The sequence below is a fragment of the Lithobates pipiens genome, unplaced genomic scaffold, assembly GCF_037356315.1.
Source record: "Lithobates pipiens isolate NorthernLeopardFrog02 unplaced genomic scaffold, aLitPip1_a1.2 Scaffold_27, whole genome shotgun sequence".
NCBI lineage: Eukaryota > Metazoa > Chordata > Amphibia > Anura > Ranidae > Lithobates > Lithobates pipiens.
This window is the reverse complement of record NW_027507788.1, coordinates 22,170,831-22,459,188: the sequence shown is the minus strand read 5'-3', so window position 1 is coordinate 22,459,188 and position 288,358 is coordinate 22,170,831. Positions and strand designations below refer to the sequence as shown.

Here is a 288,358-nt window from a genome sequence, read left to right as displayed (position 1 = left end):
CTTACTATATATGTACTTAAAGAATTTCTTGGGATTTTTCTTACGCTCCTCCACTATTTGCCTTTCATGTTCTTAGCTGCCCTGATTGCACTCTTACATTTCTTGTTGCATTCTTTGTAACGTTGGAATGCTGATGATGATTTCTCAATGATTTTTTTGAAGGCCTTTTCCTTTGCTTTTATATGCATTTTTATGTTGCAGTTAAGCCAACCAGGACTTTTTTTTGAGGGGAAGGGAGGAAGTTATGTATTCCTCTATACCCAGAAGAACCAAGCCTTTATATGAGCCCTTGGTGGCTGAATGGATCAGTTGGTGGCACAATAGTGTATATGCTTCTACAAGGCCCTATCTTTACCTAAAACAAAAAAAGAAATAAAAAGATAGCATAAGGGACATTACTTACCTTCAGCGTGATCAGCCCATTATGCTGCTGTGTCCTTCTTTTACCGAAATCTTCCTCCTTGGATAAACCCATCACTGTAATCTTACCAATGTGGCAAGGGTTATTAGAACTGAGAGGCTTCACAGGCCCTCATCAAAAATTGCCCGACTATGCCCACCTTTTCTGCCCACTTGCTTCATTCGTGGAAGCGATTAGTGCAGTTTCCATGAACTACAGCAGGGGGTCTCTAAACTTTCTAAACAAAGGGCTGGCTTACTGCCTTCAGACTTTAGGAGGGCCAGAGGTGATCAAATACCACCAAAAGAAAGCTCTATTTATGTGAAAAAAATAATACACATTTTATTTGGGTACAGCGTTGCATGACAATTACTAGTTAAAATAACGCAGTGCTAAATACCAAAAAATTGCCTGGTCGTGAAGGGGGTAAAACCCTCCGGAGCTCAATTGGTTATAGAAAATCCCGTGTTGTGTGTTTTCGGATAAGCAAAGCACAGGTCCGCATTAGAAGTACTAAAATCAAAATGTTATTTGACAATTGAGCTGGAGTCCTGGTCTGAGCACTTTATATCAACTTGGCAGTTATAATTCTCTTAGATGTATTTCCTTATTGCACACTGTCCTTCCTCCCTGACTCAATACATTTACAATGTTTTCACACACCTTTATGATACTGTCCTAGCATAAAATCTGTTGGATTACAGCAAAACTCATGGAACTTTATAAACTAAAACCCAGTCAATATACCATTCATTGTACAGGGCTTGTTTAAAGTCTAAAACTCTGGGATAACCAAACATGGTCTAAATCAGTGATCACCAACCTTCGACCCTTTGCTTGCCTTTATCCAGCCCTCGGCGCACTATTCCTCCCACTGACATGAATGATGGGACACTATTTCTTCCACTGACAGAAATGGTGGGGTGCTATTCAGGGGTCAAGTCCTGGGGAAAAAAGTGTGGGAACTCCCACCCAAGATCCACTCCCCTACCAAAAAAAAAAAAAAAAAAGATACGCTCATATGCATATATATATTTCACATAAAATACAGTGACTGCAAATGCGACATGCTACAAGAGATGACCAGACTGCGAATGTGACTACAGGAGATGACCAGACTGCGAATGCGACATAGTACAGGAGATGACTAGACTGCGAATGTGACTACAGGAGATGACCAGACTGCGAATGCGACATAGTACAGGAGATGACCAGACTGCGAATGCGACTACAGGAGATGACCAGACTGCGAATGCGACATAGTACAGGAGATGACCAGACCGGGAATGAGACTACAGGAGATGACCAGACTGCGAATGCGACTACAGGAGATGACCAGACTGCGAATGCGACTACAGGAGATGACCAGACTGCGAATGCGACTACAGGAGATGATCAGACTGCGAATGCGACTACAGGAGATAACCAGAGTGCGAATGCGACTACAGGCGATGACCAGACTGCGAATGCGACTACAGGAGATGATCAGACTGCGAATGCGACTACAGGAGATGATCAGACTGCGAATGCGACTACAGGAGATGACCAGACTGCGAATGTGACTACAGGAGATGACCAGACTGCGACATAGTACAGGAGATGACCAGACCGGGAATGAGACTACAGGAGATGATCAGACTGCGAATGCGACTACAGGAGATGACCAGACTGCGAATGCGACTACAGCAGATGATCAGACTGCGAATGCGACTACAGGAGATGACCAGACTGCGAATGCGACTACAGGAGATGACCAGACTGTGAATGCGACATACTACAGGAGATGATCAGACTGCGAATGCGACATAGTACAGAAGATGACCAAGTAGCTAGTTTTAAAATTTAAACCTGTCCTCAGCCCCTTTATGGCACCTCCTTTACATTCCTGTCCTCACCCCCTTTGTAGAACCCCCCTTCACATTCCTGCCCTGCCTCCCTTTTATATCACCCCTCCTCATTCCTTTCTGTTTCTGATACTTTCCCCCTCCCTCCTTCTTAACAGTGCCCTCTTCCCTGTCTTACCTTACACAGGACACAGCAGATGACATCGGAAGTGCAGCAAAGGGATGGACAGAGGGCGGGACCTGCCCCAGTTAACTGATTGGTTGATAGAATGCAGAGCAGTTCTATTAACCAATCAGTTAACTGAGCCAGCCCCTGCCCTCCGTGCATCACTGTGCTGCTCTTCCGATGTCAGCTCTGTGAAGACAACACAGCTAGCAGACTGTGTTAGAGCCTCGGGCGGCTCTGGTCCTGCAAAGGGAACGGCGTTCCTGCTGTGAAAAAAGTGCGGGGACGCCGTTCCCACGCGTTCCCGCAGGACTCGAGCCCTGGTGCTATTCCTCCCACTGACACCGATGGGACACTATTCCTCCCACTGACAGAAATTATGGGGTGCTATTTCTCCCACTGACACCAATGATGGGGCACTATTCCTCCCACTGACACCAATGATAGGGCTACTTTTCCTCCCACTGACAGAAATGATGGGTCACTATTCCTCCCGATGACACCGATGGGACACTATTCCTCCCACTGACAGAAATGATGGGTCACTATTCCTCCCACTGACACCGATGGGACACTATTCCTCCCACTGACAGAAATTATGGGGTGCTATTTCTCCCACTGACACCAATGATTGGGCACTATTCCTCCCACTGACACCAATGATAGGGCTACTTTTCCTCCCACTGACAGGAATGATGGGACACTATTCCTCCCACTGACAGAAATGATGGGTCACTATTCCTCCCGTTGACAACGATGGGACACTATTCCTCCCACTGACACCAATGATGGGACACTATCCCTCCCACTGACAGGAATGATGGGGCACTATTCCTCCCACTGACACCAATGATGGGGCTACTTTTCCTCCCACTGACAGGAATGATGGGGGGCACTATTCCTCCCACTGAGACCAATGATGGGGGCACTATTCCTCCTACTGACACCAATGATGGTGGCACTATTCCTCCCACTGACAGGGATAATGGGGTGCTATTCCTCCCGCTGACACCAACGATGGGCCACTATTCCTCCTGCTGACACCAACGACGGGGCACTATTTTTTCCACTAACATCAACAATGCCACTATTCTTTTCCTTGAGGAAATCACAAGGTATGCGACCTAACGCATAGGACGCAAGCACCCAACCGGAAGTAATCACCACGAACTGGAAGACGTTACTGTTGACCGGAAGTAAACATCGTAATACCGGCAGTAATGTAGGTGGTACCATGTACTATTGGTCTGGCCAGTTTATTACATTTATAATGTAATCAGCCATTTTTTAAGTTTAATAAAATAGTCTGTTATTTGGGTAACACACTATTGGAGCTTATTCATCTTTACATGTGGATATTGCCAATCTATGCAAGCACTCATTCAGCACCTCTAGTGGACGCTCATCTTTGCATGGGGTACATTTGTACATATGAATCCAAGGGCCCCCACAGATGGCTAAGGCACCTATTCAAGACATTTTTTAATGCCTATGAGGTAAGAGCACTGTGAGCACTGTGAGCGCACCACTGGAATTGCAGTCAACGTTTGGCCGTTGGGAATCTTGCCAGCAAGAACACATTCACTCACCTGAATTTCATTATTGAACTATTTTTGGTTGACACCATTTTTTGCACTTTTGAAGGACTCTAGCTTTGTATTGCACTGTATGGACTGTTAGCGCTTTTTATTCATTGCATTAAGCACTTTATATATAGTCAGTTCTTATAGATTGTACATGTGATTTGCTTGATTACACTAACTTTTCAAGATTTTTAAGATATTTAACTTAGAGGTTATGCACAATGTCTGCATTGTTTGCACAAGTTTTATTTTTATCTTATGTGATTTGTGATCACTATTTGATTTTGCAGCATTTCCGTTTATATAAGCACTTGTCACTTTTAGTAGCGCAGAGGTCCTCTCACGATTAGATTTAAAAATAGGCAATCAGTGAATTTAGGGAGAAGTTATAATTCTTTGAATTTCCAAAATGCAGAAAACAAAAATGGCTTTATTATCTAAAAAAAACGACCTAGTTTATTACAGAGTGGCCATTTCTCTTAGCCCTTGTACACACGGTCGGACATTCTGACAACCAAATCCGTTGGATTTTGTCCGACGGATTTTGTCCAAAACTGTTGCATACACACGGTCGGACAAAGTTGTCAGAAAATCCGATCGTTCAGAACGTGATGACGTTATTTCATTACGATGGGACTACGTTCAGGCTAGTAGCCAATAGCTTTGGTCTTGTAATTTGATCTGAGCATGCGTGGCACTTTGTCCGATTGGAATTCTCTACACACAATCGGACAAAGTCCGATCAGATCATGTTGTCGGAAAGTTTTATAGCCCAGGAAATAAAACTTTGTCCGTCGGATATTCCGACCGTGTGTACAAGGGCTTATGGCCTCAAAGGCATTAGAAACCTTCCTACCTGCACCTTGTGTTTTTCATGTGCATTGATCATGTAGTTTCATGGTGTAATTTGTTGCTCTGTACACACACACAGCCTATAGTACAGCAGAGAAAATCTTCACATTCATTGATTAGAAGTTTCTGTTTATTTGAAAAACGTCATGGCACTGCACAGGTTAATGCTTGACCCCTGTCTATATTCTGAGAACTGATACTTCCTGTGAAGAAACTATATATCCCACAATCCCTGGGTCTCTCAGTGCCGATTCACACTAAAATACGGTGCAGGAAAAGCCCAATCCATGTGCTTTTTCCCACACTTTTTTGAGAGCACATGGGTGCCAGTGAATTGTTAATGGCACCCCAAATTAATCTATCGTGGAAATGCAGAGCGTTTGTTAGTAGCTTGAGGTAGAGCTGTGCTAGGCTTTGTATATTGTTAGTGTAGCACCCTCTAGTGTGCTAGAATAGGAATCGTTAGGTTTTTGTTAGTGTAGGTAAATTTTTTCGGCTTGGCTTGCAGCCAAGCCTGTGTTTAATCTGGGTTGGGTGAGTGATCCAGGGATGGCTGGTATGACTCTGAAGGCAGCACCTCTGGTACCTCCCCCTACTTCTGGAACTTACTGGAAGCTTCGACAAGAATAGGAGGTTAGGAGGAGATGCCTGGAGTATTCATGAGGGCCCTGACCAATCCCCAACAAATGGGTTGGCAGGGGGCAGGCCCCTTCAAATACCTAGGGTCAGCCCAGCTGGGGCAGGAGAGTTTAGGTGGAAGTTGAAGATGGCAACACCTACGAAGAAGGAATGGCTATTGATTGCAAATTTGTTTTGGGAGCGGTACAATTTCCCGAACTGCGTTGGAGCGGTAGACAGAAAGCATATTTGAATCGTCAAACTGATTTCAAGTGGAAGCAAATACTTACTTCAATTATAAAAAATCTTTTTATTTTGTCCTACTGGCAGTTGTGGATACCAACTACTGCTTCTGATAAGTTGACATTGGCTCCTATGGGAGTATTTTGGACTCCGGCATCTTTACCCATTCCACCTTTGACCTTATGCTGCATTCCAGTGATCTGGTCCTGCCTGCAAGGTCTCCACTACTGGGGACCAATCAGCCGCCTGCACCCTACATTTTCGTTGGGGATGAAACATTTGCATTAGGAGAGCACCTTCTAAGGCCCTTCTCCTGTATAAACCTAAACATTGAGAAGAGGGTGTTCAATTACAGGGTGACTAGAGCAAGAAGTGTGGTGGAATGTGCCTTTGACATGCTTTCAGAAAATTTTTCTTTTTTGCACAGCACCATCAATCTTAATATGCAGAACACCATATGTGCAGTGAAGGCAGCATGCATCTTGCACAATTTTGTTGACCAATCTCCAACAGAGGGGTTGGCAGGGGGCAGGCCCCCTCAAATACTCAGGGCCAGCCCAGCTGGGACAGGGGAGGTTGGGTGGGAGTTGAAGATGGAGTGCTAGAAGGCTGTCAGTGGGCCCTTGAGGGTAATCCCCTAGTCTGGGGGGGTGACCTTGGGCCTGGGAGCTAAGGTGCAGGAGGGATACTCTGATATCCCAAGGAGAAATCCTGTTAAGTGGCATGGGAGCAGGTGCGAGGACCACAGGAGCCAGTGAGCATGTCCGGGAGATCTCCAAGGAGAAGACAGCGAGGTAGGCTGGTGAATGATACAGTTGAGAGGCATCCTGAGAGGACTGGGTGAGAGCAGTCTGTGATGGATGCAGAGTTAGTCTGGGAGGACTGTAGAAGCTTAACCAGGAGGGCTAGAGAAAGGGACAACTGCAGCCAGGTAGGCTGGCAGTAACTGAAGAGGTGTTGCTGGGATCAGTAGCCACAGAAGGACAGTTGGGCACTAGGACTTTGCTACACAAACAAGGGGCCTGTGGTCCCTGCCTGTAAAGGGCATTTACTTAAAGGTGTGCAGAGCTGAACTGATTGTTTTAAGGACCTGTACACAGTAGCTAATGGGGCCAAACTGTACAAGCTGGTGCATGACACCTCTGCTTACCAGATAATAGACTCTGAGATGGCCCCAATGAACATGTGTCTCTTAGAGTCATGCCCTCATCTGTTCTTCTAGAATTATATACTGAATTAACTCCAGTTTGTGATTGTGTTTGCAGTTGTTCGAGTGATGTGCTACATGATAGTTCTGTGCCTTCATTAACCAGTAAATGATTCATAGAAAACCAAACAGCATTACTGTGTATAAACGCAGCTGCTGTTAAGAGAACAAACCGACTGTGAATTCCCAGCAGCCACAGTGTCAGAAACCATGAAATCAGATCGGGACAGAAGTACAGTTAAATCACACTTGTTTAAAGTGGATGCAAACCCAATGTTATCCTTTCTAAACTACTGCCATAGGAGTTATCTATAAGGATATACATGCCTGCTGCATGTATCTTTACCTGTCATATGTCTACCCTCTGTCTGTTATGAGACCCGAAAAACTGCATATTCTGTGGGTGGGTCTGTTGTCTGGAGCTCAGTGGGTGGAGTCGTGATGTCAGTAGACTCCCCGCCCCCCTCTACATGCCCCTTGTCAATATGCATTTTCTGTTTATTTCTTAAGCCGCGTACACACGGGCGGACTGTCTGGCCAACTTAGTCCGTCAGACAATCCGACGGACAGTCCGTCCTACTTTTGAATGAACGGACTTGACCACACACGGATGCAAAACAGTCCGTCGAAAGTTTGCGCGATGACGTGTACAGCACGTACGACGGGACTAGAAATAGGAAGTCCAATACACAGCAATGCAACCTTTCGCCGTGTAAATCCTTTCTGAGCATGCGCCATACTTAGTCCGTCCAACTAGCCTACTCACGAGCGGACTGTCCGCTGAAACCAAAGTCTGACGGACAATATTACGGAATTTCCGAAATACTTAGTCCGCCAGACTGCACGCTGAAAAAGTCTGCTGAAGCCCACACACGAGCGGACTGTCCGCTGAAATGTGTTTCGGCGGACTAAGTTGGCCAGACAGTCCGCCCGTGTGTACGCGGCTTTACACTGAACTTCTGCTATGATCTCTAACATCCAGTGAAAAGACAGGAAAGTAACCACATGACTTAAGCATGCCCAATTATGCTGAGGTGTGGAACAGCCAATCCTTGCAGAGCAGCAGAAGAAAGGAGTGGGAGGAAATTAAAAAATAATGCATGTCTCTTAGGCCGCGTACACACGCGCGGACTGTTCGCCCAACTTTGTCCGTCAAACAGTTTCGGCAAACAGTCCGCTCAAACTTAGCATGGACGGACATGGCCACACACGACGGACGAACAGTTTGCTGAAACCGTGCGCGATGACGTGAACGGCACGTACGACGGGACGAAAAATACGACGTCCTATACACTGCATTATAGCTTTCGGTGTGAAAATCCTTTCTGAGCATGCGCGCAACTTTGTTTGACGAACAAGCCTACACACGAGCGGACTGTTCGCTGAAACAAGGTTTCAGCGGACAGTTTTTCGGAAATTCCGAAAAACCTTGTCCGTCAAACTGTCCGCTGAAACTGTCCGCTGAAAGCCCACACACGAGCGGACTGTCCGCCCAAACACTGTTCAGCGGACAAAGTTGGGCGAACAGTCCGCCCGTGTGCCTTAGGCTAGTGCAATTTACATAAAACTTTATATCACTAGAGGGGTCACTAGCAGAAGGAAGAAGGTCCTGATCCCTCTAAATAGATCTTTATATCACTAGAGGGATCACCAGCAGGAGGAAGGAGGTCCTGATTCCTCTATATGGGGACCTCATTAAGAATAACGTGTCTGGTTCTGGAGAACTCACTTATAAAAAGATATTGATAAGATAGAATGAATGCAGTGATGGGCAGCAACAATGGTGAAAGATCTGAGGGATAAAACATGTCAGGAGAGACTTAAAGTGGTTTGGTACCTTAAAATGAAAGTACGTGTTATTAAAATCAACAGATAGCATACTTACCTAAACGAACCCTGAAAAAAAAAAATATTATTTACTTACCTTTTATTTCTGATGTTTCAGCTGACTTCCGGGTTGTCCTCCCGTGGGAGTAGGCGTGGCTATCGTCCTCGCAATGGTCCCTGGGAAATTTGTAAGCTATTTCCCAAGAATCCATGGGGGACAATGAAATTGCGAAATCTCGCGAGATTTCGTTAGGACGCCGGTCACGTGACGAGGGCGTGTACGAATTTGCCATTTTTAAAGTGGGCAGGCAGCTGTATCTGCCATTACACTGCTCTCACTGAGCATGTGCAAGATGGAGCGGAGCATGCTGGGAGCCAGACGTCATCATATACCAGGAAGTAAATGCCTGTGGGCTTCAGACGCCCACAGTTAAAATGGAAAACGCCAGAGCAGGTTTTTATAAGTCATCCTGAGGAAAAGATTTGTCGCGCCGGGGGTCAAATAAACGCCGGACGTGGATGCCAATCGAAGGTAGCACTCGCCCACCTGTGAGACAGGTAAGAAAAAAAAAAAAAAGAGCAGAATCCCACTTTAATATGTACAGTCTGGAGGAAAGAAGGGAAAGGGGAGACATGACTAAAACCTTTAAATACAGGGGGTGAATAAGGTTCAGGAGGGCAGGATTTTCAATATGAAACCAAAATCAAGAAAACGGGGACATTACCTCAAACTAACTGGAGGAAAGTTCAAAACGAATCTAATGCGTACACACAATCGGTTTTTCTGTCAGAATAAACTCTTATGCCGCGTACACACAACTGGACTTTCCGGTAGACTAGGTCCGACGGTCTTACCGATGGACTTTTGGCGGTGTTCTGATGGATTTTCAAAACAAACGAACGGTTTGAACATGATGATGTACGACCGGACTAGAATAAGGAAGTTCATAGCCAGTAGCCAATAGCTGCCCCAAAATGTATGTAGCACTAAGCCCCGAAGGAGCTGCTGGTTATTTTTGGGCTTACCGTTACCTTCTGTTCTCCTTGTTTCACGTTTAGGGGATGTCCGGTGGTAGATGGCCCAGTAACTTGAGACTGACAATAGATCCACTTGAATAGATTTTATTCGCAAAAACTCAAACCATTGAACAGTCTTTCAACTTGGGATCAGAGGGTTGGGAAGGAGGTTCAGGTACTCTCAATGTCAAAGTCTATAAACGTTAAAGAACTTGCTTACTTTGACTGCATCCAGAGAATAGCCATTCGCAGCTGGATGATCACTCAGGTTGGACAGTCCCTCTCTCACAAGGCCCAGCAGCCAACAAGGTGCTTATTCAGGAACAAAGTCTTTATCACCGATGTTGTTGCAGAACACGTAGGAAACTAAGCTGTAGAACACTTGTAGGATACCTGGATCTTTCAGCCAGCTTGGCGATATCCACAAGACCGGATTCTCTCAGTAACTTCAGCCCTTCCAGGCTCTTGTTAAGAAAACCAAACTCACACGTGGTGTTCTTCTAAAGCAGGGGTCTCAAACTTGCGGCTCTCCAGCTGTTGCGAAACTACAAGTCCCATGGGGCATTGCATGGCTGACAGTTACAAGCATGACTCCCACAGGCAGAGGAATGATGGGACTTGTAGTTTCTCAACAGCTGGAGGGCCACCAGTTTGAGACCACTGTTCTAAAGAGTCCTCCCCTGGAATGCTTGAAGTCACTGGGTCTCTCCCGAACCAGAGATGGCACCCAACCACCTCGGAATCCCCCTTTAGTTTCCCTGTGTCGGGCTAGCCAGCCCCAAGGCATTAAAGCTGGGTGGATCCGCACCCTAGGCCATAGCCTTCCTGGGGGCTGGTCAGGAGGACCAGGACCATGTAATCAGCACATCATACTGGACCGAACCACGTGACATCCGCATCTTAAATACCCTCTCCCAGAGGGCACAGCGGGAGGGCCACTCCCACTGACCTGGCTCTGAAAGAAGAGTAATTTAAGAACCTGACCAGACCATAGTTCCACGCCTGCCACCAGAGACAGTGCCCCCCTGTGGCCAGGCTGAACATCTCACAGCCCAGTCAGACTGACACAGAAGTCAAATTTAGGCAAATAGACCCAAACCAAACTGTAGCTTGGGTAAAGTTTTAACTTTGAAAAACACATTCAGGAGCCCGCCGCTACATGTATATATATATTTAAAAAGGTAGACTCAGTGACTCACTTGATCTTTTTTTTTTGCTGTCAAGTATCTATGTTTCTACATATCAGATATGATTGATGTCTATCCTGTTTACAGATCAGGGCATTCATAATGGGATGTGTCCCTCCCATTGTGAGCACAGTAAACATAATGCACCCTGCATAGTTTCATAGTTAGTCAGGCTGAGAAATGACACATGTGCATTAAATCCCAACAGAAAATAAAAATCTGTATCCATAGAGCCCTGCGGGCTCCGTTCACATCTATGCAAGTGCAATGGATCACATATTGACTTTAGAGCAGCCCATTCATTTCAACAGGTTGCCCTACATGTGAAAAACACACCAAAGGAGCACATGATCCTTTTGAAAAACCACTCCAAAATGAAAACGCATGGCACTTTGTCACTGTGCATTTTGACATTCGCAAACGCCTGTGGTGGAAAGGTGTACAATGGCACAATGGTGCATACGCAAAACAGCTGCTTGTTTTTGTGCATTATAGGAAAGGCTAATGCTACCCACAGATGTGTACCTAGCCTAAGGTCCACCATGCATGTTACAATCTGTCCGTACAGATTGTAACATGCATGGTGGACCTTAGGCTAGTTTTGCTTATGCACCATTTTGCCATTGTACACCTTTCACCGTTGGATCTACCAAAATGATGTAATATGGGGTATATATATATTCCCCCCCCACAGTTAGAATCACCCCCTAGGTCACACTTAACCCCTTGATCGCCCCCTAGTGTTTAACCCCTTCCCTGCCAGTGTAATTTATATAGTAATCAGTACATTTTTATAGCACTGATCTCTGTATAAATGACAATGGTCCCAAAATAGTGTCAAAAGTGTCCGATGTGTGAGACATAAGTCGCAATCCCAGATCGCCGATATCACTAATAAAAAAAAAAATAATAATAAAAATGACATAAAACTATCCCCTATTTTGTAGACAAGGATTTTTTTTTTTTTTTTACCAAAAATATGTAGAAAAATACATATCAGCCTAAACTGAGGAAAAAAAATAGTTTTTTATATATTTGTTGGGGATATTTATTATAGCAAAAAGTAAAAAAATTTCCTTTTTTTTTCCAAAATTATCGCTCTTTTTTTGTTTATAGCACAAAAAAAAAAAAAAAACGCAGAGGGGATCAAATACCACCAAAAGAAAGCTGTGTTTATGGGAAAAAAAGGAAGTCAGTTTTGTTTGGGTACAACGTAGCATGACCGCGCAATTGTCAGTTAAAGCGATGCCGTTGTGCAAAAAGTGCTTTGCTCAGGAAGGGGGTAAAATCTTCCGGGGGCTGAAGTGGTTAAAGCGGAAATTCAATTTTTGGGTGGAATTCCACTTTAAGACTTTCATTGGGGTGTATTCTTTTTTGCAACATGGTCTTGAATGAATGGATTGGGAAAAATATTTTTTTTTTGTGTGTGAAAATTAACAAACGTTGGTTGCTTGGTTCCCGCATTTGTGGGAGTATTTTGTAGTATAGTGTCCATAGAAAATGTTGATTCTGAAAGGAAAGTAAAGGTTTTCTGACAAATCTGTTGGGGTGTACTCATTTATGTCGCACGCTGTACATCTTTCCTTGATCTATGCAGATAAGCGCGGCTCAATGGACATGGTGGGAACAAGCTCTTACAGAAGCTGAGTACAACCCCCAGCACAGTAAAATATACTTGCAGCAAACACCGTATATACAGTATACAGCAAACACAGTATACATGATGCAACCCCATAACAAAAAGTGTCTTTTAATTAAGGCATCTGTTTATTATTTGCGCTCCTTTGACTTTAATTATTCAGTGACTGAAAGGCATACAAGAGTGATTGGAAACAAACCAACATTTATATCAAAGCTGTAACATATGTACTGCATGTACACCAATAACCTACAAAACCTTGGGCTGTTTCTCTAAATAGAGACACTTGGAAGAGAGGCTTTTACCATTCTGCATATTACACCTCTATACATGTAAAGCTTATGTAATGATACTCAAGGGATCCCTACTGCTTACAATAAGCTCACTAAGCCTTAGGAAAAGCTCTCTGTGGCTAATTTGATGCATCATTGTATAATGGTATTATGTCGCCCTCTAGTGCATAGTTGGCGTATTGCATGAGTGTCACTGATGCTAATATAAACCCCATGTAAAAAGATGTATAGAGAAGTATGCAGCCTTTAATTACTACTTAATTATATAGTCCAAACAGTAAAAAAAAAAAAAAGGCTTATTTATACACATATTTACTACAAACACAAGTAACCCAAATTTTGTTTTAGGGGTTGCTTCTGCTGCAGTGAAATACACCTAGAACAAAAAATGCCTGATGCATAATGAGATCTGCCATTATATGTAGGGGCCAGGGGCGGACTGACCATTCGGCCACTCGGGCACTGCCCAAGATCCCCGGGCCACTAGGAGGCCCCATCAGGGTTGCCAGCCTAAGTAAAACCAGGGACAGTATGTACAAATCTGTGTTTTTTTAACATCTGTTTCTGAAATGTCCCTTACCGACATCCTTTTGGTCTAAAAATCCAGAGATTATAGCTGCCCCACCTCTCCAGTACCTTCTCAGCCAAAAGAAACATGTCTGTGTATACTGTGTGATTGTATACTGTGTGTGTGTGTGTATGTTTGTGTATACTGTGTGATTGTATACTGTGAGTGTGTATACTGTGTGGCCCCCATAATCTCTGTTTGCATGGGGGCCCCATAATATCCTATTGCCCTTGGGCCCCATGAGTTGTCAGTCCGCCCCTGGTAGGGGCAGTAGGGTACTGAAATTCAGGAATTGTATTGTGAGGTGCAGAGAGGGCTTGTTTAGTATTACCTTCTATAAGACAGTTTTCTTATATATGGCATGTTTCCTGGTTTACCAAAGAACTGAAGGCAAAATGTATTTTCATTTTGGATATAGAGTAAGGGCGGGTTATAACCCCTGTAAGTTTTATTGCCATCTGTGGATATTTCCCTTCATATCCTGTCCCATAGCCAAAAGAGAAAGTGAAAGTAAATCCCTCCAAAGTAAGGGCAATCCCTGGTTGTCACCAGAACTAATGCCCCATTGGAAGGTTTCCTCTCTATTCCTGTTCTGGCGACAACGCAAACAATTTCCTTTCACTTCTACTCTGAGTGAACGGGAAAATAGAGAGGATGAATCTCCTCAATGGGGGCACATACAACAATAAAAACCTGACAGGTGTTCTAATCCAGCAAACAACCAACCCCCCCCCCCCCTCTTGCTGTCTGCTGGTCCACCAGCACTTACCCCATCTAGGTGGCGGGCACATCGGGCAGTGGTGGGGATTGAGCAGCGGTGGGCACAATGTGCAGCAGCGGAGATCGTGGGATCCGTCGGGCACATCGGCAGCGGCCAGACAGTGGCAGGGATCGGGGCATTGGCGGGCACATCGGGCAGAGATGGGGATCTTATGCCGAGCATGCAAGTGCAGGGCAAATCATTGGGGTGTGCATGTTTTTCAAAGGGATTGGATCACAATCACAGTCGGTGTATAAGAAGATTATTCACCAAGTGAATTACTTGAATGATATCACTCTGCATGGACATTATATATATAATATATATATATATATATATATATATATATATATATACACAGTGCCTTGCGAAAGTATTCGGCCCCCTTGAACTTTTCAACCTTTTACCACATTTCAGGCTTCAAACATAAAGATATAAAATTTTTATTTTTTGTGAAGAATCACCAACAAGTGGGACACAATTGTGAAGTGGAACGAAATCTATTGGATTTTTGAAACTTTTTTAACGAATAAAAAAAATGAAAAGTGGGGCGTGCAAAATTATTCGGCCCCCTTGCGTTAATACTTTGTAGAGCCACCTTTTGCTGTGATTACAGCTGCAAGTCGCTTGGGGTATGTCTCTATCAGTTTTGCACATCGAGAGACTGAAATTCTTGCTCATTCTTCCTTGCAAAACAGCTGGAGCTCAGTGAGGTTGGATGGAGAGCGTTTGTGAACAGCAGTTTTCAGCTCTTTCCACAGATTCTCGATTGGATTCAGGTCTGGACTTTGACTTGGCCATTCTAACACCTGGATACGTTTATTTGTGAACCATTCCTTTGTAGATTTTGCTGTATGTTTGGGATCATTGTCTTGTTGGAAGATAAATCTCCGTCCCAGTTTCAGGTCTTTTGCAGACTCCAACAGGTTTTCATCCAGAATGGTCCTGTATTTGGCTGCATCCATCTTCCCCTCAATTTTAACCATCTTCCCTGTCCCTGCTGAAGAAAAGCAGGCCCAAACCATGATGCTGCCACCACCATGTATGACAGTGGGGATGGTGTGTTGAGGCTGATGAGCTGTGTTGCTTTTACGCCAAACATATCGTTTTGCATTGTGGGCAAAAAGTTTGATTTTGGTTTCATCTGAGCAGAGCACCTTCTTCCACATGTTTGGTGTGTCTCCCAGGTGGCTTGTGGCAAACTTTAGACGAGACTTTTTATGGATATCTTTGAGAAATGTCTTTCTTCTTGTCACTCTTCCATAAAGGCCAGATTTGTGCAGTGTACGACTGATTGTTGTCCTATGGACAGACTCTCCCACCTCAGCTGTAGTTCTCTGCAGTTCATCCAGAGTGATCATGGGCCTCTTGGCTGCATCTCTGATCAGTCTTCTCCTTGTCTGAGCTGAAAGTTTAGAGGGACGGCCAGGTCTTGGTAGATTTGCAGTGGTCTGATACTCCTTCCATTTCAAAATGATCGCTTGCACAGTGCTCCTTGGGATGTTTAAAGCTTGGGAAATCTTTTTGTATCCAAATCCGGCTTTAAACTTCTCCACAACAGTATTACGGACCTGCCTGGTGTGTTCCTTGGTCTTCATGATGCTCTCTGCGCTTTCAACAGAACCCTGAGACTATCACAGAGCAGGTGCATTTATACAGAGACTTGATTACACACAGGTGGATTCTATTTATCACCATCAGTCATTTAGGACAACATTGGATCATTCAGAGAACCTCGCTGAACTTCTGGAGTGAGTTTGCTGCACTGAAAGTAAAGAGGCCAAATAATTTTAAAATTTTATATCTTTATGTTTGAAGCCTGAAATGTGGCAAAGGGTTGAAAAGTTAAAGGGGGCCGAATACTTTCGCAAGGCACTGTGTATATATATATATATATGTACTTTTTTGGTTATGTGTGTTAATTTGATCCATATTTTTGACACAGTTTGATTCAATTTTTCACAGTTTCACTATTTGTGGTGTGAGTGTTAAATTTATTGAATATTTGGATTTATTTCGATTTGGTGTCACTTCAAATTGGTGAACACAGCACTGCTGTTTTTTCATTAAAATACATTTCACATTCTATTTATAATTTAAGTGGCAGCTTTAGGGATTTATGGTTATTTCTTTGAGCGCAGTGGAGGTACTTTAAGTTTCGGCACGCAGAACTTATTGACCATTATTGTTTACAAAATAGGAGATAGCTTTATGGCATTTTAAATTCGATTTTTTTTATTAGTAATGGCGGTGATCTGCGATTTTTATTGGGACTGCGACAATATGGCGGACACATCGGACATTTTTGATACTATTTTGGGACCATTGCCATTTATACAGCAATCAGTGCTATAAAAATGCATTGATTACTGTGTAAATGACACTGGCAGTGAAAGGATTAACCACTAGGGGGCAATGAAGGGGTTATGTGTGTCCTAGTGAGTGATTCTAACTGTGGGGGAGGGGCTACAACACACATGACAGCGATCACCGCTCTCGATGTCAGAGAGCAATGTTCTCTGTCCTTTCACTGGGCAGAATGGGGAGATGCTTTGTTTACAAAAGTGTCTCCCCATTCTACCTATCCGTGACACGATCGTGGGCACCTGTCGCGGCTTCTTAAAGGGGACGTACCTGTACGCCCTTTTGCCCACCAGTGCCATTCTACCGACATATATCTGTGTGCTCTGGTCGGGAAGAGGTTAAACACGTGCTCTATTCTATCAGTAATTAAGAGAATTGAATTGCTTTTATCGAACAATAGTATATAAAGACAGTCCTACCTTACTATAATAGTCCCTGGTCAGTGAATAATGAAGGAAAAAAAAAAAAAAAAGAAACATTGGCTGGGAAATCCGAGGCCCCTGAAGAAAGCACAATAGTTCCCATAAGAGAACAGAGCTTAGCTTGTGCAATGTTAAGCCCAATACACACTTGCCGAATGTCAGACGACATTGGCTTGTTTAACCACTTTCAGACCGGACTATTTTGCTGGCTTAAGACCAGACCACTTTTTGCGATTCGGCACTGCGTCGCTTTAAATGACAATTGCGCGGTCATGCGACGTGGCTCCCACACAAAATGTATGTCCTTTTTTCCCCACAAATAGAGCTTTCTTTTGGTGGTATTTGATCACCCCTGTGGTTTTTATTTTTTGCGCTATAAACAAGAATAGAGCGACAATTTTGAAAAAAACGCATTTTTTACTTTTTTCTATAATAAATATCCCCCAAATATATATAAAAAAACATTTTTTCCCTCAGTTTAGGCTGATACGTATTCTTCTACATATTTTTGTTAAAAAAAAAAAATCGCAATAAGCGATTATTGATTGGTTTGCGCAAAATTTATAGCGTTTACAAAAATAGGGGATAGTTTTATGGCATTTTTATTAATAATCTTTTTTTTTTACTAGTAATGGTGGCGATCAGAGATTTTTATCGTGACTGCGACATTATGGCGGACACATCGGACATTTTTGGGACCATTGTCATTTATACATCAATCAGTGCTATACACTGATTCCTGTGTAAATGACACTGGCAGTGAATGGGTTAACCAGGGGGTGGCAGTGTAGGGGTTAAGTGTGTCCTAGGGGCGTGTTACTAACTGTGGGGGGCTGGGCTGTGTGTTAGTGAACACTGATCTCTGCTCCAATCACATGGAGCAGAGATCAGTGTCACTTGTTGCTAGGCAGAACAGGGAGATGCTGTTTACTTCGGCATCTCCCCGTTCAGCCTCACCATGAGACGATCGTGGGTATCCCCGCAGCGATCGAGTCCGCGGGACCCGTGACCGGACTCACGGGGGTCCCGACTGGCACGCGTGCGCGCCGCTGGTGGCGCGCATGCAATGGCAGGGAGGAAAATACAAATGGACGTACCTGTATGCCAATTTGCCTGCCCCTGCCATTCTGCTGACGTACATCATCCTGCGCCGGTCGGGAAGTGGTTAATAAAAAACTACCAATATTCGGCCCGTTTGTATGGCAACTAGTCCAACAGAAGCCAGCCCATTCTCGATCACCCAATGGCTGAGAGTGCCGACTGGAGTGTTCTGGCAGGGGGGCCACCCCCCTGTTCAGAACATAATAGCACAGCAGGGGGTATTGTTGTACTAACATCAGCTTGTTAGTACAGCGGCTCTGACCAGAGCTGTCAGTTTATTTTTTGTATAATGCTCTGAATTAAATGAAAAAAAAAAATAGTGGTGTGTACTAGGCATTAGTCTTTTACCAGACCCAGCATGCCCTCTTCTGGGTCTCTGGATAGGTGCTCTGATTCAGTCCAAGTTCTCAGAGAGGGGTAGGAGTTGCTGTGATTTCTCTCTTTCAATCCTTTTGAAGACAGTTCCTCTTTTCCTTTCTTACAAGCAGTGGAGTGCTTTCTAGTACAGTCTGATCTCATTGGGAATCTAAATCACAATGTCCCTGGTCTCTTAAGGAAGGTCCTGTGCACTGAGGAGTGTCTTCGCTTCTCTGAGATGTCACCCGACTGTGGTCAGCTATGACAGGGTTGCATTCAGCCAGCAATCCAGTCTCTTTTTCTGATCCCGTGCTAGCTTCAAGACTGAAAAAACGATCAAAAACAGCGCATCAAAGGGACTAGTAGATTGATGTGAAAAAGACTTTAAAATGTCATTTATTAAATGTAAAAAATGAACACAGACATCTGATCCCTGCAGGATCTAAAACACATAAAAAACACCAATCATAAAACGGACAGATGTTTGATAATGAAAAGCTCCTCAGATCTCTCAATTATAACTTTGGAAAGGTCAAAACCAAAGACCAATGTGCACAGCTTTCGAATGCCTAATGAATGCAATCAATCATCTGAAAGAACCCAAAAAGTCAGTGTAAACGAATGGAACAACGTTCCTAGGGACACTCACTTCATAGGTGTTCAATGGGCTGCAGAGCTGATGAGTCCAGTCTGATGACCGAGGGGGAGGTGTTTATTTCAGCTCCATCTGAAGCGTTCGGCTTGGAGGCAGAGGTGTAATGCTGCACGCTGGGTGGTAAGGATCAAGCTTAGTCACCAGATGATATCAGCTGTACACATAGGCAGCTTAGAGAACGCTGCACTGCTTGCAGTGCCGCTTGTCCGAGCGGCTGTGGATCACATGAGAGGCTTGTCACGTGGAAGGCTGTGAAGGGGAAGGTTGCTATGTCGACTCTCCTGCTTACATGTTTTGCGCTCCTGCGCTTTGTCAAAGTTATAATTGAGAGATCTGAGGAGCTTTTCATTATCAAACATCTGTCCGTTTTATGATTGGTGTTTTTTATGTGTTTTAGATCCTGCAGGGATCAGATGTCTGTGTTCATTTTTTACATTTAATAAATGACATTTTAAAGTCTTTTTCACATCAATCTACTAGTCCCTTTGATGCGCTGTTTTTGATCGTTTTTTCTGCTGCATCCATTTTTTGCCAAGTCCATAATGGGTTAACAGCCGCACATTGAGACCATCTACAGGACATTTATTTAAATAAACAAACATCCCACGAGATAGTCAAGCGCTCTTAAAGAGACCATTCATTTGTGCGCCAACTTTATATTGTTTTGTTTTAGCTTCAAGACTGTCCTCTTCTTTCATCTTCTTTCATCTCAGCAGCCTGCATGCACACACTTCTCCCTTGCTTTGTTGCATCAGTCAACTGCTGTCTTCCAGAATCAATCCAGACCCAGTTAAGATGTCTGCCTCCTGAGTTGCTCTGTACCGGCTTATTGATAGTAACGGTGGTGGAGCACACTTGTGCAATATTTGCTGTAACACATGTCCGTTTGTGGTCTCCAATAGGGGGCACGTGTTACAAGGTGGCAATGCAGGAACACAAATAGGAGACAGTTGTCACCCCCATGACAGGAAGTGCTGAACAAGGACCTTATTGGCAGAATCACCAAGGATTATTTTTTAATAAAAGCTAGAGATTTTAAAATATTGCAACTAATGAAACTGCATTAACACAATAAATCTTCTATGAGATTTAAATTTTTTGGTTTTGCTATACTTTAAAATGTGGTCTTTTCAGCAGAACTATGTCAGGAAAATTGGACTGCAATGAAAGTAAATCCTTTTTACTATCTTCATAAGAGGAGAGGCACCTACAGGGTAACGGGCTGCTATGTATAGAGGAATGAAGGTTGAAATAACAATTATAGAGCTAATATTTTATCCCAAGGAAAAAGAAGAAGGTCAATCCTGATTATGTTCCATTCACCATGTATATGGGAATATATGAATTCCAAGTATTAGTTACTGTTTTTATAGAAACAAAGCTTCGCAAAAAAAAAAAAGTATATTGAATATATATATATATATATATATATATATATATATATATATACCCTGTTTCCCCCAAAATAAGACCTAGCGTGATTGTCAGTGATGGCTGCAATATAAGCCCTACCCCCCAATTAGCCCTACCCTGTTTCCCTGAAAATAATCCCTACCCTGAAAATAAGACCTACAAGGATTTTAACTAGGGCTTATTTTGGGGGGTAGGGCTTATATTGTAGCCATCACCGACAATCACGATAGGTCTTATTTTCAGGGAAACAGGGTATAATATATATATATATATATATATATATATATATATATATATATATATATATATATATATATATATATATATAAAAATGGTATAAGAATTGTTTTATAGCAGTCATTAATAAGGCACATGTAAAAGTCTGCCCCACATGTGCTTTTTTTAAAGTGTGATAAAAAAAAAGACTATTGGAGCAGGTTTCGTAGCTCTGCTATCCAGATCCAGTCTTCATATTCTAGCAATTCATCTTGACACATCCCATAGTGATTGGATTAAGGTCTTAGCTTTACCTATGTGGATATACTGTAAGGCAGGGATATACAATTAGTGGACCTCCAGCTGTTGCAGAACTACAAGTCCCATGAGGCATAGCAAGACTCTGACAGCCATAAGCATGGCACCCAGAGGCGGAGGCATGATGGGGCTTGTAGTTCTGCAACAGCTGGAGGTCCGCTAATTGCATATCCCTGCTGTAAGGCCTCATTTACACAGGTGAACACTGTGTTTGCCTGCATGGAGATTCACAGGTGTCCCATTCATGTCAATTGAGACACAGTTCCAGTGGGCTCCCAGTTTGGCACAGGGGCGGATCCAGGGGGGGGGCAACGAGTCAATTGCCCCCCCCGAGAATACCGGCAGGCTGGTTCCGTGGGTCCAATCGCGGCCGGTTCCGCGGGTACCCGCGGGCCGGTTCCGCGGGTACCAGCGGGCCGGTTCCGCGGGTCCAATCGCGGCCGGTTCCGCGGGTACCCGCGCTGAGTGGACGGTGAGGGGGGGGGCAGCTGGGTGGCTTAGGAGGGCTGCTGGCCAATCAGGAAGCCAGCAGGCAGGGGAGCAGGGAGATGACATCATCTCTCACTGCCCTGCATCCCTCCAGTTCCGCCCTCACTGTGTAGGAAGCTGTGTGCAGCAGAGAGATTGCAGAAAAGTGACACAGTAGGTGACAATCCGCAATGTGTGGCAGGCTACGTGGCAAGTGGCAATCCGCAATGTGTGGCAAGTGGCAATCCACAATGTGTGGCAGACTACGTGGCAAGTGGAAATCCGCAATGTGTGGCAGGCAACGTGGCAAGTGACAATCTGCAATGTGTGGCAGGCTACGTGAGAAGTGGCAATCCGCAATGTGTGGCAGGCAACGTGGCAAGTGACAATCCGCAATGTGTGGCAGGTGACGTGGCAAGTGGCAATCCGCAATGTGTGGCAGGCTACGTGGCAAGTGGCAATCCGCAATGTGTGGCAGGCAACGTGGCAAGTGACAATCCGCAATGTGTGGCAGGTGACGTGGCAAGTGGCTATCCGCAATGTGTGGCAGGCTACGTGGCAAGTGGCAATCCGCAATGTGTGGCAGGCAACGTGGCAAGTGACAATCCGCAATGTGTGGCAGGCGACGTGGCAAGTGGCAATCCGCAATGTGTGGCAGGCTATGTGGCAAGTGGCAATCTGCAATGTGTGGCAGGCAACGTGGCAAGTGACAATCCGCAATGTGTGGCAGGTGACATGGCAAGTGGCAATCAGCAATGTGTGGCAGGCAACGTGGCAAGTGACAATCCGCAATGTGTGGCAGGTGACGTGGCAAGTGGCAATCAGCAATGTGTGGCAGGCTACGTGGCAATCTGCATCTGGTGGCAGGCGACGTGGCAAGTGACAATCCGCAATGTGTGGCAGGTGACGTGGCAAGTGACAATCTGCAATGTGTGGCAGGCTACGTGGCAAGTGACAATCCGCAATGTGTGGCAGGTGACGTGGCAAGTGGCAATCCGCAATGTGTGGCAGGCAACGTGGCAAGTGACAATCCGCAATGTGTGGCAGGTGACGTGGCAAGTGGCAATCCGCAATGTGTGGCAGGCTACGTGGCAATCTGCATCTGGTGGCAGGCGACGTGGCAAGTGACAATCCGCAATGTGTGGCAGGCAACGTGGCAAGTGACAATCTGCAATGTGTGGCAGGTTACGTGGCAAGTGACAATCCGCAATGTGTGGCAGGTGACGTGGCAAGTAACAATCCGCATTTGGTGACAAGTGACGTGGCAAGTGACAATCCACATTTGGTGGCAGGCGACATGGCAAGTGACATAATCAGGGTTCCCACTGATTCTGCATTATGGTGAGTTGAACCATTTAATTTTATATTACAATGTATTAATAGAAATAATGCGCTTCAATCATCCTGACACCATAACAACCATGGTGCCGTAATGATTGAAGCGCAAATACCAGCCATTTCCCATATAAATTGCCCCCAAAAAAACATATTTTATAGCAGTGCCCCTCCCGAGATTAGACTCTGGATCCGCCCCTGGTTTGGCATCTGTGTTGGTGTGGGAGTGTATCCCAAACTCACAGTTTGAGTTCAAAGGCACGCACTCACACCCACATGGATGTCAATTTGGGAACTTTGGCTGTGTCCATGATGCTGCTATGTCCCAATAGACTTAAATTGAGGAGGGATTATGATGTGGGGTTGTTTCTCAGGGGTTGGGATTGACCCCTTAGTTCCAGTGAAGGGAACTTTTAAGGCATCAGCATACCAAGACATTTTGGACAATTTGATGCTCCCAACTTTGTGGGAATAGTTTGGGGATGGCCATGATGTTCCAACATGACTATGCAGCAGTGCACAAAGAAAGGTCCATTAACACATGGATGAGCACATTTGGGGTGAAGAAACTTGACTGGCCTGCACAGGATCCTAAACTCAACCCGATAGAACACCTTTGGCATGAATTAAAGTGCAGACTGCGAGCCAGGCCAACATCAGTGCCTGACCTCATCAATGCGCTTCTGGAAGAATAGTCAAACATTCCTATAGACACACTCCTAAACCTTGTGGACAGCCTTCCCAGAAGAGTTGAAACTGTTATAGCTGTAAAAGGTGGGCCAACTCAATATTGAACCCTACGGACTAAGACTAGGATGTCATTAAAGTCCATGTGTGTTTAAAAGCGGGTGTCCCAATACTTTTGGCAATATAGTGTATACACACATGGGACAATCACATACATCAGATCCCATAGGTACTAAAAAATAATTACCACACTTTAGATCAGGGGTGCACAACATTGAAGAGCAAGGGACACTTAAGTGATTTGGAAACCAGTCACGGGCCAAAATGAAATGGTCCAATATTCAATATTTTTTTTATTTTGAATAGCATAATAAAGATTATAAACAGCAATTGGGACTATCATTTTCCGTGGGATCAATTTCCATTCAATGTTTACCCTACTGGGACAGCAGCCAGTATAGAGTAAACATTGGCTTATGTGGCTTCTGCTCTGGGATGGTGGGTCAGTAATCCACGAGCTGGGCTTGCTGATTCACCATCTCAGAACAGGAGTCGCGGGCCACATGTTGAGCACCACCCCTGTTTTAGACAGTTGTATGCGTCTCAGCACGAATGTTGACGCGTTTCGAAATGACCTCTGATTCTCCAGGATTGAGTTATTTTGGTAAGCATATTATATAAAGAGACTGCCTCAAATAATAAATGATATTTAGCGTTTATGCTGTCATAGTTTGCAAATTATTGTATATCAACTATTTCAATAGAAACATTTTAGACGGGCTTCCAACAATAGCCCTGTTCTGAAGAAGTATAACACGACCACGAAGCGTGTAAACTTGGGTGCCAAGACGCGTACAATTGTCTAAAGTATAAGAAATGCTACAAGTATATAATTATTCAGTCTGAATTACAGTGAAGGAAAAAAAGTATTGGACCCCCTGCTGATTTTGTATGTTTGCCCGCTGACAAAGAAATTATTAGTCTATAATTTTAATGGTAGGTTTATTTTAAGTGAGAGACAGAATAACAACAAAAATATCCAGATAAACGCATTTCAAAAAAGTTATAAATTGATTTGCATTTGAATGTGTGAAATAAGTATCTGGTCCCTTCGCAAAACATGGCTTAGTACTTGGTGGCAAAACCCTTGTTGGCAATCACAGAGGTCAGACGTTTCTTGTAGTTGGCCACCAGGTTTGCACACATCTCAGGAGGGATTTTGTCCCACTTCTCTTTGCAGATCCTTTCCAAGTCATTAAGGTTTCGAGGCTGACGTTTGGTAAGAACCTTCAGCTCCCTCCGCATATTTTCTATGGGATTAAGGTCTGGAGACTGGCTAAGCTAGTTTTGGGTCACTATCATGCTGGAAGACCCATCCACGACCCATTTTCAATGCCCTAGCTGAGGGAAGGAGGTTCTCACCCAAGATTTGAGGGTGCATGGCCTTGTCCATCGTCCCTTACATGCATTGACGTTGTCCTGTCACCTTAGCATAAAAAAAATCCCCAACACACGTTTCCACCTCCGTGCTTGACGGTGGGGTTGGTGTTCTTGGGGCCATAGGCTGCATTCCTCCACCTCCAAACATGGTGAGTTGAGTTGATGCCAAAGAGCTTGATTGTGGTCTCATCTGACCACAACACTTTCACCCAGTTCTCCCCCAGTCAGATGTTCATTAGCAGGCTTCAGACAGACCTGTACATGTGCTTTCTTGAGCAGGGGGACCTTGCGGGGGCTGCAGGATTTCAGTCCTTCAAGGCGTAGAGTGTTACCAGTTGTTTTCTTAGTGACTATGGTCCGTGCTGCCTTGAGATCACTGACAAGATACTCCCGTGTAGTTCTAGGTTGATTCCTCACCGTTCTCATGATCATTGAAACTCCACGAGGTGAGATCTTGCCTGGAGCCCCAGACCGAGGGAGGTGAACAGTTATTTTGCATTTCTTCCATTTGCGAATAATCACAGCAACTGTTGTCACCCTCTCACCAAGCTGTTTGGGGGATTGTCTTTTAGCCCATTCCAGCCTTATGTAAGTCTACAATCTTGTCTCTGACATCCTTGGACAAGTCTTTGGTCTTGGCCATGGTTGAGATTGAAATCTGATTGGTTGCTTCTGTGGACAGGTGTCTTTTATACAGGTAACAAGCTCAGATTAGAAGCACTCCTTTTAAGATAGTGCTCCTAATCTCAGCTCGCTACCTGTATAGACAACATCTGGGAGCCAGAAATCTTGCTGATCAAATACTTATTTCACTCATTAAAATGCAAATCAATTCATAACTTTTTTTGAAATTTTTGAAATGCGTTTTTCTAGATATTTTATTTATTCTGTCTCTCACTGTTAAAATAAATCTACCATTAAAATTATAGACTGATCATTTCTTTGTTAGTGGGCAAACGTACACAATCAGCAGGGGGGGAAATACTTTTTCCCTCACTGTATATAAGGGCTCTATGTATATATTTGACATTCTTGTTATTTAGTAACATTGCAATTTTATTGCATGTATTTCAAATCACATTTTGAATTTTTTTAGAAACAGTAAGTCCCCTACTTATGAACGAGTTCCATTCCGGGAGCTCGTTTGTAAGTCCAACAAAGATCAGCATTTGCAGACAATGACTGCAAGTGCCAATCAGTGTTGTCTGGTGGGGGGTCTCCATGTCAGAACACAATAGCACAGCAGGGGAAATCTCTGCATTAACATTTCTTGTGCTGGTACAGCCATCTGTCAGATTATTTTCTTTGTTCAACCCAGCAGGGTTAATTGGACGCATCTTTGAACGTTCATATGTGGGGGACTTACTGTATAGCAGGAGTAGCCAACCCCTGGTACTGGGGCCGCAAGCCACACTCGAAGCCTCTTATGCCGGCACTCGACTCCCTCCCCATCAGCAGAGCAATTCAGGTAAGTGTCAGTGAGATTCCAATTTCAGAATGCCCCCACACATTGTAAAAGATGGGAAACATTGTTTGGTTCTCTAACTTTGCTGTAGCTGCGATCGTCAGATTTTGTGATGGGGAAGAGATTGGGGGTGCAGTTCTGCTGGGGGGGGGGTCCCTGTTTCCAAGAGGAGGAGGACTGTCATTGGCCACTACTAAAGCCGATCACAGTCCTAATAGCCCCGCCCACCATCTGGAGGAAGACGACTCGCTTTGCACCACTTACTATTGAACCCCTGCAGTCTGTGTCCCTTTAAGCCACAGCCAGTATTCAGTGCAATGAAAATCACACCCAAGTTTTTCCGTGGCCCAACTTATGATCCTGCACACAGGCCCACTGCTTTCAGAAAATACCCCCGACCTGAGCTCATCATTGCGCATCCATTACAGATGCTTGTATATGACATCACATACACTATATACAAGCATGTGGGCTGGATGTGAGAGGTGGATCAGCAGAATGAGTGTGTCAGGACAGGTAGATGTGTCTCATCTCTGCTTCCTTTCACCACTCTGCATATCGTGCGTATCATAGATGAGAAGAAGGTACAGCGGGGGAGCAGATGAGCAGGGGGGTACAGCGGTGGGGAAAATGAGCAGGAGGGGTTCAGAGGTGGGACAGATGAGAAGGAGGGTACAGCGGTGGAAGAGATAAGAAGGGGCTTCAGCAATGGGACAGAAGAGCATCGGGGTACAGTGTTGGGGCAGATGAGCAGGGGGGTTCAGTGGTGGGACAGAAAAGCAGGGGGGAAGAGCAGTGGGGCAGATGTGAAAGGAGGTGCATTGGTGGGACAGATGAGCAGGGGGTTACAGTGGTGGGGCAGGAGAGCAGGGGGAACAGAGGTGAGACAGATGTGCAGGAGGTACATTAGTGGGGCAGATGAGAAAGTGGGTTACAGTGGTGGGGCAGATGAGCAGATGGGTTAGGACAGATGAGAAGGTGATTCAGTAGTGAGACAGAAGAGCATGGGGATACAGCGGTGGAGTAGATGTGCAGGGAGGTACAGATAAGAAAAGGGGGTACATTGATGGGACAGATGAGCAAGGGGGTACAGTGCTGGGGCAGATGTGCAGGAGGTACAGTGGTGGGAGAGATGAGAAGGGGGTTCACTGGGGGGACAGAAAAGCAGGGGGTACAGTGACGGGGCAGATAAGCAGGGGGGGTTCAGTGTTGGGCCAGATGAGAAGGGGGTTACAGTGGTGGGAAAGATGACCAGGGGGGTTTAGTGTTGGGGCAGAGGAGAAAGGAGGTACATTGGTGGGACAGATGAGCAGGGAGTTACAGCAGTGAGGCAGAGGATGAGGGGGGTACAGAGGTGGGGCAGATGAGCGGAGGAGAAAGGAGGTACATCTGTTGAAAACATGAGCAGGGGGTTACAGTGGTGGGGCAGAAGAGCAGAGGGTTCAGTGGTGAGACAGATGTGCAGGAGGTACAGTGGTAGAGCAGATGAGAAAGGGGGTTACAGTGGTGGGGCAGTTGAGCAAATAAGTTCAGTGTTAGGACAGATGAGGAGATGGTTCAGCAGTGAGACAGAAAAGCATGGGGGTACGGTGGTGGAGCAGATGTGCAGGGAGGTACAGTGGTTGGTCAGATGAGAAAGAGGGAACATTGGTGGGGCAGATGAGCAGGGTGGCACAGTGGTGAGGCAGATGAGCAGGGTGGTGCAGTGGTGGGGCAGATGTGAAGGGGGTTACAGTGGTGGGGCAGATGAGAAAACCGGAGTTAGACTTACCGGTAACTCTTTTTCTAGGAGTCTTCCAGGACAGCCTTTGAGATATAGGGCTCCTCCCTCCAGGACAGGAAACACGTCAAGCCAATTAAATAAAAGGTGTGGTCCTCCAGGCCCTCCTCAGTTTTACTCCAAGAACCGCCGGGAGGCTCTGAAAGACATAACACACTAACAATCACGTTAATACACATCCTCACCACTTAGTCCAATTTAAACAACTTTGGGTGGGAAGCCAGGCTGTCCTGGAAGACTCCTAGAAAAAGAGTTACCGGTAAGTCTAACTCCGGTTTTCTCATATCGTCTTCCAGGACAGCCTTTGAGATGATAAGCAAGGAGCTCACCTTGTCAGGGCGGGACCACTGCCTGGAGGACCTTACGTCCAAAAGTCTGCTCTTTATCAGACCATAAATCCAGACGGTAATGTCTTGCGAACGTTGAGTAGCTGGACCACGTTGCTGCTTTGCAGATCTCCTCCGGAGAGGCTCCAGCCCTCTCTGCCCACGATGCGGAAACCGCCCTTGTAGAGTGTGCCTTAACTAAGGGTGCCTGCTTCCCCTCTAACTCATAGGCTTTAACTATCGCCATTCGTATCCACCTGGCGATAGACGCTTTGGATGCCTTGCAGCCCTTGCGGGCGCCCGAAATATTAACAAAAAGTGAGTCTGACTTCCTGAAGACCTTAGTGGCTTCTAAAAAAATTAATAGACTTCTCCTGACGTCTAACAAACTTAAAGATCTCGCCTCATCCTTGTCTGAGGTTGAGAAAAAAGTTGGCAAAATAATATCCTGTGTCCTATGAAAAGTGGACACCACTTTAGGAAGAAAACTAGGATCAGTCTTAAGTACTACCCTGTCCTCTAAGATTAACAGAAATGGCTCTCTGACCGAGAGCGCTTGTAGATCACTGACCCTTCTAGCTGACGTGATCGCTATCAAAAATACAGTCTTTAGTACAATCCACTTAAGTGAAGCTCCCTCTAATGGTTCAAATGGATCTTGGGTCAGAGCCCTAAGAACCAAGGCCAAATCCCAAGTAGGACAGGACTTCATTCTCACAGGCCTGGATCTAGATAGAGCCTTGAAGAAGTTCCTGACAAACGGATTCTGCTGAAGGGAGGACTGAAGGAAAACACTTAAGGCCGCCACCTGTACCTTTAGAGTGCTGATAGATAGGCCCAGTTCTACCCCTGCTTGTAGAAAATCTAGGACTGCCGGGACCCCGGGACTTGCAATCCCCTGTTCTCGCAACCAGGAATTAAACCTCTTTCCTACCTTGGCGTAAATTGCCCTAGTAACTGGTTTACGGCATTCTAACAAGGTCTTAATCACTCTTTCGGAGAAACCCTGTGACCTTAAGATTTGTTCCTCAGATACCAGGCCGCAAGCTTGAGCCTCTCTATCTGAGGGCACAGGATCGGCCCCTGGGAAAGTAAGTCCTCCCTGACTGGTAGAAACAGCGGAGGATGTACGGCCAATCTCTTTATGCTGGCAAACCAGGGTCTCCTTGGCCAAAAAGGAGCTACTAAAATGAGGTCCGTAGTTTCCGAACGGAACTTCTGCAGAACCTCACCACCATCCTTACGGGAGGAAAGGCGTAACACAGGCCAAACAGCCATGGATTGGCAAGGGCGTCTATCCCCCTGGCCCGATCCTGTGGGTGAACCGAAAAAAATTGTGTCACCTTCCTGTTGCCTTCTGTTGCAAATAGGTCTATTTCTGGCCTTCCCCAGCATGACACGATCTCCTCGAACACTTCCTTGTTGAGGGACCACTCGTCCTGACCTATCTTCTGGCGACTGAGAAAGTCGGCCAGGAAATTCTGAGTTCCCTTTAGGTGAATCGCTGATATTGAGGACAAATTCTTCTCTGCCCAGCAGAAGATTTTGTCCGCAATTACCTGTAGTGCAGGGCTTCTGGTTCCCCCTTGCTTGTTCAGGTAGGCTACTGCTGTCACATTGTCTGAGCGAACTTGCAGATCCCTGCCATGTAACCGGGACTGGAAGGTTTCTATAGCTTTCCAGACTGCCAGAAGTTCCTTCTGGTTTGAGGAACGACCTGTCTCTAGGTTCGACCAGGAACCCTGGGCTAAGGTTCCCTCTAGGTGGGCACCCCAACCCAGTGCACTGGCATCGGTCGTGACCACCACCGTAGCTTGTGGGGACCAGGGAAGACCCCTGTCTAGGTTGACCTGGGCCCGCCACCACCAAAGAGACCTCCTGACTGCCGAGGATAGGGGCATAACCTGATCCAGGCTCTCCTGCCTGCCATCCCAATAACGGAGCATGAGTCTTTGTAAAGGACGCTGATGATGTCTTGCCCAGGCCACCGCTGGAAAGCATGATGTCATCAACCCTAGGACTCTCATCACCTCCCTGATCTGGGCTTCCCGACCAGATTGAAGCTGGGCTACCGCCTGTTCTAGCTTGCCGATCTTCTCCTCCGGAAAGAAATACCCTCATTTCCACTGAAGAAATCCTGTATCCTAAATACAGGACCTCCTGTGAGGGGGTCAGCTGGGATTTTTCCTGGTTTATCAGCCACCCCAGTGAGCGCAGAAAAACCAAAGCCTCCTGTATGTCTGTCAGGGATCCGCTCGTCCTGCGCGATCGGCTCTCCGTGCGCGCGTGCACGTTCGTGCAGCGGGTCGTCGTAGGTACGAGCGTCTTCCAACGCGCGCGGGTGCACGCCGTTCGTGTGTGCGCGCGGTACACGCACGCACGGGCGAGCGTTAGCACGATTGGCGCCAGTAGCCCTTTTTAAAGGCACAGTTGCAGCAGCTCTGTGCTGTCTCGTCTGCAGCTTGTGCCTGTGTATACCTGCTTGTCTACCTGATACCTACCTGATATCCGACCCGGCTCCATCTGACCTTGTTGACCTCTCCTGCTTCGACCCCGGCTTGTTTGACCCTTCTTGAACTGATCTCCTGTTGCCGAACTCTGCTTGTACCTGACACCTCTGCTTGTTCCTGCATCGCTACCCTGTATCCTGAGGACCCATCCAACCTGATCCAGTGGCCTGCAGTCCTCAGCCTTCCTACTACAGAGAGTCCCTGCTTCTGAGAACCCTCATCTCCGGATACCTGCTTCTGCTCCTGGCTGGACTCTCCTACCCCACTGCGCTCCGGTCTCCCTGTTCCCATTCCAGTGAGACCAGAACCAGAGCCGTAAGAGAGGTCCCCTTCTACTAAGACAGACTCAATACCTGAAGTTCCTAACAATGTCCCTCTGCAGCTGTTGGGCCGACTGGGCTATGAACAGTAGATCGTCCAGATATGGGATCACTGTTATAGCCTTGAGCCTTAATGGGGCCAGTGCCTCTGCCAGAACTTTTGTAAAGACTCTTGGTGAGGCTGAAAGCCCGAAGGGGAGAGCTCGAAACTGGAGGTGTAACACACCCGTGCAATAAACCAGGTCACATTGTGCGCTTGACAAAACACTTGATATGAGAAATCCTCTATAGATGACAGTGAGATAATATTAAGTATATATCCAAATATATAGATGATATGACAAAAAAATAAAAATAAAAAAAAATAACTGAGTGTCGTTATAAAAGTGCAAAACAGATCAAAGAATACACAAAATACTAATAATCCATGTGTAGTGTATCACGTGTCTGAACAAAATACTAATAGTCCATAAGCAGTGAAGTGTGTGTTTGAGCAAAAATTCCAAAAACAAAAATAAGGTGAACTATAGTTATATAGAGAGCATATCCATTTAGTGATAAAATGCGTCCATTTGGTGATCAATAAAGCAGTATCCTGCGTGCTCCAAAAGCAGGGGGTGGATTCCACCAGTGCTCCTATGCGTATAATATCCTCACACTAGGTGCAGTAATTACCTTACCTTACTGCTGTAAGGTAAACAGCATTTCCAAAGTGACGCTTGTTGTCCAATGTAGGTTCAGTAGGTGATGTGATCCTGGACTCTCATTCACCATGGGCACGTTGTAACATGCAGAGAAAGCAAGGGGAACACTCCAATAGTGAAGTACGTATTCACAATTTATTGGGTATAAAACGAAGGTAAGGTACTCACATTTAGAACAATAATAAAAGCACAACTTAAACGAACGCGTGTCACGTTCGCGCTTCCGTCTGAGCTTATTTAAACATACAGTTCCACACTCTAGTTTATTTCTGTTTTGGTTGTCACTTGAGTATATGTTAATTTAATTAGATTTATGTAGTCGGAGCGCAACACCATTTCTTAACCACTATCATTTAATCTGGGGAGGGTGTATACCCCTGCCGGTGTTTTGCTGCAACCCCACTAGTTTTAGGACACATTGGTAGGCGCGAGAATACTTTTACTCTCATTTCTGTAACACACCCGTGTTCAACCTCACCGCCAACCTGAGAAATCTCTGAGATTCCGGATGAATCGGGATATGCAAATATGCATCCCTGAGATCCACTGTGGCCATGTGACAGCCCTGAAACAGGAATTTGGTTACCGAGAAGATTGACTCCATCCGGAACCGCTTGTATTTTATAAATCTGTTCAGGGGACGGAGATTCAGTATTAACCTGAACTTCCCCGAAGGTTTCTTTAGGAGGATTGAATAAGATACCTCCTCTGCCTCTTCCCTTGTGACCCGCCCAATGCTTTTTGGGGCGAACCTCCCTTTCCTGCAGGCTTTGCTGCCTGGGGCTTCGAAAAAGGCGTTTCCCTTCAGGTCTCTTTTTCCTTTCTGGGAAAGCTTTCTTCCTATCCTGCGTGCGCTCTAACGCCTCTTGCAGGCCGGGCCCAAACAAATGGTCCCCTGAAAAGGGTAATCCACACAACTTTAGCTTTGAAGCTGTGTCTCCTGACCAGGTTTTAAGCCAAACGGCCCTTCTGGCAGCGTTCACTAGTGCTGCTGATCTAGCAGCCAGTTTGACTGATTCTGCAGAGGCATCCGCTAAAAAGCCCACAGCCTTAAACAGTAGCGGAAAGGACTTCAACAGCTGTTGCCTAGAAGTACCTGCAGAAATATGTGATTGTAACTGTGTAAGCCAACACTCCAAGTTTCTGGCCACACAGGTAGCTGCTAGGGCCGGTTTAAGCCCAATGGAAGAGGCATCCCAGGCTCTCTTGAGCAGCAGATCTCCCCTCTTATCCATAGGGTCCCTGAGTGAACCCATATCATCAAAGGCCAAAATCTGTCTTCTTAGAGACCTTAGCCAAGGGAGCGTCTAATTTGGGAACCTTGTTCCAGGGATGCACCACATCCGATTCAAAAGGGAACCTCCTTCTAAGGCTACCTGAAAAAAATTGCCTTTTTTCCGGTTGTTCCCACTCCAGCAGAATCGCCTCCACTAGCGACTTATGGACGGGGAATACCCTGTCTTTCATTACACTCGACCCTTGATACATCATGTCGTGTTTTGAAAGCTGGACCTGTTCTTCTCTGATCTCCAAGGTGTCATATATAGCCTTGAGGAGGTCACCCACATCATCCAAAGACAGCTTGTATCTGGCTGATCTAATGGCCTCTTCCTCCCCCTCAGATTCTGAAGTAGACTCTGTCCTAGAGGAGGCTAATGACCTGGGTAACCTCTCCCTATCCACCTCCTCCTCCTGACTTGGTTCGGATAAGGAAGGCATACTCACGGCTTTGGGTAAAGAGACAGAGGGACCCTGCATCCTATCCATCATGTTTTTAAAAGATTGGAAGGTGGATGCAATCTCATCCTTTACGGATGTTAAAACATTGTGACAAGCTGCCACCGAGTCCTCTTTTACCAGGCTACTGACACAATCTGGGCAAAGCGGCTTCTCCCAACCGGTGCCTAACTTAGCCCCACACACGGCACATTTCCTTCTGGGTAAAGGTATCTGGGCTCTGTCCTGTTTAACCTAAAAACAAAGAAAAACAGGGTCCCATTAAAATACCACCCCTGACCACACCACTGTGCTTCTAGGGTCTGTTTAGGAAGTGCCCCCCTTCACCAGCAGGTTCTCCACCCCGGGAAGGTACTACGGGTCAGAGTGACCCCCCACCCCCCAGTGTAAGTCCTGGTCTGCCCTCACCAAGCTTACCTGAGAGGTACTGGAGCCTGTTGAACCGGAGTCCACCTGCACAACTGCACTCTCCATGGTTCCTGTGTATCACTCAGTCTCTCTGAGCCTTCACACTGCTCCAGGCAACCCTGTAGTCACACCGCCGCGCCCAAAGGACTGGAACGGGTCCTGCGGCGCCCCCTGATGACGCGAATCCGGCGGAAGTGCGTCTCTCCCACTTCCGTACGCCAGAGCGCAAAAACTCCGCCCCGACGCCGTGCGTTCCTTACGAACGCACCGCTCACAGTACCCGGACGCCGGTCGGTAGAACGAACGTCTCCCGCCGCCTCCGACCGACAGGTACGAGCGGTTAGCGCTCCGAGGGGGAGATTGCCACGTATCGGGGTCCCGTTCTCTCCGAACGTTTTAAATGGCAGCGGGGACTGAAAGCTACCCTCTCCTCCCTTCGTTCGGACCGAGGGGTGCTAAGGGCCAGGTCCATCAAGGCGCTCTCCCCAGGCAAAACCCCTGAGAAGGAGCTCCCCTTACCAGTTCCAAACGTGCTCCTTCCCGTCCGGCAGGAAACACAAAAACTGAGGAGGGCCTGGAGGACCACACCTTTTATTTAATTGGCTTGACGTGTTTCCTGTCCCGGAGGGAGGAGCCCTATATCTCAAAGGCTGTCCTGGAAGACGATATGAGAAAAAGGGTACATTGGTGGGACAAATGAGCAGGGGGTTACAGTGGTGGGGCAGATGTGAAGGGTGATACAGTGGTGGGGCAGATGAGTAGGGGGGTACAGTGGTGAAACAGTTTTTAAGGGGGGACAGTAATCTGAGGTGTGAAGGTGCATGAAGTGGGGTTGATCTGAGGCGTGAGAGTGCAGGATGTTAATTTCCCACTAAAGTCATTTACTTTATAGAAAATTCATTTAATTTTGGGGTGTGGTGCTAATAAATTTATTGGTTGTTCGTGTCCATAAAATTTTTATAAAAAATCCTTTTCGAGATTGAGAGTGTGAAGTTGACATTTTTTCGTTATAAAATCGGCACGCTCAATTTCTTTGAAAACATTTTTCTGCACACGGCGCTCAAAAGGTTGCCTACCCCTGCTGTATAGTATTTTGTTGCCTGTTCTTCTTTGCTACATTTCAAGTTCCTGTATACTTATTGCTACTTTTTGTTTGTTGAGGATGGTTTTAGTAATAGATGTCACAAGCTATAAATACATATTTTAGATATACTGTATGTATGATGTTATATTATTATGACATCACATATCAACCATACCCATACGAATTCAAAGAGTAGTGACACTATTTCCCATTATGTAGAAAAAGGTAGAAATTGGGGGGACTTTTAAGGTGCCAGAAACAAAGAACTAATATCATGTATAGTAAAAATACCAATTTTTATTTAATACATCAGATTAAAACATTTTTAAAATTGCATATTTGTGGACGTATAACTACTATACATAAACATTGTTCTCGACAAGTTTCGCTAGACTGTATAGCTTCTTCAGGAGATTTGTAGTTATCTGTACAGTGTCTTCACTGCAATGTATAAAAGAAAATATGCCAAAAATACAATAGTAACAAAAAAGACAGATGTTATCAATTAAACATCTTTATATAAGAGAAGGCATGGAATTGGCTGAGAAAACTCTTACCCCAAAAGAGAGCTACTCTTGGGTTAGCATGCAAACATATCTGGGCCAATGGGCCACCATTTCAAACAGTGGTGGCCCGTGCACTGGGGGGTGCCACCCCCCCATCCATGTGCCCGGCCCCCTTTCAGGATGCGGGACGCATGGATTCCTATGGCGGGGGTGGTACTTTTTGAAGCACCCGATTAGAGCCAGAGGCTCTAATAGGCTTCAAAATAGGGTGAGCTCAGGGCGCAGAGAGTGTGCCCTGATCCCACCCAATTATGTGATCATAGGGAATTAATTTTTGCTATTTTCATACTAACCTTCCTCCCTGCCAATCAGGAGGCAGGGCATCAGACCCGTTTCCCTATTGGCGAAAGCACCACACCACCCTATTGGATGCCTGCTGCTTAGGAATGGGAGTGGAGACATGCTGGAGCGGAGGTCGCCGCCGCTCTGATGCATTGGAGAGGAGCTGCTGCGGTAAGTCCCCTCTGTCGGAGCCATGTGCACGAGGGGTTGGGGGGTGCTGCCAGAGCCGCTATGGGGGGGGGGGGGGTCAGTGGGCACAAGTGGCTGCATATACTGGGTATAAGTGGCTGCATATGACGGGCCCAAAATGCTGCATATGATGGGCATAATGGCTGAATTTGATGGGCACAGTAAGGGCAGCAATTGATGGGGGGTTTCAGTATTTTTCAGTTTGTTTGCGCCCCCCCCCAAAAAAATTTTTTAGCACCAGCTGCCACTGATTTCAAAGGATATCAGCAGGTCATAGAAGTTATATTTCCACAAATATGTGATTTTTAAATTGGAGATTGTTATACTTTTTTTTTTTTTTTTTATCTGATATATTAAATAAAATTTGGTATTTTTACTATACATGATATTAGTTCTTTGTTTCTGGCACCTTAACCACTTTCAGACCGGACCATTTTGCTGGTAAATGACCAGAGGTCTTTTTACACTTTGGCACTGCGCTGCTTTAACTGGTAATTGCGCGGTCATGCAATGTTGTACCCAAACAAAATTTGCGTCCTTTTCTTCCCACAAATAGAGCTTTCTTTTGATGGTATTTGATTGCCTCTGCGATTTTTATTTTTTGCGATATAAACGTAAAAAGACCGCAAATTTTGAAAAAAAATGATATTTTCTACTTTTTGTTATTAGAAAAATCCAATAAACTCAATTTTAGTCATACATTTAGGCCAAAATGTATTCAGCCACATGTCTTTGGTAAAAAAAAAGTCAATAATTGTATATTTATTGGTTTGCGCAAAAGTTGTCACATCTACAAACTAAGGTACGTTTTCTGGAATTTACGCAGCTTTTAGTTTACGACTGCCTATCTCATTTCTTGAGGTGCTAAAATGACAGGGCAGTACAAAACCCCCCCAAATGACCTCATTTTGGAAAGTAGACCCCCTAAGGAAATTGATAAGAGGCATGTTGAGCCCATTGAATATTTTATTTTTTTGCCTCAAGCGATTGAATAATGACAAAAAAAAAATTTTTTTTTTTTTTTTACACAAAGTTGTCACTAAATGATATATTGCTCACACATGCTATGGGCGTATGTGAAATGACACCCCAAAATAAATTCTGCTGCTTCTCCTGAGTACGGGGATACCACATATGTGGGACTTTTTGGGAGCCTAGCCGCGTACAGGGCCCCGAAAACCAAGCACCGCCTTCAGGCTTTCTAAGGGCGTAAATTTTTGATTTCACGCCTCACTACCTATTACAGTTTTGAAGGCCATAAAATGCCAAGATGGCACAAAACCCCCACAAATGACCCCATTTTAGAAAGTAGACACCCCAAGCTATTTGCTGAGAGGCATGTTGAGTCCATGGAATATTTTATATTTTGCCACAAGTTGCGGGAAAATTACAAACTTTTTTTTTTTTTCACAAAGTTGTCACTAAATGATATATTGCTCACGCATGCCATGGGCATATGTGAAATGACACCCCAAAATAAATTCTGCTGCTTCTCCTGAGTACGGGGATACCACATATGTGGGACTTTTTGGGAGCCTAGCCGCGTACGGGGCCCCAAAAACCAAGCACCGCCTTCAGGCTTTCTAAGGGCGTTACAGTTTTGAAGGCCATAAAATGCCAAGATGGCACAAACCCCCCCCCCCCAAATGACCCCATTTTAGAAAGTAGACACCCCTAAATTTAGGGGTACACTAGTGAGACTAGGTAATAAATGGCGGGTGCCCTGAAACTATAAAAAAATAACTAACCAACCAGCGTCACCTGTAACAGTTATATGGTGATCACTGGTGAAAGGGTTAACTAGGGGGCAATCAGGGGGCTTTATGCGGTAGTATATGGGGGTCCCTGGCGCTATAAAAAGCTGCGGCGAACCTAAATACCTACCTGCCTAACTAGCGTCACCTGTGACACTAATACAGCGATCAGAAAAACGATCGCTTATTAGGCTGGGTTCACACTGGAGCGATGCGGGAACGCCACGAATGCGCGGCGGGTTCCCGCATCGCATGCCTCCCGGCGGCAGTTCACACTGCCCTATGCGAACTGCTGGGAGTGTCAGTGAAATGTTAATGACACCCCCAGATCAGTTCGCATATCGCAGTGCGATCTGCAAACTTGGATCGCATGGTGTGAACACCCATGCGATCCGATTCTGCTGCGGACCAAAAAAAGGGTCCCGTGCGAGTTTGCGGCGGGTGCGGCGGGTGCGACACGAATTCAGCCATACTATCTGTATAGCTGAACTCGAATCGCACAGAGATCGGATGTGATTTGCACTGCAGTGCGGTGCGAATCACATCCGTTCTCATAAACCGCTGCAATGTGAACCCAGCCTTAGTGACACTGGCGACGGGGGGTGATCACGGGGTTAAACCTTTATTGGGGGGGTTAGGGGGGTACCTTAGAACTAAAGGGGGCTAACCCTAACTGCCCTAATAGTTATTAGTCACAAATGACACCCGCCGGGTGATCAGGGGGTTAAACCTTTATTAGGTAATAAATGGCGGGTGCCCTGAAACTATAAAAAAATAACTAACCAACCAGCGTCACCTGTAACAGTTATATGGTGATCACTGGTGAAAGGGTTAACTAGGGGGCAATCAGGGGGCTTTATGCGGTAGTATATGGGGGTCCCTAGCGCTATAAAAAGCTGCGGCGAACCTAAATACCTACCTGCCTAACTAGCGTCACCTGTGACACTAATACGGCGATCAGAAAAATGATCGCTTATTAGGCTGGGTTCACACTGGAGCGATGCGGAAACGCCGCGAATCCGCGGCGGGTTCCCGCATCGCATGTCTCCCGGCGGCAGTTCACACTGCCCTATGCGAACTGCTGGGAGTGTCAGTGAAATGTTACTGACACCCCCAGATCAGTTCGCATATCGCAGTGCGATCTGCAAACTCGGATCGCATGGTGTGAACACCCATGCGATCCGATTCTGCTGCGGGCCAAAAAAAGGGTCCCGTGCGAATTTGCGGCGGGTGCGGCGGGTGTGGCGGGTGCGGCGGGTGCGGCGAATGGCTGAACTCGAATCGCACAGAGATCGGATGTGATTTGCACTGCAGTGCGGTGCGAATCACATTCGTTCTCATAAACCGCTGCAATGTGAACCCAGCCTTAGTGACACTGGCGACGGGGGGTGATCACGGGGTTAAACCTTTATTGGGGGGGTTAGGGGGGTACATTAGAACTAAAGGGGGCTAACCCTAACTGCCCTAACAGTTATTACAGTCACAAATGACACCAATGCAAAAAAAAAAAAAAAAAAAAAAAAATGACATTGGTGTCACTGTGACTGGGGGGGCAGGGGTAATTGGGGGGGTGATCGGGGGGTAAAGGGGGGGTGTGAGTGTGCCTGGCATGTTCTACTGTGTGTGGGATGTGTTGGTGCAACTCACTGATCCGCTCTCCTCCGTGTCGGAACGAAAAATACCGACACGGAGGAGAGAATACATCACTTCCTCTCCTGTGTTTACATTACAGGAGAGGAAGTGATGTCACCGGGGATTTCCATTCGTCGGGAGCGATCGCGAGGGGGTGGCCATGAATGAATGGCCGTCCCCTCGTCCGGGATCGCTCCCGAACGAAAACCGACCGCCGCAGGCACCGGGCGGGGGCCCGATCGGGCCCCCGACCCGCGGGAGGCAAATCACGTACATGTACGTGCTTATGCCTGCCCGTGCCATTCTGCCGACGTACATCGGCGTGAGGCGGTCGGCAAGTGGTTAAAAGTCCCCCCTTCCCAATTTCTAACAATTTGGGATGTGGTGCCAAACGCCACCTATCCTTGGCTGATTTAGATATATTGTTCCCATTATGTAAGTCAACTTAGGTCTCTGGCTCTTGGCCTGGATAGCAGGTGAGCCGCTGACTTAATAGTCACAAGAGGTCAGCGTATTCAGAGCTTTAGGGTCAAGGCTCAACTCCAACATGCAATCTGTTGATGAGCCCGACAGTTTTCCAGCTTTGCAGAGTGTCATTAGCAAGGCTCTCGCATTATTTCTGCACATTCATCTTCAAAAGAGTCAAACTCAATAGATGTTTTCAGTAGACCATTTGGATACTTTGTTCTAAGTATATTGCAAGACACAGCTTTGATTAAAGATAAATAAGAACCAATGGACAGCTTAACCCGATGGTCCTGATTTATCTTCAGAGCTGAACTTTATTTCCAAAAGTATTCGGACAACTGCCTTTACGTGAACTTTAATGGCACCCCATTAATGGAACCCTCTTAGTCCGTAGGGTTCAATATTGAGTTGGCCCACCCTTTGCAGCTATACCAGCTTCAACTCTTCTGGGAAGAAGAACGAGGTTTAGGAGTGTGTCTACGGGAATGTTTGACCATTCTTCCAGAAGCGCATTTGTGAGGTCAGGCACTGATGTGGACGAAAGGGGCTGGATCGCAATCTCTGATCTAATTCATCCCAAAGGTGTTGAGGTCAGGGCTCTGTGCAGGCTAGTCAAGTTCCTGCACACCAAACTCGCTCATCCGTGTCTTTATGGACCTTGCTTTGTGCACTGGTCCAAATCACGTTTACTTTAAAAGTGCCTATACATAAGCAATCAAAACAAAAGCATAGGCAGCAATAAGCGCCCTATTTCTAAAGCAGTGGTATGGCCTACCCTGTGGACATACCCGTGTTTTTTCGTTTTTTTTTTAACACATTTATAAAGTACAGTGGTGTTGCCCTTGCTTTGAGCCCTTGTACACACGGTCGGACATCCTGACAACCAAATCCGTCGGATTTTGTTCGAAACTGTTGCATACACACGGTCGGACAAAGTTGTCGGAAAATCCGATCGTTCAGAACGTGATGACGTAATTTCGTTACGATGGGACTACGTTCAGGCTAGTAGCCAATAGCTTTGGTGTAGGAATTTGATCTGAGCATGCATGGCACTTTGTCCGATCAGAATTCTCTACACATGATCGGAGTATGTCCTATCGGAGCATTTTGTCTGAAAATTTTACCAACAAGTTAGAAAACTTGGTCCGTCGGATACTCTGACGGAAACAGTCCGATGGAGACCACACACAGTCGGAATATCCGACAAAACGGTCCGATCGGACACATTCCGTCGGAATCTACGACCGTGTGTACAAGGGCTGAGACTATATTTTAATGAATTAGGGGAAAGTGCATTGAAGGGATGGAAACCTATCATATGACAGACAGGTCACTTGACAGCGATCTGCACTTATTCGGGACTGTTCTTTACATCTTTATGCAGCGAACACTCCGTGGGATGCCACAGACTTGGCACCAGGCCTTGCAGTTCATAAATAAAGTCAAAATTTTGTTTCAGCTTTTTTTTTTTGCAAACCTTGGCTCTTAAAATGTTTATAAAGGCCTTTTTTTTTTTTTATTCAAAGATTTGTTGGATTTTTTTTTAGATGTTTAACAAAAATCATACATTAACATTTTGGTTCGATAGTGTCCCCATAAACAGATATAACACTCCAGTAAGCAAAGAAAATACATTACCAGTATCTTTTTTGATTTGCTCTTGACTAAATGTAGCCAACAGTGTCTTATTCTTTAATAATAAAATAATCCTGGTTTACCCCAAAGGGGAACACTCTCTAAACAAGGGTAGGTTGCTAAACTTTAAGAAAGGAGGAAAGGAAAGAAAGGTAGAGGAAGTTACCGTATGAGTTCTTATAGCTTTGTCTTGAGATCTATTGGAAACACAAGTTGAGTAGTTCTTGGTGTCTTTCAAGAAAATTGAAGCTCTAGTCTAGGATGTAGTGTCCATGCAAGCCAAACTTTCGTGAATTTAGCTATGGCTCCATTTTTGTGTGCTAACCTTAATTCAGAGTGGGCTATGGAATTGAGTCTTAAAATGACATCAGATAGATTAGGAGCTAAAATGGATTTCCGTAATTTAGTTATGGTGAGTCTCAAGGCTAATAATATATTGGCTACTATAGTTCTTATAGTTCTAATTGAGGGGGTATAGATCCAAGTTTAGACCTAGTAAGGCCATTGCTGGTGTGAGTGCCATTGGATTACCCTTAAAGTGGAAGTAAACTCCCCTATGGTTTTCAGCCAAGGAAGCTGCCATCTTTGCCTCTGTTTAATCTCAACTGCTATGGTGCTGCACATGTGATTCGTTATGACACCAGCCATTGGATGGTTTGATAGTTTGGCTGAGAGCACAGCCAATGTGCAGTTAGCATTCCCGCCATGCCTTTTGTTTTTAACTGTTTAAATCGATGGGTTTACTTCCACTTTAAGAGAGGCAATAAAGGAGGAAATTGACTTCCAAAAGCTGGACAAAACTTTACATCCCCAAAGTGTATGTAATAAGTTACCTATTTGGATGTTACATCTCCAACATAGGGAGGATGAAGGTGGGAACATTTTAGAACATCTGTATGGGGTCAGATACCAACGATTTCATTTTTTTGGGGAGTTTTCCCAGTGTTCCATACATGAAGATGCTGATCTATTAATCCTAATGGCTTTATGCCATGTTTATAAGGGCCATTTTTTTTTTTAACCCATTCCTATGGCACTTTAATGCTGCGTACACACGATCGGAATTCCGGCCAGCAAAAGACCGATGAGAGCTTTTCATCGGAAAATGCGACCGTGTGTATGCTCCATTGGAATTTAGCTGTCTGAATTTCCGCCAGCCAAAAATCGATAGCATGTTCTCGATTTTCCCGATGGAAAAACTTTCTATCAGAAATTCTGATTGTGTGTATGCAATTCCGACATGCCAAAAATCACGCATGCTCAGATTCAACTACGAGACGGAAGCTATTGTCTACTGAACTTCCTTTTTCTAGTCCCGTCGTATATGTTGTACGTCACCGTGTTCTAAACGATCGGAATTTGGTGTGACCGTGTGTAGGCAAGACAGCTTGAGCGGAATTCCGTCGGGAAAACCATCAGAGCTTTTTCCGACGAGAATTCCGATCGCGTGTACACGGCTTAAGAGTTTTTTAATTCTCTCTCTCTCTCTATATATATATATATATATATCTCTATATATATATATATATATATATATATATATATCTATATCTATCTATATAGCTCTATCTATATATATCTATCTATCCATCTCTCTCTCTCTCTCTATATATATATATATATATATATATATATATATATATATATATATATATATATATATATATATATATATATATATATATATATATATATATATATATATATATATATATATATATATATACACACACACACACATACACACACACACATATATACACTATATTTTATCAAGATATATGCAATAAATGGGATATATGTGGCCTCTCGGCCTTAAAGCCCACCTGCTGGGAAGCCACATATATGCATACAGCCGGCAGGAGGAAGTTCAAATAAAATAAATATGTTTATACTTTACTAATCTGTGATATTGCACACAGGGGCCCCTTATATCCTCTCCTGGGGTCTCCTGCTGGCGCTGTCTACTCCACCTCTTCAGTGTCTGCTCCATAACAAGCCTTGTGCTATGGGGGTATGTGTGGGTGCACTCCCATGCCGGGTTGTGTGAGTCCATAGACACACACACACACAGCACAGTTTGGACACTCCCACTGCTCCCTCTGCTCTCAGTGAAGCCTGAGAAAAGAGCTGCAGATGATCACAGAGCTGGATCAATAGGGGACTCAGGTAAGTGTTTAGAGAGGGTTTGGGGGACAGTTAGACTTTAGAGCCACTTGAAAAGACCAGTTTGGAGAGTTCTCTCCCCAATTCTGGAACCTCCCTACTAGTCTGTAGAAGTGAGGGGTAGCTTCACTGACCAACAGGAAGGATCAGGTGAGGGACCAGCCACACTCACCCAGTACAGTGTAGTAATACAGAAGAATGCCAGATCAGGAATTCCAATTATTACTAGGAATCCCCTTCACAAACATACTTGAGATGTATCACGGTGGTGCCAACTGGCTGCAATACACACAGACACAGTTATTAGACATTTGTTTTATTCAGTGGTATAAACCAAAGAGAATTTTTTTTTTTTTTCAAATTCAGAAGCGCAGCATACATGGTAAATAAACAGTGTCACACAATCAGATTAATGGGATAGAACAACTCAGACACCCCAATTTTCCTTTCTAGACAAGTACATCCCCTTGAGTTAAAAAATGCTATGAATAAATATATACAAAGCAATATATAGGTATAGGGGTTCAATCACACGGGCATATAAAATGCTGCATACAGTTTTATATGGATTTGAACGCATTGGTATTGTATCCTATAGGTCCATAAACACTGTTGTGCTGGGGTCAGTATACCCCCTTAGCGTCTAGATGTGTAAACCAAGAAGAGAAGAATCCGTTGTCTATTTTACACAGTACACATGTAAATGTTTGTGTGAACGTTTGTAAATGGATATGGCCATAAGCACCATCACCACTGTCTGGTGAATTCGGGACTGGGGGGACATGTACACAAACATGTAGGCAGCGGCTCAGGATGGCCTCGGCCCTTGGGCAGAGGTTATTCTGTAACAACGCCTATATTGTTTACATGTTCCCATGAGTGAGTAATTTGGTAGGGAGCGGCGGTGCAGGCATAAAGTGACCACAGCCTTTAGCATAATTAAGGGCTGAAGTCATTTTGCTTCTTCTCTGCTGCCGCTGCCTACACAGTGCTGATGTTTACATCTTCCTCTGGCCCCAAATGTGTCATGCACTAGACCAGGGGGGGTCTCCAAACTGCAGCCAGAGGGCCAGATATGGCCCTTTGCTAGCCTTTATCTGGCCCTTAGGGCACTATTCCTCCCACTGACACCAACAATGGAGCACCATTTCTTCCACTAATACAAATGATGGGATACTATTCCTCTATTTTCAATAAAGGCCCTACTTCTCCTCCTATTGACCACCAACCCGGAGTCCATATTTATTCTCATTGACGCCAGGCCTGGGACAATTTCTGCCCCTGCTGGGCACAATCTGGCCCTCCTAAAGTCTAAATGAAAATAAACTGGCCCTCTGTTTGAAAAGTTTGGAGACCCCTGCACTAGACAATGGCAGGGCGTGTGCAGAATGACCTCAGCCTTCAGTCACTCAGATAGACCAAGGATCCCAATACATGGTGCCATTCCACAGGAGAACCGTGAACAGTTGCCTGTTCACTTGGAGCAGAACAGGACAGATGTTTTTTTTTTTTACATCCATGCCGTTCAGCTTGTGTCCAAATTGACATAACAGACCCGTGATACTTCCATGGGTGGCTGGATGTAAACAGATTTGTGCCCTTTTCCATCAGGCTACCTCTGAACCATCACATTTAAAGTGGTTGCAAAGTCATCCTATGCATTAAGGTAAAAAAGACTTCTATGTGCAGCAGCCCCCCTAATACTCACCTGAACTCATTTCTATCCAGCGATGTCCACGAGTGCCTTGGCCATCCTCTTCTCCATCCTGATTAGCTGAGACACAGCAGAGGCATTATTGGCTCCCGCTGCTGTCAAACTCATTTAGCCTATCAGGAGAGAGAGGGGGTGGGGCCAGACTGCAGATCCATGTCTGAATGGATACACAGAGCTGCAGCTCGGCTCGGTGCCCCCCCCCCCCCCCCCCATAGCAAGCTGCTTGCTGTAGGGGCACTCAACAGGAGGGAGGGGCCAGGAGCTCCAACCAGGGACCCAAGAAAAGGAGGATTCAGGCTGCCCTGTGCAAAACCACTGCACAGGGCAGGCAAGTATAACAGATTTGTTATTTTAATAGAAAAAAAAGAGATTTTACAATCACTTGAAGTCTGAAAGAAAAACAGAAAAGGACACACCCTTTTTCCTTTTCCTGGACAGACTCAGAGGTAGGCGAGTGTAACTGGACATTTAAATCCGTCTGTCCATAAGCCTACATGGAGATTCCAATCAGGTCCACCTGAAAAAAACGGACAGACCGGATCAGAAAATCCGTGTGAAAGTGCTCATTTTGCGCAGCTGATGCTCCCTAGATAATGACTGGCCCAGAAGGATAGGTGAACATCGACAATGTGTATGCAGCAGCGGAGGTGGCGCAGAATGACTTCGGCATTGAGCAATCCTGAATGATAGATTTGTACATTGTAAGCATCTCAACTCTATATGGACTTAGAGCTGAGCTGCACTACAGATCACTTTTTATGCAGGACCCTGCATCCAATTCTACCCCCCCTGTGCATAAGCCCCAAATATGTACATGTCCATAGAGATGGATACACACTAACCCATATAGGCTAAAAAAAAAAGTGCAAAGAGTATGTTAACCTTAGCAACCAGGCGTTTTATTATTCGGTCCGTTATAAACCAGATTGGACGTCATGAGCTACTTTAACTCATTGCTCTTTGCACACGTTAAGAAAAGCCTCATATTTGTGTGTTTACAACAATGTAGTGACATATGAATGCATAGTATATGTACAGATAGACAATCATTACCAATAAGTATATATATATATTTTAAAAAAAGAAAGAAAAAAAAAAAACACTATTTGTTATATACGTATATACATAGGTTAACAATACTATTATACACATGTGCTGGTAATGTACAGACAATATAAAAGAGTGCTTATAACTTATTAAAATGACCTGTCAGCCCTCTGCTGATGAGGACAACTCAAGTAAGTACTGCAATATTTAAGAGCACCTGTCATCCGGTCAGGCAGCCGTTTTGACAGAGCGGGCAGTGATCACCTAAAGAATACTGCTGAACCCCCTTGTTTAGGTGACAGGTACACTTAAAAATTAGTGGTTTTCCCTTCATGAGAACATTAAGCATCTGACAGCACTGGAAACTGCATAAGCATCTTGTGGGTTAAAATGCACTAAAAAGGCACCTACTTCTGCACAGACTGGAGGAGGCCATTTTTTTTTTTTTTTTGCACTGAGAATACTGCCTATGAAACTGCTGAGGTATTGCCTGCAAAACTGTCCATCTCCGCAGCATGGAAGATGTAGGTGAATGTCCAAAAGCAAGGTTAAAAAAAATAAAGCAAGGCCTTCAGCTGAGTTCCTGTTTGAGATACATAAAACAAATAGGCTGAATACACATAAAACACCTGCCTTTCTCAAGGTCTGTGTACCGAGCTATATCCATCTGCACACATTGACTCATACACTCTTCTAGTTATTATAGATGGATGATCACCTACGCTACACAATGGGCCTGTGCATGCAAAACTGTCCATAACAAACCAAATTGGAATTTCTGGTTTTATTTAGGTCAATGTCAGATTCTGTTTGGCTAGTATGAAGCATTTTCAGACCTCAGGAGGATGAGTTCCATAGAAGTCTATAATGTGTAGGCTCAGCCAGGACCTTGAAGGCTTGCGGCGCTAGATGCAGAGCCGTTGGAGTGAGATGTGTATGCATTTAATCGGAGGTGATGAGGTTGTTAGGTCAGGGAAAGAGCTAAAAGGATAGAAGAATGGATTCCTTAAAAACACCTTTTCAGTCTGAGTAGTAAGAGGTTGGAACCACTGCCTAGATTTTATTTCTGGGTCACCATTGGGGAAAAAAAATCCATTACTTCCGGTACCAACCAAAGGGCCTATTCTTGGTTGTGGCAACACGTGCCACCAGACCTGCTCTATGTGTGGTGCCATTTTATTGTGAGTGATACCCTAACATGTTGTACAGTAGAGCCCAATGCACTACAGCACGCAATGCATATACCATGGATTGTAGTGCACTGCCTTGTGGAAAAAAAAAAGGCTTGCATATTTGTCTCCATTGGCAGCCCGCTAATAATAAATAGGCTATCAAAATGCAACGTACTTGAACGCGTGTAAGCTTAAGTGTGAATGGACTCAGAAAACTAACTTTTTCCTGTTCTAACCTAAGTGTAAATCAAAAAAAGGTTCTGGTGTCAAAAAAAATGTATAAAAAAAAAGTAGTCAAATGTAAAAGTGGGAGATTGTTTCAAACTGAAGAGCTGCTAAAATCTGTAAATAAAGCCAATTAACACAACCCAATTGAAAATCCCTATTCATATTGCCTCATTGGAGCCATGCTAAGGAAAAGTGGGTATAAAAACCTTTGAATTTTCATTCCCCTGCCCGTCTAGTGGTGTTAGGGCCCCATACCAAAGCAAAATCAATTTGAATAGACTTCACCTATATATACCATATGGTCAAAGTATGAGGACACTCCTCCAAACTACTGAGTTTAAGCTTTCCTAGTGAAGGGTACTGGTAATGAATGCTACATTATACAGAGACACGTTAGACAATTGTGAATTTCTAACCTTGTTTAGAACAGTTTGGTGAAGGTCCCTCTTCTCATTTACCATGACTGTGCCCCAAAGTACAAAGCCAGCTCCATAAAGACACAGCTTGAGGAGTCTAGTGAGGAGAAACTCAGGAGGTCCACGCAGAGCCCTGACCTCAACCCTACTGAACACCTTGGAGATAAGCTGGAACCTAGATGGTGAGCCAGGTCTTCTCATCCACCATCCATACCTGACCTCACAATTGCCCTTTTGGCTGAATGGGCACCAATGCCCCCAGACACATTCCAAAATCTTGTGAAAACCCTTCTTAGAAATGAGTGGAGAATCCAAAGGTTTCAAATTGTTGGGGCAAACTCCATATTAATGTTCATGGTTTTTGGTTTGGTGAAGGTCTCTCTTCTCATTTACCATGACTGTGCCCCAAAGTACAAAGTCAACTCCATAAAGACACAGCTTGAGGAGTAACTCAGGAGGTCCACACAAATCCCTAAACTCAACCCTACTGAACACCTTGGAGATAAGCTGGAACCTAGATGGTGAGCCAGGTCTTCTCATCCACCATCCATACCTGACCTCACAATTGCTCTTTTGGCTGAATGGGCACCAATGCCCCCAGACACATTCCAAAATCTTGTGAAAAACCTTCTTAGAATTGAGTGGAGAATCCTAAGGTTTCAAATTGTTGGGGCAAACTCCATATTAATGTTCACGGTTTTTGGTTTGGTGAAGGTCTCTCTTCTCATTTACCATGACTGTGCCCCAAAGTACAAAGCCAGCTCCATAAAGACACAGCTTGAGGAGTCTAGTGAGGAGAAACTCAGGAGGTCCACACAGAGCCCTGACCTCAACCCTACTGAACACCTTTGAGATAAGCTGGAACCTAGATGGTGAGCCAGGTCTTCTCTTCCACCATCCATACCTGACCTCACAATTGCCCTTTTGGCTGAATGGGCACCAATGCCCCCAGACACATTCCAAAATCTTGTGAAAACCCTTCTTAGAAAAGAGTGGAGAATCCTAAGGTTTCACATTGTTGGGGCAAACTCCATATTAATGTTCATGGTTTTTGGTTTGGTGAAGGTTTCTCTTCTCATTTACCATGACTGTGCCCCAAAGTACAAAGTTAACTCCATAAAGACACAGCTTGAGGAGTAACTCAGGAGGTCCACACAAATCCCTGACCTCAACCCTACTGAACACCTTGGAGATAAGCTGGAACCTAGATGGTGAGCCAGGTCTTCTCATCCACCATCCATACCTGACCTCACAATTGCCCTTTTGGCTGAATGGGCACCAATGCCCACAGACACATTCCAAAATCTTGTGAAAACCCTTCTTAGAAAAGAGTGGAGAATCCTAAGGTTTCACATTGTTGGGGCAAACTCCATATTAATGGTCATGGTTTTAGAAGGGGACGTCCAACAAGCTCATATATGTGTGATGGTAAAAAAAGTCCCCAAACTTTTGGCCAAATATTGTATAAACAGGTTAAGGGAACTTTTCACCTCCATTAATGTTGCCTTTTCTCATGGTACCTAATTTTACTTTCCATCACTTTCTGCCTCGATAACAATGAGGACAAACGGGGTAAATCTTCCTAGCGGGAACACAGAAGGCAGTAAAAGACAGGCAGATTCTAAACCCTTACACCATTTTATCCAAAACCAAAAAGTTTTTGCTAGAGATAAACTTTAGAGGTGAAGTGTAATCTGCATATACTCATTTGGTTCCTCCCATAACAACATGAAGAAAATGATTAAAAATACAACAAGTGTTTTATTATTACATGCCTAAAACTGGACCTAGCGATATCATTACTAGGTCTCTATGCTTTTCTATGCAATTCAAAAACAGATCCTGGCTGGCAGGGTGCTGTACATAGCTTCTTAAAACATCACAGCACCCTGCCTCAGTACTCCTCTCTAGAGCCCTCAGCCCTGAAACCATCAGAGGGCTGGAACTTGGAAGGAGTTCAAAATGGCTTGTTGGGTGGATGCCAGGTTTGAGGGGTGGGTGTTCCTATGCAGACTACTCTCAGTAACCCACATATGCAATGCTGAGCATCCATGATAGAACTCAAATCCAATGAATGAAAGGGCTGAGTCAGGAAGAGCCAGACTGAGGAGAAAAGCACTAATAGATGATGCCGGATGTCCTCCAGCCAAGAAATGAGGCATGGCTCTTACATGCTGCAGCTTCCAATGCATGCTGTGAGAAGCTCAGAGTGTGCAGTGAAACCAGAGTAAGCAATTTCAGAACAGGAGAGTAGCCTGTGCAAGACTGAAGTGAAGGCTGGAGTTTTTGTTTTGTGTTCCCTAGTCATACTACACGACAGTTTTTCTTAAAGTGGTTGTAAACCCTTACAAACCACTTTGACCTACAGGTAAGCCTAGATTAAGGCTTACCTGTAGGTCCAAGCAATATCTCCTAAACCTATATGGTTTAGGAGATATTTGCCCGAAAATGGGCACCGCTGTCTACGGCGCATGCGCCGTAGACAGCGGCGTGCAGGCGCACTGAGCGCGGCATTTCCAAGAATGGAGCTGCCGCGCGTGTCGACTCCCGTGCGCATGCGCGGGAGTGACGTCATCGCGGCTTCGCCGAATGACAGCGGCGGAGCTGCGCGACCCCACCAACAAGATGGATGCGGCGGACTACAGGGGACAGCGGCGACTTCAGGTAAGTGACACATAATGGGCTACTATGCGATGCATAGTAGTCCATTATGCTTTGCCTTTGCAGGGAATGAAAGAGGAAGTAAACTCATCAGGGTTTACTTCCTCTTTAAAAGCCCAACTAAATACATCTGGTCTTAGCATGTTCATAAAAAGAATATTAACTGCATAAAACGTATACCGGTATATCTTATATATAAAAAAAAGTACTTTTTTTGTTTGATAAAAGTATAAATTTGAGGAAAACAAGACACAAAACAAACACACACATATATAAATACAGAGAGGGAATGTAAAATGATAAATACAGATGGACAACAAGAACCCAAAAGATATATACATGTCATATAGAATAAACGCACACAAGCAAAAATCAAGATATTACCGCTAAAAGTCTGTTGTCAAACATGTGGGCGGCTGTTTTGCAATGTGGACCGATAGCCAAGCAGTGGAGGCAGCCATGTTGTAATGTGATCCATATGTCACATCAAAAAGCCAGTGGAGGAAGCCACGGTGTGGAAAAGGGTGGATTTCATAGCGATGGCGGAACTTAGGCTGGCCATACATTTCCTGCAACTCAAAGAAATTAGCTTGATTCTCCCATCAACACAGCCAAAGTTGATCAGGGGAATCCCCCCTCCCTCCAACAGAGCTATTGTGTTCTCAGGGCATGGAGATCCATCCCTGCTGAAAGAACACAGTGATTATTGCTAGCACCATAGCCACTGGCAATAATCACATGTAAAGATCCAACATGCTTGTTGTACCCTAAGTGAATCGATGGGTACAACCAGCCTGCCCATAGATAAGTTGAATCTCAGCCAGTCCCTGCTGAACCGGCAAAGATTCGAACCATCTATGGCCGGCTTTAGGCAAAGGTCATGTATAAATGATAAATGTGCCAACAACAACACCATGGTGGATTTACGGAAATGTTGAAGGAAGAAAGAATAGACAGTCTGCATTGCTCTGTCTTTTGCTTATTCTTCTATCAAACAGTATAACGGCTCATGCACACAAGCGAGTCATACAGGCATTTTTGAGCGCCAGGGTTACATCCTGACAAAATCAAATGACAACGGTCAACAACAAGCTGGACACTGTTTCAAGCGACACTCACATTAAGGGCCGCATGTGCTAAGGGACGTATTCTCAGGAGTTCTGTGCTCAGGTTATGTCCCTGTTTTCATTAGGCTCTATATGTGAGCACTGCTTGGAACAGCATCCAGCCGCCAAAGCCTGTCATTGATTTTGACAGGCTGCTCACAGCGTGCTCTATGCTGTACCTGTGCCTTCCAAGTGCCCAAAAGCATGCATTCTTTATGCTGTATGGCCAACCCGCCCATGTCCATGAGATTTGTGGTGGCGGCCGCAAGACCCCAGAGTAGATAACAATCAAGGGTCAGAATCCAAGATTTAGAGCAGCTCTCTGTCAACCAGGGTGTCCCAGAGATTTACTAAAAAAAAAGCACCTTATGCGTGTAGGATGTCCTTCATCAAAAGCACATTTTTTCCTTTTTCAAGCATGTGCACCATACTTTTCAGAGACATTGAAGACTGCTGGTGGCATTTATGATTCAACACAATGGAAGCAGCGTGAAATCAGAGTAACCAGTGGTGATAAATGTGAATGACTATTGCACGTTATGGAGAAAGTTATTTGGGGTTTCAGGCTCCAATCTCTCGATCGGTCACTGCGCTCTTCCCCAGCATCCTTTGCAGTTTGCGGTGTTTGCGGGGAGCGACAGGAGGCGGGGCAGGAGGTTCTTCTCGCAGGACTTGCCGGATGCGCTGGACGCACAAAGCTGTGGCGGTTCGGGTTTCTGGTGACAGCTGCGATAGGCTGAGGAATCCATGCGGGAGATCTTCTACTACCTTCAGGGTGACTGGTCGGTTGAGAGAACGGAGTCTCTTAGCAAACATCACTGAGTCATCCAACATCGGGTCCAGCGAACAGGCCTGTGTAAACAAGAAAATGCCATGAAAACTGGCTTTTTGACAAGCAGTACAATACTAATAAAACCAAATATATATTGAACAGGACGCCGGGGATGGAAGATATACAGCATTTCCCCACTATTTAGGTAGTGGACCCTTTAACCACTTTCAGACCGGACCAATTTGCTGGTCAAAGACCAGAGCACTTTTTGCGATTCGGCACTGCGCCGCTTTAACTGACAATTGCGCGGTCGTGCGACGTGGCTCCCAAACAAAATTGACGTCCTTTTTTTCCCACAAATAGAGCTTTCTTTTGGTGGTATTTGATCACCCCTGCGGTTTTTATTTTTTGTGCTATAAACAAAAATAGAGCGACAATTTTGAAAAAAACGCATTATTTTTTACTTTTTGTTATAATAAATATCCCCCAAAAATATATAAAAAAACATTTTTTTTTCTCTCAGTTTAGGCTGATACGTATTCTTCTACATATTTTTGGTAAAAAGAAAAAATCGCAATAAGCGATTATTGATTGGTTTGCGCAAAAGTTATAGCGTTTACAAAATAGGGATAGTTTTATAGCATTTTTATTAATAATTTTTTATTCTTTTTTTTTTTACTAGTAATGGCGGCGATCAGCGATTTTTATTGTGACTGCGACATTGTGGGGGACCCATCGGACATTTTTGACACATTTTTGGGACCATTGTCATTTATACAGTAATCACTGCTATACAAATGCAGTGATTCCTGTGTAAATGACACTGGCAGTGACGGGGTTAACCAGTGGGTGGCAGTGAAGGGGTCAACCAGTGGGTGGCAGTGTAGGGGTTAAGTGTTCCTAGGGGCGTGTTACTAACTGTGGGGGGGTTGGGCTTTCATTTAGTGAACACTGATCTCTGCTCCAATCACATGGAGCAGAGATCAGCGTCACTAGTTGCTAGGCAGAATGAAGAGATGCTGTTTACAATGGCATTTTCTTCATTTGGCCGCTCCGTGAGACGATCGCGGGGATGCCCGCGGCGATCGAGTCCGCGGGTCCCGCAACCGGACTCACGGGGGTCCCGACCCGCCGGCGGCGCGCTCCCGATGGCAGGGCGGCAAATTTAAAGGGACGTACACGTACGCCCATTTGCCTGCCCGTGCCATTCTGTCGACGTACATCGTCGTGCGCTGGTCGGCAAGTGGTTAAGGATGAGCTCAAGGGACAATTATAGTACTCAAGGGTTCTCACCCATTTATGGTAGGGGGTTCTGGGGTAGTCCGGTCAGAGAGGAGAGGACTAATTTGCAGTACATTTTGGATGGGTAAGTGCTCATTTGGGATCTAGAATTCGAAGGGACTTTGGTGTTGACCCACCAGGGAGCCTTCAAAAACGAGCAGGAAGGAGTCAACACTGTAGCTGCTGACTTTTAATAAAAGGACACTTGCCTGTTCAGGGATGCAGCACCATCCTTGCCCAGAACTGTTCTTTGCAGGTCTTTGAGTCACCAGTGCGCCACCATGTTTAGTGTGGGAAACCAGATGTAATTCCTTTACGGCTTCACAGTCCGATTCCAACTGCGTGAATGGTCTCACAGCCTTCTGAGACCTGTGATGTGTCCCACAAAGTTGCAGGCAAGGAAGGTGGGAGGAGAGAACTGCAGGTCAAAACTAGGTGCTCACTCACCCGAAAAAAGGTCCAAAAGAAAATGGGAGGGGGAGGAGGACATAAAGCAGGACTTCCCCCTTTTGGGTGAAGTTCCGCTTTACGCTGACTACAAACCATTTTTATTTTGGTCGGTACAGCAGGGACTGGCCAAATCCTGATCAATGTGTGGCCATCCTGCTCGCCTTCTGAAGAAAAAACAAGCAGGGAAACCTTGTCAGATAAACGATCAGTGTATTTTGACAGAAGTGAGTCTCGTTGTCATAACACAATGTCCTGACAAGAGGGAATTCTCCATCCTCCTCATTTGTCTGGATGGAGGAATATATATTACAACATTAAAGTGATTGTAAAGTCTTTGTTATTTTTATATAAAAAAAAAAAAAAAAAAAACAACATGTAAATTTCTATAATTAGAGGGTACTAGTGCGCTTCACCTTACTAATCTATATATAACAAACCCAAAAAAATTTTAAATCATATTAAAGTGTGGAAGCAGCCTGCAAAAATAGTGATCTCCACACTACTAGTGATACAATAAATAATAAATAAATTGCGGCGCTCACCATAAAAGAATAACTAATCAATAGTACACTAAAAAATATAAATAGAAAGTGCAATAAGTGTGAATCACCTCACAAAGTGCAAATAGTGCAATTAAATAAATGCAATTCAAGTAATTGCTGCGATAATATATGTGCTCATATAATAAATATATGTCCAAAATGCAAAATCCGAGAACATAAAAAATGTGCAAAAAACAATTTTAAAAGACACAGTAAATATATAAATCATAAATGTTCATAAATTCCCATTCATGCAGATGCTTTGTGAGCTATAAACAAAGTCCATGCATAAAAGTGCCTTCCACGGTGTGTACTGATCCAGTGAATCAATTCAGTGCCAAGCCAGTGCACCACCTGTTTCCCCCAGCCTCTCACCTCCAATACTTGATAAAGAAGCACAATTTAAAAGCCAGAGCTATTTCCTCCACAATCATCCAGTGGCTAGTATCCAGCTGACTTTTTCTTTCCCAGGTTCTCCACCTCTCACATAAGTAAAGAACAGAAGGACAAGGGGGCTCTCATGTGTAGTATCCAGATGAAACGACTTTAATAACAAACAATAGTAACTTACAGTTCAGTAAAAGACAGCGAATAGATGTAGTAACAATCCGAACTTCCGGTCTCGGCCGCGACCGGAAGTAACAAGTCCAATACCACAGCTCCTTCCCTCTAGGGGAAGGAGCTGTGGTATTGGACTTGTTACTTCCGGTCGCGGCCGAGACCGGAAGTTCGGATTGTTACTACATCTATTCGCTGTCTTTTACTGAACTGTAAGTTACTATTGTTTGTTATTAAAGTCGTTTCATCTGGATACTACACATGAGAGCCCCCTTGTCCTTCTGTTCTTTACTTATGTGAGAGGTGGAGAACCTGGGAAAGAAAAAGTCAGCTGGATACTAGCCACTGGATGATTGTGGAGGAAATAGCTCTGGCTTTTAAATTGTGCTTCTTTATCAAGTATTGGAGGTGAGAGGCTGGGGGAAACAGGTGGTGCACTGGCTTGGCACTGAATTGATTCACTGGATCAGTACACACCGTGGAAGGCACTTTTATGCATGGACTTTGTTTATAGCTCACAAAGCATCTGCATGAATGGGAATTTATGAACATTTATGATTTATATATTTACTGTGTCTTTTAAAATTGTTTTTTGCACATTTTTTATGTTCTCGGATTTTGCATTTTGGACATATATTTATTATATGAGCACATATATTATCGCAGCAATTACTTGAATTGCATTTATTTAATTGCACTATTTGCACTTTGTGAGGTGATTCACACTTATTGCACTTTCTATTTATATTTTTTAGTGTACTATTGATTAGTTATTCTTTTATGGTGAGCGCCGCAATTTATGTAAATTTCTACTTGCTCTGTTCCTGTGGATTTGCACAGAGCAAACCCAGATCCCCCCTTTTTTTGGGGTCCTGACCCCTCCCTCCTGTTAAGCTTGCTATGGGGGAACCCAAGCAGAGCTGCAGCTCCGTGTATCCATTCAGACACGGAGCTGTGGTTTGGCCCTGCCCCCCTCTCTCTCCTGATTGGCTAACTGACTGAGTGACAGCAGTGGGAGCCAGTGGAGGGAGAGTCACGGACGGCTGAGACACTTGTGGACATCGCTGAATAGAGAAGGGGCTCCGGTAAGTATTAGGGGGGGCTGCTGCACACAGAAGGCTTTTTATTTTAATGCATAAAAAAAAAAAAAAACTTCTGACTTTACAACCCCTTTATTAACTACTTGAAGACCAGTCATTTTCTGGCACTTTTTTTGTATATGTGAATTTTTTTTTCTTCTTACAAAATTTGTTAGAACCTTCAAACAATATTTTATTTATATACAGTCCCTGACAAAAGTCTTGTCGTTTCTCTATTTTGTAGAAACTCCTGCTATTAACCTGACTTTTAATGAATTGGTGTTAGAAATAGCTCATATGAAAAGCTAAAGCCCTCCCAAATTATGTTTAACCACCTGCCACCCGCCCTATAGGCAATTGACGGTGGCAAAGTGGATGCATAATCCTGATCGGACGTCATATGACGTGATCAGGATTATGAGCCGCATCGCGGCGATCGTTGTTGCGGGGTGTCAGTCTGACACCCGGCAACTACGATCTCCGTAAAGAGTCTCCGACGGAGACTCTTTACCACGTGATCAGCCGTGTCCAATCACGGCTGATCACAGTGCAAACAGGAAGAGCCGGTGATCGGCTTTTCCTCACTCGCCTCTGTCAGACGCGAGTAGAGGAGAGCCAATCAGCTGCTCCTCTGACAGGGGGGTCTGTGCTGATCGATCAGCACAGCCCCCCCAAGGATGCCCACACTGGACCACCAGGGACGCCACCAGACCACCAGGGATGCCCAGAAAAAGGTAATCCTCCCTAGACCACCAGGGATGCCAGTCAGTGCCACAATGGATGCCAATCAGTGACCATAATGGATGCCAATCAGTGCCCACAATGGGCATCACTGATTGGCATGCATTATTTGGCACTGATTGGCATCCATTAGTACAGTATAACAATACAATGCCGCCTATCAGTGCCCACCTGTGCCGCCTATCAGTGCCCACCTGTGCCGCCTATCAGTGCCCATCCGTGCCACCTATCAGTGCCCACCCATGCCCATCTGCGCCGCCCATCCATGCCCATCTGTGCCGCCCATCCATGCCAATCCGTGCCAGCTATCAGTGCCAATTTGTGCCACCTATCAGTGCCCATCCGTGTCGCCCATCAGTGCCACCCATCAGTGCCGCCGATCAGTGCCCATCAGTGCCACCTATCAGTGCCACATATCAGTGTCCATCAGTGCCACCTCATCAGTGCCACTTCATTGGTGCCACATCATTGGTGCCCATCAGTGCCGCCTTATCAGTGCCCATCAGTGAAGGAGAAAACGTACTTATTTACTAAGTTTTGAAACTGAAACAAAAAAAAACATTTTTTTTCAAAATTTTCGGTATTTTTTTATTTGTAGCGCAAAAAATAAAAACCGTAGAGGTGATCAAATACCACCAAAAGAAAGCTCTATTTGTGGGAAAAAAATTATAAAAATTTCATTTGGGTACAGTGTAGCATGACCGCGCAATTGTCATTCAAAGTGCGACAGCGCTGAAAGCTCAAAATTGGTCTGGGCAGGAAGGTGTTCAAGTGCCCGGTATTGAAGTGGTTAATGCACTGAAATAAATTAGTTTCACTGAAAAAAAGATTTATCATTTAATCAAGACAGACGGGTCAAATTTTGGCCAGACAAAAGTTTTGTCGCCTATACAGAAATTGAACAACTTTACTGAAAATCCAAAAATATGTCAGCAAATTAAGTAGTGGTGCTGTGAGATCCAAATTGAATATCTTGTATGACTTCCATGAGCTTGAAGGACGGCATTCATGTGGTTTGGAAAGGATTCATACAATTTATTGATGAAGTCATCAGGAATAGCAAAGAAAACAATCTTGCATGCCTCCCAGAGTTCATCAATATTCTTTGGTTTCGTCTTCCATGCTTCATCTTTCATCCTACACCACATATGCTCAATGATGTTCATGTCTGGTGACTGGGCTGGCCAATCCTGGAGCATCTTGATCTTCTTTGCCTTAAGGAACTTTGATGTGGAGATGGAAGTATGCGATGGAGCACCATCCTGCTGCAAAATTTGGCCTTTTTTATGGTTGGGAATATAATAGGTAGATAAGATTTCTTGGTATTTTAGACTATTGATGTTGCCTTCCACCCTGCAGATCCCTCGCACACCCCCCATACTGGATGTAACCCCAGACCATGATTTTGCCTCCACCAAACTTCACTGTTTTCTGGGTAAATCTCGGCTCCATGCAGGTTCCAGTAGGTCTCCTGCAATATTTGCGGCTACTGTGGTGTAATTCAACAGAAGATTCATCTGAAAAATACACCTTCTGCCACTTTTCCAGAGTCCATCCTTTTAGCAGGCTGTGGCCCTTGGCAAATGCCACACGGTTTTTCAATTGTCTTTTGGCAATTGCAACTGGCTTATGGGCACTGATTCGACCATGGAGGCCATTTCGAGACAGAATCCGACAATGGTTGACACAGGGACTTCAGGTGACCAGGTCTTGTGGAGCTCTGCTGCAGTGGAAAAATGGGCTGGCCTTGGATTTTCGAGCCAACAAACGGTCCTCTTGAGGCAGTTGTCTTGAGGGGTCGGCCTGACCTGGCCTTGTCCAAAATGTCTCCAGTCTCTTCAAATCTTTTTTTTGATCATCTGAACTTGACGCTGAGACACATTGAAGGTGTCTACCACATCAGCAGTGGATCTGGTCTTCAGCCTCTTGATAATCAACACTTTAGTCTCCGGGTGAATCTAAAGCCACGTACACACGTAGCCGTCTGTCCGACGTACTTAGTCTGGCGGACTTCCCGCCAGACTGTCCATCGGAATTTCCGAACGGGCTACTTGCCCACACACGGCACTTTTTCAGCGGACTAATACGGCGTACTAAGTCCGCCGTACTATCCGCCCTACTTTTGAAATGAACGGACTCGCCCACACACGCGGAGGAAAGTCCGCTCATTTCGAGCGCGTCTCCAGGTAGGCAGGGCCCGCGAAGGATACGTCGCTGGCCCCGCCGCCTGGTATGGACTTAAAGGGGAACCCCAACGCCGAAAAAAATCGGCGTGGGGGTCCCCCCAGGTCCACATCAGACCCTTGTCCGAGCACGCTACCCGGCCGGCCAGGAAAGGGGGGGTGAGCGAGCGCCCCCCCCCCCCTCCTGAGCCGTACCAGGCCGCGTGCCCTCAACATGGGGGGTGCCTTGGGGAAGGGGGGGCCGCGCAGCCCCCCCACCCCAAAGCACCTTGTACCCATGTTGATGAGGACAAGGGCCTCTTCCTGACAACCCTGGCCGTTGGTTGTCGGGGTCTGCGGGCGGACCACCACGCCGATTTTTTTCGGCGTTGGGGTTCCCCTTTAAGTCCATACCAGGTGGCGGGGCCAGCGACGTCTCCTTCGCGGGCCCCGCCTACCTGGAGACCCGCTCGAAATGTGCGGACTTTTCTCCGGGGCGGGAAAAGTTCGCTCATTTCAAAAGTACGGCTGGCACACACACGGCCGGATTGTCCGCCGAAATGCGAGTCCGAAGGTAAGATTGGAGTGTAAAACTACTTTCTAAGTCCGCCGTACTTTCGGGTCAAAAAAGTATGCCGGAGGCTACACACGGGGGGATTGTCCGGGGGACTTGAGTTTGCCGGACTTTTCCACCCGCTTGTTTGATCGTGTGTACGCGGCATTAGGCATGTTTGCAGAGGTCTAGTTGCAGTTGAGAAGGTCTAGTGTACTGGTGTTCTTTTTATACACACCTGAGACCTAATTGATCCATTATTAGTCACAGGTGAAGCTCATATAACAAGGCGACAACACTTACGTCTTGGCAAAAATTGACTCAATGGGATTTACCAAGCTGTGAATATTAGAATACTTTTTGTTAGTTTCGTTTTGCACTGAAACATTATTACAAAAGCTGTTGGGATTAAAATTACCCATTTCTTGTAACAAAATCTTGATTAGAAATATATTTTAGCGGCACTTCAGGTCAATTTGTACACAAGCGACAAGACTTTTGTCAGGGACTGTATATATATATATATATATATATATATATATATATATATATATATTATTTTTTTTTTTTTTAGCAGAAGCTAGAGAACAAATTGGTCGGTTGTGCACTTTTTTTTATGTCACACGGTATTGCGCAGCGATTTTTCAAATACAGTTAAGAATACACTTTTCAAAATGGTAACCCATTTTTTTTGGAAACTATAAAACAGGGATCCTCAAACTACGGCCCTCCAGCTGTTGCGGAACTACACATCCCATGAGGCATTGTAAAACTCTGACATTCACAGACATGACTAGGCATGATGGGAATTGTAGTTCTGGAACAACTGGAGGGCCGTAGTTTGAAGACCCTTGCTATAAAAGATGATGTCATGCAGAGTAAATAGATACCAAACATTCTAAGCTTTAAAATTGCGCACGCCTGCAAATTTTACTATCCATAGGAGACGCTTTAAAAGCCTTTACAGGTTACCATATAGATATACAAAGCAGGTCTAGTGCTAGAATTACTGGCCATGATCCAGCGTTTGCGCCAATACTGCAAACGAGTATGATGATCGTGGTTTGCGTGCATGCAGGATCAATGCACGAGTTCGCCTTTGCGTGATTTTTACACTGTTGCTTTACATTTATTTTTTTTGGATCACTTTTATTGCTATTACAAGAGATATAAAACATCCTTGTGACAGCAAGACATGTGACAGATACTCTTTATAGAGAGATTTGGCGTCTATAAGACCCCAAAGCCCTCCTTTGTACTTGAAAGCATTCAAAACGCCAAGATTGGCATTTTTGAATACTTTCGATGTTCAAAAAATGGAGCCGTTAAGATGCCGGTAAATCGGAAGTAATGTCATGCCATTTCTTCTGGGTTACCATAGCGGCGACCCAATCAACGCTGATTTCAGCGTTCTTCGGGTATCTGACCAGCTGGCAGATGTGCATCACCCTGGTACAACCACTTGAAGTCAAATGATGTACCAGGTACGTGATTTGGCGACAAGTGGTTAAACGTGAAGTAACTAAGTCCAGTAGGCCACAACGATCTTCTATATTTTTTCCTAATCTTTCTGCAATAAAGTGACTACTATCAGCATATGTGTAGTTTGCACCTTGACACTGCTATGTGAAGCCGATTCCCACCATCGCCTTGTACTCACCACAATGTGAATGGGAGGAAGTTCTTGCAACATACTGTCAGGAGCCAGCAGCGGGGACATGTATGGATTTTCCACAATAGCAGAAGTCTGTAAGGTCATGTGGGCCACGCCATTTTGAGAGCGCAGGGGCTGAAATCCTTCTGGAAAGGCCAGAAGAGAAGTGGAGGGGGACTGTGGGGATGATTTGTCCTCACTGGAGTGTGCAGGGGGAATGTTCTCTTTAGAGTGTGTAGAAGGTTCTCGGTCAAAGGAGGTGTCACCCTCACTCTCGCTCTCTGTTAAGAAGAAATTGACGGGTTTCTGTGGGCTGGTGGGAGACAACAGATCGCTGCCTTCCGATTGGACGGACAGTGAAGTTGGTGAATGCTGCCCATTTGCCGAGGAGGAGGAGCCATTGGACTGTGTTCCGCTATGTGCATGTTTGTTTGGGGCTCCGATTCGTCCACTGTGCTGGTTTGGAGTTCCAACTGCAAAGTTGGTTTCCTCGATGTACTGATGGCGGTTCAGATCCTGGCAGGTTTTGCTCTTTAAAGACACCTTGCGGTTTAAAAGAGGCTCCTCTGCTAGTGCTGCCTCCGATACGCTCTTTCTCACCGTGTCTGCAACAAAAATCATAAAATTACATTAGAAAGTGTTTTAGGATCCTAATTATATTAAGGCCCCTTTCACACGGGCACTCCGTTTCTCTGTTTTTTTCATCCATCCGTTGACAGATGAAAAACGGACATCAATGCATCTCTATGTAAACAGATGATCAACCATGTACATCTGCTTCCATCAACATTTGTTTTTTGGAACTGGTAAAATCTTTCTTCCATTAAAAAAAAAAAAAATCGGATCTGACGAAAAACGGATGTATCCGTTTTTGCATTGGTAGCGGAAGTAAGAAAAAAAACTGATGTATGACTGATGTAAACTGATCTGTTTTTTTCTTTGAAAAAACATAACTGAACAGATGAAACAAACGGAATGCTTGTGTGAAAGGACCGAAAGCTCCAAGCTATTTATGAAGGTTGCACAGTTACATAAGAATATTTAAAAGCGGAATTCCAGGCTCAACCCCATCCCCCCCCCCCCCCCCCATGCTAAATAACCTGTGTAAGAAAGATGTATATACTTACCTTTTTTTCAGGTCACATGATCTCCCCCGAGTCAGCCAGCAGTGGCTGCAAGGGAGGGGCGTGAAGAGAGCGCTCAACAGCCGGCAGGGGCGGACTGACAACTCATGGGGCCCCCGGGCAATAGGGCAATAGGAGATTATGGGGCCCCCAGGCAATCAGAGATTATGGAACCACACAGTATACACAAACGCACACACACAGTATACAATCACACAGTATACACAGACATGTTTCTATTGGCTAAGAAGGTACTGTAGAGGCGGGGCAGTTATAATCTCTGGATTTTTAGACCAAAGGGACATTTCAGAGACAGATGTAAAGAAAAAAAAAAAAAACACAGATTTTTACATACTGTCCCTGGTTTTACTTAGGCTGGCAACCCTGATGGGGGCCCCTAGTGGTCCGAGGCCCTCGTGCACTGCCCGAGTGGCTGAATGGTCAGTCCGCCCCTGACAGCCGGTGATGTTTTGTTACCGTACACAGGTTTGTTAGCGTAGGTGTTTGGAAGGAGCAGTTTTAAGATTAGTTAGGTCTAGCCTGGAATTCCACTTTAGCTACTTCTCTTCTGCCCTGTCTTATTGCAGCAGGCAATGTGGCCTTTTACATTGTCAGTCAGACAGCGGTGAAGAGGTTAATGGGTATTTTCAGAGTCAGTTGTAGATGTAGTCTGGTGGACTGAATCACTTTCAACAAACTACACAATAGACTACTAACAGGCACCTCATGGTACCCATCAACCCTCTAAAATGAAAGCCTGACCTGGATTGGCCCTGTCCTTGCTCCCTTCCATTAGATTGCTCAGCCAGGATGCGGCTCCTTGTCGGATGTCTCTGAGAAATAATGCTGTCCCTCGTTTTACTTGACTCAGTGAACTCTGCTTTTCAACCGCTGGTTCGTCCACAGGGACTCGTTCCGTGCCTGCATAAGAGCAAAAGAGTGGAAAAAAGGTGGAGATAAGTACATCATCAAGATTACTGAAATATCATAAATCCTTAACAAAAAACAAGCTAATAGGCACCACACCATACATCTAAAAATGTACATTTTGATTATACAACCCCTGGCAAAAAAAATATGGAATATGGAAAATGTTCATTCACAGACGTGCCTCAAATCTATTTTCATTAAAAGGATACTAAAGCTTCAAGTTTTTTTTTTTTTTTTTTTTAAATAACAAACGTCATACTTACCTCCACTGTGCAGTTGGTTTTGTAAAGAGGGGCCCCGATCCTCCTCTTCTGGGGTCCCTAAGAGGTGCTCATGGCTCCTCCTCTTCTCAAGTGCCCCGTTAGAGAAGCGCTCTCCTTCGGGACACCCGTGCGGGCGCGCTTCCATCCCCTGCTTCTGCGTTTATTGACACAGACAGGACTCAGCCCCGCCCCTTCGGCCGCAGCGTCACTGGATTTAATTGACAGCAGCAGGAGCCAATGGCTGCGCCGCTATCAATCTATCCAATCAGGACCCGAGACATCACCTGGAGATGGTGTGCTCGTCTACTTTGTGGGGGGCTGGTACACTACAAGAGGTTTCTCATCTTAATGCACAGAATACATTAAGGCAGTGAAGGCGAACCTTGGCACCCCTGATGTTTTGTAACTACATTTCCCATGATGCTCATGCACTCAGCAGTGTAGTTGAGCAGTATGGGAAATGTAGTTCCAAAATAACTGGGGTGCCAATGTTCGCCATCACTGCATTAAGGTGAAAAACCTTGAGGGTTTACAACCCCTTTAAATGAATGAACCTTTTCCATACTTTTTTTACAGGGGTTGTACAAAGACTCTTAAAAAAGTTAAAACATAGAAATATTTCAAACACATAGGCATCAACTGCAATTGCGTACAATGCCAGTGGTCAATTAAACATAACCCTAGATCAGTGATGGCGAACCTTGGCACCCCAGATGTTTTGGAACTACATTTCCCATGATGCTCATGCACTCTGCAGTGTAGTTGAGCATCAGGGGAAATGTAGTTCCAAAACATCTGGGGTGCCAAGGTTCGCCACCACTGCCCTAGATGATCATTCAGGGTGTTTTACATGAAAGTCACCAACACGTTTTGCTGGGACAAAGCCCGCTTCCTCAGGGGAACTGCCATTAAACTTTGTCACAAATGTTCAAAATGCATGCAGCTTAGGTCAGGGAAAGAAAAAGGGGCAGATAAAACCGCAACTACTGTGTAATAGGGGAGACCATCCTTATGGAGATCTATACATTGTACTAGGGGGAAATCAAAATGTTCCCTCGAATAGACTGAAAATTACAAAAGTAATCTAAAGCCAACAGGGGTTCAGAAAGAGTTTTTGCCTCCTCAGGCTCTATTCTTCAAGATTACATAGGTCCCCTTTTATATATGCTGCCTGGCAGAGCTGCTGCTAAATAAATACATTGTCACGTTTACTATTAAGCCAACAAAAACAAAAGCGAAAGCGCAATGTCAAGTAGGCCATAGTAACCAATCTGGAATAGTCTTTCATTGTAGTGACCACCTTAGAACAAATTAAAAGTACAATCTGATTGCTGGCTATGAATCGGTGCACTTTAAGCATCATTGCTGCTCTCTCTGCAGCATCCTGAGAAAAAAAAAAAAAATCTGTACCTGCATAAGCGCTAAGACACTTTGAAAGCACGCTGAGCGGCAGCAGCGGGTCCATCAGGGTCAGGAGGCGGGATGGGGATGCTGTGGCCTGTAATAATGTGGCTGGATAGGCAACCATGATCCCATCTGGTAATCTAACCCCAACAGAAGCAGCACGCATTGCTACGGTGATACAAAGGTTACCACCGGCACTGTCACCAGCCAGGCAGACCCTTTCACCTGTGGAGCCTGAAAATACAAAGACACAGAAATGGAATTTTATACATACGTACGCACCATGTACATGGAAAAAAAAAAAATGACACATGAACTTTAAAGGGCTTGCCAATCCATGTCCTACATCAGTCTCGTTTTACCTCCTCCCCTCAATTTCCAAGACTTCCTATTGGCCCTTTAATGTAAAGGACAGCTTCTTTAAAGTGGTTGTAAACCCTTACAAACCACTTTGACCTACAGGTAAGTCTAGATTAAGGTTTACCTGTAGGTCCAAGAAATATCTCCTAAACCTATACGGTTTAGGAGATATTTGCCCGATGCATAGTAGTCCATTATGCTTTACCTTTGCAGGGAATGAAAGAGGAAGTAAACCCATCAGGGTTTACTTCCTCTTTAACCACTTCAGCCCCGGAAGATTTTACCCTCTTCCTGACCAGAGCACTTTTTGGGATTCGGCACTGCGTCACTTTAACTGACAATTGCGCGGTCATGCGACGCTGTACCCAAACAGAATTGATATCCTTTTTTCCCCACAAATAGAGCTTTCTTTTGCTGGTATTTGATCACCTCTGCTGTTTTTATTTTTTGCGCTATAAACAAAAATAAGCGATAATTTTGAAAAAAAAAAAAAAAGCATTATTTTTTACTTTTTGCTATAATAAATATATAATGCGATTTTTATCGGGACTGCGACATTATGTCGGACACTTTTGACACTATTTTGGAACTGTTGTCATTTATACAGCGATCAGTGCTATTCACAGTAATCAGTGCTATAAAAATGCACTGATCACTGTGTAAATGACACTGGCAGGGAAGGGGTTAAGTGTGTCCTGGGGAGTGATTCTAACTGGGGGGGGGGGGTGGGCTTCAAGCCACATGACAGAGATCAGGGAGCAGTGATCTCTGTCATGACACAAGCCAGAACGGGGAAATGGCTTTTTACATAGGACCTGTGACGTGTCCCAGAAGATTGCAGGGAGGGAGGGGGTGAGGTGAACTTTCTTCCAGTGCCACTGTGCCAGGGGAAGGAGTGGGACCTGGATGCCTGTAAAAACAGGGTACCCGCTCCTCCCCCCAAAAAAATGACATGCCAAATGTGGCATGTCAGGGGGTCACCTTCACTTAAATCGGAAGTTCCATTTTTGGGTGGAACTCCGCTTTAAAAAATTAAACACACAGTTAAAATGCCGTGGAGAGGAGGAGGAGCTCCATATGCCCGCATCGCGGGACAGGCGAGTGTCCGATTATTAAAAGTCAGCAGCTAAACTTTTTGTAGCTGCTGACTTTCAAATGGGTGGAACTTCCACTGTAAAGAGTTATGCTGCATTCACACCTGAGCGTATTTTTTTTCGGGCAGAAAGTCGCGCATTTTTAGGTCAAAAGGTCACCAATGTAAAAAGCGGAAAAAAACGCCTGTAATCTGCATAAAAAAGAAGCTTGTGTACTTTTCATAACTTTAGTAAGCTCTACATGTTTGATATACAACTAGAACGTAAAAAAAAAAAAAACTGACGATTTTCAGATCATGTGTATGGGACACAAGGAAGTGGTGCGCAAACTTTTAGAGGTTGAGAGCTACCTGGACAACATAGAGAAAATCAAGATTTCTGGGGGGTGTCACCCTTTAAAAAAAAAAATAAAATAGAAACTTATCAGGCCCCCAATGAAAAGACAGCATGAAGCACCCAGTGTGTAGCAGCAGTCCTCTGCCACGCCATAGCAGTGTTCACTGCCTCCTTTCACATCAACCGCCTCCACACTCTAGCGTCTTGTGTCCTCTGACCCTTAACATAATACCCCCCCCCCCATTGTAGTGTCCTCTGCATCCCTTCCTATCCCCCCCCCCACTCTAGTGTCTTGTGACCTCTGCCACAGCAGTGTGCTTTGCCCCTTTACATAACTCCCCTGAGCTTCCCCCCCCCCCCCCTGTAGTGTCCTCTGCCCCCTCTCCCCCTTAGGAGTGTCCTCTACCCCTTCAAATCCTCGTCCCCCCACTGTAGTGTCTTCTGCCCCTCTAACTCTTCCCCCCCAGCACTGTCCTTTGCCCCTTTTAAACACACACAGCATTGTGTAGGGATCACTCTATTACCTGACAGCACGTGTACAGCAGAGCGGGAGGCAGCATAGTACTGGACGCAGAGCCGGAGTGGGAACTGCTGGAGTTAACTTTTCAAGTTAACCAGCAGGTGATTGGTTTCTAGGACCACCTGGCCTCTTAGCAACCAATCACCTGCTGGTTAACAGAGGCAACTCCATCCAGTACTATGCTGCCTCCCACTCTACAGTGAAGATGAGAGTGGTGGAGGCAGCAGAGGGGGAAGGATTGGCAAATCAGGCAATTTTTGTGAGCTACCCGTCAGCTGCCCGCAGCCAACAGGTAGATCGCGATCGACAGGTTGCCGACCCCAGTTCAAGGCTTCAATAGGACAAAGGAAGCTACAAAGCAAGCTTCGGCTGCGGTGCTGTCTATCTTAAATAATCCACAGTTCTCAGGAAACCCTTGGACATGTGGAAAATGTTTAAATAAAATAAGTATATTATATATATAAATAAATAAATTTGACCCTGAATCATTAGCGGAGGTCCACCCTAAAGTGGACCTTCCGCTCCTTGGAATCCTCCCCCCCTCCGGCGCCACAATTGGCACCTTTCAGGGGGGAGGGGGGTGCAGGTACCTGTACAGTACAGGTATCTGCACCCACTTCCGGGATAGCTCTCTGCGGAAAGGGGCGTAGATTACGCCCCTTTCCGAAAGTCCCCCGCTGCCTGCTGGGAAACACACAGATCCCAGAGGCAGCGGGTCCATCCTTATTGCGCAGCGCGACTCGCGCATGCGCAGTAGGGAACCGGGAAATGAAGCCGAAAGGCTCCACTTCCTGATTCCCATAACCAAGATGGCTGCGGCAGCACCCGAGAGACGATCGAGAGATCGGCTTCGGGGGCCGACATCGCGGGCGCGCTGGACAGGTAAGTGTCACTATTTTAAAAGTCAGCAGCTGCAGTATTTGTAGCTGCTGGCTTTTAAAAAAAAAAAAAAAAAACGGACTCCCGGCGGACTCCCGCTTTAAGCATAACAATGTTTTTTCTAAGTTTTGGATAGACGGAGAACAAGCTACTAGGACAGGATTGGGACAATAATAAAAACCTGAAAGAGGTTCCAACCCTTCTCCACCTAATTCAAAGCAAGAATAAAAATTGAGCTGTTTACTGAAATCTGATGAATATACAAGTCAGATGAAGTGTGTACTGACCCAGCAGCCGACAGTTTTTCAAAGCCCAGCAATAGGCATAAAAACATTCTTCAAGAGCCCTTGGGAAAGGAGCCTCTGGGGCAAGAGAGTAGTCCACAGATAGGATGGGCGCCTCGAGCTCCTGAGCCCAAATCTTCAGGTAGGGCTCATGCGACTTTGAGGTCTGTGCTACAAACCCCCCACCGTGGAAATGGACGATCAGGTCTGTAGAGAGAGGGGCCGGGCGAGATCTCAGGCGAAGGTCAAGGCTCAGAGGACCTTCAGGTTTTGTGAAGGTGTTTAGTTCCTCGCTCTCCTAAAATAAACAGGAATGTGTTAAAAGTATCGTCACAATTAAGAGCATGGTATAAATTTGGATTAATATGCATCTTTTCCTTATGTTTTCATATGGGCTGAGTAGGGAACACTTAACATCCTGACCTGTGTGTTTGCCGACTTAGAAACATATAGAGGACAGAGTTACTACTGAATTTAAACACCTGTAGAATGGGGAGGGGTTTGCTACAGAATCATTGCCAGCATGGAAACTAGACTGTAGGCTGCTTTTGTCTTTTTCAAAATGCATGAAAATGTGAGATGCTTAATGTAAATAATTTTGTGTCTTAATGGTTTTAAAGCCTTACATATACAGTATGTAATTATATGCGGAACTGCCATGTTTGTTCATTACATATGCAAGCTTCAAGCGGGATTCCTCTGCGGTTTTGTTTTTTTTCTTACCTGTGTCACTGGTGGGCGATTCCTACCGTCTCTTAGCATTCACGATCGGCGTGTTTTTGACCCCCGGAGTGACTATTTTTTTGCTTTGGATAACTTTTAAAAAAGCAGTCCGGCGGTTTCCATTTTTACTGTGGGCGTCTGAAGCCCACAGGCATTTACTTCCTGTATGCGATGGCGCTGGGCTCCCAGCATCCACCGCTCCATCTCGCGCATGCTCACTGATAGCTATAGTGGTAATGGCAGATATAGCTGCCTGCCCACTTTGAAAATGGCAATTTCGGACACGCCCTCATCACGTGACCGGCGTCCTTCCGAAATCTCACGAGATTTCGGCATTACTATGTCCCCCATGGATTCTTGGGAAATAGCTTAGAAATTTCCCAGGGACCATTGCGAGGCCGATAACCACACCTACTCCCAGGGGAGGACAGCCCGAAAGTCAGCACAAACATCAGAAATATAAGGCAAGTACTGAATAATATTTTATTTAAGTGTTCATTACTGTAAGTATGTTAGCATGTGCTTTAAATAAGAAGAAGAAAAAAATTTAGGTACAAAACCGCTTTCACTTCACTCAACCTGCTTTGACTTTCTGCAAACTCTCTATCTCCATGATTGTATCTTAGAAGTCCTTCAGCAAGGAAGCTAATCCCAATTGTTTGACACACAGCCAGATTGGTGAAGGTGAAGGCAAGATTCTATTCTATCAATAAAATCAAATTTCTTCAAAAATTTAGACCAAAATGTATTCCGCTACATAAAAAAAAAAAAAAAAGAAAAAAGAAAAGAAAAAATGCAATACGCGTATATTATTGGTTTGTGCAAAAGTGTCTACAAACTACGGTAAATATACTGGAATTGACGCAGCTATGACACTATACTATAATGACATGATCAGCAACTTATAGTGTAACTTTGATAGGGTGGCAGGCAAATTTGGCGCCAACAGACACTATCTGTGAGGGTCACTAACTGACACCGACATCGCTAGTGACACTAATACAGTGATCATACTATACACTGACACTGTACTAATGACACTGGCTGGAAAGGGGCTAACATCTAGGGGCAATCAAGGGGTTAATTGTGTGCCTAACAATGTGTAATGTGTGCTGCTTTTACTTTACTACCTGGCTGTTTTTTCTCCCTGCTTTGCAGAGAGAAAAAACAGTTAAACTTGCTGTTCACAGTACACAGAGTTCTGTGTTTTTGTAAAAACTGAACTCTGTGTGTGATTGGCCACAGCCAATCAGCTGACTTCAAGCAAACTCATTGGCCTAAATCAGCCGTCAAACTCTTACTGTGTCCAATCACAGCCTGGGTAGGCAGAGGGCACACATATGCAACCCAAAACCGGAAACAAGCCAACGTACAGGTACATTGTCCGGCCTGCCTGTGCAACCCACCCGCAGTAAATCTACTGTGGAAGGGAGGAAAGTAGCTAAAGATCAACTGTACCTTTAACAAAAGCTAAACTGTTAAAATCAGTGCTGAAAAGAGTAAACTTGCAAAGACATTTTTGTTTTGGTTAAAAGGAGAAGTCCACTTCTCCTGTTTGACTCTTGCTTCTCCCCGCTTCTACTCCTTCCCTCTAACCTACCTCTACCCCCCTCCACATTATGGCCCTCTATGACAACAGGAGAGACTCTCCCCCCCCCCCCCCCAACTTAAGCGCCTTTAGGCCTATTTGCTAAAGGGACCATCCATTGGGGTGTTCTAGTTAAAGAGGGATTCCACCAAAAAGAAAAAATATTAAAAGCCAGCAGCTATAAATACTACAGCTGCTGACTTTTAATAAATGGACACTCACCTGTCCCGGGTTCCAGCGATGCCGGCAGCCGAGGCCGATCGATCGCTCGGCCCTCGGCTGCTGCCGCCACCATTCTAGGTGAGGGAATCAGGAAGTGAAGCGAATCGGCTTCACTTCCCGGTTCCCTACTGCGCATGCGCGAGTTGCGCCGCGCAATAGGAAATCTCCGCGCTGTCACTGGGACCCGTGTGTGTCCCAGCAGACAATGCGGCAGGGCAGGAAATGGCGTAGACTCCCACGGGAGTCTATGCCCGGAAGTGGGTGTAAATACCTGTCTTTGACAGGTATCTCCACCCCCCTCCCCCCTGAAAGGTGTCAATTGTGACACCGGAGGGGGGGGAGGGATCCGATCAGCGGAGGTTCCACTTTAGGGTGGAATCCCGCTTTAAGCTCCTAAAATCTTTATCTTTGAGTTAGATTCTAGGCTAGACTACAGAAAATGTCTATGGGTGTTTGAGGAGGACCCTCCAGGCACAGTATGCTCCCTTTAGGGGTGCCGGAGGAGCCTCACCAGGATCCCGGATTTTTTTGCAGTTTCAGCTGGAGTTTGCCACAGTGAAGGTGGAACTGACTCAGAAGCTACTGACCCTGCCTTCCCTTAACAGTTATTATTTCTGACATGCATTTGGGTCATTATATTGTCTTAACGGATGATATTTCGTATTTTCTTGTGGTGAACAAATAAAAATAACATTTTTGAAAGACAGGAGAAGTCCAGCCTGAGCTTTTTTTTTAGGCTGGGCTTCTCCTCTTTGTCACAGGAGTGCAATTCGTTTTGCACTCCTGTGACCCGTTTTTCAGCAAAGAGCAGTCTGATGTCCACTCTCCGCTGACGTCACTGCCATCAGTCGAGGCAAAGCGTCATCCCGACTTCCCACGTCTGGATCTGCCAGCTGCCTTGACTAATGGCAGTCTCAGCGAGCCGCTGAGACGGCTGCTCCCTGCTCCAATGAGGAGCAGTGAGGAGAGACGCTGACTGACAGTCAGCACCTCTCCTCTCGGGGATCTGTGAGAACCGAGCCATCGGCTGTGTTCGGTGGCTCGTTTTTCAGTGCAAAGACGACGGGGGGCAGATGCAGCATTGGTCTGATGCTGCATCCACCTAGGTAAATATGATTTAATAAAAAAACCCCCATACTTCTCTTTTAAGAGAGGACCATCGCTCTCCGTATGGAAGCAGTGGTTTCTCTGCAGCAGTCCGACGCCCCCTGCTGAGTCGCAGCGTGTTTGTGTGTGATTTTTTTTGCAAGTTTATAATTTTCAGTACCATGTGTTTAACGGTTTGGTTTATGCAGAACATACAGTTTGGCTTTAACATCGGCTTTCCACACTACCAGTAATTTCATGTTCAAAGCGGTCACGTTATGATGCGCAGTCACTGACCTGGCCCTCACGCAGCTGGTAAGAGATGAGACGCATGTTAACAGGACCCGGTCCACTATGAGCTACAGGAGGACTGATGGTGACGGTGAGCTGAGGATCGGAGGACAGCGGCATCTCCAGAGGTTCAGGAGGCACAGAAAGGGTCTTGTTGATGCGGACTGTTGTGGCTATTCCAACCAAAGACTGCGATAAAAAAAGGAAAAAACAGTTACACATAAACCCCCCCAACCACAAAACATAAAAAAAAAAGTGAATACATTAAGTATTATACTACTTCTAGATTTTTCTCACTTATAGAACTTTGAAATCTACTTTTGTCTCATCAGAGCTCACAGATGCACAATATGGATTTCCAATAGCCCATAATTCTAGCCCACATTTTAGCCCATTCAAAGTAGTAGTGGGGATGCATTGATATATTGTCAATGGCAGCATTCCAAATCGGTGCGATGCCAACTTTGCCGCTCTGCACCGATTTGCAAAAGTAGTTCCTGCACTACTTTTGCCGATTTTCGGTGTGACTTCAATAGACATTTGTGCATGAAGCCGCACAGATGTCCATCAAGTAGCACCTGATCGCGCTGCTGACCTTGCTACTTTGTAATCGTGCTACTTCAAGTGAAGTAGCTTGATTTCAAAGTAGCCTCAATGTGAATCAGCCCTTAAAGAGGAAGTAAACCCTGATGGGTTTACTTCCTCTTTCATTCCCTGCAAAGGCAAAGCATAATGGACTACTATGCATCGCAATAGTAGCCCATTATGTGTCACTTACCTGACACAGGAGCCAGCGATGTCACCGCTGTCCCCTGTAGTCTGGCGCATCCATCTTTTCGGTGGGGTCTCGCAGCTCCGCCGCTGTCATTCGGCGGAGCCGCGATGACGTCACTCCCGCGCATGTGCACGGGAGCCGACACGCGCGGCAGCTCCATTGTTGAAAATGCCGCGCTCAGTGCGCCTGCCTGTCTTCGGGCAAATATCTCCTAAACTGTATAGGTTTAGGAGATATTTCTTGGACCTACAGGTAAGCCTTAATCTAGGCTTACCTGTAGGTCAAAGTGGTTTGTAAGGGTTTACAACCACTTTAAACGTCATTTTTTACTCACTGTAAGCAATTCCATCTCTGTGATGTTCCAAAAAGACTTCCAGAAGTTTACATCCAGGTTTTGGGTTATCCTTTCATAATCTGCTCCTCGTAGCTCCGGGTCCATGGCGTATCTTCCACTTATGAAGAAGGAGCTGGCTGCTACACCTGCATAGAAGAAGGGAAAATTGAATTCCACTCTGCTGCTTGCTGGGGACACAAGCTGCAATATAGCCAGTTACATGAAATCATCTGCCAGATACAGTATTAGGCTGGCCATACACTATACAATTTACTTATTCAATTTCCTTTAGATTTACCTACAACTATATAGTGCAAGGGCCTGCCCAACTGCATACAAATTGAAAGGGTTTAGGTTTTACACTCATATTATATGGTAGATTTGGTAAATCTAAAGGAAAGTTGAACAAGAAAATTGTATAGTGTATGGCCAGCCTTACTCCCAGTTATAGTCAGTGGCCCCCCTATCTATGCGTTTGGCCCCCCATCTTACATGTGGGGCACCGGACTCATGGATTCCAACATTTTATTTAAGCTCGTGATTAGAGCCAGAGGCTCCAATAGGCTTAAAAAAAGGGTGGGCTCAGGGCACTGCTATGGGTGCATCGCGCTCCCCCCCACCCCCCCAAAAAAAATATACCACCAGCCTCCACTGATTATGGCCCTAAAAGGAACATGATCTCTAGATGATACAGGACCTGGCAATATGTTGCTACCTTTACTTAATTTGAGCATTTTAAAGGGTAAAGTTGTGGTGAGCTCCTTGTGAGTCCAGTGTACGGGAATCTGCAGCCACAAGAAACGTGCGATTCTTACTGCTGGATTCTCCATTCATTCACATATGGTGTAAAGTGGATCTATAAAAAAAAAAAAAACACCTCCCCCTCCAGTCTTGATGTCCCATCTCCTGTCATAAAAGATCCAATGATAACATTATTATCTTTTCTACAGAAACTGAACTCTGGGCTTTGTCCTATGCTGATCACCTGACCACATGCCACAGCAATGGTCCTGTGATTTCAGCTGATTGGGAGGAACGGGGTTCAACCAGGGCTGCCGATTGGCTGGCTTTGCGTGATTGACAGACCCCTAAGCTCCTCAAGCAGAGATCACATGATCATAACAAAGATACAAAAAGAGCCAATGATAACATGAACTGAACTTTCCATCAGAAATGGTGCACTGGGCGTGGTCCAGTGTTGGTCTCCTGACCATATACCACAGCTTCCGTCCCATGATTTCAACTGAATCAGGGGAACAGGGATCAACCAGAGGTGCTGATTGGCTGGCTTTCCCTGAATAAGTGCCGGTTCACACAGGGGCGACTCAGATCCGACTTTAAGTTGCCCCAAGTCACCTCAGGTCGCACAACATGTAGAATTCAATGTAAGTGAATGAGAGCCGTCTTAATGCACACTACTGAAGTCGCTCCGACTTCAGAAAAGGTTCCTGTACTACTTCAATCCGATTTGTAGGTGACTGGTACCCATTGATTTCAATGGAGGTCGCCTCCAAGTCGGATCTCGGTCTATACAGAGGCTACTCTCAGAGAATTATCAGCTCTCAAAAGGAGTTCCCCCCTGAGAGCTCATTCTCTGATTGGCCACGGCAAGTCGCCTGGCCTGGAGTAGTGTTGTAAGTCGCGTCCAAGTCACGTCAAGTCACATCAAGTCACATCAAATCACGTCAGGTCAAGTCAGGTCAAGTCAGGTCAAGTCAGGTCAAGTCAGGTCAAGTCACGTCAAGTCACGTCAAGCCACGTCAAGTCACATCAAGTCACGTCACGTCAAGTCACGTCAAGTCACGTCAAGTCACGTCAGGTCACGTCAGGTCACGTCAGGTCACGTCAAGTCAAGTCACGTCCAAGTTGCCTCCAAAAGTCGTGTTGCCCCTGTGTGAACCGAGACTGACCCCTAAGCTCCTCCAGCAGAGATCACAGGACCGTACTGGGGCACTTGGTCACATGACAAGCATATTGGGGGGGGGGGGGGGGGTTGTAGTGTTTTCAGAAGCACAGGTAAGTCATAAAACCCCTTTCCCCTATTTATTGGAGCAGGATGGTCTCTTGATTTTAGAATATACCAAGGAGAATGAAAGGAGTTTCTTCTAGAGGCTACATCTAGAGACAGAAAGGTGCCGTTTAACAGAAATCTATGAGACCGTGTGCGATCCCGCTCAGTGTTTACCCACAACTGAAATATCATTACACAGAATACTCCTTAAAAGCATAAAAACAAATAAAGCAGAGCAATCTACAATCCGATGCTTTCTACAGGGTGCACACTTACCGTAATAGGCTACAAGAGCTCCCTCAGCTGTCAGTGAGAGCATAGTGAGGAGGAAGAGGGGAAACCATCACATTACAGCAAACATGGCGTCCTCCTCTCACACATATACATGCATTGTACAGACATTGGTAAGTGATTCACACAACTGACATGCAGTTACACCAAACAGGAAACCCAATGCAACAAAGATCATATTCATAGATGTATTTTGTGTTCAATGAATAGGCTTTTTTGTAAATGAACATTGCATTGATTATTACAACTAATCTGATTTTCAGATAATCTACAATAATCCCACCAAACCATCCGCAGGCTAAAAATATGAACTAGACCTTGGAAACAAGCAAAGTATTTTTATGGTCAAAGTAGTCTCATGCTGAACATGCAATGTGACCATTAGCTGTAGGGCTGATCTCTGCACTGGCAGATGGAGGCAATAGGTTACTGACCCAATATATCATATGCAGCCAAAAGATTGGCCTCCCCAATGGTGGTGGACCTGTTAACTTCATAGACGGCTAAAACCATCATATGCAACAATTGAAGCAGAAGGCTCCCACTGTCCCAACACACAATTTTAGTTTTAGGTACTAATATTTTGGGGAAGTGACTCCATTTAGGAACCTCAAGATGTATTGTTATGCACAGCTGCAGTTGCAATTAAAGTGAGGATGGCTGTCAGGAACCGTGTTCTCCAACAAGGTGGCCTGCTCAGGGATGGGGAGCTATGCATGCACTTAAATGCTTACTGTGGGTGACTTCTTTATGCTCCCTACTATTAGTGCTAGAAGGAACCATATTTGTGGAGGTGACCCGATCAAGGTGCACAGCAGGTGTACATGCAGCTTAATTGCCTTTAAATGTTTTCTATGGGGTTGATTTACCAAGACCCCTTTCACACCACATCGCCCATAGTGTCGGCGGTAAAATGCCGCTATTTTTAGCGACGCATTTCGGCCCGCTAGCGGGGCGCTTTTACCCCCCGCTAGCGGCCGAGAAAGGGTAAAAACTGCCAGCAATACGCCGCAATAGCGGCGCTTTGCCGGCGGTATTACAGCGCTGCCCCATGGATTTCAATGGGGAGCAGCGGTGGAGGAGCGGTAAACACACCGCTCCTTCACCTCTCCAAAGAAGCTGCTGACAGGACTTTTCCCTGACGTCCTGCCAGCGCACCGCTGCAGTGTGAAAGCCCTCGGGGCTTTCACACTACAGACAATGGTGCAGCTTTTTTAGGGGGCGGATTGCAGGCGCCATTTCTAACGCTATAGCGCCTGCAAAACGCTCTGGTGTGAAAGGGGTCTAAAAGCGGTGTATGTAAAATCTGGTGCAGCTGTACATGGCAGCCAATCGGCTTCTAACTACAGCTTGTTCAATGAAGGATACGTTCACCTTTCAACAAAAAATGATAAATGCACATTTTTTTGCAGGTACAAAAAAAAAAAAAAAAAAAAAGTGCATTTATTATTTTTTGTTTCTGGGGCCTCTAAAGCAGGGGGTGCCCAACCATCTGAAGAGCGAGGACCACTTAAAGAGGAAGTAAACCCTGATGAGTTTAGTTCCTCTTTCATTCTCTGCAAAGGTAAAGCATAATGGGCTACTATGCATCGCATAGTAGACCATTATGTGTCACTTACTTGACACAGGAGCCAGCGAAGTCACCGCTGTCCCCTGTAGTCCGCCGCATCCATCTTGTTGGTGGCGTCTCGCAGCTCCGCCGTTGTCATTCGTCGAAGCCGCGATGACGTCACTCCCGCGCATGCGCACGGGAGTCGACACGCGCGGCAGCTCCATTCTTGGAAATGCCGCGCTCAGTGCGCCTGCGCGCCGCTGTCTACGGCGCATGCACCGTAGACAGCGGTGCCCGTTTTCGGGCAAATATCTCCTTAACCATATAGGTTTAGGAGATATTTCTTGGACCTACAGGTAAGCCTTAATCTAGGCTTACCTGTAGGTCAAAGTGGTTCGTAAGGGATTACAACCACTTTAAGCGACTTGGTAACCGGTCACGGGCCACAATGAGTAGAGCAGGTGGATGACAGGTGCAGAGCGGACACAGGGCACTCTACTCTATGGGTCCTCCGATCTGCCCTGACGGAAGGGGATTGATCCCCTTCTGTTTTGTTTTTTTTGCGAATCATATTGGAGGTAGGCGGTTGTAAAAGGACACAAATCCGTTTACATCTGCCGTGAAGGTGAATGGAGGGTCTGATTGAGTTGTACTGATTGTGTGAAAGGGGCCTTTCACACTAATGCAGCGCAGTGTACCTGTGTCTTTCCTGCGGGTTAGCTACACTTTGCCATATACTTCTATTATATCCTGCAGATGTGGTGCACTTTCTGAAAGCACGCCAAACCCGCAGGTAATAACAGAAGTCTATGCCTCAGTGCAGGTAACCTGAAGATGCACTGTACCTGCGGATCAGTTTGAATGCAGCCCAGTAACCACTGCGCAGATATGCCCATATATACAGTGCGATTTTAGTAATAAACTGACCTTTAATAACAGTCTTCCATTCAGGTATCGCTTGCCGTTGCTGTCCCCGGCAGAGTGCATTTGCTATCACTCCGCCTGTGGCAAGAGATGGTGCTCTACAGGAAGCATCAGCTTATACAACTCTGCTCCACAGCTGCTTGCTTTGCTGGATTCATTAGCAACACAGATGCTCTGGGATGGCGGGTCTGCAACCCATGATCTGGGCTTGCCAATCTGCCATCCCACAGAAGGAGGTCGCGGGTCACATCAGGGGGCTCCGCGGGCCACTGGTTGGGCACTCCTGCATCTGCAGATTGCTGGTGCCATGCAGGTCTCCTGCAGATCTGTCAGTGTATCTGTCTGCCTGTACATCTTGTTACGGGCAAATAAAATACAATCTAACAGGAAGAGAGAAGTACCACAGCGCTCCACAGCAACGTGGTAGTTCACCTAAAAAGACAAGCTGACAGTCGCAAAGGCTTACGAACCTTGTAGTTTTCCATTCACAAAGGACTGTGCATAAGTGACGTGGCCAGGCTGGCAAAGCCCCGCTCGGCCACGTTTTTTTTTTTTTTTTTAATTGTGACAGCTAGTGGGGGACACAAGATCCCTGCTAGCTGTTGGGGGGAGGTGCAGGGGCCAGTCCATTCATAACAGGTTACACCCTGATTATGGGTGTAACATGTTACAAAAGGTGAACTTATCCTTTAATCGTTGACAAAAAAAAACCTGGAAGCAGATTCGTTTCTATGCAGAGCTGCACCAGATTTTGCACACTTCAGTTTTAATAAATGAACCCCAATATCTTCCAGAAGACAGCCCTTCTCATAGGTTGGCCTTCAGGCTGTAGGGTACCAAATTTCGATCATTGTGTGGTCATCCCTGCTCAACAGAAGTTGATTGATTGACTTCTATCGAAGGGACATGTTGGACAATGTTCACAGATCGATGGCTGTAGCTGCTGATCAGTGTATTCTGACAGCTAGGGGTGCCATTGTCAAAATACAATGTCCTGGCTGGGAAGGGGACAACGCTATCAGTTACTGAAAAAAAAAAAAAAAAAGTGGATGGCCAGCTTAACGGATGAGCTGCCAGACTTCTAAAAGTGCCATTCTAGAGAAAGACAGAATGCAAAGTTTAAATCATGAAAGAAGGAGAGATTAAAGGAGAAGTACAGCCAAAGCTTGTTTGGCTGTACTTCTCCTGTGGATCAAAAGGAATGCAATTCGTTTTGCACTCCTGTGACATGTTTTCAGTAGACAGCGGGCTGAAGCCTGCTGCTGTCACAGAGCTGGTCCAGGTTTGGGCAAGATCGCGACAATGGAGTTGGGATCCACCTACATGCCTGGACCGAGCCGCTGAGAGCCTGAGCTGGCCGCTCCTGCCCCATCCACAGCCCAGCGCTCCTGTGAGCACAGGGGGGGGGGGGGGGGGGCAGAGCAGAGAGAGGTGCCTGATAGTCAGCAGCTCTCTGCTCAGGGAGCTCTGAGAAATGAGCAATCTGCGGTGTTTGATCGCTTGGTTCTCAGTGTTAGAGCCAGTGAGGGGACAGATGCAGCATTGGACCGATCCTGCATCCACCTAGGCAGGTATTATTGGGGGGGGGGGGGGGGTGGGGGGAAGTCCATACTTCTCTTTAAAGAATTCCAGGTAAAAAAAAATTCCCAAACAGTGGGGATGTGTTTTTGTCTGGGGGACATAAGAGCGGAGATATACTTGCCTAATCTGCCGATCTTCCACACATAAGACCGGTTCCTGCTGCCCCTACCCCCCCCCGCCAACAGTCTTGTGGATGGACTGTACCTGGCATCACACCCATAGAACAGTTCTAGACTTGAGGATGGCAGGAACAGTTTACTGCTGGCCTTGGCGGAGTGCTGTTTTCCGGAGGATCAAAGGATCTGGTAAGTACAGGCATACCCCACTTTTAAAGAGGAAGTAAACCCTGATGGGTTTACTTCCTCTTTCATTCCCTGCAAAGGCAAAGCATAATGGACTACTATGCATCGCATAGTAGTCCATTATGTGTCACTTACCTGACACAGGAGCCAGCGAAGTCGCCGCTGTCCCCTGTAGTCTGGCGCATCCATCTTCTTGGTGGGGTCTCGCAGCTCCGCCGCTGTCATTCGGCGTAGCCGCGATGACGTCACTCCCGCGCATGCGCACGGGAGCCGACACGCGTGGCAGCTCCATTGTTGGAAATGCCGCGCTCAGTGCGCCTGCGCGCCGCTGTCTACAGCGGTGCCTGTCTTCGGGCAAATATCTCCTAAACCATATAGGTTTAGGAGGTATTTCTTGGACCTACAGGTAAGCCTTAATCTAGGCTTACCTGTAGGTCAAAGTGGTTTGTGAGGGTTTACAACCACTTTAAGTACACAATGGGGTTTATTTACTAAAGCTGGAAAGTGCAAAATCAGGCTCACTTCTGCATAGAAACCAATGAGCCTCTAACCCCAACTTGTTCAATTAAGCTTTGGTAATAAAACCTGGAAGCTCATTGGTTTCTATGTAGAAGTGATCCTGATTTTGCACTTTCCAGCTTTAGTAAATAAACCCCATTGTGTACTTAAAAGTGGGGTATGCCTGTATAACCTTTCTGTGCACCGCTGGAAAAAACAAGCAGTTAACCTGTGCAGTGCGGGCACAGCCATACTGCCTGGGAAAACCTTTTTATCTTGGAGTTTAGCTTTAATAGTAGCTGGAAACAGCCTTGGCCTAGGTAATCGTAGTCACCACAAGATAGTTGTCCTATAATACTGTAGCTACCTTCAGCACATTTTAAAGGTAGGTCATGGGCATCTGAAATCAGATTGAGGTCAGTTTGCATATACAGTATGTTGCTGAATAAGATTCAATTCAAACTTTGCATCCCGTAAATTGATAGAAAAAAAATGCTTCACAAACAAAAGCAAGCATAAACACCTGGCCACTGGCACAGGTACCGGGTGTTATTTTCAAACACTGCGTTTTCTATTCAATTGCAAAAGACAAGGCAGCATTTGACCAGCTTTGCCTACAGTCTAAAGCAGGGGTTTTCAACTGGTGACCTTCCAGCTGTTGCGAAACTACAAGTCCCATGAGGCATTGCAAGGCTGACAGTTAAACGCATGACTCCCACAGGGAAAGGCATGATGGGACTTATAGTTTTGCAGCAGCTGGAGTGCCGCCAGTTTGAGACTTCTGGTCTAAAAGAAACACAGCACAACGCGAAGCAGGTCAAACACAGCCTCTCAACGGTCATGTGCAAGCCCCCATTCACATCAGCGCGATTTTTAAATGCGAGTTGACATTGCCAGCATCGGCACTGTCCCAATCGATGCAATGCCGACTTTGCGGTGCGGCACCGATTTCCAAAAGTAGTTCATGTGCTACTTTTGACGACTTCGGGGGGGCGATTTCAATAGACATCTGTGCATGAACCCACAAAGATGTCTTTCAAATTGCCCCCCAAACTCGCACTGAAATGTGGGTTTTAAATCTGAACTCGCACAATTGTAAACCCGCGTTCAGTGTGAATGAGGGCTTAAGCGCATTTAAAGCGGAGGTCCACCCTGAAGTGGACCTTCCGCTCATTGTAATCCTCTCCCCCTCCGGCGCCACAATTGGCACCTTTCAGGGGGAGGGGGGTGCAGGTACCTGTACAGTACAGGTATCTGCACCCACTTCTGGGATAGCTCTCTGCGGAAAGGGGCGTAATCTACTCGCGCATGCGCAGTAGGGAACCGGGAAATGAAGCCGAAAGGCTCCACTTCCTGAATCCCATACCCAAGATGGCGGCGGCAGCACCCGAGAGACGATCGAGAGATCGGCTTCGGGTGCCGACATCGCGGGCGCGCTGGGCGGGTAAGTGTCCTTATTTTAAAAGTCAGCAGCTGCAGTATTTGTAGCTGCTGGCTTTTAAAAAAAAAAAAAAAAAACGGCGGAACTCCCGCTTTAAAATCAATGGTATTATGTATGGAAATGCATGTCAAATGCAAAAAAAAAATAAAAAAAAATAAAAAATAAAAAATCACACCCATTGACATGAGCCCTAACTATTGTATCGGACATGCACAGGCAAGTCCCAACAATGCAAACCAGCAGCTCAATGACTCATCAAAGTGATCACCACTAGAGGGCGTTGGTTACTACAACCTACTTTATAATGACAGATGGAATGTATTAACAACACAATTTACCTGCATGCAATGCATTGTAAATGTTTAACCACTTCCATAGCGGGCCTATTCTGGCACTTCTCTCCATGTAAAAATCATAATTTTTTTTGCTAGAAAATTACTCAGAACCCCCAAATATTATATATGTTTTTTTTAGCAGACACCCTAGGGAATAAAATGGCGGTCATTGCAACTTTTTATCCCACAAGGTATTTGTGCAATAATTTTTCAAACGCCCTTAGTAAGACCCCACATCTCTCCTCCAGGCTGGAAAGCATGACATCTGGAAAAAAATATTTCACCGATCTCATGCTGACAGCCGCGATCGCAGCTTTGTTTACTTCCAGGTAACCGGGCGTAACGTCATAACGTCGCGCCCCGGGGGCTCCCACGGTCATAGAGATGACCGTTGACCATCTGGTCACCGGAAATCTCTATGCTCGTCATCCGGCGGCAGGCGATTCTTTTTCCGTGCCCCCGATGGCACGGGAGAGCCCGGAGAAGCACCGGATGGGCGGCAGGAGGTGGACGCCCCCTCCCGTTGCCTATAAGAACGATCAAGCATCGGAACAGCCGCTATGATTGTTCTTATTGTGCACAGAATCGCCGGCCGGAAAGATTGATATCTGAATGATGCCTGTAGCTATAGGCATCATTCAGATATCCCTCCACAAACTAGAGAACATCATTTTACTATGGCTGGGTATTGAAGTGGTTAAAGCGGAGGTCCACCCTAAAGTGGACCTTCCGCTAATTGGAACCCTCCCCCCCCCCTCCGGCGCCACAATTGGCATCTTTCAGGGGGGAGGGGGGTGCAGGTACCCGTACAGTACAGGTATCTGCACCCACTTCCGGGATAGCTCTTTGCGGAAAGGGGCGTAGATTTACGCCCCTTTCCGAAAGTCCCCCGCTGCCTGCTGGGAAACACACAGATCCCAGAGGCAGCGGGTCCATCCTTATTGCGCAGCGCGACTCGCGCATGCGCAGTAGGGAACTGGGAAATGAAGCCGAAAGGCTCCACTTCCTGATTGCCATACCCAAGATGGCGGCGGCAGCACCCCAGAGAGACGATCGAGAGATCGGCTTCGGGTGCCGACATCGCGGGGGCACGCTGGGCGGGGTAAGTGTCCTTATTTTAAAAGTCAGCAGCTGCAGTATTTGTAGCTGCTGGCTTTAAAAAAAAAAAAAAAACGTCGGAACTCCCGGCGGACTCCCGCTTTAAATAAGTTTTTACTTTTCTTGTAAAAAGAGGAACTTGGAAAAATATATAAAAAAATAAAAAAAACACGCATTTAAAGAGCCGCGGTTTGCCGACTCTCTCTACTTACTTATTCCAGATTCATGGCGCTTGTAATTCTCCCCAAATGACACCAAACCGATAGAGATAGCAGCGCGACTCGCGCATGCGCAGTAGGGAACCGGGAAATGAAGCCGAAAGGCTCCACTTGCTGATTCCCATACCCAAGATGGTGGCGGCAGCACCAGAGAGACGATCGAGAGATCGGCTTCGGGTGCCGACATCGCGGGGGTGCGCTGGGCGGGTAAGTATCCTTATTTTAAAAGTCAGCAGCTGCTGTATTTGTAGCTGCTGGCTTTAAAAAAAAAAAAAAAAACGGCGGAACTCCCGCTTTAAATAAGTTTTTACTTTTCTTGTAAAAAGGGAACTTGGAAAAATATATTAAAGCGGAGGTCCACCCTAAAGTGGACCTTCCGCTCATCGGAACCCTCCCTCCCTCCGGCGCCACAATTGGCACCTTTCAGGGGGGAGGGGGGTGCAGATACCTGTACAGAACAGGTATCTGCACCCACTTCCAGGATAGCTCTCTGTGGAAAGGGGGCGTAGATTACGCCCCTTTCCGAAAGTTCCCCGCTGCCTGCTGGGAAACACACAGATCCCAGAGGCAGCGGGGTCCATCCTTATTGTGCAGCGCGACTCGCGCATGCGCAGTAGGGAACTGGGAAATGAAGCCGAAAGGCTCCACTTCCTGATTCCCATACCCAAGATGGCGGCGGCAGCACCCGAGAGACGATCGAGAGATCGGCTTCGGGTGCCGACATCGCGGGCGCGCTGGACAGGTAAGTGTCCTTATTTTAAAAGTCAGCAGCTGCAGTATTTGTAGCTGCTGGCTTTAAAAAAAAAAAAAAAAAAAAAAACGGCGGAACTCCAGGCGGACTCCCTCTTTAAATACGTTTTTAGTTTTCTTGTAAAAAGAGGAACTTGGAAAAATATATTAAAAAAGAAAAAAAAAACACGCATTTAAAGAGCCGCGGTTTGCCGACTCTCACTACTTACTTATTCCAGATTCATGGCGCTTGTAATTCTCCCCAAATGACACCAAACCGATAGAGATAGTCTGCAGGAATGGGCGGATGGAAGGAGTGAACTGCAAACAGAAACAGACGATGGGATTAAACAGGCAGGTCACTTGAAAACAGGAACAAAGAGTAAAAATCACAATTAGACCTAAATCCAGCGCAAAGGTTACAGGTTACAAAAGGAGCGGCAAGGGTCATATCAATAGGATGTAAACCTAAGGCAACAGGTCAGAATACATAAACATCTGTGATAAAGGGATGTTATACCTGCTGTAATCCCATCAACTCTAAAAAGAAAAAAAGGAAAAGACGCCAAGTTAAAATGAAGAGACTGCGCCCCATTCTTGTATAACATTCAAAATTATATTACAACAAACTTAGTTATAAATTCAATGCTGCTTCAAGCTAGCAGAGGTTTCTTATTATAGGAACAAGAATTTTACAATAAAAAAAAAAAAAAAAAAACTATTTGAGACCGCAGCAAATTGCATGGATGGAAGAATCAACTAGATTCAGGGCTCAAGTCCTGCGGGAACGCATGGGAACGGAGTTCCTGTACTTTTTCCATAAAAGGAACTCAGTTCCCATTAGCAGCCGCGTCCTGCAAGACTTTGAAGTATGTGAGCTGTGTGGGAGGTGCTACACCAGCAGCCGCCGACACAGCTCACAATAGTAAGTGCCGCACACCTGACCATTCAGGCATTGCCAGTAGGGGGCCCCATGACAGCTTCCTCTTTGATCTACCTGTCAATCACAGCTAGCTGATGGTAGATCAGGTCCCTGCTGCTAAGAGATTGTATTTAGTCAGACCTCTCGTGATGCGCTCCTCCCTGCCTGCCCCTCCTGATTTTCTGTCTCCTCATCTCCCCCCCCCCCCCCCCCCCCAGCCTCCTGCATACTTGCTCTATGTGTCCCACTGAATCCCCCTCCTTTGTCTTCAGTGCCATATGATGAGAGAACCCAGAGGAGGAGCACAGCTATTCTACTCACAGGACATGCCGGGAGAGAGGTGAGCTGAGGGAGGAACATCAGTTTGGGGTGGTAAGCTGAGCACAATACCTGGCAAAGTTTAATGCCAGGAGGGAAGTTTATGTGGAAATATGTGAAGGGTTGGAATAGCAGCGAGTGTGTGTTGGAGCCCTGCAGAGTTTGCAGCCCCCCCCAAGCTAACATACATCTCCTAAGCAGGAACACATCACTATCTCCCCAAGCATTCTGTCCAGATAATGTGCAGTTCATTTATGACCTTTCCGTTTAACCCTGTGTTATCCAAACTCTGTTCAATGAAAAGTGTAAACTCTCCACATAAACACTCTATATACAAAATAACATTCCCCAATAAAGATCAGAACATGATGTTCACATTTGCATGGAAGCACAATTGAATGAATGCTGATTATTCAGAGAATTACCGGATTTATGTTTATTGAGGATTGTTTTTTTTAATGTACTAACAGTTAAGCTTCATACACACAATACGAAAATTGGATGAAAAATACCACTTTTGAAGCGTTCGTGCATATGAGCGTATCATTTTCTTTTTTTGGCAGGCGAGTGGATCTTGGGTGGGAGTTCCCACACTTTTTTCCCCAGAACTTGTCCCCTGACTAGATTGCTCTACTTTAGTCAGCGAGCTGACCGAATCTTTGCTTGTATGGTGAGCTTTACTTTCCTTTCTCAAGGATAAAGGTTCACGTTAAAGAGGAGCTGAACTGCAGGGTCTGTGCCAAAGAAAGGCAGGCAGAGGACAAAGGCGTAATCACCAGCTCCCTGCCGATGATCTTTTCCGCGTGATGGATACAGCATACCTTGCTCTGCGCTGCGTAAGGGGCTTTACTTCCCCCATGTCAAAGTTGCCCCCCCTGATGACAGCTGGGCAGACAAAGAACAGATCCATAGAATGAAAACAAAAAGCAGAAGATCCTTGCACTAGAGGTGCTCAGGTATAGTTTCCTCTCCAGCAAAGTGAACAGTGAGCTGCACTAGTAGTAACCTCACCAAATCTTGCCCCCCAATCTGGAAAGACTAATGCCCCGTACACACAGTCGGAAATTCCGACGGAGAAAAGTCCGATCAGATTAGGTTGTTGGAAAATGCGATCTTGTGTGGGCTCTAGCAGCCTTTTTTCCGTCGGAAATTTCCGATGGAAAAAATTTGAGAGAAGGACCTAAAATTTTCTGACAACAAAATCCGATCGTGTGTAGAGAATTCCGACGCACAAAGTGCCACGCATGCTCAGAATAAATTTGGGAACGAAAGCTATTGGCTAGTGGCCTCTACGAAGTCCCGTCATACATGTTGTACGTCACCTCGTTCTGAACGATCGGATTTTGTGACAACTTTGTGCGACCGTGTGTATGCAAGAATAGTTTCAGGCAAAATCAAAATTTGGGCATTCCCATGCATTGAAGCTCATAGCGGTATATCTGCAGTGTGAGGTCATCTAAGGCACTGCTGCCTCTGATTATAAGGCTCCATGCACACTGAAGCTCATAAATGGACATTTTTGCAAGTTTTTTTTAACAACCCATAAACTCCCCTCTATATTCCCCTCTCTTTTACAACCAAGGAATCTGCCATCTTAGCATCTGTTTGATCTGCAATTGCCACGGTCCTGCACATGTGATCAGTTATGATACCAGCAATTTGATGTCTTGACAGTAAAGTTGAGGGCACAAGCAACTGTGACAGTTCTCATATATGGCGTGCCTTGGATGTAACTGTTTTGGGAAACACTTTAAGTTCAGGTCCACCTCAAAGGTACCACGTAGTGGGGTAGTATGTAGGCCGCTGCAACTGCGGACTTCTCCTTTTGAAAATACTAAATTATTACTTAGCTATTAGGGTTGCACCGATACCGAGCATTTGCACGAGTACTTGTACTCTGATACCCAGCCAGTCAGGGGATGATTGGCACAGTGGTGGGGGGCCGTTTCAAGCCCCGATCTCCCTGTATAGATTTCAATAAAGCAGCTGACAGCCGCTTCTCCCCCTCTCCCTCCTGCGGCTGTCAGCTGCTTTATTGAAATCAATACAAGGAGATCGGGGCTTGAAACGGCCCCCCACCACCGTGCCAATCATCCCCTGACTGGCTGGGTATCAGAGTACAAGTACTCGTGCAAATGCTCGGTATCGGTGCAACCCTAATAGCCAAGTAATAATTTAGTATTTTCAAAAGGAGAAGTCCGCAGTTGCAGCAGCCTACATACTACCCCACTACGTGATCGGGGCTTGTAACTCTTGTAACTCCCCCCACCACTGCACCGATCACCCCTGACTGTCCCCCATATCCTCCTCCGTTTTCTCCTCAGTGCTCCTAAGGTCCCCCCGCTATGTCCTTCTCCACTCCCCCCTCTGTGTCCTTCTTCGCTCCCCCCCTGCCCCAAATCTGTCAGGATGGAGAGCAGAGAAAGGAGCCGGTAAATCCGTCATTTACTGGCTCCTTTCTTTTCTGAAAGAACAGTCAGTGATCACTGACTCTGTCCATTCATTGCAAACTGTGTTTACAATGTCTCCTTTTATGAATGGAGAGGAGCCTCTGTCTACTGTCCATTCCCCTTTAGTGCAGCTGAGGCTAGAGAGAAAAGGGACTGGGGCATCCGTGTCTCAAAGGGGAGATGTCCGGGGTCTGTTTAGACCCCTGATGTCTCACCAAAGCCCCCCCCCCCCTCCAACAGGAAAAATTTATTGTAAAAAAAATAATATTTAAAAGTAAAATTGTAAAAAAAAAATAATAAAAAAATAAAAAATAAAACACTGACACTGTCTTCTCTTCTTCATAACATAATGGGTTTGTAGTCTACAGAGACAGCTGGGAACAATGTAACCGATGACAAATGTGGCACAGGAGAGCAATTGATTTAGGCGAGGTTCACACCACATATACAGTGGGACTGGAATCAGGGGCAGGCTGGGCCGGGGGGCAGGGTGGCAATTTCCCCCCAGGCCGCCCTGTTGAAGGCGGCTTCTGCCCACTGACATTTTTTTCCTTCTCTAGGAAGCCGGGCTGGGGGTAAGGCTGCCACGGCCGGACACCTTTGCTTTCTGGGAGTTGTAGTCTGCGCCCAAACACAGAGGAGGCAACTGTAGTCTTGGATGTGGGGAGCGTCAGGGAGTCGAGACTCATGGCTGGCTCAGTGCTGGCAACAACTTTACCCCAGGACCAGGAGAATCACCCCCCCCCCCCCCCCCCACAGGAGGACATGACATGCAAGGACCTGCTGAGCTGAGATGCCAGGTTAGAGATCCTGACACCCCCAGCTGACCCTCACATCCCATACCCCCCCCCCCCCCATACGCCGCGTTTGCCCTGCCCCAGTGATCAGACTACATTGGATGGACACTGGTGAGGCTGCATTGATGGGCACCGATCAGGCTGCATTGATGGGCACTGATGAGGCTGAGCTAATGGGCACTAATGAGGCTGCATTGAAAAAAACAGTGGGCATGGATGGTGTGCTGATTCGGTGGCTCAGTGGGCCACTTGACTGGACTTGCGCCCCCCAGGCCTAAGGCTGCCAGCCCTCCCCTGACTGGAATGGATGGCTATTCCAGTGCAATCCCACCACATGGGCAAGGCAAAAATGCCTCGTCTCCTATGTGCCCGGTTAACAACACTGCGCGTTGAAAAAAAAAAAAAAAAGTATTGTATGCAGCTGGCAATTAAACTTCATAAGATGTCCGTGTGACATCTCAAAGTTTAAAAAACAAAAAAAACAAAAAGGAAACAAGCGCAATGTGCCGAGCTCAGATCATCACTGTGCTGATCCTGGCCCCACCACACCGCATACTGGCCGCTGCATTTCTGTTCCAGGTCAGCGCCAATGTACTAAAGCCAGGGACAGGCGAATATCCTCAGAGTTTAGCAATGACAGCTTTAGAATTTTCTACACGCATTACTTTTAAGACGGGTTTTCTTTAACCACTTGCCCTCCGGACCCCCTTTATGACCAGACCATGTTCTGCTATTTGGCACTGCGTTACTTTAACCATTTGAAAACCAAGCTTTTTTTCTGACATTTGTTGCTTACAATATTTTTTGCTAGTAAATTACTCAGAACCCCCCAAACATTATATATATATATATACACATACACACACATATATATATATACACACACATATATATACACACACATATATATATATACACACACATATATATACACACACATATATATATATATATATATATATATATATATACACACATACATATACACACATATATATATATACATATACACACACACATATATATATTATATTTTTAGCAGAGACCCTAGAGAATAAAATGGCGGTCATTGCAATATTTTATGTCACACTGTATTTGCACAACGGTCTTTCAAACGCAATTTTTTTGGAAACCATACACCATACCATACCATAAAAAAAAAAAAAAACATTAAATAAGTTAGCCAATTTTTTGGTATAATGTGAAAGATAATGTTACGGCGAGTAAATAGATTTAAAAATGTAAAAATTGTGCACATTTGTTGAATGGGAACAAATTATGGCACTTAAAACAAAAATGGTGCCGTTGGCTGGCGAGTAAACCGGAAGTGACGCTGGTTCCGGGTAACTACATCCCAGACCTCCATCAAAGTCCATTCCAGCATTGTTTGGGTCTCCGGTGGGACAGGAGAGCCCAGGCGAGCATTGGAAGATGGCGGGAGGGGTCCCCTCCCGCTACTTTTAATAACAGCCAAGCGGCTGCTCACAAAAAATGGTAGCGGGGTGATGTCTGCAGCTGCTGGCATCCCTCGGGTACAACCACTTGAAGCCAATGATGTACAGGTATGCGATTTGGCGGCAGGTGGCTGACAATTGCACGGTCATCCAACACAGTACCCAATCGAAGTTTATATCATTTTTATCACACAAATAGAGCTTTCTTTTGGTGGTATTTTATCACCACTGCTTCTTTTATTTAATAAGAGAAAAAGACAAAATATTTTTGAAAAAAAAATTAAATAATAATAATATTTTTTACTTTCTGCTATAAAACATATCCAATTATAAAAAAAAAAAAGTAAAAATATAATTTCTTCATAAATTGAGGCCAATATGTATCCTATTTATTCATTGGTTTGTGTGGAAGTTAGTGTCTACAGACTATGGGATATATACTGGAATGTTTTTTTTTTTTTTACACAAATAATGGTGGTGATCAGCGACTTATAGCAGGACTGTGATAGTAAAGCGGGCAAAATCTGACACTATATGGGAACCAGTGACACCAATACAGTGAATAGTGCTAATAATATGCACTGTCACTGTACTAATGACACTGGCTGGGAAGGGGCTATACATCTAGGGCGATCAAACAGTGCTTGGTGCATTTACTGTGTGCCGTTTTTACTAAGAGATATGCTGGTTTTTATTCTCTGCTTTGTAAAAGAAAATAAATAAATGGCACATGACCGCTGTCAGGACACAGCACTGTGTTGTTTACATTCATAGAGCTCTGTAAGGTCATCCTCTTCAGGCGATCAGCAGGTCCCACCTGACAACCATTGGCTTGCGCCCCCCTGCCCAGAAGAGCCATTAGATGCAAGATCCAGTCTAGGAGAGCCGCTCTGCAGCTACGTGAGGCATTTACGCAAGTGGTTATTAATCCTTTGCATTGTTGCGTGCCTAGATAATACACTCATATTCAGTAATATGGTCCTAATACAGTGACACAGAGTGGCCATGGCCTAGTTGGAAAGGTACAGAGCTAGAGAGTCATATAGCTGGATAGACTTCATAAAATCTGTGTCATATCTTATCTCAGGCACTGATAACACACTGTGATGTCATTGTCACACATGCTGAGAGAAGATCAAGGCTCCCTGGAAGGTCAGGGACAAAATCAGGTCACTGCCAGGAACAGGAAAAACTCCAATGGAAAGTACTATGACAGTAAACGTAAAGTGTAGAAATCACAGTGGGTAACAAAAACACAACAAGACACAACAAGACACAAGGTAAGGCAAACTAAATATGGTACAAATTGTCCCTTTAAAATTGTATAAAAAAAAAAGAAAAAAAAAAAAAAAGACAGCAAGTATATGTAAAGGCCCGTACACACGGTCGGACTTTTTGACAACAAACATGCAAATTAGCTGTTTTGGAGCAACATCCGACTGTGTGTACGCTCCATCGGACAAACTTTTTCTGTTTTCATCTGACTTTTGTTGGCTGTGCGAACGGACAAACTTTCTGGCAACAAAAGTCCGATGGAGCAAAGTCCGACCGTGTGTACGCAAAAGCATCGGACTTTTGTACAAGGTACAAACACGCATGCTCAGAACCAATGCAAAAGATCAGACTACAATACAGAAGTTCACCAAAGGTGGCGCTGGAGTCATTGAACGTCCTCTTTTGAAGCGGCGTCAGTACGTTGTGACGTCATTACGTTCGTGTTTGTTGTCAAAAAGTCAGACCGTGTGTATGCAATACAAACTTGTGGACCACGCCCTTTGTACAAAAGTCCACGGAAAAGTTTGTAGAAAAGTCCGACCGTGTGTATGAGGCTTAAGCCACTTAAAGAGGGAGTCCGCCGGGAGTTCCACCGTTTGTTTTTTTTTTTGAAAAGCCAGCAGCTACAAATACAGCAGCTGCTGACTTTTAAAATAAGGACACTTACCCGCCCAGCGCGCCTGCGATGTCGGCACCCGAAGCCGATCTCTTGATCGTCTCTCGGGTGCTGCCGCCGCCATCTTGGGTATGGGAATCAGGAAGTGGAGCCTTTCGGCTTCATTACCCGGGTTCCCTACTGCGCATGCGCGAAGTCGCGCTGCGCAATAAGGATGGTCCCCGCTGTCTCTGGGATCTGTGTGTTTGCCAGCAGGCAGCGGGGGACTTTCGGAAAGGGGCGTAGATCTACGCCCCTTTCCGCAGAGAGCTATCCCGGAAGAGGGGGCAGATACCTGTACTGTACAGGTACCTGCACCCCCCCTCCCCCCTGAAAGGTGCCAATTGTGGCGCCGGAGGGGGGGGGGGATTCCAATGATCGGAAGGTCCACTTTAGGGTGGACCTCCACTTTAATAGTAAATTGAAAAAGGAAACTGAAATCTGGTGGTTACAGGTTTACATGTTGCTACTGGTTAAATTTTTTTTCTCCTGGAACTTTTGTCACTCCATCACAAAGTGTGGAAAAAAAACTAAATAAAATAAAAAAATAAATAAAATAAAAATAAAATCAGGAAAAGCATTGCAAATAGAAAAAAAAAACAAATCAAGGATCAAAACCTCACCTGAAAGCCCATGCAGCGTCCATAGAAGCAGCCTTTGTGCATGGTGCTGTATTCCCGCATGAACTCTTCAGACAGACCTCGCTCTTGCCGGAAGAAGAGATCCCCATGGCTGTTGGCAGTAAGCAGCCTCTGTGCGAAACAAAGCAGTGCCCGGAGCTGGGTGAGAGCGGCGCCATACGCTTCTAGCTCTGCGCAGTTGTGGGCGGCTCGAAAGAAGAGGCTGTGGCGGCTGGCTGTGATGTAGCGGCACTTGTGCAAGATGTGCTGGGTACAGGAAAGTACCACCTTCAGTAGGCTTCGGTATCCATTGGCTGGAGTGTCGGGGTCTAGGTCAAAAAGTGGGCAAACTGCAGCCAGGGCACGTAGGGACGGTTCAACTCCATGTGCCTGTTCTTGGATCCGGGCAAAGGCTTGCACCAGTCGGGAGCCCACCTCAGCTTTAGACTCTCCAAAGTGCTTAATGTTATCCTGGCACAGGGTGTCCACAGCCTGGAACAAGGGTCGGGGGTCCATCTGCTCGGGAGGCACGAGCACCACGCCTAAAATGAGAAAAAAAAAGAAAAACAAAAACACATAAATCTCATTATCTGATACCACAGGACACAAGTTCTTAGCCCTTGTACACACAGTCGGAGAATCTGTCGGAATGAGTCTTATCAGACCGTGTCGTCAGATAATCCAACTGTGTGTGGTATGCATCGGACTGATTCCGTCCGAATCTCCGTCCGATCCAAATTTCCAACATGTTTGAAATATTTCCCGACCAACTGGGCCGGACGGACCTAATCCGATCATGTGTAGAGCATTTTGATCGGACCAAGTGCCACGCATGCTCAGATCAAATTCCTACATCAAAGCTATTGGCTACTAGCCTGAATGTAGTCCCATCGTAACGAAATTACGTCATCACGTTCTGAAAGATCGGATTTTTTCGCCAACTTGGCCCGACCGTGTGTATGCAACAGTTTCGGACACAATCTGTTGGACTAAATCCGACGGATTTGGTTGGCAAAATCTCTGACCGCGTGTACAGGGGCTAAGACGAGCACAACCATGGGCCAAGAAAGGTTCCCAGGTGTATCATCATGTCTTCTAAGCGCCACAATCTTCTACATTTTTATACAAAACTATTAAAAAAACACACATTCTCTTATATGAAGAAAACAGTCATTTTCATGGATTAAGCACCTTTGCCAAACTACTGCTAACAATTTGAGGACGACTCCGTTCATTGGGGTATCGTTGTTTACTTTAGGAAGATTTTTATGATTGACCCTTCCACAGCCTTCAATGAAATCCAAGTGGAAGAGCTCTACACAGGTTTTCAACGAGAAATGAGAAGTCTAAGCCCTTGTACACACGGTCGGACATTCCGACAAACAAAATCCGTCGGATTTTGTCCGAAACTTGTGTTGCATACACACGGTCGGACAAAGTTGTCCGAAAATCCGATCGTGCGTAACGTGATGACGTTATTTCGTTACGATGGGATTACGTTCAGGCTAGTAATTATTATTTAAAAGTGTAGCGCTTCAAGGATATGGCGTATTTTATGCCAGCCTTACAGAAACCCCAGATGACGTTTTCTATGACGAAACGCGTCGGGACTTCACTGCAGCCTTGTTTTTTACTGAAAAGCGCTTAAACTTCTGTACACATGTGAGTTCAATACTTTTTTTCATTAAATTCTTTTATACAAAACGGAATTACACTATTTTGGTCCCTGCTTTTCCTTATATGTGCTCAATCATCCCTGTGGATTTGTATGGTTGGAGATAAGTCACCTCTTAATAAATGAATGGAGTAACTATATCTGAAATCCCTCTGGAAAAAACGCACTGTTGAAGGAGCCTCCATATATATATATGAGCCTATGTGATCCTCCAAATATAAATTTGAGTGGATCCACTGAATCTGGTAAGCGTCCATTTCGCTTGGTGAAGGGAATATCACGTAGCGCAGTGTTTTGGTTGAGAATTTTTTTTGACGTTCAGGCTAGTAGCCAACAGCTTAGGTCTAGGAATTTGGTCTGAGCATGCGTGGCACTTTGTCCGATCGTTTGTAAAGAATTCCGATCGGATCATGTTGTCGGAAAATTTTATAGCCCAGCTCTAAAACTTTGTTGGTCGGATATTCCGACGGAAACAGTCTGATGGAGCCCACACACGGTCGGATTATCCGACAACACATGTCCGATCGGACATTTTCCGTCCGAATGTCTGACCGTGTGTACAAGGGCTAACACAATAATGGTGCTGAAAGAATAATACACATATATAAGTAGTACATGTGGCTGTCCATGTGCCAGAAGCTAGGAGTAATCCTAGACTCTGACCTTTCCTGCAGGCCCCACATCCAATCATTGGCTAAATCTTGCCGCCTTAAAGTGGTTGTAAACCCTTACAAACCACTTTGACCTACAGGTAAGCCTAGATTAAGGCTTACCTGTAGGTCCAAGCAATATCTCCTAAACCTATATGGTTTAGGAGATATTTGCCCGAAAACAGGCACCGCTGTCTACGGCGCGCAGGCGCACTGAGCGTGGCATTCTCAGCGACGGAGCTGCCGCGGGCGTCGGCTCCCGTGCGCATGCGCAGGAGTGACGTCATCGCGGCTTTGCCGAATGACAGCGGCGGAGCTGCGAGACCCCACCAAGAAGATGGAGGCTCCGGACTACAGGGGACAGCGGCGACTTCGCTGGCTCCTGTGTCAGGTAAGTGACACATAATGGGCATAGTAGTCCATTATGCTTTGCCTTTGCAGGGAATGAAAGAGGAAGTAAACTCATCAGGGTTTACTTCCTCTTTAAACTCTGCAACATTTCCAGAAGTTGCCCCTGACCAAAGACACCACAAAACAACGTATTCACTCCTTGGTCATCTCCTGCCTTAGCTACTGCAACTCCCTCCTTACTGGCCTACCCTTTCACAAGATATCCCCCCCTTCAGTCTATCATGAATGCTGCTAGACTAATACACCTTACTAACTGACCGCTGCTCCTCTCTGCCAATCCCTCCACTGGCTTCCACAAGCCCAATGTATAAAATTCTAAATACTAACCACAATGTTACAAAGCCATCCACAATATCGTCCCCCCCCCCAGCTACATCACCAACCTCATCTGCAGATATCGCCCAGATCGTCCTCTCTGCTCTTCCAAGGACATCTTGCTCACTAGCTCCTTTGTTACCCTCCTTCCATGCTCGACTCCGGGACTTCTCCAGAACCTCTCCCATCTTCTGGAACTCCCTCCCAGTAAGCTCCTACCTTGTCCGCCTTTACGACTTAAAATTACAGTACAGTTACGCCGCGTACACACGATTGGAATTCCGGCCAGAAAAAGTCAGATGAGAGCTTTTCATCGGAAAATGCGACCGTGTGTACGCTCCATTGGAATTTAGCTGTCCGAATTTCCGCCAGCCAAAAATTTGATAGCATGTTCTCAATTTTCCCGACGGAAAAACTTTCTATCGGTAATTCCGATCCTGTGTATGCAATTCCGACACGCCAAAAATCACGCATGCTCAGATTCAACTACGAGACAGAAGCTATTGGCTACTGGCTATTGAACTTCCTTTTTCTAGTCCCGTCATACGTGTTGTACGTCACCACATTATAAACTATAGGAATTTGGTGTGACCGTGTATAGGCAAGACAGCTTGAGCCGAATTCTGTCGGAATTCCGTCTGGAAAACCATCAGAGCTTTTTCCGACAAGAATTCTGATCGTGTGTACACGGCATTAGACCTTTTAAATAGGGATGCACCGAATGGGTTTTTTGATGCCGAAACCGATACCGAAAATGAAAAATACACTAGGCCGAAAAACCGAAACCAATACCGAAACAGCACCGATACCGAAAATGACTGTTAATTAAAGATTGGACAGGTGATCTGTCTATCAAAGTTCCCCGGACAAGGAGGAGGGGCTGTGTGTGACGGCGCGCGACGGGGAACACACAGCTATTGAAATTAAAGCTGTGATGTTCCCGGCGCTCTATTCAACCAGACGGCTCTCTTCACTGCAGAGGGGCATCGCTGGCTGCATCAGTCCTGCGCTATTCACCCCATCATGGGCGGCACCAGGGGCGGGCGGGGGCGTAGTTCCACCCCCAGGCCCCGCTCCATTTTCAGCTCAACTATCGGCCATTTTTTCCTTTTCGGCAAATTGCCGAAAAGGGCATTTCCGGCCGATATGTTTCAGCGGACGAAATTTCGGTGCATCCCTACTTTTAAATCAAGTTTTTATGGCTGTGTCCCAGCTGTGTCACCATTTGTTCTGGTGACCACTGTCGCCGAGACAAAAGATGAAAGATGATTCAAAACGTTATCGTTGTCACCAGAGTGCCTGCTGATCCCCCGCTGGCTGGTTCAGGGCTGCTCCGCATATATGCAGAGAGGACACAAACACAGCCCACTCTCCTATATGGGCAGTTGGATGCAATACAGACCGCATGTCCGTTTACCCCAATTGCCATCTGATCCACCAGATGGATAGGGAATGAATCCCCATTCGTCTGTTTTTAGCAGATATGATCGGATGTCGGTGGGTGCCAGACACATGTCCCTTGACACCTGCTGCTCCATAGAGGAGACTGGAGGGTCCAATCATGTCCACCCGAACAACTGACAGGAGGACCTGATCAGTCAGCCCGTGTGAAAGGACCCCGTGATGGAGATTCCTTCATTTGTAGAGAATTGCTCTCATTTCCTGTTGTCTCTCTAGGGCTGGAAGTGAAGAAAAATCTCTCTAGTGGGCCACAGCGGCACAGTGGTGTAGCGGGTAGCACTCTTGCCTAGCAGTAAAAAGGGTTGCCGATTTGAATCCCAACCACAACACTACCTGCCTGGAGTGTGCATGTTCTCCCTGTGCCTGCGTGGGTTTCCTCCAGGTACTCCAGTTTCCTCCCACACTCCCAAAACATGCTGGTAGGTTAATTGGCTTCTGTCCAAAACTGGCCCTAGTATATGAATGTGAGTTGGGGACCTTGGATTGTGGGCTACTTGAAGGTAGGGACCGATGTGAGTGTGCGATGTATGTGTGGAGCGCTGCCTAAATTGACGGCACTATAATGATACCTTAATTAAATAATATATAATAGAGGAGTATCTTAATGAGACACAATGTACAGGGATATGGACAATTAGACACACACCCACACTCACTCAGGTTGAACTGGATGGACTGGTGTCTTTATTCAACCTAACTATGTAATAGACAGAAAACAAAAAACAACATTGGTTTTAGCCCTTCACCACTAAAGCTAAGAAAAGGTTTGGCTTCACGTACACTTTAAAGAGGAAGTAAACCCTGATGAGTTTACTTCCTCTTTCATTCCCTGCAAAGGCAAAGCATAATGGACTACTATGCATCGCATAGTAGCCCATTATGTGTCACTTACCTGACACAGGAGCCAGTGATGTCACCGCTGTCCCCTGTAGTCCGGCGCATCCATGTTGTCGGTGGGGTCTCGCAGCTCCGCCGCTGTCATTCGGCGAAGCCGCGATGACGTCACGCATGCGCACGGGAGCCAACACGCGCGGCAGCTCCGTTCTTGGAGATGCCGCACTCAGTGCGCCTGCGCGCCGCTGTCTACGGCGCATGCGCCGTAGACAGCGGTGCCTGTCTTCGGGCAAATATCTCCTAAACCGTATAGGTTTAGGAGATATTTCTTGGACCTACAGGTAAGCCTTAATCTGGGCTTACCTGTAGGTCAAAGTTTGTTGTAAGGGTTTACAACCACTTTAATAGCAATTAATGGAATAACATTTGTGGCCAGCCTAACATAAAATGCCATTATTCTCCAAGGAGGTGCGCCTTTGTGATTTGCTTCCTAAAGAAGACTAGTTGGGTTTGGACCGAATGAAAATCTGTACATCCCCCGAGATAGTGTGGCTTTATAGCGGAGTTCCGCTCCTCTCGTCTGCCTCCTCCACCCAATCCAGTGCCATGTTCGGCACCTTTCAGGAATGGGGGTGAGGGGGGGGTTTGGGTACCTGTTTTCGACAGGTACCCATCCCCACTTCCAACAGATCTCACCACGCCGAGATCACTCAGAAGTTCAGCCCCCCCCCCCCCCCTCCTTCCCTCGCCATTCAGAAAGTGCAGTGCGCTTCGTGCATGTACAATAGGGAACCGGCTGTGAAGCCACAAGGCATCAATGACAGTTTTCCTTAGGGGTAGTGGCAGCGCCAGCAATCAAAAGCCAAAGGAAATGTGGTGATGCAAACATCGCCGGATCCCAGGACAGGCAAGTACAGTATGTGTAGCTGTGGACTTTAACTCTGCTTTAACCACTTGCTTACTGGGCACTTAAACCCCCCTCAGTCCCAATTTTCAGCTTTCAGCGCTGATGCACTTTGAATGACAATTGCACGGTCATACAACACTGTACCCAAATGAAATTGTTAAATAAAATAAAATTTTGCAAACAGGTCATTTTTCTCCTTCATTGAAGTGCGCTGATGAGGCGGCACTGATAGGCTGCACTGGTGGGCACTGATGGGCTGCATTGGTGGGCACTGATGGGCATAGTTAGGGCGGCACTAATAGGCACAGATAAGGCGGCAAAGATGGGCACAGATAAGATGGCACAGATGGGTGGCACGGATGGGCACTGATAGGTACCACTGATAGATGGGACTGATGGGCACTGATAGGTGGCTCTGAGAGGTGGCACTGCTGGGCACTGGTAGATGACACTGATGGGCACAGATATGTGGCACTGGGGTGCAGCACCTTTGTTGAGGCAGATTGTGGGCACTGCTGGGTGGCACTGTGGGCACTGCTGGGTAGCACTGTGGGCACTGCTGGGTGGCACTGCTGGGTAGCACTGTGGGCACTGCTGGGTGGCACTGTGGGCGCTGCTGGGTGGCACTGTGGGCGCTGCTGGGTGGCACTGACGGGGGGGGGGGGGCACAAATTTTTTATTAGGCATAGTTATGAGGGGGCAGGTGGGCACTGGCAGGGGGCAGGTGGGCACTGGCAGCGCTGGCCGTGATCGGGACTGATGTCCCGATCACGGCCGCCGGTGATCGGCTTTTTTTTTTTCTCCTCGCAGCCGATTACCGGCTCCGTTGTATCACATGATCAGCTGTCATTGGCAGCTGATCACGTGATAAGGGGTCAGGATCGACCCCTTGCTCGGATCAGTGATCGGGCGAGTCTCAGACTCGCCGATCACAGAGCGCGCCACGCGCGCCCCTCAGGGGGCGCGCAGGCAGCTCGTGCATGGGACGACGTCAATAGACGTAGTCCCGGCAAAGGAGATCCGCGCTGTAGCCGTCATTCGGCTATAGCGCGGATCTCAAGTGGTTAATAATGTAAAAGACCTGGGATATATCTCACAAATTTTAGAGTCCTTACCCAATGGGGGCATAGTTTAAATGCCAGGACCTGATGTTATTTTGTCAGTCGAGATGCTGGTAGCAGTGCTGCATTCACCAACTGTTTAGACCATGGATATGCCATTAGTGGACCTCCAGCTGTTGCAAAACTACAAGTCCCATCATGCCTCTGCCTCTGGGTGTCATGCTTGTGGCTGTCAGAATCTTGCTAGGCATCATGGGATTTGTAGTTCTGCGACAGCTAGAGGTCCGCTAATTGCATATCCCTGGTTTAGGCAATGATCAAACATCAGCACTTAAAAAGGATAAATTCACCTTTGGCACACCTTTCACATTTCTGGAAAATGGTTCTGAACCCACTTATTATCATTTTACAGAAATGTATAAAGCTTGGTCGAAAAGATCTAAGTTTTACTGAAAATTTGCATTTTTTTTAATAACTTAAAAGTTGAACTATAGGCAAACTTTTTTTTTCTAATTTTGGATAGCGTAAGGGAGGGTTATACTGCTGTCAGTTTTTTTTCCCCGCTATTTGTTTCCCATTGCAGAGATTTCCCTTCACTTCCTGTCCCATAGCCAAACAGGAAGTGAGGGGAAATCCCTGCAAATGAAGGGAATCCCTTATTTGGTGTCCCCAGTGGAAGATTTCCCCTCCATTACTTTTCTGGGGACAGCCCAAAATTTTGGATCTTCTTTATTTTCACTTTTAAATGATAATGGCAAACAGGACAAACATTGGATAAATCTCCTTAACAGGGGACTGACAGCAATAAAACTTGACAGGGGTTCTAATCCCTCTCTACTCCAGGGTTCCTTCTTAGGTTGCCAGGGGTTTCCTGAGCAATGAACAAGGTCTACCTCTCAGACAGAAAATCATTCACACCTATGAACTTTTTAAAACTATCTGTAAGAGGGGAATTCTTTCCACTGATCACCAATGTAGGGAGCAGTCTTCCCACTGATCACCAATGTAGGGAGCATTCTTCCCACTGATCACCAATGTAAGGAACATTCTTCCCACTGATCACCAATGTAGGGAGCACTCTTCCCACTGAGCACCAATGTAAGGAGCATTCTTCCCACTGATCACCAATGTAAGGGGCATTCTTCCCACTAATCACCAATGTAGGGAGCATTCTTCCCACTGATCACCAATGTAGGGAGCACTCTTCTCACTGATCACCAATGTAGGGAGCAGTCTTCCCACTGATCACCAATGTAGGGAGCAGTCTTCCCACTGATCACCAATGTAGGGAGCACTCTTCTCACTGATCACCAATGTAGGGAGCAGTCTTCCCACTGATCACCAATGTAGGGAGCATTCTTCCCACTGAGCACCAATGTAGGGAGCATTCTTCCCACTGATCACCAATGTAAGGAGCATTCTTCTCACTGATCACCAATGTAGGGAGCATTCTTCCCACTGATCACCAATGTAAGGAGCATTCTTCCCACTGATCACCAATGTAAGGAACATTCTTCTCACTGATCACCAATGTAAGGAACATTCTTCCCACTGATCACCAATGTAAGGGACATTCTTCCCACTGACCACCAATGTAGGGAGCATTCTTCCCACTGAGCACCAATGTAAGGAGCAGTCTTCCCACTGATCACCAATGTAAGGAGCATTCTTCTCACTGATCACCAATGTAGGGAGCATTCTTCCCACTGATCACCAATGTAAGGAGCATTCTTCCCACTGATCACCAATGTAAGGAGCAGTCTTCCCACTGATCACCAATGTAAGGAGCATTCTTCCCACTGATCACCAATGTAAGGAGCATTCTTCCCACTGACCACCAATGTAAGGAACATTCTTCCCACTGATCACCAAAGTAGGGAGCATTCTTCCCACTGACCACCAATGTAGGGAGCATTCTTCCCACTGAGCACCAATGTAAGGAGCAGTCTTCCCACTGATCACCAATGTAAGGAGCATTCTTCTCACTGATCACCAATGTAGGGAGCATTCTTCCCACTGATCACCAATGTAAGGAGCATTCTTCCCACTGATCACCAATGTAAGGAGCAGTCTTCCCACTGATCACCAATGTAAGGAGCACTCTCCCCACTGATCGCCAATGTAAGGAGCACTCTCCCCACTGATCGCCAATGTAAGGAGCACTCTTCCCACTGATCACCAAAGTAGGGAGCACTCTTCCCACTGATCACCAAAGTAGGGAGCATTCTTCCCACTGACCACCAATGTAAAGAATGTTCTTCCCATGACCACAAGTATAAGAATTGACTGTCCCACTGGCCATCAAAGTAATGTACCACGAGCTGTAGATACTGGCAGGTTAATTGACTCCCGTCTAAATTGGCCCTAGTATGTGCATGTATGAACGTGAGTTAGGGACCTTAGATTGTAAGCTCATTCAGATCAGGGACTGATGTAAATGCATCATATGTGTAAAGCTCTGCGTAAATTGATGACACTATAATAATAGAACCTGTAATAAATAAATGATCAGGTAAATAGTAAATATTACCAGCGTTTTCCCGAGACCAGAAAATGAATAATAAAAAGGTTGAGAAAGGCCGATGTAGATTGAAGCAACAGCAATACAATCCTCCCCCAACCCAACATATAGAGACAGCAGCCGCACTGTCAAAGTCTCTTCTCTAGTTTACAACTTCTGAGAACACGGTGTAGTAAGAAAAGTGTCACAAGAGAGGAAAGGTCACAGAGAGAGAGAGGAGCACACCATGAAGAAGAGAAAACAGAGCCCTCCAGATGCAGTATAGATATAGGAAAGGAGTAGAGAGGTGAACAGGCTAAAGGACTATAAACTGCCCGTCTCCCCTACCTGTAGTGACAACTCTCCCCCGCTGTTCTGTTAGTAGGACTTCTCTTGATCGGACAGTTCCATCTCACTGTGGAAGCCGACTCCTCCTGCAGTTATAAACCTGCCGGAGGAGGAGGAGGAGGAGGAGGAGGAGGAGGAGGAGGAGGAGGAGGGCGCAGCAGCTGGAGCCGGCCCATCAGGAAAGGGACATCTCCAGAGGATGATGCCTTGTTTATGATGACAACTGTTTGGCATTGTCATATTGTACTTGGCTGGGCTCAGAAGTCCAATCCTGCATTCACATGGTTTACAGTGTCTACTTGGAATGCATCTCATCTGTTCTTACTGACAGATTATTTTTTGTGGGTTCTCTGTGTCCCATGATAAAAAGAAAAAAAGAAAAAATGTTCCCAAATATGACCTCCTCCATGCACCAGCTCTGTCCCGGACTTCCTCCTTGGTCCAGCTCTGGTGGTCCTCCTGCCCATTTCCTGTAAGCCCAGCCTGTCATTCACAAGGCTCTTAGGGGTGTTGTTGTGTGGGCACCCGTCACCCCACCACAAACATGACCAACCCAGATTAGAAAACAAGGGTGTCAAGGCAGCCCTACTGAGAAAGAAGGGTGGAGAACACAAACTTTCTAAACAAAGGGCCCAATTGTTGGTGTCAGTGGGAGGAATAGTGCCCCATCGTTGGTGTCAGTGGGAGGAATAGTGCCCCATCGTTGGTGTCAGTGGGAGGAATAGTGCCCCATCGTTGGTGTCAGTGGGAGGAATAGTGCCCCATCGTTGGTGTCAGTGGGAGGAATAGTGCCCCATCGTTGGTGTCAGTGGGAGGAATAGTGCCCCATCGTTGGTGTCAGTGGGAGGAATAGTGCCCCATCGTTGGTGTCAGTGGGAGGAATAGTGCCCCATCGTTGGTGTCAGTGGGAGGAATAGTGCCCCATCGTTAGTGTCAGTGGGAGGAATAGTGCCCCATCATTGGTGTCAGTGGTAGGAATAGTGTCCCATCATTGGTGTCAGTGGTAGGAATAGTGTCCCATCATTGGTGTCAGTGGGAGGAATAGTGCCCCATCATTGGTGTCAGTGGGAGGAATAGTGCCCCATCATTGGTGTCAGTGGGAAGAATAGTGCCCCATCACTGGTGTCAGTGGTAGGAATAGTGCCCCATCATTGGTGTCAGTGGTAGGAATAGGGCCCCATCATTGGTGTCAGTGGTAGGAATAGTGCCCCATCATTGGTGTCAGTGGGAGGAATAGTGCCCCATCATTGGTGTCAGTGGTAGGAATAGTGTCCCATCATTGGTGTCAGTGGTAGGAATAGTCGCCGATTGTTGGTGTTAGTGGGAGGAATAGTGCCCAATTGTTGGTGTCAGTGGAATTATGCCCCATGTTGATTTCAGAGGGTTGAATAGTGCAGATTGTTGGAGTGGAATTATGTACCATTGTTGGTGTCAGTCAATTTGGTGTAGAGGAAGGTGAAAAAAAAAAAACTTGGTTTCTTTGGCTTCCCTCCTCTCCCCCCAGCTGATGCGGGAGATATTTCAGTGGGAAGAATGTTCCTTACATTGGTGGTCAGTGAGAAGAATGTTCCTTACATTGGTGATCAGTGAGAAGAATGTTCCTTACATTGGTGGTCAGTGAGAAGAATGTTCCTTACATTGGCGGTCAGTGAGAAGAATGTTCCTTACATTGGTGGTCAGTGGGAAGAATGTTCCTTACATTGGTGGTCAGTGGGAAGAATGTCCCTTACATTGGTGATCAGTGGGAAGAATGCTCCTTACATTGGTGATCAGTGAGAAGAATGCTCCTTACATTGGCGGTCAGTGAGAAGAATGTTCCTTACATTGGTGGTCAGTGGGAAGAATGTTCCTTACATTGGTGATCAGTGGGAAGAATGTCCCTTACATTGGTGATCAGTGGGAAGAATGCTCCTTACATTGGTGATCAGTGGGAAGAATGCTCCTTACATTGGTGATCAGTGGGAAGAATGTTCCTTACATTGGTGATCAGTGGGAAGAATGTTCCTTACATTGGTGATCAGTGGGAAGAATGTTCCTTACATTGGTGGTCAGTGGGAAGAATGTTCTTTACATTGGTGGTCAGTGGGAAGAATGTCCCTTACATTGGTGATCAGTGGGAAGAATGTTCCTTACATTGGTGATCAGTGGGAAGAATGTTCCTTACATTGGTGATCAGTGGGAAGAATGTTCCTTACATTGGTGATCAGTGGGAAGAATGTTCCTTACATTGGTGATCAGTGGGAAGAATGTCCCTTACATTGGTGATCAGTGAGAAGAATGTTCCTTACATTGGTGATCAGTGGGAAGAATGCTCCTTACATTGGTGATCAGTGAGAAGAATGCTCCTTACATTGGTGGTCAGTGAGAAGAATGTTCCTTACATTGGTGATCAGTGAGAAGAATGTTCCTTACATTGGTGATCAGTGGGAAGAATGCTCCTTACATTGGTGATCAGTGAGAAGAATGCTCCTTACATTGGTGGTCAGTGAGAAGAATGCTCCTTACATTGGTGGTCAGTGAGAAGAATGTTCCTTACATTGGTGATCAGTGAGAAGAATGCTCCTTACATTGGTGATCAGTGGGAAGAATGTTCCTTACATTGGTGATCAGTGGGAAGAATGCTCCTTACATTGGTGATCAGTGGGAAGAATGCTCCTTACATTGGTGATCAGTGAGAAGAATGTTCCTTACATTGGTGATCAGTGGGAAGAATGCTCCTTACATTGGTGATCAGTGAGAAGAATGCTCCTTACATTGGTGGTCAGTGAGAAGAATGTTCCTTACATTGGTGATCAGTGAGAAGAATGCCCTTTACATTGGTGGTCAGTGGGAAGAATGCTCCTTACATTGGTGATCAGTGAGAAGAATGCTCCTTACATTGGTGGTCAGTGAGAAGAATGCTCCTTACATTGGTGATCAGTGAGAAGAATGCCCTTTACATTGGTGGTCAGTGGGAAGAATGTTCCTTACATTGGTGATCAGTGAGAAGAATGCCCTTTACATTGGTGGTCAGTGGGAAGAATGATCCTTACATTGGTGATCAGTGAGAAGAATGTCCCTTACATTGGTGGTCAGTGGGAAGAATGTTCCTTACATTGGTGATCAGTGGGAAGAATGTTCCTTACATTGGTGATCAGTGGGAAGAATGCTCCTTACATTGGTGATCAGTGAGAAGAATGCTCCTTACATTGGTGGTCAGTGAGAAGAATGTTCCTTACATTGGTGATCAGTGAGAAGAATGCCCTTTACATTGGTGGTCAGTGGGAAGAATGTTCCTTACATTGGTGATCAGTGGGAAGAATGGTCCTTACATTGGTGATCAGTGGGAAGAATGTTCCTTACATTGGTGGTCAGTGGGAAGAATGTTCCTTACATTGGTGGTCAGTGGGAAGAATGTTCCTTACATTGGTGGTCAGTGGGAAGAATGTTCCTTACATTGGTGGTCAGTGGGAAGAATGCCCCTTACATTGGTGATCAGTGGGAAGAATGCTCCTTACATTGGTGGTCAGTGGGAAGAATGGTCCTTACATTGGTGATCAGTGGGAAGAATGGTCCTTACATTGGTGATCAGTGAGAAGAATGTTCCTTACATTGGTGATCAGTGGGAAGAATGTTCCTTACATTGGTGGTCAGTGGGAAGAATGTTCCTTACATTGGTGGTCAGTGGGAAGAATGCCCCTTACATTGGTGATCAGTGGGAAGAATGCCCCTTACATTGGTGATCAGTGGGAAGAATGCTCCTTACATTGGTGATCAGTGGGAAGAATGTTCCTTACATTGGTGGTCAGTGGGAAGAATGCTCCTTACATTGGGGGTCAGTGGGAAATTTTCATGGTTTGCTATCCATTATTGTACATACAGGGTCCTGGAGATATGCAAATGTAAATCCATGCCAACAAAATGTAATCATGTGATCATTTCTCATGCTTTTTTACATCTCAGTGCTGTGATCTCCTCCAGTCTTTCTGTAGCCCTTTCCTGTCTGCACACACCTGCTCTGGCTGAGGCTGCATAGCTGTCATTGTGTTCTGTTAGAGTCACGGCTGTCAGAACACAATGTCTCATTGAGGATTCCTCTACGCACCCCACATATCTAGATCAAGGAATCTGTTTTTTTTTTGTTTTTTTGATCAGTCCAGTGGCCGATCAAAAAAAAAAAAAAAAAAAAAAAAAGTAATCTATTGCCAGCTTATGTCTTTTTCTACCAATTGTTCCCCTGCGCTCTAATGTATGACAACAGTGTGCCATGTCTGCATGATAAGTGTTGGCATCGCAACTTGTTGTCATACGTGACAACACAGGGGAAAAATTGTTAAAAAAAAAAAAGAAAAAGACATAAGCTGGCCATAGATTACTTTTTTTTTTTGATCAGCCACTGGACTGATTAAAAAGATAAAAAATAAAGACTTAGACTGACCAGTGACGGTATTTCTTATGCCACGTACACGCAATCGGAATTCTCGTCGGAAAAAGCTCTGATGGTTTTCCAGACGGAATTCGGCTCAAGCTGTCTTGCCTACACACGGTCACATCAAATTCCGATCGTTTATAACGCGGTGACGTACAACACGTACGACGTGACTAGAAAAAGGAAGTTCAATAGCCAGTAGCCAATAGCTTCTGTCTCATAGTTGAATCTGAGCATGCGTGATTTTTGGCGTGTCGGAATTGCATACACACGATCGGAATTACCGATAGAAAGTTTTTCCCTCGGGAAAATTGAGAACATGCTATCAATTTTTGGCTGGCGGAAATTCGGACAGCTAAATTCCGATGGAGCATACACACAGTCGCATTTTCCAATGAAAAGCTCTCATCTGTCTTTTTCTGGCCGGAATTCCGATCGTGTGTACGCGGGCATAAGAGCCTTTCAGGACAACCCCAGAGAGAGTGTCGCTCCGCCTTCTTCACAGGAAACATATGCCAGCCTTTAACCACTTTACACCCGCGCTATAGCCGAATGACGGCTACAGTGCGGATCTCCTTTGCCGCAACTACGTCTATTGACGTAGTCCAATGCACGAGCGGCCTGCGCGCGCTCTGTGATCGGCGAGTCTATGAGACTCGCCTGATCACCGATCCGTGCAAGGGGTCGATCCCGCCCCTTATCACGTGATCAGCTGTCAGCCAATGACAGCTGATCATGTGATACAACGGAGCCGGTAATCGGCTATTATTCCTCCTCGCGCTGACAGCACGAGGAGAAAAAAAAAAGTCGATCACCGGCGGCCGTGATCGGGACATCAGTCCCGATCACGGCCAGCCCTGCCAGTGCCCACCTGCCCCTTGCCAGTGCCCATCTGCCCCCTCATAACTATACATAATAAAAAATTAGTGCCCCCCGTCAGTGCCCATAGTGCCACCCAGCAGTGCCCACAGTGCCACCCAGCAGTGCCCACAGTGCCACCCAGCAGTGCCACCCAGCAGTGCCCACAGTGCCACCCAGCAGTGCCCACAATCTGCCTCAAAGGTGCTGCACCCCAGTGCCACATATCCGTGCCCATCAGTGTCATCTACCAGTGCCCATCAGTGCCGCCCATCAGTGCCCAGCAGTGCCACCTATCAGTGCCCATCAGTCCCATCTATCAGTGGTACCTATCAGTGCCCATCCGTGCCACCCATCTGTGCCACCCATCCGTGCCATCTTATCTGTGCCCATCGGTGCCGCCTTATCTGTGCCTATCAGTGCCGCCTTAACTATGCCTATCAGTGCCCACCAATGCAGCCCATCAGTGCCCACCAATGCAGCCCATCAGTGCCCACCAATGCAGCCCATCAGTGCCCACCAATGCAGCCCATCAGTGCCCACCAATGCAGCCCATCACTGCCCACCAGTGCAGCCCATCAGTGCCCACCAGTGCAGCCTATCAGTGCCGCCTCATCAGCGCACTTCAATGAAGGAGAAAAATTACCTGTTTGCAAAATTTTATAACAAACTATTAAACATGATTTTTTTATTTTTTTTTGCATCTTTTTTTGTTTGTTTAGCAAAAAATAAAACTCCGAGCTGTGATTAAATACCACCAAAAGAAAGCTCTATTTGTGGGAAAAAAAATGATAAAAATTTCATTTGGGTACAGTGTTGTATGCCCGCGCAATTGTCATTCAAAGTGCATCAGCGCTGAAAGCTGAAAATTGGTCTGGGACTGAGGGGGGTTTAAGTGCCCAGTAAGCAAGTGGTTAAAAACTCCTCCTCTTCCACCATGGCTTCAGTTGGTGTGGGCTTCCGACAACTGGAAAACAAAGCACAGAAAAACCACACACCATGATAGATACTTAACACTATACCTACTACTAAGATTAACCTAGGGAGGGAAGTAACGGTTGTCCTGAAAGGCTCTTAGAAATACCGTCAACGGTAAGTCTAACCAAGTCTTTCTCAAATCACCTTTCAGGACAACCCCGGAGAGGATAACCCGAGAAACTTACCCTAGGGTGGGACTACCGCCTGCAGTACCTTCCTGCCGAAGGCCTGATATGCCACAGACAGTAAATCCAGATGGTAGTGCCGGAGAAACTTTGAATAACTGAACCAAGTGGCAACCTTGCAAATCTGTTCAGGCGTCGCACCGGCCCTTTCAGCCCAGGAAACTGCCGTAGATCTGGTAGAATGAGCAGCAATACCTGAGGGAGGTATTTCTCCTTTTGCTTTATAGGCTTATGCTATTGCCAGCTTAAGCCATCTACCCAGAGTACTTTTTTGAAGCTTTCTCTCCCTTGCGTGGGCCTGAGAAGACCACAAAGAGGGCGTTTGACCTTCTGAACTCCTTGGTCACCTTGAGAAATTGTAGCAAACATCTTCTCAAGTCCAATGTGTGGAAAGCCTCTTCCCCTGCATTAGCTGGAGTTGCAGAAAAGGTGGGCGACACCATTTCCTGCGATCTATGAAATGTTGATGACACTTTAGGAAGAAACGCTGGGTCTGTCTGAAGGACCACTCTGTCCGCAAATACTCTTAAGAAAGGTTCTGTAACCGCCAAAGCTTGTAGCTCACTGATTCTTCTCGCAGAGGTGATGGCCACCAGAAAAATCGTACCAAATTCTGCAGTGAAGCTTCTAGTAAGGGTTCAAATGGAGCTCCTGAGAGACCCTGCAAAACAGTAGACAAATCCCAACTGGGAAAGTCTCTAAGGGCTACTGGCCTACTTCGAGCGAGAGCCCTAAAAAAATCTAGAAATGAAAGTTTCTTTTGATAATGCCTTTTCAAAGAAAACTGATAAAGCCGCCACCTGAGTCTTTAGGGTGCTGGCTGCCAGACCCTTCTCCATTCCCTCATGGAGAAACTCAAGGACGGACACCACGCTCCTGACCTGGAGGCCCCGGGACGCACACCAGGAATTACATTTTTTCCAGACTTTCATATAAATTGCTTGCATGACCTCTTTCCTGCAGTGTTTTTACCACCTTGTCTGAAAGTCCCTTTGCTTTCAATAGGTCTTCCTCAGAAACCAGGAGGTTAACTGCAGAAACTCCACTTCCGGATGGTTTACTGCCCCCCGGGAAAGCAGATCCTTCCTGGACGGTAATTTCCACAATCAAAAGTTTGTATTGAAAACAAGGTCAGGTTTACAGTTAGGCTCGGTTCACACAGGGGCGACTTGTCCAGGCGACTTAGCCGCCTGACAAGTCACGCTCCGTTCTGTACTATGGAACCGTTCTAATAGGAGCGACTCAAGTCGCTCAGACTTAGAAAAAAGGTTCCTGTACTACTTTTGGGGCGACTTCAGGCGACTTGCATTGACTTCTATACAGAAGTCGTTTTGCAAGTCGTCGCTGAAGTCGTGTGAAGGTCGCGTCTGTGAGTCGCGCTGCAAGTCGTGCCGCCCCTCTGTGAACCGAGGCTTAGTGCTTGAATACACGTGTTATTGCAGTTAATCTGTAAACAATTAGCAATATAATTACATATCCACTGTATTCTGATTTAATTAATGTTAAAGTATGGGGTTGTTATACAATTGAAGACATAAGGCAGCATACAGTATTTGAGGAAAGATGAGTATTGAATAGGGTATGTGGGGGGGGGGGGGGGGGGAGAGTTGTTAGGGGACAGATGTTGGGTCAGTGATTTTTTTGTAGTGGCTTAAATTGGTGGGGACCAGGTTGATTAGGCATATGGCTGCATTCAATTCCAGGCGAGTTTCTGTTATGTGCTTTATCCAGGGCTGGACTGGGACAGAAATTTGGCCCTGGACTTCATCCAGACCGGCCCACTTACATTTTGAGTGTCCCATTAGCACTCCCTTACATCAGAATGTCCCATTACCAGCCCCCTTACATCAGAGAGTCCCATCAGCAGCCCCCTTACATCAGAGAGTCCCATCAGCAGCCCCCTTACATCAAAGAGTCCCATCAGCAGCCCCCTTACATCAGAGTGTCCCATAACCAGCCCCCTTTCATCAGAGTGTCCCATAACCAGCCCCCTTTCATCAGAGCGGCCTACAGAGCCATCGGCCCACCAGGAAACTCCCGGTTGTCCCAATGGCCAGTGCATGCCTGGCTTTATCCAAGTTCTAACTGCATCCCAGTAGGTTTGTATTATTGGACATTCCCACCATATGTGCATGAAAGAGCCTATGTGTATTTTACATCTCCAGCATGTGTCCGAGGTGGAGTGAGACCATCTCCTGGCCTTTTGTGGTGTAATATACCATTGAGTGAGAATTTTATAGGATATTTCCTGGTATTTGGAGCTTAAAGCGGGATTCCACCCTAAAGTGGAACCTCCGCTGATCGGATCCCTCCCCCCCTCCGGTGTCACAATTGACACCTTTCAGGGGGGAGGGGGGTGGAGATACCTGTCAAAGACAGGTATTTTCACCCACTTCCGGGCATAGACTCCCGTGGGAGTCTACGCCATTTCCTGCCCTGCCGCGCTGTCTGCTGGGACACACACGGGTCCCAGTGACAGCGCGGAGATTTCCTATTGCGCGGCGCGGCTTGCGCATGCGCAGTAGGGAACCGGGAAGTGAAGCCGATTCGCTTCACTTCCTGATTCCCTCACCTAGAATGGTGACTACAGCAGCCGAGAGCCGAGCGATCGATCGGCCTCGGCTGCCGGCATCGCTGGAACCCGGGACAGGTGAGTGTCCATTTATTAAAAGTCCGCAGCTGTAGTATTTATAGCTTCTGCTTTTAATATTTTTTTTTTGGTGGAATCCCTCTTTAAGGAGCACTTGTGTGCCAGGATGCATGCCTTATTCCATTGCTCATCAGATATGCTGGTTTTGAGATCTAGCTCACACTTTATTTTGAATTTAGTATTGTCAGCATGTGACACTTGATTTAGCAACGAGTATGCAAGAGACGTGGTGTTCGCTACTGGTGATCCCTTTAAACATATAGTTTCTATCTGAGTCAATGGGAGGCAGAATTGGTGCTTGTGTTTGTTGTTTACCAGGAAGTCCTTTAGGTTGTATGTAAAACCAACTTCCAGCAAACGGCTGCCCCACCTCGGCGTTTAGTGTTTCGAAAGTCTTGACTTTTGAACCTGACATACAAGTGTGTACAAGAAAGTCTTGTGGCAGGTTATGGTGTAAGCCTGGGATGAAGTCAAGGTTATTTGTGAGTGGCGTCAGGGGGCCTGGGTTTGTTGCGATTTTTTGCGACTTTACCAGTGTTTGCCAGATCTTTATTGTGGTTTCAATTAGCGGGTGGTCTATAAGTTTGGGCTTTCTGGAGTTAAGCGACCATGGGAGGTAGAGTGTGGTGCTTGTTGCCAAATTGCTTTCTAGTTGGACCCAGTCCTTATTTAGGCTGTGGCAGTGCCAATCTATCACTCTCGTAATGTGGGTGGCCTGGTGGTCTTTTTAAAAGTCTGGCAGGCCTATACCCCCATTACTTTTAGATAGTGTTAAGCGTCGGAATTGAATTCTAGGCTTCTTATCTGCCCAGAGAAATCATCTTTGAATTTGACTTCATAATTTGAAGAAATGTTCTGGAATTTTAATTGGTAGAGCGTTAAATAGATAGAGAAGCCTGGGGAGTACCGTCATCTTTAATATTGAGGCCCTTCCAAACCAGGAGAACATTTTTACGTTCCATCTGAGAAGGTCCTTTTTGATCGTGTCAAGTAGGGGTTTGTAGTTTACATTATATAGTGATTCAATGTTACTGGTTACATTTATGCCCAAATACTTAAGGGTGCCTTGTTCCCATTTATAAGGGTGATTGTCTTGTAAAATTTTGAGTTGGTCCGGTGGCAGGGTGAGGTTGAGGGCCTCGGATTTTGACTGATTTACTTTGAAATTGGATATAAACCCAAAGGCTTGAAATATTTTGTGGAGTTTGGAATCTAAATGTGGGGATTGGTGAGGAAGAACAGGAGATCATCCGCGTAAGCAGCAATTTTGTACTCTCTGTCATTTAGTGTGAGGCCCTGGATATCAGCATTCAGATTAATTGTTCTAATTAGAGGTTCTAGGGTAAGGAGGAAGAGGAGTGGCGATAGGGGGCAGCCTTGGCGAGTACCATTATGGATGGATATAGGTTCAGAAAATATATTATTCATTTTGATTTTGGCTTGGGGATTTCGATAGAGAGCTGAGATCCAGGATAAAATGTTTTCGTTTAGGCCAATATGAGCGCATGTGGCCATCATGTAATCCCAGGAGACCCTATCGAAAGCCTTCTCGGCATCGGTAGAAAGCAGCATGCCTTTAGTTTTAGATTTCTGGGCAAAATGGATTAGATTCAAGGCTTTGATGGTGTTGTCACGGGCTTCTCTCCAAGGCATGAATCCCACTTGTTCATGGCAGATAATTTTTGTTAAAAGGGGTTTTAATCTGTTGGCTAGAATTTTAGCCAGGAGTTTAAGGTCTATGTTAAGGAGTGAGATGGGTCTGAAGTTTGCGCATTCCGTGTGTTCCTTATTGGGCATGGGAATTACAGCTATATGTGCCATGAGGAAGGATTGGGATTCATGTTTGTTCTTTGCTAAAAAGTTAAAGGCCGAACGGAGGGGCTTTATAAGAGAGTTTGTATAAGTTTTATAGTACTGTGACGTGAAGCCGTCTGGTCCGGGGCTCTTTCCTGCTTTTAAATCTGCAATCGCGTTTGAGATTTCAGAGGTAGTTATGGGGTCCTCGAGTGCGTTTGAGTCTTCTTTTGTCAGGGTGGGTAGTCTGCTATTCTTTAGGAAATCGTGTATGGTGTCCTGTTTTGTGTGCGTTAGGTGAGATGGTTTGTGTTGAGCCGGTAGTTTATATAATTTAGAGTAGTAGGTGTGGAACATTGCCGCTATCTCTTCAGAATTGTGTTTTAAGGTTCCCCTTTTGTCTTTTAAGGCATGAATGTGGTTCGATAACGAGGCATCTTTTAGGGCTTTGGCCAATTGCTTTCCACTCTTGTCTCTGTGTTCATAAAAAATGCTTTTTAAAAAAAAAAGATAACGTTTAATCTTCAAGTCCAATAGTAGCCTTAGGGAAGTTCTGCGTTGTGTTAATTGGTCTTCGAGTCTGAGTGATTGGGATTGTTTGTGTTGTAGTTCAAGGCTGGCAATTTGTTGGGAGAGTTTAGCGATTTCACCTTCCCTTTCTTTCTTTTTCCGAGCACCCCATTTGATGAGTTCACCTCTTACCACTGATTTGTGTGCCTCCCAATTGTTTAGTGGGTTCGTGTCAGCGTTGTGGCTAAAGTATATGTTAATGGCGTTTTGGATGTCATCTTTTATAATTGGGTCGGTGAGGAGTGTGGAATTCAATCTCCAATTGAATACAGATTTGTGTGGTGTGTTGAGATGTAGAGTAACTGCCGTGGGTGCATGGTCAGAAAGGGCTATAATGCCTATTTCTGCTGAAAGTGGATTACCAAGGTCTCTGCGAGATGAATATCATGTCAATTCTCGGGTATTTTTTATGGGGTGTGGAGAAAAAGGTAAAGTCCCTGTCTGTGGGGTGCATGGATCTCCATGTATCTACCAATGTCAGAGATTGTAATAGTGATTTTATTCGTTTGAGAGTCCTATACGTGACTTGCGTGTGTCCCGTCAAGGTGTCTTTAAGGGGTGCAAGGGGGACATTAAAGTCTCCTCCAAGGAGGGTACACCCTTCTGCAAACCATTTGAGTTCCTCTATAATTTTGTTGCAGAAAGATATATGTGAGGAATTCAGAAAGTACACATTGGCTAAAGTTATAGGCGACCCTTCCCATGAGCCTTTGAGAAATAGAAATCGTCCCTCAGGATCCGTCAGTTGTTGCGTTAGTACAAAGGGAGCGTCTTTGTGAAGAAGGATGGATACTCCTTTGGTTTTGGCAAGGGGGTTGGTGGCGTGGTATGGTGTGGTAAAGGTTCTGTCAGTGATTCTAGGGATATTGTTGCCCTTAAAGTGAGTTTTTCTGTATAAATACTATTAAGGGTCGGGTTTTTTTTAAGTTCCCTTAATAATTTAGTCCTTTTTCCAGGTACGTTCAGACCATTTACATTATGGGAAAGAATGGTAGGTGCTTTCCCTAAGAAAGCGTATGCCATGTTGTGAGCAAAACGTGGAGAGGGAGGTGTCCAGGGATGCTGAGTATTTTAGCAGTGTACACTGTACGTACTGCTGTGGTGAGGAGCAAGCAGGCAGGAATGGATTAGGTGTAGAAACGGTTGTGTGTTTAAAGAATGCAAACAGGTAGGGGGTGGGAGGGGAAGGAACGTGTATAACCAATGTAGAGGGTGGTTTGAAAGTGTTAACTAGTGTGCCACCACTGGGTGGCGAGTCAGCTTGGTGTCTGACTTGTTCTGGTGTAAGGTAGTACTTTCCCTGTGGGGGATAGTGGGAGGTGTGATAGCAATAAATTATTATAAATATGCTATGTAGTAGTGTGTTGTGTATCAGCTAGGAAGTAACCCTGTGAAGAGGTCCAACGGGACCTAGGGGCCCAAGCGTCAGGATGGGGAATATTCCCCTATGTGGGCAGGGTGTCTGAGACCAAGTGTAGAGCTGTTCTTATGTAGGAGTTAGTAGCATATGGGATCATATGAGAGAATGACATTACATTTAGATTGTTTCCAATCTGCCTGTTAGCATTGGACGGTAATTTCCATGGAGGTTCCGTGGCTAGATTTAGAAGAACCGCAAACCAAGGTCTTTTTGGCCAAAACAGCGGGATTGGGATCATATCTGTCTTTTCCTCTCTGAATCTTCTTAAAACCAGTGGAATCAGAGACGGGGGGGGGAGAGTAAAACAGTCGGTAATGCCAAGGGTGGGAAAACGCATCCAAGCCTACTGCTTCGTCCCCTCGGTGAAGAGAAAAGAATCGGCTTACTTTTGAATTCTGCTGACTGGCAAATAGGTCTATTTGCGGAAGACCCCAGGACTTGGAATTCACCATAAAGACTTCCTGATTCAGACTCCACTCCGCCTCTGTCAGCTTCCGTCTGCTTAGAAGATCTGCCAACAGATTCTGAGAACCTTTCAGGTGAACTGCTGATAATGAAGCAGTGTTTTGCTCCGCCCAGGCCAGCAAGAGGTTGGCCAACTCCATCAGATCTTTGCTCCTGGTTCCCCCTGCTTCACTATATAGGTTATTGCAGTCATGTTGTCTGACAACACCTGAACGTGATGACCCCTAAATCCTGCTGAAAGGCCAACAGACCCAGAAAAATTGCCTTCAGCTCTCTCCAGTTGGAAGACCTTTGGGCCTCCGCCTTGGACCAGACCCCCTGAGAAGCCTGACTGTCCAGGTGGGCCCCCCAACCCCAGGCGCTTGCGCCCATCGTTAGATGCCTGTCCAGGGGGAAAATCCAAGAAAGGCCCATTGTTAGATTTACTTGATCTCTCCACCACCAGAGAGCCCTTTTTGTCTTTGCAGAAATCTTTATCTGCTTCTCTAGGGGATCTTGATAGGACCAATTGTGCAGAATATTTATCTGAAGGGGTCTGGAACGTAACCTGGCCCATTGGATAGCAGGGATTGCTGCCGTAAGTAGACCCAGCACTGCCATGGCTGACCTGACCGACACTGGCTGGTTGCTCTGAATTTGTTTCACTGCTGACTGTATCTTTTCTCTCTTTTCCAGTGGCAGAAAAAATTTCTGGAATACTGAGTTTATGGAATAACCCAAAAACTTACTTTCCTGCGAGGATACCAGATTTGACTTCTCCAAGTTCAGCAGCCACCCCAGACTTGAGGTGAGACTGGGACGCTTGGAGATTTACTAAGACTTGCTCTTTGGAGTCCGCAAAAATAAAAAGTCGTCCAAATAAAAGACGACTGAAATCCCCTTCAACTTCAGGGGTTCCAAGGCCTCCGCCATAATCTTTGTAAAGATTCTGGGGGAGGACGAGAGTCCGAATGGCAGAGCCCTGAATTGGAGGTGCCATATTGAACCACCTAGATCCACTGCCAGGCGTAAAAACTGCTGGGATGCCTGGTGTATGGGTACATGGAGGTAAGCGTCCCTCAAATCCAGGGATGCCATGAAACAGCCCACGGTCAGTAACTTTGTGATGGAAAAAAATCGTATCCATCCTGAAATGTTTGTACCGTATTGACCTGTTCAGAATTTTTAGGTTCAAAATCAAACGGTACTTCCCTGAGGGTTTCCTCACTAGAAAAATATGGGAGTAGAAGCCCCTGCCCTCTTGATTTTCTGGAACCTGGATCATGACTTCTTGCTGCATCAACTCCTGTATAGGCACATCATTGGAGAAGTCTTCTCCCGGTCCCTTGGTAGGACTGTTGCGTAAAACCTGCTGTAGGGTGGCTCTGAAAACTCCAGCCTGTAACCCTGAGCAATAACGCTTTTCACAAACAGACTTGGTGATATCGAGTCCCACTGCACGGGAAAAGCTGACAATCTCCCCCCCACTGGGGAGAGATTGTCACTTACTTTTATAGGCCTGTTCTGGGGGAGATCTAAAGAGAACTCCACCCCTACCTCTACCGCTCTGGGTGCCCCACTGGCCCTTACGGTCTTGGTCTTTACTCTTAAGGGACTGCTGAAGAGCACGAAAAATTTTCTTGACAGTTTGCTGCTTCTTAGCCGGAAACGCCTTTTTCTTGTCGGCTGTCCTGTCAAGAACCAACTCCAGGTCAGGCCCAAAGAGAAGATCTCCCGAAAAAGGCAAGCTTCATAGCTTAACTTTAGACGCTGTGTCCCCTGACCAGGTTTTCAGCCAGATTGCCCGCCTAGCTGAATTCACCAGAGCTGATGATCTTGCAACTAATTTAACTGATTCAGCTGAAGCATCAGCCATATACTTGACCGCATTCAAGATTAGGGGAAACAAATCCAAAAGATCTTTGCAAGGCGTACCTGCTTCTACGTGGCTTTTCAATTTTTCCACCCAGCACTCCAGGTTCCTGGCCACAACTGTGGTGGCCATGGCTGGCTTAAGACTAACTGATGTTGCATCCCAGGCTTTTTTGAAGATGGAGTAGACTTTCTTGTCCATTGGATCTTTCAAGATTCCCATATCCTCAAAGGCTAAATCTGTGCGCCTAGAGACCTGAGAGAATGCCGCATCTACTCGAGGCTTCTTATTCCATACCTCAGAGTCCTTGTCCTCAAAGGGGAATCTCCTCTTGAGGGACTTGGAGAAAAAAGGAGCTCTTTCTGGATCCTTCCACTCTTTAACTGAATCCGAAAGGACCCTATGAACCGGGAAAACTCTACGTTTTGTTTCGTCCATACGCTGGTACATTTTGTCGTGAATTGACAACTGTACTTTTTCCTCCTGAATTTCCAGAGTAGTGCAGATTGTTCTCAATATGTCATCTACCTCCTCCAGTGATAGGTTGTACCGAGAGGTCCTGCTATCCTCTTCTTCCTTCTCTGAATCTGAGGGAGACAACAGTACTCCCCCCTTCATCACCTGAGTCCTCGGTCTCTAATGGCTTAGATGAAGACGCCTTAGGACTAGGTGGTAGGTTCTGGGGTTCAACTTGCACTGATGGACTTTGTATCATGATGGACCTGATGGAACTTAACGAGCTTGTCAGCTCTTTAACCGAGGAAAACAGATCCTTGTACTGCTGGAACATCTCCTCCTCCACCAGCTCCTTAATATAAACTGCACATCACCTTCTGCCACAAATCTCTAAGGGGGTTCTTGCAAGGAGGACATTTTCTTTGGCTTGGTTTAGGCTTTCCCAACGATTTTTCCTGAAACGACATACAGTTTACACTAGCCTAGTGTCTAAACTGCTAAAGAAACACCACCAAGCCAGTGCAGAGATCAACCACCACAGGCACCCGTGAGACCCCTGAACCATGCTGCAGGGTCCGAGCGACGTCACCTCTGACCCTGCAGCGACAGGCCCCCAACAGGGAGGTAACCAAAAAAAACCCCTACAGAAGCCCATAAGGTAGTGTAGTAAGCCACCACTGCACCCCACCTACCTGGGCTGGACCGGTGCTAGGGGCTCCTGCCTCCGCCATTGCTGTCTTCCCTCGTCCATTCCGCTGAGTAGAACAGCCTCCTGTGCTGAAATCAGCCATCTTTTTAAATTTCCCGGGCGCCGTGTCATCACCGCTGGCCGGAAACGGAAGCATCGGTCACCTGACCCGCCCCCTAGTCCCTGCGTTCCAGGAGCTTGGAAGCAGAGCGCCACGCCCTCTCAGAGCGCCCTGCGTCGCCGCAAATGACGCACTTGCCAGCCAGGACCTGGAACCGAGAACATGCTGCTGACCTGCAGCGGCCCCAGCCTGTAACAGAGCCCTCCCTGCATCCACACAATGCGGACTCCAGGAGCACGACACTGACCCTCTGAAGGGCCTCACTCCCCTGAGATGGCGGGACCGGGGACACTAGACAACCCCCCACCCCTGGGGGGGCTGCTGGCTGGCCATACAAACTACCAACAACAACCAGTAAGCCTGCTCCACCACCCCGGAGAGCGTGTAGCTTCCCTGGTTCCAGGCACATGCTTCCACCATGGAGGAAACACAATAACTGAAGCCATGGTGGAAGAGGAAGAGTTTTTAAAGGCTGGCATGCGTTTCCTGTGAAGAAGGTGGAGCCGACTGTCTCCGGGGTTGTCCTGAAAGGCGATTTGAGAAAAGAAAGATTTCTTCATCTAGACAAGCGAGTTGGCTAGAGGAATCCTCACTTCTGAGACATTGTATTCTGACAGCGGTGACTCTTCCCGCTGAACAGGCCAAATTTTGATCCATCTATATGACCAGCTAACTTGCTGTCACCCCATAACAGGAAGTACCTGAACAAAGACATTCTTGGAAGGATCAACATTGTAACCCCCAGGCGCTAAGCTTATGCAAATATGTGGCCTCTTAGAGGCCGGGCTTTGCCACTGAGGGGCCGCATATTTGCATGCATTAGTGCCAAAAGAACTGTGCCAAGAACGCGCATCCTGGTGGCTCAAGAGAATTTTCCTGAACGCTTCTTACGAGCGGGAGTTTTCCGATCATGTGACTGCCGTGACAGCCAATCACAGCAGTCACATGGTCACAAGCTCTACCCCGCCTCCCGGAATGCAAACCCCTTAAAGAGTCCTTTTTTAACTTCTTTTGGAAATCTCAACTTGATTTTAGGGTCTCGGTGTGCCTAGACGCGCTCCTAACGGAGGACATTCGGCGCAGTGCAAAATATATAAAAAAAGCATATCAAATCAAAGGGCCGGCACAAAGGGGTTAAAGTGTTTCTAAAGTTGAAACATTTTTTACCTTAATGAATTTCTTGTATTAAGGCAAAAAATGTTTAGGCATCAGCAACCCCCCCCACCCCCCCTCCCCCCAAGCCATGGCTCTGTGTGTGAATGTACATGCAGAGTAGCAGCTAAGGAGCCCCCACAGCAAGCGGTTTGCTCTGGGGGCAATCGGCAGGAGGGAGGGGCCAAGAGCGTCAGCAGACGACCCCTGTAAGAGGAAGATCAAAGCTGCTCTGTGCAAAGCCACTGCACAGAGCAGCATTTTCCCCCCTTCTTTCCCTTTCTCTCTTCATTGCGCCATCCCCTCTTCCCCTTCTCCCCCCCTCCCCCATTTCCCCCCTCCCTTCCCTCCTTTTCCTGGAGCACATTAGTACCGAGATAGTACACTACTAAATCTGGGGGTTTGAGTGTTCGTGTGGCTAGCCCCAGCAGGTACCCTCAGGCTCTTATCCCTCCCCTTGTCTTCCTATATCATTTTGGATGATGGTATTTTTTTATGCCTAGGTTTAGTGTCCCTATTTGAGGCTATACTCAACAAATTTATGCACAGAGCAGGTAAGTTATGTTAATAACTTATATGTTAACATGCTTGTTATTTGAAAAACAAAACAAAAAAAACACAAGCCTTTAACCATCGGCCGTCTGCGCTATACCTGAAAGACAGCTACAGCGCGGACTTCATTTGCCGGAAGGGCGCACATGGATGTCCTCCCGTGCTCGAGCGGCCTGCACGCCCCCTGCAGGGTGCGCGCAGCACGCGCTGTGATCAGCGAGTCTTTGAGAGACTCAGCTGATCACAGATCGGAGTAAGGGGTTGATCCCAACCCCTTACCACGGGATCAGCTGTCAGCCAATGACAGCTGATCATGTGATGTAAACAAAGCCGGTAATAGCCTATTTTTCCTCTTCAGGCTGATAGCATAAGGAGTAAAAAAAAAAAAAAGCCGATCACCAGTGGCTGCGAGAGGGACATTGGTCCCGATCGTAAAGACACCACCAGTGCTCACCAATGCCACCTACCAGTGCCCACAGTGTCACCTCACATTGCCACCTATCAGTGCCCTCAGTACCACCTCACAGTGCCACAGTGCCACCAGTGCGTCATTACCAGTGCTGCCTATCAATACCACCTACCAGTGCCAAAAAATCATTGCCCATCAGTGCCACCTGTCAGTGGCACCCATCGGTGCCGTCTTATCAGTGCCTATCAATGTTGCCTTACCTGTGCCTATCATTGCAGCCCATAAGTGTTCATCAGTGCAGCCTCACCAGCGAATATCAAGGAGAAAAATTACAGGTTTGCAAAATTTTATAACAAACTATGAAACATATTTTTTTTGTTTGTTTAGCAAAAAATAAAAACCCAAGTGGTGATTAACCAGTTGAGATCCGCGCTATAGCCGAATGACAGCTACAGCGCGGATCTCCTTTGCCGGGACTACGTCTATTGATGTCGTCCCATGCACGAGCGGCCTGCGCGCCCCCTGAGGCGCGCTCTGTGATCGGCGAGTCTATGAGACTCGCCTGATCACCGATCCGAGCAAGGGGTCGATCCCGACCCCTTATCACGTGATCAGCTGTCAGCCAATGACAGCTGATCATGTGATATAACGGAGCCGGCTATTAATCGGCTATTATTCCTCCTCGCGTTGACAGCGCGAGGAGAAAAAAAAAGAGCCGATTACCGGCGGCCGTGATCGGGACATCAGTCCCGATCACGGCCAGCCCTGCCAGTGCCCACCTGCCCCCTGCTTTGCCACATCAATAAAAAATGTGTCAATAAAAAATGTGTCCCCCCTGTCAGTGCCACCCAGCAGTGCCCACAGTGCCACCCAGCAATGCCCACAGTGCCACCCAGCAGTGCCACCCAGCAGTGCCCACAGTGCCACCCAGCAGTGCCAACAATCTGCCTCAAAGGTGCTGCACCCCAGTGCCACATATCCGTGCCCAGCAGTGCCGCCCATCAGTGCCCATCAGTGCCCAGCAGTGCCACCTATCAGAGCCACCTATCAGTGCCACCTATCAGTGCCCATCAGTCCCATCTATCAGTGGTACCCATCAGTGCCCCTTAGTGCCACCTATCCGTGCCATCTTATCTGTGCCCATCTTCGCCCATCAGTGCCGCCTTAACTATGCCTATCAGGGCCCACCAGTGCAGCCTATCAGGGCCCACCAGTGCAGCCTATCAGGGCCCACCAGTGCAGCCTATCAGGGCCCACCAGTGCAGCCTATCAGGGCCCACCAGTGCAGCCTATCAGGGCCCACCAGTGCAGCCTATCAGGGCCGCCTCATCAGCGCACTTCAATGAAGGAGAAAAATTACCTGTTTGCAAAATTTTATAACAAACTATTAAACATAATTTTTTTTTTTGCATCTTTTTTTGTTTGTTTAGCAAAAAATAAAACTCCCAGCTGTAATTAAATACCACCAAAAGAAAGCTCTATTTGTGGGAAAAAAAATGATAAAAATTTCATTTGGGTACAGTGTTGTATGGCCGCGCAATTGTCATTCAAAGTGCATCAGCGCTGAAAGCTGAAAATTGGTCTGGGACTGAGGGGGGTGTAAGTGCCCAGTAAGCAAGTGGTTAAATACCACCAAAAAAACTCCATTTGTGTGAAAAAAATTATAAAAAAACTCAATTTGGGTACAGTGTTGTATGACCGCGCAATTGTCATTCAAAGTGTGACAGCGCTGAAAGCTGAAAATTGGTCTGGACAGGAAGGGGAGTTTAGGTGCCATTCAGTAAGCAAGTGGTTACTATCGCTTTAAAATATAAATAAGATGCATACTCAGTAATGTCGCGTACACACGATCGAATTGTCCGGCGTAATTAGTCCGCCGAAACACATTTCACCGGACAATCCGGTCATGTGTGGGCTTCAGCGGACTTTCTCAGCGTAAAGTCCGGCGGACTTAGAAAGTATTTTTGCAGTCCAATCTTTCCGCCGGACTTTGGTTTCAGCGGACAATACCTTCGTGGGTATGCTAGTCCGGCGGACTAAAGCCTCGTACACACGGTCGGACTTTGTACAAACTTTTCCGTGGACTTTTGTACAAAGGGCGTGGTCCACAAGTTTGTATTGCATACACACGGTCTTATTTTTTTTCAACAAACACGAACGTAGTGACGTCACAACGTACTGACGCCACTTCAAAAGAGGACGTTCAATGACTCCAGCGCCACCTTTGGTCAACTTCTGTATTGTAGTCTGATCTTTTGCATTGGTTCTGAGCATGCGTATTTGTACCTTGTACAAAAGTCCGATGCTTTTGCGTACACGGTCGGACTTTGCTCCAATCGGACTTTTGTTGCCAGAAAGTTTGTCCGTTCGCACAGCCAACAAAAGTCAGATGAAAACAGAAAAAGTTTGTCCGATGGAGCGTACACACAGTCGGATGTTGCTCCAAAACAGCTAATTTGCATGTTTGTTGTCAAAAAGTCCGACCGTGTGTACGGGCCTTAAGAATGACGCATGCTCAGAAGCCAGTACGAGAAGGAAGCTATTGAACTTCCTTTTTCAAGTAGCGTCGTACGCGCTGTACGTCATCGCGCTAGCAAACGCTGGACTTTCTGTGTGTCCGTGTGTGGCCAAGTCCGTTCGGTAGAAAGTCTGCCAGATTGTTTGCCGGACTAAGTTTGCCGGACAATTCGATCGTGTGTACGCGGCCTAAGTGATTAAATCTGCCTAAAGACGGAGGGTTTAATATCACTTTAACATGCAAGCAAATTGCATCTATACATGTATATGTATTGGGACCCACTCTGTACTCGACTCACCTTTCTGAACAGCCATGGTACATCAGTTTCTGGTCAGAACAGTCCGATGTAGATGCAGGTAAGGACCAAAACAATGACTCCCATGTCCAGTACAAGCTCTGCTGGTCCTGCCTGGCACCGCTGTGTCATGTGACTGCGAGCTCCTTCATCTCCCCTCGTGGCTCTATGTACACAGTGCCCTCTGCACAGAACAAGACATTCACACCAGCAGGAAACCAGCCAAGCTATTTCTGATCCTTCCAAACAACAAAAACAGCTAAACATTGTAACACAAGACCAGAGAAACGTGAGGAAGCCGCATCTTCCCATCTACAGATCAGCAGAGGACCTTCGCTCTCGTATTCTGCACAACATACAGGAAGTGACACCGTGTCCTACAACAAAGGATATATAGACACTGGTGTGTACAAGTTTGTATACCCTTTGGAGAATTTGTAAATATTTGTACCATTTTTAACCACTTAAGTCCCGGAAGATTTGAACCCCTTCCTGACTAGAGCACTTTTTGCGATTCGGCACTGTGTCGCTTTATCTGACTATTGCGCCGGTTGTGCGACGTGGCACCCAAACAAAAATTTACGTCCTTTTTTTTCCCCCCACAAATAGAGCTTTCTTTTGGTGGCATTAGATCACCTCTGTGGTTTTTATTTTTTGCGCTATAAACAAAAAAAAGAGCGACAATTTTGAAAAAACATTTTTTTTGCTATAATAAATATCCCCCAAAAATATATAAAACACACAATTTTTTTCCTCAATTGAGGCCCATAAGTATTCTTCTACATATTTTTGGTAAAAAAAAAAAAAAAAATAAAAAAAAAAACACGCAATAAGTGTATATTGATTGGTTTGCGCAAAAGTTATAGCATCTACAAAATGGGGTATTTTTATGACATTTTTTAAAAAAAAATTTATTAGTAATGGCGGCGATCTGTGATTTTTATCATGACTGCAACATTATGGCGGACACATCGGACACTTTCGACACTATTTTGGGACCATTGCCATTTATACAGCGATCAGGCTATAAAACGCACTGATTACTGTGTAAATGGCAGTGAAGGGGTTAACCACTAGGGCGCGATGAAGGGGTTAAGTGTGTCCTAGGGAGTGATTCTAGCTGGGGGGGTGGGCTTCAACTCACATGACAGCGATCACTGCTCCTGATGACAGGGAGCAGTGATCTCTGTCATGTCACAAGGCAGAACGAGGAAATGCCTTGTTTACCGTATTTTCCGGCGTATAAGACGACCTTTTACAGTAAAAAAAAAAAAAAAAATGGGCAAAAAGCGGGGGTCGTCTTATACGCCAGGTATACAGCTGGGGTTATCATATGCCAGCCGCCCGCTGGATGTTAAGCCCTCCGGAGTGTGCGGTAATACTGTATACATACAGTATACACCGCTGAGCCAATCCCGGCGAGCGATGTATTCTATTAATGAATACAGAGCCTGCTCGGATTGGAGTAACAACCTCTGCCAATCCCAGCAGGCTACATACAGTAGCCTGCTCGGATTGGCTGTGAGAGTCAGAGGCGCGGGCTGATGATGTTACAACCTTTGCCAATCCGAGCAGGCACTGTATTCAATAATAGAATGCATAGCTCGCCGTGACTCAGGGTGGTATACTGTATGTATACTGTGAGACAGCATGTTACCCGGTGCCAACTTCGTTACTGGACATACGGTATTACCGCACAAGGGGGTCGTCTTATACAGTGAGTACAGCACAAAACCAAAGTTTTAAATCAAAAAGTGTGTGTGTGGGGGGGTCGGGTCGTCTTATATGTCGGGTCGCCTTATACGCCGGTAAATATGGGTAGGCACTTCCCCGTTCTGAGGCTCCGTGACTCGATGTCTGCCGGTCCGGCGGGCACAGTCACACTGTACCTGGCGGGGGCACGCGCTCGCTAGCACCAACAATTAAAGGGTGATGTGCAGGTACGCCCATTTGCCCACCGCTGCCATTATGTCGATGTATGTCATCGTGCAGCAGTCAGCAAGTGGTTAAAGAAAATACTATAGGCCAGTGATGGCGAACTTTGGCACCCCAGATGTTTTGGAACTACATTTCCCATGATGCTCATGCACTGTGTAATGTAGCTGAGCATCATGGGAAATGTAGTTCCAAAACATCTGGGGTGCCAAGGTTCGCCATCACTGCTATAGACCTTGTTGACCTCTCTCCAAACATAGCGCTTATAGTTGGCCTGACCTTAGCTTGATATCAAGAGAACCCTGAATTTTCCACTTGTTAAGTACTGGCTGGCATATTCAAGGCTCTTGATATCTTTTTATATCTTTTTCTGTCCTTATACAGTTCCATTACCTTTTTACACAGGTCTTTTGACAGTTCTTTTCTGCTCCTCATGGCTCAGTATCTAGTCTGCTCAGTGCATTCATGTGAGAGCAAACAAATTCACTATTTATGCAGAGTGACTAATTGCAATTTAAAAAGCCACAGGTGTTAGAAATGAATCTTTAATTTTAACCTTTGTCTCACCATGTGTGTATCTGTACCAAGGCCAAACATGCCAAGGGATGGAAACTTTTGATCAGGGACATTTGGGCGATTTCAGTTATTATGATCTAAAAAGGCTCCAAACAACTATGTGATAATAAATGGCTGCACATGATCACTATCCTTAAATAAAAGTGTTGTTTTTTTTTTTTTTTTGGTATGATCATATTTTTAAGATCAACACCAAAATTTCAAAATTTTTGCCAGGCTATGCCAATGTTTGAGCACACCTGTATACATCTACATAAATAACATGCACACAGAGCCATAACATTTTGACCATCGACAGTGAGTAACATTGATTATCATGTTACAATGGCACCTGAAAGTTGGTGTGATATATTAGGCAGCCAGTGAACATGTTGTCTCTGAAGTTGACTAGTCGAAAAACAGATAAAATAGGCAAGTGTAAGGATCCGCCTCAGTGGGAGTCTTCAGCTGTGTGACGCTTCAATTCTTCTGACACTTCTTAAAGTGGTTGTAAACCCTTACAAACCACTTTGATCTACAGGTAAGCCTAGATTAAGGCTTACCTGTAGGTCCAAGAAATATCTCCTAAACCTATACGGTTTAGGAGATATTTGCCCGAAAACAGGCACCGCTGTCTACGTCGCATGCGCCGTAGACAGCGGCGCGCAGGCGCACTGAACGCGGCATTCTCAACGACGGAGCTGCCGCGCGTGTCGGCTCCCATGCGCATGCGCAGGAGTGACGTCATCGCGGCTTCACCGAATGACAGCAGCGGAGCTGCGAGACCCCACCAAGATGATGGATGCGGCGGACTACAGGGGACAGCGGTGACATCGCTGGCTCCTGTGTCAGGTAAGTGACACATAATGGACTACTATGCGATGCATAGTAGTCCATTATGCTTTGCCTTTGCAGGGAATGAAAGAGGAAGTAAACTCATCAGGGTTTACTTCCTCTTTAAATAATGGACGTTTACGTAAACGGGTGACCCCACCCCCCTCTGACAACACGAGGAAAGCCAAAGGGAAGTCCCTGTGGTGTCCCCGCCCTCTGTTATTTAAGAAGTGTCAAAAGAATCGAAGAGTCACCCGGCTGAAGACTCCCACTGAGACTGATCATGTGGACGGAGCGGAGAAGTAGTCGGAGTAAGATGAGGGATGAGAAGAGCGGAGGATGAAGAAGAAGAAGAACAAGAACAAGAAGATGAACAAGAAGATGAACAAAAAGATGAACAAGATGAAGATGAAGCAGAAGATGAAGCAGAAGATGAAGCAGAAGATGAAGAAGAAGAAGAAGATGAAGAAGAAGATGATGAAGAAGAAGATGATGAAGAAGATGAAGATGAAGAAGATGAATAAGCAGATGAAGATGAAGGTGAAGATGAAGAAGAAGATGAAGATGAAGATGAAGAAGAAGATGAAGAAGAAGATGAAGATGAAGGTGAAGGTGAAGAAGAAGATGAAAATGAAGATGAAAAAGAAGATGAAGATGAAGGTGAAGGTGAAGGTGAAGATGAAGGTGAAGATGAAGGTGATGATGATGATGATGATGAAGATGAAGATGAAGATGAAGATGAAGAAGATGAAGATGAAGATGAAGAAGAAGAAGATGAAGATGAAGATGAAGGTGAAGGTGAAGGTGAAGAAGAAGATGAAAATGAAGATGAAAAAGAAGATGAAGATGAAGATGAAGGTGAAGGTGAAGGTGAAGGTGAAGATGAAGGTGAAGATGAAGGTGAAGATGAAGGTGAAGATGATGATGAAGATGAAGAAGATGAAGATGAAGAAGATGAAGATGAAGATGAAGAAGAAGATGAAGAAGAAGATGAAGAAGAAGATGAAGAAGAAGATGAAGAAGATGAAGATGAAGAAGAAGATGAAGATGAAGAAGAAGATGAAGCAGAAATGGAAAGAAAAAGAAATAAAGGACTTGTCAAATCGCCTCACAGCGCCCGGCTGTGAGGCCACAGCCGGGCGCCCACAGTTACAATGCTGGCGCCACAGAGAGGAGGGGGAGAGGAGCGGGGCTTCGTGCACCCACATCACTGGACCGCGGGACAGGCAAGTGTCCGATCATTACAGATCAATAGCTACACTTTTTGTAGCTGCTGACTTTTAAATGGGTGGAACTCCGCTTTAAGACAGTTCGCATTTACATCCACGTTAAAAATAAAACTGAACCCAAACCTATACATTTTCTCTTAACCCAGTCATACTTGAGTGCGTCCCAGTGTGTAATGCAGGTCCCTGTCCAGAGAAATCTTATTGCAAGATATAGAGTAGGGGGTGGGGGTTGGGGTTTTGCCACTGCTCAGTCTAAGTCACCATGTCCAGGTGTGACGCAATTGGTAGGTGCCGGCTTTTCTGGGTTCAGTCAGCTGGCCTACTGATGACGTACCACGTGAGCCTTTACTTAATGGAGGGACAATGCCTCCTGGGAAATGCGTTGTGCATTTACAAGGAGGCACAGGGCGCACAGTGCATAGGGGGGGCAGAACAGACACATAAAAAAAAAAAAAAAAAACATTATTTAAAGGATAGGAGGGGAGGAAGAAAGAGTGCCGAAGGGGTGAAGAGCCACGTAAATGACTTTAGCGAAGTTACTTATGCCACGTTACAGTTACACAGCAGAAGAACACAAAGTTCTCCAAGGTTGCAAGGTCCACCTCAACAAGGCAAAAAGCTAAAATGGCAACACACTAACTCACAGCAACCAGACTTTTTTGACTAAACGGCTGAATTGTGATTGGTCGGTCTTTATCTTTGCAAAATATTAATATTATAAAGTCTAGTGTTAACCACAAGGCCATATAACCGTAACGCTAGAGCACAAAGTACCCATATGCGCCATGGCTTAGTCTTCTCATCCTATTCATCTATGAACGACAAACCTATCATTACACGATGATATAGAACTTGCAAAAAACATAAAGATGGTCTTTTTTTTTCTTCTTTGTTAAACCACAGCAAAGCAACTTCTACATTATTCCCACACTGAATGGATTTGAAAGCCATTCATAACACATTGAAAGACATTTCAGTAATGAGACTGGGTGTAACTGGGCGCACTTGGGGAAGCTGAAATGTCATGCAACCAAGGGATGGCAACAGGAAATGTTGAGGGGGGGACAAATAAAAGTGAATCTTTTACTAAAGTCTTTAAGGGTTTTTTTTTTTTTTTAATGGGGTGAGGACATAGTATATATCTGCCCCAATTTGTGAAATTGACCCTCACTTCCCATCCCACTGACACTGTGTCAGAAGACCAAAAGTGATGGTAAAAGGTCTTCAATAACTTAAGACGATATTATAAAACAACAAGAGGTTCCAAACCTTCCCATCACTATCAAAATCCGGAACAAATTTTGAGCTGAACTATAAGCCCTTGTACACACGGTCGGACATTCCGGCAACCAAATCCGACGGATTTTGTCTGAAACTGTTGCATACACACAGTCGGACAAAGTTGTCAGAAAATCCAATCGTACTTAACGTGATGATGTTATTTCGTTACGACGGGAGTACGTTCAGGCTAGTAGCCAATAGCTTTGGTCTAGGAATTTGATCTGAGCATTGCGTGGCACTTTGTCCGTTGGAGTAGGCTACACATGATCGGAGTATGTCCGATCGGAGCATTTTGTTGGAAAATTTTTACCGGCAAGTTGGAAAAGTTGATCCGTTGGATATTCCGACGGAAACAGTCCGATGGAGACCACACACAGTCGGAATATCCGACAAAACTTTCCGATAGGACACATTCCGTTGGAATCTCCGACCGTGCGTACAAGGGTTAACATCCTCACATGAATTATCAAGGAGCATGCCAACATTACAGAATCACAATAATATTTCTTTTAGGCCCTGTTCACTGTCCCTCAAACTTTAGGGCACGTGTCAAATACAAGGCCCGCAGGCCGAATGCGGCCCACCGTGCCATATTTTTTGCTCCTCGCAGACCTCTCCTGCAGCTGCGGCACCCACTTTGTCTCCGCCCCCACCTGGTCTCAGCAGTCAGCAGCAGAGAGGACAAAACACTGCCAGATCCTGAACATCGTTACAACCTGTAGGCACCTTAAAGAGGAAGTAAACCCTGATGAGTTTACTTTCTCTGATTCCCTGTAAAGGTAAAGCATAATGGGCTACTATGCATCGCATAGTAGCCCATTATGTGTCACTTACCTGACACAGGAGCCAGCGATGTCACCGCTGTCCCCTGTAGTCCAGAGCCTCCATCTTCTTGGTGGGTCTCGCTGCCCTGGCGCTGTCATTCGTCGGAGCCGAGATGACGTCACTCCCGCGATGACGTCATTCCCGCGCATGGGCACAGAGTCTGCGCACCACTGTCTACGGCGCATGCGCCGTAGACAGCGGTGCCTGTCTTTCGGCAAATATCTCCTAAACCGTGTAGGTTTAGGAGATATTTCTTGGACCTACAGGTAAGCCTTAATCTAGGCTTACCTGTGGGTCAAAGTGGTTTGTAAGAGTTTACAACCACTTTAAGAGAGGCACTGTCACCATGTACATGCAGGTCAAAGTGACAGCATAAAGGACACCCTCCTCCCCACAAACCCCTAATGCTTTGTCGGGGAACCCTCGAATATCCTGTCTCCATCTCAACTGGACACAATATTAGATGATTCCAGGAATAGGGGAGAAAGTGACCTCATCCCCTGTCACAAATCTACTGTTAAGCAGCCAACCGCTTGGCCCAAGATGTTGGAGTGATGTCACCGCTCCCCTCATCACCCAACAACCAAAGCTAGGTAATTATAGGCAGGAGCATTGGAAAAGCACTTGCTAGGGAAGTAAAAGGGGTTCGGTGGAGGCCGGTTACACAGTCACTTTATCCTTAAAGCAGAGCTCCAATCAAAAAGGGAAGTTCACTTTAAGGCTTCTTCACCCGCTCCTGTTTGTGAAATGGAACTTTGGGGGGAGCTGGGGTTCCCAATCCCACTTTCGCTCCGACTGCCTAGGCGATCGAAAGCCGAAGTTCTCCTTCCCTCCCAAAGTCTTCTGGGACGTGACAGGTCCCAGAAGACTGCAGAACCATTCACAGTGCACAGTGGGTACCTGACTATGAAGCCACAATCGGTCACACCCGGGTGTCCATAGTAAAGATGCCAGCGAGAGAAGACACAGGGAGAAACCGCCTGGGGTGAGCACTCCTCTGGATCGTGGGATAGGAGAGTGGCTGTTTACTAAAAAGTCAACAGCTACAGTTTGTACCTGCTGAATTTTAATTTTCATTTAAGAGACTGGAGCTCTGCTTTAACGAGAAAAGGTGGCAGGGTCTCTTAAGTATTAATCTGCCCCTTCTCTGAGCTTCCTGGAGCTAAGTGGTAAACCACTGTGGAAATTCTAATGCCGTGTACACATGACCAGACTTTTTGACAGCAAAGGTCCGACGGGAACGAGTCCGTCGGACAATTCGATCATGTGTGGGCTCCATCAGACCTTGGTTTTACATTTTTCCACCACAACTCAGCCGGACCGAGAAATCCGTTCGTGTGTATGCTAGTCCGACGGACAAAAAACGACGCTAGGGCAGCTATTGGCTATGAACTTCCTTATTCTAGTCCAGTCGTACGTCATCACGTTCGAATCCTTCAGACTTTGGTGTGATTGTGTGTGGCCAAGTCCGTTCATTTGGAAAGTCCGTCGGAACTCCGCCGAAAGTCCGTCAGAAAGACTGTCGGACCTAGTCCCTCGAAAAGTCCAGTCGTGTGTACGCGGCATAAGTCTCCATGTGACAGTGCTGGGCCAATCAACAAACATCAGTGCTGTTACATGGGAAGAAGAGAAGTCACTGTCCTACACCCAGATACCTGTAGGTACTGGGCATTTGTTCGCTATTGGTGGCCAAACAATCATAAAGCAGAGAAGAAGAAAAAAAGTCTGAATGTGCTTTTGGGAAAGAGTGGTATGGAAAAGAGTGGTATGGAAAAGAGTGGTATGGAAAAGAGTGGTATGGAAAAGAGTGGTATGGAAAAGAGTGGTATGGAAAAGAGTGGTATGGAAAAGAGTGGTATGGAAAAGAGTGGTATGGAAAAGAGTGGTATGGAAAAGAGTGGTATGGAAAAGAGTGGTATGGAAAAGAGTGGTATGGAAAAGAGTGGTATGGAAAAGAGTGGTATGGAAAAGAGTGGTATGGAAAAGAGTGGTAGGGATAAGAGTGGTAGGGATAAGAGTGGTAGGGATAAGAGTGGTAGGGATAAGAGTGGTAGGGATAAGAGTGGTAGGGATAAGAGTGGTAGGGATAAGAGTGGTAGGGATAAGAGTGGTAGGGATAAAAGTGGTAGGGATAAAAGTGGTAGGGATAAGAGTGGTAGGGATAAGAGTGGTAGGGATAAGAGTGGTAGGGATAAGAGTGGTAGGGATAAGAGTGGTAGGGATAAGAGTGGTATGGAAAAGAGTGGTATGGATAAGAGTGGTAGGGATAAGAGTGGTAGGGATAAGAGTGGTATGGATAAGAGTGGCATGGATAAGAGTGGCATGGATAAGAGTGGCATGGATAAGAGTGATATGGGAAGGAATTAGCTGTTGTTCCTTTTGCTCTGCATGGCCAAAACACAGGTTCACTAGAAGACATGGACAATTTCCATATTTTGCCCACAACCCTGGGCTCACTGGTCTTTGCCCCAATTCCCTGCTAGGATAGTACATTTAATTCTATTCCATGTAATCACAGGATGACATCTCATTGGATGAAAACTGTGCTTTTCCATCGGTCCTGAGGGATCTGGAAATATGTCAACAAGAAAAACAGTTGTGGCCTCTGTACAGAAATCTCCGGCCAATGATGGCAAAAAGTACATGGGAAAACTACGGGACCACTGGATAGCAAACATGAGTTATGAGTCATGGCAAGAAAACAACACGGGACCACTTGGCAGGATCAACATGAACTTCATAGAAACAAGAGGACATTTTATGTTTTCAACTTTAGCGCTGAAATGTGAGGCCACTTTGAGGATTAACAAAAACAGCAACCACAAACCAAAACAAGGCCATGCACAAGAACCATATTAGATAAATGAGGTATAACTATGGCCTATGGGTCACCCACTCAGCGCCACCTCAATCCTACAGTGCCAACAGCAGGTAGATGTGTTGAACTATTCAATATTATATATCGATGTCTCAGACATTAAAAAATAAATAAAAAATAAAAAATAAAAAGAAGATTAATTTATAGATACATAAACATATAAAATTACCAATATAAAATATAGGTGAAATCAAAACATAAAATAAGACTAAGCAACTGTTTGAATAAATATAAAGTATTACAGTAGTATAACCAGACCTAAAGTCTTCCTTGCATCAGATAAATATTAAAACCGCGCTAAAACGAAAATAAAATTAGGAAAAAAATTGATGGTAATAAAACCATAGGGCAATGGCAAACACCACGGCCAACAGTCTTTATGTAGCAGATGGATATGTGGACAGTTCAGATAATTCACAGTCACTTTTCTCTAATGCCCCGTACACACGACCAGACTTTTCAACATCAAAAGTCAGACGGAATGATTCCGGCAGACCATTCGAACGTGTGTGGGCTGCAGCGGACCTTTGATTTGCAAAAGTCTGACAGACTTTAGAAATGGAACATGTTTCAAATTTTTCCGACAGAACTCCGCCGGACCCAGTTCCTACCGAGAAATCCGCTCGTGTGTGTGCTAGGCCGACGGACAAAAACCGACGCTAGGGCAGCTATTGGCTACTGGCTATGAACTTCCTTATTCTAGTCCAGTCGTACGTCATCACATTCAAATCCGTCGGACTTTGGTGTGATTGTGTGTGGCCAAGTCCGTTCATTCGGAAAGTCCGTCAGAACTCCGTCAGAAGTCTGTCGGACTTATGCCACGTACACAGTACCAGACTTTTCAACATCAAAAGTCAGACGGAACAATTCCGTCAGACTATTCGATCGTGTGTGGGCTGCAGCGGACTTTTGATTCGCAAAAGTCTGACAGACTTTAGAAATGGAACATGTTTCAAATTTTTCCGCCAGAACTCCGCCGGACCCAGTTCCTACCGAGGAATCCGCTCGTGTGTATGCTAGTCCGACAGACAAAAACTGACGCTAGGGCAGCTATTGGCTACTGGCTATATACTTCCTTATTCTAGTCCAGTCATACGTCATCACGTTCGAATCCGACTTTGGTGTGATTGTGTGTGGCCAAGTCCGTTCATTCGAAAATTCCGTCAGAACTCTGTCAGAACTCCATCGAAAGTCTGTCGGACTTAAGCCCGGTCGTGTGTACGCGGCATAAGTCCCTCGAAAAGTCTGGTCGTGTGTACGCGGCATTAGTGTGCACCTTCCACCAGAGTAAGAGTGCAATTATCCACCTCGTGAAGCACACACCCCTCTGGGGTACAAACTCACCAGATGTCTGCTAGAAATAAAGCCTTGTATCTGTGTCCAAACACCACTCTGTACTGACACCCCACTTATCCAGAAGGTCCACTGGTATAGGTACTCCGATTGTATCATAAAACACAAGGATAGATGTACATAGCGTAATCCTGTTTATTATAATGCATCTATCCTTGTGTTTTATGATACAATCGGAGTACCTATACCAGTGGACCTTCTGGATAAGTGGGGTGTCAGCACAGAGCGGTGTTTGGACACAGATACAAGGCTTTATTTCTAGCAGACATCTGGTGAGTTTGTACCCCAGAGGGGTGTGTGCTTCACGAGGTGGATAATTGCACTCTTACTCTGGTGGAAGGTGCACACTAAGAGAAAAGTGACTGTGAATTATATGAACTGTCCACATATCCATCGGTCGTGGTGTTTGCCATTGCCCTATGGTTTCATTACCATCAATTTTTTTCCTATTTTTATTTTCGTTTTAGTATTTATCTGATGCAAGGAGGACTTTAGCTCTGGTTATACTACTGTAATACAAAAACCATATTGGTTATAAATATACACAAACATGTCAGGGGGTCACCTTGCCTTAAAGTGGAAGTTCCATTTTTGGGTGGAACTCTGCTTTAATTATATTTGGCAACAAGGTTGCAATGTTCACATGCACTATATTGTCAAAAGTATTGGGACACCTTCATTAACACCAGGGCTAGGCAACCTGGGGCCCTCCAGCTGTTGTGGAACTACGTTTCCCATGAGGCTTTGCAGGGCTGGCAGTTACAATTACTCCCAGATGGGACTTGCAGTGCTCCTGGCTCCTCCCCGAATCGAGTGCCCCCTCGGAGACCCGCATTCCAAGGGGGACACTCGTGTGGGCGCGTTCCTTTGACACAGACAGCAAGACTCGGCCCCACGTCACTGGATTTGATTGACAGCAGCAGGAGCCAATGGCTGCACTGTTATTTATCTATCCAATGAGGACCCGAGAAAGTGGCTGGAGCTACTGTTCGGGTTCAGGTAAGTAAAAGGGGGGCTCTGGGGGGGGGGGGGGGGGCTGCAGCCCAACAGAAGGCTTTTCCACCTTAATGCATAGAATCCAATAAGGTGAAGGTTTACAACCGCTTAAAAGGCATTCCAGTCTTTGCCCGTAGGGTCCAATATTAAGTTGGCCCACCTTTGTAGCTATAACAGCTTCAACTCTTCTGGGAAGGCCGTCCACAAGGTTCAGGTATGTGTCTGTGCAGGCCTGTCAAGTTCCTCCGCCCCAAACTCCCTCATCCATGTCTTTAGAGACACCTTGCTTTGTGCATTGGTATGCAGTAGGGGTGCAACGGATCGTCACCGATCCGTGATCCGAATGGGTCAACCTGCTCGGATAAGCACACGCCGCGATGCGCGGAGTGCTCCGTGGTCTCGGCCTTGGGAAAGGCTGCAGCTTTGGCCTAGATCCGAAGCGGCGGCCATCTTTCTACACCCAGGCCATTTGCAATGTGATCGCTCCGTCAAATAACGGAGCAATCACTTGTAAACAAACCAGCATCATGTCATGACACCAGTTCCTCCCTCCCCTCTCTGTACTGATCGGTACAGTGGAGGGGAGAGATCGGTGTCAGTAGCTGCTCTGTGACAGCCATCCCTCCATACCCAGCCAATACGCTGCCATTACCCCAGCCAATACGCTGCCATTACCCCAGCCAATACGCTGCCATTACCCCAGCCAATACGCTGCCATTACCCCAGCCAATACGCTGCCATTACCCCAGCCAATACTCTGCCATTACCCCAGCCAATACTCTGCCATTACCCCAGCCAATACTCTGCCATTACCCCAGCCAAAAATCAGCAACTACACTTTTTGTAGCTGCGGACTTTTAATAAACATAAAAAGCTTGGAACTTCACTTTAAGTAAAAACAAAAAAAACAGTCCATTGTGGATTGCTTTGTAGAGGGTGGTAGGCTTGCAAGTGTGAAAAAAGCCTTATGCCACGCACACACACGACCGGACTTTATGACAGCAAAGGTCCGACAGAACGAGTCAGTCGAACAATTCAATCGTGTGTGGGCTCCATCGGACCTTTGCTTGCCAAAAATCTGGCGGGCTTTAGAAATAGAACATGTTTTAAATGTTCCCGCAGGGACTCCGCCGGACCAAAAAATCCATTTGTGTGTATGCTAATCCGAAGGACAAAAACCGACACTAGGGCAGCTATTGGCTACTGGCTATGAACGTCCTTATTCTAGTCCAGCCGTACTTCATCAGGTTCAAATCTTTTGGACTTTGGTGTGATTGTGTGTGGCCAAGTCCGTTCATTCAGAAAATCGGCCGAAAGTCTGTCGGACCTAGTCCGTTGAAAAGTCCGGTCGTGTGTATATAATAAAGGGATGGTTGATTTTGATATTGATTAGGCTTTTTGAAGGTTTATAATCTTTCCCAGACCGGTAATGACTTAAAGTGAATTTTGTGTCTTTATATGTAATTTCTTCCTGATTGAGGAGGACCATATCTGGTGAGAAATAATGGCAATAACAAAAAGGACTCTTTGAATACCCTTGTCACAAGCTTGTTTAGTTAACAACATATGAATTATAAAGTGATGGTTTTTAAAATGTTATATAATTAAAAAAAATAAAAACGGTATTTGTCCAAAAAAGTTGGTTGGTGGACCATTATGCTGATCCAATAACAAACCTTCTGAGTCACTGTACTGAACCCCTGAGCCAGAGTTCTGATTTTAATTGCTAAATTCTAGCTATGGGTCAAAAATATGAAAAGAACTGAACTCAAGTGATGCTAAATAAATATATGCTCCTAAAAATATATGTATATTTTTAATAGAATACTTACTGATTGGTAGTAGGAATAATAAAATAAGGAAGACACTGCTGGGTTTCAGTTGCTCGGTGGTGTTGGGCTTTGGATGCTTCTCAAATTGTTGGCGTCCCGCTTAGTTTTGGATATTTATATGTTTTATGGCTTTGGGATATTGTTACAGCACAATAAATAATTTTCAATATACAAAACTCTTTGTATGGATAAACATTTGCAATTAGACAAATCCCTGTACAATACTCTCAATGTAAAGAAATGATGACAATGAATACGCGCCTAGTTCAGCAGTAATACCTCCAGATTAAGCGAGCGAAATTCTTAGTTGCAAAATAATTGGCCCAGATTTGTTTGCTAAGCCCTAAAGCTGTAAAGAAGTTTCTCTGTATAGACAGATGGTCACGTAGCCTGTATAGACCATACAAACTGGATCCAAGATAAACGATAGTACCAAAAGTATTGAGACACCTGCCTTTACACGCACATGAACTTTAATGCCATCCCAGTCTTAGCCCTTGTACACACGGTCGGAGAATCCGTCGGAATGTGTCCTATCAGACCGTGTTGTCAGATAATCCGACTGTGTGTGGTATGCATTGGACTGATTGCGTCGGAATATCCGTCGGACCCAATTTTCCAACTTGTTGGAAATATTTCCCGACCAACTGGTTCGATTGGACATACTCCGATCATGTGTAGAGAATTTTGATCGGACCAAGCGCCACGCATGCTCAGATCAAATTCCTACATCAAAGCTATTGGCTACTAGCCTGAACGTAGTCCCATCGTAACGAAATTACGTCATCACGTTCTGAATGATCGGATTTTTCAACAACTTAGTCCGATCGTGTGTATGCAACAGTTTCAGACAAGATCCGACGGACAAAATCCGACGGATTTGGTTGTCGGAATCTCCGACCATGTGTACAGGGGCTTAGACTGTAGGGTTCAGTATGGTTACCGTTACTCCTGTTTTTATAGATGACCCAAAAGAAAGACGCCAGTTTGGTTTTGACAACTCTTCTATACAAACGATAGTTTGAGCTTTTTATCACCTATTTCTTTTTGGAAGTGCTTATTCAGCATTGCTATGTCAGCAATTGTAATTTGCAGCCAATAGCCTAATGCCGCGTACACACGATCCGAATTCTGGCTGGAAAAAGACAGATGAGAGCTTTTCATCGGAAAATGCGACCGTGTGTATGCTCCATTGGAATTTAGCTGTCCGAATTTCCGCCAGCCAAAAATTGATAGCATGTTCTCAATTTTCCCGACGGAAAAACTTCCAATCGTGTGTATGCAATTTCCGACATGCCAAAAATCACGCATGCTCAGATTCAACTACGAGACAGAAGCTATTGGCTACTGGCTATTGAACTTCCCTTTTCTAGTCACGCCGTACGTGTTGTACGTCACCGCGTTATAAATGATCAGAATTTGAAGTGACCGTGTGTAGGCAAGACAGCTTGAGCCGAATTCCCTCGGAATTCCGTCGGGAAAACCATCAGAGCTTTTTCTGATGAGAATTCCGATCGTGTGTACGCGGCATAAGTTTGAGCTTTAACTACCTTTCCAACAAACGCTATATAACCAAAAGTATTGGTATATACACGCACATGAACTTTAATGGCATCCCAGTCTTAGTCCGTAGGGTTCAATATGGTGTTGGCCCGCCCTTTGCAGCTATAACAGCTTCAACTATGCCGGAATGGCTGTCCACAAGGCGTAGGAGTGCGTCTATGGGAATGTTTGACCATTCTTCCAGTGCTGAATAACCACTTCCAAAAAGAAATAGGTGATAAAAAGCTCAAACTATCGTATAGAAGAGTTGTCAAAACCAAATCAGTGTCTTACTTTTGGGTCATCTATAAAAACAGGAGTAACAGACTAAGCAACATCTACCAAGATATCTACTCCTAAAGACCCCTTTCACACTGAGGAACCTTACAGGCGCTACAGTGCTAAAAATAGCACCTGCATAGCGCCTGTAAAGCGCCTTTCCCGTCTCTCCAGTGTGAAAGCCCGAAGGCTTTCACACTGTAGCGGTGTGTTAGCAGGATCCTAAGACCCCTTTCACACTGTAGCGGTGTGTTAGCAGGATCCTAAGACCCCTTTCACACTGGAGCGGTGTGTTAGCAGGATCCTAAGACCCCTTTCACACTGGAGCGGTGTGTTAGCAGGATCCTAAGACCCCTTTCACACTGGAGCGGTGTGTTAGCAGGATCCTAAGACCCCTTTCACACTGGAGCGGTGTGTTAGCAGGATCCTAAGACCCCTTTCACACTGGGGCGTCGAGGCCGGTGGCATTTTACTGTCGTTTTTGCAGGGGTTTTCGGCTGCAAGCGGGCGGTTTTACCCCCCGCTAGCAGCCGAAAAAGGGTTAAGACGACCCGCAAAAGCGCCACTACAGCGCCCAGAGGCGAATTCAGTTCGCATTGTGCGCTATACAAGAATTTCATTCATTCATTCACTGCAGTGGTGCCCATTCAGTTCAATGGGCAGGAGCGGTTTAGGAGCGGTGTATACACCGCTACAAAGATGCTGCTTGCAGGACTTTTTTTAGTGTCCTGCCAGCGCACCGCTCCAGTGTGAAAACCCTCCGGCCCCTCCGGTTTTCACACCAGAGAGACAGGAGTGGCGCTTTACAGGTACTATGCAGGCCCTATTTTTAGCTCTGTAGCGCCTCAATGTGAAAGGGGTCATAAAAAAAAAAAAAGTCCTGTGAGCAGCATCTTTGGAGCAGTGAAAGAGCAGAACCGCCGCTGCAGCGGTGCTTTGCGGGTCATTTTAACCCCTTTTTCAGCCGCTAGAGGGGGGTTAAAACCGCCCCGCTAGTGGTCGAAAACCCCTGAAAAAACAATGGTAAAGCGCCGCTAATAGAGCCGACAGCCCTGGTGCCCCAGTGTGAAAGGGGTCAAAGAGAAAAATAAGAGGGGCAGAAGAGTGTTGGCAGGTATGGAGAAGAACTGTCGTTTTTCATAATTAGGGAGGGGGAGGAGAAGGAAAGAAAAAGTAGAAAAAAATAAAAAATGTAAAAAAAAATAAAAAATAAAAAAAAGGTAAAAAGTGAGCGGGAGGTTGGACGCAGTATTAAACAGTACCAGGGAAGAAGTTACTAACATGTTTCCGATATGCTTCTCTCTCTAAATTGCCATTACCTTGAATTACATTCTCTTGTAACTCATCTCGTCACGTGGCCGAGGTTTTGGGTACCACTGTGACTACAAACTTTGCATGTGGGGTCAAACGGTGGGATGATGTGTTGGTAAGGGTGCTGTATGGGGCCCATTAACAGAGGAAACTCACAAAAGTGTCCAAATAAATGTATACACTATGGGGAACCTTTAAAATCGTTTTCAGATCTCAGGAAATTCCAACTAAAATGATTAGACCTACAGCACGCGGTACGCAGACACGCGGTAAGCAGACCTACAGCACGCGGTACGCAGACACGCGGTACGCAGACCTACTGCACGCGGTACGCAGACCTACTGCACGCGGTACGCAGACCTACAGCATGTGGTACGCAGACCTACCAGCACGCAGTACGCAGACCTACAGCGCGCGGTACATTAGCATGATCAGTAGGCTGTAGAACAGGATTTCTCCAGCAGGGATCCATGGGACTCTAGGGTGCCTCCAGAGGTTGTAGGGGTTCCTTGAGCAATGAGAAATTTCTGCCTCTCAGATAAGTTCCCCCTGACACCATCGATCTTTTTCGTTATATGTAAGGGGAGTAATTCTTCTCAATGGCCACAAGTATGAGGAGGATTCTTATCACCGACCATCACACTAAAGTATCACAAGTAGTAGAAATGGTTGTTTTTAGACGGGGTTCCCCCGAGACTGGAAAGTTATTTCAGAAGTGTAGAAGTGACCCCCTTACATTGGTGGTCGGTGTAGAAGTGACCCCCCTTACATTGGCGGTCGGTGTAGAAGTGACCCCCCTTACATTGGCGGTCGGTGTAGAAGTGACCCCCCTTACATTGGTGGTCGGTGTAGACGTGACCCCCTTACATTGGTGGTCGGTGTAGAAGTGACCCCCTTACATTGGTGGTCGGTATAGAAGTGACCCCCTTACATTGGTGGTCGGTGTAGAAGTGACCCCCTTACATTGGTGGTCGGTGTAGAAGTGACCCCCTTACATTGGTGGTCGGTGTAGAAGTGACCCCCTTACATTGGTGGTCGGTGTAGAAGTGACCCCCTTACATTGGTGGTCGGTGTAGAAGTGACCCCCTTACATTGGTGGTCGGTGTAGAAGTGACCCCCCTTACATTGGCGGTCAGTGTAGAAGTGACCCCCCTTACATTGGCGGTCGGTGTAGAAGTGACCCCCTTACATTGGTGGTCGGTGTAGAAGTGACCCCCTTACATTGGTGGTCGGTGTAGAAGTGACCCCCTTACATTGGTGGTCGGTGTGATCAATCTGCTCTCTGCTCGAGGATCCTCCAGCATCCTCTGAACTCTGGCTGAGAAAAGCTGCTCTAGTCTAAAGTCATTTGCTGGATGTCTAAGCAGATTTCGGTGACAATAAATACATGTGAAAATATAAATGACACGCGTGAACCTGTATAAACATTGGAATGACATGAGATGAGATGGGAACATTTACTTACAGGTAGGTGAAGATCTGACTGCCGGCATTGACACAAAGCAGCAACATGACAACTATTCAGTGTTTTGGGAGAGAGTGAGAGGTCAAAGGCAGCCAATGGGGAGAAGGCCAGTGGTGGTGTGATGGGCTGGGCTGCAGGTCACTCCATAGGAGGGGGGATGGGAACACTCTGGAGCCCTGTCATCTGATCAGTCTCTGGATTGTGTCATAGAAACAATATGACGGGGAGGGGCAGGATCAATAAACTTTGGCAGCTGATCATCATTCTGGATCAATGAGGACATGATTGGCAGAAAAACAAACACACAGTTCATGGACTCCATTCATAGTATGTTTATATTGGCCATGTAAGACTTGCTAGTGGGGAGACCACTACTCTCACCATTACTAGCAGCAGACTGACCATACACACGGGGCGATTCGCTAGAGTGTAAAATATGGTGACCAATCAGCTTCTAGGATTATTTTTTTTTTTTTTTTTAATCAAAGCTTAATTAAACCAGATGAAGTTGGAAGCTGATTGGTTTCTTTGCAGAGCTGCACCAGATTTTACACTCTCCACTTTTAGTAAATCAACGGCAATAGTCTAATGTGATCCCCTGCTAACAGCGCTGCGACTTGTCATGCAATCTGATGGTTCAAAAATCGCGTGACAAGTCACACTCTATTTGTGCCTATGGAACCGTTCAAATCCGCTGCGACTCCGGCTGCCACCGATTTGAAAAAGTTCCTGCGCGACTTGCAGACATCTGCGCAAAGGAATCACACAGATATCGGCAAGTCGCACGTGAAATTGCGCCGTTTAAACAGGGAATGCGCGCGATCGTGCGCACACATCCCTGTTTCTTCAGTGGTGGCATGTCACGGAGACACCGCTCGCCACCGAAGGCGGTGAACAGCCATCGGTTATGGCTGTTTACCACGTGATCGGCCGTGACTTCATCACAGATGGTCACACCCCGACTGTGCACGGCGCATGCGCGCGATCGTGAGCGCACTGCGCGTGCACGTCGGTGGCAGCGTGTTCCACGGGAACACTGCTCGTCACCGACGCTGGTAAACAGCCATTGGCCGGCTGTTTACCCACGTGATCGGCTGTGATCCTTTCATAGCCGATCACTAAAATGTAAACAAACCGCTGTAACCAGGTTGTTCTCCTCCTCACACACCGATCGTGTGTGAGGAGGAGATTGCGGTAATATCTCGTTACCGCCTACAGTGTACACCAATCATACTGATTGCCCCCAATAAAGAGGACCTGTCACCACCCCTCATAGTACCTGTCAATCACAGCCCATCAGAGTACCTGTCACAACCCATCAGAGTACCCGAGTACCTGTCACAACCCATCAGAGTACCCGAGTACCTGTCACAACCCATCAGAGTACCCGAGTACCTGTCACAACCCATCAGAGTACCCGAGTACCTGTCACAACCCATCAGAGTACCCGAGTACCTGTCACAGCCCATCAGAGTACCCGAGTACCTGTCCCAGTTCATCAGAGTACCCGAGTACCTGTCCCAATTCATCAGAGTACCCGAGTAGCCCCTTGAACTTCGGGGCCAACATGTCTTGTCCCGTACGTACTGGGTAATCGCCTGTCGGATTTAGAAGAACCCCCAGCCCCAACTCACACTGTCCGCTTGGCCTCAGGTTCCTATTTCGGATAGGCTGCTAGGTTGCTTTCTGGATCCCAACCTCCATTCTGCGCATGGACAAATGGGGGAGCCCGGAGAGAAAACCCCCTTCCTAACCCATATACCCACCCTCTACCCTCCATCCACTCTTTTGCTGTTCCCCTACCCTTGTTCTTCCTTCTTTCTTTTTGAGTTCACCACCCCCACGCATGGGGGTTCGGCCTTCGACATTGACACAGACTTCCACACACAAGGACGGTTACCAGCCTCTGATTGACGGAGTGAACCCCTTCCCAGTCCCCTACGCCTCTATTTTGGCCGAAGTTTTATCACCCACCCACCATTCCCCTCTTTCATACTCCGGGAAATAGCCCGATAGCCCTATTGCGATGGACGACTGAACATCCTCGAACCGATTAATTTGCCTATGCTTAGCTACACCCTGACGCTCATTGGGATTGCATCCTTAAAGGGGAAATGAAAAGGAGTTGAGACGTAGGGGTTGTAGCACTGTGTGAAATTTGAACAGGGGATGTGGGGAAGGTCTCATCTCCGAGTTCCACTTCAAAACTAAGCGCTTTACGCCTGTTCACCTGTACGAATACTTACTTTGTTATTGTCTGTAATATTGACTTGTACTTCATTTGTGTAGTACATTAAGTATTGCTTGTTACACTTTTTGTTTCTTTGAAATTCAATAAATACTTTATGGAAAAAGAGTACCCGAGTACCTGTCCCGGCACATCAGAGTACCCGAGTACCTGTCCCGGCACATCAGAGTACCCGAGTACCTGTCCCGGCACATCAGAGTACCCGAGTACCTGTCCCGGCACATCAGAGTACCCGAGTACCTGTCCCGGCACATCAGAGTACCCGAGTACCTGTCCCGGCACATCAGAGTACCCGAGTACCTGTCCCGGCACATCAGAGTACCCGAGTACCTGTCCCGGCACATCAGAGTACCCGAGTACCTGTCCCGGCCCATCAGAGTACCCGAGTACCTGTCCCGGCCCATCAGAGTACCCGAGTAGCTGTCACGGTTCATCCGAGTACCTGTCACAGCCCATCTGAGTACCCGAGTACCAGTCACAGCCCATCTGAGTACCCGAGTACCAGTCACAGCCCATCTGAGTACCCGAGTACCAGTCACAGCCCGAGTACCCGAGTACCAGTCACAGCCCGAGTACCCGAGTACCAGTCACAGCCCGAGTACCCGAGTACCAGTCACAGCCCGAGTACCCGAGTACCAGTCACAGCCCGAGTACCCGAGTACCAGTCACAGCCCGAGTACCCGAGTACCAGTCACAGCCCGAGTACCCGAGTACCAGTCACAGCCCGAGTACCAGTCACAGCCCGAGTACCCGAGTACCAGTCACAGTCCGAGTACCCGAGTACCAGTCACAGTCCGAGTACCCGAGTACCAGTCACAGTCCGAGTACCCGAGTACCCGTCACAGTCCGAGTACCCGAGTACCCGTCACAGTCCGAGTACCCGTCACAGTCCGAGTACCCGTCACAGTCCGAGTACCCGTCACAGTCCGAGTACCAGTCACAGTCCGAGTACCCGAGTACCAGTCACAGTCCGTGTACCCGAGTACCAGTCACAGTCCGAGTACCCGAGTACCAGTCACAGTCCGAGTACCCGAGTACCAGTCACAGTCCGAGTACCCGAGTACCAGTCACAGTCCGAGTACCCGAGTACCAGTCACAGTCCGAGTACCCGAGTACCAGTCACAGTCCGAGTACCCGAGTACCTGTCACAGTCCGAGTACCCGAGTACCTGTCACAGTCCGAGTACCCGAGTACCTGTCACAGTCCGAGTACCCGAGTACCAGTCACAGCCCGAGTACCCGAGTACCAGTCACAGCCCGAGTACCCGAGTACCAGTCACAGCCCGAGTACCCGAGTACCAGTCACAGCCCGAGTACCCGAGTACCAGTCACAGCCCGAGTACCCGAGTACCAGTCACAGCCCGAGTACCCGAGTACCAGTCACAGCCCGAGTACCCGAGTACCAGTCACAGCCCGAGTACCCGAGTACCAGTCACAGCCCGAGTACCCGAGTACCAGTCACAGCCCGAGTACCAGTCACAGCCCGAGTACCCGAGTACCAGTCACAGTCCGAGTACCCGAGTACCAGTCACAGTCCGAGTACCCGAGTACCAGTCACAGTCCGAGTACCCGTCACAGTCCGAGTACCCGTCACAGTCCGAGTACCCGTCACAGTCCGAGTACCCGTCACAGTCCGAGTACCAGTCACAGTCCGAGTACCAGTCACAGTCCGAGTACCAGTCACAGTCCGAGTACCAGTCACAGTCCGAGTACCAGTCACAGTCCGAGTACCAGTCACAGTCCGAGTACCCGAGTACCAGTCACAGTCCGTGTACCCGAGTACCAGTCACAGTCCGTGTACCCGAGTACCAGTCACAGTCCGAGTACCCGAGTACCAGTCACAGTCCGAGTACCCGAGTACCAGTCACAGTCCGAGTACCCGAGTACCAGTCACAGTCCGAGTACCCGAGTACCAGTCACAGTCCGAGTACCCGAGTACCAGTCACAGTCCGAGTACCCGAGTACCTGTCACAGTCCGAGTACCCGAGTACCTGTCACAGTCCGAGTACCCGAGTATCTGTCACAGTCCGAGTACCCGAGTACCTGTCACAGTCCGAGTACCCGAGTACCTGTCACAGTCCGAGTACCCGAGTACCTGTCACAGTCCGAGTACCCACACACACACACGCGCACACACACGCGCATGCACACACACGCGCACGCACACACACGCGCACGCACACGCAAACTGGGACAGGAATCGGATCGCATGGTGTGAACACCCATGCGATCCGATTCTGATGCGGACCAAAAAAAGGGTCCTGTGCGAGTTTGCGGCGGGTGCGATGCGAATTCAGCCATACTATCTGTATGGCTGAACTCGCATCGCACAGAGATCGGATGTGATTTGCACTACAGTGCGAATCACATCCGGGTCTCCTAGCCGCAGCGGTGTGAACCCAGCCTCAAAGGGATGAGGCGACAACCCCACCACAAACCCCTCTATAAATTACCACCTTGAGAAGCCATCAGTAGAAGTCCTGAACTTCCTGCGCCTTCCCTTCATCAATATTATATACAAGACTGGAAATGAACACCGTGCATCAAGTATCGGCTTCCTAAGGGTTTCTCAGATATCCTATTAGTATCTCCGGTCTGTACGGCTGGGATCCATGAAGCACTGACATTTTATATCCTTATTCGCCATCAAAGTGAAGCGGTTTCTTTCAGGTTGTGGTTTGCTTCATAAAATGTGAAGAAACGATTCTTAGAAGGTCACTTACTAATTGTAGCTGTACAAAGTGCCACCTCTCTCTGGCGATGGTATCTTGAAAATGATGCTGTACCTTCAGGGTGGGCACAGGGGAGCCAATCAGCTGCTGCTCTTCTCAGATCACCATATGTTTCCCCTGCTACGTGGCCCTACAGCTTCGTCTTGTGACACGGAGGAGAGGTACGGGGATGCCGTAGGCAGTGAGCAAACCGGGTGTGATAGAAGGCTTCCATACTTGGCAGAGTGTCATACCCAGCACACTCCTCCGCTGGGCGCACTTGTGGATTAGGACAACAGATTGTAATAATATTGGCATGCATGATAAACTGGTTGTTCCTGTTATGGATCACATGTGTACTTTAAAATGTATGCAAAAAAAACTACATATGCAACATATCTCTACAATACATCCACATTTCCCCGTGTTCTCGTTAACCACTTCAGTCCCAGAAGGATTTACCCCCTTCCTGACCAGGGCACTTTTTCCGATACGGCACTGCGTCACTTTAACCGACAATTGCGCGGTCGTGTGACGTTACACCAAAACAAAATTGAAGTCCTCCCCCCCCCACAAATAGAGCGTTCTTTTGGTGGTATTTGAGCACCCCTGCAGTTTTTGTTTTTTGCTCTATAAACAAAAAAAACAAAAAAAAAAAAGCAACAATTTTGAAAAAAATGCAATATATTTTACACTTTGCTATAATAAATATCCCCCCAAAAATATAGACTATAAAATCCCCCAAAAAATATTAAAAAAAAAAAATATTTTTTTCTTCGGTTTAGGCCAATATGTATTCTTCTACATTATTTTTTTTTTAAACCAAAATTAAGTCGTAATAAGTGTATATTGATTGATTTGCACAAAAGTTATAGTGTCTACAAAATAGGGGATAGATTTATGGCTTTTTTTTAAATTCATTTTATTTTTTTGATTTTTTTTTTTTATTAGTAATGGCGGCGATCTGTGATTTTTATCATGGCTGCAACATTGTGGCAGACACTTTTGACACCATTTTGGGACCATTGTCATTTATACAGCGATCAGTGCTATAAAAAAAAATGCACTGATAATTGTGTAAATGACACTGGAGGGGAAGGAGTTAAACACTAGGGGGCGATCAAGGAGTTAAGTGTGTCCTTGCGAGTGATTCTCACTGTAGGGGGGATGGGCTCACTACCACATGACAGAGATCACTGCTCCCGATGACAGGGAGCAGTAGATCTTTGTCATGTTGCTAGGCAGAACGGAAGGAAATATCTTGCTTACATAGGCATCTCCCGGTTCTGCCGCTCCATGATACAATCGCGGGACACCGGCGGATATAGAGTCCATGGGACCCGCAGGCACGATCACGCAGTACGTGGCGGCGCACACCCACTGGCCCCGCACATTAAAGAGGATGTACAGGTACGCCCATTTGCGCACCGCTTCCATTGTGCCGACGTATATCGGCGTGCGGCGGTCAATTAGTGGTTAAAGAGCCTGAAAGTACCGAACTACTGATGTGGGATGACAACACACAGCATTATTGTGGTTTGAGTGGTATCAGCCCTGCTCAGTTTCCATTTGCTGAGCTACACAACTACTTCTGCTCCCAGTTCTCCAAAACACAAAAGGCCAAACATTCTGTAGTACAAGATCTGCATTTCTAACAAGATCAGTTTTTTGCACCTAAACAAATCAAACAACTGAAGGAGGAGGTTTTCTCCTCTAAACACACCTCATGCCTGCATGCCTGAGCCAAGGGCAGTTGGATTCCAGGTGTTCTGTCAAAACAGGCAACTCGTCGAAATCTCCAACCACGTCACTTTTGGTGACTCTCCAGCATCAGTAACTGGACAGTTGGCTGTTTTGATAGAACAGGTAAGGAGGAAAAAAAGTTGTCGCTGCCATGTTGTTAGTTACTAGCGGGCTCACTAACAATGTCTACTCATTACATTGTCTATCGCAGTGTATATGCTGCTGGTGTTGTGTCAAATCAACCAACTCGTTGAAATGTACAATTACGTATGCTGGAAAGTCACCAGAAGTGACGTGGTTGGAGATTTTGACAGGTTGGTTGTTTTGACACAACATAGGAACTAAATGCTACATGAATAATCTGCCCTTACTCAAGATGACCGTAGCTAGAAAAGTTAAGGGAGTGTTTTTTTAAGGTGATTTTTCCGTAAGCGTGGAAACACGGATGGATGGGGGATTTTTCTGGGAAAGTTAAACATGAACTAGATTGCGTTTTCAGTTTGCGATGCTCAGATACATTTTAGCTCCACTCTAAAGCAGTTGTAAACCGCTGGATTTTTCTATTCTTTTTTTTTTTCCCCTTACCCTGCAAGGTAATGTCATAATGTGCTAGTATGCATTCCATACTAGCATATTATGTTACACAAGTCACTCCGACTTAGAAAAAGGTTCCTGTACGACTTTGGGGACGACTTGAGGCGACTTCTATACAGAAGTCGTTTTGCAAGTCGCCGCAGCGGTCGTGTCCAGGTCGCCTGAGGCAGTCTGAGAGAAGGAATAAAAATGGAGAATGCATGGGGAGGAAAAGAAGGGGAGGAAAAGAGGGGGAGAGGAAAAGAAGGGAGAGGAAATGAGGGGGAGAGGAAATGAGGGGGAGAGGAAAAGAAGGGGAGAGGAAAAGAAGGGGAGAGGAAAAGAAGGGGAGAGGAAAAGAAGGGGAGAGGAAAAGAAGGGGAGAGGAAAAGAGGGGGAGAGGAAAAGAGGGGGAGAGGAAAAGAGGGGGAGAGGAAAAGAGGGGGAGAGGAAAAGAGGGGGAGAGGAAAAGAGGGGGAGAGGAAAAGAGGGGGAGAGGAAAAGAAGGAGAGGAAAAGAGGTGGAGGAAAACAAGGGGAGGAACAAAGAAAAAAGGGAGGGAAAGAATAAGAGAAAGAACATGAAAGACGGCTATAGAGAGGGATGGGGGAAAAAAACAAGAAATTAGGATAGAGAAAGATAAAAGGGAAAGAAAGGAGAACAAAGATAGAGGGGGACATCCCAAAATGCACCATAAGGGGTTTTAATACTGTACGAGTGAAAGGGACTCAGGAATCGCTAAGGCCCCTTTCACACTGGCGGCGGTGTGGGCGTCGGCGGTAAAGCGGCAGTATTTTTAGCGGCGCTTTACTGTCGTTTTAGCGGCGGTATGCGCCCACTAGCGGGGTGGTTTTAACCCCCACTAGCGGCCAAAAAACGGTTAAAACCGCCTCTGAAAAGCGCCGCTGCAGCAGTATAGCCGGCGGTATAGCCGCGCTGCCCCATTGATTTCAATGGGGCAGGAGCGATTTAGGAGCGGTGAATACACCGCTCCAAAAGATGCTGCTAGCAGGACTTTTTTCATCGTCCTGCCAGCGCACCGCTCCAGTGTAAAAGCCCTCCGGCTTTCACACTGGAGTGAAAGGGGCCGGCTTTTTTTTAGGCGCTATTCTTAGTGCTGTAGCGCCTAAAAACCACCTCGGTGTGAAAGGGATCTAAATGTCCGTGGGTTAGGGGTGCAAATTACTTGTCCTGCCTTGGGTGCTGACAACCGACGCTACAAAAATAATTTTACTGTTAGGGGTCCCCACAACTTGGGAAATTTTATCAAGGGGGTCACGGCACTAGAAGGTTGAGAACCGCTGGTCTAAGCCCTTGTACACACGGTCGGACATTCTGACAACAAAATCCGTCCGATTTGTCCGACGGATTTTGTCCGAAACTGGGTTGCATACACACGGTCGGACAAAGCTGTCGGAAAATCTGATCGTTCGTAACGTGATGACGTTATTTTGTTACGATGGGACTACGTTCAGGCTAGTAGCCAATAGCTTTGGTCTAGGAATTTGATCTGAGCATGCGTGGCGCTTTGTCTGATCGGAATTCTCTACACACAATCGGACAAAGTCCGATCAGATCATTTTGTCGGAAAGTTTTATAGCCCAGCTCTAAAACTTTGTCGGTCGGATATTCCGATGGAAACAGTCTGATGGAGCCCACACACGGTCGGATTATCCGACAACACGGTCCGATCGGACATTTTCCGTCGGACTGTGTGTACAAGGGCTAAGTGAAAGCTAAACGAATAAATGAAAGTCATCATCTTAAGATAATTACGAGGCGCAAAGATCAAGCCCCGTTTCCAGGCTTCTTCAGATATCCGAGGCTCAATAAAAGATCAGTCCACCTAAAAACTTCATTTCAATGACACGTTTAGTAACTACTTTCTGTGGTACGAACGTTCACATATGAAGGAATGTACTGGAACCTGAATGAAAGGGCGATTCTGTGGTCGTGCTAAAGAAATCAGATCCGCTGGTAATCTGTGAAGATCAGCCAAAGTCCAAGGAAAAGTCTGATATCTTCTGCAACAAAGTTGTTGTGAAATGGTAAGTGATTAAGTCTTCAGTCATCCAACAAATTCAAAACCACGAGCCAACCAAAAGAGAATATCACAAAGTAAAGTACTATATAATGAATGAGGGGAATAGATGGTGGCGTTTTATTGAAATCTAAAGCAGGTCTTGAAAAATAAATACCAAAAATAAAGTTCATAAGAGGCGCTAAACCAAGATTCGGGAAGATGGATAAACTTTAAAGGGGTTGTAAAGGCTTGTTTTTTTATTTTCTAAATAGGTTCCTTTTTAACCACTTACAGACCGGACCATTTTGCTGGTCAAAGACCAGACCATTTTTTGCGATTCGGCACTGCGTCGCTTTAACTGACAATTGCGCGGTCGTGCGGCGTGGCTCCCAAACAAAATTGGCGTCCTTTTTTCCCCATAAATAGAGCTTTCTTTTGATGGTATTTGATCACCCCTGTGGTTTTTATTTTTTGCGCTATAAACAAAAATAGAGCGACAATTTTGAAAAAAAACGCATTATTTTTTACTTTTTATTATAATAAATATCCCCCAAAAATATATAAAAAAACATTTTTTTCCCTCAGTTTAGGCCGATACGTATTCTTCTACATATTTTTGGTAAAAAAAAAAAAAAAAACAAAAAAAACGCAATAAGCGATTATTGATTGGTTTGCGCAAAAGTTATAGCGTTTACAAAATAGGGATAGTTTTATAGCATTTTTATTAATAATTTTTTATTATTTTTTTTTTTACTAGTAATGGCGGCGATCAGCGATTTTTATTGTGACTGCGACATTGTGGGGGACCCATCGGACATTTTTGACATATTTTTGGGACCATTGTCATTTATACAGTAATCACTGCTATATAAATGCAGTGATTCCTGTGTAAATGACCCTGGCAGTGAAGGGGTTAACCAGTGGGTGGCAGTGTAGGGGTTAAGTGTTCCTAGGGGTGTGTTACTAACTGTGGGGGGGTTGGGCTTTCATTTAGTGAACACTGATCTCTGCTCCAATCACATGGAGCAGAGATCAGCGTCACTAGTTGCTAGGCAAAATGGAGAAATGCTGTTTACACGGCATTTCCTCCATTCAGCCGTCCCGTGAGACGATCGCGGGGATGCCCGCGGCGATTGAGTCCGCGGGTCCCGCGACCGGACTCACGGGGGTCCCGACCAGCGCGGCAGCGTGCCGCCGGCGGTGCGCTCCCGATGGCAGGGCGGCATTGAAGATTGGACGTACATGTACGCCAATATGCCTGACCGTGCCATTCTGTCGACGTACATCGTTGTGCGCTGGTCGGGAAGTGGTTAAGGTAGTGCATTGTTGGTTCACTTACCTTTTCCTTCGATTTCCCTTCTAAATCTGTCTAAATTTCTCACTTCCTGTTCCTCCTCAGTAAGCTGTTCTGGCTGACTAAACACCGCTCGGATGATGGTGTGAAGTTAACTGAGGAGAAACAGGAAGTGAGAAATTCAGACAAAGAAAAAAAAACATTTAGAAGGGAAACCGAAGGAAAATGTAAGTGGACCAACAATGCACTAGCTTAAAGGAACCTATTTAGAAAATAAAAAAACAAACCTTTACAACCCCTTTAATACTGAAACGAGGCAGCTCTCCCAGAAAGCGGGTTTCCCCCCCAGATAGTGGGTCACCACAAGGAAATCCAAGTGAGAAACAAAAGAAGCACCAATTGGTTTCCTTATTCATTTTATTGTTACAATTCAACCCAAAAGGAAAAAAAGTGGACAATACTCATTGGGGGCCAAACTATTCCTTTCATCATGGTTTAACCACTTCAATACCGGGCCTATACTGGCACTCCTCTCCGTCATGTAAAAATCATCATTTCTTTGCTAGAAAATTACTCGGAACCCCCAAACATTATATATGTTTTTTTTTTTAGTATAGGCTAAATGGCGGTCATTGCAACTTTTTATCTCACACGGTATTTGTGCAATCATTTTTTATTTTTTTTTTGGAAAAAAAAAACGGTTTCACAAATGAAAAATTTACAAAACAGTAAAAGGTAGCCCAATTTTTTTTAATATAATGTGAAAGATGATGTTATGTCGAGTAAATAGAGACCTAACATGTCACGCTTTAAAATTGCGCACAATCATGGAATGACGCTAAATTTCGGTACTTAAAAATCTCCATAGGCGACGCTTTAATTTTTTTTACAGGTTACCAGTTTCGAGTTACAGAGGAGGTCCAGTGCTATGATTGTTGGACGTTATCTAACGCACGCAGCGATACCTCACATGTGTGGTTTGAGCAGCGTTTACATATGTGGGCGGGACTTACGTGGGCGTTTGCTTCTGAGCGCGAGCTACCGGGGACAGGGGCGATTTCATATTTTTTTTTTTTTTTACATTTTTTTTTTTTTTTGATCACTTTTATTCCTATTAGAAGGAATGCAAACATCCCTTGTAATAGGAATGGTGTGTGACAGGTCCTCTTTATGGAGAGATGTGGGGTCAGTAAGACGCCACATCTCTCCTCCAGGTTGGAAAGCATGAGATGAGGGAAAAAAAAATTCACCAATCTCATGTTGACAGCCGCGATCGTGGCTTTGTTTACTTCCGGGTAACCGGGCGTGACGTCATAACGTTGCGCCCAGGCCTCCGTTAGCGATAGAGGTGACTGGTGACCATCTGGTCACCGGAAATCTCTATGCTCGTCATCCAGCGGCGAACGATTCTTTCTCTGGGCCCCCAATGACACGGGAGAGCCCGGAGAAGCACAGGATGGCGGCGGGAGGACGTCCCCTCCCGTTGCCTATAAGAACGATCAAGCGGCGGAACTGCCACTATGATCGTTCTTATCATGCACAGAATCGCTGGATGGAAAGATTGATATCTGAATGATGCCTGTAGCTATAGGCATCATTCAGATATCCCTCCACTAAAATAGAGGACGTCATTTTACTATGGCCGGGTATTGAAGTGGTTAAGAAACAACGGAAAAATTCTTACAGGACCCTGGTTAAAGTCATTATAAAGGCTTATACCTCCCCTGTGCATTTGTCTTTGCACAGAGCAGCCCGAATCCTCCTCTTCTCAGGTCCCTCTTCGATGTTCCTAGCCCCTCCCTCCTTTAAGTGCCCCTCAGCCAGAAGCTTGCTACAGGGGGCACCCAAGCCGAGTCAGAGCTCTGTGTATCCATTCAGCCATGAAGTTTCCAACCCTGCCCCACCCCCTCTCTCCCCTGATTGGCTGACTGACTTTCATTGACAGCCATGGGAGCCAATGGCATTGCTTCTGTGTCTCAGCCAATCAGGAGGAGTGTCCTGGATGGCTGAGGGGAAAATGGACATCGCTGGAGAGAGAGGGGGCTCAGGTAGGCAATTAGGGGGTGCTGCTACACACAGGTGGTTTTTTATCTTAACCACTTCCTGACCAGCGCACGACGATGTACATCGACAGAATGGCACGGGCAGGCATATTGGCGTACAGGTACGTCCAATATTCAATGCCGCCCTGCCATGCGCTGGTTGGGACCCCCGTGAGTCCAGTCGCGGGACCCGCAGACTCGATCGCCGCGGGCATCCCCGCGATCATCTCACGGAGCGGCCCGAATGGAGGAAATGCCATGTAAACAGCATTTCTCCATTCTGCCTAGCAACTAGTGACGCTGATCTCTGCTCCATGTGATTGGAGCAGAGAACAGTGTTCGCTAAATGAAAGCCCAACCCCCCCACAGTTAGTAACACACCCCTAGGAACACTTAACCCCTACACTGCCACCCCCTGGTTAACCCCTTCACTGCCAGTGTCATTTACACAGGAATCACTGCATTTATATAGCAGTGATTACTGTATAAATGACAATGGTCCCAAAAATGTATCAAAAATGTCCGATGTGTCCCCCACAATGTCGCAGTCACAATAAAAATCGCTGATCGCCGCCATTACTAGTAAAAAAAAAAAAAAATTATTAATAAAAATGCTCTAATCCTTATTTTGTAAACGCTATAACTTTTGCGCAAACCAATCAATCGCTTATTGTGATTTTTTTTACCAAAAATATGTAGAAGAATACGTATCGGCCTAAACTGAGGGGAAAAAATGTTTTTTTATATATTTTTGGGGGATATTTATTAAAACAAAAAGTAAAAAATAATGCGTTTTTTTCAAAATTGTCGCTCTATTTTTGTTTATAGCGCAAAAAATAAAAACCGCAGGGGTGATCAAATACCACCAAAAGAAAGCTCTATTTGTGGGAAAAAAAGGACGTCAATTTTGTTTGGGAGCCACGTCGCACGACCGCGCAATTGTCAGTTAAAGCGACGCAGTGCCGAATCGCAAAAAGTGGTCTGGTCTTTGACCAGCAAAATGGTCCGGTCTGCAAGTGGTTAATGCATAGAATAATTAATCTTAATCTTAATGCATAGACTGCATAATGAGGTTTTACCGCGGCACAGTGGCTCCGATAGTACAAGATCCGCCTCTTCCGGGTAGGGGGTACGCCAGTTCTGCTGTGATTAGTAACAGCAGAAGCTTAACAGCGGGTGCTGGCCAATGGATGTCCACCAATACCCACTGATTGCTGAGGAGAAAGGCTGGATGGAGCTCTGCATATGTAAACAAGGCAGAGCTTTGTCCCAAAAGTGGGGATTTTCATTTCCTGCATGGCAGGGGAAAAAAAAAAACATCAAATACCTTAGTAAAAGCACCTCACGTAGTACAAAAAACACTGGCTAGGCACACAATCTAACCCTTTAAATGCTCTAGATGTTTAACCCCTTCCCAGCAAAAGTCATCAGTACAGTGACAGTGCATATTTTTAGCACTGATCACTGTATTAGTGTCACCGGTTCCAACAAAGTGTCAAACTGTCTGACACAATATCGCAGTCCCGCTATAAGTCACCAACAGAACTAAAAAAAAAAAAAAAAACGAAAAAATAAATAAATAAAAATTCCAGTATATATGCCATAGTTTGTAGACACTATAACTTTTGCACAAACCAATCAATATATACACTTATTGGGATTTCTTTTACCAAATATATGTAACAGAATATATATTGGCCTAAATATATGAAGATTTTTTTTTTATTGGATATGTTTTATAGCAGAAAGTAAAAAAAAAAAAAATATGTCAGTCTTTTTTTGGTTATAGCGCAAAAAAACGCAGTGGTGATCAAATACCACCACAAGAAAGCTCTATTTGTGGGAAAAAGGGACATAAATGTAATTTATGTACAGCGATGTATGACCGCGCAATAGTCAGTTAACGTAACACAGTGCTGTATCGCTAAAAATGGCCTGGTCATGAAGGGGGGGTAAATTTTACAGAGGTCAAGTGGTTAAACATGGTTAGACTGAATGCACCCAGAGGCTGCTAAATCTAGTGTGCATTTAGTTATAGGAAAGCATTACATGCTTCCAGATACATTGAAAAATGAGCTCACATTTCATCTGGATGCATGAGTTTTCATACCATCAATGTCAAAGAGATCTTCCCCAACAGAGATCTTCCCCAACAGAGATCATCCCCAACAGAGATCATCCCCAACAGAGAGATCTTCCCCAACAGAGATCTTCCCCAACAGAGATCATCCCCAACAGAGATCATCCCCAACAGAGAGATCTTCCCCAACAGAGATCATCCCCAACAGAGATCTTCCCCAACAGAGATCTTCCCCAACAGAGATCTTCCCCAACAGAGATCTTCCCCAACAGAGATCTTCCCCAACAGAGATCTTCCCCAACAGAGACCTTCCCCAACAGAGACCTTCCCCAACAGAGACCTTCCCCAACAGAGAGACCTTCCCCAACAGAGAGACCTTCCCCAACAGAGAGACCTTCCCCAACAGAGAGACCTTCCCCAACAGAGAGACCTTCCCCAACAGAGAGACCTTCCCCAACAGAGATCTTCCCCAACAGAGATCTTCCCCAACAGAGATCTTCCCCAACAGAGATCTTCCCCAACAGAGATCTTCCCCAACAGAGATCTTCCCCAACAGAGACCTTCCCCAACAGAGAGATCTTCCCCAACAGAGATCTTCACCAACAGAGACCTTCCCCAACAGAGACCTTCCCCAACAGAGACCTTCCCCAACAGAGACCTTCCCCAACAGAGACCTTCCCCAACAGAGACCTTCTCCAACAGAGATCATCCCCAACAGAGATCATCCCCAACAGAGATCTTCCCCAACAGAGAGATCATCCCCAACAGAGAGATCTTCCCCAACAGAGAGATCTTCCCCAACAGAGAGATCTTCCCCAACAGAGATTCAGAGATCCTCCAACAGGGATCCTCCAACAGGGATCCTCCTTCAGAAATTCAGAGATCCTCCTTCAGAAATTCAGAGATCCTCCTTCAGAGATCCTCCTTCAGAGATCCTCCTTCAGAGATCCTCCTTCAGCCTGGCCAAGGACAATTGTAACCTCAATTCTATAAAATGCTTTAGCGGTATTCAAGAGGGTGAAAAAAATTAAAATAAAAAAAAAAAAGGCCAAACCTTCCGGACAGAATTACTCCAGTCATAAAGGCACCAAAGAACCCCAATCATGAAGGAGTTAAATGGTGTAGTGTAGTCAGCGAAGGGCGAGGCAGTCATGCGTTCTCTCTTGTTTCTGCTATGTATACCTGTATCTCCAGGAACAGGCGCTGAAATTCCAAGAATAAGAGGCATCATGTGACCCCCAGAGGAATGTCAGCTGTACACTCCTAATAATAACACGCCATCCCCTGTATATACTGTACAAGACGGACTTCACTCTCTCCTCGGGAGAAGTCATGGTTGGGGCACCGGGAAGGGAAGTGTCTCAAACAGCAGAAGATTCTGGACTGGAAAGTGCTCAATGTAATCTGTCCGGTGTAAAAAGTCCTAGGTGTCCATGTACCGATGACACACAATTCATGATTATAGGAACACAGCAAAGTTTCCATGATTCTCCTGGCTCTTCTAGATCTATAAAAAATTCTTCAAGTTTCCATTGTATAAAACAGAATCTGGAGACAAAACCTGTCAATTTTGTCTTAAATTCCAAAGCTGGGGCTACGAGTGTTACGAGCAACCTTCACATTCCCAGCTGAGGAACTAAACCCCGATACATCAATCCAGGGCAAGCTTATGCCGCGTACACACGGGCGGATTGTATGGCGTACTTAGTCCGTCGAAACACATTTCAGCGGACAATCCGCTCGTGTGTGGGCTTCAGCGGAATTTTTCAGCGTGCAGTCCGGAGTACTAAGTATTTCGGATTTTTCGAAATTCTGTCCGTCGTACTTTGGTTTCAGCGGACAATACGGTCGTCAGTAGGCTAGTTCGATGGACTAAGAATGGCGCATGCTCAGAAAGGATTTACACGGCGGAAGGCTGCTTTGCTGTGTCTTGGACTTCCTATTTCTAGTCCCGTCGTACGTGCTGTACACGTCATCGCGCAAGCTTTCGACGGACTGTTTGTGTATCCGTGTGTGTGGTCAAGTCCGTTCAGTGGAAAGTACGACGGACTGTCCGTCGGATTGTATGACGGACTAAGTACGCCATACAATCCGCTCGTGTGTACGCGGCTTTAGACTTTCAGTAGCACACCAACTGAAGATCTGGTCACCCAGACCAGTTCTCACAAGACTCATAACCTTTGTGATTTCATACCAAACATCTGTACCCAACTGGAGACAAAATCTGTCAATTTTGTCTCAAATTGTGAAGCCGGGGCTATGAGTGTTACGAGCAACCTTCATATTCCCAGCTGAGGAACTAAACCCCAATAGATCAATCCAGGGCAAGCTTATGCCCCGTACACACGGTCGAATTTTCCGACGGAAAATGTTCGATGGGAGCCTTTTATTGGAAATTCCGACCGTGCGTAGGCTCCATCAGACATTTTACATCAGAATTTCCGAATTTTTGGAGCTCAAATTTTCCGACAACAAAATCTGTTGGAAATTCCAATCGTGTGTACACAATTCTGACGCACAAAGTTCCACGCATGCTCGGAAGCAAGCAGAAGAGCCTCACTGGCTATTGAACTTCATTTTTCTTGGCTAGTCGTACGTGTTGTACGTCTCCACGTTCTTGATGTTTGCGAATTCCAACCAACATTGTGTGACCATGTGTATGCAAGACAAGTTTGAGCCAACATCCTTCGGAAAACATCCCATGGGTTTTGTTGTCGGAGTGTCCGATCAATGTCTGCATGCATGTACAGGGCATTAGACTTTCAGTAGCACACCAACTGAAGATCTGGCCACCCAGACCAGTTCTGATAAAAGTAATAACCTTTGTGATTTCATACAAAACATCTGCACCCACCTGGAGACAAAACCTGACAATTTTGTCTCAAATTCTCAAGCTGGGGATACAAGTGTTACAAGCAACCTTCATATTCCCAGCTGAGGAACTAAACCCCAATGCATCAACTCATGGTAAGCTTAGACTTTCAGTAGCACACCAACTGAAGATCTGGTTTAATAAAAGGAATAACCTTTGCGATTTCATACCAAACATCTGCACCCAATTGGAGACAAAACTTGATAATTTTGTCTCAAATTCCGAAGCCGGGGCTAAGATTTTTATGAAACCAAATCTCTTGGCAATTAAAAATAAAATTCATAAATAAAAATCCCTAATAATGTTTAGGTGTTGCTCGTGTCACCAATGTCTACTCTCCGGAAGAGCTATGGTAGATGAAGAATTGTCAACATTTGTCACTTGGGTGTATTGGGTGCCTTGGGTGCTTGGTCCCCCCCGTGTTCTGTGGTTCTGTCCATGTCCTGTAGGGATATGAAGTGAAGTGATGTAGAGGCCAGTGGATGGAACCAATGAGAGAAGAGAGGAACTAGGCATCTGACAATCTCAGGTGTGTTGGATGCTGAACATCCTTTGGAGTAGTAGCTCTTTAAACCCTTGTAGACGCGGTCGGACATTCCGACGGAAAATGTCCGATCGGACCGTGTTGTCAGATAATCCGACCGTGTGTGGGCTCCATCGGGCTGTTTCCATCGGAATATCCGACGGACCAAGTTTTCCAGCTTGGCTATAAAACTTTCCGACAACATGATCCGATCGGACCTCGTCCGATCATGTGTAGAGAATTCCGATCGGACAAAGTGCCACGCATGCTCAGATCAAATTCCTACACCAAAGCTATTGGCTACTAGCCTGAACGTAGTCCCGTCGTAACGAAATAACGTCATCACGTTCTGAACGATCGGATTTTCCGACAACTTCGTCCGCCCATGTGTATGCAACAGTTTTGGACAAAATCCGTCGGATTTGGTTGTCGAAAATGTCCGACCGTGTGTACAAGGGCTAAGAGTGGAGAAATTGGTGGCATGAAAGAAAAGTAATAATGTTATTTGCAGGATGTGCGCATTTTGGGATATTATAATAAAGCCCAACTCCAGAAAATGTGGAAATTTGACTTGCGGTGTGGCTGCACCCATACTGCATGGGGTTAGTTGCGCGTTTAGGTCTAGGGCAGGGATCTCCAGACTACGGCCTTCCAGCTGTTGAGGAACTACACATCCCATGAGGCATTGTAAAACTCTGACATTCACAGAGATGACCAAGCATGATGGGAATTGTAGTTCCTTGGAGGGCTGCAGTTTGGAGACCCCTGATCTAGGGGATATAGAAAAGTAGATTTACTGCTGCTATATTGGTCCCTGTAACAGTCCTCACCCATGCGAAAGTGGGCCAAGGACCTGGCGATGCAGGAGCCATAGCTCATAAAAGGATGCCAAGGGACAGCCCCACAGTCAGCCCTCCCATGGAAGCTCCCGGGGAAGGATCGAATAAGTAAAAGTGCTTTTACTCTCTCCAAGACTAAAAAAGCAGTTAACCCTTGCAGTGCAGGCACAACCCCATAGCAAGGGAGAGTTTTTATATTTCCCAGAGTTGGGCTTTAGCAACTCGGTCACTTAGGCTGGCCATAGACGGTGTAAACCATGGGTTGCAGGAAAGAAATGTGCTAATTTCCCCATCAACACGAACAGGTGGATCCCTCCTGCCATGGGTTGCAGGAAAGAAATTCGCACAATTTCCCCATCAACACGAACAGGGGGATCCCTACTGCCGAGACATTGAGTTCTCATGGTGATTATCGCTAGCAGCTATAGCAGCCGCTTGTGATAATTGGAAGCAAATCCGGCAGGGTGGTTGTACCCCCAAGTTGATTGATCAATCAACTTGGTACATTCAGTCTTCCCATTTATGGTTAGAATCTCAGGTGGTTCCTGCTGAACCGGCCGAGATTTGAACCGTGTATGGCCGGTATTAGCGCACTTTCACGCTGATGGGGTTTTAGTTTCCCACACGCGCTTTGCCATAGATTTCTAATACATTTTGGTGCATTCTCTGAAAGCGCACAGCTCCTTTTCTACACAAAACATGCCAGATTGAAGGAGGAGAATTATGGTCAAAGCTCTTTTGGCCATACTTCTCCTATGGGTCACAGGAGTGCATTTTGTTCTGCACGCCTATGACCCCGTATTTAGCCGACAGCAGGCTAAATCCCACTGACAGCTGACATCAGGGAAATAGAAATGTAATGACTCCAGCCACAAGATCTGTGCTTTCAGAAAATACAGGAGGTGATCAGGAGAGGTATCAAGGAAGTGATGTGATTTGGAGATCAGGAAACCAGTCCCTCATATGGGAGGCAATGATGCTGAACTTTTTCAGTCCCTCAATGACTTCTACTATGTTGGTTTCCTCCGGGTACTCCAGTTTCCTCCCACACTCCAAAAGACATGCTGGTAGGTTAATTGGCTCCTGTCTAAATTGGCTCTAGTAGGTATGCATGTGGGTTAGGGACTGTCAATTGTATGCAAGTATGCAAGTAAGTACAAAGACTGATGTGATTGTACAATGTAGATGTAAAGCGCTGTGTAAATTGATGGTGCTATACAATATATGTATATATATATATTTTTTTTTTTTTTGAAGAGAGTAGGGAATAATAACAACCCTTGTTATTTATCATTATCTCTCCCCCTTTAGTTTTTTTTTGTTTTTTTTTGTTTTTTTGTTTTTTTGAGGTCTATCCTGTCGGGGCGATTTCCCTTCACTTCCTGTCCTGGTAATACAAAAGGGGAAGAGAGAAAATCCCTGTTCCAACCTTAAGACCCCTTTCACACTGGGGCATTTTTCAGGCGCTTTAGCGTTAAAAAAAAGCGACTGAAAGAAGCCTCATCTGCAATCCCAATGTAAAAGCCAGAGTGCTTTCACACTGAGGCGCTGCACTGGCAGGGCGTCAAAAAAAGTCCTGCAAGCAGCTTCATTGCAGCGCTTTTGGAGCACTGAATACACCGCTCCTAAAGCGCCCCCTTCCCATTAAAATCAATGGGAAGCGCCTGAAAAATGCCTGAAAAGCTTAGTAATCAAAAATCAAGATTTTGGGGTTTTGAATACCTTGAAGTGCAGAGGCCTGCAAAGCCCTTTTGGCAGCGGGGCTTTGTGGGTGCTTTTAACCCTTTATTTGGCAACTAGCGGGGGTTAAAAGCTCCCCGCTAGCTCTCAAAAAAAGCTGGTAAAGCACCGATAGTTTAATCAGTGCTTAACCAGCATTTTTCAGGCACTGGCAGTGTGAAAGGTCTCTTAAAGCACTCTGGCTTTCACATTGGGATTGCAGATGGGGCTTCTTTCAAGCGCTTTACAGGAGCTTTTTTTTTTTAACGCTAAAGCGCCTGAAAAACGCCCCAGTGTGAAAGGGGTCTAACTACTTCACGCAAAATCACATACCTGTACATCAGTTTGTTGAAGTGGCTGTACCGTTGTAATGCCTGCAGCCAGAGGCATCACCCTGGTACCGTTTTTTAACCTCTTGAGATCCGCGCTATAGCCGAATGACGGCTACAGCGTGGACCTCCTTTGCCGGGACTACGTCTATTGACGTCGTCCCGTGCATGAGCGGCCCGCGTGCCCCCTGAGGGGCGCGCGCGGCACGCTCTGTGATCGGCGAGTCAATGAGACTCGCCTGATCACCGATCCGAGCAAGGGGTCGATCCCGACCCCTTACCACATGATCAGCTGTCAGCCAATGACAGCTGATTATGTGACAAAACAGAGCCGGTAATTGGTTATTTTTCCTCCTCACTGACAGCGCGAGGAGAGAAAAAAAAAAAAGACGATCACCGGCGGCCGTGATCGGGAAATGAGTCCCGATCACGGCCAGTGTATCAGTGCCCACCTGCCCCCTGCCAGTAACCCCCAGAGAATTAAAAAAGTGCCACCCAGCAGTGCCACCCATCAGTGCCCATAATGCCACCCAGCAGTGACATACATCAGTGCCCACAGTGCCACCTATCAGTGCCCACAGTGCCACCTATCAGTGCCCACAGTGCCACCTATCAGTGCCCACAGTGCCACCTATCAGTGCCCACAATCTGCCTCAACAACATTGCTGCACCTCAGTGCCACATATCCGTGCCCATCAGTGTCATCTACCAGTGCCCATCAGTACCCATCAGTGCCGCCCATCAGTGCCCAGCAGTGCCACCTATCAGTGCCACCTATCAGTGCCCATCAGTCCCATCTATCAGTGGTACCTATCAGTGCCCCTTAGTGCCACCCATCCGTGCCACCTATCAGTGCCCATCAGTACTGCCTTATCTGTGCCTATCGGTGCCACCTTATCTGTGCCTATCGGTGCCACCTTATCTGTGCCTATTAGTGTCACCTTAACTGTGCCTATCAGTGCCCACCAGTGCCGCCCATCAGTGCCGCCTCATCAGCGCACTTCAATGAAGGAGAAAAATTACCTGTTTGCAAAATTTTATAACAAACTATTAAATATGATTTTTTATTTTTTTTTGCATCTTTTTTTGTTTGTTTAGCAAAAAATAAAACTCTGAGCTGTAATTAAATGCCACCAAAAGAAAGCTCTATTTGTGGGAAAAAAATGATAAAAATTTCATTTGGGTACAGTGTTGTATGCCCGCGCAATTGTCATTCAAAGTGCATCAGTGCTGAAAGCTGAAAATTGGTCTGGGACTGAGGGGGGTTTAAGTGCCCAGTAAGCAAGTGGTTAAAAAACTGGTGGTCGGCTTTCAAGTGATACCAACTGATGCGGCTAATGAGCAACTCGCCCATTATCACAAGGAGCGGGAGGGGACAGTCTCCCTCGCCGCTCCGTCTGGGTCTCCCGTCCCACCAGTCCGGAACAAAGCCAGAATTCAGCTTTGATCGGGTCTCTGATGTAGTAACCCGGAAGCGACGTCACTTTCGGTTTACTCGGCTGAAAACGCGTTGATTTAAAAAAAAAAAATCCTTAGTAATCAAAAATCAAGATTTTAGTGTTTTGAATACCTTGAAGTGCAGAGGGAGGGGTTTGGAGTCTTTTAGACCCCCAGATCCCTCCATAAAGAGTACCTGTCAGTGCCTATTACTGTCACAGGGGATGTTTACATCCCCGACAGCAACAAAGGTGATCAGATTTTTTTTCAGAGTAAAAAATAAAAATACAGTATATATTTTTTTTAAGTGCCCTCAAAGAAAACGCATATGTAAATCACGCCTGCAAAATGTAAACAGTGTTCAAATCACACATGCGAAGTATCGCCACGATCACTAGAGTGAGAGCAATAATTCTAGCAAAGGACCTCCTCTGTAACTCTAAACTGGTAACCGTTAAAACATTTTTAACGTCGCCTATGGAGATTTTTAAGTACCATAGTTTGGCGTCATTCCACGAGTGTGAGCAATTTTAGAGTGTAACATATTAGGTATCCATTTACTCGGTGTAACATCATCTTTCACAATATGCAAAAAAATGGGGCCAACTTTACTGTTTTCTTATTTTTTAATTTAAAAAAGTGTATTTTTTTCAAAAAAAATATAGCATTTGAAAGACCGCTGCACAAATACCATGTGACATAAAATATTGAACAATGTTATTCTCTAGGGTCCTTGCTAAAAAAAAAAAAATTATATATATATTGTTTGGGGGCATCTAAATAATTTTCCATCATAAAATACTGATTTTAACGTGTCAGAAATAGGCCTGGTCTTGAATTGGTTAATATTTGGCATTTCCTGTGTTTTTCTTCGATGATGATGATGATAATGGCTACTGCGAGAAGTAAAGAAGGTTAATCACTCCAGAAGGACGCAGTCAGCAATAAAAACCTGACAAAGGATATACCTCTTCACTAATAAAAAAAAAAAAAAAAAAAAAAAGAAGAAGAAAAAATGACTATAAAACACATTTTAGGACTATAGCCACCATATGCTATTCATTAAAATTAGGTTAGCCCCATCTAGAGGACATACAGCAGTAGTGCAGCTCTCAGAGCCTGGCTCCCAGCTATTATCCTGATCCATAAGCAATCCTGCTGATCATTATCCACCTCACAGACAAACAACACATAAGCTGACAGACACGTCTAATCGGTTTACACGCATCAGCAGTGACATGGCAATCATGGAATGACTAATAAGTAATCTAAGAATGTAGAATGCCCCAGATCAGGTCAGCTGGACAAAGTTAACAGTTTAAATCCATTGAGCTGCTCTGCTCTGTATAGATCAATGCAAGAGAACATAGAGAACATAGAGAACATGGAGAACATAGAGAACATGGAGAACATGGAGAACATGGAGAACATGGAGAACATGGAGAACATGGAGAACATAGAGAAGATAGAGAAGATAGAGAAGAAGTGTTTTCTTTGTGCCCTGTTCACAGCACACATGGCTGGTGACCTGCATGAAGTAAAAATGCGGCACGACTCACCATAACGCTTACGGTTTGTGACATTTCAATATCATAAAAAAGTAGGGCTGCAACTAACGATTATTTTCATAATCGATTAGTTGATCAATTATTGTTTTGATTAATCGATTAACCAGTTAATAACCTTAAAAAAAAAAAAAAAAGTGTGGTGTATAATTTAGTTAATATGTAAAGTTTTTTAAAAAGGCAATTTATTCTTAACCACTTGCTTACAGGGCACTTAAACACCTTCCTGCCCAGACCAATTTTCAGCTTTCGGTGCTCTCACAAATTGAATGACAATTACTCAGTCATGCAACACTGTACCCAAATGAATTTTTTGTCCTTTTTTTCCCACAAATAGAGCTTTCTTTTGGTGGTATTTGATCACCTCTGGGGTTTTTATTTTTTGCGCTATAAATGAAAAAAGACCGAAAATTTTGAAAAAAAACGCATATTTCTTTGTTTCTGTGACAGAATTATGCAAATTATTAATTTTTCTTCATAAATTTTGGTCACAATTTATACTGCTACATATCTTTGGTAAAAATAACCCAAATTAGTGGATATTATTTGGTCTTTGTGAAAGTTAGAGAGTCTACAAGCTGTGGTGCGAATCGCACAAAATTGATCACATCTGATGTACTGGTGGACTATCTCGCTTCTTGTGACCCGAACAAGTCAGGAAAGTACAAATACCCCCCAAATTACCCCTTTTTGGAAAGTAGACATTCCAAGGTATTTAGTAAGAGGTATAGTGAGCTTTTTGATGTTGTCATTTTTTTCCCACAATTCTTTGCAAAATTAAGATTTTTCATTTTTTTTTTCTCTCCACAAAATTGTCATTGTAATAGGTTATTTCTCTCACGTGGCATGTGTATACCACAAATGACACCCCCCAAAAAATTCTGCTACTCCTCCTGAGTATTACAATACCACATGTGTGGGACTTTTTCACAGCCTGGCCACATAGAGAGGCCCAACATGCAGGTAGCGCCATCATGTGTTCTAGGAACATAAGTTACACATCTAACTTGTTGACTATTTATTACACTTTTGAAGCACCAGGACAATGACACGTGACACTGATGACAGATGGCACTGATACGTGGCAATGATGACAGGTGGCACTGATGACAGATGGCACTAATATGTGGCACTGATGACAGATGGCACTAATATGTGGCACTGATGACGCGTGGCACTTATACGTGGCACTGATGACACGTGGCACTAATACGTGGCACTGATGACACGTGGCACTGAAACGTGGCACCGATGACAGATGGCACTAATACGTGGCACTAATATGTGCCACCGATGACAGATGGCACTAATACATGGCACCGATGACGCGTGACACTGATGACAGATGGCACTGATAAGTGGCATTGATGACACGTGACACTGACAACAGATGGCACGTGACACTGACAGGTGGCACTGATGACAAATGGCACTGATACGTGGCACTGATGACAGATGGCACTATGTGGCACTGATGACACGTGGCACTGACGGCAGGTGGCACTGACGGCAGGTGGCACTGACGGCAGGTGGCACTGGGGGCAGGTGGCACTGGGGGCAGGTGGCACTGGGGTGGATGGCACTGGGGGCAGGTAGCACTGGGGTGGATGGCACTGGGGGCAGGTAGCACTGGGGTGGATGGCACTGGGGGCAGGTAGCACTGGGGTGGATGGCACTAGGGGCAGGTAACACTGGGGTGGATGGCACTAGGGGCAGGTAGCACTGGGGTGGATGGCACTGGGGGCAGGTAGCACTGGGGTGGATGGCACTGGGGCAGATAGCACTGCTGGGGGCGGATGGCACTGCTGGGGGCGGATGGCACTGCTGGGGGCGGATGGCACTTTTTATTTCATTTTTTTAATTTTTTTTTTTTTCCAGAATCAGAACGGCTGCCGCTGCAGCCGTTCATCTCTCCCCTCTCGCACTGTCTGTGCGAGGAAGGAGAGCGGCGCTGCGAGATGATCTCATATGTTTACATATGAGATCATCTCCCATTGGACACGCCGATCACGCTGTAAACGGCCGCTGTGATTGGCCGTTTACAGCGATCTGTGTTTGCCTGTCCCCGGGGGACACGGCGAACACAGAACTTCCGCGATGCGCGCCCGCGGCGGCGCGCATTGCGGAAGTAAACATCAGGCCGTCCAGGGACGACCGCCCGAACGAACGCGCCTGCTCTACGGCCGTAATTCGGCTATAGGGCGGGCGCGAGGAGGTTAAATATCTCCTATATGCAGTGGTAAATATAAACAACCAACTATATGGTTAGGGAGCAAAATATCGAATCCACTGTGAGAATAATAGACAGAAGAGATATACCGTATATATATATATTACAGGGGATATATACTGTATATACTATTATAGGCTATATATACACCATTAGAGGAGATATACTGTATATACCATTAGAGGAGATATGCCGTATATACCATTAGAGGAGATATGCCGTATATACCATTAGAGGAGATATGCTGTATATACCATTAGAGGAGAGATATAATGTATATACTATTAGAGGAGATATACCATATATACCATTAGAGGAGATAAACTGTATATACCATTAGGGGAGAGATATAGTGTATATAATAGAGGAGAGATATAGTGTATATACTATTAGTGGAAATATATACTGTATATACTATTAGAGGAGAGATATACTATTAAAGGGTCAATTTGGTAAATATCATCAGACTCATTAACTTTAACCCCATTTTGTTACTGGCTAATTAATCGAGTATGAAAATAGTAATTGATTCATTTCATAATCGATTAGTTGTTTCAGCCCTATAAAAAGTTAACAAAACCACACTGCCCCTATATAACATACAGCAGAAGGGGCACAGTATACAGATATATATATATATATATATAGTTGTGTCCTAGCTGGTATGGATGAGCGCCTAATAAAGCTTTATTGCTTGTAGCGTGTTTCTTGAGTGCATTGCCAATAGTCTATAGTAAGCCGCCTCGTACAGCGCGACTTGCAAAACAACTTCTGTATAAAAGTCAATGCAAGCCGCTCGGAAGTCGCCCCATAGTAGTACAGGAACCTTTTTCTAATTCGGAGTGACTTGAGTCGCTCCTATTAGAACGATTCCATTGTACAGAATGGAGCGCCACTTGTCAGACGGCTAAGTCACCTGACAGGTCTCCCCCCTGTGTGAACCGGGTCTTACACTCAAAGCAAAATTCAGAATGTAGCATTTTCACTGACACTCCAGGGTTGATTTACTAAAACTGGAGAGTGCAAAATGTGGTGCAGCTCTGCATATTATTAACCAATCAGCTTACAGCTTTTACTGTCAAAGATTAACTGAAAAAGTGGAAGACAGAAGCTGACTTGCTATCATGCAGACCTGCACCTGATTCTGAGTGCTCCAGTTTTCAGGCTGGGTTCACATTGCAGCGATGCGGGAACGCTACGAATCCGTGGCGGGTTCCCGCATCGCATGCCTCCCACCGGCAGTTCACACTGCCCTATGCGAACTGCTGGGAGTGTCAGTGAAACGTTAATGACACCCCCAGATCAGTTCGCATATCGCAGTGCGATCTGCAAACTCGGACAGGAATCGGATCGCATGGTGTGAACACCCATGCGATCCGATTCTGCTACGGACCAAAAAAAGGGTCCTGTGCGAGTTTGGAGCGGGTGTGATGCGAATTCAGCCATACTATCTGTATGGCTGAACTCGCATCGCACAGAGATCGGATGTGATTTGCACTGCAGTGCGGTGCGAATCACATCCGATTCTCGTCACCGCTACAGTGTGAACCCAGCCTTAGTAAATCAACCCCCTGCAGCACTCACTAGTTTCACCCATCTTACCCGTATGTGTATATATTTAATTTCGATTGAAAAAGCCCAAGGCGTGCAAAACACACCCAAAAAACTTCCACCCGGTGCATAAAAAAGTGCACACACATAAAGAGTGAAACACTAAAAAGTGCAGACGGGTGTCTGATGTCCTCCACAAGGAAGGACCACACCCTGATCCCCCAGGGCGTTAGGCTCCAGACGGGGACTGAGGTACCAGACTCATCAGTGGTCTCCCAGCCGAAGCCGGGAGACCTCCTTTCCCCGGGAGGACTGCCGAAACAGAACCTCCTAGGTACTTGGTACTATGGGGGCTTCCCCGAAGGTAGGACCCCCCAATGGAGGTTGGACCAAGCCAAAAGGCCTATGTCCGCCCTCCCAAAGACTTTCAGGATTGGTCCGAGGACCGACACCCTACTCATCACACGTGCAGTAACAAACGTGACAAAACACACACAAATAAAATAAATAAAAAGTGAGGAAAGGGATAGTGAAGAGGAGAGTGAAAAGGTGGCCATTGTGCAATACAATGACCAGGCCCTCCGGCCAGGAATCAAAAATTCCTCTGGTCCTAGCCAAAAGGCCGGGCCCTAGAGGCAGGTATAAAAAAGCGTATTAATGGTGACGTGACCTAGGTGCCGAATATCCGAGTGCAAGCACTGTGAACATAAGGCACCCCTGGACTGCCACTTCAGGGGCACATCACCATAGGCTTTTCAACAGAAGCGTTCCTGACCCCCCGCCCAGACCACGACAGCCCCCACCCTAGCCAGAAAGGCATGGAGATCCAGGAGCTTAGTGAGACCCTTTGCCATCAGGTCTCACCCCCGCTCCCATCACTCCTACCTAATTACATTCAGGAAGTACAGGCCGTTCCCCCGGTGGGAGAAAGGGGAACAAACGTTCCCTCCCGAAAAACTGACCGGAGCTAGAGCTGCCACAATCCAAGCCAGAAGGCCAGGGTCCCCTCCCTTGGCGCCGACCAGTGGTTCTCCATCCTCATCAGAAGGCTTCCCTTTCTGGGAACTGCTCCAGGTCACCTTTACACCAGCAGGCTTTGCATAGCAACCGCCACCCCTGCTCGACCTCGCTGTAGAACAGGGATGGAAGCAAGCGCCACCTCCTGGTACCTGAAAAGAACAGATAGTACACTTGATCTTAGCCAAAAGGCTGAGAAGCGATGTGTATATATTTAATTACCATATTTATGGGCGTATAACAGGCACTTTTTCCCCCCCTTAAAATCAGGGGAAAATCGTGGGTGCGTGTTATACGCCGATTTCCGCTGATTGTGAGCAGAGCTGAGCGACCGCCGCCGAGATACACATAGCCGAGTGCACTTGGCTAGGCTCGGCTTCGCTCACAGTCACTCCCAGTCCCGCCATTGGACCTGTGTTATGTCCATCATAGGACAGGAGTGGGTGTGATTGCGAGAGGCGCCGAGTACATTCAGCTATTGTGTATCTCGGCAGCGATCGCTTCGCTGACAATCAGCGATATTGTCGGTACTCGCTCCGCTCTGCCTAGTCCCTGCGATCTCGGCGGCACCAATTTTAAATCCACCCAGTGACAATGACAAGGCTGCAATGGACACTGAGGCGAGGCTGCAATGACACTGATAAGGCTGCATTGATAGGCATTTAAATGTACGTTTTTTTTCCTTAAACTTCCCTCCTGAACTCGGGGTACATGTTATACACCGATAAATAATACGGTATATAGATATATATGTATAAACACACATACAGGATATATTAAAGATATATATGTGTGTGTGTGTATATTATATATATATATATATATACACACACACACAGTTCTCATTACACAGTAGGAATGCGTGTGAATCTTCACTGACATTAAATTCTCAGTAAGCTGCAGGCACTGGAAATTATAATGATAAAAAAAAAAAAAAAAAAAGAAGAGCGACAAGAACCAACATGGCAGAGACATTTTGCACCAGAATTCTTCTTACAACTCACACCAATGTCTCCTCTACAAATCTTACAAGTGCTAAATCATTTAAGGAAAGAACATTTGGGGAACGGCCAAAAACAACAGGTCAGACATTATTTGTAGTCTGCCCCAAGCCAAATTTTTGTTTGCGTAACTCGGACACGATTACTTACTAGTGTTATAAAGAACTCCAGCCAAACCCATTTCTTCATTTAACGGCGTCATTTTATCAGTTATTGCAATCAATTTTTTTGTCACCATGTTGTCATTTAGGCTCGGTTCACACAGGGGCGACTTGTCCAGGCGACTTCGCCGCCTGACAAGTCGCGCCCCGTTCTGTACTACGGAACCGTTCTAATAGGAGCGACTCAAGTCACTCCGACTTAGAAAAAAGGTTCCTGTACTACTTTTGCGGCGACTTCGGGCGACTTGCATTGACTTCTATACAGAAGTCGTTTTGCAAGTCGCCGCTGATCGTGTGCAGGTCGCGGCGCTGCAGGTCTTTCCCCCCTACTGTGTGAACCGAGCCTTAGGCACATTTACATGGAGTGTTTTTGAAACTTACATACTACTGCTAATGGCTGGAAACTATAGAATGTATCCACACACACACACATATACACATATATATATATATATATATATATATATATATATATATATATATTCAAGCCAAAGCATTTTATTGCGAAGGGGTTGGGGGAATGGGGAAGGTGTTTTTAGTTGTCTTTGTTGGAGAGATTTCTCTCACCCTTCTGTCCCAGGAACATGACAGCAAGAAGAAATCTCCTCTAAACCAAAGAGAAACCTCCTATTTGACATATCTTTGCTCCACCCAAACTATGCATTAAGGTGAAAAAAACACCTGGCAGCGACCGGCCTCCCAGCCCCCCCCCCCCCTCCGTTTTACTTACCTGAGCCTTTGAACTTGCCACAGGGACACGCTCTCTCTCTGCCCGGGGTTCTTGGCTCTTGATTGGATTGATAGCAGCGCAGCCATTGGCTCCCGCCGCTATCAAATTTAATGACGCGGGGGCGGAGCCGAGTGCGGCATTCTGCGTCTATGGATGCAAATACTGGACTCAGGAGCGCGCCCGTAAGGTAGCACCGCGGGGAGAGCCCTTCTCCTAGTGGGTTATATGATGCAGGGAGGAGCCCCAAGAGCCTCCGAGGGAACCCAGAAGAGGATGATCGGGGCCAAAATGAGCTACACAGTGGAGGTAAGTATGATATGTGTTATTTAAAAAAAAAAAAAAAAAAAACTGAAGCTTTAGTGTCACTTTATAAAGCCCGTCTCCAGGCAAATATAAAGGTCTGGTCTGCCTGTTTGGGGTCTTGGAAGGAGCTGAAACCAGGAACTGCCAACCGGTGGGCAACCAGCAGAAAGACATTCATAATGGCAGCGACCATATCTCTCAGTTTAAGTTTCCTTCCACTAAATCTTGGAGAGGGGGGGTGGGGGGGGTGTTCCTCAACATCTGAATGTCATGCAGACCCATTATTGTATTCCTATGCTATGAGAAGCCTCTTCACCTGTAATAAGGCCACATTCCAACTTTGACATGACCCAGACATTTACATAATGCAATAATTACCTGCAATTCAGGGAAGAATCAATTTCCGGCAATCAGTGCCCCGCCAAGTAATGCCCCACGGGAGTTCTCAGCCATGAAATAGCACAGCTCCCAACTGTCCCTGATTTCAAGGGCCTGTCCCTCTGTCCCCCTTTCCCCCTCATTTTGGTCTGATCTCTATAGTTGTATATAAAATGCACTTTTTCTATTTCATAAAAGTTTCCCAGCGCTAAACCTTCCATCCAAATTCTAAATTGCTGCATTTGTACATTTAAAAAGCCAATATAAAGGAATAGTAGTGGTAAAAAAAAGTCCCTTGTAGATTCAATTAACCTTTTTTTTTTTTTTTGGTTAATTCTCCTTTAAGAGGGTGTGGCAGGGGGCGTGTCCTATACCTACATACATTTGTTAGTAGATGTCCCTCATTCCCATCCCAAAATGCTGGGAGGTGTGTAATAACCAGATGTAGAACTGAACAGGATGTGGTTTGTCAATGCCTTATGCATACATTCTGCTATGTACACACAGGAGGGCGGCCGTACACAACAAGCAGCAATTTCCTGATCACCATAATCTCTGGAAATCAGAGTGGTGACCCTTCAGAACTGTCACTTCTCTGCATGACAAACTCATGTACTACAAGTGCATGCATTGATCACATGGTGGGGCACGGAGGTTGGAGGGTCCAACGATTCATGTGGTCTTGGTTGCTGTGTTGTTGTTGTTGTCGGCTGCTCAGTGTCATTGGTTGGCGGGATGCTGTCAGCTGTGCGGTAGGCAGCATCATAGCAACTAATGACACATTCCCGGCCCCCGTTCATCTGCCAGCAGGGAGATTCCTGACATATTTGGGTAATTATTATACAGAATTATTATTATTATTATTATTATTATTATACAGGTTTAATGACAACAACCAGCATCCCCATTCCTTTGTTTACATTCAGCTGTCAACTGGGAACTCTCACAGCTAGATGAGAAATAAGGCCAGGGATGCGTCCTTGGTTGCTAGGACGCTGCAGACACCCTAGCAACCCACTAGCCTTCAGCAGCTGAGCAGGAAGCTGTCACTATCAGAGTTCCCCAATGAAATCCTGAACCCCCCCCCCCCTCTGAGCACTGGGGTCTCTCTGTACACCAGCTCAGAGTTGGTCCTAATTACCACCAATTCCCTACTTTGCACCAAACCGCCAGAAAAGTGTTGGAAATGCTTTATTGAATCACCTCCAATATGTCAATGGAGCCAGCAGAGGTATATATTCAGCTATTGGTGAACGGAGATCATTATAGTTGGCTCTATAAAGGTGATCTCAAATGAGACATTGAGGGCTGGGATGGGGGGTAATAACCAACAATACTGATGGCAGGGACAGTGTGTGTGTATATATATATATCCTTTATAGAGCCATCTAAAATGTCCTGTTTACCACATAGATGTGCGCAGCCTATGACATTAGGGTGTGACCGCAAAGCATATGTTATACAAATATACACACTTTTAGAAATAAATGTAAACAAACATCCTAAAATGTATTAAAACATGTTTTAATTAAACACTTATCATTGGAAAGTCAAGACGACTATGGGGGGTCCTGGGGATGTCTGGAAGATTTGGGGGGTCCCGCCGGAAGTCAGAAAGATTTGGGGGGTCCCGGGGAAGTCAGGAAGACTATGGGGGGTCCCGGGGAAGTCAGGAAGACTATGGGGGGTCCCGGGGAAGTCAGGAAGACTATGGGGGGTCTCGGGGAAGTCAGGGAGATTTGGGGGGTCTCGGGGAAGTCAGGGAGATTTGGGGGGTCCCAGAGAAGTCAGGAAGACTATGGGGGGGGGTCCCGGGGAATTCAGGGAGATTTGGGGGGTTCTGGGAAGTCAGGAAGATTTGGGGGGTCCCGGGGAAGTCAGGAAGACTATGGGGGGGGGGGGTCCCGGGGAATTCAGGGAGATTTGGGGGTTCTGGGAAGTCAGGAAGATTTGGGGGGTCCCGGGGAAGTCAGGAAGACTACGGGGGTCTTGGGTAATCCAGGGAGATTTGGGGGGTTCTGGGAAGTCAGGAAGATTTGGGGAAGTTAGGAAGATTTGGGGGGGGGGTCCTGGGGAAGTATATCTCGCCTCAGATCTCAGTGACATCTCTCCATCTAGTGGTCTCCTCTGTAGACTATACACGGCCTATAACTCATCACCTGGACACATCTAGATCTCCTTGTCAGAGTTGTATACAGGGCGGAATATGTGACAGGCGGAGCTAACATGACAACACAGACCCCTGTCACTCATCACAACACAGACCCCTGTCACCCATGACAACCAGCAGACCATAATACAGAAGACACACAACGTCCCCCCGCCGGGACATACAAGCTGTCACGATAAGAACTGACCTGCATATTGCTCGGGACCACCGGCTCCTTCTTCCCCCTCCCCGCCCGGCGCCATGTTGCCGAGCCCTCAGCCACACTGACAGCAGGACACGCCCCTCTGGATAGGTCACCGGACAAGACCCCGCCCAGCCGAGGCGGAGACAACCACAGAGTGACTGCGGGATGGCAGAGCGCCCACACAGAGGGAGGGTATGCGGCTGCCATCTAATGGTAGAAAAAGAGTACAGCAGCTGGCGGTTGGTTTAGCGACCTCTCAGCACTTGTGTACAGAACAGTTTTGCTCTTAGCAGTAGAAGTGCAGCTCCGGACACAATGGAATTCTGCATGACATTTGCAGTTTGTTTTCTTATCTATTTGGCTACAACTGTGCAGAGCACATCTGCAAGACCGAGTAAGTATTAGATTATTGATTGGTGATTATTGTGATCCTATGGACTGATTACACATGATAAATATTGCCATTGTCTGAACATCAGTATTACCCCCAATTTTTGCTGTACTTTATCTGACAATGACTCCTTCATGGGGCGATGTAACCCAAATTTATTTTCCATGATGTTTTTAATAAGCAGCTTTATTTAACCACTTCAATACCGGCACTTATACACCTTCCTGCCCAGACCGATTTCCAGCTTTCCGCGCTCTCACGCTTTGAATGACAATTGCGCGGTCATGCTACACTGTACACAAACTACATTGTTATCATTTTGTTCCCACAAATAGAGCTTTATTTTGGTGGTATTTGATCGCCTCTGGGATTTTTATTTTCTGGTAAACAAATAAAAAAAAGACCAAAAACTTTGAAAAAATGTTTTTTTTTGTTTCTGTTACAAAACGTTGTAAATAAGTTTTCTCCTTCACTGATGGGGCTGCACTGACAGGCACTGATGGGCACCGATGAGGTGGCACTGATGATGGGCACTAATATGGGGCACTGATAGGCAGCATTGGTGGGCACTGATAGGTGGCACTGATATGCAGCACTCATGGGTACACATAGGTGGCACTGATGGGCACTGATAGGTGGCACTGATATGCAGCACTCATGGGTACACATAGGTGGCACTGATGGGCACTGATAGGTGGCACTGATATGCAGCACTCATGGGTACACATAGGTGGCACTGATAGGCAGCAAGGATGGGCACTGATAGGTGGCACGGATTGGCACTGTTCGGTGGCACTGATATACACTAATGGATGGTACTGATGGATGAAAATCAGTGCCAAACAATAATGCATGCCAGTCAGTGATGCCCATTGTGGACACTGATCAGCATCCATTGTGAGCACTGATTGGCATCCATTGTGGGCACTGATTGGCATCCCTGGTGGTCTAGGGTGGCATACCTGGTGGTGATATCCGTGGTGGTCTGGTGGCATCCCTGGTGATCCAGTGTGGGCATCCTCAGATAATCAATCAGCACAGACCCCCCCCCCCCCCCGTCAGTGGAGCTTCACAGCCAGTTACCTACTGTGCATGCGTGACCAGCAGCAGAGGAAGGAGGAGGAGGGCCGAGCTTTGCGGCGGTGCCGTCTCTAGAAGTGGGGAAGGGGACCTGTCAAAAACCGGTCCCCCTCCCCCCTGAAAGGTGCCAAATGTGGAACCAGAGGGGGGAGGGGGGAGAGACGAATGAGTGGAAGTTCCACTTTTGTGAAGAACTCAGCTTTAACCACTTGACTTCCAGAATATTTACCCCCCTCCCCCCCCCCCTTCGTGACAAGCCCATTTTTTGCGATACTTTAATTGACAATTGTGCAGTTGTGCGAAGCTGTTACAAAGTTTATGTCATTTTTTTCCCCACAAATAGAGCTTTCATTTTTGGGGTATTTGATCACCTCTGCGGTTTATTTTTTCTGCTATATACAAAAAATGATCGACAATTAAAAAATAAAAATATTTTTTACTTTCTGCTCTAAAACACATCCAATAAATAAAAAAAAAAAAAATCAGATTTCTTCATCAGTTTAGGCCAATATGTATTCTACTACATATTTTTGGTACAAAAATTCCCAATAAGCGTATATGAATTGGTTTGCACAAAAGTTATAGCAGCTACAAAATAGGGGATAGATTTATGGAATATATATTTATTAATTTCGTTATTTTTATTAGTAATGACGGCGATCAGCGACCTATAGCGGGACTGCAATATTGCAGCAGGCAAATTGGACACCTAACTGACTCTTTTGACACTTTTTGGGGACCAGTGATACCAATACAGCGATCAGTGCTAAAAAATATGCACTGTCACTGTACTAATGACACTGGGTGGGAATGGGTTAACATCAGGGACAATCAAAGGGTTAACTGTGTGACTAAAATGTGTTTTCTAACTCTTGGGGAGGTGCTTTTACTAGTGGAAGTCATTGATCGATGTTCCTGCTTTATAGGAATAAAGGATCTATGCCTTCTGTACCGACAGAACAGCAATCTGCCTTGTTTACATAATCAGATTGCCATTCTGCCTGTGTACAGAATGATCAGCGGGTGCCAGCTGTGATTCTACATTCCCGCCTGATACTTGGAAGCTCAGTATATATATGTGATCCTGCGCAGCGTAGCGCCCCTGCAGCAGTAAATGCGCTATAGGGAAATTGTAAAAATAATAAATGTGCATATTTTTGCAGGGGAAAAAAAAAGGGCAATTAAATATTTTTCCCTGCAGGAGCCTGGAAAGCATTGCATCCATGATCAGTGGATGAGGGGTGCAATGTCAGGCTTCTGCAGACAAGCCCTGCAGCTTTCTTTCATATTACATGTTCCACCCTTAGGCTCGATTCAGACTTTTTTTTTATGCAAAATGCAGCATTTTGCATGCAATAGAAGTCAATGGACCCTCATCCAAATCGCAAGTACTGCGATTTTACCGCAATTTGCACTTTGCGTTTTTTTTACACTGTATATAACCAGTTGCTAAGCAACCACAGTGTAAAAAAAACGCAAAACACGGCAAAATCGCTGTAAAAACGCGTGTCCAAAATTGCAGCAAGCACCGCAAAAAGTACTGCAGAAACGCTCAAAAGCAACATGCATAGATGTGAATCAAGCCTTAGTATTTTGCAAAAGGTGAAAACAGCACAGGAGAATGTTTACCTAGGGACACATATATTCAGCCTCTCGGCATTAAAGCCTACCCGCCAATAGGGATGAGCCGAACACCCCCCGGTTCGGTTCGCACCAGAACTTGCGAACGACCCCCGCGTTCGGCACGAACGTTAGAACCCCATTGAAGTCTATGGGACTCGAACGTTCGAATTGGAAAGTGCTAATTTTAACGGCTAATATGCAAGATAGTGTGCTAAAAAGGGTTTGGCGATCTGCCTCCTGCCTCAGGGGACATGGGTCACTGCAAAAAAAAGTTTTAAAAACTACCGTTTTGGCGGGAGCACTGATTTTAATGACGATTAAAGTGAAAAAAAAAAAGTGAAATATTCCTTTAAATATGGTGCCTGGGGGGTGTCTATAGTATGCCTGTGAAGTGCCACGTGTTTCCCGTGTTTAGAACAGTCCCTGCACAAAATGACATTAAACGGAAATAACACCATTTAAAACTGCTTGCGGTTTTAATGTTATATCTGGTTCCTGTAATATGGTTGAAAATCATTCAGAAAAATGGCATGGGTAGCCCTCCCTGCCCATTACCAGCCTATTTGGGTCTTGTACGCATATTAAGGGGAACCCCGTACCCATATTAAAAAAAGGAAATGCGTGTGGCCCCCAGGCCCTATATACTCAGAACAGCAGTATACAGGCGGTGCAAACAAGACAGGGACTGTGTAGGTTTGTTGTGTTAAGTTGAATCTGTTTGTCATTTTCAAGCGGTACATTTTTAAAGTGTAGCTCCAGTCAAAAAAAATATCTTTAAGCTTTTTGGAAAACATAGGGAAGGGTTATCACCCCTGTATAATTTGTTTTGTCGTCCATCTTTTTTCATCTCACTTGCTGTTGTCTCCTTCCGTTTGCAAGTAGGAGATGTTTGTAAATTGGATGTTTGAAAGTAGGGGCCAGCCCTATATGCTCTGCAGAAATGGCGGAACAAGGTGTTGGTTTTGCAACAACATTGTAAGCCCTCAAAGTGACTCTTGGTGGCCGCTGGAGCGCCCTGCTGTGAACGATTATATCAAGAATTGTAATTACATGCCATTGTTGAACAGTGGTAGAAAAATTGACCTTTGGTGGTTGTGGTGCTGGTGCCACAACACTATAAGTCCTCACAGTTACTCTGGGTGGGCACAGGAAGGGGCCCTCCTGTGAAATATTATATCAAGAATTGTAATTACATGTCCCTGTTAAACAGGGGCAGAAAAATTGGGCCTTAGGCACTGGTGCCATCACACTGCAACCTCTGCCATACACTCTAGTTTTATTGCAGGAATTAGCCCTGCTGCAAAGCATTGCATCAAAAATTGTACTTAAACGCCCCTGTTAAACAGGGGCAGAAAAATTGGGCCTTAGGCACTGGTGCCATCACACTGCAACCTCTGCCATACACTCTAGTTTTATTTCAGGAATTAGCCCTGCTGCAAAGCATTGCATCAAAAATTGTACTTAAACGCCCCTGTTAAACAGGGGCAGAAAAATTGGGCCTTAGGCACTGGTGCCATCACACTGCAACCTCTGCCATACACTCTAGTTTTTTTGCAGGAATTAGCCCTGCTGCAAAGCATTGCATCAAAAATTGTACTTAAACGCCCCTGTTAAACAGGGGCAGAAAAATTGGGCCTTAGGCACTGGTGCCATCACACTGCAACCTCTGCCATACACTCTAGTTTTTTTGCAGGAATTAGCCCTGCTGCAAAGCATTGCATCAAAAATTGTACTTAAACACCCCTGTTAAACAGGGGCAGAAAAATTGGGCTGCTGGCATCACCCAGAACCAAAAATGTTCTTCCAACATATCAGCGGAGGAGGAAGAGGATAGACAATCAACATAACAGGACAGTCACTCAGCATCAGCATAGGCAGTCTTGAAGGGATGTGGTATTTCAAAAAAAATTATTCGGTTACATCAGCTTCAGGTGCTTGGTAGCTGTGGGTGATCCAAGACTGATTCATCTTGATGAAGGTCAGTCGATCAACTGATTCGGTGGACAGGCGCACCCTGTGATCGGTAACGAAGCCACCAGCAGCACTGAAGGTGCGTTCCGAAAGAACGCTGGATGCAGGACAGGCCAGGAGCTCAATTGCATACTGTGCAAGCTCTGGCCAGTGATCCATCCTCAAGACCCAGTAAGCCAGAGGATTTTCAGTGGGAAAGGTGTCCAAGTCTGACCTTGCCCCTAGGTATTCCTGCACCATGTAAATTAGACGCTGGCGATGGGTGCTGGAACCAATCATACCTTGGGGCTGCGGACTAAAAAATTGTCTGAACGCATCAGTCAGACGGCCACCTTCTCCACCGCTCCTTCTGACTGATGCCTCAGCAACACGTTGTCCAGGACCAGGAGTTTGTGACCTCCCAGTCTCTGGGAACGCGTTGCACAGAGCTTTCTGCAAGGCCTCCCGGAGATGTCTCATCCTCTGCTCCCTCTGCGATGGCAAGATAAGGTCGGCAACCTTACCCTTGTACCGTGGATCAAGGAGAGTGGCCAGCCAGTAATGGTCCCTCTCCTTGATCCGAAGAATACGAGGATCCTTCCGCAGGCTTTGCAGGATCAGGGAGGCCATGCAGCGTAGGTTAGCTGAGGCATTCGGTCCGGAGTCCTCTGGGTCACTAAGGACAACATGATCCGCAGCTACCTCCTCCCAGCCACGTACAAGTCCACGTGTTTCTTGGGACTGTAAATCATCCCTATAAGACTGCTGCTGCTGAGGCTGAGTGCCAGCCTCCACCTCCATGCTGACACAATCATCCTCCTCCTCCTCTTCCTCCTCCTCACCCTCTTCCTGTGTGATGGGTGGCACAGCAGGAACACTGTCTGGATAAAGGGGGCCTTGAGAGGCAAGGAAGTCCTCCTCTTCCTGCCTCTGTTCTGCCTCAAGTGCCCTGTCCATTATTCCACGCAGCGTATGCTCCAAGAGGTGGACAAGAGGTATAGTGTCACTGATGCATGCACTGTCACTGCTCACCATCCTTGTGGCCTCCTCAAACGGTGACAGGACAGTGCATGCATCCCTGATCATGCCCCACTGGCGTGGTGAGAAAAAACCAAGCTCTCCTGACCCTGTCCTGGTGCCGTAGTCGCACAGGTACTCATTGATGGCCCTCTGCTGCGTGTGCAGCCGCTGCAGCATGGCCAATGTTGAGTTCCATCTGGTGGGCATGTCACATATAAGGCGGTTCTTGGGCAGGTTCAACTCCTTTTGGAGCTCAGCCAGCCGAGCACAGGCATTAAATGATCGGCGGAAATGCACACAGACTCTCCTGGCCTGTTTCAGGACATCCTGTAAGCCGGGGTACCTGCCCAAGAACCGCTGCACCACCAGGTTAAGGACGTGAGCTACACAGGGCACATGGGTCAGTTGTCCCTGTCGGAGGGCGGAGAGGAGGTTGGTGCCATTGTCGCAAACCACCATTCCTGGCTTAAGCTGGCGTGGCGTCAACCACCTCTCGGCCTGCCCCTGCAGAGCTGACAAAACATCCGCCCCAGTGTGGCTCCTGTCCCCCAAACAAACCAGCGCAAGCACGGCATGGCATCGTTTTGCCTGCGTACTTGCGTAGCCCCTGCAACGCCTACGGAGCACCGCTGGTTCTGAGGACAGAGCACTGGAAGAGGCCGTGGAGGAAGAAGAAGAGGAGGGGGTGGAGGAGAGAGGTGTGTCACAACCAATAGTAGCATTTTGGAGGCGTGGTGGCGGAACAACCTCCAATACTACTGCACCTTGTCCTGCATCCTTCCCAGCAGCCAGAAGAGTGACCCAATGGGCCGTGAAAGACAGGTAACGTCCCTGTCCATGCCTGCTGGACCATGAGTCAGCGGTAATATGCACCTTACCGCTGACCGCCCTGTCCAGCGAGGCAAGGACATTGCCTTCCACATGCCGGTAGAGAGCCGGAATTGCCTTCCGTGAGTAAAAGTGGCGTTTGGGGACCTGCCACTGAGGAAGCGCACATTGTACAAACTCACGGAAGGGGGCCGAATCTACCAACTGAAAAGGCAGCAGTTGAAGTGCTAGCAATTTAGCCAAGCTAGCATTCAACCGCTGGGCATGTGGATGGCTGGGAGTAAATTTCTTCCGCCGGTCCAGCAGCTGGGGCAGGGACATTTGTCTGCTATAATCGGACGTGGATGTACCACTAGCAGAGTTCCCGGAAGCACTTGGCTGTGACACACCTAATTCTACACCTTCATTCCTCTCAGAGCAGGTTTCAGAGAGGACTGAAGGTCTAGTGGGGTTGGAGATGCCAGCTGATGAGGAGCAAGGAGAGGTCCGCTTTGTTCTTTGGTGTGGGTCTTTGAGGTATGCTTGCCAACGAGCTGCATGGCAGGTCAACATATGTCTGGTCAAGCATGTGGTGCCCAAGCGGCTGATGTTTTGGCCACGTGAGATACGCTTGAGACATATGTTGCAAATAGCAGCGGTGCGATCTGATGCACTCGTCTCAAAAAAGGCCCACACCAAAGAACTTTTAGAATAACGCGCAGAGGAAGCGCTCTGCGCAGAGGAAGCGCTCTGCGCAGGCGGAGCTCTGCGGTGTGATTCAGTCGGTGTGCTGCCCCTAAGCTGGCCCCCGGAGGGCATCCTGCCTCGTTGGACATGTGCCTCCTCCTCCTCCTCCTCCTCCCTCCTTCCAGGCACCCACGTGGAGTCAGTGCCCTCATCATCCCCTCCCTCTTCATCGCTGTAGCAAACCTGGCAGTATGCTGCAGCTTGTGGAACATTACTGCCAGATTGCTGTCCTTCTTGAGCATCCCCTCTCTCTGTGCTCACGCTACTGCCTTCCTCTAGCTGAGTGTCATCATCAGAGCCCACCAAACACTGAGCATCCTCCTGGAGCATGTACCCAACACTGTGCTCAAAGAGTTCAGGAGACTCCTCAGGAGGACGTGGTGGGTCTAGGGAAGGAGTCACTGATGATGACATTGAGAGGAGGGACGACGATGTGTTGGCAGCTGCTTTTCTACTACCCTGAGACTGGGTGAGAGAGGATGAGGAGGATGAAGAGGGCTTGGTCATCCACTCTACCAAGTCGTTGGCATGTTGCGGTTCAACATGTCCAGCTGCAGAAAAGAAGGACAAGCATGTCCCATGGCCACGTGCTGATGACAATGCACCGCGTCCCCGACCAGCACTGTTGTCTCTAGACACAGAGCCTGCTTGCCCTCTTTTATCGGCTCGCGCCTGTCTGCCTCTCCTTGCTGGCCTTCCAGACATGGTAATGGCCTGAAGGGAGTTGGGTAAAACAGTAGTTGGGTAGTTTATATTGTGCTGGAGGCACACAACACCCACTAACTCCTGCAGATGCCTTTTTTATAGAACAGCAGAGTTAAAGGGGTATATACAGATGTATACTGTGCTGTGCTGGAAGCACACACAACTTCCAATAACTCCAGCAGATGCCAATCGGGCCCAAATACAGAACAGCTATGTAGGTGGATAATAGCGGTATGTACTGGGTACAGAGCAGGCACACAGCACACACTATCTCCTGAGTGACACTGCTGACTGCAAGCTCTATTGTTAAAGATGGACCACTAGCTATATAGGTGAGGTGAATATCACGGTGTATACTGCGGTCAGGGCACGCAGACAATAACAAGAAAACAGCAGAGTTAAAGGGGCATATACAGCTGTATACTGTGCTGTGCTGGAGGCACACACAACTTCCAATAACTCCAGCAAATGACAATCGGGCTCAAATAGAGAACAGCTATGTAGGTGTATATAGTGGTATGTACTGGGTACAGAGCACGCAGACAGCACGCACTAACACTACTGACTGCAAGCTCTATTATTAAAGCTAGATCACTAGCTATATAGGTGAGGTGAATATAGTGGTGTATACTGCGGTCAGGGCACAGACAGTAACCACTACACAAGAGCAAAATAGTAAATCAGCCAAAAACGATTGGTGTGTAACTGTGTTGAAGGTACACAGAACACCCACTGCTTCAGATGCTAACAAACACTACACGAGGCCGCCTGAAAGGCAGCTTTATATAGTGTGGGGTGTGCACTACACTGTCTGAGCTATGATTGGCCACAGGCAGGATGCCTGTGACCAACCATTGCTCTTCCCGCTACTGGCGCTGCGATTGGCCAAGCATGCGGGGTCACAGTGCATGCTTGGCCAATCGTGAGACAGCAATGCATTGCGCCATCGCAGTGCATTGTGGGCCACACGAATTTTGCCGCGAACGGCCCAAACGTTCGGAATTCGGCGAACGCACGAACGACCGATGTTCGAGTCGAACATGTGTTCGACTCGAACACGAAGCTCATCCCTACCCGCCAATCTTCCACACCCTTCTGTACAGTCTGTTCTTCGTCATACCCCCCACTCCTCTTCTGTACATACTGCTCACCGTCATACCCTCCAAACTCTTCTCCTGTACATACCGCTCACTATCATATCTTCCAGACTCCTCTCCTGTACACAATGCTCACTGTCATACCCTCCACACTTCTCTCCTGTACATACTGCTCACCGTCATCCCCCCCCCACTCCTCTTCTGTACATACTGCTCACCATCATACCCCCCCACTCCTCTTCTGTACATACTGCTCACCATCATACCCCCCCACTCCTCTTCTGTACATACTGCTCACCGTCATACCCCCCCACTCCTCTTCTGTACATACTGCTCACCGTCATACCCCCCCACTCCTCTTCTGTACATACTGCTCACCGTCATATACTCCACACTCCTTTCCTGTACATACTGCTCACCGTCACATCTTCCACACCCTTCTCCTGTACATTCTGTTCTTCGTCATACCCCCCACTCCTCTTCTGTACATACTGCTCACCGTCATACCCTCCAAACTCTTCTCCTGTACATACCGCTCACTATCATATCTTCCACATTCCTCTCCTGTACACAATGCTCACTGTCATACCCTCCACACTTCTCTCCTGTACATTCTGGTCACCATCATACCCCCCCACACTTCTCTCCTGTACATACTGCTCACCGTCATACCCCCCCCCCCCCACTCCTCTCCTGTACATACTGCTCACCGTCATACCCCCCCCCCCCCCCCACTCCTCTTCTGTACATACTGCTCACCGTCATATACTCCACACTCCTTTCCTGTACATACTGCTCACCGTCACATCTTCCACACCCTTCTCCTGTACATTCTGTTCTTCGTCATACCCCCCACTCCTCTTCTGTACATACTGCTCACCGTCATACCCTCCAAACTCTTCTCCTGTACATACCGCTTACTATCATATCTTCCACACTCCTCTCCTGTACATACTGCTCACTGTCATTCCTTCCACCTTCAGTGTACATACTTACTACCAGTGTGTTTTGATGTGTCAAAGGGCTTTGGACTTGTGTTTGATGACATTAGCCTGAGACACTTATGAGATCCCTCAGAATTCACTGACAGGAACATATGACCTGCAATTGTCTCTCTCATCTGCATTCAACAGCTTTTCTTTATAGCAAATGTATTTTAATTCTTCATTGCTTTCATTCAATTTTTTTTCTGTTCATCCGCAGGACAAAAAATTGCACCAAGAATAAGGCATTTTCCTGGTATTGAAAGGGGGACCCCCACCACAGAGGCAACAAATGTTTTTTATCTAACACCCCACATACAGGCTATCAACAGGAGTGATAGTAATTCTCCTAAGAAGAGTAAGTATTTGTTTAAAGGGATCTTTCTCTGTGCTATACATTTCTATGTGTAAACTTGACATACAGGACGGTATTGACACATCCTATTGGTTCTTTTTCTTTTATAAGAAACACATTACATTTTTAATTTTTCTGTTTTTTTTTGCACAGATGTCCGATTCTTTTCCAAGATCAAGGATTTTTTTGGAAAAAAGGCCAAAGAGAAACCAGTAACTATGGGACCACCAAGTAATTGTATTTCCATCTTTTTTATGTGCTGCATGTTTTGGGGCAAAAACCTGACATGCTGGATAATATTGACAAATCTCAATGATTCTTTTATCTTCTTCTGTGAAAATGTGTTCTAAATGTTGTTGTTGTTTTTTTTTTTTCTACAGGAAAGACCACTACTCCGAAACCAGTAGTCGTGATCAACCACAGTTTGTATTAATATATCTTCTATCTATCCATATATTTTTTGTCTGTGTGTGTCTCTGATGTAGAATATTTCCCACACTTCCTGTCTTGGTGACCACCATCACTGGGACAGGAAATTAAAGCGGGAGTTCCGCCGGGAGTTCCGCCGTTTTTTTTTTTTTTTTTTAAAAGCCAGCAGCTACAAATACTGCAGCTGCTGACTTTTAAAATAAGGACACTTACCCGCCCAGCGCGCCCGCGATGTCAGCACCCGAAGCCGATCTCTCGATCGCCTCTCGGGTGCTGCCGCCGCCATCTTGGGTATGGGAATCAGGAAGTGGAGCCTTGCGGCTTCATTTCCCGATTCCCTACTGCGCATGCGCGAGTCGCGCTGCGCAATAAGGATGGTCCCCGCTGCCTCTGGGATCTGTGTGTTTCCCAGCAGACAGCGGGGGACCTGCTGAAAGGGGCGTAGATTCTGCGGAAAGGGGCGTAGATTCTGCAGATATCTATGCCGGAAGTGGGTGCAGATACCTGTACTGTACAGGTACCTGCACCCCCCTGAAAGGTGCCAATTGTGGCGCCGGAGGGGGGGGAGGGTTCCAATGAGCGGAAGCTCCACTTTAGGGTGGAGCTCCCCTTTAAGAAAATCTGGCAGCAGTAAAAAAAAGGACACACACTGTAACATCGTATGGCTCTAGAATGAAATGAAAGGTTTTGACTGGAGTTTTTTTTATTGAAAAATCCCCAGTGTAAATCTGCTAAATACATTCTAGGTGCATCAAAAAACGAAAGGTGTACGAAGCTTAAAGTGGTTGTAAACCCTTTTTAAAAAATTCTGAAAAAAAAAATCCTGCAAGACAAAGACATAATGAGCTAGTATGCATAGCATACTAGCTCATTATGAATAACTTACCTGAGAACGAAGCCCCCCGAAGCGGTCTTCCTCTTCGCCGCTGCCATGGATCCCGGAGCGACTTCCGGGTCTTGCGGCTCCGGCGCTGTGATTCTCCAGAGCCGCGATGACGTCACTCCCGCGCATGCGCATGGGAGCCGACGCTCGCGGCTTATCGCCGCGATCTGCGGCCTGCCCCAGTGCGCCTGCGCATGCGCCGTAGACAGCGGTGGCTGTCTTCGGGCAAATATCTCCTAAACCATATAGGTTTAGGAGATATTTTTTGGACCTACAGGTAAGCCTTATCATAGGCTTACCTGTAGGTCAAAGTTGGTTGTAAGGGTTTACAACCACTTTAAGGCCTCATACACACTGGACTTTTTACAGCTGCTATTTTTGGCTTCAGGTGTTTTTTTCTACAGTCAGTAAACTCCCCAGCATGTTATCCTGTGCCCATTAAAAAAGCAAAGGAAGAGGCGCCTCTGGGTGTAGCGATAACTTACACTTTAATTATAAAAACTTATTTAATACAGGAAACTCACATTTTGTGGGGGAAGGCCATCAATACTACTTAATGGCTCATAGCTATAGTCAAAAATGAATATGTTATATTTTCTGTTAGTACTTTAATCTACGTTAAATCCTACATGTTTCAGCGTTTACGTTGAAGTTCTATACACTTTAATTATAAAAACGTAATTAACCACTTCAATACCGGGCACTTAAACACCTTCCTGCCCAGACCAATTTTGAGCTTTCAGCGCTGTCACACTTTGAATGACAATTGCGCGGTCATGCTACACTGTACCCAAATGAAATTTTTATATTGTTTTCCCACAAATAGAGCTTTTTTTTGGTGGTATTTGATCACCTCTACGGTTTTTATTTTTTGCTAAACAAAAAAATACCGAAAATTTTGAAAAAAAATGTTTTTTTTTTGTTTCAGTTTCAAAACTTTGTAAATAAGTACGTTTTCTACTTCACTGATGGGGCTACACTGATGGGCACTGATAAGGCGGCACTGATGGGCACCGATGAGGTGGCACCAATGAAGTGGCACTGATAAGGTGACATTGATGGACACTGATATGTGGCACTTATAGGCGGCACTGATGGGCACTGATAGACGGCACTGATGGGCACTGATAGGTGGCACTGATGGACGACACGGATGGGCACTGATAGGTAGCACAAATTGGCACTGATAGGCGGTACGGATGGGCATAGATAGGCAGTACAGATGGGCGCGGATGAGCATGGATAGGCGGCACAGATGGGCATGGATAGGCGACACAGATGGGCATGGATGGGCACTGATAGGCGGCACGGATGGGCACTGATAGGCAGCACAGATGGGCACTGATAGGCGGCATTGTATTGTTTTATACTGTACTAATGGATGCCAATCAGTGCCAAACAATAATGCATGACAATCAGTGATGCCCATTGTGGGCACTGATTGGCATCCATTGTGGGCACTGATTGGCATTCATTGTGGGCACTGACTGGAATCCCTGGTGGTCTAGGGTGGCATACCTTGTGCTGGGCATCCCTGGTGGTCTGATGGCGTCCCTGGTGGTGCAGTGTGGGCATCCTCAGGGGGGCTGCGCGCTGATAATCAATCAGCACAGACCCCCCCCCCCCGTCAGAGGAGCAGCCACTCACGGACGTGAGTGAGGAAAAGCCGATCACCGGCTCTTCCTATTTACACTGTGATCAGCCGTGATTGGACACGGCTGATCACGTGGTAAAGAGTCTCCGTCGCCCCCCCCCCCCCGGGGGCGCGCTGCGGCTCAAAATCCTGATCACATCATATGATGTCCGGTCATGATTTTGAAACCACTATGCCGCCGTGCTTTTGTTATAGGGCAGGTGGCAAGTGGTTAATACAGGCAACTCACATTTTGGATGTGATGTATGAGCATTCAGTCACTTTAAAAGCTGAGCATGGATGTGGTCATCTGATAGTCCGTCAAGCTGAGGCACTGTAGCTGCTAGCACAGATGACCGCCACTAGCGGCCAGAAAGTGGCACAGACGACCGCCACTAGCGGCCAGGAAGTGGCACAGATGCTGGCCATGGTGCGCAGTTCAAAGCAGAACGAAGTCTGGAGCGCAGGCGGAGAGAGATGACGTCATGAGGTGGGCGCGACCGGTTTCGTGAGCGTACAGGCTGAGATCGTTTGACAGCCATGCTCCTTCATCAAGCCTGGCCTTCCTGGCCGCTAGCGGCTACAGCGCCTCAGCTTGACAGACTATCAGATGACCACATCCATGCTCAGCTTTTAAAGTGACTGAATGCTCATGCATCACATCCAAAATGTGAGTTGCCTGTATTAAATACGTTTTTATAATTAAAGTGTATAGAACTTCAACGTAAACGCTGAAACATGTAGAACTTAACGTAGATTAAAGTACTAACAGAAAATATAACATATTCATTTTTGACTATAGCTATGAGCCATTAAGTAGTATTGATGGCCTTCTCCCCAGGCAACCCCAGTGGGATCTCTTTTGTTGACCAGGGGAGGCCCGTGATGTGTCATCTTGAGATAGCTCATAGACTCTCTTACGGAGTAAATAAGGATCTAACCTGTTGCTGACTCACTACTGGACTAACTATTATTAAAATTTATGCAAGAAACTTCACAGCTCCTGACCATAGTTCCCATAGTGACCACCTCTTCTTGATTTTTTCAAGGCAACCATCGCTGAATGCCATTATTATTTCATAACTACTATGTACAGTAGGCCCACTAATTTGAGTGTTTGTTCGATGGTTGGTATCTTGGTTGTTTTCCACAGCCTTGTAATTGACAGTCTAGCTGCCATGCACACAGACTTTTATCAGCATTTTTTGGCAGGGGCATTTTAAGGCTGGAAAAAACCCCAGAACTAGTGGGTTTGAAGGGGAGTTTTTCAGCTGTAAAAAAGCTCTAACTCTAAAAAAATCTGAAAAAAGTAGAAAAAAAAGCTGAAAAATGCTGCTATTCTGCGTTTATGAGCATTTTTAAACCATAAGCTTTTGTGGGAGTATAGTTTTGCCAAAAAAAGCTAAATAACACTAATGCAAAAACGCATTTATATTGCGGTATTCTACAGCTAAAGTTACTGCCGTTTTTATTCTTAAATTATTCTTTTATTCTTAAAATAACATTAGAGAGGGGCTTGTTCCACAGTTCCATTATATAGCATGCACTTCTTGTATTTTATGAAAGGGAGAATCATGCCGCGTACACACGACCGGACTTTCCGGCAGACTAGGTCCGACGGGATCAGTCCATCAGACAATCCGATCGTGTGGGCTAGTCCAATAGTTTTTCAAAAAAAATAATCTGATGGACCTAGAAATAGAACATGTTTCAAATCTATCCGATGGGCTCAATTCCAACAGACTAAAAATTAGGAAAACTGTTCGTCTGTGTGCTGGTACGACGGACCAAATAGGACGCAAGGGCAGCCATTGGCTACTGGCTACTGAACTTCCGTCTTTAGTCCCGTTTACGTCATCACGTTTAAAACAAACGGACTTTCGAAAGGACTTAGTCCTTTCTTGTGTGGCCAAGTCCGTTCGTTCAGAAAGTCCGTCGGAACTCCGCCGAAATTCCGTCGGGAAGACCGTCGGACCTAGTCTGCCGGAATGTCCTGTCGTGTGTACGCGGCATAAGACTTTTCAGTTTTATAATCCTAATCATATCCAGCCGTTTCTAAACTGGATTTGGATTTTCAGTTGGAAATATTGTTTCAGATTATATCCCTGTAGACATCGTGATTCAGTTTTCTTTATTTTTTCTTTTCTAGATGGGGTCCAGAGGAGAGTTGATGAAACTATAAAAAGGATTTCAGAGGAACCTTATGTTGCCACACTCAAAATTGTTGGCTTAATGGTTGGGGGATTGCTTGTTATCATCGGCATTATTGTGGTTTACTGGTATTGCTTCTTGGTAAGTATTAAGACTTAGGCCCCTTTTTCACACTGGGGCGGTGCGGGCTTCGGCGGTAAAGCTCTGCTATTTTTAGTGGCGGTCTGAAACCGAAAAAGGCTTAAAGCCGCCCGCAAAGCGCCGCTGCAGTGGCGGTATAGCCGCGCCGTCCCATTGATATCAATGGGTAGGAGCGGTGAATACACCGCTCCTTTCACCGCTCCAAAAATGTGGCTAGCAGGACTTTTTTCACCGCCTTGCTAGCGCGCCGCTTCAGTGTGAAAGCCCTCCGGCTTTCACACTGGAGTGAAAGGGGCTGTTTTTTTCAGGCGCTACACAGGCACTATTTTTAGCGCTGTAGCGCCTGAATACCGCCCCAGTGTGAAAGTGGCCTTAGCTAGCTATTATTAATAAACCTTCTAATTTATTACTGAGATGCAGACACCATAATAATATGGATGTCTTCTTTATTTGTTTACTGCATTTATTCCATTTGCTGCAGAGGAGGGTTAAAACACCTGGAGAGCCAGTTCTCTGCTCTGGAGCAGTGTGCAGGGGAATATGTCAGCAGATAGTGTCTCCAGAATGCTGCTGCAGCAAATAGAAAGTAAACACTTGAAAATGATATGCATATATTATGCAGCCTGACTGCATCACATTAATAAAAGCAGAAGGTTCAATTAGGCTTTCAAAACGTTTCCTTTGTATATATTATGGAACAGTTTACTGTTGAAATGACTAATAACTTTTTCTATTTCATTTATGTTATCAGCGATGCAAGAAACCTGAGGACTCTGGCTCAGATGACATGAGCCCACATTGGGGCAGCTCAGAGAATGGCAACACCGAATACTCCGACGACGAACAGAATGACTGGGATCAGGAATATTTGATGCAGAACGGTTTGAGTAATGCGTACCAGAATGGCTTGTACCAGGATGGTTCGTACCAGGATGGCACATACCAGAATGGCACATACCAGAATAGCACATACCAGGATGACTTGTACAAGGATGACTTGTACCAGGATGACTTGTACCAGGATGACTTGTACCAGGATGACTTGTACCAGGATAGCTTATACCAGGATGGCTCATACCAGGATGGCTCGTACCAGAATGGCTCATACCAGGATGGCACATACCAGAATGACACATACCAGGATGGCTCATACCAGATTGACATGGACCAGAATGGTTTAGACCAGAGTGGCTTAGCCCACAGCAGTTGGGACCAGAGCGGGTCAGGACAGAATGCCTGAACAGAGCAGCCCCTAATACAGCAACTCTGAACACAAAAGCTAATTTCTGAATCATTCAGAGCTTAACTGAATATATGCAGGGAGGAGGTAATATGTACAGGGGGGAGGTAATATGTATTAGGAGTAGGGGACATTGTGTACAGGAAGGGGGTGACATGTCCAAGAAGAGGATAATATGTGTAGGAAGGGGGTAATATGTACAGGGAGGGGATAATATGTACAGGGAGTGGGTACTGTGTACAGGAAGGAGAATATATGTGTAGGAAGGGGGTAATATGTACAGGGAGGAGGTAGTATATACAAGGAAGGGGGACTGTGTACAGGAAGTGGGTATTGTGTACAGGAAGGGGGTAATATGTACAGGGAGGGGGTAATATGTACAGGAGAGGGCATTGTGTATAGGGAGAGGGTATACCTCCCCCCAATCTATCTCTTTGCATCCCCTCTACTCCTCCCTTCTAACACACTGAAATATACTGTGTTTAACGGCACGTAATGCACAGAAATATACTGTGTTAAATGTACAGTAATGCAAAGAAATATACTGCGTTAAACATGCACTAACGCACTGAAACATACTGCATTAAACGTGCACTAACACACTGAAATATACTCCATTAACCACTTGCCGACCAGCGCACGACGATATACGTCGAAAGAATGGCACGGGCAGGCTTTCATTTAGTGAACACTGATCTCTGCTCCAATCACATGGAGCAGAGATCAGCGTCACTAGTTGCTAGGCAGTACATGTACGTCCCTTTAAATTTGCCGTCCTGCCATCGGGAGCGCGCGCTGGTCGGGACCCCCGGGAGTCCGGTCGCGGGACCCGCGGACTCGATCGCCGCGGGCATCCCCGCGATCGTCTCACGGAGCGGCCGAATGGAGAAGTGCCGTTGTAAACAACATTTCTCCATTCTGCCTAGCAACTAGTGACGCTGATCTCTGCTCCATGTGATTGGAGCAGAGATCAGTGTTCACTAAATGAAAGCCCAACCCCCCCACAGTTAGTAACACATCCCTAGGAACACTTAACCCCTACACTGCCACCCACTGGTTAACCCCTTCACTGTCAGTGTCATTTACACAGGAATCACTGCATTTATATAGCACTGATTGCTGTATAAATGACAATGGTCCCAAAAATGTGTCAAAAATGTCCGATGGGTCCCCCACAATGTCGCAGTCACAATAAAAATCGCTGATCGCCGCCATTACTAGTAAAAAAAATTATAATAAAAAATTATTAATAAAAATGCTATAAAACTATCCCTATTTTGTAAACGCTATAACTTTTGCGCAAACCAATCAATATTCGCTTATTGCGATTTTTTACCAAAAATATGTAGAAGAATACGTATCGGCCTAAACTGAGGGAAAAAATGTTTTTTTATATATTTTTGGGGGATATTTATTATAACAAAAAGTAAAAAATAATGCGTTTTTTTCAAAATTGTCGCTCTATTTTTGTTTATAGCGCAAAAAATAAAACCCGCAGGGGTGATCAAATACCACCAAAAGAAAGCTCTATTTGTGGGGAAAAAAGGACGTCAATTTTGTTTGGGAGCCACGTCGCACGACCGCGCAATTGTCAGTTAAAGCGACGCAGTGCCGAATCGCAAAAAGTGGTCTGGTCTTTGACCAGCAAAATGGTCCGGTCTGAAAGTGGTTAAATGCCACATAATACACTAAAATAATCTGCGTTAAAAAGGGGAGTACCCCTTTAAAGAGGATAGACAGCAAGACCTGTTCGCCCACAGTACGGTGAATTGTCTGGAGAAGAGAGAAAAATGGGCAAAAGAGGACCCATAAAAACAAAGAACACATTGCAGTACACAACTACTTCTCGCAGAAGATGAAGCTACACAGAAAAGGAGAATCTGCATCTCGTTCTGTCACGGTAGGATATGTTTGTCTGTCTTGCACCACAGCAGATAAGAAAATCAAAAACATTTTTTGTCTATGTTGTGTCTTACCTCATATAGAAAGACACATGCTCAAAAAATTTACTTTAGTTCTCTTCTGTGCAAAGGGCTAAAAAAAATTGTAGAACGTCCACTTTGGGACTGCACTACATGAGAATACAGTATTTGCTGTACATCTCTTCTATGATGTCCTGTCTGTGTGGGCAGTTTCGGCTGTAAAGTTTGGGAAGAGAGTGTACCCCTTTACAGCGGATAGGCAGTTCCTTGTTCTGACAGATACCCATCAAACAGGAACTGAGGAGAAATCTCCCAGATGAGGGCCGATGATAGGAAGTATGAAAATACAGGTTTCCCCTAGGGCTGGGACTTTAAAGGCAAAGATTGTGACAACAATATTCTAAAACTCAATTTCAATAGTATCAAAATAGGTAATGTACAAAAATATAACAAAATACATATAAAAGCAGTTAGAACTAGAGATGCTAGACTAACATAGGAGGAATAACAGCATCATATCACGTATATGAATTGACATGAAATAAAGATGTTGTCCGAAAATGATACTGGTTGCATGGACAATTTCTACGCATTTTGGAGTAAATTGGACTCCTTCTTCAGGGATAGTCCGTTATGCAATTTAGTACAGCTTATAATGTAAAAAATATAAAGAAACATATACATCCATTGAACACTAGATGGCAGCAAAGTTGACAGTGAGAAGCACTGGTCTTCAGTTCCGATTCTTACAGAGCTAACAGTCCCATGGATGGAAACCAACGGACACTAGAGTAGTAGACAAGGAATGAATGGCAAGAGGATCAATGATATTGAATGGATAGGCCCCAAAAGGAGATAGCAGTTGGAGAAAATGCGTCTGATCAGAAGAATTTGGGCAGGAGACCACAGATATGCATACTGGGTCCAGGTGGCATCCCTGGAAGAGGGAGAAGGGTAATATATAGGAAGTACATTTATACAAAGAGAAAGGGGTATATTTGCATGGCTCTATGCTGTAGATTGACTGGGCTTTTAAGAATAAGCATACCTGGAGTAGCTGAACTTTATCTCTATATAATCAGTGAGAGATTATTGTATTGTGGCTTCTAGTAGGTCATATATTCAATTAGTTCAGCAGTTATACCTTGAGACACTGCCTAGGACAGTGATGGCGAACCTCGGCACTCCAGATGTTTTGGAACTACATTTCCCATGATGCTCATGCACTATGCAGTGTAGTTGAGCATCATGGCAAATGTAGTTCCAAAACATCTGGGGTGCCAAGGTTCGCCATCACTGGCCTAGGGGGTCCTAATAGAGCAGAAATGGAGGAAGACTGGATAAGTGTCCATCAACCAAAAGACAACTCTATCAAACAGTCTAATATAAACAGATGCAGATAAGCATCTATATCAGATATATGGGACACCCACAATCTGCCTTTACTATGGGGAGAGATAGGTTTTCTTTACTACCAGAGACAGCCCAAATACTGGCAAAAATGCTTTTTGTACTGCCATGTCAGTGCTGATTGTGACATGATGCAGAAATGCCAGTTTTCAGGCAAGTGGGTTATAAAGCCAGTGAGTGTGGGGCTAGCTGTACATGTGACATATGTCACAAACCGGGACACTTTGCCAGACAGTGCAGTGAATAATAGAGGTGGAGGAAGACTTTTGTGGAGGCTGCCGGTAGGAAAAGCCGGGGGTGGGGGGGGGGGCGGAATTTAATTGTATATTCCTTTTGATTTTGCTTATTTTGCGATATATATCTATATGACTGTATAAGTATATGAATAGGTATGAATTCTCCAATGTATATTTTAATTCTTAGACTACCTCCAGATGAAGCGGATAAAATTCCGCGAAACTAGTCGAGGAATCTCCAAAATGTACTCCTAGAACGGAACTCGATTATGAGTAACTGTACACAAGAAATCTGGGATACACTAGCTTTTTAAATATAATATGTTTCGCTGTATCAATATATTGTTTTTTGTTTGTGAAAAAATTCTTTCCTTGTATTAAAATTTGTACTATTTTATTATATATTTTCTGAGTTTTATGTATCGAATTAAGTACCGGTATAGTCCAACATGCTTTTGGTATGATTGAATTTGGAATTGGTATAGGGAGCTCTTTATCACATCTCCCCTACCTTCACAATTTTCAATCTACCTCCTTTCCCCTTGAATTATTACTGGATGATGGTACTTTCTATACGAATAGTTATTATATGGAGGCTATACTTCATTATTTTTTGGCCCTCCCCCATAGGACCTTTTGGGGTACTGTCTTCTAGCGAAAAGGATATGGTGGAGAAAATATAGAATGTGCCCAATGAGAAATCCTCCCCATGGAGTTTAACCTGCACTCTTTGGTGAAGTGTACACAGAGGGAGGGGATGGGTACAGAGAGCAAGGGGGAGGAGCTCTCCTTGCAAATGAGTTTTTCTGGGGCTTTGGGTGAAGGAGCCGCTAGCTCCCCGGCACCTAGGAGGAGGCAGAGAAGAGAGAATGATGAGTTTGGATTGGAAGGTGGATGCTAAAAAATTGTAATGATGGCTTGTATGAGTCCTTTTTTCTTTGTGAATGCTTTAACCATCTTAGTGGAGAAAAGGAGAGGCTGTATGGGCACCTTGCGGTCATTCAGGAATGGAGGGGTGGGAATTCTGATCAAGAATAGTAACATCTAGGTTGTGTCTCATGAAATACTGATCCCAGGAAGATGTCTGTCTGTGGTGATAGAATATGCAGGTGAAAGAGTCTGACTGATAAATTGTTATGCTCCAGCGGACAGAAGTGAGTGCAAAGATTTTCTTGAGGTTGCGGCTTCCGGGTAGGATGGCCACGACAGTGGCTGGAGACCTCAGTTGTATCGGGAAGAATGTGGATCGACCGGGGCTGCTTAGGGAGGAGGTTGTGGATGTTACCTCAAGGTTCTTTAATGATCTTGTATATTTGAGATTGAAGAATGCTCCGGTGGAGGTGCAGGGGAGCAAATCCTTCCATACTTACTTTTCTGATAGCAGGACAATTTCTTCCTGCAATGATTTTCTCCTTTTGTCAGAATTTTTGGGTCTTGCTGATTATAATACTATTCAAGGAACATCTGATGGAGTTAATGAGATTCTGTATGAGTTCTGGAATGGTCTTGCGCCATGAAAGAGGGTGCGATTACTCTGATATTTAAAAAGATAGAGAGAAGAGACATTAAAGACTGACGCCCGATTACGCTGCTCAATACAGACTATAAGCTGTTGGCAAGTAGGTTAAGCTTGGTGGTTGGGAAGTTGGTAGGTGACTGGCAAGTTTGTTCAGTCCCGGGGCGCAGGATAATGGATAATCTGGTCCTGTTGCAGATTTTGTCCTTCTACGCTCAGATCAATAATAAACCACTGGTCCTGCTAGGGATTGATTTGGTAAAGGCCTATGACAAGGTGTCGCACGCCTTTTTGTTTACAGTCCTTGGGAAAATGGGCCTGTGAGGTCTGCTTCTGAAGGTTCTGAGAGGTCTATATTCGGGAGTGGTGAGCCAGGTCCTGGTAAACCTGTCTGATTTCTTGCCGGTCTGTTCAGGGGTTAGGCAGGGGTGTCCTCTCTCACTTATTCTATTAATTTGTGCCATTGAGCCTATGTTGAAGCATGTACAGAGGGACAAGATATTGAAGGGGATGTTCATCCAGGGCCGGCGCTACCACTATGCGAAGTAGGCAGCTGCCTGGGGTGCACTGCCAACCAGGGTGCAACCATTGCCGCTGACTTCCCTACCCTCCACCGGGAAGAGGGGACGCTGGGCCTTGTTAGTGCCTTGTTCTCTACCCGCCTGTCAGTAGAGAAGCCAGTGTCAATCCTTTCAGGGCGCTGTGCAGTACTGTGGAGGAGGAGGCACTGGGAGCTTGTCAGTTTCTCTCTCTCTATCCCACTGTATGATGGGAGTGGCGTCGCCGTTACTCCTTTCATTTGGGTTGCTGGTGAACGGGAACTGCAACAGCTGTTAGCGGGAGTTTTTTTACTGTCTTCTCCCTCCAACAGCAGCCAGCCAAAGGAGAAAGCGTCTGATAGCTTTGCCATGTGATAAGGATGGTAGAGGTAGGTATCCCACTGTCTGGTAGCATCACCATTAGATATAGCTGGCTATGGTAGGTGCCCTAATGTCATGTAGCATTGGCATGTGATGAGGATGACCATGTGTATAATGGCAGTGGTAGGCACCCTGAAGTCTTGTGGCATTGGCATGTATCAGGGCTGGTGCTACCACTAGACAAACTAGGCAGCTGCCTAGGGTGCACTGCTGTAAACAGGAACAGATTCTGGACAGCCGCACTCTTGAAAAGTAGCCTTCTTTTATTAAGAAAAATTCACATCAAAAATCAAAAGATGGAATTTGTAGCAGACAAAATAGCTGACGTTTCGCACTAGCAGCAGTGCTTATTCATAGCCCAGGTGAGAGAAAGGTTTATTATCTGTTTTCTTTTCCTGGAGCGGTGATATCGCCTTCTTCATTTCAAGTCTTAGGGTGCACTGCTGGTTAGGGAGCCCGGCCACTGGTGTACCTAATCACTCCTCTCTACAGCAAGCAACCAAGTCTCAGCATCAGCAGGCAGCCGCCGATCCGTTCGCACATAGTGTCAGAGGCGAAGTGGCAGCGGAGGACTGTGTCTGTGTCCCAACTCCCGAATAAATGGAAGCAAGCAAACATTCATTGATGGGCGCTGGTAGGCTGCATTTGATGGGCACTGGTGAGGCTGAATTTGATGGGCACTGGTGAGACTGCATTTGATGGGCACTGGTGAAGCTGCATTTGATGGGCACTGGTGAGGCTGCCTTTGATGGACACTGGTGAGGTTGTATTGAAGGGCACTCTATTAAAAGGGTGGGGTATACAAGGGAAGGGCAAAGGGAGTGGAGTCAATGGGGGGGGGGGCAAAATTAGGTTTTGCTTAGGGTGTCAAAAATCCTTGCACCAGCCCTGTGTTCATCCCAGGTAGTAATTGCGGATGTGTCAAGTCAGCGTGCTATATGGATGTTGTTACTTTCATTTGCATGTCTGGAGCAGATGTGAGAAGAGCTTAGCTTCACTTGAGCCTCTTTAGTAGTGTATCTGGCCTGAATTTTAATTGCCATAAGAGTCAGGTGTGTGTAATGAGTGGTACATGTAGGTTGGAAAATGTTAAAGTGAAAGTGGCAGAGCCTATTGTGATACTGGGAATGCACTTTGAAAGGGACCTGGTGAACCAGGTCAATGCGGAGAAGGTTATGGAAAAAATTCTAGAAATCTGGATTTCTGGAGATCTAGATGACTGATGTTGGCTGGTAAAACCCTGGTCACTAAAACAGTGGTGTTGGCATTGTTATTGTACTTCAGCTCGATCTTCTCACCTGGGGTCAGGTGGATTCAAAAAGTGACACGTAGCCTCTTGTTGTTTTGGGAAGTGAGGAGGAAAAGAGTCACCCAGGTGGTGGTCATAAAGAAGTCGGAGCTGGGAGGGTTTGGGTTCCTGGATGTTCTTACCTACCTTGACATGCATTATTGGTTGGGCCATTATAAAACCTTCACTGGTTCGGGATGGTAGCATGCCTGATTCAGTATCTGGCCAGCTGGTCCTTAGTGAAGTGGGGTTGGTGTGGAAAAGACTTGCTGAGACCGATGGCCCTGGTACCCCCTTCGTTTTACTCCCGGCTTGAGCAGTTCCACAAAGGACATGGTCTAAGGGAGTTGAGGGAGGAAGCGGTTGGGAAGGCTGGACTGAAGAGTTGGTTAGATATAGATGATATGGTAGCCAATATCAGGGGGCTTGGTCCCAGGCTGAGGTATGTTGGAAGAAGTTTGCTATTGGTGGTGTCATGAACAGGCAAAAGGAAATTGTCTGGATGGCCTTCCAGAGGTGTTTACTGACTAGGACCTTTCTGAGGGCCAGGAACTTATCCAGAGTGGAGGTATGCCCAAGAGTAGGATGTGGAGGGTTGGAGATGGTGGAACATGCGCTTTTTTGTTCGTGGAGTGAGGAGGAAGCTGGCCCCTTTTGTGGACGTGACCCTTGGGGTTAAAGATGTGGATTTTGTGTGTTGGTTTTTTTAATTGGTGGAGGGGAATGTGGCTGGACAAAGGAAGGTGTGGACGTTTATGGTCATTCTGAGGGAGGTGCTCTGGGATGTGAGAAGCTGGGAGGTGACAGGGAGACATACGGCGTCTGAGGTAGACTGTGTCTGGCTAAGCTGTATGCAGTTCTTCTAGTGGATAGGAGGAGGATGGGGGTGACGAAAGCGGATGAGTTTTGGGGGTGGGGAAGATGGGAGGGGGGGTTGTGAGGTTTCTACTCTACTTCTTTTGTGTAATTTTTTTATGTAAAAAATGAGAAAATTACTTATACGATGGTTGAAGCGCAATGCTGGAGAGAACCGATTTTAGGTTTTTCTGTGGAATGTTGAACTTGAATGGAACACCCATTACTTGTTAAAATTGTATTCAGTTTGAAACGTTGCATGTTTTGATCCAAAGTTTTGTGTACAGTAACATGTTTTCCAGTAAATTCTTTCAAGGCAAGTGGCATCATGCATGACGTGATGTTTCGGGGTATTCTTACTCTGCGCAACACTTTAGGCATCATACCGGAGGGTGAATGTATTTATTTGTATGCTTGGAACTGTATTGTTATGTAGTGTATTTATGCATTGCATCGCAGTACAGGGTAGAATGTACCCCATTACTATGCAAAATAAAGTATACCTTTAAAAAATTGAGTGGCAGTCCAGGGGTCTCATAATCTCACTGTGTATTGGCTTCACTTTGAGTGATTGGCACCAAGGTCACTACACCATCACACTTTTTTTCACATCTGCTTCTAGCCTTTTGGCTGGGAACTTTTCTTTTTTATAAAAACGTAATTGTGTTTCTCTAGTGCTACGTTTGTGCTGTAAAAATTTACATTTGTGCAGCTTTTATTTTTAAGATATTGGCAATTGTTTTTTCCAGACTATGACATCACCTGGCCCCCTGTACAACAGCCAAATGTTGTGATCATTTATTACTGAGCAAGATCACCCCCCTTTTTTTCTCTATTTGATACTATGTTTGTTGTGAACACTTTAGATTTTGCAGGCAGTTTTACTTATTGATTGTTACGATTTTTCACATTTAATATTCACTATTGATCCATCAGGTAGCGTGAGAGACATTCATTCATATAATATATATGGCCCTTGGCACTGAGGGCTGAAAAATTGTTTAAAGGCATCGGTCAACCGGCCACCTTCTCCACCACTCTGCAAGGGTCTGGAAAGGCATTACACAATCTTTTCTTCAAGGCCTCCTGAAGATTTTTCATCCTCTGCTCCCTCTGCGAAGGCAGGATGAGTTCTGCAACTTTACCCTTGTAACGTGGATCAAGAAGGGTTGCCAGCCAGCAATGATCCCTCTCCTTGATACTACGAATCCTAGGGTCCTTATGCAAGCTTTGTAGAATCAGGGAGGCCATGCAGCGTAAGTTTGCAGAGGCATTCGATTCTGAGTCTTCTGGATCACGGAGGATGACGTTGTCAGGAACTACCTTCTCCTAGCCACGTACAACTCCTTGGGTTTTTTGGGGACTGAAAACCATCCCTTGAAGACTGCTGCCTGTTATCCTCTACATCCATGCTAACACAATCATCCTCCTCCTCCTCTTTTTCATGTGTGGTTGGTGGCCCCACAGGACTGCTATCTGCATAAAGGGGGCCTTGAGAGGAAAGGAAGTCCTCCTCTTCCTCCTGCTGTTCTGCCTCAATTGCCCTGTCCATAATTCCACGAAGAGTGTGCTCCAGCAGGAAGACTAGAGGGACAATGTCACTAATGCATGCACTGTTGCTGCTTACCATCCCTGTGGCTTCCTCAAATGGTGACAGAACAGTACATGCTTCTTTTATCAGTCGCCACTGGCGTGGCGAAAAGAAGCCAAGCTCCCCCGATCCTGTCCTGGTGCCATACTCACACAGGTACTCATTGATAACCTTCTGTTGTGTGTGTGCAGCTGCTGCAGAACAGCCAATGCTGAGTTCCACCTGGTGGCCATGTCACAAATGAGGCGGTTGGCGGGCAGGTTACATTCACATTGACTGTTAGGCAGTCGAGCACCGGCATTGCATGACCAGCAGAGATTATCACAGACTTTTCTGGCCTGCCTCTGAAGATCTTGTAAGCCTGGGTACCTGGTCAAAAAACACTGCACTACCAAATTAAGGACGTGTGCCAAACATGGAATATGGGTCAAGTGTCCCTGTTGGATGGCGGAGAGAAGGTTGGTGCCATTGTCACATTCCTGGCTCAACCTGCCATGGCGTCAACGACCTCTGAGCCTGCCCCTGCAGAGCTGACAGAAGCTCTGCTGAAGTGTGGCTCCTGTCCCCTAGACAGTCCAACTGAAGCACCACCTGCAATCTTTTAGCCTGACTGCTTGCATAGCCCCTTGAATGCTTACAGAGCACTGCTGGTTCAGAGGACAACTCTGCAGAAGAGGCCATAGAGGGTCTAGCATAGATCTGTGGCAGTATCACCACCAACTTTTTGGAGGCGTGGTGGCGGAACAAGCTCCAACAATACAGCCCCAGACCATGACACTCCCACCACCATGCTTGACTGTTATTTTTTAAAAAGGGTTAAAAGTTATTTGGGTTTTCATTTTTGTCTGTGACCCCATTGGCAAGATTTTCCCGTACAAGTATTGGAGGTGTGGATGCATTTTGCAATTAGTGCATCATCAGGAAGCTCCTTGGCACTAATTTCAAAATGCTTTGAGGCTGAGCAGTCACCACCATTGCCGGCACATCCGGTTTTGGGTGTCTGTGTCATTTCCGGCCAGTGGAACGCACACCGGGTTGGCTGAACGCCAATTCTGTAGTACACTAAGGCTGTCTGTGTTGGTCCTTACCGAAAGCACCACCAAATGAAAGTGCAATTTTTTTGACTTTGTCTTTTCCACTATCAACAATAAAATACTACACTATATTACACCATTTTATCTCTTTGCTATTCACTTACTACCTATAGAGTGGAAGAACTACTGATATATGTGGGACCTTTATAGCCTACTAGCTGTGGGAGTGTGTTGAGAGGAGGCATCTCTGGAGTAAAAACCAAAAGCGAGTGAGGCCATTGTGGCCATTATAACTTTTGCCCTCGCGGTGGTGGAGAGCAATTTAAGTGAAATTATGTGAGCACATTCCTCTGTTTGAGGCATGGTGGTTGGAAGACACTTGGAAGATACATTTTATGGACTGAGTTTATGCTGTTTTGATTATTCGCAATGATATATTTTTTTGGGGGGTTGATATGTTTATTATATGCAAGTAGCGCCATGCCTTCATTTATATATCTATTTTTTATGATTTTCCTTGAATTGTGGCTATTTAACCTCCCATTTGATGGTGCACGGTTAGTCCAAGGGTCAGCGCTACTTGGCAGTAATAGCTGCAGGACATCAATGATCTTTATAGTTGTCTGTAAAGGTGGCATTCTGGTCACCGCTGTACATGGGAGCATACTTTACACTGGCCAACAATGTAAGTGGATTTTTTTCCCACTCACACCCAATGAATTGGTTTTAGCAGGGGTTCCTTAAGACCTATGAAAGACAAAACCCGAGAAATTCCCAGCTCAACTCACCATTCACCAACTAGTCTGCTTAGCAACCGAATTAACCTAACAGTCTGCGTTAAAAACAAGGGTTTAGTTAGCACACATTTGCAAACGCATGTGTAAGCTGCAAGGTCTCTTCACAGCGCAATGTATTACCTGTAGTCCTAACTCCTGTAAATGTATAAAAGTCTAAACAGTGAAAGCACATGTATTCTAATGGATAGATGTAAAGGGTATATCTGTGCTAAGAACTAAGGTTAATAAGCAGTTGTGCGCTATAACCACAGATAATATATGTAAAATCAGTGCATAAAATGCAAGTACGAATGTGCAGATAATCAACAGTATATAAACAATAATAACTGTAATAAAGTTTGAAGGCACATATGCTAAATTACATAAAATGAGAATAAAGTGCAATTGTGCAAACAAAAAGTTCATATAAACCTGGATTCCATCAAAGAAAGTCTTATGGAAGAAGAAAGTGTTTGGAAATTACGATCATACACCTGAAGGCATGACACCCATCACCATAATAAAAATGGAGGCTTGCCAGAAAGCCAGCGACCCCTCTTACTCAGAGAGGTCACACAGTGCTTAGTTGGATCTCTGATCCACTAAGAAAGACGTCCGGACGTTCCTCTCCTATAGCCGTGGATGGTATACACCGGGAGGTTCACAGCAACTCAGAATGCAAGATGCAGTGTAGGAAGCCTCGATATGAGAATGTTTAGGAAATAAAAGGACTCCACATAGTGTGATACTGTCTCAACATCCGGTTTATTAAGCAGTACGCTTACATAAAAGCCCAAGCTATGATCATGTCACAATCAATAGATCAAACATGTAAACTCTTTGTGAGTTTCAAGCAGCGATCGCGCAAGTGCAGCAGCATGTGTACGTAGCTATCCCACCGATCGTTTAATCATAAATGACATCATCAGGGGGTACATACGTACACATGCCTAGTGCTGCTCTTTAAATAGTCCAATTGAGAGACAAAAAAGCGTTGCCATAGGTCAGATAGAAATTACTTGTACACCCATTGGTAAACAAAACATGTCCCACCATAGGTTAAATAAAAAAATGACCTGTGCAGCCATAGGGAACAGAGGGGGGGGAGGCACCTTCACCCCAAAAATAAGGAGGACCTAAGTGATAGTTGTATAATTAATCTAAGTACCAAGGAATTATCTAAAGAAGAGGTCACAACCCTTACTAAAGGACTTAAATTTGCACCCCCTCGTAATCTAAACAAGTTTCAGACCTTCATAGGCATATAAAAATATACTCGCAGGCTGAATATTAAAAGATATCTCATAAGCAATCCCACTAGACAATTAGAGAGGGATATATCAGATTTTGTTCATTCTGGCCTGACTAACGCCTCTCTCTTTAACCCCTCCTGGAAACAGTGCCCCTAACATCAATTTCTTGCAGGTTTTGTGAAAAACTTACAAAATCTGAGAGTATGACCCATACAACCTCAATAGGATTAGATAGTTTGTGTAATAGAAAAGATATAGTTGTTTGACCAGTGGATAAAGTAGGGGCCATTGTAATTATAGATAGGGAATCATATTCACAAGAAATGGAGAGACTCTTATCAAATAATGACATATACTCCTTTATGGACCCCACAATGAAATTAAAAAAAGAACTTAAAATAATTGTGGAGGAGGGATTTAATACGGCATTTTAACAAACAGGAGAAGGAGCATTTGGTACCTTTGACTCCTAGATTGGCCACGATGTATTCATCGCCAAAGATTCACAAAACTTTGGTAAACCCTCCAGGATGACCCAAGATCAGTGGTATAGACTTTATTACATCTTGAGTTGGCAAGTATATTGATCATTATTTGCAACCATTGGTGATGGGCACTCCTTCTTTCCTTAAGGACACAAAACATGTCATTATTATTTTAAATACTGTTGAGTGGAAGCCCACATATCTGCTAGTGACTGCGGATGCTGCATCCTTGTACATAGCCATCTCACATAAACTAGGGTATGAAGCAGTTCAATGCTTCCTCTCCCGATATTCTGCTGTCCCCTCTGTACAAAGTAACTTTATTTTAAAGTTGCTTGAATTTTCTATGTCACTGTCAGAAACCACTTTCAGACTGAGACAGAAGTATGGTTAAATCACACTTGTATAGTAATAATAAAAAAGGCAAACATCAAAACATAGCCAGAGTTAAGTAACCGAAGCGGATAGTCAGACAGGCCAAAATGTCAGGGAGCCAGAAATGAGAATAGTAGAACACAGGAGAGTGTCTCTAGAGATGTGACCAAGGCGAAGGCAGTGATCATCTGGACTGGACGGCTAAGTAGGCAGGTCTGACGAGCAGGATGTCATCAACAGATGAGTCACAGTAGAGAGATAGGAGCTGGCAATTAGCCGACAGCTGAGCAGCCAGCTTTGGGAAGGAAGAGCTGAGCCCAGCCCTAACAGTACCCCCTCCTCAATGACTCCCCCCCCCCGGAGGACTACCAGGCTTGAGGGGGAAAATGTCTATGGAAATCACGGAGGAGGACAGGGGCATGTACGTCTGAGGATGGGACCCAAGAGCGTTCCTCCGGACCATACTCTTTCCAATGCACCAGGTACTGTATATGCCCACGGAACCTAGGGGAGTGAACAATGGTCTGTACCTCATACTCATGGTTCCTCAAGGCAGTCCAAAGGTTTTAATAAGGAGACATAAAATACATTCGAAATACTCATATTAGAATTGGGTTAGGTGCGAACTTCAGAAAGGGAACACAAAGTCGGAGGTTGCAAGATGACAGCCAGACCCTGTCCCCAACCTGGTAGGAAGACGCAGGCATTGTATGCAGCCAGCATGGAGTCTGTACCTATCATTAGCAATGTCGCAAAGCCTCCTGGACTTGTGCCCAAGTGGAACGAAGACCACAGAGATGCTCCTCTAGCGCAGGAATACTTTGCAGAACAAATGAGTCAGGCAACATGGAAGGTTGGAAACCATAGCTCACCATAGACCGGGACAATCGGGAATCAGAATTCAAGGCACTATTGTGAGAAAACTCCATCCACGGAAAGAGGTCTGATTTGTTATGATGGTCAGAAATATACATAGGAATTGCTCCATAGACTGATTGGCTTGTCCTGCGGCCCCATTAGACTGCAGGTGATATGCAGAGGAGAAAGTAAGCTGAATTCCCAACTGTGCAAAAAAGGCTCACCAGAACCGGGACACAAACTGACTACCCTGTCCGAGACAACCTTGGATAGCCTATGTAAGTGAAAGATCTCCCAAGCAAAAATGGAAGCCAGTTCCTTAGGAGTGGGCAACTTCTTACAATACAATGGGACATTTTCGAAAACCAGTCAACCACCATAAGGATAACTGTGTTGCCCTGGGAGTTGGTTAACACCACAATGAAATCCATAGCAGGTGGGTCCAGGGCCTTTCTCCATTGGGTATGAGTTGTAGGAGGCCCACTGGAAGGTGTTGTGGAGTCTTAGGCCGCGTACACACGGGCGGACTGTTCGCCCAACCTTGTCCGCTGAACAGTGTTTGGGCGGACAGTCCGCTCGTGTGTGGGCTTTCAGCGGACAGTTTCAGCGGACAGTTGGACGGACAAAGTCTTTCGGAAATTCCGAAAAACTGTCCGCTGAAACTGTGTTTGAGCGAACAGTCCGCCCGTGTGTGGGCCTGTCCGCTGTACTTTCGAAATGAGCGGACTGTTCCCGCTCGGAAAGTCCGCCCATTTCGAGCGCGTGTACAGGTAGGCGGGGCCCGCGAAGGAGACATCGCGGGCTCCGCCGCCTGGAATGGGCTTAAAGGGGAACCCCAACGCCGAAAAAAATCGGCGTGGGGGTTCCCCCAAAGTCCACACCAGACCCTTGTCCGAGCACGCTACCCGGCCGGCCAGGAAAGGGGGGCGAGCGAGCGCGCCCCCCCTCCTGAGCCGTACCAGGCCGCGTGCCCTCAACATGGGGGGGTGCCTTGGGGAAGGGGGGGCCGCGCGGCCCCCCCACCCCAAAGCACCTTGTCCCCATGTTGATGAGGACAAGGGCCTCTTCCCGACAACCCTGGCCGTTGGTTGTCGGGGTCTGCGGGCGGGGGGCTTATCGGAATCCGGGAGCCCCCTTTAAGAAGGGGGCCCCCGGATACCGGCCCCCCACCCTATGTGAATGAGTATGGGGTACAATGTACCCCTACCCATTCACCTGTGAACTAAAGTACAAAAAAAAACACAACACATGGAAAAAGTATTTTATTGCACAGCTCCGGGGGTCTTCCGTCTTCGGGGGTCTTCTCGCCGGACTCCTCCGCTATGTGTGTGTAGCTCTTTTGCTAGCGGAGGAGTCCGGCTTTCTTCCTCCCCGCCGCCGGCCTCTTCTCCCGACTTCGGGGGTCTTGCCCCCCTCTTCGGTTCTTCTGCCGGGCCACCGCGCCTGGTCCGGTGGCCCGGTCTTCTGTCGCCGTCTTCCGTTCTTCTGTCGCCGCCTTCGGTTCTTCTGCCGGGCCACCGCGCCTTCTTGTAGCTCTTTTACAGGCGGTGGCCCGGTCTTCTGTCGCCGCTGTCGTCGTCGCCGCCTTCCGTTCTTGTTCTTGTTCTTCTTCTTCTTCTTCTTCTTCTTCTCCTGGAGATGTTGACTCGACGAGCTCTCCGGCCGGAATGCCAGAGCCGCGCTGTGCGGTCACTTATATAGTGACAATGGGGCGGTGTCACATGGTATATGTCACATGGGTTGGTCACATGGTGACCCCGCCCCCTTACGATGTCATAGTCCCCATGTGACATCAACCCATGTGACCAACCCATGTGACATATACCATGTGACACCGCCCCATTGTCACTATATAAGTGACCGCACAGCGCGGCTCTGGCATTCCGGCCGGAGAGCTCGTCGAGTCAACATCTCCAGGAGAAGAAGAAGAAGAAGAAGAACAAGAACAAGAACGGAAGGCGGCGACGACGACAGCGGCGACAGAAGACCGGGCCACCGCCTGTAAAAGAGCTACAAGAAGGCGCGGTGGCCCGGCAGAAGAACCGAAGGCGGCGACAGAAGAACGGAAGACGGCGACAGAAGACCGGGCCACCGGACCAGGCGCGGTGGCCCGGCAGAAGAACCGAAGAGGGGGGCAAGACCCCCGAAGTCGGGAGAAGAGGCCGGCGGCGGGGAGGAAGAAAGCCGGACTCCTCCGCTAGCAAAAGAGCTACACACACATAGCGGAGGAGTCCGGCGAGAAGACCCCCGAAGACGGAAGACCCCCGGAGCTGTGCAATAAAATACTTTTTCCATGTGTTGTGTTTTTTTTTGTACTTTAGTTCACAGGTGAATGGGTAGGGGTACATTGTACCCCATACTCATTCACATAGGGTGGGGGGCCGGTATCCGGGGGCCCCCTTCTTAAAGGGGGCTCCCGGATTCCGATAAGCCCCCCGCCCGCAGACCCCGACAACCAACGGCCAGGGTTGTCGGGAAGAGGCCCTTGTCCTCATCAACATGGGGACAAGGTGCTTTGGGGTGGGGGGGCCGCGCGGCCCCCCCTTCCCCAAGGCACCCCCCATGTTGAGGGCACGCGGCCTGGTACGGCTCAGGAGGGGGGGCGCGCTCGCTCGCCCCCCTTTCCTGGCCGGCCGGGTAGCGTGCTCGGACAAGGGTCTGGTGTGGACTTTGGGGGAACCCCCACGCCGATTTTTTTCGGCGTTGGGGTTCCCCTTTAAGCCCATTCCAGGCGGCGGAGCCCGCAAAGTATCCTTCGCGGGCCCCGCCTACCTGTACACGCGCTCGAAATGGGCGGATTTGCCTCCTCCTTACGTGGGCGAGTCCGTTCATTTCAAAAGTTGAGCGAACTGTTTGCCCAACCTTGTTCGTCAAACAGTCCGCTCGTGTGTGGGCAAGTCCGCTCGTGCAAATTTTGAGCGGACTGTTTGCCGAAACTGTTTGACGAACAAGGTTGGGCAAACAGTCCGCGCGTGTGTACGCGGCCTTACTCTGAGCATACACAGAACAGGCAGCTACGAAGGTGGTTACATTAGACTAGGCCACCAGAATTGTTGGGAAATGATCCAAAAGTGTTGATTCCTCTCAGCGTGGCCAGCAGCCTTGGGAGAATGGTAAGTCTGGAGCACGGCAGTATGGAGACTGTCTGGGACAAAGTAGCGGTCACAAGGTTTCTCAGGAGGAGCATGGACCTGAGCAGCAAGAATTTCATCACCCAAAGGAGAAGTGAGACTGGTGCGAACCGTAGCCAGAATACGATCAGGAGCAATCACAGGACCGGAACTGACTCCAACTTGGAAGAGGAGGAAAATTGTTGTGACAAAGCATCAGCCCTTACATTCTTAGTACCAGGTAAGAATGAGACAATGTAATTGAAACTAGACAAGAAAAGAGCCCATTGCACCCTTCTGGGAGAGAGGAGTTTATCCTCAGACAAGAATGTGAGATTCTTATGGTCAGTAAGAATGTGAACCAGCTCAGTGGTACATTCGAGGAGATGTCTCCACTCTTTCAGGGCTAAAATGATCGCTAAAAGCTCTCTGTCCCCAATCTCGTAATTGCACTCTGCAGGTGAAAATTTATTTGAAAAATAGCCACAAGGATGCATAGAAGTAGGACGTTGAGACAGAAGGGCGCCAACTTCAGTCTCAGAAGCATCAACCTCAAGAATAAAAGATAATGTAAGATCAGGATGTGCCAACACAGGAGCAGAAACAAAGGAAGCCTTGAGACTCTCAAAGGACTTAATGGACTCCGGAGACCAACTCTGTGGGTTACCATGCTTTCTGGTCATATCAGTCAGGGGCTTGACCAGAGCCCCTACGGCCATGGACAACGGAACAGTCTCATAAGTTGCAATGGCAGGCTGTAGAGGTCTTCCATCAAGAGCCTCAATGGCAAGTGGAGTGTCACACAGCTGCAGTGGAATCGAGTGCTTCGATACAAAGGCAGCATCAATGAATAGGCCTGCAGCCCCAGAGTCGATTAGAGCCTGTATCTTGACAGACGACTCAGCCCAAGAAAGGGTACCCAAAACCAGGGGCTTATCCTTCTGGATAACTGGGGACAAAACAACACCACCTAAGGTCTGTCCGTGACAGGACCTCAAAGTTTGGGCATTCCCTGGATAGGTAGGACAAGACTTCAAAAAGCCTGGCCACAATAAAGGCACAATCTTTCCCTCCTCCTGAGGGTTCTCTCATCTGCAGAGAGACGCGTGAAACCCAAGTGCATGGGTTCATCTTCACAGACCGACTCAGTACCAGGAGGCATGGGAGGTGAGGGAGGCAAGGGTGGGACTGCAAAGTTCGGAGACAACAAGTTTTTTCGTCTCCCATAGAGGGTTTGCCCAGGCCGATATTATGAAACTTACTTTGCTTCTGTCCGTGGGAAATGCCTGGGGCAGCATCTCAAAATATATCTCAACCTGGTTGAGAAACCCTCTGGATTGTACAGGTCAAAAGGTCACCAATTTAAAAAGCAGAAAAACACCCAAATCTGATTACAAAAAAAGTTTCAGAACCTAATTAAGCTTCAGGTGTCTTGGAGCTTCTGGCTTCAGGCATTTTGGAGTGGAGATGTGAACCATCTCCATAGAGAATACCGTATATACTCGAGTATAGGCCGACCCGAATATAAGCCGAGGCCCCCAATTTACCCCCAAAAAACTGGAAAACTTATTGACTCGTGTATAAGCCGAGGGTGAGACATGGCTGTCCATCCCTGTGTGTGTGTCCGTCCATCCCTGTGTGTCCATCCATCCCTGTGTGTGTGTCCGTCCATCCATCCCTGTGTGTGTATCCATCCATCCATCCATCCATCCCTGTGTGTGTGTGTGTGTGTGTGTGTATTCATCCATCCATCCATCCCTGTGTGTGTGTGTGTGTGTGTGTGTATCCATCCATCCATCCATCCCTGTGTGTGTGTGTGTGTATCCATCCATCCATCCATCCCTGTGTGTGTGTGTGTGTGTGTGTGTGTGTGTGTCCGTGCAGCCTTGTGTGTGTGTGTGTGTGTGTGTGTGTGTGTGTGTGTGTGTGTGTGTGTGTGTGTCCGTGCAGCCTTGTGTGTGTGTCCAGCCTACCTGTGTCCCAAGCCTCCGTCCCGAGCCGCCGTCGTCCCGAGCCTCCTCCGACCCGTGCCGTGCCTCCTCCGTCCCGTGCCTCCTCCGTCCCGTGCCGTGCCTCCTCCTTCCCGTGCCTCCTCCGTCCCGTGCCGTGCCTCCTCCGTCCCGTGCCGTGCCTCCTCCGTCCCGTGCCTCCTCCGTCCCGTGCCGTGCCGATGGATCGCCGCTCTTCTCGGCGGCCATTCTACAATTCAAAATTCCGCCTCCGCCTGTGATAGGCGGAACACTCAATTTCCCAGCAGCCTGTGTTCCGCCTATCACGGACATCCTCTCATACTCGTCCGTAGTATGAGAATGAGCGGATGTCCGTGATAGGTGGAACACTGACTGCTGGGAAATTCAGTGTTCCGCCTATCACAGGCGGAGGCGGAGAAGGAGGCGCGGCTTTTAAATTTTAATGTCCGCCGTCTGTCTGCTCGATACGCTGATCGAGCAGTCAGACAGCGGTGACTCGAGTATAAGCCGAGGGGGCACTTTCAGCCTCAAAAAAGAGGCTGAAAATCTCGGCTTATACTCGAGTATATACGTAATAGATTTTTTTCACATGTGGTTTTCTTTCACATGTTTGTGAGTAGTTTTTAATTTACTTTTTTAATAAAATATATCCAGGGATAATGCACAAGGTTGGTGCACCCTCTTTTTTTCCATTTTTCTTCAGTCTTTCATCTCATGTATGACTGTGTCTTATATCTTCTTAGGTGCCCCTGTGGTTTTGAATATCTAGGACATGCTGTATGAATGCTACATATTAGACTTCTGGAACATATAGCCAATATCCGAAAGGGTTTAGACAAATATAATGCTTCCAAACATTATGATTTAAAACACAAGAGGAACCCCAAGGGCACTACTTTTATTGCCCATGAAATATGTTCCCCATTGGCGAGGTAGTAGAATATTTAACGGAGCCAAAACCAATTGGATCTATAAATTGGGCTCTCATGTGCACCCATGGTTTGAATATGGGCCAGGACATCAGCTGTTTTATGAATAACAGTTGAGGTCCCCTCCATCATACATTCATTACCATATGTCCTTCTAGTTTTGTTGTCAAATAGGATGGTTAGATGACCTTAGGGACACAATTTCATCACATCATGTACGATATTGGGGTTTAATTAGATAGATGCCCTTGGCGATACAAAAGCTGTGTATGCATGTGTGGTTTATAAACCTTAGATTTTCTATTATTTTCGAATTAGCATCCTATTTCATTGAATTTATTGTTATATATATCATTTGGGATGACGAGGAATCGTGTCCACTTAATACATTTTTAATTTTACATTTTTTTCTGTTCTTATGGGGATTTTGTTATGACCCACAGGATGGCGCAGTGCATTTAATCCTTTTTTAGCTGATTAGGAGCAACTGTTTACCTTGAGTGATTGGTATATTTTTGCCTTTTATGGGTAATTTTGTTATGACCCACAAGGTGGCGCTTTCAATTCTTTTTTTAGCGGATTAGGAACAACTGTTTGCCTTAATTGATGGACATACTTTCTTACCAATGGCTGCACAGGTCATTCTTTTATTTAACCTATGGTGGGACATGTTTTGTTTACCAGTGGATGTAAAGGTCATTTCCATGTGAACTATGGCAACGCTTCCTTGTCTCTCAATGGGACTATTTAAAGAGCAGCACTAGGCATGTGAACGTACCCCCTGATGATGTCATTTATGATGAAACGATCATAGGGATAGCAACGTACACATGCTGCTGCACTTGCGCGATCGCTGATTGAAACTTGCAAGAATTTTATCTGTTTGATCCGTTGATTGTGACATGATCATAGCTTGGACTTTTATGTAAGTGTACTGCTTAATAAACCAGATGTTGAGACAGTATCCCACTATGTGGAGTCCTTTTCCTTCCTAAAAATTCTGATATCGAGGCTTCCTACACCGCATCTTGGATCCTGAGTAGGGATGGTCCTGATGTTCGAGTCGAACATAGAGAACAATTTGCGGTGTTTGTGGAAAATTTGAAAGCCGCAGAACACCCTTTAAAAGTCTATGGGAGAAATAAAAAGTGCTAATTTTAAAGGCTTATATGCGTGGTATTGTCATAAAAAGTGTTTGGGGACCCAGGTCCTGCCACATGTATCAATGCAAAAAAAGTTTTGAAAACTGCCATTTTTTCAGGAGCAGTGATTTTAATAATGCTTAAAGTGAAACAATAAAAATCTAATATTCCTTTAAATTTCATACCTGGGGGGTGTCTATAGTATGCCTGTAAAGTGGCACATGTTTCCTGTGTTTACAACAGTCCGAGAGCAAAATTACATTTCTAAAGGAAAAAAAGTAATTTAAAAGTACTCGCAGCTATAATGAATTGTCGGGCCCGGCAATACACATAAAAGTTCATTGATAAAAGTGGCATGGGATTCCCCCACAGGGGAACCCCGAACCAAAATCCATACTAGACACTAAACGGGGAACCCTGTGCCAAATTAAAAAGTTCATTGATAAAAGTGGCATGGGATTTCCCCACATGGGAACCCCGAACCAAAATCCATACTAGACACTAAACGGGGAACCCCGTGCCAAATAAAAAAAAAATGGCATGGGGTCCCCCAAAAAATCCATACCAGACCCTTATCCGAGCAACCTGGCAGGCCGCAGGAAAAGGGGGGAAAGGGAGAGCGCCCCTCCCCCTCCTGAACCATACCAGGCCACATACCCTTAACATTGGGAGGGTGGGGGGGAGAAGGGCCTCACCCCCACAACCCTTGCCCGGTGGTTGTGGAGGTCTGCAGGTGGGGGGCTTATCGGAATCTGGAAGCCCCTTTTAACAAGGGGACCCTCAGATCCTGCCCCCCCCGTGAAATGGTAAATCTACCCCTACCATTTCACAAAAAATGTGTGAACAATACACACCTTGGGACAATTCCTTTATTAAATAAAAATAAATCTGTCCCACGGATTCTTCTTCTTCTCGCGCTCCGACGGACCGAAAAAGAAAAAAAAAACGCTGCAAGCCACCTATGATCTGCCTCCACGGGAGGCACCCGCCGTAATGACGGGCCTCTCGGGTGACAGTTCTTTTATAACTGAGGGCCACACGATGACATCGCTGGGTGGCCCCGCCCCCTCTGACACACGGGGGGAACATCCCTATGGCTTTCCCGTCTAAACTGATTTCAAGGGTTCCTCCAGGGCAAAAAGGTTGAGAGAGGCTACTGCAGGAATTAATTCTTTATGACACATCATTAAGGAAATGGCATTGTGTAGTGTACTGCATATACTAATTACTGTGTGTAATAATGACAAATGCAAATTGTCTTTGAAAAAACAAAGTAACACTGATGATGAGTTAAAGATTTTATTAACATACATTTAGCACATCTACTGTTTGATACATCTCAATGCTGTTTTCAGTTGTCATTGTTTCTAAAGCAACCAAAGCTTATGACGTTTTACACATGCATCAATTTCCTAACAAAGAACCAAGCATGGTTTGCAGCTGGTTTGGTTGGGTTTTTTTAGCAGTATTAACAGGTATTGCTGGGGTACATGTCTTCTCCACTGCTTGTAATTGCTTTGCTCCGAATACAACTCCATCCCCCATTTTACAAGCACCTTCTGTAATGCAGGCTTGCATTGACATTGGTACTTCCTTACCATCTGAAAATCAAGATAAGATTTTATTTTTACCAAATACTTCTAAAAAGGGTACAGTGAATAATATTGCTAAACATGATTTCCCCTGAACCTTGTCACCCTAAAACAGGTAATTTCTTACTTGAAGAATCCCGGGGTAAAAATAGGAGAAAACCCCTAAAAAAGGGAAAATAAAGCAGCCGCCACAGAAGGATAAGGATACATAAGGATAAGGACTGGTAAGCTGCAATTTTTTTATTTTTCTTTTAGGATTTGGTTGTTCCAAGCTGTAACTACATCAAGGGGGGCAGATCCCTAAATTATAGTAAGGAGATCTGACTGATGGGCTCTTCCTTGGGTGAAACAATATAGGGTGAATCAACCCACTAGATTTTGCTTCTAATCAAAATGTTACATTGCAGGGATTTGTTGCTTTAAAACACGGGGAATTCCTTACATGATTGGATGGTTCAAGTGACTTGAGAGGGAGGAGACAGGAGGGATCATTCCCTATTCCTATCACATACAGTATATATAGTTCTAAAATTTAGATAGCGATAAAAGAGTATGAAAAGTGAAGGCTCATTTGTTTGATGTTCAATAGTAGCAAAAATATGCTCTTGGTTTTATTAAAAATGGTAAAAAAATTTAAAATATTGTACATATGCAGGCTAAACTATATACAGGGTACATTTTATATTTATTTCATTTAAGTAGGCATAGGCACTCTGTGTTGCATCTTAAAGTAAAGGGGATCTTTGGAGCCTTATACCATTCTTATGGTCAATGAACCTCAAATGTCGCGTACACACGATCGGACTGTCCAAATGATAGGCATAATGATAGGCATAAGCTGTACACTCACTACTTTACATTGTAGGAAAGTGTCATTTCTTCAGTGTTGTCACATGAAAAGATATAATAAAATATTTACAAAATGTGAGGGGTGTACTCACTTTTGTGCAATACTGTTTATATGGTAATCACAATAGAATCATAATTGCAATAGATACATACCAGGCAGCTGAACAAATGACCTAAACTTCACACACTCAAATTCGTTTCCACGGCACAATACCATTTCACTGCTTTTGCAGCCATCAGTAGATGTATTCACATAGCAGCTTGGACACATGAAGTTGTTTAGTGGCATGTTATCACCACATTGTTCTGGAAAATAAAAATAAATTAATACATTTGCTATCTATCTATCTTTTTATAATTGGTGCCTGCAAAGTCCATCCTTGCTGCTTTTCTATTTAAATTTATCTATCTATCTATGTACATACCCGGGAACTTTCCAAGCAATTTTGGGGTGGAGGAAGTTGAGCTGCACAGAGTCCTGACATCAACCCGATAGAACATTTTTGGGATGAATTAGAGACTGAGAGCCAGGCTTTCTCATCCACATCAGTGCCTGACCTCACTTATGTGCTTCTGGAAGAATGGTCAAACATTCCTATATACATACTGCTAAACCTTGTGGACAGCCTTCAAAGAAGAGGTATAGCTGCAAAAGTTGGGCCAACTCAATATTGAACTCTATAGACTAAGACTGGGATGCCATGTGCATGTAAAATAGGTTGGTAAAATAGTGTGTGTGTGTATATATATATATATATATATATATATATATATATATATAATATTTCATAGGCAGAACTTCCAGGACTGGCCCTGTGCTCACCTTTAACTGCTGTCACTTTCAAACACAGAAGCCAGTACAGGACGTTTTCTGCAATAATCTCTTCCTCTACCGGCAAGTGAAAGAGCAGCACCTTTTCTGGTGGCTTACACAGAACCCTTCCTGCCCTGCACCAGTGGCGGCCTGTCCATAGGGGGCGCATGGGCGAAGCAAACCCCCCCCCCCCCCCCCCCGGCAGTCACAAAATAGATATATAAATCATTTTTAAAAAGGAGCCCTTTAAAAAAAATGTCCTTAATTGCACTATGGGAGGTGCAATGTCTATACAATCACGGGATTGCAGATGAGACGCTTCATTTGCAGGGTTTTGACCAGCCTTGTAGTGCAATCCATTGCACCGCAATACTTCCGCCCGTAGTATCACTACGGGTGCATTGTTCTTAATTGGCACCACCCTAGGACATGGGCGGTGCTTTCGCTCCAAGTTACGACATCACTTTTGGTTTCCATGGCTAGTGATAAACTGGACATGACGTCAGCAGCTACGAGGAATGCACGGCCCGAACTGAGCCGTCCCTGAGCTGCTGGACATGAAGAAGGGGGAAAGGGTGCTGTACAGTTCAGACACAGGACTCGTCCCAAGTCCTTGTCCTTGTCCCAGCAACTGACTCAGCCCACTAACAGCAGACAAGTCCTCTGATCAGGAGGTGTCTGGGCCGACAGTGCCAGTGGTGATTACAGTCCTGTCTATTTACTACAGGTCATTGGGTTGTCATATAACAGCTTGTACAGATATAGCCTCATGGACTTTATGGGGCACAGGGTTTACAAGGGCACACTGTGTTCCAGCAATGTGATGTTCATTGATGATGTGATCATTGGTGATCAGTAATGGGATGATGATCAGTGATGCAACGTGATGATAATCAATGATGTGAACAGTGATGATCAGAATGCTATGATTCTGGGCTGTATACTCTGCTGTGAGTCTGGACTGTTTACTCTGCTGTGAGTCTGGCCTATATACTCTGCTGTGATTCTGAGCTATATACTCTGCTGTGATTCTGGGCTATATATTCTGTTGTGAGTCTAGGCTGTATACTCTGCTGTGAGTCTGGGCTATATACTCTGTTGTGAGCCTGGGCTGTATACTCTTCTGTGATTCTGGGCTATATACTCTGTTGTGAGTCTGGGCTGTATAATCTGTTGTGATTCTGGGGCTGTATACTCTGTCCTGTGATGCTGAGCTGTATACTCCTGACACTATTGGTGGAAGCAAGTGGAATATAGGGGATGGAGTGGGTGGATACTATAGCGGTGGGGCTTATAAGTGGAGGGGCGGGTCTGGTGCCCCAACATCCTAAAACTTCACCAGCCGCCACTGCCCTGCACATCCATATAATATCAGAGGAGGAGGTGAGGGGATTTATACAGCCATACAATTGTAGCAGCAGTGGACTTCTCTACTCCTTCTCTAGTTATAGCTGCTCTTCTGAAACAGCCTCTTTCTCTGCCACTCTGTAGGAGGAGGAATCTTTTGGGGTGGGGGGATTAACTCTGTCAGGGGAAGGTCAGTTGTGGTTGTACAGTTGTTGTCTGTGTGTTACCTACTTTCTGTATGATACACACCCTTGATAAGACTCTGTTATGTATTTGGGGGTGTGGGCCCCCACCTCATTGGGTAGCAGATGCAGTTTTCTTATCTACCATTAGATGACTCTGTTGCAATTTTGGTATGGTAAGGGAAAAGTTCTAAGCGGGTGTTAGCTCCCTTTTAGCGAAATCCCTCCCTATTGATGCCAAGATATAGACCCACATTGAGAAGAGCTAAGGGGCCCTATGTGGGCTGAATTTCCAGGCGAGGTGGTATAGATCACAGTTTTTCAACCAGGGTGCCGCGGACGGATCCCGATCTTTGATCGCTACTCTGTTTTAACGACCATGCAGTGTGACTCTGCGAGGAGAGAGGGAGCACAGCCTGCACGGCTCTCTCCTGCAACTATGTGTACTAGTGTCAGTAAAGCAGAAAGCTGTGCATGCCGCCCGCCTGCGTCCTACCAACTGACAACTCATCAATTGTTAAGGTTAAGCTTTCTGCTTTGCTGGCAATAGTACACATAGCTGCAGGGAGGAGGAGATATCTGTGCATACTGTGCTCTCTCTCTCTCCTCCCATTACGCATTTTTTTAGCCATCTTCCCTCTTGACTCTCCTCCTTGGGAGCACCAAAGCATTGGGACCACTTCCCTATGTAACTTTTCCCAGCAGTAAATTCTCCCTGATAACATCCATTCCCAAGCTTCCACCGTTACTCTTAACCCCTACACATTATTTCTAAAACAAAGCAAGCTTGCAAGGAAGTTTGAATTAACGACATTGTAATGGCTTTTTTTCTTTTCCTTCCTAAAAATATAAATTTTTCTATATTATTTGTTCACAAATGCATCACTTGCCAGTCGGGGTTTAGGGGCATTTTTAATGTTGCACTTCACTGCTCTGCAAAATTGTATTTGCAATGGTGAAAATCCCCTGGGGCAGTGCCCCATGCACTTCTTTTGCCAATCCACTGGCTATTAGCCTTAAAGAAAGGAGAAATTGATTTGACAGATTCAGCTCTTATTGATATCAATGTGGTTTAGACTCGGCATCAGAACTTTTAATATGTTTGGCCACACCTCTGCAAACTGAGGATGCAGATGAAACAAGGAAGAAGAGGTGGATCTGTTCAGGGAAGGCCATAGCAGAGCTTTTAGTGCTCCATGGAGAGTGTAGTAGAGGGAATTAATGCTGCAGAGTGGAGCCAGTCTCATCTGGTTGGTATTGGGCTGGTACACCACTGGGTAGAGGTGGGTCAGGCTTAGGATTGCCATCTTTACTTCAAGCCAAACCCGAACACTATACACTTTACTTCAAGCCAAACCAAACACTATAGCCTGGGACACACTGCTGCTCCTAAATTCAAATATAGGAGCTTTTGCCCTTTTTTTTAAGACGGGGTGTCCATGCACACATAGGGGGTTATTTCCGAAAGGCAAATACACTTTGCACTGAAAGTGCACTTGGAAGAGCAGTCGCTCTAAATCTAATGCCGCATACACATGACCGGGCTTTCCGGCAGACTAGGTCCGACAGGTTCAGTCCGTCAGACAATCCGATCATGTGTGGGCTAGTCCGATCGTTTTTTGAAAAAAATCAGAGGGACCTAGAAATAGAACATGTTTCAAATCTATCTGATGTACTCAATTCCGACGGACTAAAAATCTGGAAAACCATTCGTCTGTGTGCTAGTCCGACGAACCAAATACGACGCAAGGGCAGCTATTGGCTACTGGCTATTGAACTTCCTTGTTTAGTCCCGTTTACGTCATCACGTTCAAAATGAACGGATATTCGAACAGGCTTAGTCCGTTCGTGTGTGGCCAAGTCCGTTCATTCTAGATGTCTGTCGGAACTCCGCCAAAAGTCCGTCGGAAAGACCGTCGGACCTAGTCTGCCCGGAAAGTCCGGTCGTATGTACGCGGCATTAGGGGTAGATCTGAAATGAGTGGAAGCTCTGCTGATTTTATCATCCAAACATGTGCAAGCTAAAATGCTGTGTTTTATTGTCCTTGCATGTCCCCCTCGGATCTATAGCGACTTTACTTCCAAGTGCACTTGCAGTACAAAGTGGATTTTCCTTTAGTAATTAACCCCCATAGGCTTTTACCAGAGTTTAGGAGCAGCAGAATTTAGAGCCAATGAAATTATCCACTCCCGAATGTAATTGTTCTGCTGATTCTTCAAGCTTTTGGGCATAAAAAAACTCCAAACACTGCTAGGGACTTATTCATTTCAATGGCCAGAATAAATTACAATTCCGGCCAATGAAATGAACACCCAAACACCAAATGCTGCTAAACCCACCTAAACTGGTTGAAAAAATGCAGCTTAGGTGAGTTTTTAAACCAGTGTGCATTAAGCCTTTTTCTGGCGCAGCAGTATGGGGGGTTCAACTTCCAGGCAGACCTTGTGTAATGACACCTGCCTGGTCCTGCACACATCTCCTGCTCTCAGGCTACTATTGGATGGATACCATGTAAAACCGCCTGCACTTTGCCACCTCTTGGAGTTTGGCAACTGTGCATCCAAGCAACCACCACCTACAATGTTTACAGTCAACGGATTCTGAGCATTACATAGATATGGAGAACTGAGCCCAGCCAGTAATGAGCTGGCAAGAAAAGCCAACATTGCCAGCCTGACTATGGCAAGTTCCCAGGTATATCTTTCAGTCTGTTGGTATTTCTTCACCTAATTGTCCTCAGCTTATAACCTCCAGTGGTGGATGTTGATGAAATAGTGTCCTGTATAGAAAACAGTTTGGTGCACCTTTTAAACTTCAGTTTTAGATGCAATCTTATTTTAGGTCAGGCTACCTGGCTAATGCTAATACTCTTTCTTGCTAGTGATTAATGCAACTGAAGAAGCTCTATCTAGGTTCACCTAGCTTCAAACAGAAAATCCTTTGCATGCACTTATCTGTATAAACTGCTCAGCATAGTAGTTCATGGGTAACAATCAGGGCTGTCTTTAAGGCAGGGAAAAGGGGGCAGCTGCCCGGGGCACTGCCATTATTGTGAGGCCCAAAGCAGCTGCCCCATACTTGCCAACTATCCCAGTTTAAATTCCCTTGCCCCTTAAGGTTTTAGCCCCATGCTGTGCCCTGATATCTCAGTGTGAATTTCTGTTACTTAGGCTGCCCAGCTCTACCCCTGTGTTTACATGTTAATACCAGCATTGATATGTAAATAGCGGCAGACAAGCAGCATTTATATGTAAATATAGTCAGTATTCATATGTATATCATGCCCCCCTGAGGTCATATCCACTTATATGTAATGCTGCCCACTGGGGAGATGATGGGGCATGCTAGAAATTGATCACACTGACCCCCCCCCCCCAGCACTGCAACCGATCCCAGGAGTCCTAGGATCCCTAGGAGTTTTCTGTCTATTAATGGGTCCCCTCACCTCCTCGGTCCATGGTGTGCAGGCAGTAAGGAGATGATATGCCGTAACCTCTAGAAACCAATCAGTAAGCAGTAATGATGTGCAGTAACCTCCAGCAACCAATCAGTGAGCAGTATTGATGTACAGTAATCTCTAACAACCAATCAACAAGCATAAATCATGTGCTGTAAAATCTAGCAACTAATCAGTGAGTGGTAACAATACACTGTAACCTCTGGCAACCAATCGCAATCGCTCCCTAATCTGATTCAGTAAACTGATTTTGAGTCTAGCTGCTATTTACTGTATGCCTTAAAGCAGATGGAGAGCGAAACTGCATGGGGGGGGCAAGACATTTTTTTTGCCCAGGGTCCAATCAATATTAAAAACGGCCCTGGTAACATTTCATCATCTACAACCACTTTCCCTGTAGTGATGTAGATTTTGTCCTTGAAGATGATGAAAATTTTAGTTTTACATAAAGTGATGAAGGGTCCAGATTGTGGAGATGTGCTTTCTTTATTTATCTTGGTGACTGTTGTTGCTGGAAATCCTAATGGCACACAGATGGCAAATAAAATTACCTACTCTACCCAAAATTACAAAAATGGGCATGAAATACTTTCAAACTTACAGTTGCTTGCTGAATTACTGCACTTCTTTTTTGCTTAAAAAAATTGGAGGAAGACAGTGAAACTATAATTATTTTCACAGACAAGGATAAATAAACTCACCCTTATACTTCATTTCGGCGTTACTGTTGTCTCCTTCCTTACATTCACCACCGCTTCGGAGTTTGAAGCCATGGTTTGTTGATACGGTGAAACAATTATCACACATCTCGGTTGCACACGTTTTTTTCACGCTGGTATAAATCACATTGCCTGAAAAAAATATCACAAAGCATGAAAGTGAACATTTGTCTTACAAGAGATGACTGGGGGGATAAAAACTGGCATTGGATAAGGTAAGTATGCAAGTGCTAAATCTGATTTTGGGATATAGTTATGGGTTAGGTCAGTCTAAAGTTGGCGATACACTGTTAGTATTTTTTTTAGCCTGAACAAAGGATGGGATTCCCCTGAAGGAATGCCCCCCTGTCGGGACATTGTGCTGTTGCCAAAATACACTGATCAGCGGCTGTAGCCACTGACTGAGAAACATTTTCCAGTTTAGTGGTTAGAGGGAAGGTCAAGGTTAGGGTTTATGAGGCTAACTGTTAGGTTAAACATTAGGGGTTGGTTAAATTGTAACAGTTGAGTGTTCTAACATCAGCTTGTTCAATTAAGCTTTGACAAAAAAAAACAGAAGAGATGCTGCCTTCTATATAACAGCAACTCCCCCACCCAGTGGCAGCTTGTGCTCAATTGTTTTTGGAGGGGCGGCAAAAACAAACCCCCCCGCCAGGTCTGCACTCACCCGATATACGGTCATGGCTTCCCTGACTTCTCCTTCCAGCTAATCCGGTCTTAAGGTCTGCCTCCTGTTCTGATTGACCAGGAGGAGAAGCCAAAAGACCATAGCGAATATTGGGTGAGTTTGACCTTTTTAAAGCCAATCAGAGCCTCAGGCTCTAATCAGGGGCGGACTGATAACTCATGGGGCCCCCAGGCAATCAGAGATTATAGGGCCATACAGTAGACCCAAACACACACACACAGTATACAATCACACAGTATACACAGACATGTTTCTATTGGCTGAGAAGGTACTGGAGAGGTGGGGCAGCTATAATCTTGTGATTTTTAGACCAAAAGGATGTCGGTAAGGGACATTTCAGAGACAGATGTAAAACAAAAACACAAATTTTTACATACTGTCCCTGGTTTTACTGAGGCTGGCAACCCTGATGGGGCCCCCTAGTGGCATGGGGTTCTCAGGCAGTGCCCGAGTGGCCCAATGGTCAGTCCGCCCCTGGCTCTAATCATGTGCTTCCAAAAAGTCAGGCAATGAGTCTGGCGCCCCACATGGAATTAGGGGAGCTGCGCCCCTTATGGCCGCTGTTTCCAACCCTCCACTCTGCTGTTCATTCACAGAAGGCGTTTTTATTTTGTGAATAAGTTAATATAATACAATGTTCTCTGTGACTGGGCAAGAGGAGGGGCAGCTACAGTGGCTGCAGGTGACAATGCAGTTGTAGTGCTAAGACCAGAAGGTCCAGTGACAGAGAAAATATAGCAAAAGCTATGCTCTTGGCACTCAGTAAAAATGTAATTGTAAATCAAAGTGATAAGTCCATGAGGTGGCATACATCTTGTTGGACTTAATCGAGATCGAGAAATGTTTTCCAGCTTAGTGGTTAGGGTGAAGGTCAAGGTTATGGGGCTAAATGGTAGGTTACACATTAGGGGGTTGGTTAAATGGTAACGTTTTAGTGTAGGTATAGCGTTAGTAACACAATAGGATTGATTTCCGAAATCTAGAGAGTGCAAATCTGGTACAGTTGTGCATGGTAGCTTATTAACTTCTAACATTAGTTTGTTCAATTAAGCTTTGACAAAAAAAAAAACTGGAAGCTGATTGATTTCGATGCAGAACTTCACCAGATTTTGCACCCTCCAGTTTTAATAAATCAACCCCAATAGGTTTGAGGTTGAGGGCTAAGCAGGGTCCGGTTCATTGATAGGTGTTAAGTTTGAGGGCTAAGTTTTGTGTGGGTAAGGGAGCTTAGTTAAGTGTTAAGTAATTCTTCCAAATGTTGAAGTCCAAAAACCTTCCTTTACCTTCCCTCACTGATCTGAATCCTCCTAGATTTTGTGTATCACATGCCCCCCATTCCCACATACAGCACTATGCGATGGGAGGGTTTCAACAACACAGGCAGTGCTGTCAATATAAAAAGAAGTGGACAGGACTAGGTGAGGCCAGGTGATGATTGACAAGCTACAGGCTTGGGTCTCTTTAGGGGAAATGGCTACTGTGAGAACCCACGGGAGCCCCATAAAGCCAACCTGACAGCTCCCCTCATCCCAAATAAAGACAGTTTACTATGCTTCAGCTATGAATGAACACAGTGAGTGATAGCTACCAATCACTCATTGTGTTCATTATGGAAAGGAAGGGGCTGGTGAATGTGACATATTTACCGGACCCTCCATCCTGAAGGATCCTATGGTGTCCCCGCATCAGCCAGTTGGAAAGAGGAGAGGGAAGCAGGAGGCATGGTGGTGGTGGCAGGGGTACACAGGGGGGCCTGGGCAGCAGGGGGAAATGTTTGGTGTCCAAGGAGAGTGCTTTGTGTGGTGGGGTGGGCGATTAGTGGAACCCATCCCCTGCAAGGCTCACATTGCAGCAGCCAAAAGCCGGCGGGAGGGAGAGGAGAAGAAGCTGGGAAGAAGTTAGGCAGAAAAGCGGTGTTAGGGAAGGAAGAATGCGCACCTGAGGAGTAGAGAGCCAGGGAGAGGATGAGGAAAGCTAGAACGGAAGGGAGGCCAGGGTTAGAGGCCTAGAGAGGTTAGAGGCCTGACCTCACAAATGCCCTTCTGGAAGAATGGTCAAACATTCCCATAGACACACTCCTAAACCTTGTAGACAGCCTTCCCAGAAGAAGCCAACCCAATATTGAACCCTATGAACTAAGACTGGGATGCCATTAAAGTTCATGTGCGTGTAAAGGCAAGTGTCCCTTTCCTTTTGGTAACATAGTATATATCAGCAGCATGCAGTTCCCCAATGCTAACAAGCTTACCTCCTTCCCAGTAAGAGATGTGCCACTGATATAAATGATGGTAATCTGGTAATAGATGCAACACGAGAACACAACCCGTACTTACTGATATTGAAGTTTTCTGACAGCGTCATGCACTTGGTTCCATCACATTCAGTATCCTTTGCTGTGCTGCATTCAGTTGAGTCAATATTCCAACACCTTTTGCACATGGTTTTGAGATGCCCTAAAATACAAAAAGACAACATGATGGAATTAAATTGAAAAATCGTTGATTTTGCCATTCAGCGCAAAGTTATCAGTTCAGCTAACTGTTGCTTCTCCTCATCTAACTATTACCTCCCTCCTTTTGTTCCTCTGGCTGCTTTGGAGGATGACAGCTGGCGGTGTCCACAGCACTGCATGGACCTGGTATAGCACAGAGTCTCAGGAAAGGGGCGGGTGGCAACATGTTTCAGGAGCACAGCCCACTTTGCCAAGCCTGCCCAAAGGAGAATATGCCAGCACATCATAAAAATCTATCAATACATGGTGTATGACATGCTGTTCATACTCACTCAGTCACTATGAGATTCATTTTCTGTACTCTGTAAAAAATAAAATGGTTGATCCTGCTGCTCTCTATCTCCCTCTTCTGCTCAAGTTCCCAATTCTGCTCAGGATTTTGCAGAGCATGGTTGGAAACTCTGCACATGCTCGTTTTTCAGTGAGTTTCTATGCTGAGCATTTCCTCCCCATCACATCTGAGTAGCCCATGTGACTATAGAGTCACACATGTGGGCATATACACAGTGGTAAATGACAGCCCACTCCCTCCCTCCTCCTCCACGCCCACTAACCAGCTAAACACATGTAGATTGATGGAAGCTTCACCTCTTTCTTATTCTAAGACACAGGCTAGAAAGCCGTGATGCAGCCTTTGACAGACATAAATCCACCTACACCATGTTATTGCCAAAAAATTATGAAGATTGTATTTCAAATATTTTTGTATGATAATTTATAACAGGTTTATTGATAATAATTTTTTATTTTTACTCTGTATTCCAAAGGCTGTTTTTTTTTAACATGTGACCAGCAGTGGAGGACTAGAAGCTCCTCCTGCTTATGTTTCCCTGCAGACAGGCTGGGAACTATCTGGGTCATGCGATAGCTATTTATCGTTTTTTTTTAATTAAAATAATTACAGTGCCATCATCCATATACAGGAATAGAAGGGATAATATCAATTAAACTGGGTGTGTTTAGTATTACTTCAATGAAATTTACAAAGCAGACTACAAGCACCAACATACCATCAAACTTAATAAAAAAAGTAGATTGTGCATAAAGGAATATAACACAATGGTATACAATACTAACTGATCATTAAATGTATAAAAATTCACATAAAATATATATCCTCAAAATCATTAAATGTTTTTATCATTAAATGAAATGCTTTAAAATATACTTCAAGTGGTTCTAACGGCTGAAAGTTTTTTAAAGACAGTAAAGTGTTATAAAAATGATATAAAATGTGTAAGAAATATATATGAATAGGTATAAAAATTTGAAAAAAATGTAAAACTATATATACAAATATATTAATATTAAAAAAAATAACCAAAGGCTTATGAGATCAGATAAACAAGAGCATGGTATGGAGCAAAGCTGAGACATAATCAGTGGCATAGTTATATATATGGAATTAAAAATATTAAGGTAATATAAACATGTGCACTGCATAATTTTTTTGTTTTTCTGGTCATTTGTTGTGATTGCACTTTGTATAGTTGAAAAAAATTGTAAATTTGAAAAAATTTGAAAAATTTGAAAAAATTTGAAAAAATTCTGAAATTAGAAATCCCCCCCTCAAAAAATCGAAGAAATGGAAAAAAATGGAAATTTGAAAACCAGAATCTGAAATAATAACTAACTAATAATAATTTAACTATTAATAACTATTAAATTATAGGTATTGGAATTTCCTTTCAAATGTGTCTGTTAGTGACTGATCCGAAGTTACGAATTATCCGAAATAACAAATTCTGCATCTAAATAAATGGAACGGAGCAAATTAATAATAAATAATAATAAAACATTTTTTATTATTATTATTGTAATTTATTATTATTCTTCCATTCGTTTAGATATGACATTTCGTTATTTTGCGATGCATAGTAGTCCATTATGCTTTACCTTTGCAGGGAATGAAAGAGGAAGTAAACTCATCAGGGTTTACTTCCTCTTTAACTATGATAACTTGTTAGTTTATTATATCATTTCAATTTTAGAAACATGACCTGTCTGCTCCTGATGAGTGGTCTTGAATCACGAAATGCGTTGAGCTACCAGTCATCTATTATAAATCTATTTCATTGTGCCAATATGGATTACTCCTTTTAACAGGATCTTTGAGGCCGGAGATTAGGCAGGCGTGATCGTGCAATAATTGTTTACCTCATTTGACACTGGTGGCCCCTTGATTTTACCCAGCAATGATGTCTGTACCATTGTTATTACCTGTATTACCTGTCTTGCTATTTGACATCATAGTCTGCATGCTGTTCACTGTTTATCAGTGCTACTACTCATTCTAGATATCTTGTCAAGTATTAATAGGATATTGTTTGATACCATTCTTTGTATATGAATTATTAAACAGCTTATTTATCTACCATTTTGTGTTGTCTTGCAAGCCATTGGCTTCATTTAAAATCCCAACCTCTTTTCCTTTAGCTCGCTAGCAAATTGCCTGCGTGCCGAATAATATTTAGTCAGAATGACAGGTATGGAAATATGCGACCTTACCAGGTCGTAATTTCATTTAAAGTCCCAATTCCCCTCTCCCCCCTTTTTTCTCATTTCGGATAATTCATAACTTTGGATAAATTTGTATTCTTTACATTCACTAACAGCCAAATTTGAAAGGAAATTACAATACCTATAATTTAATAGTTAGTAATAGTTACGTTTTTAGATTTTCGAGTTTTCAGGTTTTTGAATTTCCGATTTTTTTTTAATTTACAAATTTCCGAATTTTTTTGAATTTACAAATTTTTATGAATTTTTGAATATTCAAAATTATGAATATTTGGAAAAGTTTGGTTTTCGTTAATTCGGATATTAACAAATGAACAAATTTGTCAAAATTCATTAAAAAACGAATTTGTAACGAAACGAATGTCTAGGAAATAAAACATTCATATGGTCAGAATGAATGTAAATGTGAAAATATATATAAATGATCTTATTTAAAATGATCCTATTGAGTATTACATTCTGATTGGAATATGCTAAAGAAATAATAATGTAGAGTAAAAAATAATACAGGGTAAAAAAGTAAAGGCAGGATAAGTAAAAATGACAAGCATGATGTCACTAAGTGTGCAGCTCAGAAATGATTCCCCAAAATTTACTAATAATCAACTACAATGTTTACTTTAAAAATATAATAAATTTACATGAGAGAGATGAGGAAAATAATAATACGTGATGAACTAAATATTACATAATGCCAAAAAATTATAAAATTGATATAGCCCAAGCTAATAATTACTGATAAAATAGTTAATGCCAAATTCAATATTGTGGCCTAGCGGATGAAGGGTCTCATGTATCCAAAAAGACTGGCTGAGGGTAGTCATTTTATTACTTCCCCTCCCAATGGGGGTTATTTTTAAATTCCCCAAATAATTAGGGAGGAGAAGTCTTTATTGTAATGAGTTGCGTCATGGTTTGAGATGCTATGCTTAGGGTAACCTTTTGTAATGTATTGGATATGTTCCCTAATTCTCATACACATTGGTCGTTTGGTTTGTCCAATATATTGGATCTGGCATGGACACACACATCTACGTGTTATGCAATATATCTGAGAAGTATAGCCAAATCTTTTTTTGGCTGTTCTTGTCCTATGGATCATAGAAGTGCAGTTCATTCAAAAGACTGCTAAAGTATTGTTTGATTGCCCAGTTCTTGGTCTTAGAGCTAGAGATGGACTGATGCAGGATTGGACCAATGCTGCATCCACCTAAGTGGGTATAGATTTTTTTTGTGTGAAACCCATACTTCTCTTTTAACATTAATCTGGGGCCATGTGTCTTTATTGTTAGCCCTGGATGGACCAGTAAGTCATTTTTGGTGGACCCTCTCTATAAGTTCAGGGTTATATTGCTTATCAACAAACTTCTTTTTCTGTAACTGACCTTTTTGAAATATTATCAGCTCTGTATTTCTGGCAGAATCAACTAGTATTCTATTGTATTTTATAAATAGTTTTAGCAAAATGCTTTTAATTATATATTTATCAGACACGATTGGAGTAAATAAGACCAGTTCGTTGTCAGGATTTACACACTCTGGGGCTTCCAATTTACTACTTCCAATTTATATTAGAGTACAAACATTTAGTACAATGGAGCAACACAAATTAAAAGAAAATACAATTTTATGCCATAAGTATTTCTTACCTGTAGTTACCATAGCACTCACGATCAAAAAGATGAAGATTTTATTCATGGTTATGGAAGTGATAGTTCAGGTTTGAAGGCGAATATTTCGAGTAGCCTGACAGATCTAGTACCTGAAACTAGAGTTGAGTGAGGGTTTGGGATTATAGGAGAGCTATTTATACTAATTTGAGTTTAATTTTGTGCCAAAGTACAAGGTACAAGGTGTACAAGCAGTTCCTCTTTGGCAAAATCCATATTTTACACAATTGCATTTTACTGTTTGTTCAACAAATGTTCTGAAATGTTTGGACACCTGTGCAAAGACTTGGAATGGTTTGTAAATGTTACTTTGTATCCAAGAACAATTTTCTACATTTCAAAGAAGAATTTAACCCCTGCCCTCACCGACAAACTACCAAATGCACAGTGAGAAAATAGTAAAGCCTATGTACCCAGGCATCAGGGCAAATGCATACCCCTCTGCTATCCCTGAAGGGTGTGATTGGTAACCCAGGACAAAGTCTGAGGCACTGGTTTGACAGCAGGAATGTGTGCCACAAAATGCCTCATAAAACATATTTAAAACCGAAAATAAAAATGGGATGGGAATGCTCAACTTCCGAGACTATTACTTGGCCTCTCATCTGGCGAGGATCTTAGATTGGCACTGCCACAGGGACATTAAAGATTGGGTGAACTTGGAAATGGCTAGTAACTCAGTTTCCCCTACTATTTGCCCCTTGGATACCATGGTCTTCATATCCAGATGACCTAAAACATCATCAGGAACAGGAACCACACTAAAGCTAATTCACAAGCTGCCCAAGGAAATAGGGATCACCTTCTCACGTGGCCCACTTACCCCACTAAAAGATAACCCAGATTTTATAGCAGGTGTAGGAAACTCACGTCTTAGGTCACCAAGCAGCAATAAACCTCTCTTGGCTGGGGATTGCTATCTACACAAAATAAAGATTTCTTGGAAAAAGATAACAATCTAAACAATTTGCCTTTTTGGGCATACTTGTAGATCTGAAGTTACCTTCAAAGTAATGAAAAGTTGGGCGACTTTTCTAGACCCTTGACAGAGTTTGAGTCAATGTGTCTAAGCCCTTGTACACATGGTCGGACATTCCGACAACCAAATCCGAAACTGTTGTCCGAAACTGTTGCATACACACAGTCGGACAAAGTTGTCAGCAAATCCGATCGTTCAGAACGTGATGACGTTATTTCGTTACAACAGGACTACGTTCAGGCTAGTAGCCAATAGCTTTGATGTAGGAATTTGATCTGAGCATGCGTGGCACTTTCTCCGATCAGAATTCTCTACACATGATCGGAGTATGACCGATCAGAGCATTTTGTCAGAAAATGTTACCAACAAGTTGGAAAACTTGGTCCATCGGATACTCCGACGGAAACAGTCCGATGGAGACCACACACAGTCGGATTATCCGACAAAACGGTCCGATCGGACACATTCCATCGGAATCTCCCCGACCGTGTGTACAAGGGCTTACAGGTGAACAGATCAGCAGGACAACCTCAATTGCATATGCCTGGTTGCAGAAGGCTAAAAAGCCAGAAGATGACAGACTCAGGAGACGGTACAGGTATCCATATCACCCAAACAGTGGAAGAATTCCTGCATTTTAGCTCATAAGTGCTCCATCAGCACTAAATTACAAGAAACAGCCTATAAACTGTTGACACAGTGGTACCTAACACCCTCGTAAATACACAAATGGAACCTACAAATTCCCAATCAGTGCTGGATATGCATGGGGAATACTGGTTCTCTATTACATATTTGGTGGCAGTTAATTTGGTGGTCCCTTAATTACTCCTTTCTGGGACAAAGTGTTCAAATGAATCAAAATGATAACAGAAACCACATTTGCACTTGACGCAGCATGTTGTTTACTGCACATATGAAATTGGACCCTGAAAAAATACAAACACTCACAAAACACCTATTAAATGCAGCTAAATCTCTTATTCCAATCCATTGGAACTCTCCACGGGTTCCATTTATAACTAACTGGCTTCATAGAGTGAAGAAATTTATGAGATGGAGGACACCCTAGCACAATCCACCGAGTGAGTCAAGAGGTTCCATGAGACTTGGCAACCCTGGACTGTTTTCAAATACTCTGAGACCTTCTCGGGCATTACAGATAAACAAAATGATACACCTGGTCCAATCTAAGATATTTGCCAAGGACAATGAGACCCGAATGTCATAGAATCACCAAGTACAACGGTTGACCCTTCTCCCTTCTCCTTTACCTTTTTCTCTCCCTTTTCCTTTCTTTTCCCTCTCTTACCTCTCTTATTCTTTTCTACAAAGATGACTAGCAAGTCAGGTGATTACATGAGCCAACCTACAATAGCGGCTTCCCAATTCTAAAGTTCAGCGACTTTCAGGAGACAACAACTTGATTACCGCATATATTCCAGCAAAATGTCTTATTTTTTTTGTGACAAATTGTTTCAGAAGGTTATAGATGATATTGTACCTCATGCATGTTACCTAAGTATGGATATTGGATCGTATTGTTGCTTTCCTGCTTTGTATTGTTCTTTACTCCAATAAACTCTTTTCATGAAAATTTTTATATATTGAACATATTTAAATGAGGTGACTGTGTGAGTTTTAATATTTTTTTCCCTTTATTTTCTCCTAATAATGATGAAAGTAACACTCTTCCTCTCCCCTGGTGTCTAACACCCGCCATGCTATTTTTTGTCACCTCCTTGCCTATTAAACTCGAAAATTGACATTTTTAATTTGACAGACTTGGCCAATTGATTTCCGGTTTGCCATCCAAATTTCTTTAAATGGACAGTTCAGCTCATCACTGCTCACCACTTACTATGGAATCACCTCTCCTTCTCTTTTAGGGCATACCCGCTTTTTCTTTATTTTTTAATTTTTTTTTGCACAGATCTTATTTGGGAAAGGGCTGGCAGCCTTTAGCTGTATTATTTCAATTATGCTGTTGCCTGCCTTTTCCCTGCGCTGTTGAATCCCCCCTTCCATTTGCTGCTGCCCAGCCTTCCTCCTGCATTGTGGAAGGGTGGGCAGCCTATGACCATAGGTTTTCCCCCTTTCAGGTATGCTTCTAGGGCCCTGACTATAATGAAATCAATAGCAAATAGTACAGAAAAATACAAACAAACAATAATAATACATATCAAAATAAAAATAGGTGAATAGGCGAATACATACAGTATCTCACGGTATCTCACAAAAGTGAGCACACCCCTCACATTTTGTAAATATTGTATTATATCTTTTCATGTGACAACACTGAAGAAATTACACTTTGCTACAATGTAAAGTAGTAAGTGTACAGCTTGTATAACAGTGTAAATTTGCTGTCCCCTCAAAATAACTCAACACGCAGCCATTAATGTATAAACTGCTGGCAACAAAAGTCAGTACACCCCTAAGTGAAAATGTCCAAATTGGGCTCAAAGCAAAGACAGCGCTTTCATTAGGCAGTCGCCTAAGGCCCCGCTCTTACAGGGGCCTCGCGGCCGCCTAATTTACCTAACCTGCACACACAAAGTGTCAATATTTTGTGTGGCCACCATTATTTTCCAGCACTGCCTTAACCCTCTTGGGCATGGAGTTCACCGGAGCTTCATAGGTTGCCACTGGAGTCCCTTTTCAATCCTCAATGACGACATCACAGAGCTGGTGGATGCCTTCCATTTGAGGATGCCCCACAGATGCTCAATAGGGTTTAGGTCTGTAGACATGCTTGGTCAGTCCATCACCTTTACCTTTAGCTTCTTTAGCAAGGCAGTGGTTGTCTTGGAGGTGTGTTTGGGGTCGTTATCATGTTGGAATACTGCCCTGCGGCCCAGTCTCTGAAAATAAAGGATTATGCTCTGCTTCAGTATGGCACAGAACATGTTGTCATTCATGGTTCCCTCAATGTACTGTTGCTCCCCAGTGCCGACAGCACTCAGGCAGCCCCAGAAAATGACACTCCCCACACTACGATTGACTGTAGGCAAGACACACTTGACTTTGTACTCCTCATCTGGTTGCCACCACACACGCTTGACAGCATCTGAGCCAAATAAGTTTATCTTGGTCTCATCAGACCAAAGGAAATGGTTCCAGTAATCCAAGTCCTTAGTCTGCTTGTCTTCAGCAAACCGTTTGCAGGCTTTCTTGTGCATCATCTTTAGAAGAGGCTTCCTTCTGGTACAACAGCCATGCAGACTAATTTGATACAATGTGCAGAGTATGGTCTGAGCACTGACAGGCTGACCCCCCACCCCTTCAACCTCTGCAGCAATGCTGGCAGCACTCATACGTCTATTTCCCGAAGACAACCTCTTGATATGACGCTGAGCCCATGCACTCAACTTCCTTGGTCGACCATGGCGAGGCCTGTTCTGAGTGGAACCTCTTCTGTTAAACCGCTGTATGGTCTTGGCCACCGTGCTGCAGCTCAGTTTCAGGGTCTTGAAAATCTTCTTATAGCCTATGCCATCTTTATGTAGAGCAACAATTTTTTTTTTCAGATCCTCAGAGAGTTCTTTGCCATGAGGTGCCATGTTGAACTTCCAGTGACCAGTATGAGAGAGTGAGAGCAATAGCACCAGATTTAACACACCTGCTCACCATTCACACAGAAAAAGAAAGAGAGGGCGCACCAGCCTAGTGCATTATCCTTTAGTACATTTATTCAAAGACATAGTTGAAAACTACTCACAAAAGTAGAAACAAAATCACGCTTGTAGTAATCATATGGCAGTCTGTTGTCCACTGGTAGCAGTTTCCAGGTCCTAGGGAGAGGACGTACGAACCACTACTGGCTGACTTTTATATTATTATAATTATATATATTATTATATATTATATTATTTATTTATTTTTTTCAAAATTGTCGGTTTTTGTTTATAGCCCGGAAAAAATAAAAACCACAGAGGTGATCAAAGACCACCAAAATAAATCTCTATTTGTCATAAAAAAAAGAACGTCAATTTTATTTGGGTACAGCGTTGCATTACCGTGCAATTGTCAGTTAAAATAACGCAGTGCTATATCGGAAAAAAAAAATGGCCTTGTCTTGAATGGGGTTGAGTCTTCCAGAGGTCAAGTGGTTAAACCTGGAAGTGCCCAACAGCTTCTATGGAAAAAAGCCAGGAACTCCCAGCAGGCTATGCTGCAGTTAATATTTAAATGCATCTTAGCTGCATTATGTAGGTGGGGTCTGTGCATCTGTGGCTTGAGTGTGGGCGGGGACACAGGGGGCCCCATGATCTCCTCTTGCCCTGGGGCCCCAGGAGTTGTCAGTTCTTGCCTGGTATGGGCTGCTCAATCTAAAATGCCTGGACCTTTTATTTATCCCAGTCCGGGCCTGCCTATCATTGATCTCAATGGGAGGAATAGTGCCCCATTGTTGGGGTCAGTACAGAAATGATTGTCCCATTGTTGGTGACAGTGGGAGGAATAGTGCTCCAATGGCAAGCAAAGGGCTGCAGTTTGGATATCACTGCTTTAGAGGACTAAACTGCACAACAATAGTATGCGGTGCTCAAATACAAAGAGCTGCTATTGCAATGCCACTAACAACTTCACACTCACTGCCAACATCTATGAAAAAAAAAAAGACCCAAAAAATGGAACACAGATAAAAGCTCTCTAGGATAAAAAACAAAAAAACAAACAACTACCAACCCTAAATTTTATTTTTATTTTTTTCACACAAGTAGAACTTTCTTTTGGTGGTATTCAGTAACTACTGGAGTTTTTATTTTTTGCTAAACAAAAAAACAAAACAAAAAAAATAAAAAAATAAAAAAATATATATATATATATATATATATATATATTTCATAGTTTGTTATAAAATTTTACAAACAGGTAATTTTTCTCCTTCATTGATATGCGCTGATGAGGCTGCACTGATGGGCATTGATAGGCTGCACTGATAGGCACAGATAAGGCAGAATTGATGGGCGCTGATAAGGCGGCACTGATGAGGTAGCATTGATGGGCCCTGATAGGTAGCATTGTTGGGTGTCACTGATGGGTGGCACTGATAGGTGTCACTGATAGGTAGCACTAATGGGCACTGAAGGGCAATGATAGGTGGCACTGATGGGCAGTGGTAGATAACACTGATAGGGAGCACTGGTGATGAGGCATGGATTGGTGGCTTTGATAGGTGGCACTGTGGGCTCTGATAGGAAGCATTTATGGGTGTCACTGATGGGTGGCATTGAAGGGCACTGATAGATGTTACTGATAGGTAGCACTAATGGGCACTGAAGGGCACTGATAGGTAGCACTGATGGGCACTGGTAGATAACACTGATAGGCAGCACTGGTGATGAAGCATGGATTGGTGGCTTTGATAGGTGGCACTGTGGGCACTGGTAGGTGGTGCTGGTGGGCACTGGTAGGCGGCACTGTTGTGCCGTCTGGTAGGTGCCACTGGCAGGTGGCACAGGTGGGCAAGCTCACTTGACGGCGGCTCTCCGGCATCGGAACCGATGTCCCTCTGACAGCCACCTGTGATAAGCTTTTTTTTTCTCCCCACGCTTTCAGCGTGAGGAGAAAAATAGCAGATTACCATCTCTGTTTACATCACATGATCATCTGTCATAGGCTGATAGCCGATCACGTGGTAAGGGGTCAAGATTGACCCTTACTCTGATCTGTGATCAGCTGAGTCTCATCGACTCGCGTATCACAGAGAGCGGCGCGCACGCCCTGCAGGGGGTGCGCAGGCCGCTCGAGCATGGGAGGATGTCATATGACGCCTCCCGGCAAAGTATGTCCGTGCTGTACCCATCATTCGGCTTTAGAGCGGGCGGGAAGGGGTTAGATAAACATTGTATACTTACCTGTTCTGTGCAAAGGTTATGCATAGAACAGCCCAATCCCTCTCTTCCCTGGTACTCTGTCAGCGCTCTGGGCCCCTCACCCTGCTGAGTGCCCCCATAGTAAGCTATTTGCTATGGGGGGCACTCATGCATGCTTGCTTTCCAGCCCCGCTCTCTGTGTCTATAAAACACATAGAGTGCAGCTCAGCCCTGCCCCAAAATCCCATACGTGTCTCATAAGCAATGGGTGGCCTGCCAGGCTTTTACCATGTGTGCACAAGCTTGCGTAGATGCAGAGACTTTGCAAACATCATATTTTGCCCAGGGCTCCTAAATTGTGTAAATGTCCAACAGATTAACTGCCAAAAGAACATCAATATTTGTTGACTAGTCATGGGATCTTTTCACAATCGTTTCATTGTATCTCTTCTGCTCTAGCTCAAATGGCTAAACCAATTTTTCTTTTTAACCCCTTCCCGCTAAGTGTACGCAGATGTGCATGCTGGGCTTTTGGGGGTTATACCGGGATGATGCCCGCAGCTGCAGGCATCATCCCGCCACCGTTTTTTGAGCCTGCGATCGGCTTTCCAGGTATAACAACCGATGCGGGTAAAAGCCGTTTGGCTGTTATATCGGGGGAGCGGGACGGGACATCCCCCTTCCCGCCGCCTCCTGCCACTCTTCCCGGGTCTCCCGTTCCACCAGGAGTTCCGATCTGAGAGGCTCCACTTCCCACGCCTAGACAAACTGGAAAGAAGCCGGAAACGGCTTTTTTCCAGGCTCCTGAATGTAAACACGAAAGTGAAGTCACAACATCACTTCCGGTTTACTCGGCTGTCAATGATTCCGCTTTTGAAAATAAATATAGTGTTCAGAATCGCCGTTTTCAGGGCACAGGAGGGATCGGAGGTCTTTTAGACCCCCGATCCCTCCATAAAGAGTACCTGTCACCACCTATTACTGTCACAAGGGATGTTTACATTCATTGTGACAGCAATAAAAATTATCAATTTTTTTTTCGCCGCGATCGACAGAGCGGGAGCAATAATTCTACCACCAGACCTCCTCTGCAACTCTAACCTGGTAACCGTAAAACATTTTCATTTCATTTTCCATTGCCTATGGAGATTTTTAGGTACTGTAGTTTGTCGCCATTCCACGAGTGCGTGCAATTGTAAAGCGTGACATGTTTGGTATCTATTTACTCGGTGTAACATCATCTTTCACAGTTTTGTTTTTTTAAAATTCATTAAAGTGTCCCTTTTCCAAAAAAGTTGCGTTTAAAACACTGCTGCACAAATACCGTGTGGCATAAAATATTGCAACAATCGCCATTTTATTCCCTAGATTCTCATATATATATATATATATATATATATATATATATATATAATGTTTGGGGGTTCTGAGTAATTTTCTTGCAAAAATATGGATTTTAACTTGTAAACACCAAATGTCAGAAATAGGCTTAGTCATGAAAGGGTTAATATGCATACTTGTAATCCATACATTCATAAAGTATCTTATTTCACAATACCCACACCCCACCAGGGCAAGCGCCAGCATAAAACTGATTAGGCTTGAGGGTGCCAGGTTCAGGGGGGAGGTAAAATCATAAATCCCCAGCTATTTGTTGGGGATTCGGGTATTTAAAATACCTGTCTTCTCTTTCCATACCTCCCAACCATTTTGGATTCGCCAGGACTGTGTCGGGATTTGATGTAATTTTCGGTGAATCGAGGATGAATCCCAGAGAGGAGCCCAGTGCGCTAGTGTGAGCACAGGCTACACCTGCCACGTAGCTTATTTGGTGTGTTTGAGGTCCCACATGCTCCAATCTCTATATGGTAGCCAACATCTCTCAATTCCGGCTGCTTCTCACATTAGCGCACTGCAGAGAGGACTGAAGCCACCTCCACCTCGACACAGACAGGAAGAGGAGGGTCTCTGTCATACATGTGCCGTGCTGATCAGAGGTATGTAGTAAGTACGGGATACATAAGACTTTCAGAGGAAGGGGACACAGGGAAGGGGGTGAGTGGGGGGGGGCAAGTTGACAAAGTATGTGCTAGAGGGAGCTTTGGGAGGGGAGAGAATGTGTGCTATAAGGCTGGTTGGCAATGGATTATCATGAATAACATCTGCAGCTAGGAGGAGGAGGCATCCAGGATCCCAAGATGGAGCTACTGCTGCCATGCCTGGCCTTAAAACACGTAGCCACATCCCCCTGACGTCACTTCCGATTTTGTCACTTCTGGTCTCCGCCTGCACTCCATCAATCTGCATGTGCTCCTTCCTGTCCTGAGGAAGCCTGGTCACCCTGCTACCACACTCCACCCCCACCGGATCAGCTCTATCTTGGAATCCTGGATGCCTTCTCCTCCCACTTCTAGATGCACCAATGACTGTTATGTTAGTCATAAGATCATACATACATTGTGAGTTGCCACTTTATGTGTGCTGTGTCCTCCTCTCCACTTTGCTGCACTTAGAAAGAAAGTCAGGAAGCCAGAGATCAGAGTATTGGAACAGCACATAGGATCTGGAGCCAGAAGGAATGTCAGCCAAGCAAATCTTTAACAGGAACGCAGGAGATAGTCTCTGTGATGGTGACCAAGGTGAAGGCCGTGATCATCTGGACTGGACAGCTAAGTAGGCAGGACTGACAAGCAGGATATCATCAACAGGTGAGTCACAGTGGAGAGATAGGAGCTGGCAATTAGCCGACAGCTGAGCAGCCAGCTTTGGGATGGAAGGGCTGAGCCCAGCCCTGACAGTACCCCCTCCTCAATGACTCCTCCTCGGAGAACCACCAGGCTTGAGGGAAAAGCATCTACGGAAATCACGGAGGTGAACAGGGGCATGTACTGTCTGAGGATGGGACCCAAGAGCGTTCCTCTGGACCATACCCTTTCCAAGGTACTGTATGTGCCCACGGAACCTACGGGAGTGAAGAATGGACTGTACTTCATACTCCTCATGATTTTCAACCTGAACAGGGTGAGGACAAGGCACTGAGGTGGTAAAGCGGTTGCAGTCCAAAGGTTTTAATAAGGAGACATAAAATACATTTGAAATACGCATATTAGAATTGGGGTAATCCTGCAAAGAATACAGAAAGGCCCAATAAACCAAGGTGCAAACTTGAGAGGGGGAACATGAAGTCGGAGCTTGCTAGATGACAGCCAGACCCTGTCCCCAACCTCAAAATGAGCGGACTTTTCTCCGGGAGGGAAAAGTCTGTTCATTTTAAAAGTACGGCGGACTAGCACACACACGGCCGTATTGTCCGCCAGACTGCGAGTCCGGCGGACATATTTTGGTGCAAAACGACTTTCTTAGTCCGCCGGACTTTTCCACAGGATTGTTTGATCGTGTGTACGTGGCATGAGAGACACTGGCCAGTGATAAAAAGTGACCGTGTTTTTGGCCCTCAAGTACCTGACTCATCTCGTGTTATCTTTAACCACTTACAGACCAGACCATTTTGCTGGTCAAAGACCAGACCACTTTTTGCGATTCGGCACTGCGTCGCTTTAACTAACAATTGCGCGGTCATGCGACGTGGCTCCCAAACAATATTGGCGTCCTTTTTTTCCCAGAAATAGAGCTTTCTTTTGGTGGTATTTGATCACTTCTGCGGTTTTTATTTTTTGCGCTATAAACAAAAATAGAGCAACAATTTTGAAAAAAACACATTATTTTTTACTTTTTGTTATAATAAATATCCCTCCAAAATATATAAAAAAACATTTTTTTCCCTCAGTTTAGGCTGATACGTATTCTTCTACATATTTTTGGTAAAAAAATCGCAATTAGCGATTATTGATTGCTTTGCGCAAAAGTTATTGCGTTTACAAAATAAGGGATAGCTTTATGGCATTTTTATTAATAATTTTTTTTTTTACTAGTAATGGCGGCGATCAGCGATTTTTATTGTGACTGCGACATTATGGCGGACACATCAGACATTTTTGACACATTTTTGGGACCATTGTCATTTATACAGCAATCACTGCTATATAAAGGCAGTGATTCCTGTGTAAATGACACTGGCAGTGAAGGGGTTAACCAGTGGGTGGCAGTGTAGGGGTTAAGTGTTCCTAGGGCTGTGTTACTAACTGTTGGGGGCTGGGCTTTCATTTAGTGAACACTGATCTCTGCTCCAATCACCGTGGGACCCGCAATCGGACTTACGGGGGTCCCGACCAGTATAGGAGCGCAAATTTAAAGGGATGTACAGGTACGCCCATTTGCCTGCCCGTGCCATTCTGCCGACATACATTGGCGTGCGCTGGTCGGGAAATGGTTAAGGGAGCACCTAATTTAGGAAATACAGTAGCACCTAATGTCCTAAATCCCCCGCACCAGACCTACTTTTTTTTGGTGATCTGAAGGGTTATTACCTTTGTGGAAAATGTCAGGACTGTAGAATTAATACACATGGGGGAAGAAAATAACTGAATTCACCTCAGTAGACACAGGAGTTAGGCCGCGTACACACGGGCGGACTGTTCGCCCAACTTTGTCCGCTGAACAGTGTTTCAGCGGACAGTCCGCTCGTGTGTGGGCTTCAGCGGACAGTTTCAGCAGACAGTCTGACGAACAAAGTTTTTCGGAATTTCCGTAAAACTGTCCGCTGAAACTTGGTTTGAGCGGACAGTCCGCTCGTGTGTAGGCTTGTTCGTCAAACTAAGTTCCGCGCATGCTCAGAAAGGATTTACACGCCGAAGGTTGCATTGCAGTGTATAGGACGTCGTTTTTCTAGTCCTGTCGTACGTGCCGTTCACGTCATCGCGCACGGTTTCAGCGGACTGTTCGTTCATCGTGTGTGGTCAAGTCCGCTCATGCTAATTTTGAGCGGACTGTTTGTCAAACTGTTTGACGAACAAGGTTGGGCGAACAGTCCGCGCGTGTGTACGCGGCCTTAGTTTATCCCATTAAGTCTTTCATCTCATTTTTTGATAGCAGAAAACAAATACTCTTGCACACAAGTGAGTTAACCAGGTGGACTAAAGTTCGTAGTGGACAATGCTTCAGGCCTTGCTGTCCTCAAGTATCCTAGCAGTCAAAAGAGAAGTGGAAAAAAGAGGGCGCACCAACCTTGTGCATTATTCTTGGATATATTTGATTAAAAGAGTAAATGAAAAACTACTCACAAACATGTGAAAGAAAAGCGCAATATAAATAGCCTGGGCTCTGGGCTCTGAGTAAGAAGGTATCCCTTTGAAACGCATCAGCCGGCAGTGGCCCTCAAAACCTTCTCCATTACCATCCGGAGTCTCTTGTCGTCAGACCGATTGCCATCATCTGAAGGCTATTTATATTGTGGTTTTCTTTCACATGTTTGTGAGTAGTTTTTAATTTACTCTTTTAATAAAATATATCCAGGGATATTGCACAAGGTTGTTGGTTGGTTGCTCTTTTTTCCATTTCTCTTTAGTCTTTCATCTCATGTATGACTGTGTCGTATATCTTCTTAGGTGCCCCTGTGGTTTGGAATATGTAGGACATACTGTATGAATGCTACATATTAGACTGGTAGAACATATAGCCAATATCCGAAAGGGTTTCGACAAATATAATGTTTCCAAACATTATGATTTAAAACACAAGAGGGACCCCAAGGGCACTACTTTTATTGCCCATGAAATATATATTCCCCATTGACGAGGTAGCAGAATATTTCCAGCCGAAACCAATTGGATCTATAAATTGGGCTCCATGGTTTGAATGTGGACCGGGGAAACATCAGCTGTTTTATCAATAACAGTAGAGGTCCCCTCCATCATACATTCATTACCATATGTTCTTCTAGTTTTGTGGTCAAATAGGATGGTTAGATCACCTTAGGGAAACAATTTCATCACATCATGTACGATGTTGGGATTTAATCAGATAGATGCCGTTGGAGATACAAATGTTGTGTATGCATGTGTGGTTTATAAACCTTATTTCTTGATCATACATCACGGGACACAGGAGCTCATTACATAGTGGGTTATATAGGCACCTCTGGTGATTGGACACTGGTTAACCCCAATTAAGGAGAATTCCTCCCCTATATAACCCCTCCCATATGGGAGGCACCTCAGTTTTTTCGCCAGTGTCTATGGTGGTTGGTCACGTAAAACATGTGCTATGAAGAAAGCCCTGTGCAGGTCCCTGCGGGGGCCTAAGGGCTACAACAAACCGGATCCATATCTCGGGCCGATATTTGACTCCCAAGATGGTATGGTACCCGGGCCTCGTCATCCGAAGAAACAAGGTTTGGCCTGTAAGTCCTATCCTATTGGAAGACTGGGCTCTAGGAAAACCAGACTTGGTGTAATATTTACATAGTGGCACGAAAGTTTCTGGCAGAGTCTTTTACATGGTCCAGGTAGGAGGTTCTTCTGAGAAAGAACCCCAAAAAACCTGAAGGTTGGCACAACTCTGCCCACCATGATGGGTGAAGGCTGGAATCTGTCTGTTTTCAGCAATTCCTGCGGCGAGGACAGGTAAGGGAAGTTAATCCTATATATATTATGGATTTCTTCATTGAGTAGTAGTATGTCTTACCTGGCATCCACCACTAGAGGGAGTAAGAGCAGCCTGATGCATACTTACATGCCTTTTCAGTACACACGCTCAGTGAAGCCTGGCTCTCCAGCTGTCTCACGTCTCCACTGCAATCCCTGCCACAATAGAGGTAATACAGGGGTCCCACGTAGTCTGGGGGTCCCACACAGCTCGGATGGAATTTCCCTTTCCCCCCTGGATTCCGCGGTCCTCGTGCACGCACGCCGGGCGCGCTCCCAGCCTAATGGAGGAGTGGGGAGTGTGGTTGTGAGCCGTGCACGTCAGTGTGCACGGCGCTGTACTGTGCAGGTGCCAGGTGGCAGATTTAAAAAGCACAGAGCGTCAGGGGGCTGTAAGTGGAGACACAGGAGCTGTGGGCAGTAAACATCCCAAGGGATTGGATCCAGGCAAACTTAGACACCTACTCAGCATCAGGTTGTGCAGTTTAAGCATATATATTTATTGTGAGACTTTAAGCACAACAGTGATTGCACTTTGTACTAGTACCTCTGCTTTGTAGCTTAGGACTATGTCTCCTCATAAGAGGGTCTCAGGGGGAGGTAACAAGGGCACTGGTAAATCACCGCCTAGGTCCAGGGGTTCTAAAAATGCCTGTAAGTTACCATCCCCCCCTGCAAGACTGGAGCCAGCCTCTCAGGATGAGTCAGTGCCCCTGTCAGGTTTTGCAGCCTCTCCTAATGTGTCAGCCCCGGTATATGTCACTGAGGACTCCCTTAGGGCTACATTGGAGGGTTTTGAAGGGAGAATAATGAATTTTATTTCTGCTTCCCTGAAAGAGCAGGAAAAGGGGTAGATCTCCTCCCTCTGCTAAGATTCCTCTTTCAGATGACTCTTCTGACAATGAGGACAGATCCCTATCCTGGGACAGGGATCTTGAGCAGTCAGAGGAATCAGAGGAAGAGGAGAGAGTCCCCTCCTCCCAGGCGCTCAGAAAAAAGGTGCAGTATTATACTGAATTGGTGCGTACCACATTCAGAATGCCTGCTGCTGAAGTCGCTACGTCCTCTGTTTCTTCCCTGGGAGTCAGGAAAGTCCCACAGACTGCCTATTCCTTCCCAATTCATCCCTTAATAGATAACTTGTTGTATGAGGATATGGGACATCCCGATAAACTGTTTGCTCCTCCTAAAAGGTTTTCTATGCATTATCCTCTGGAGAAAAGTTTCACCAAGAAGTGGGGGGTCCCATCTGTCGATGCGGCTGTTTCTTGCGTGAATAAAAACCTGACTTGTCCGTTGGATAATGCTCAGGTATTTAAAGATCCAACTGATAAGAAGCTGGAAACCTTATTAAAAGCCTCCTTTTCCATGACTGGCGCTGTAGTGCAACCTACAGTCGCAGCCGTGGAGTTGTGTCAGTTCCTCAAGGAACAGGTTAAGCAGATGCTTGGCCTCCTTCCCAGTGAGGAAGTAGAGAATTATGCAGAAATACCTCAAATTCTGTGTTTCATGATTGATGCGATTTTGGATTCTGTCAACAAGCATCTCGTTTGTCTCTCCTGTTGGTACACATGCGAAGGGCCCTATGGCTAAAGAATTGGGCAGCTGAGCTGTCATGCAAGAAGCATTTGATTGGGTTCCCGTTTAAGGGGAAACGTTTGTTTGGAGAAGAATTAGAGGGGAAATCTACTCTCCTTCCAGTTAAAAGGAGCAAACGTCCATCATTTAGGCGTGCTCTCTCTCCCGGAGCATCAAGCTCTAAACAGTGGTGATGGCCTTCTCAACCCTCCTCTACAGGAAAGGCTCAGGGCCGGGCCCAGGGGCAGAAAAAGACTTGGGGGCGAAAGCCTGCCAAGCAGAGCCCAAAAGCTTCCTTGTGAAGGGGCGCCCCCGCTCGGCCTAAGAAGAGATCCAGGACAAGTGGGTGATCTCTTCGGTATCTCTGGGCTACAGGTTAGAGTTTCAGGAGAGTCCACCTTCTTGCTTTCTAAGGTCAAGGATCCCCAGGGATCCAGTAAAGCAAAAAACGCTATTTCTGGCCTTAGATCACTTACTATCCCAGGGGGTGATAGTAGAAGTGGACCCAAAAGAACAGGGTTCAGGGTTTTACTCGAATCTCTTCTCCGCTCCGAAGCCAAATGAAAGTGTCAGACCTATCCTGGATCTGAAGGATCTGAACCGGTTTTTACGCATCCGGTCCTTCCGAATGCAGTCAATTCGCACTGTGGTCTCCTCCCTGCAAGGGGGAGAGTTTATGGCATCAATAGACATCAAGGATGCATATCTCCATGTGCCAATTTTTCCCGCACACCAAAAATATCTAAGGTTCGCGGTAGAGGGGCGCCATTTTCAATTTGTGGCCTTGCCGTTCGGTCTCGCTACGGCCCCTCGAGTCTTCACAAAGATTCTGGACCCTCTCTTGGCAAACCTAAGAGCTCAGGGTATAGCCGTCATGGCTTATCTAGACGATTTACTTCTCATGGAGAAAACAGTAGCATTCCTGAACCACAGCGTTACCAGAACGCTAGAACACCTGGAGCGCCTAGGTTGGATTATAAACCTAGAAAAGTCGTCCCTACAGCCTGCCACCAGGTTGGAATACCTGGGTATGATCATCGACACCGCTCAGGGCAAGGTGTTTCTTCCAAGGCCAAAAGCCTTGGCCATTGGGGATCTGGTGCGCCTAATTCTGGGCAGGAGATCTTCCCCCATTCGGTTGTGCATGAGACTGTTAGGGAAAATGGTCGCCTCCTTCGAGGCTGTCCCATTCGCCCAGTTCCACTCAAGGCCTCTGCAAAGATGCATCTTTGCGGCTTGGAACAGGAAGCCCCAATCCTTCGATCTTCCTATGCGTCTATCCCTAATGGAAGTGTTAGACCTATCCTGGACCTGAAGGATCTGAACAGGTTTTTACGCATCCGGTCCTTCCGAATGCAGTCAATTCGCACTGTGGTCTCCTCCCTGCAAGGGGGAGAGTTTATGGCATCAATAGACATCAAGGATGCATATCTCCATGTGCCAATTTTTCACGCACACCAAAAATATCTAAGGTTCGTGGTAGAGCAGCGCCATTTTCAATTTGTGGCCTTGCCGTTCAGGCTTGCTACGGCCCCTCGAGTCTTCACATAGATTCTGGACCCTCTCTTGGCAAACCTAAGAGCTCAGGGTATAGCCGTCATGGCTTATCTAGACGATTTGCTCCTCATGGAGAAAACAGTAGTGTTCCTGAACCACAGCGTTACCAGAACGCTAGAACACCTGGAACGCCTAGGTTGGATTATAAACTTAGAAAAGTCATCCCTACAGCCTACCACCAGGTTGGAATACCTGGGTATGATGATCGACATCGCTCAGGGCAAGGTGTTTCTTCCAAGGCCAAAAGCCTTGGCCATTGGGGATCTGGTGCGCCTAATTCTGGGCAGGAGATCTTCCCCCATTCGGTTGTGCATGAGACTGTTAGGAAAAAATGGTCGCCTCCTTCGAGGCCGTCCCATTTGCCCAGTTCCACTCAAGGCCTCTGCAAAGATGCATCCTTGCGGCTTGGAACAGGAAGCCCCAATCCTTGGATCTTCTTATGCATCTATCCCCAGGGACACGCAAGAGTCTCGTCTGGTGGTTAAAAACCAAGAATTTACTGAAGGGCAAAACTTTTCTTCCTCTTCCATGGAAGATTATCACGACAGATGCCAGCCTGACAGGCTGGGGAGCAGTGTTGGAGGAGACGTGCTCGCAGGGGAAATGGTCTGCGATCGAGAAGCTATTGCCCATAAATGTCTTGGAGATCCGGGCAGTTTATATGGCTCTCATAAAGTGGTCTTACAGACTACGGGGTCTCCCTGTTCGGGTTCAGTCCGACAATGCCACAGCAGTGGCTTATATCAATCACCAGGGCAGTACCAGGAGTCTGGTTGCGCAAAAAGAGGTGAATCGCATACTTGTCTGGGCAGAAAAGCATGTTCTGTGTCTTTCTGCAGTCTTCATTCCAGGAGTGGAAAATTGTAGGCGGATTTTCTGAGCCGCCAGCAGTTGTGCCCAGGAGAATGGGCTCTGCACCCCGACGTGTTTTTGGACATATGTCACAGGTGGGGTACTCCAGACGTAGATCTGTTTGCGTCCAGGTTCAACAGGAAACTGGACAATTTTGTGTCAAGGACAAGAGATGCACTTGCTCAGGGGTCAGATGCTCTGACAGTTCCCTGGGATCAATACAATCTGATCTATGCCTCCCCCCGTGCCCGCTTCTGTCGCGGTTCCTGGGAAGAGTCAAGAGGGAGACAAAATCGGTCCTTTTGGTAGCCCCGGCTTGGCCCAGGCGACCGTGGTACGCAGAGATCATGAAGTTGGCAGTAGGCAGGCCATGGATCCTCCCTCTCCAGCCAGATCTGCTCTCACAGGGTCCAATTTACCATCCTGCTTTACACAGTCTGAATTTGACGGTTTGGCTGCTGAGACCCACATTCTGAGAGACCGTGGCCTTTCGGGGCCAGTCCTTTCTACTCTGGTCAATGCCAGAAAGCCGGCCTCCAGGCTTATTTATTACAAAATCTGGAGGGCATATGTTTCCTGGTGTGAACTCAGGGAATGGCATCCTAGAAAGTATGTCATTAGCAGGATCTTGGCCTTTCTCCAGTCAGGCCTAGAAATGAATTTGGCCATAAGCACTATCAAGGTGCAGATTTTGGCCTTGTCAGTATTTTTTCAGAAGCCACTTGCATCGCATTCCCTGGGGGCCATGCGGATAAGACTGCCAGTCAAACCTCCGGTATGCCCATGGGATCTGAATTTGGTTCTCTCGGCTTTGCAGGGGCGACCATTTGAACCTTTGCATCTGGCTTCATTAGTTCTCCTGACTAAAAAATTGGTTTTCTTGGTAGCCATATCCACGGCTAGAAGAGTATCAGAGCTAGCAGCTCTTTCCAACAAAGAGCCGTATCTGGTTGTTCATGGGGACCAGGTTCTCATGCGTCCCAACAGGTCCTTTCTGCCTAAGGTGGTTTCGGGATTCCATTTGAATCAAGACGTAATCCTACCATCCTTTTTTCCGGACCCACAGTCCGCAGAAGAAGAATCTTTGCACACTTTGGATGTGGTTAGTGCAATCAGTATTTATCTTCAAGCAACTGCTCAGATAAGAAAAACTGATTGCTTGTTTATTTTGCCGGAAGGCCCTAGGAAGGGCCAGGCAGCGTCAAAATCAACTCTCTCAAGGTGGATTAGACAGGTTATTTCTCAGGCCTATAGTGTTAAAGGGAAAATACCTCATTTTCAAGTGAAAGCGCACTCTACTAGGGCTGTAAGTGATTCTTGGGCAGTGCATCACCAGGCCTCCCTGGCTCAGATCTGTAAGGCTGCAACTTGGTCATCAGTCCACACATTCACCAGATTCTATCAGGTGGATGTCGGAGGGCAAGAGGATATCGCCTTCGGCAGTGCAGGCTGCAGTTTGGGTCCTCCGGTCCCTGGCGGTCTATAATTATGATCTGTGTCTCCCTCCCCTCAATCTGAGCATTGCTTTGGGACATCCCACTATGTAATGAGCTCCTGTGTCCCGTGATGTATGATCAAGAAAATTGGATTTTTATATACAGCTTACCTGTAAAATCCTTTTCTTGAGAGTACATCACGGGACACAGGGCTCCCGCCCCTCTTGGGTTTTACGTGGTTTCTTATTTCTTTGCTACAAAACTGAGGTGCCTCCCATATGGGAGGGGTTATATAGGGGAGGAATTCTCCTCAATTGGGGTTAACCAGTGTCCAATCACCAGAGGTGCCTATATAACCCACTATGTAAAGAAGCTCCTGTGTCCCGTGATGTACTCTCAAGAAAAGGATTTTACAGGTAAGCTGTATATAAAAATCCCATTATTTTTAATAATTTTTAATTATTCTCAAATTAGCATCCTATTTCATTGAATTTATTGTTATACAGTATATATCATTTGGGATGGCAAGGAATCGTGTCTACTTAATACATTTTTAATTTTTATTTTTTTTCTATTCTTATGGGGATTTTGTTATGACCCACAGGATTGCACAGTGCATTTAATCCTTTTTTAGCTTATTAGGAGCAACTGTTTACCTTGAGTGATGGGCATATTTTTTGCCTTTTATGGAGATTTTGTTATGACCCACAAGGTGGCGCATTCAATTCCTTTTTTAGATGATTAAAGCAGAGGTCCACCCTAAAGTGGACCTTCCGCTCATCGGAACCCTCCCCCCTCCGGCGCCACAATTGGCACCTTTCAGGGGGGAGGGGGGTGCAGATACCTGTACAGTACAGGTATCTGCACCCACTTCCAGGATAGCTCTCTGCGGAAAGGGGTGTAGATTACGCCCCTTTCCGCAAGTGCCCACCCCTTTCCGCAAGTGCCCCGCTGCCTGCTGGGAAACACACAGATCCCAGAGGCAGCGGGGACCGTCCTTATTGCACAGCGCGACTCGCGCATGCGCAGTAGGGAACCGGGAAATGAAGCCGAAAGGCTCCATTTCCTGATTCCCATACTCAAGATGGCGGCGGCAGCACCCGAGAGATGATCTAGAGATCGGCTTCGGGTGCCGACATTGCGGGCCCGCTGGACAGGTAAGTGTCACTATTTTAAAAGTCAGCAGCTGCAGTATTTGTAGCTGCTGGCTTTTAAAAAAAAAAAAAAAACGCGGAGTCCCGGTGGACTCCCGCTTTAAGAACAACTGTTTGCCTTAATTGATGGATATACTTTCTTACCAATGGCTGCACAGGTCATTCTTTTATTTAACCTATGGTGGGACATGTTTTGTTTACCAGTGGGTGTAAAGGTCATTTCCATGTGAACTATGGCAACGCTTCCTTGTCTCTCAATGGGACTATTTAAAGAGCAGCACTAGGCATGTGAACAAACCCCCTGATAATGTAATTTATGATGAAACGATCATAGGGATAGCAACGTACACATGCTGCTGCACTTGCACGATCGCTGATTGAAACTTGCAAGAATTTTATCTGTTTGATCCGTTGATTGTGACATGATCATAGCTTGGATTTTTATGTAAGTGTACTGCTTAATAAACCAGATGTTGAGACAGTATCACACTATGTGGAGTCCTTTTGTTTCCTAAAAGTTCTGATATCGAGGCTTCCTACACTGCATCTTGCATCCTGAGTAGGGATGGTCCCGATGTTCGAGTCAAACATAGCGAACAATTTGTGGTGTTTGCGGAAAATTCGAAAGCCGCAGAACACCCTTTAAAAGTCTATGGGAGAAATAAAAAGTGCTAATTTTAAAGGCTTATATGCTGGTATTGTCATAAAAAGTGTTTGGGGACCCGGGTCCTGCCCCATGTATCAATGCAAAAAAAAGTTTTAAAAACTGCCATTTTTTCAGGAGCAGTGATTTTAATAATGCTTAAAGTGAAACAATAAAATGTAATATTCCTTTACATTTCATACCTGGGGGGTGTCTATAGTATGTCTGTAAAGTGGCACATGTTTCCTGTGTTTACAACAGTCCGAGAGCAAAATTACATTTCTATAATGAATTGTCGGACCCAGCAATACACATAAAAGTTCATTGATAAAAGTAGCATGGGATTCCCCCACAGGGGAACCCCGAACCAAAATCCATACTAGACCCTAAAGGGGAACCCCGTGCCCAATTTTTTTTTTTAAATGGCATGGGGTCCCCCCAAAAATCGATACCAGACCCTTATCGGAGCAACCTGGCAGGCTGCAGGAAAAGAGGGGGGGGAGGGAGAGCGCCCCCCCCTCCTGAACCGTACCAGGCCACATGTCTTCAACATTGGGAGAGTGGGGGGTGAGAAGGGCCTCATCCACGCAACCCTTGCCCGGCGGTTGTGGAGGTCTGCGGGCAGGGGGCTTATCAGAATCTAGAAGCCCCCTTTAACAAGAGGACCCCCAGATCCCGCTCCCCCTTGTGACATGGTAAATGTACCCCTACCATTTCACAAAAAATGTGTGAACATGGTAAAAAAAAAAAGACAATACACACCTTGGGACAATTCCTTTATTAAATAAAAATAAATCTGTCCCACGGATTCTTCTTCTTCTCGTGCTCCGACGGACCGAAAAAGAAAAAAAAAACGCTGCAAGCCGCCTATGATCTGCCTCCACGGGAGGCACCCGCCGTAATGACGGGCCTCTCAGGTGACAGTTCTTTTATAACTGAGGGCCACATAATGACATCGCTGGGTGGCCCCGCCCCCTCTGACGCACGGGAACATCCCTATGGCTTTCCCATCTAAACTGATTTCAAGGGTTCCTCCAGGGCAAAAAAGGTTGAGAAAGGCTACTGCAGGAATTAATTCTTCATGACACATCATTAAGGAAATGGCATTGTGTAGTGTACTGCATATACCAATTACTGTGTGTAATAATTACAAATTGTCTTTGAAAAAACAAAGTAACACTGATGATGAGTTAAATATTTTATTAACATGCATTTAGCACATCTACTGTTTGATACATCTCAATGCTGTTTTCAGTTGTCATTGTTTCTAAAGCAACCAAAGCTTATGACGTTTTACACATGCATCAATTTCCTAACAAAGAACCAAGCATGGTTTACAGCTGGTTTGGTTCGGTTTTAGCAGTATTAACAGGTATTGCTGGGGTACACGTCTTCTCCACTGCTTGTAATTGCTTTGCTCCGAATACAACTGCATCCCCCATTTTACAAGCACCTTCTGTAATGCAGGCTTGCATTGACATTGGTACTTCCTTACCATCTGAAAATCAAGATAAGATGTTATTTTTACCAAATACTTCTAAATAGGGTACAGTGAATAATGTTGCTAAACATGATTTCCCCTGAACCTTGTCACCCTAAAACAGGTAATTTCTTACTTGAAGGATCCCTGGGTAAAAATAGGAGAAAACCCCTAAAAAAGGGAAAATAATGCAGCCGCCACAGAAGGATAAGGATACATAAGGATAAGGATTGGTAAGCTGCAATATTTTTAATTTTTATTTTAGGATTTGGTTGTTCCAAGCTGTAACTACATCAAGGGGGGCAGATCCCTAAATTGTAGTAAGGAGATCTGACTGATGGGTTCTTCATTGGGTGAAACAATATAGGGTGAATCAACCCACTAGATTTTGCTTCTAATCAAAATGTTACATTGCAGGGATTTGTTGCTTTAAAACACGGGGAATTCCTTACATGATTGGACGGTTCAAGTGACTTGAGAGGGAGGAGACAGGAGGGATCATTCCCTATTCCTATCACATACAGTATGTATAGTTCTAAAATTTAGATAGGGATAAAAGAGTATGAAAAGGGAAGGCTCATTTGTTTGATGTTCAATAGTAGCAAAAATGTGTTCTTGATTGCGTGGTTTTATTAAAAATTCAAAATTTTTTTTTAAATATTGTACATATGCAGTCTAAACTATATACAGGGTTAATTTTATATTTATTTCATTTAAGTAGGCATAGGCACTCTGTGTTGCATCTTAAAGTAAAGGGGATCTTTGGAGCCTTATACCATTTTTATGATCAATGAACCTCAAATGTCGCGTACACATGATCGGACTATCCACCGGACTTTTGACTGAGGTCCGCTGGACTTTCCAAATGAACGGACTTGCCCACACATGGACTAAAGTCTGTTCATTTTGAACAGGTACGACGGGACTAGAGAAGGAAGTCAATCTCGCCGCCCCATCGCCTGGTATGGGTTTTAAGGGTAACCCCTATGCCGAAAAATGATGTGGGGGTCCCCCCAAAGTCCATACCAGACCCTAATCTGAGCACGCAGCCCGGCCGGTCAGGAAAGGGGGTGGGGACAAGCGAGCCCCCCCCCTCCTGAACCGTACCAGGCCACATGCCCTCAACATGGTGGGGTGGGTGCTTTGAGGAAGGGTTGGAAGTCATCAAAGTCGGAAGAAGACACCCGGAGCTGCCTAATAAACTACTTTAAAAACCTGTGTAGTGTGTTTATACAAGCTGTACACTCACTACTTTACATTGTAGACAAGTGTCATTTCTTCAGTGTTGTCACATGAAAAGATGTATAATAAAATATTTACAAAATGTGAGAGGTGTACTCACTTTTGTGCAATACTGTTTATATGGTAATCACAATAGAATCATAATTGCAATAGATACATACCAGGCAGCTGAACAAATGACCTAAACTTCACACACTCAAATTCGTTCCCACGGCACAATACCATTTCACTGCTTTTGCAGCCATCAATAGATGTATTCACATAGCAGCTTGGACACATGAAGTTGTTTAGTGGCATGTTATCACCACATTGTTCTGGAAAATAAAAAGAAATTAATACAACTTATAATTGGTGCCTGCAAAGTCCATCCTTGCTGCTTTTCGTTTTAAATATATCTATCTATCTATGTACATCCCCGGGAACTTTCCAAGCAATTTTGACCTGCACAGAGTCCCGACCTCAACCCGATGGAATATTTTTGGGATGAATTAGAGACTGCGAGCCAGGCTTTCTCATCCACATCAGTGCCTGACCTCACAAATGTGCTTCTGGAAGAATGGTCAAACATTCCTATATACATACTGCTAAACCTTGTGGACAGCCTTCAAAGTAGAGGTATAGCTGCAAAAGTTGGGCCAACTCAATATTGAACTCTATAGACTAAGACTGGGATGCCATGTGCATGTAAAATAGATTGGTAAAATAGTGTGTGTGTGTATATATATTCTGGTTCTGGGCTGTATACTCTGCTGTGATTCTGGGGCTGTATACTCTGTCCTGTGATGCTGAGCTGTATACTCCTGACACTATTGGTGGAAGCAAGTGGAATATAGGGGATGGAGTGGGTGGATGCTATAGCGGTGGGGCTTATAAGTGGAGGGACGGGTCTGGCGCCCCAACATCCTAAAACTTCACCAGCCGCCACTGCCCTGCACATCCATATAATATCAGAGGAGGAGGTGAGGGGATTTATACAGCCATACAATTGTAGCAGCAGTGGACTGTCAGGGGAAGGTCAGTTGTGGTTGTACAGTTGTTGTCTGTGTGTTACCTACTTTCTGTATGATACACACCCTTGATAAGAATCTGGTATGTATTTGGGGGTGTGGGCCCCCATACCTCATTGGGTAGCAGATGCCGTTTTCTTATCTACCGTTAGATGACTCTGTTGCAATTTTGGTATGGTAAGGGAAAAGTTATAAGCGGGTGTTAGCTCCCTTTTTGGAGAAATCCCTCCCTAGGGATTCGAAGATATAGATCTACACTGAGAAGAGCTAATGGGCCCTATGTGGGCTGAATTTCCAGGCGAGGTGGTATAGATCATGGTTTTTCAACCAGGGTGCCGTGGACAGATCCTGATCTGATCGCTACTCTGTGTTAACTCCCATGCCGTGTGACTCTGCGAGGAGAGAGGGAGCACAGCCTGCCCGGCTCTCTCCTGCAACTATGTGTACTATTGTCAGCAAAGCAGAAAGCTGTGTGTACCGCCTGCCTGCATCCTACCAACCAATAACTCATCAATTGTTAAGGTTAAGCTTTCTGCTTTGCTGGCAATAGTACACATAGCTGCAGGGAGGAGGAGATATCTGTGCATACTGTGCTCTCTCTCTCTCCTCGCATAGTCGCACTGCATGGGAGTTAAAGTGGAGTTACACCCAAAAATGAAACTTCCGCTTTAAGGGAGGTGGCCCCCTAACATGCCACATTTGGCGTGTCATTTTTTTGGTGGGGGGAGCCGATACCCTCTTCTTAGAGGGTCCCAGCTCCCACATCCTCCCGGCACACCACAGCACCGGAAGGGAGATCCCCTCTCCCCCCTCCCTCTCGGCCATCATCTGGGACACGTCACAGGTCCCAGATGATTGCCCAGCCAGTCACGGTTTGAGGAGCAGCTCGCACATGCGCAGTGGGTGCCTGGCTGTGTAGCCACAGCTGGGTGCCCACAGTTACCATGCCGGTGCCGCAGAGAGGAGGGAGAGATGAGCGGGGCTTCGTTCCCTCGCATTGCTGGACCCTGGGATAGGTAAGTGTCCGATTATTAATAGTCAGCAGCTGCAGTATTATTGGTGAAGCAAAATTGGGAGGAAGAAGATCAACAGCAGCTGATCATATTTTACTGGGAGAGGATACAGAGCAGTAGGTGGTCATTCAATGGGAAATGAAGGAAGAGGAAGCATAGAGAACTGATCATGAAACATGGAGGGAGGGAACACTGCACAAGAGTTAAAGTGGTTGTAAAGTCAGAAGTTTTTTTTTATCTTAATGCATTTTATGTATTAAAATAATAAGCATTCTGTGTGTAGCAGCCCCCTCTCAGCCACCCTAATAATTACCTGAGCTGCTGTCAATCAAACTCAGTTAGCCAATCAATAGAGAGGGGGCGTGGCTGAACCGCAGTTTGTGTCTGAAGGGCTCAGGTGCTCCATAGCAAGCTGCTTGCTGTGGGGGCACTCAACAGGAGGGAGGGGCCAGAAGCTCCCGTTAAGGACCCAAGAAGAGAAAGATGCAGGCTGCTCTGTGCAAAACCAACTGTACAGGGTAGGTAAGTATAACATGTTTAAGGACAGCCCACATTTGTGCTAGGCAGGGGGGATTTAAGAGGATTGTGCTAGGAGAGGGAATTTGTTGGGGGGGGGGGGGGCTGAATTTGAGTGTGGTTTGCTCTAGGAGTGAGGATTTAGGAACTGGAGGGTTTGTGCTGTGAGGGGGGATGGGGGGTTGTGCTAGGAGGGGGGATTTGGTGAGAATTTTGCGCTAGGACAGGGGATTTAAGAGCTTTTCTGCTAGGAGGAGGTTGGGGGGGGGGTTGCTATGAGGGGGAATTTGGGGGGCTTTGTGCTACGAGGAGGAATCTGGGGGGATTCATCCTAGAAGGGGAAATTTGGAGGAGTTACAATCTAAGATCACTGAACTTCGCCTCACAGACTACATTTTAGGGCTTGTTCACACCAGGTGCAGTGAGGTAACAGGGGCCTGAACAGTGTCCTTGTGTAAGAGTAACGGTGGACGCTTGGGAATTAATGTCATCAGGGAGCATTTCCTGATGGGCAAAGCTATAGAAGGGACATTTGGAAGAGACTAGTATACTAAAGGAGGCATCTTCAAGCTTTTAGGCATCTTGTCCCCCTAGCTTTCAGCTGTGGGTCCCGTGACTCTGTGATGGACAGCATAAGTTAGTGGACTTTGTATACATAGAGAAGTGGTCCAAATGGAGGAGATTCATTAGGGAAGATGGCTAAAAGATGTGTACTGGTCCTCTGCACTGCTAAAGAATGTTTAGCCTTTCACATTGCTGATCTGATCTGATAGTATGTCAAATGTGAAATGGCATGGGAAATAATGTGAAGATGTGAAGGTGCAGTAGAGAGTTGAAAATGAATTAATGTGTGGACATTCCTTTATTAAGTGTTAGTCATAGGGCTAGGAATTTGACCAGGAGGCATATAGTGGCAGCTGAATGAGTGCTCTAATCAAAAGGAGAAGAGGAGTGGGACTGGTACAACTTGGTGCCAACATCTGACCATGCTATCAGAATCTTTAGTGTAGAACGTCATGTGAAAGGTTAAACATTCTTTAACAGTTATTTAAGTGCAGAGCACAATTATACATTTTTTAGCCATCTTCCCTCTTGACTCTCCTCCTTGGGAGCACCAAAGCATTGGGACCACTTCCCTATGTAACTGTAAATTCTCCCTGATAACATCCCTTCCCAAGCTTCCACCCTTACTCTTAACCCCTATACTTTATTTCTAAAACAAAGGAAGCTTGCAAGTAAGCTTGAATTAACGACATTGTAATGGCTTTTTTTCTTTTCCTTCGTAAAAAAATAAAAATTTTGCTATTTTTTTTAATGTTGCACTTCACTGCTCTGCAAAATTGTATTTGCAATGGTGAAAGCCCCCTGGGGCAGTGCCCCATGCACTTCTTTTGCCAATCCACTGGCTATTAGCCTTAAAGAAAGGAGAAATTAATTTGACAGATTCGGCTCTTATTGATATCAATGTGGTTTAGACTCGGCATCAGAACTTTTAATATGTTTGGCCACACCTCTGCAAACTGTGGATGCAGATGAAACAAGGAAGAAGAGGTGGGTCTGGTGGCCCACCTTAAGGCTCGAATCACATCTATGCATATTGCTTTTGAGTGTTTTTGCAGTGCTTTTTGCAGGTTTTTAACCCCGATTTTGCTGCGTTTTGCGTTTTTTTTTTTTTACACTATATACAGTGAAAAAAAATGAAAAAAAAACCCTGCAAAATGCACATCGCAGCAAAATTGTGGTAAAACGCGGTACTTGCGTTTTTGTTGCAGGTCCATTGACTTCTATTACATGCAAAACGCTGCATTTTGCATGAAAAAAAGTCCCCGACCCTTTCCAAAAACGCAGAGGCACAAAAATGCATTGATGTGAACATGTTCCATAGGAACCCATGTTAAAAAAATGTCCCTGCATTTATGCAAAATGCATCAAAAAACGCGTTAGTGTGAATCAAGCCTTATGCTGCTGTTCAGGGAAGGCCATAGCAGAGCTTTCAGTGTTCCATGGAGAGTGTAGTAGAGGGAATTAATGCTGCAGATTGGAGCCAGTCTCATCTGGTTGGTTTTGGGCTGGTGCACCACTGGGTAGAGGTGGGTCAGGCTTAGGATTGCCACCTTTACTTCAAGCTAAATCCGAACACTTTAGCCTGGGACACACCGCTGCACCTAAATTCAAACATAGGAGCTTTTTTTTTTTTATGACGGGATGTTCATGCACACATAGGGGGTTATTTACGAAAAAGGCAAATCCACTTTGCACTGAAAGTGCACTTGGAAGTGCAGTCGCTCTAAATATAAGGGGTAGATCTGAAATGAGTGGAAGCTCTGCTGTTTTAATCATCCAATCATGTGCAAGCTAAAATGCTGTTTTTTATTGTCCTTGTATGTCCCCCTCGGATCTATAGCGACTTTACTTCCAAGTTCACTTGCAGTGCAAAGTAGATTTTCCTTTAGTAAGTAACCCCCATAGGCTCTTACCAGAGTTTAGGAGCAGCAGAATTTAGAGGCATTGGAATTCTCCTCTCCCAAATGCAATTCTTCTGCTGATTCTTCAAGCTTTTGGGCATAAAAAAACTCCAAACACTGCTAGGAACTTATTCATTTCAATGGCCAGAATAAATTACAATTGCAGGCCAAAGAAATAAATAAACACCCAAACACCAAATGCTGCTAAACCTACCTAAACTGGTTGAAAAAATGCAGCTTAGGTGAGTTTTTAACTTTTTAAACCAATTTGCATTAAGCCTTATTCTGGCGCAGCAGTATGGGGGGTTCAACTTCCAGGCAGACCTTGTATAATGATACCTGCCTGTTCCTGCACACATCTCTTGCTCTCAGGCTACTATTGGATGGATACCATGTAAAACCGCCTGCACTTTTCCACCTCTTGGAGTTTGACATGTGTGCATCCAAGCAACCACCACCTACAATGTTTATAGTCAACGGATGCTGAGCATTACATAGAGCTGGAGAACTGAGCCCAGTCAGTAATGAGCTGGCAAGAAACGCCAACATTGCTGGCCTGGCTATGGCAAGTTCCCAGGTATGTCTTTCTGTCTGTTGGTATTTCTTCACCTAATTGTCCTCAGCTTATAACCTCCAGTGGTGGATGTTGAGGGAATAGTGTCCTGTATAGAAAACAGTTTAGCGCACCTTTTCAACTTCAGTTTTAGATGCAATCTTATTTTAGGTCAGGCTACCTGGCTAATGCTAATACTCTTGCTTGCTAGTGATTAATGCAACTGAAGAAGCTCTATCTAGGTTCACCTAGCTTCAAACAGAAAATCCTTTGCATGCACTTATCTGTATAAACTGCTCAGCATAGTAGTTCATGGGTAACAATCAGGGCCGTCTTTAAGGCACGGCAAAAGGGGTCAGCTGCCAGGGTCCCTGTCATTATTGTGGGGCCCAAAGCAGCTGCCCCATACTTGCCAACTATCCCAGTTTAAATTCCCTCGTCCCTTAAGTTTTTAGTCCCGTGCTGTGCCCTGATATCTCAGTGTGAATTTCTGTTACTAAGGCTGCCCAGCTCTGCCCCGGTGTTTACATGTTAATACCAGCATTGATATGTAAATAGCGGCAGACCAGCAGCATCCATATGTAAATATATCCAGTATTCATATGTATATCATGCCCCCCTGAGGTCATATCCACCTATATGGAATGCTGCCCACTGGGGAGATAAAGGGGCATGCTAGAAATTGATCACACCCACCCAGCCGCCCCCCCCCCCCCCAGCACTGCAACTGATCCCAGGAGTCCTAGGATCCCTAGGAGTTTTCTGTCTATTAATGGGTCCCCTCACCTCCTCTGTCCATGGTGTGCAGGCAGTGAGGAGATGATATGCTGTAACCTCTAGCAACCAATCAGTAAGCAGTATTGATGTACAGTAATCTCTAACAACCAATTAACAAGCATAAATCATGTGCTGTAACCTCTAGCAACTAATCAGTGAGTGGTAACAATACACTGTAACCTCTGGCAACCAAAAGCAATAGCTGCCTGATCTCATTCAGTAAACTGATTTTGAGTCTAGCTGCTATTTACTGTATGCCTCAAAGCAGATGGAGAGCGAAACTGCAAGAAGGGGGGGGGGGGGGGCAAGAAATGTTTTGCCCAGGGTCCAGTCAATATTAAAGACATTCCTAGTAACAATTCATCATCTACAACCACTTTCCCTGTAGTGATGTAGACTTTGTCCTTAAAAATGATGAATATTTTAGTTTTACATAAAGTGATGAAGGGTCCAGATTGTGGAGATGTGCTTTCTTTATTTATCTTGGTGACTGTTGTTGCTGGAAATCCTAATGGCACACGGATGGCAAATAAAATTACCTACTCTACCCAAAATGACAAAAATGGGCTTGAAATACTTTCAAAAATACAGTTGCTTGCTGAATTACTGCACTTCTTTTTTGCTTCAAAAAATTGGAGGAAGACAGTGAAACTATAATTATTTTCACAGACAAGGATAAATAAACTCACCCTTATACTTCATTTCGGCGTTACTGTTGTCTCCTTCCTTACATTCACCACCGCTTCGGAGTTTGAAGCCATGGTTTGTTGATACGGTGAAGCAATTATCACACATCTCGTTTGCACACGTTTTTTTCACACTGGTATAAATCACATTGCCTGAAAAAAATATCACAAAGCATGAAAGTGAACATTCTTCTTACAAGAGATGACTGGGGGGATAAAAACTGGCATTGGATAAGGTAAGTATGCAAGTGCTAAATCTAAAGTTGGCGATACACTGTTAGCCCTTGTACACACGGTCGGAGATTCCGACGGAATGTGTCCGATCAGAGGGGGTTTTGTTGGATATTCCGACTGTGTGTGGTCTGCATTGGACTGTTTCCGTCGGAATATCCGTCGGACCAAATTTTCCAACTTGCCGGAAATATTTTCCGACAAAATGCTCCGATCGGACATACTCCGATCATGTGTAGAGAATTCCGATCCGACAAAGTGCCACGCATGCTCAGATCAAATTCCTACATCAAAGCTATTGACTACTAGCCTGAACGTAGTCCCGTTGAAACGAAATAACGTCATCACGTTCTGAACGATCGGATTTTCCGACAACTTCGGCCGACCGTGTGTATGCAACAGTTTCGGACAAGATCCGTCGGATTTGGTTGTCGGAATCTCCGACCGTGTGTACAAGGGCTTAGTATTTTTTTTAGCCTGAACAAAGGATGGGATTCCCCTGAAGGAATGCCCCCCTGTCGGGACATTGTGCTGTTGCCAAAATACACTGATCAGAGGCTGTAGCCACTGATTGAGAAACATTTTCCAGTTTAGTGGTTAGAGGGAAGGTCAAGGCTAGGGTTTATGAGGCTGTTAGGTTAAACATTAGGGGTTGGTTAAATTGTAACAGTTGAGTGTTAGGGTTAGGTTTAGTGACACAATGGGATTGATTTATGAAAACTGGAGAATGCACAATCCATTGCAGCTGTACATGGTAGCCAATTCATTTCTAACATCAGCTTGTTTAATTAAGCTTTGACAAAAAAAAAAAAAACAGAAGAGATGCGGCCTTCTATATAACAGCAACTCTCCCACCCAGTGGCAGCTTGTGCTCAATTGTTTTGGGAGGGGCGGAAACCCCCCTCCCCCCGGCCAGGTCTGCACTCACCCGATATACGGTCATGGCTTCCCTAGCTTCTCCTTCCAGCTAATCTGGTCTTAAGGTCCGCCTCCTGTTCTGATTGACCAGGAGGAGAAGCCGGAAGACCATAGCGAATATTGGGTGAGTTTGACTTTTTTAAAGCCAATCAGAGCCTCAGGCTCTAATCAGGGGTGGACTGATAACTCATGGGGCCCCCGGGCAATAGGAGATTATGGGGCCCCCAGGCAATCAGAGATTATGGGGCCACACAGTAGACCCAAACACACACACACAGTATACAATCACACGGTATACACAGACATGTTTCTATTGGCTGAGAAGGTACTGGAGAGGTGGGGCAGCTATAATCTGGTGATTTTTAGACCAAAAGGATGTCGGTAAGGGACATTTCAGAGACCGATGTAAAAAAAAAAAAACACAAATTTTTACATACTGTCCCTGGTTTTACTGAGGCTGGCAACCCTGATGGGGCCCCCTAGTGGCATGGGGTCCTCGGGCAGTGCCCGAGTGGCCCAATGGTCAGTCCGCCCCTGGTACTAATCATGTGCTTCCAAAAAGTCAGGCGATGAGTCTGGGGCCCCACATGGAATTAGTAGAGCTGCGCCCCTTATGGACCGGCCGCCACTGTTTCCAATCCTCCACTCTGCTGTTCATTCACAGAAGGCGTTTTTATTTTGTGAATAAGTTAATATAATACAATGTTCTCTGTGACTGGGCAAGAGGAGGGGCAGCTACAGTGGCTGCAGGTGACAATGCAGTTGTAGAGCTAAGACCAGAAGGTCCAGTGACAGAGAAAATATAGCAAAATCTATGCTCTTGGCACAGTAAAAATGTAATTGTAAATCAAAGCGATAAGTCCATGAGGTGGCATACATCTTGTTGGACTTAATCGAGATCGAGAAATGTTTTCCAGCTTAGTGGTTAGGGTGAAGGTCAAGGTTATGGGGCTAAATGGTAGATTACACATTAGGGGGTTGGTTAAATGGTAACGTTTGAGTGTAAGGTATAGCTTTAGTTACACAATAGGATTGATTTCCGAAATCTAGAGAGTGCAAAATCTGGTACAGTTGTGCATGGTAGCCTATTAACTTCTAATATTAGTTTGTTCACTTAAGCTTTGACAAAAAAAAAAAAAAACTGTAAGTTCACCAGATTTTGCACCCTCCAGTTTTAATAAATCAACCCCAATAGGTTTGAGGTTGAGAGCTAAGCAGGGTCCGGTTCATTGATAGGTGTTACGTTTAAGGGCTAAGTTTTGTGTGGGTAAGGGAGCTTAGTTAAGTGTTAAGTAATCCTTCCAAATGTTGAAGTCCAAAAACCTTCCTTTACCTTCCCTCACTGATCTGAATCCTCCTAGATTTTGTGTATCACATGCCCCCCATTCCCACATACAGCACTATGCTCACGAAGGGAGGGTTTCAACAACACAGGCAGTGCTGTCAATATAAAAAGCAGAGGACAGGACTAGGTGTGGCCAGGTGATGATTTACAAGCTACAGGCTTGGGACTCATCAGGGAAAATGGTTTTAGCCACACCCAGGGCTACTGTGAGAACCCACGGGGTCCCATACAGCCAACCCGACAGCCCCCCTTATCCCAAATAAAGACAGTTTACTATGCTTCAGCTATGGATGAACACAGTGAGTGATCGCTACCAATCACTCATTGTGTTCATTAAGGAAAGGAAGGGGCTGGTAAATGTGACATATTTACCGTCCCTCCATCCTAAAGGATCCCATGGTGTCCCCGCATCAGCCAGTTGGAAAGAGGAGAGGGAAGCAGGAGGCATGGTGGTGGTGGCAGGGGTACACAGGGGGAAATGTTTGGTGTTCAAGGAGAGTGCTTGGTGCGCTGGGGGGGGGGGGGGGGGGGCGATTAGTGGAACCTATCCCTTGCAAGGCTCACATTGCAGCAGCCGGTGGGAGGGAGAGGGAAGAAGTTAGGCAGAAAAGCGGTGTTAGGGAAGGAAGAATGCGCACCTGAGGAGTAGAGAGCCAGGGAGAGGATGAGGAAAGCTAGAGAGGAAGGGAGGCCAGGGTTAGAGGCCTAGAGAGGTTAGAGGCCTGACCTCACAAATGCCATTCTGGAAGAATGGTCAAACATTCCCATAGACACCCTCCTAAACCTTGTAGACAGCCTTCCCAGAAGAAGCCAACCCAATATTGAACCCTATGAACTAAGACTGGGATGCCATTAAAGTTCATGTGCGTGTAAAGGCAGGTGTCCCTTTCCTTTTGGTAACATAGTATATATCAGCAGCATGCAGTTCCCCAATGCTAACAAGCTTACCTCCTTCCCAATAAGAGATGTGCCACTGATATGAATGATGGTAATCTGGTAATAGATGCAACACGAGAACACAACCCGTACTTACTGATATTGAAGTTTTCTGACAGCGTCATGCACTTGGTTCCATCACATTCAATATCCTTTGCTGTGCTGCATTCAGTTGAGTCAATATTCCAACACCTTTTGCACATGGTTTTGAGATGCCCTAAAATACAAAAAGACAACATGATGGAATTAAATTGAAAAATCGTTGATTTTCTCATTCAGGGCAAAGTTATCAGTTCAGCTAACTGTTGCTTCTCCTCATCTAACTATTACTTCCCTCCTTTTGTTCCTCTGGCTGCTTTGGAGGAAGACAGTTGGCGGTGTCCACAGCACTGCATGGACCTGGTATAGCACAGAGTCTCAGGAAAGGGGCGGGTGGCAACATGTTTCAGGAGCACAGCCCCCTTTGCCAAGCCTACCCAAAGGAGAATATGCCAGCACATCATAAAACTCTATCAATACATGGTGTATGACATGCTGTTCATACTCACTCAGTCACTATGAGATTCACTTACGTATTCTGTAAAAAATAAAATGGTTGATCCTGCTGCTCTCTATCTCCCTCTTCTGCTCAAGTTCCCAATTCTGCTCAGGATTTTGCAGAGCATGGTTGGCAACTCTGCACATGCTCTTTTTTCAGTGAGTTTCTATGCTGAGCATTTCCTCCCTATCTCGTCTGAGTAGCCCATGTTACTATAGAGTCACACATGTGGGCATATACACAGTGGTAAATGACAGCCCACTCCCTCCCTCCTCCTCCACGCCCATTAACCAGCTAAACACATGTAGATTGATGGAGGCTTCACCTCCCTCTTATTCTAAGACACAGGCTAGAAAGCTGTGATGCAGCCTATGACTGGCATAAATTCACCTACACCATGTTATTGCCAAAAAATAATGAAGATTTGATTTCAAATATTATATTTGTATGATAATTTATAACAGGTTTATTGATAATAATTATTTATTTTTACTCTGTATTCCAAAGGCTGTTTTTTTTGAACATGTGACCAGCAGTGGAGGGCTAGAAGCTCCTCCTGCTTATGTTTCCCTGCAGACAGGCTGGGAACTATCTGGGTCATGAGAGAGCTATATATAGTTTTTTTTTAATTAAAATAATTACAGTGCCATCATCCATATACAGGAATAGAAGGGATAATATCAATTAAACTGGGTGTGTTTAGTATTACTTTAATTACATTTACAAAGCAGACTACAAGCACCAGCATAACATCAAACTTATTAAACGGAGAAGATTGTGCATAAAGGAATGTAACACAATGGTATACAATACTAACTGATCATTAAATGTATAAAAATTCACATAAAATATATATCCTCGAAATCATTAAATGTTTTTATCATTAAATGAAATGCTTTAAAATATACTTAAAGTGGTTCTAACGGCTGAAGGTTTTTTAAAGACAGTAAAGTGTTATAAAATTGATATAAAATGTGTAAGAAATATATATATGAATAGGTATAAAAATTTTAAAAAAATGTAAAACTATATATACAAATATATTAATATAAAAAACAAAAAACAAAGGCTTATGAGATCAAATAAATAAGAGTATGGTATGGAGCAAAGCTGAGACATAATCAGTGGCATAGTTATATATATGAAATTAAAAATATTAAGGTAAAATAAACATGTGCACTGCTGAAATTTTTTTTTTGTTGTTTTTCTGGTCATTTGTTGTGATTGCAATTTGTAAATTTGAAAAAAATTGTAAATTCGAAAAAATTCAGAAATTCGAAATTCTTGGAAATCCCCCCCCCCCCCCCCCCCCAAAAAAAAATCTGAAAAATGGTGAAAAAAAATGGAAATGTGAAAACCAGAATATTCTAAAATCTGAAATAATTACTAACTAATAATAATTTAACTATTCCTAACTATTAAATTATAGGTATTGGAATTTCCTTTCAAATTTGTCTGTTAGTGACTGATCCGAAGTTACGAATTATCTGACATAACAAATTCTGCATCTAAACAAATGGAACGGAACAAATTAATAATAAACAATAATAAAACATTTTTTTATTATTATTATTGTAATTTATTATTATATTATTATATTTTGTTATGTTCCATTCATTTAGATATGACATTTGTTATTTCGGGTAATTCATAACTTTGGATACATTTGTATTCTTTACATTCACTAACAGCCAGATTTGAAAGGAAATTACAATACCTATAATTTAATAGTTAGTAATAGTTAAGTTATTAGTTAATTATTTCCGATTTTCGTTTTTTCAGGTTTTCGAATTTCCAATTTTTTTTTAGAATTTCAGAATTTCAGATTTATTTAGAATTTCCAAATTTACTAATTTTTTTGAATTTACGAATTGACCACACCATGTGCCTTATAATGCCACATTAGGTAATTAGCATCATTCCAGGCACTTTTATTCTTCGCATTCTATCACAACCAACTGTGTTCGCCTTTTATTTGACATACACTTGTTCACCTCTATCATATAGTTCTTATTATTTACCACTTTTTTCCCCCTTCTTCAGCTTTTTCACCCCAGTTCACCCTCATTATTTTACATGGCACCCTTCCTTCCCAACACACTCTCTTCTCATTCACACATACTTCCTATTGTTCACTTGCCACCTTTCCTCTAGAGTGCCTTGTGGTCCTGTGTCTCCTCAATGGGTGCCTGTGTTTGTTGCTGGGGTACCCGCCTCAGCTCCCGGTTGCAGTCTTTTTGGACGGGTTACCACTCCTGGCCATCCACCACCAACAAACGTATCTTAGTGAGTATTTTATCCCTTCAAGGGATCTATTTACCCCTTGTGTACCCTTTAACTATGATGACTTATTAGTTTATTATATAATTTAAATTTTAGACATATGACGTGTCTGCTCCTGATGAGTGGTGTTGAACTACGAAATGCGTTGAGCTACCAGTTATCTATTATTCATCAATTTCATTGTGCCAATATGGATTACTCCTTTTAACAGGATCTTTGAGGCCAGAGATTAGGCAGGCATGATCGTGCAATAATTGTTTACCTCATTTGACACTGGTGGTCCCTTGATTTTACCCAGCAATGATGTCTGTACCATTTTTATTACCTTTTTTTACCTATCTTGCTATTTGACATCACAGTCTGTATGCTGTTCACTGTTTATCAGTGCTACTACTCATTCTAAATATCTTGTCACGTATTAATAGGATATTGTTTGATACCATTCTTTGTATATGAATTATTAAACAGCTTATTTATCCACCATTTTGTGTTGTCTTGCAAACCATTGGCTTTATTTAAAGTCCCAACTTCTTTTCCTTTAGCTCGGCCAGCAAATTGCCTGCGTGCCGAATAATATTTAGTCAGAATGACAGGTATGGAAATATGCGACCTTACCAGGTCGTAATTTCATTTAAAGTCCCAATTCCCCTCTCCCCCCTTTTTTCTCATTTCGGATAATTCATAACTTTGGATGAATTTCTATTCTTTACATTCACTAACAGCCAAATTTGAAAGGAAATTACAATACCAATACCTATAATTTAATAGTTAGTAATAGTTACGTTTTTAGATAGTTAATTCAGATTTTTGGGTTTTCAGGTTTTTGAATTTCCGATTTTTTTCAAATTTCCAAATTTGTTTTATTTTACGAATTTTTATGAATTTTTGAATATTCAAAATTATGAATATTTGAAAGTTTGTTTTTCGTTAATTCGGATATTAACAAATTAACAAATTCGTCAAAATTCACTAAAAAACAAATTTGTAACAAAACGAATGTCTAGGAAATAAAACATTCATATGGTCAAAATGAATGTAAATGTGAAAATATATATAAATGATCTGATTTAAAATAATCCTATTGAGTATTATATTCTGATTGGAATATGCTAAATAAATAATAATGTAGAGTTCTGTGCAGCTCAGAAATGATTCCCCAAAATTCACTAATAATCAACTACAATGTTTACTTTAAAAATTTAATAAAATTACATGAGAGAGATGAGGAAAATAATAATACACGATGAACTAAATATTACATATTGGCAAAAAATTATAAAATTGATATATCCTAAGATAATAATTACTGATAAAACAGTTAATGCCAAATTCAATATTGTGGCCTAGTGGATGAAGGGTCTCATGTATCCAAAAAGACTGGCTAAGGGTAGTCATTTTATTACTTCCCCACCCAATGGGGGTTATTTTTAAATTCCACAAATAATTAGGGAGGAGAAGTCTTTATCGTAATGAGTTGTGTCATGGTTTGAGATGCTATGCTTAGAGTAACCTTTTGTAATGTATTGGATATGTTCCCTAATTCTCATACACATTGGTTGTTTGGTTCGTCCAATATATTGGATCTGGCATTGACACACACATCTACGTGTTATGCAATATATCTGAGAAGTATAGCCAAATCTTTTTTTGGCTGTTCTTGTCCTATGGATCATAGGAGGGCAGTTCATTCGAAAGCCTGCTAAAGTATTGTTTGATTGCCCAATTCTTGGTCTTAGAGCTAGAGATGGACAGATGAAGGATTGGACCAATGCTGCATCCACCCAAGTGGGTATAGATTTTTTATTTTTTTTGTGAAACCCATACTTCTCTTTTAACATTAATTTGGGGCCGGGTGTCTTTATTGTTAGCCCTGGATGGACCAGTAAGACATTTTTGGTGGACCCTCTCTATAAGTTCAGGGTTATATTGCTTATCAACAAACTTCTTTTTCTGTAACTGACCTTTTTGAAATATTATCAGCTCTGTATCTCTGGCAGAATCAACTAGTATTCTATTGTATTTTATAAATAGTTTTATGCTTTTAATTATATATTTAACAGACACAATTGGAGTAAATAAGACCAGTTCGTTGTCAGGATTTAAACACTCTGGGGCTTCCAATTTACTACTTCCAATTTGTATTAGAGTACAAACATTTAGTACAATGGAGCAACACAAATTTAAAAAAAAATTCAATTTTGTGCCATAAGTATTTCTTACCTGTAGTTACCATAGCACCGACGATCAAAAAGATGAAGATTTTATTCATGGTTATGGAAGTGATGGTTCAGGTTTGAAGGTTGAGTGAGGGTTTGGGATTATAGGAGAGCTATTTATACTAATTTGAGTTTCATTTTGTGCCAAGGTACAAGGTACAAGGTGTACAAGCAGTTCCTCTTTGGCAAAATACATATTTTACACAATTGCATTTTACTGTTTGTTCAACAAATGTTCTATAATGTTTGGACACCTGTGCAAAGACTTGGAATGGTTTGTACATGTTACTTTGTATCCAAGAACAATCTTCTACATTTCAAGGAAGAACTTAACCCCTGCCCTCACCGACAAACTAGCAAACGCACAGTGAGAAAATAGTAAAGCCTATGTACCCAGGCATCAGGGCAAATGCATACCCCTTTGCTATCCCTGAAGGGTGTGATTGGTAACCCAGGACAAAGCCTGAGGCACTGGTTTGACAGCAGGAATGTGTGCCACAAAAACATATCTAAAACCGAAAATAAAAATGTAATATATTGGGGTTGGAATACCCAACTTTCGAGACTATTACTTGGCCTCCCATCTGGCGAGGATCTTAGATTGGCACTGCCACAGGGACATTAAAGATTGGGTGAACTTGGAAATGGCTAGTAACTCAGTTTCCCCTACTATTTGCCCCTTGGATACCATGGTCTTCATATCCAGATGACCTAAAACATCATCCACTAACAGGAACCACACTAAAGCTAATTCACGAGCTGCCCAAGGAAATAGGGATCACCTTCTCACTTGGCCCACTTACTCCAGTTAAAAGTTAACCCAGATTTTATAACAGGCGTAGGAAACTCACGTCTTAGGTCACCAAGCAGCAATAAACCTCTCTTGGCTGGGGATTGCTATCTACACAAGATTAAAGATTTCTCCAATATGGAAAAAGATAACAATCTAAACAATTTACCTTTTTGGGCATACTTGCAGATCTGAAGTTACCTTCAAAGTAATGAAAAGTTGGGCGACTTTTCTAGACCCTTGACAGAGTTTGAGTTGGTGTGTCTTACAGGTGAACAGATCAGCAGGACAACCTCAATTGCATATGCCTGGTTGCAGGAGGCTAAAAAGCCAAAAGATGACAGACTCAGGAGATGGTAGTCTGATGAATTACAGGTATCCATATCACCCAAACAGTGGAAGAATGCCTGCATTTTATCTCATAAGTGCTCCATCAGCACTAAATTACAGGAAACAGCGTATAAACTGTTGACACAGTGGTACCTAACACCCTCGAAACTACACAAATGGAACCCACAAATTCCCGATCAGTGGTGGAGGTGCATGGGGAATACTGGTTCTCTATTACATATTTGGTGGCAGTTAATTTGGTGGCCCCTTAATTACTCCTTTCTGGGACAAAGTGTTAAAATGAATCAAAATGATAACAGAAACCACATTGGTACATATCAAATTGGACCTTGAAAAAATACAAACACTCACTCACAAAACACCTAATAAATGCAGCTAAATCTCTTATTCCAATCTATTGTAACTCTCCACGGGTTCCATCTATAACTGACTGGCTTCATAGAGTGGCAAAAATTTATGAAATGGAGGACACCCTAGCACAATCCACTGAGCGAGTCGAGAGGTTCCATGAGACTTGGCAACCCTGGACTGTTTTCAAATACTCTGAGACCTTCTCGGGCATTACAGATAAACAAAATGATACACCTGGTCCAATCTAAGATATTTGCCAAGGCCGATGAGACCTGAATGCCATAGAATGACCAAGTACAACGGTTGACCCTTCTCCCTTCTTCTTTACATTTTTCTCTCCCTTATCCTTTCTTTTCCCTCTCTTACCTCTCTTATTCTTTTCTAAAAAGATGACTAGCAAGTCAGGTGATTACATGAGCCAACCTACAATAGCCGCTTCCCAATTCGGACAAGAGGAGATATTATTTAGTTAAAGTTTAGAAGTTTTCAGGAGACAACAACTTGATTACCGCATATATTCCAGCAAAATGTCTTATTTCTTTTTGTGACAAATTGTTTCAGAAGGTTATAGATGATATTGTACCTCATGCATGCTACCTAAGTATGGATATTGGATCGCATTGTTGCTTTCCTGCTTTGTATTGTTCTTTACTCCAATAAACTCTTTTCATGAAAAATGTAATATATTGAAAATATTTAAATGAGGTGACTGTGTGAGTTTTAATATTTTTTTCCCTTTATTTTCTCCTAATAATCATGAAAGTAACACACTTCCTCTCCCCTGGTGTCTAACACCCCCCATGCTATTTTTTGTCACCTCCTTGCCTATTAAACTAGAAAATTGACATTTTTAATTTGACAGACTTGGCCAATTGGTTTCCAGTTTGCCATCCAAATTTCTTTAAAAGGACAGTTCAGCTCATCATTGCTCACCACTTACCATGGAATCACATTTTTTTTTTTTTTGCACAGATCTTATTTGGGAAAGGGCTGTATTATTACATGTTTCAATTTTGCTGTTGCCTGACTTTTGCCTACGCTGTTGAATCCCCCCTTCCATTTGCTGCTGCCCAGCCTTCCTCCTGCATTGTGGAAGGGTGGGCAGGCTATGACCATAGGTTTTCCCCCTTTCAGGTATGCTTCTAGGGCCCTGACTATAATGAAATCAATAGCAAATAGTACAGAAAAATACAAACAAACAATACTAATACACATCAAAATAAAAATAGTCAAACACATACAGTATCTCACAGTATCTCACAAAAGTGAGTACACCCCTCACATTTTGTAAATATATTATTCTATCTTTTCATGTGACAACACTGAAGAAATGACACTTGTCTACAATGTAAATTAGTGAGTGTACAGCTTGTATAACAGTGTAAATTTGCTGTCCCCTCAAAATAACTCAACACACAGCCCTTAATGTCTAAACTGCTGGCAACAAATGTGAGGTGCCTAATTTACCTAAGCCGCACACACAAAGTGTCAATATTTTGTGTGGCCACCATTATTTTCCAGCACTGCCTTAACCCTCTTGGGCATGGAGTTCACCGGAGCTTCACTGGTTGCCCATGGAGTCCCTTTTTAATCCTCAATGACGACATCACAGAGCTGGTGGATGCTTTCCATTTGAGGATGCTCAATAGGGTTTAGGTCTGTAGACATGCTTGGTCAGTCCATCACCTTTACCCTTAGCTTCTTTAGCAAGGCAGTGGTTGTCTTGGAGGTACGTTTGGGTCGTTATCATGTTGGAATACTGCCCTGTATCCCAGTCTCCGAAAGTAAAGGATCATGCTCCGCTTCAGTATGTCACAGTACATGTTGGCATTGATGGTTCCCTCAATGAACTGTAGCTCCCCAATGCGGACAGAACTCATACAGCCCCAGACCATGACACTCCCACCACCATGCTTGACTGTAGGCAGGACACACTTGTCTTTGCACTCCTCATCTGGTTGCCACCACACACGCTTGACACCATCTGAACCAAATAAGTTTATCGTCTCATCAGACCACAGGGCATGGTTCCAGTTATCCATGTCCTTAGCCTGCTTGTCTTCAGCAAACTGTTTGCAGGCTTTCTTGTGCATCATTTTTAGAAGAAGCTTCCTTCTGGTACAAAAGCCATGCAGACCAATTTGATGCAATGTGCAGAGTATAGTCTGAGCACTGACAGGCTGACCCCCCCCCCCCCCCACCCCTTCAACCTCTGCAGCAATGCTGGCAGCACTCATACGTCTATTTCCCAAAGACATCTTCTTATAGCCTAGGCCATCTTTATGTAGAGCAACAATTATATTTTTCAGATCCTCAGAGAGTTCTTTGCCATGAGGTGCCATGTTGAACTTCCAGTGACCAGTATGAGAGAGTGAGAGCAATAGCACCAGATTTAACACACCTGCTCCCCATTCACAAAGAAAAAGAAAGAGAGGGCGCACCAGCCTAGCGCATTATCCTTTAGTACATTTATTCAAAAGACATAGTTGAAAACTACTCACAAATGTAGAAACAAAATCATGTTTGTAGTAATCATATGGCAGTCTGTTGTCCACTGGTAGCAGTTTCCAGGTCCTAGGGAGAGGACATACGAACCGCTGCTGGCTGACACATTTCGAAGGTACCCCTTCTTCCTCAGAGCCCCATTCACACCTGAGACCAAATCACATGACACCGGGGAGGGAAAATGGCTAATTGGGTCCAATTTGGACATTTTCACTTATGGTTGTATCCTCTTGTTGCCAGCGATTTAGACATTAATGGCTGTGTGTTGAGTTATTTTGAGGGGACAGCAAATTTACACTGTTATACAAGCTGTACACTCACTACTTTACACGTAATTTCTTCAGTGTTGTCACATGAAAAGATATAATAAAATATTTACAAAAATGTGAGGAGTGTACTCACTTTTGTGAGATACTGTAAATACATGGCAGATGGGAATCAACCACTCTGTGACATCCCAATCCAGGAATTTTTTGCCCTCAGCCATCTGCCCAACCATATACAAGTCCTAGGGTTTGTGAAGGATGAACTCCCCCCCGGAAGTCTGTCCCATGTTCTCTTCCTCCTCAAAGCCACCACAGCCTCCATACTACTCCTCATGCTCCTCCTGTGTCTGCTGTGGCCTCATATGAACTTGATCTGACACTTCCAGGTAGGGAGTCCACACCACTGGCCACCCGGCCATGCTGTGACTAAACGCAGCAGATGTCAATCACTGGGTGCAGGTGTCCCCGCCGATCATCATGAATTTACACAGGACAGAGCCCTGCCAGTATAAACAAGTCAGAGCTCTGTCCTGTCAGCGGAGAAGTAATAGATTTTCTTTACCTGCAAAGGAGGAAATAAAATCCATGACTTCCCTTAGGAAAAAGCACCAATCACAGTACACACAAACACTGGCTAGGCAGACATTTAAACCTTTGAATTCCCCTGATGTTTAACCTCTTCCCAGCCAGTGTCATTAGCACAGTGACAGTGCATATTTTTAGCACCGATCACTGTATTAGTGTCATTGGTTCCCACAAAGTGTCAGCTAGTGTCCAAATGTCTGCCGCAATATCACAGTCGCTGATCGCCATCATTACTATTAAAAATAAATAAAAACTCCAGTATATATCCCATAGTTTGTTGACACTATAACTTTTAAGCAAACCGATCAATATACACTTATTGGGATTTTTTTTTTACCAAAAAACATGTAGCAGAATACACAGTTTTGATTTTTTTACATATATTTTATAGCAGAAAGTAAAAAAAAAATGTTTTTTTTCAAAATTGTCAGATTTTGTTTATAGCCCCCAAAAAATAAAAACCACAGAGGTGATCAAAGACCACCAAAAGAAAGCTCTATTTGTGGGGAAAAAGAACATCAATTTTATTTGGGTACAGCGTTGCATTACCGTGTAATTATCAGTTAAAATAAGGCAGTGCCATATCGAAAAAAAAAATGGCCTGGTCTTGAATGGGGGTAAGTCTTCCAGAGGTCAAGTGGTTAAACAGCTTCTATGGAAAAAAGCCAGGAACTCCCAGCAGGCTATGCTGAAGTTAATATTTAAATGTCCACTCTATGCATCTTAGCTGCAATCTGTAGGTGGAGTCTGTGTATCTGTGGCTTGAGTGTGGGCGGGGACACAGGGGGCCCCCTGATCTCCTATTGCCCTGAGGCCCCAGGAGTTGTCAGTTCTTGCCTTGTATGGGCTGCTCAATCTAAAATGCCTGGCCCTATTATTTATCCCAGTCTGGGCCTGCCTATCATTGATATCAATAGGAGGAATAGTGCCCCATTGTTGGAGTCAGTACAGAAATGATTGCCCCATTGTTGGTGACAGTGGGAGGAATAGTGCTCCAAGGACAAGCAAAGGGCTGCAGTTTGGATATCACTGCTTTAGAGGACTAAACTGCACAACAATAGTATGCGGTGCTCAAGTACAAAGAGCTGCTATTGCAATGCCACTAACAACTTCACACTCACTGCCAACATCTATGAAAAAAATTAATAAAAGTCCCAAAAAATGGAACACAGATAAAAGCGCTCTAGGATCAAAGAAAATCAAACAACAAAAAAAACTCAACTACCAATACTAAATTCAATTTTTATAATTTTTTTTCACACAAATAGAGCTTTCTTTTGGTGGTATTCAATAACTACTGGAGTTTTTATTTTGTGCTAATCAAACAAACAAAAAATATATATATATATTTTTCATAGTTTGTTATAAAATTTTACAAACAGGTAATTTTTCTCCTTCATTGATATGCGCTGATGAGGCTGCACTGATGGGCACTGATAAGGCAGCATTGATGGGCACTGATAAGGCGGCACTGATGAGGGAGCACTGATGGGTGGCACTGAAGGGCACTGATAGGCAGCACTGGTGATGAGGCACGGATTGGTGACTTTGATAGGTGTCATTGTGGGCACTGATAGGTGTCACTGTGGGCACTGGTAGGTGGTGCTGGTGGGCACTGGTAGGTGGCACTGTTGTGCCGCCTGGTAGGTGCCACTGGCAGGTGGCACAGGTGGGCAAGCTCACTTGGCGGCGGCTCTTCGTGATCGGAAACCGATGTCCCTCTGAAAGCCACCTGTGATCAGCTTTTTTTTTCTACCCACACTATCAGCGTGAGGAGAAAAATAGCCGATTACCATCTCTGTTTACATCACATAATCAGCTGTCATTGGCTAATAGCCGATCACGTGGTAAGGAGTTGAGATCGACCGTTACTCTGATCTGTGATCAGCTGAGTCTCATAGACTCGCGTATCACAGAGAGCGGCGAGCACGCCCTGCAGGGGGCGCGCAGGCCGCTCGAGCATGGGAGGATGTCATATGACGCCTCCCGGCAAAGTAGGTCCGGGCTGTAGCCATCATTCGGCTTTAGAGCGGGCGGGAAGGGGTTAGATAAACATTGTATACTTACCTGTTCTGTGCAAAGGTCATGCATAGAGCAGCCTAATCCCTCTCTTCTCTGGTACTCTGTCAGCGCTCTGGGCCCTCCCCCTGCTGAGTGCCCCCATAGTAAGCTATTTGCTATGGGGGGCACTCATGCATGCTCGTTTCCCAGCCCTGCTCTCTGTGTCCATAAAACACATAGAGTGCAGCTCAGCCCTGCCCCAAAATCCCATACGTGTCTCATAAGCAATGGGTGGCCTGCCGGGCTTTTACCATGTGTGCACAAGCTTCCGTATATGCAGAGACTTTGCAAACATCATATTTTGCCCAGGGCTCCTAAATTGTGTAAATGTCCAACAGATTAACTGCCAAAAGAACATCAGTGTTTGTTGACTAGTCATGGGATGTTTTCACAATCGTTTCATTGTATCTCTTCTGCTCTAGCTCAAATGGCTCAACCAATTTTTCTTTTTAACCCCTTCCCACCGAGTGTACGCAGATGTGCATACTCGGCTTTCGGGGGTTATACCGGGATGATGCCCACAGCCGTTTTTTCGAGCTGGCGATCGGCTTTCCAGGTATAACAACCGATGCAGGTAAAAGCCGCTTGGCTGTTATACCGGGGGAGCGGGACGGGACATCCCCCTTCCCGCCGTCTCCTGCCGCTCTTCCCGGGCCTCCCGGGGCTCCCGTTCCGCCGGGAGTTCCGATCTGGGAGGCTCCACTTCCGGCGCCTAGAGACAGACTGGAAAGAAGCTGGAAACGGCTCCTGAATGTAAACACGGAAGTGACGTCACAACGACACTTCCGGTTTACTCGCCATTTTCAGCGATCTGAATACTTTGAAGGGCACAGGAGGGATCGGAGGTCTTTTAGACCCCCGATCCCTCCATAAAGAGTACCTGTCACCACCTATTACTGTCACAAGGGATGTTTACATTCCTTGTGACAGGAATAAAAATTATCAATTTTTTTTTTTTAAAAACACAATTTAATTATATAAAATTAAATAAAATAAATAAGAAAAAATAGTTTTTTTTAAAGCACCCCACATCACTGCGAGCTTGCGCAGCAAAGAAAATGCATATAGAAGTTGCACCTGCATATGTAAATGGTATTCAAATTACACATGTGAGATATCGCCGCAATCGTCAGAGCGAGAGCAATAATTCTACCACTAGACCTCCTCTGCAACTCTAACCTGGTAACCGTAAAACATTTTTAAAGCATTGCCTATGGAGATTTTTAGGTACTGTAGTTTGTCGCCATTCTACGAGTGCATGCAATTGTAAAGCGTGACATGTTTGGTATCTATTTACTCGGTGTAACATCATCTTTCACATTATACAAAAAAATATGGATAACTTTACTGTTTTTTTTTTTTAATTCATGAAAGTGTCCCTTTTTCCAAAAAGTTGCGTTTAAAACACTGCTGCACAAATACCGTGTGGCATAAAATAATGCAACAATCGCCATTTTATTCTCTAGATTCTCTGCTAAATATATATATATATATATATATATATATATATATATATATATATATATATATATATATATATATAATGTTTGGGGATTCTACGTAATTTTCTTGCAAATAATACGGATTTTAACTTGTAAACACCAAATGCCTGAAATAGGCTTCGCCATGGAAGGGTTAATATGCATACTTGTAATCCATACATTCATAATGATGTATCTTATTTCACAATACCCACACCCCACCAGGGCAAGCGCCAGCATAAAACTGCTTAGGCTTGAGGGTACCAGGTTCAGGGGGAGGTAAAATCATAAATCCCCAGCTATTTGTTGGGGATTCGGGTATTTAAAATACCTGTCTTCTCTTTCCATACCTCCCAACCATTTTGGATTCGCCAGGACTGTGCCGGGATTTGATGTAATTTTCGGTGAATCGAGGCTGAATCCCAGAGAGGAGCCCATTGCGCTAGTGTGAGCACAGGCTACATGTAGCTTATTTGGTGTGTTTGAGGTCCCACATGCTACAATCTCTATATGGTAGCCGACATCTCTCAATTCCGGCTGCTTCTCACATTAGCGCACTGCAGAGAGGACTGAAGCCACCTCCACCTCGACACAGACAGGAAGAGGAGGGTCTCTGTCGTACATGTGCCGTGCTGATCAGAGGTATGTAGTAAGTACGGGATACATAAGACTTTCAGAGGAAGGGGACACAGGGAAGGGGGTGAGTGGGGGGGGGGGCAAGTTGACAAAGAGGATATTGTATGTGCTAGAGGGAGCTTTGGGAGGGGAGAGAACGTGTGCTATAAGGCTGGTTGGCAATGGATTATCATGAATAACATCTGCAGCTAGGAGGAGGAGGCATCCAGGATCCCAAGATGGAGCTGCTGCTGCCATGCCTGCTTGAAAAAGAGGCGTTGGCCTTAAAACGCGTGGCCACATCCCTCTGACGTCACTTCCGATTTTGTCACTTCTGGTCTCCGCCTGCACTCCATCAATCTGCATGTGCTCCTTCCTGTCCTGAGGAAGCCTGGTCACCCTGCTACCACACTCCACCCCCACCGTATCAGCTCTATCTTGGAATCCTGGATGCCTTCTCCTCCCACTTCTAGATGCACCAATGACTGTTATGTTAGTCATGAGATCATACATACATTGTGAGTTGCCACTTTATGTGTGCTGTGTCCTCCTCTGCACTTTGCTGCACTTAGATTGTAACCCCTTTGCTGTTTTTCTTAGCCATCTAGACCATATCAGTGTATTTATTTTTACCAGAAAGAAAAGAAAAAAAAAACAACTGGCGCGATGGTAAGATGACACTTGTAGTGAAATTTGGATTGCTCACACCTAAACACACTTTCATAAATTGTGCATTCAAAATATTTATAACTTAAGTGGTGCCGCGCTCCTATGTGCAAAGTGCCCTAAGTAGGCTAACCAACAATTTTTGCTGTTCCTTTAAATCTGAATTATTATTATTAAGAAAGTAACCAAAGTGTTAATCTCCCTTAAAACCAATGACATTATTAAAACATTATATACTGTATTTATTGGCGTATAACACTCACTTTTTCACCATGAAAATCGGGTACAAATAGTGTGTGCGTGTTATACGCCAATACTTCAATTTTAGCTACCTCGGAGGGGACAGGGAGGGGCGAGACAAGCGCCGTCAGATTACACACAGGAGAGTCTCCTGTTTACTTGGAGGCCTCTGTAATAGGAAGTCCCGTCTCCTGGGCCGCCATTGGACCACTGTTCTGTCTATCATAGGAGATTCTCACTGTATGTAATCTGTGGGCGCTCATCCAGTCCCCCTCCCTGTCCCCTCTAGGCTGCAGATGGGAATCCAATCAGGCTGCACTGATGGCAATAGTGAGGCTGCTGCATTGATGGCAATGGTAAGGCTGCAGATGGGCACTGACCCTTATTTTGCTTGAAAGTTCCTTATTTAAAATTACATTTTTTTTCCTGAAACTTCCTAAAATGAATGTGCGTGTTATACGCCTGTGCGTGTTATACACCGATGAATACGGTAAATGTGCATCAACCATTAAACATAGATTTCCACGGCTGAGGCTCCTGTAAGTGGGGAAAGGTGTGAAAGACAGGCATGCTGTTCTCCCTTCCCCCTGAAAGGTGCCAAATGTGGCACCGGAGGGGGGGAGGAGTAAAATGAGCAGAAGTTCCACTTCTGGATGGAACTCCTCTTTATTAACCACTTACCGACCAGCGCACGACGATGTACGTCGACAGAATGGCACGGGCAGGCATATTGGAGTACATGTACGTCCAATCTTCAATGCCGCCCTGCCATCGGGAGCGCGCCGCCGGCGGCACGCTCCCGCGCTGGTCGGGACCCCCGTGAGTCCGGTCGCGGGACCCGCGGACTCGATCGCCACGGGCATCCCCGCAATCATCTAACGGGACGGCTGAATGGAGGCAATGCCGTGTAAACAGCATTTCTCCATTCTGCCTAGCAACTAGTGACGCTGATCTCTGCTCCATGTGATTGGAGCAGAGATCAGTGTTCACTAAATGAAAGCCCAACCCCCCCCACAGTTAGTAACACACCCCTAGGAACACTTAACCCCTACACTGCCACCCACTGGTTAACCCTTTCACTGCCAGTGTCATTTACACAGGAATCACTGCATTTATATAGCAGTGATTACTGTATAAATGACAATGGTCCCAAAAATGTGTCAAAAATGTCCGATGGGTCCCCCACAATGTCGCAGTCACAATAAAAATCGCTGATCGCCACCATTACTAGTAAAAAAAAATAACAAAAAATTATTAATAAAAATGCCATAAAACTATCCCTATTTTGTAAACGATATAACTTTTGCGCAAACCAATCAATAATCGCTTATTGTGATTTTTTTTAACAAAAATATGTAGAAGAATACGTATCGGCCTAAACTGAGGGAAAAAAATGTTTTTTTATATATTTTTGGGGGATATTTATTATAACAAAAAGTAAAAAATAATGCGTTTTTTTCAAAATTGTCGCTCTATTTTTGTTTATAGCGCAAAAAATAAAAACCGCAGAGGTGATCAAATACCACCAAAAGAAAGCTCTATTGGTGGGAAAAAAACAACGTCAATTTTGTTTGGGAGCCACGTCGCGCAACCGCGCAATTGTCAGTTAAAGCGACGCAGTGCTGAATCGCAAAAAGTGGTCTGGTCTTTGACCAGCAAAATGGTCCGGTCTGAAAGTGGTTAATAATACAGATTTAAAGGGACAGCAACATTTTTGGTAATATACTTAGGCAGGGTTTTTTCTCAGAAAATAGGTGCAGGAACTCAACCACGAGCTACTCCGTCCACACACACACCCTCCAAACTGCAACCTGAATCAAATAGTGGGTGTGGTCAAATTTAATTAATAGTGGGGGCGGGGTTTAAAGGGGCATTAAAAACCAGGAGTGCATCACGTGCAGAGTGTGTGTGTGGGGGGGGGAGTAACACAGAGTGCAGAGTTCAAGGTTGCGCTGCATACAGAGTGCATATTTCAGGGGTGTGCTACACACAGAGTGCAGGATTCAGCCTTCTTCCACAGCTGCTAACCTCTGCATTCCCCATCCACATCTCAATTTCACCCCTCTTCAGCTCTGACATCTGCATGCAACCCCCTCTACTGCCCCCATATTCTCCACCCTTCCTTAAAAGCTCCACCATCTTCCACCTTACTTTTGCTGTATTAAGTTGAATCACCCAGCCGGCTCTAGTACCTCCCCACACGCTGTAGGTGGCTCCTTCTCTCTCGCTTGCAGGAAATTATCCATTGGGGGTATCGGCATCCTCATTGCACCTGCATCTTGCTTGTCCCCATCATGTACTCAGTGGGAGACATTCAGGAGATCAGATTCACGGGAGGAGCTGTCACTTGTAAACACGTAAATGTAAAGACGGACTTCTGTGTTTACAAGTGATAGCGGTGGTCAGGGAGCAGAGGGCCTGAGCAAGAGGTGGTAGAACTGAATCCCACCAAGTTCCAGCTGAAAAAAAAGCCCTGTACTTAAGGCACTTTGCAAATAGCAGCGCGGCACCACTAATAGTGCCTTGAAAAAGTATTCATACCCCTTGAAATTTTCCACATTTTGTCATGTTACAACCAAAAATATAAATGTATTTAATTGAGATTTTATGTGATAGACCAACACAAAGTGGTACATAATTGTGAAGTGGAAGGAAAATGATAAATGGTTTTTAAAAATGTTTACAAATAATTATGTGAAAAGTGTGGTGTGCATTTATATTCAGCTCCCTTTAGTCAATACTTTGTAGAACCGCCTTTCTCTGCAATTACAGCTGCAAGTCTTTTTGGGGATGTCTCTACCAGCTTTGCACATCTAGAGAGTGACATTTTGCCCATTTCTCTTTGCAAAATAGCTCAAGCTCTGTCAGATTGGCATGCCCCCTGTGCATGCTTATGATTCCATTGTAGCTCTAGCTGTATGTTTAGGGTCATTGTGCTGCTGGAAGGTGAACCTCCGCCCCAGTCTCAAGTCTTTTGCAGACTCTAACAGGTTATCTTCTAAGATTGCCTTGTATTTGGTTCCATTCATCTTCCCATCAACTCTGACCAGTTTCCCTGTCCCTGTTGAAGAAAAACATCCCTACCACATGATGCTGCCACCACCCAGGACCGTTTTTAAGGCAGGGCAAAAGGGGCAGCTGCCCTTGGCCCCATCCTTGTTGTGGGGCCCAAAGCAGCTGCTTCATACTTGCCAACTATCCCAATTTAAATTCCCTCACCACTTGAAGTTTTAGTCCTGTGCTTGGTTCTGAAATCTCAGTGTAAAGTTGCTACTGCCCAGCTCTGCCCTATTGCCATGTACAGATGACTCACCTGTAGACCCTGTGCTTACATGTAAATAACCTGCATTGATTTGTAAATAGAGGCGGCATTCATATGTATATCATTGTCCCCCTGAGGTCATATCTACCATCACTTCTGCTGAATGCTGCCCACTGGGGAGGTAAAGGAGCATGCTTGAACGTCCTGCCTGCAACTATAGTCATTAAGCCTACCATCAGCGTGTTCTGTAAAGGTAAGCCATTGGCACTGCTGTGTATCTGCTAAAGTGCAGCATGTTTCTGAGGTGTCAGGAAAGCGATTTTGCATGTATTCCCGACACACACAAATGTGAACGCAGGCTAAATGTCTCAGTTACATTGGTGGTCATTGTAAATCTTCTTAATACATTTAGGCTTGGTATAAAATTCTTTCATTCACACTAGTGGCAAGTTTGAAGGCCCCCCTTACATTGGTGGTCAGTGTAAATCCCTCTTTACATTGGTGGTTACTGTGAATGTTCCTATTACATTAGTGGTCAGTGTAAATCCCCATTACATTGGTGGCCAGTGTAGAAACTCTGCTTTATATTGGTAAACATTAAGAAAATCCAAACTTGCATTTGTGGTCAGTTTCGAATCCTCCCTGACATTGGTTGTCCATGTAGAAGCCCCCTTTAAATTGGTGGTGATTGTAAGTCCCCCTTACATTGATGGCCAGAGTAAAAATCCCTCCTTATTGGCTGTTGATGTAAAATCCCCCATTACATTGGTTGTCAGTGTAAATTCTTCATAACATTGGTGATCAGTGTACATTTCCCTTTACATTGCAGTGCAGAATTGCACTTACACTGGTGGTAAGTGTAAATCCCCCTTTACATTGGTGCTCAGTATAGATCCCCCCTAACTTTGGTGGTCGGTGTAGACGTGTCACCTTACATTGGTGGTCAGTACAAATCTCCTTGACAATGGTTGTCAGTGTAAATTCCCCCATACACTGAGGTCATTGTATATCCCCCCTTACACTGGTGGTTGGTGTAAATGCTCTTATTACATCAGTGTCAGTGTAGAAATTCATTCTTTCTATTGGTGGGTGGCATAAAATCCCCTCTTACATGGTGGTCAATGCAAATCCCCCCTGTCATAGGCGGTCATTATAAATTCCCCATTACATTGGTAGAATCCCCCACTATATAATTGCCAACGATTTCCAGCTTTGATCTGCATGATTCAGAATTCGCCACAGTGTACTGCCTCCTAACTAATTCCATCCCCCCACCACTGCCACTATCCCATCAACCCCCCAGCATTGCCACTGATCACCCCCCTCCCCCAGCATTGCAACTGATCCCAGGAGTCCTAGGATTCCTAGGAGTTTTCTGTCTATTAATGGGTCCCCTCATCTCCTCAGTCCATGGTGTACAGGCAGTGAGGAGATGATGTGCTGTAACCTTTATCAAACAATCAGTGAGCAGTAATGATGTGCACTAACCTCTTGCAATCAATCATCGAGAGGTAAGGATATGCAGTAACCTCTAGCAACCAATCAGTGAGCAGTAATAATGTATAGTAACCTCTAGAAACCAATTTGTGAGTGGTATAGATGTGCAGTAACCTCTAGCAATCAATCAGTTAGCAGTATTGATGTACAGTAATCTCTAGCAACCAATCAACAATCAGAAGTCATGTGTTGTAACCTCTAGAAAAGAAACAGTGATACAGTCCACAGCTCAGACAGAACTCTCTTTCTTCAATGTGTGCAAGAATGGCGAGTTATAAACCCTTCACTTACTATTCTCCTGGTCACCATAGCAATCACCCACTAATGGCTGGGGCTCTGTCCACAGGCCCCTGCATCTCCTTCATGGTTTTAGGGTGGGGCTTAGATTGTCTGCTGAACACCTGAGGCCCATGTGACAAGGGGGCCTAGGTCACTTGTCGCATGTTACGTGGAGGTGGTCTGCTCCTCATTGACAAGAGAGTGACTTTGTCCCCTATCCACCATCAGCAACAACCCAACCAGATTTGAAGTTCTGTAATTCTCCTCAGGATCCTATATCTTACTGTGTGAGTCCTACATGAGATGTCTCCTGTCTAGTTCTGTGGCCTGACTATGTGCTTCCCCAACTCACGCTTCACAGATAGCATCAGTCTACTATAATTCAGCCAGGGGCTCAGTACAACTCCATATTATTAAAATGTTAAAAGTATCACATAGGAACCAGTCTTTAGTATTAAATGTTCTCCATAAATTAACAAATGATAAATCCTATTTAAGTCAGCGATGTACCTCTGCCAGTGTCACGCTTTCTCGATGAATTCTACCCATGGCTACCCTACTTTCTCTCATCTGAAGTACCTGCCATAATCCAGGTGACTTTAACATTCCAATCAATGTTAACTCCTAAGTCACTTCTCAACTATTCAACTTGATCTCCTCTTTTAACACAATGGATGCAAACTCCCACTCACTCCAATGGCAACATTCTTAACGTCACCCTCATACAACTCCTACCTTTACACTTGCTTAACAAACCTACTACACCACACTCATCAAAACTCACTCATTCAAACCTTGTCAACTCTTTCTACCCTTAATTCCTTACTGCACCCCCCCCCCACTACCTCCATACACCAATTTGCTTACTGCCCAGGAGATTACCAATCATTTCATTGGACCCCACCTGTTTGAATAACTTAAGACCCATCTTCCTTCAAGCTTCTTGAACACCATGTCCACAACAATATGAGCTCCTACCTCACTGACAACAACCTTCTCCATCCCCTACAGTCCAGGTCCTGCCCACAACGTTACACTGAAACTGCCCTACTAAAACTCAAGCAACTTAGGGTGCAGCTACACCAAGCATAGGTCGTAATAAAAATTTGCCTTTAACACACAACCGGACTACTGATCAACACAGGATTAAGTGCTACAATCCCCTATTGGATACAACTAGGACATTTTATGTTGTGTCGATAGTCCTACTGTAAGTGAAGTAATTCAACTCAACTTGAGTTAACTTTACTTAAGATATTTTCTTCAAAACTGTGTAGACTTGTAAAAAAACAGCATTGATTTGATATAATTACAGTTAAATCATTAGTTAATAATTATCATTTGTGGTGGTCCTCACATAAAGTTCTTCTAATAAAAATATGTATTGGGGTTTTTAATTAGGTTCCAACAGAATCCATAACAATTAATCTGTTCCAAGATATTGACCATCTCAAAATCTCTTTATTTAGATTACAACTATCAGGTTTTTGAGAAAGCAAGATCGAGGATGTTTAAAACGTTCAAACTCTTGGTGTTTAGCCATAATTTTCTTAGAAGGCAGATTTAGACACTCTAAAATAGAGATATTGAATTGAAATTTATGGAGGTCCGATCATTAAACTTTTCTTCCAGCAGGGGTCTAAATCGTATGTTTGTGCAATGTCTCAGATCCTCCCCATCACAGTCCCCCTCATTTTATATCACAATGTCATCCTCAGTCCACCGCACACCACAGTCCCCCACTTCACATTGCTTTTCCCTTCTCATTCGTGTGCACTGCCCCTTCAGATCAACACCCCCCCCCCCCCCCCCCAGCAATACCCCTTTTTTACATCAACCATCCCTACAGCACTGAAACCTCATTATATCACCCCCCCACAGCACTGTCCTGCTTCACATCCCCCCCACAGCACTGCCACCCTTTACATCAGCGCCAACAGCACTGCTATCCTTTACACCTCCCCCCCCCCCGCCCCCCAGACACAGCACTG

At 45.3% G+C, this 288,358-nt stretch overlaps 4 protein-coding genes and 1 pseudogene across 8 annotated transcripts; 1 reads left to right on the top strand and 4 right to left on the bottom strand.

Annotated features, from left to right (window-relative positions):
• Positions 1-51,249: 51,249 nt before the first annotated feature.
• LIPE (lipase E, hormone sensitive type) lies at positions 51,250-177,519 on the bottom strand. Of its 5 annotated transcripts, none has more exons than XM_077456602.1 (11): positions 177,400-177,519; positions 93,830-94,368; positions 85,566-85,656; positions 76,643-76,669; positions 74,356-74,501; positions 73,253-73,435; positions 69,340-69,634; positions 65,870-66,097; positions 64,029-64,187; positions 62,149-62,747; positions 51,250-53,202 (listed from the first exon to the last, which is right to left on the bottom strand). In XM_077456602.1, the coding sequence occupies exons 1-11, from the start codon at positions 177,452-177,454 to the stop codon at positions 52,912-52,914; spliced, it is 2,613 nt and encodes an 870-aa protein (XP_077312728.1). In that variant the 5' UTR covers positions 177,455-177,519; the 3' UTR covers positions 51,250-52,911. The 5 variants fall into 5 exon arrangements, with proteins under 5 accessions (XP_077312728.1, XP_077312733.1, XP_077312731.1 ...); XM_077456607.1 differs by lacking the exon at positions 177,400-177,519 and adding an exon at positions 159,442-159,537; XM_077456605.1 differs by lacking the exon at positions 177,400-177,519 and adding an exon at positions 125,363-125,543.
• Positions 172,590-172,673, bottom strand: LOC143934675 (U2 spliceosomal RNA; annotated as a pseudogene).
• A 156-nt stretch (positions 177,520-177,675) lies between the features above and the next one.
• On the top strand, positions 177,676-197,114 carry LOC143933649 (uncharacterized). The gene is made up of 6 exons (XM_077456601.1): positions 177,676-177,790; positions 188,020-188,157; positions 188,308-188,385; positions 188,535-188,576; positions 193,249-193,391; positions 194,143-197,114. The coding sequence occupies exons 1-6, from the start codon at positions 177,712-177,714 to the stop codon at positions 194,629-194,631; spliced, it is 969 nt and encodes a 322-aa protein (XP_077312727.1). The 5' UTR covers positions 177,676-177,711; the 3' UTR covers positions 194,632-197,114.
• Positions 197,115-217,586: 20,472 nt separating this feature from the next.
• LOC143933124 (uncharacterized) lies at positions 217,587-232,749 on the bottom strand. The gene is made up of 5 exons (XM_077456061.1): positions 232,632-232,749; positions 228,284-228,403; positions 225,245-225,394; positions 218,896-219,048; positions 217,587-217,902 (listed from the first exon to the last, which is right to left on the bottom strand). The coding sequence occupies exons 1-5, from the start codon at positions 232,678-232,680 to the stop codon at positions 217,706-217,708; spliced, it is 669 nt and encodes a 222-aa protein (XP_077312187.1). The 5' UTR covers positions 232,681-232,749; the 3' UTR covers positions 217,587-217,705.
• Positions 232,750-254,416: 21,667 nt separating this feature from the next.
• LOC143933123 (uncharacterized) lies at positions 254,417-266,594 on the bottom strand. The gene is made up of 4 exons (XM_077456060.1): positions 266,479-266,594; positions 262,955-263,104; positions 256,096-256,248; positions 254,417-254,710 (listed from the first exon to the last, which is right to left on the bottom strand). The coding sequence occupies exons 1-4, from the start codon at positions 266,582-266,584 to the stop codon at positions 254,547-254,549; spliced, it is 573 nt and encodes a 190-aa protein (XP_077312186.1). The 5' UTR covers positions 266,585-266,594; the 3' UTR covers positions 254,417-254,546.
• Positions 266,595-288,358: the final 21,764 nt, after the last annotated feature.

Excerpts from the sequence above, each read along its gene's own strand:
- LIPE (XM_077456602.1), bottom strand. The coding sequence starts at position 177,454 with ATGGCGCCGGGCGGGGAGGGGGAAGAAGGAGCCGGTGGTCCCGAGCAA. Across the intron at positions 73,436-74,355 it reads CAGAGATGGAATTGCTTACA|TCTTTGGTTGGAATAGCCAC; the intron begins GTGAGTAAAAAA and ends TTTTTATCGCAG. Across the intron at positions 66,098-69,339 it reads GAAAAACTGTCGGCTGCTGG|GCTCCACAGGTGAAAGGGTC; the intron begins GTCAGTACACAC and ends TTGTATTTTCAG.
- LOC143933649 (XM_077456601.1), top strand. The coding sequence starts at position 177,712 with ATGGAATTCTGCATGACATTTGCAGTTTGTTTTCTTATCTATTTGGCT. Across the intron at positions 188,386-188,534 it reads AGTAACTATGGGACCACCAA|GAAAGACCACTACTCCGAAA; the intron begins GTAATTGTATTT and ends TTTTTTCTACAG. Across the intron at positions 193,392-194,142 it reads TTTACTGGTATTGCTTCTTG|CGATGCAAGAAACCTGAGGA; the intron begins GTAAGTATTAAG and ends TTATGTTATCAG.
- LOC143933124 (XM_077456061.1), bottom strand. The coding sequence starts at position 232,680 with ATGAATAAAATCTTCATCTTTTTGATCGTGAGTGCTATGGTAACTACA. Across the intron at positions 228,404-232,631 it reads GAGTGCTATGGTAACTACAG|GGCATCTCAAAACCATGTGC; the intron begins GTAAGAAATACT and ends TTTGTATTTTAG. Across the intron at positions 225,395-228,283 it reads GTCAGAAAACTTCAATATCA|GCAATGTGATTTATACCAGC; the intron begins GTAAGTACGGGT and ends TATTTTTTTCAG.
- LOC143933123 (XM_077456060.1), bottom strand. The coding sequence starts at position 266,584 with ATGTGCAAAAGGTGTTGGAATATTGACTCAACTGAATGCAGCACAGCA. Across the intron at positions 263,105-266,478 it reads GTCAGAAAACTTCAATATCA|GCAATGTGATTTATACCAGT; the intron begins GTAAGTACGGGT and ends TATTTTTTTCAG. Across the intron at positions 254,711-256,095 it reads GTCATTTGTTCAGCTGCCTG|ATGGTAAGGAAGTACCAATG; the intron begins GTATGTATCTAT and ends CTTGATTTTCAG.